Source organism: Salmo salar, chromosome ssa20 (genome assembly GCF_905237065.1).
Source record: "Salmo salar chromosome ssa20, Ssal_v3.1, whole genome shotgun sequence".
Taxonomy (NCBI): Eukaryota; Metazoa; Chordata; class Actinopteri; order Salmoniformes; family Salmonidae; genus Salmo; species Salmo salar.
Genome location: NC_059461.1, coordinates 49,322,798 through 49,611,155, shown reverse-complemented (window position 1 = coordinate 49,611,155; position 288,358 = coordinate 49,322,798). Strand labels below are relative to the sequence as shown.

General features: G+C 43.8%; 6 protein-coding genes across 17 annotated transcripts in view; 5 read left to right on the top strand and 1 right to left on the bottom strand.

The window, feature by feature from the left end:
- Positions 1–1,070, bottom strand: part of LOC123729264 (uncharacterized) — a 5,240-nt gene extending 4,170 nt beyond the window's left edge. The window contains exon 1 of the mRNA XM_045703564.1: positions 621–1,070. Coding sequence (XP_045559520.1) covers positions 621–681 — 61 coding nt within the window. The 5' untranslated portion in view covers positions 682–1,070. The remainder of the gene's footprint in view (positions 1–620) is intronic.
- A 19,319-nt stretch (positions 1,071–20,389) lies between these two features.
- Positions 20,390–34,163, top strand: LOC123729263 (transmembrane protease serine 13). The gene is made up of 13 exons (XM_045703563.1): positions 20,390–20,571; positions 24,587–24,761; positions 25,915–26,028; positions 26,434–26,610; positions 26,787–26,913; positions 27,234–27,329; positions 27,595–27,638; positions 27,758–27,920; positions 28,600–28,778; positions 29,057–29,155; positions 29,617–29,759; positions 31,393–31,548; positions 32,955–34,163. Exons 1-13 carry the CDS (start codon positions 20,554–20,556, stop codon positions 32,967–32,969), a joined length of 1,506 nt encoding a protein of 501 aa, XP_045559519.1. The 5' UTR covers positions 20,390–20,553; the 3' UTR covers positions 32,970–34,163.
- Positions 34,164–37,470: 3,307 nt separating this feature from the next.
- Positions 37,471–64,211, top strand: fxyd6 (FXYD domain containing ion transport regulator 6). 4 transcript variants are annotated; one of them, XM_045702941.1, is made up of 8 exons: positions 37,471–39,271; positions 58,668–58,721; positions 61,834–61,854; positions 62,011–62,052; positions 62,162–62,254; positions 62,341–62,383; positions 62,480–62,529; positions 62,752–64,211. In XM_045702941.1, exons 2-8 carry the CDS (start codon positions 58,673–58,675, stop codon positions 62,799–62,801), a joined length of 348 nt encoding a protein of 115 aa, XP_045558897.1. In that variant the 5' UTR covers positions 37,471–39,271; positions 58,668–58,672; the 3' UTR covers positions 62,802–64,211. The 4 variants fall into 4 exon arrangements, with proteins under 4 accessions (XP_045558897.1, XP_045558898.1, XP_045558899.1 ...); XM_045702942.1 differs by having other exon boundaries at positions 61,831–61,854; positions 62,162–62,236; XM_045702943.1 differs by having other exon boundaries at positions 37,472–39,271; positions 62,162–62,236.
- A 472-nt stretch (positions 64,212–64,683) lies between these two features.
- On the top strand, positions 64,684–70,900 carry fxyd12a (FXYD domain containing ion transport regulator 12a; the record flags this gene model as incomplete). Of its 2 annotated transcripts, XM_045702894.1 has the most annotated exons (6): positions 64,684–64,751; positions 68,078–68,115; positions 69,104–69,139; positions 69,691–69,765; positions 70,077–70,108; positions 70,790–70,900. In XM_045702894.1, coding segments are annotated over 6 exons (282 nt in total), but the record flags the coding sequence as incomplete, so codon positions are not given.
- Positions 70,901–103,057: 32,157 nt separating this feature from the next.
- LOC106612745 (Down syndrome cell adhesion molecule-like protein 1 homolog) lies at positions 103,058–240,535 on the top strand. Of its 8 annotated transcripts, none has more exons than XM_045703562.1 (34): positions 103,058–103,273; positions 115,079–115,399; positions 124,410–124,556; positions 193,466–193,612; positions 195,265–195,543; positions 197,684–197,959; positions 198,263–198,562; positions 201,469–201,611; positions 201,989–202,118; positions 203,182–203,460; positions 203,655–203,774; positions 204,011–204,187; positions 210,133–210,338; positions 210,840–210,936; positions 211,532–211,660; positions 211,867–212,034; positions 212,852–212,922; positions 213,131–213,371; positions 220,877–221,023; positions 221,659–221,814; positions 224,511–224,650; positions 226,685–226,838; positions 228,011–228,128; positions 228,396–228,559; positions 228,645–228,743; positions 230,909–231,097; positions 232,119–232,406; positions 232,979–233,134; positions 233,399–233,429; positions 233,682–233,800; positions 233,956–234,108; positions 234,630–234,824; positions 235,359–235,694; positions 235,874–240,535. In XM_045703562.1, exons 1-34 carry the CDS (start codon positions 103,231–103,233, stop codon positions 236,380–236,382), a joined length of 6,228 nt encoding a protein of 2,075 aa, XP_045559518.1. In that variant the 5' UTR covers positions 103,058–103,230; the 3' UTR covers positions 236,383–240,535. The 8 variants fall into 8 exon arrangements, 6 of the variants coding, with proteins under 6 accessions (XP_045559518.1, XP_045559517.1, XP_045559516.1 ...); XM_045703561.1 differs by having other exon boundaries at positions 232,976–233,134; positions 233,679–233,800; XM_045703560.1 differs by having other exon boundaries at positions 220,877–221,080.
- Positions 240,536–269,739: 29,204 nt separating this feature from the next.
- LOC123729262 (prolactin-releasing peptide receptor-like) lies at positions 269,740–273,200 on the top strand. Its single transcript, XM_045703556.1, has 2 exons — positions 269,740–270,578; positions 270,866–273,200. Exons 1-2 carry the CDS (start codon positions 269,751–269,753, stop codon positions 271,202–271,204), a joined length of 1,167 nt encoding a protein of 388 aa, XP_045559512.1. The 5' UTR covers positions 269,740–269,750; the 3' UTR covers positions 271,205–273,200.
- Positions 273,201–288,358: the final 15,158 nt, after the last annotated feature.

Sequence of the window (288,358 nt, the reverse complement as noted above, 5' to 3'; positions counted from 1 at the left end):
TTGATGTAGTTGATGGATTTCCTAAAGGGGACTCCGTTTCATCAGGGGGTTTCTATGAAATGTCTAGTTTCACTATGAAATGTCGCAATGTTTACAGTTGACTCATGACAATATTTGCTCAAATTCCAATTATTCACTGTGAATTGTCTGTGGTTATCATTGATACATCCTCAAATTATAACTATATCATAGGATGTAAATTGAACAACATATTTTCTCTGTTGACTCAAGTTAACTAGATGAAATGTTTAACATAGACTAATAATTTAAATATCAATAACAATCAGCACTTAGTTTCTTTTTTATGTATACGGGCATTACATTTTTAGATCGTTGTGTGTCTTGAAACATGTTCCATTTTGATAGGAAGGGCGCACACACTCACTGAGAAATGTACAGTATGCTACCTCAAACACTTTTGAATGCTAGGTCACTATGAACATTTCTAAGTGCACTTTGTACTAAGTAACAATTAAAAAACAGTCAATGACAATAAGAAATAAAGTAGACACATTATTTATATATACGCTGTAAATATGTTCTTACATTTAGAGAGTCTATTGTGAGAACTAAACAGCAATAACCAGCCATTTTGAATAAATTATTAACGTTTTCATTACCTGACACATAGTCTGAGGTGATCAGGAGGGTAAGAATGGAAATCCAGAAGGTCCAATCCATGTCCAATATATACTCTGATCCTCAGATAATCAGCATCATACTGTAGATATTGTCCACACACCTCTGGCGTCCAGGATAGCTCAGTAAGACTCCTATGTTGTGATATAAGAGACTTTACTTACAGTTAATAGTTGACATGACGCTCACAGTTTCATTTGATCCATGTGACTGTGTGAGGAGGCTGTGCTCATTTGCCCACATGATCTCACACCTCTCTCTCTCTCTCTCTCTCTCTCTCTCTCGCTCTGCTGACAACGGGCTTCCTGTTCTATAGCATAGCGCTTCCCTCTTCTCGCTCTTCACCCCCTACTTCACCCACATTTGTCTCTCCCTTCCTCCTTTCTGACTGCACATCTCTCTTTCCATCTTTCCTGGTAGACCAAGGGGGTTTTACGCATTGCTTGGGAGGTGTCATCCATTTGTATATACAGTTGAAGTCGGAAGTTTACATACACTTAGGTTGGAGCCATTAAAACTCATTTCTCAACCACTCCACACATTTCTTGTTAACAACTATAGTTTTGGCAAGTCATTTAGGACATTTACTTTGTGCATGACACAAGTAATTTTTCCAACAATTGTTTACAGACAGATTATTTCACTTTTAATTCACTGTATTACAATTCCAGTGGGTTAGAAGTTTACATACACTAAGTTGACTGTGCCTTTAAACAGCTTGGCAAATTCCAGAAAATTATGTCATGGCTTTAGAAGCTTCTGATAGGCTAATTGACATCATTTCACTCAATTTGAGGTATCCCTGTGGATGTACTTCAAGGCCTACCTTCAAACTCAGTGCCTCTTTGCTTGACATCATGGGAAAGTCAAAAGAAATAAGCCAAGACCTCATAAAAAAAATTGTAGACCTCCACAAGTCTAGTTCATCCTTGGAAGCAATTTCCAAATGCCTGAAGGTACCACGTTCATCTGTACAAACAATAGTACACAAGTATAAACACCATGGGACCACGCAGCTGTCATTCCGCTCAGGAAGGAGACGTGTTCTGTCTCCTAGAGATGAACGTACTTTGGTGCAAAAAGTGCAAATCAATCTCAGAACAAGAGCAAAGGACCTTGTGAAGATGCTGGAGGAAACAAGTACAAAAGTATCTATATCCACAGTAAAACAAGTCCTATATCGACATAACCTGAAAGGCCGCTCCAAAAAAAACCACCAAAACCGCCATAAAAAAGCCAGACTACGGTATGCAAATGCACATGGGGACAAAGATCGTACTTTTTGGAGAAATGTCCTCTGGTCTGATGAAACAAAAATAGAACTGCTTGGCCATAATGACCATCGTTATATTTGAAGGAAAAAGGGGGAGGCTTGCAAGCAGAAGAACACCAACCGTGAAGCACGGGGGTGGAGGCATCATGTTGTGGGGGTGCTTTGCTGCAGGAGGGACTGGTGCACTTCACAAAATAGATGGCATCATGAAGGGAGATTATGTGGATATATTGAAGCAACATCTCAAGACATCAGTCAGGATGTTAAGCTTGGTCGCAAATGGGTCTTCTAAATGGACAATGACCCCAAGTGTACTCCCAAAGTTGTGGCAAAATGGCTTAAGGACAACAAAGTCAAGGTATTGGAGTGGCCATCACCCTGACCTCAATCCTATAGAAAATGTGTGGGGAGAACTGAAAAAGCGTGTGCGAGCAAGAAGGCCTACAAACCTGATTCAGTTACACCAGCTCTGTCAGGAGAAATGGGCCAAAATTATTGTGGGAAGCTTGTGGAAGGCTACCCGAAACGTTTGACCCAAGTTAAACAATTTAAAGGCAATGCTACCAAATACTAATTGAGTGTATGTAAACTTATGACCCACTGGGAATGTGATGAAAAAAATAAAAGCTGAAATAAATCATTTTCTTGTCACAAGCGTCGATGAACGGTCACCAAAACGCAGCGGGTATAGTGCTCATCTTTCCTCTTTATTTGAAAGAACACTCAAAACAAAATAAACAGACGCCGAAACAGTTCCATAAGGCACACGGGCTATACAGAAAATAACCACCCACAAAAACACAGGGAAAACAGGCTGCCTAAGTATGGCTTCCAATCAGAGACAACGAAAGCCCGGAGCCTCTGATTGGAAGCCATACTTGGCCACACATAGAAAAAGAAACATAGAAATAGAAACTAGAACCAAAATCCCCTAGAACCAAAAAACCCAAAACACACAAAACAAACACCCCCTGCCACGCCCTGACTATACTACAATTACAAATGACCCCTTTACTGGTCAGGACGTGACATCTCTCTACTATTATTCTGACATTTCACATTCTTAAAATAAAGTGGTGATCCTAACTGACCTAAAACAGAGACTTTTTACTAGGATTAAATGTCAGGAATTGTGAAAAACTGAGTTTAAATGTATTTGGCTAAGGAGTATGTAAACTTCTGACTTCAACTGTAGATACTTATTGCAGAGATATTTATTTGCTCAGATTTATCTGATCAGGTGCGTGTGTTTCACTTGTCTTACTTTACCACTGTAACATAACATAGGGTTTCAAATGGAAATAGAAATATTTGCAGTATGTCTCAATGTTTAATTCCTGTGAAATATGTGAAATTGTTTTAGCAAGTGTTAGTCATGAACAACGCACACCCAGTTTCTTTCTCAATCACTGGAATAATTCATTTAGAAAGGAGCTCTGAAATATATCTGTCTGTTCCATGAATGTCCATCTCAATACTGCAGAAGTACGCAGGATAGCTTTTATTCAAATGGATAGTCTACATCAACTGGCACTCATCATAGATTTCCACAGGACACCATTTCAATTCGAGGTTGTCGAAAAAATGAAATAATATGTTTCCTGTATTAGGGAAGCAGTGTGTCCATTATGCATAAAATGGATCTCATCAAGACCGTTTGGGTAGTCATGCCCTCTCTGGCCCTTAATCTCAGGACAAAGAACATGACCACAGCTCTGTGCATTTCCATTCAAGGCAATTTGAGAGTTGCTACTTGGGTTGATGACGCTCTCTCTCAGGGAGTGCAGTACTCCGTAAGTCCACATAGTTGGGCCCTTATGCATTAAAACTGTACCTGATGCATTTGAACAAGTAAAAATCAGGCTGGGTTTTCTGGCCAATTTGTCTGTCTGATCTAACCCACCTACCACTCTTTGAGCTGTCTCCCCTCAAGGGGTCAAAACTGTCCCTAGACCTATCCACTCTGCACCCCAACAACACTGCTTCATGCAGAGTCATACACCAAAATGCTTATAAGAGTTAGTTTCACACCATTGTGCTTTTACTTCCTTTCAGGGGATTTCAGTTTCTACATGCTAACCTTTATCACTTCTGTTTTCTAGTCATGTTTTAGATTCTGAGAAAACAGTTTCTCTATTCTGTACATTATGAGAAAACACAGACCGCAAATTCTCTCTGACAATATCCTGTGTGATCTCGATCTCCATAGCCGATGTGAGTAAAGCCTTTAAACAGGTTAACATTCGCAAGGCCGCAGGGCCAGACGGAATACCAAGACACATACTCAGAGCATACGCTGACCAGCTGGTGGGTGTCTTGACTGACATTTTCAACCTATCCCTGACCCGGGTCTGTAATGCAAACTTGTTTCAAGCAGACCACCATAGTCCCCGTGCCCAAGAACACCAAGGTAGCCTGCCTCAATGACTATCGCCCCGTAGCACTCACATCTATAGCCATGAAATACTTTAAAAGGCTGGTCATGGCTCACATCATGACTCACCATCATCCAAGACACCCTGGACCTAGGGCTGGGCAATATGGCCAAAATATTATATCACAATATTTTTTAAGAATATAAAAGTTGTACATATGCTTTATGAGTAGTGAGTGATCCTAGGGTGGCAACACATATATTCAACACATATATTCTAAGTGATTTCAATGAGTCTTTCTCAATTCTGATTGTTTTATACTGTTCATTTCGACTTCAATGAAAACCAATTTCAGCACTTTCACAATTTCTGCATTTCCTGCACTCAATTGCAGTGGTGGAAAAAGTACCCAATTGTCATACTTGAGTAAAAGTAAAGATACGTTAAAAGAAAATGACTCAAGTAAAAGTTAAAGTCCCTCAAAAGTAAATGTAATTGACAAAATGCACTTCAGTATCAAAAGTAAAAGTAATAATAATTTCAAATTCCTTATATTAACCTGTTGGCTATAGCCGTTCCGCTAGCGGAACGCCTAGTCAACATCCAATGGAACAGCAGGGCGCGAAATACAAAACATCAAAAATCTAATAATGTCAATTTCTCAAACATACAACTATTGTACACCATTTTAAAGATACACTTCTCCTTAACCTCTTACATCTAGACGTTCTGCTAGCGGAACACCTGCTCCAATATCCAATGATAGGCGTGGCGCGAATTACAAATTCCTCAAAAATCCCCAAACTTCCATTTTTCAAACATATGACTATTTTACACCATTTTAAAGACAAGACTCTCCTTTATCTAACCACACTGTCCGATTTCAAAAAGGCTTTACAGCGAAAGCAAAACATTAGATTATGTCAGCAGAGTACCCAGCCAGAAATAATCAGACACCCATTTTTCAAGCTAGCATATAATGTCACAAAAAACTAAACCACAGCTAAATGCAGCACTAACCTTTGATGATCTTCATCAGATGACACTCCTAGGACATTATGTTATACAATACATGCATGTTTTGTTCAATCAAGTTTATATTTATATCAAAAACCAGCTTTTTACATTAGCATGTGACGTTCAGAACTAGCATTCCCACCGAACACTTCCGGTGAATTTACTAAATTACTCACGATAAACGTTCACAAAAAACATAACAATTATTTTAAGAATTATAGATACAGAACTCCTTTATGCAATCGCGGTGTCCGATTTTAAAATAGCTTTTCGGTGAAAGCACATTTTGCAATATTCTGAGTAGATAGCTCGCCATCACAGGCTAGCTATTTTGACACCCACCAAGTTTGACCCTCACCAAACTCAGATTTACTATAAGAAAAATTGGATTACCTTTGCTGTTCTTCGTCAGAATGCACTCCCAGGACTTCTACTTCAATAACAAATGTTGGTTTGGTTCCAAATAATCCATAGTTATATCCAAATAGCGGTGTTTTGTTCGTGCGTTCAAGACACTATCCGAAGGGTAAAGAAGGGTGACGCGCCCGGCACGTTTCGTGACAAAAAAATTCTAAATATTCCATTACCGTACTTTGAAGCATGTCAAACGCTGTTTAAAATCAATTTTTATGCGATTTTTCTCGTAAAAAAGCGATAATATTTCGACCGGGAAACCCTGTTTTCGTTCAAAGACGAAAAAATAAAAACATGGTGTCGGCTCGTGCATGCGCCCCAGTCTCATTGTTCTCAGATCGACCACTATCCAAATGCGCTACTGTTTTTCAGCCATGGCCTGCAAAGTCACCATTCAACGTTCTGGCACCTTCTGAGAGCCTATGGAAGCGTTAGAAAATGTCACGTTACAGCACAGATCCCCTGTTTTGGATAGAGATGATCAAGAAGGCCAAGAAATAGTCAGAGAGAGCGCTTCCTGTTTGGAATCTTCTCAGGTTTTGGCCTGCCAAATGAGTTCTGTTATACTCACAGACACCATTCAAACAGTTTTAGAAACTTTGGAGTGTTTTCTATCCAAAGCTAATAATTATATGCATATTCTAGTTTCTGGGCAGGAGTAATAACCAGATTAAATCGGGTACGTTTTTTATCCGGCCGTGAAAATACTGCCCCCTATCCATAAAAAGTTAATGTAACCACATTGTCCGATTTCAAAAAGGCTTTACAGCGAAAGCAAAACATTAGATTATGTTAGGAGAGTACATAGACAAAAATAACCACACAGCCATTTTCCAAGCAAGTATATGTGTCACAAAAACCCAAAACACAGCTAAATGAAGCACTAGCCTTTGACGATCTTTATCAGATGACACTCCTAGGACATCATGTTACACAATACATGTATGTCTTGTTTGATAAAGTTCATATTTATATCCAAAAACAGCATTTTACATTGGCGCGTGATGTTCAGAAAATGTATTCCCACCAAAACTCTGGTGAATGTACACATCAATTTACAAAAATACTCATCATAAACGTTGACAAAATATATAACAATTATTTAAAGAATTATAGATATACTACTCCTTAATGCAACCGCTGTGTCAGATTTTAAAATAGCTTTACGGAGAAAGCACATTTTTCAATATTCTGAGTACTGTCGGGTCGCGTCATTTCAAATCTGGTATCAGAGCAAAATAGTTAGCACAGAGTAACTTCTGATTCCTTTGTACTTTAATTAATGCAAACACTTGAATGGTAAATATGATGCTCGTATATACGGTCTCACTGTATAACCACGCAGGGCAGACAGAGAAGAGAACGACACATCCTTTGTTCTTCCTTAAATACTCTGACAGAGATAGTTTCCGCTTACTGCTGGCCTGTCAGAGGGAGGATGAGTATGGTTTAAACTTACTCATTCTATCGTTGGCGTGCAGGCTGGTCCCAGCCTCGTGACGCACTTCCTGTTGCCGGGTGTAGTTATTGTCTTTAGCAGTTGACTTATCTATAGTTTATATACTTAATATTGTAGAATAGCTTCTCTGTTATATTATATAGGTTATGCAAACAAATAGCCAGTTCAATCCTAACAGTACATAGCTCGCCATCACAGCAAGCTATACAGACACCCGCCAAGTTCTGGGGTCACCTAAACTCAGAATTAGTATTATAAATATTCTCTTACCTTTGCTGATCTTCGTCAGAATGCACTCCCAGGACTGCTACTTCCACAAGAAATGTTGTTTTTGTTTGAAATAATCCATATTTTTGTCCAAATACCTCCGTTTTGTTCGTGCGTTCAGATCACTATCCAAAGGCATAACGCGCGAGCGCAGTACCAGAGACGAAAAGTCAAAATGTTCCATTACCATTCGAAGAAGCATGTCAAACGTTGTTTGCAATCAATCTTTAGGGTATTTTTAACGTAAAATTGCGATAATATTCCAACCGGACAATAGTGTATTCATTCCAGTAGATAAAGAATGAACGGTGTGCTCACGGGATCGTGCATAACCAAACCCTTTGTCCATAGGCAGTCCACTCATTGACTGAGCTCCTATTCTCTACCCAGTTACAGGAGAATGATGAAAACACTTTCTGAAGGCTTTTGACAGCCAATGGAAGCCTTAGGAAGTGCAACGTGACCCCACAGACACTGTAGTTTGGAAAGGGATTCAAAAGAAGAACTACAATTCTCAGATCTCCCACTTCCTGGTTGGATTTTTCTCAGGTTTTTGCCTGCCATATGAGTTCTGTTATACTCACAGACACCATTCAAACAGTTTTAGAAACTTCAGAGTGTTGTCTATCCAAATCTACTAATACTATGCATATTCTAGTTTCTGGGCCAGACTAGTAACCAGTTTAATATGGGTACGTTTTTCATCCGGCCGTGAAAATACTGCCCCCTATAGTGAAGAGGTTTTAAGCAAACCAGATGGCACCATTTTCTTGTTTTTTTTATTTACGGATAGCCAGGGGCACACTCCAACACTCAGACATAATTTACAAACAAAGCATTTGTGTTTAGTGAGTCCTCCAGATCAGAGGCAGTAGATGACCAGGGATGATCTCTTGACAAGTGCGTGAGTTTGACCATTTTCCTGTCCTGCTAAGCATTCAAAATGTAACGAGTACTTTTAGACGTCAAGGGGAAATGTATGGAGTAAAAATACAGTATTTTCTTTAGGAATGTAGTGAAGTAAAAGTTGTCAAAAATAAAAAATATCAAAGTACAGATACCAAAAAAAATTACTTAAGTAGTACTTGAAAGTATTTTTACTTAAGTACTTTACACCACTGCTCTATTGAGAATTTTCACACTGCCACATAGGGCTTCACGATATGGGCAAATAATCTAGGATTTATTTTTAACCAAATGTTGCAATTGCGATTTGACTTGCGAATTTGAGCAAAACTGTCGGAATCGTGGAAAAATAATGATGATTCTTATTTTATAGTTAGAATATAGTGGGTACTTTGAATACAGTGTTGTTTGAGATGACAATGAATTAAAATGCCAGGAAGGAGTTATTGTGACAGGGTAGTAATGATGGGCATTCCGGCTCTTTTCAGTGAGCCGGCTCATTCGGCTCAGCTCACCAAAAAGAGACAGCTCTTTCGACTCCCAAATGGCTCTTTAAAAAAATATGTTTTGTATTTTTTCAAGTCAAACAGTTTGCGAGAGTTTGACTATGATTGGTGTTAAAACAATTCTAATTAAATGATCAAATGAAATCATATTCTACCTTAACCACAATGCATTTCAAAATGCATTGGTTTGTTATGAAAAAGAATGCTATTAAACATTTACATTTAAAGTATAACTTTTTAACGTATATAAACAAAGTGCATATAAATCTAACCATTTAAAAAACGAATACAATCTGAACAGCATAATAGAATATTGCACCATATCAAAGCAAAAATAAATAACAATTTGCAAAATTGCAGCATCCCACAAATTGAAATACATGTAACAAAGGATGCTATTACACATGTGTATTTAAAGCATATCTTTATTAATGTATATAAACAAAGTGCATATAAATGTAACAATTCAAAACGAATACAATCTGAACAGCATAATAGAATATTGCACCATATCAAAGAAAAATAAATAACAATGTGCAAAACTGCAGCATCCCACTTAAAACATTGAACTGGTCCCTCTTTTCTCTCTCTTCTTTATTGCCATGTTATAACCACCAGCACACAGCAATGCTGACCATATTTTGCTTTTATGAGAGATTTGCATTCAGAAATGCAAGCTGCCTCACTTTCAAGGGGCTGATGCAGTTTCTTCTCTCAGTAATTATTTGTCCCGTTTTCGAAAAGACCCTCTCAGAGGGAACGGATGTGGCCACTATGCAGAGTCTCCCTGTCATGACTTCAGTAAGCCGTGGATAGACAGAGGCCTTGTTCTTCCACCAGCTCAGAGGATCTGCAGATCTTTGGTCGAGGGGCTCCTCCAAATAGGATTGGAGCTCCATTATGGCATCTGCTGAGGGATTCCTTCGTGCTGCATCCCCAGTTGCTCTCTCGTAAAACAACATCCAAACAGCAGACGTTTGTGGCACTACTGCTGGTGCTTCTGCTCCATCTGATCCCTCTTCTTCCTGTTGCCCTGGTGCCTGAGCCAGCTGACTGCTGGGGCCGTCCCTCCCTGCTGCTGAAGTTATTCTTTGAAGAGCCTCATCAATCGCTCTGGCATCACTGAATGCTAACTTCTTAAACCTGGGGTCAAGTGCAGCGGTTTCTGATAGCACGTGATTATATTCCATTCTGTGGAACTTTCTGTCCATTGATGAACATAGGGTGTCCATCAACTCTGTCACATGTCCTGTGGTTTCTCTCTGGCGGCTGGCTGTGATTCACTGCAGACCCTTACACAAGAGTATCATTTTTGAGGCTGTCACATAGCTTAAAAGAGAGAACAGTTACTTAGGTTAGTTCAGGTTCATATACTGCTACTGCTACTGCTCATATACATATATAATACGGAATTAAATAATGACGTAGTAATAAGTGCTTACTGTACCTCTCTCCACTGATCTCCACAGTGACCTGCTCAAAGGGTTCCAGGACTCTGCACACCTCCTCCACCACCTCCCATTCATCTTGGGTCAGAGCATCAACAGGTGCATTGACAATGGCCAGGGTAGAGATGTTGAATTCCACCATGAAGTGCAGTCTTGTTTAGGCCTCAGCTCAGGCATCCCCATCTGGTGTTATGTAGACTTATTCCACAGCTGCTTTCACTTTGTCCACAGTGGGCTTCATCACCTTCAGAGCATCTCTTACAATCAGGTTGAATATGTGGGCAGGACATGGATGATGGGTCCATTTTAAAATGTCCATGGCTTTCGTTATGTTAGCTGCATTGTCACTAACACAACAGACCACTTTTCCATCTACTTGCCATTCTCTGGCCACTCAACAGTTCATCTGCCAAGTTCTCTGAGGTGTGTCTGTTGCTGAACTCGAAGCAGTCCCGAAGACAGCTAGATATCGAAAAATATTCAATGAAGTGACATGTAAGAAGTCGTTACCCTCAGTGATGCCAACTTAGCAACTTTTTTTTCAATCAGCACTTAGCAACAAAATGTAGGTACTTATAAAATGTATTTGGAACGTTTAGCAACTGCAAAGTTACTCAAACACTAAAATGCACGCATTTTCCCTCTAAATGACACAAAAAAATATTTTCTCTGTCACACACTCAGTCACAACACACGTGCCTGGCTGCAAAAGTGCATTGTGAGTGATGTTGGCAGCAGGCGCTCAGCTCGTGCACAGGCAGCAGCAGGCCAGCAGCAATTTCAGCAAATTGCAAATCATTGTTGGCTGACTGCAGCAGCAGCAGTACGGGTTCAACAAGCCAAACCCAATGAATATAGTTGGTCACGAATGTTTGATCTTGCACAGAACTTACAACATCAATCAACATGTCTCAATCAAAATTGTACTGCCAAAAGTACAAAAAAGAGTGGGAGTCTGTACCTGAACAAATGTCAAATCATATTTTTTGCCGAGATGGCCAGTCAATTTGAGTAACGTTATTGTGTATTCTACGTAATGACGCAGTTATACGTTATCACGCAGTGACATCACAACGTCATTTAGCAACTTTTAGCAACAAATCAACCTGCCTCTAGCAATTTACCCTGAAAATTAGTTGGCAACACTGGTCACCCTTGATGTCCAGCAGTCAGCGGCAAGGCAAACTGCAGGAGCTTTTTGGACTCTTTCCCGCACTGAAGCCTGTGTGCTCTCGTACAGTTGTGGAATAAGTGATTTTGAAAGGGTTTTCCTGCTTGGAATTGTGACAATTGGATTTAGACTATTGCAATAATTTTTAAAACCTCTGTCCTCCACGATCGAAAATGGCTGGAAATGGTGGCAATCATTTTAGCCAATGCAATATCAATTTGGCCTTGTTTTGCTACAGACATAGACTTTGGCATAAACTGGGCCATAGAAGACTGCGTTGCTGCGGAGTAGGCCCACTTAACTGAGTGGATACATCTCCACGTGTGGAGGTGCTGGCTCCACCACTATCACGAGCAGGCTCGCTAGATTCTCGAAGCTCCGCTACAGCTAGCTTCACAGTTGGGTGCACAGTTCGCGTGTGCCTGTAGGTTGTGCGTAGAACCGGCTTTATATGATATTTTTGGGGGGGCAAATTCTACACTGCTTTGTCTACATTATTCAAATTCATCCAAATGTTACTGTGCTTCCCACTCATTTTCCAGCTGTTGTTTCAGCTGCTAAGTGTGTGACTGAGTGAGTTGGCTCGGCCCTCCCTCACGCATCTTTGGTTCATTGGTTGACACTGCGTGTCTGATTGACAGGAACAACAGTTGAGGCTGTTAGTCTGAGCAGACAGTCAGAACGAATGTGTGTGGCTTGAGCCTTTAGGCCTATACTATTTTATTTATTTTTTTCATTTTTTTAATTAGTTAATTCTATTCATTTACATATTTTGATTATTAATTTCTTATTTAAAAAAATATATATATATACATGGATTCGGCTCTTCTGATATGCGAGCCGGCTCCGACTCATCACTACAGGGTAGGAACTAAATTGTTGTTAAGTGTTTCCTTGGGGACCCTATAAGCGTTGACTACATTGCAAGGTTTTCTCTTAGCTACTTAATGTAGCTAAAATATTCTTGCTTTGCATATTCCTCTTTGATTTAGAAGATACTGTTGCACATACAACATGCTGATTTAGGTCTACACCATCACTGGTTATGATCGCTCTGTATTAGCTTGCTACGATTGCTCTTACTCAGTACATTTATTAGCTAGCTATTAGCGTCTCACAAGATTTAGGGCAATTTGCTAAGACAAGACAAATTAGCTGTTTGCTGATGTAAGAAACACAAACTAATAGTGTCATTAAAGAACGCAAGAGGATTTATATTAAGAAGCAAAGTGGAAACAGCATTGTTGCATGTGCCGCATTGACCATGCAGACTGAACGCAAGTGTCTCGTGGTTGAGGAACATCAAATGCGCTCCTCGAGTGACAGGGGGCGTGGCACCGAGAGAAAGAGTGGAGAGAGATGACTCACGTAACGATGTAAACTATAAAAATGTACATTACACATGGCTTATCACATTTAACAAACCAAACATTCAAATACCGGTATAGAAGGTAAAGTAAAAACCCAAATTGTTCCCTGCATCAATACCGGTATATCATAAAATATGGTATCCCACCCAGCCCTACCTGGACCCACTCCGATATGCATACCTCCACAACAGATCTACAGATGATTCAATCTCTATTGCACTCTACAATGCTCTCTCCCACCTGAACAAAATAAAACCAAGTAAGAAGGCTGTTCATTGCTACAACTCAGCATTCAACACCATAGTCCCCTCCTAGCTCATCACCAACCTCAGGACCCTGGAACTGAAGACTTCACTCTGCAACTGGATCCTTGCTAACATTTGGCATGGGCCCTCAGATCCTCAAAGTTCTAAAACTGAACCATTGAGAGCATCTTGACTGGCTGCATCAGTGCTTGGTATGGCAACTGCTCGACATCTGACTGCAAGGTGCAACAGAGGGTAGTCTGCAGTGGTGTAAAGTACTTAAAAATACTTTTAAGTAATACTTAAGTCGTTTTTTGGGGTATCTGTACTTTACTATTTATATTTTTGACAACTTTTAGTCCATTACATTCCTAAAGAAAATAATGTACTTTTTACTCCTTACATTTTCCCTGACACCCAAAAGTACTTGTTACATTTTGAATGCTTATCATGCGCTTGTCAAGAGAACATCCCTGGTCATCCCTACTGCCTCAGATCTGGCAGACTCACTAAACACAAATGCTTTGTTTGTAAATTATGTCTGAGTGTTGAACTGTGCCCCTGGCTATCCATACATTTTAAAAAACGAGAAAATATTGTTGTCTGGTTTGCTTAATATAAGAAATGTTTAATTATTTATACTTTTACTTTTGATACTTAAGTACATTTACAACCAAATACTTTTAGACTTTTACTCAAGTAGTATTTTACTGGGTGACATTCACTTTACCTTGAGTAATTTTCTTTTAAGGTATCTTTACTTTTACTTAAGTATGAAAATGTTGTATTTTTTCAACCACTGGTTGTGTGTACGGTGCACTACATCATTGGGGCCGAGCTCCCTGCCATCCAGGACCTCTTTACCAGGCGGTGTAAGAGGAAGGCCCCAAAAATTATCAAACTCCAGCCACCCAAGACATAGACTGTGTTTGAGAAGATTGGTGACATTATTGGATAGAGATTGAGAGTGAAAAGTGATAGTTGAGCATTTTTAGTATATTATAAAATTCAAATGAGTTTCTTCACATTACAGGAGACGGAGGAGGTAGATTATAAATAGTTTTCTTGGTTTTATAACTTCATTTTGGTGTCCAGTTCTGTGCAATTTATGCCAATGTGCCTTGCTAACTTCAGTAGCTAGCTAACTAGCTACCAGCGCGAGCGTGCAGTTTTCGCGGCCTGAATTCCAGAATGGCAAAACGTTACCAAAAATGTTGTGGACTTTTTGTTGAAGAACCCATTTCATTCTCTGGGGTAAACGGTAAAGGTGCAAAATAAAACTGAAGGTCGACCTCTGCTTGAGATTAGTTTCATTAATGAAGATGAAAAGGTGAGAGCGTTCAACACCAATTGGTATCGAAAGTATAGCTGAGGGTAGCCAGCCTGTCATCAAGTCACCTATATTGCTGGCCTTGCCTGCTTTTTGGAAAGTCTGAGTCTTGGGTGAAAGGTGGGTACAGTGACCTGAAGAACATCGATCATTCAATTAAAAGGCATAACAAAAGCAGGGAGCATATGTGCATTCGGAAAGTATTCAGACCCCTTGACTTTTTCCACATTTTGTTAGGTTACAGCCTTATTCTAAAATAGATTAAATCGCCCCCCCCCCCGTCAATCTACACACAATAACCCATAATGACAAAGCAAAAACAGGTTTAGAAATGAAAGCTACTTTATTAAAAACAAAAATAACATGTACATAAGTATTCAGACCCTTTACTCAGTACTTTGTTGAAGAACCTTTGGAAGCAATTAAAGCCTCAGGTCTTCTTGGGTATGATGCTACAAGCTTTGCACACCTGTATTTGGGGAGTTTCTCCCATTTTTCTCTGCAGATTCTCTCAAGCTCTGTCAGGTTGGATGGGTAGTGTTGTTGCAACAACTTTTTTCAGGTCTCTCCAGAGTTGGGTTCAGGTCTGGAATATGGCTGGGCACGTCAAGGACATCCGGAGACTTGTCCCAAAGCCATTCCTGAGATCTCTTGGCTTTGTGCTTAGGGTCATTGTCCTGTTGGAAGGTAAACTTTCGAACCAGTCTGAGGTCCTGAGCACTCTGGAGCAGGTTCTCATCAAGGATCTCTCTGTACTTTGCTCCGTTCATCTTTGCCTCGATCCTGACTAGTCTCTCAGTCCCTGCCGCTGAAGATCATCTCCACAGCATGATTCTGCCAACACCATGTTTCAGCGTAGGGATGGTGCAAGGTTTCCTCCAGACGTGATCCTTGGCATTCAGGCCAAAGAGTTCAATCTTGGTGTCATCAGACAGAGAATCTTGTTTCTCATGGTCTGAGAGTCTTTAGGTACCTTTTGGCAAACTCCAAGTGGGCTGTCATGTGCCTTTTACTGAGGAGTGGCTTCTGTCTGGCCACTCTACCGTAAAGGCCTGATTTGTGGAGTGCTGAAGAGATGGTTGTCCTTCTGTTAGGTTCTCCAAAAAGAAGAAGAGACTTGCTTGGGCCAAGAAACAAGAGCAATGGACATTAGACTGGTGGAAATTTGAATCCAAATTTGTAATTTTTGGTTCCAGCCACTGTGTCTTTGTGAGACACAGAGTAGGTGAACGAAGGATCTCTGCAAGTGTGGTTCCCACCATGAAGCATGGAGGAGGAGGTGTGAGGGTGTTGGGGTGCTTTTCTGGTGACACTATCAGTGATTTATTTCGAATTCAAGGCACACTTAAGCAGCATGGCTACCACAGCATTCTGCAGCGATATGCCATCCCATCTGGTTTGCGCTTAGTGGGACTATCATTTGTTTTTCAACAGGATAATTATCCAACACACCTCCAGGTTGTGTAAGGGCTATTTGACCAAGAAGAAGAGTGATGGATTGCTGCATCAGATGACCTGGCCTCCACAATCAGCCGACCTCAACCCAATTGAGATGGTTTGGGATGAGTTGGAGTGCAGAGTGAAGGAAAAGCAGCCAATAAGTGCTCAGCATATGTGGGAACTCATTCAAGACTGTTGGAAAAGCATTCCAGGTGAAGCTGGTTGAGAAAATGCTAAGCGTGTGTGAAGCAGTCATCAAGGCAAAGGGTGTTTACTTTGAAGAATCTCACATATAAAATATATTTTGATTTGTTTGGTTACTACATGATTCCATATGTGTTATATTATAGTTTTGATATATTCACTATTATTCCCCAATGTAAAAAATATACAAAAATTAAGAAAACCCCTGGAATGAGTAGGTACTGTACTAAATAAGGTATTTCTGTTTTGATTTTTAATAAATTTGCCAAAATTTCAACAAACCTGGTTTTGCTTTGTCATTATGGGCTATTGTGTGTAGATTGCTGAGGAATTTCATTTATTTAATCAATTTTAGAATAAGGCTGTAACCTAACAAAATATTGAAAAAGTCAAGGGGTCTGAATACTTTTCGAAGGTACTGTAAATGTCCATCATCAAATTCAAGCTTCTGGGAAAAACCCGCATCGGTCATGTAATGGACGAAGGGCTGCGTATTCAAACTGCGCAACACAACGAGAAAGTATGAAGAAACAGGTATGTTGTCAAGCAGTTTATCGACACCACTAGTGCATTTATGGGCATACACGAGTTGGCTATTAAAGTACACGACGAGAGGGAAAGTTCTGCCTACAAGGGCAACTACAAGGAGCTTGCAGACGTAATTGCACGTTAAGATGCTTTACTTGCTGCACATATGGAACTTTCGACTGTGGTTTATGGGATGTCGAAATCAATTCAGAATGATTTGATTGCTTCCATCGCATCATCCATTAAACGTCAGATTAAAGAGGTTGACAGAGCGCATTTTCTTCGCGCGCTCACGTAGGCTTTCCACTTTCCTTCTGAATTTATTTAGTGAACGTGATAACACATCACTCCGGACACACACAAGCAAAAACTCATGACATAAATGTTGCAGCAGCCCAGGCCACACCTAAACATTAGAAATCTGACTTGCTGTATGGGATGAAAACGAGACCATTTTTCATTCTGATCAACTGAAGGCTACTAGGAATAGCAGCTGCATACAGCCTATACGCAACAAATTGGTAACGTTGTGTATTTATAGTCCATTTGTGTTTCAGGAGAATATGTGAATGTGGTCAAATTTTGTGTATATTAAAACTTGGGCTGACTACGTTTAAAATCCAAAATGATTAACTTGAAATAATGAATTAACATAATAGTGATGAAGGCCTACAGTTGCATAGGCCTGCATGATGCAAACATGCATAAAACAAGCTCTGCCCTGTGAGTTCCATTGTCTATCAGTTGTTGTCTCTGTGTCTGGGTAGAGGAAATCCCCCCTTAATCTAGTGTAAATATAATTCATATGAACAAGTATAAGGTTGCTGCAGTTTGGCAGGGTTTTCACCCCCCCAACTCCAGGGCCAGGAATTTCTTTCAGGGTTTAAAAAACAACAACATTTCACCTGATTAGGAAAAACTGGTCCCATCATAGCCCATATAAAACCTTTTTACAACTGATTAATCACTGTCATACCTTGTAGGGTCCAGAGTTTTCCTGGTTAGGTTAACAGATGAGGAAAAACTCCAGGCCCTAGGAGGTTTAAATTGCCCCACCACTCAGGGATCTATGGCGCCACCAGTCTGCTTGCAGTTGTCAGTTATCATCAGGTACGTGGATGATCAGGGCTTTATTCAGGAACGTTTCTTGAGCTACTTGTGTCAAGTGGGCGAGATGCGCAGTCTGTGCTTGACTTTGTGAATTCTGAGATGTCTGAGTTTAACTTCATGGAGAAACTTGTTGTCCTAACCTACGATGGCGCAGTTGTAATGGAATGTATCTGCTGTTTGTATTTACAGCTAAGTCCCATTTTGTTTCCTGGTTAAGAGGTGATGTCCACTCCACTACCATTGTCATCTCTCTCCTGACATGAACTGAAGCTCATCCACTGGCACATTGAATGTTTCCTCTCCAAGCACTGTGAGTACCCCTATCAATTTTCTCTCATTAATGTATGTAGAGTCAATCACAAACACAAACACATTATTACACTGTGTAGTGTATTGTCTTATTGTTTTTTGTCTTCCCAGAACCCGTAGGTAAGCATTTTACTGTTAGCCTACACCGGATGTTTACAAAGCATGTGACAAATAAAATGTCATTTAATTTGATGGTTTTAGCTACTGTCTCTCTCGCTTTGTCGCCTGTCCACTTCCTTTTTCTAGTAATTCAACATCGGCACTATTTCTCTTTCGATCTATGTCTCTTGGTTTCTCTTCTAAAAATGGACACCACCACACACATGCAGCTCAGTTGAGTTGAGACAATAGTGGTTTCGTGATCCTTAACGATGACCTCTAGCGGAGAGCAGTAGATAGCGCATGGTACATCGAATCTGGTGTCTATCACCCTCTGGTGGTGATAAGTGGTTAATGCAAGTTAATTGTCAACCTTCCCAATCTTTTGATATGCTTTTTAAGATGCACTCTCCTGGAAACATGTAAGAATCATGATACGTCTATGTCTTGTGAACAGATAGCATAAATTAACATATTTTCACCTTTTATGATTATTACATTAGCCAACCGTTACCTATCCTCAAGGTCTGTGTTCATTGTTTTGTATTAACATATGTACTATTACGTCGCCTCTGTAAATGCTGATTTCAGTTTTTAAAGTCTGCTTCATATTCTGCTGAAGGCGGCATCATTTGTTATGGTCAACTTAACCATAGATGATTGTCGGTAGCTCCTTCCTTTTGTTAATTTTACTAGTGTCCAAGGTTTAGGAGGAAGTAGTGGTGGAAAAAGTACCCAATTTTCATACTTGAGTAAAAGTAAAGATCCCTTAATAGAAAATGACTCAAATGACTCAAGTAAAAGTCAAAGTCAAAGTCAAGTATTTGGTTTAAAATATACTTGTATCAAAAGTAAATGTAATTGCTCAAATATACTTAAGTATCAAAAGTAAAAGTATAAATCATTTCAAATTCCTTATTTTAAGCAAACCAGATGGCACCATTTTCCAGTTTTTTAAATTTACAGATAGCCAGGGGCACACTCCAACATTCAGACATAATTTACAAACAAAGAATGTGTGTTTAGTGAGTCTGACAGATCAGAGGCAGTAGGGATGACCAGGGTGTTCTGTTGATAAGTGTGTGAATTGGACCATTTTCCTGTCCTGCTAAGCATTCAAAATGTAACGAGTACTTTTGTATGGAGTAAAAAGTACAATATTTTCTTAAGGGATGTAGTGAAGTAAAAGTACAAGTTGTCAAAAATATAAATAGTAAAGTAAATTACAGGTACCCCCAAAAACTCTAAAGTGTTTTTACTTAAGTACTTTACACCACTAGGAGGAAGAGGTGTTTGAGGCCATGAAAATAAGCAACATTCTATTTAGGCTTTCAATAATGAAACTAAGATAATTTGACTTTAAAGTGTGTGTGTGTGTGTGTGTGTGTGTGTGTGTGTGTGTGTGTGTGTGTGTGTGTGTGTGTGTGTGTGTGTGTGTGTGTGTGTGTGTGTGTGTGTGTGTGTGTGTGTGTGTGTGTGTGATTACGGGTGCTTGTCTGCATGCCTGTGCTTTCTCTAGTAGAAGGAATGCAGTCTGAGCTCATTTTTGTACACCGTGACATCACTAATGAAATATATTCTATCTGCACCCAAGGATGCACACAAACGCAGTTACACAAGGTGGGGGAAAAAGAAAACTCACAAAATAAACACATTCTTCCCATAAGGAAGCTCTTGTTTTATGACAAGCACTTTCTATAAATACTGTGGGCTCACAAAGGCATATTGAGTAAGACATCTAAAGTTCGTTAACTGCGTTGACACGGCGCCATTCTATTTGTTTCCCTAAGCACTGTTCATTTCATGAACATCCCAGTGTTACATGATTATGAAGATGAAGTATATGTATGGGCAACACGATTTAGGTTTGTACATTTATTTGAGTTTGATAGGTATTTAAACTCAATATTTCAATATAATGTCTACATATTTGATTGGATCAACTGCTATGTATTTGGAACAACTCTACATCACATGAGTTGTGACTACTGACAGACAGAATTTTTCAAACTGAGGTCCTGAGAAAAAGATCTGCCACATAAATAAAATGTGGCTGTCTGAGAGGACGCCATTTTGGTCCCTGGCTCTGATTGCCCTGCTGGTGTCACCTGAGCTGGAATGGAGCAGGCCACACGGTGTGAATCAATCTTTGTCTCTCCTTGGCTACCTTGAAACCGGTCTGGCGGGTGGGAAAGTAGCGCACTGGGACACACCCATTTTAGTGAAGAGGAGATGAGAGAGGGAGGGTTGGATGGAGGGGGGCAGTCCCACCTGTGTGGCTTGGGTGGAGGGGTCCAGGGTTAGACAGTGAGAGGAAAGAAGGAGTGCCAAATGTGGCGTCAGCATGCTCTGATCACTGTTCTGTGACTGTTTGAGTGGCCCTGTGAAAAGCTCCTCCTACCAGGTCTCACCTCCATTCTCCTCACTGCTCCCCCAGCGTCCGATGGCAAAGCATGACCCTGTAAGTTCTTCCTTTATCCTGTCCTCCGTGTTCTCTGCTTCTCTGGTTCTCTATCTGTTTCCCATGGGCTAACTTCTGTCACCAGCTTCCAAAACAAGACTCTTTTCTTTCTCATACACTGACCATGCTGTACTCGTACTCTCACTTTCCTCTGTCAGAGTGGGTTATTTAACTAAAAGTGGCCTTTCCTTGTGTATTGCTGATGTTCTCAAAAGTTGTACTCTTTGCCACATCATGGACAGATTGCAGGATATGTGAACCAATTTGTGTTGACATCTTACCAGGAGACCGAGGCACAGGGTCAAGCTGGTGTGTCGCTGGAGCCCCATATGATCTCATTGCGATCGCCTCTGTCTCTGATCTCTGTACTGTGTTGCTTCGCATGGTGTTTTGAATTGATGTTGAATCCTCCATGTGGGAAATATGTTGAAAGTCGGGGTTCTTCATCTAAATGGATAGTGGTTTTATGGCTCAAACTAGTCTATTCACCCAGTTTGTGGAACCAAAATACGGGGGCAGATTGTGAAATAAGACCTGTGGTGGAAATGAGCCCAATAGGCCTACTCTACCCTGCTACTGTGGAGTCCCATCAGTAACAGAGAGGATTTATCTGTCTTGATTAATGAATCAATCAATGTGGGCTGGTTCCATTTTACCTACAGATCTAGTATTGAGCTCAAAGGTACTCTTTGGAATTGAAGTTCAAAATTACAGTATATAACAACTTCAATGTTTTATAAGTACAATCTTCCCTTTGAAATGTAACTGAAACATAAAACCTGGAACAATGTCTATTGACCTATGTCGATTCAGTTGGGAATTCAGGCAAGCCGGCTCTTCCACCAACTGAATATCCACTTGGGACAGCATTCTGGTTCGTTTGCGTTGGAGTTTGGTGCCTATGGTCATGAAACTGGAGCTGTTTACCAAAGAAAAGGTTTAGGTTATAAACTGGTATTATTACTGACTGTGCCCTGGAGTCTTCACTCTGTCACCAAGACAGACAACCAGACAAACACTTCAATATGATCCACGTCTGTGTCACGGTTTTCGTCGGTAATGGAGGACCAAAACGCAGCAGGTATGTGTAAGCTCATCTTGACGTTTATTAACTTCCCAAAATGAACACCAAAATAACAAAACAAGTGAACGACCGATATACAGACAGTCTGGCAAGGCACAAGGCTAAACACAGAACAATCTCCCACAAACACACAGACAAACACACCCAACTAATATAGGACTTCCAATCGAAGGCAACACCACACAGCTGCCTTCAATTGGAAGTCCACCCTAATTAACTCTACATAGAAACACACTTACTAGACTACACATAGAAATACATAAACATAGACCATAAACCAAAAACCCGGAAATACTAAATCAAACACACTTTTACCAAAACACCACCCCGGACCACATAAAACAAATACCCTCTGCCACGTCCTGACCAAACTACAATAACAATTAACCCTTATACTGGCCAGGACGTGATAGTCTGCTGTAGACATATAGGATCTAATGATCCTTGTGATCATCACTACAGCCTAGGGCCTCTGAAATCAAACCTCCACCTAAGAATCTTGCAATGTTGTGTAAATCTCCACCAATCCATAGCACATCCACTGTAGATGTAGAGCAGAGCACACTTCTCATCTGTTGTGGTGTTGGGTACTAACTTCTGAACATGAAATATGAAATAGACTTATTCGTGTTACCGTGTTAGAACTGAGGATATGGAAATCTACCGAGTGAGAAAGGGGAGTGCAGGAAGAACATGTTATTGTTACGTCTCAGGTGTCCTAAGGGGAGGAGAAGGGCCACAGTCTGGTTTCAGTCAACAGATAAGGTAGGACTGCCGTGATTTGGGGAGGAGTGAGGAATTTGGGCCGAGGTCAAATCAGATGAAGTGAGAGAACAGGAATGACTGAAGTCCTGTCTAGCAATAGAGATGTATTGGCTGTCCAGATGTGCAAGGAGGAGACTCAGCATAGGAGGAAGATATAAATATGTGCTCGTGAAAACATGTCTTTGTCTTTGCAGCTGTTTGACCCAGTGGGTGAATAAACTTGGTTTGAGCGTTATCTAGTTGTCCGTTAGTTTTTATTCTGTTTATTTAGAACCTAACAATGGGAATCAGTGTGGAGGTAATTTATATGTGTGCATGCATGTTGTACAGGAAGCAGATTCTTTCCATGTCGGTCATTGCAACATAAACATCGCCATGCGCAGATCAGCCAAAGTCCCAACATCAGAACCAGTTAGGGAAGTTAAAAGCAATGTCATCCCTACAAGGAAACATGACTGGAATGCACCCCATCCCCCCTCCCCCGAATAAACACACAGTGTAAAGTGAAAAGGTGTCCATTTAGCGTCAAGGAAAAGAGAGACAGAACTCAAAGCCAATATTGAACCCTGGCTGTCTGTCATCCAGCCCCAGGGGGAGGAAAGCACACTATCAGACTGACTGACCTGCACCTGTGTTTGAATGTGGGTTACAAATCACCTGTGTGATACAACCTGGCAGCAGCCAGCCAGGGACAGGTGGACGACCACAACTTGATTTTGGAATTTGCTGTTCTGTTGTCTCCATGGCAGCCACCTTTCTTCTCCGTGGCAACAATAGAGACTCCTGGGGGGCAATGTGAGCTTGTCCTTGGCAACGTTGATTAGCTCTATTGTCTGAGATGCTTGATAGCGCTATGGGGAGCAGATGAATATAAAGCAGAAATGAGAGCATGATAAAGAATGGAGGAAATTAATAAGGGGCCAATTGGGAATCCCGGCACATTGTTGCCTAGAGACATGGGACCTTCCATTGTGCTTGAGTTGGTTATTCAGGTGTTGGGATCTCAAACTCGCTCGATGAGGATGATATGATTATGGCTGACAATGAGTTATATCTAACCTGTAGATACTAGAATGTGGTTGTTTTTCACCAATCATCAACCATCTGTAAGCCCTGTTCGCAATCAACATGTGTAAGTCGCTCTGGATGCTAAATGACTAAAATGTAAAATGTAAAATGTCTCTAGGCAGCACCCCGTACACTGTTGTTTATGGAAGAATCGGGGTTCCTGCATGGAAGTTGTTTTACTGGGGATTATTAAAGGCCCAATGCAGCCGTTTAAAAAAAAATCTCAATATCAAATCATTTCTGGCAAACAATTCAGTGCCTTACTGTAATAGTTTTCCATTCAAATAGTAAAAAAGAAACAAAAATAGCTTTTTAGCAAAAAACTTTCTCAAAAAATAATTTTGCTAAGATTGTCTAGGAGTGGTCTGAGTGGGGAGGAGAAAACTGAAAACTAGCTGTTATTGGCAGAACAGTTTTGAACTCTGTTATTGGTCTATTAAAAAGTCCAATCAGCATTTTTATCTCAATATCAAATCATTTCTGGCTAATATTTAAGTACCTTACTGTGATTGTTCTCAATTAAAATGATCAAAGGCAAACAAATAGCTTTTTAGCAAATAGCAATTTCTCAAGCAAGAATTTTCCTAGGACTGTCTTGGAGTGGTCTGAGTGGGGAGGGGAAAACTGAAGAAAAGCTGTTATTGGTAGAGAGGTTTGGAACCCTCTTTCTTATTGGTCTATTAACTAATTTACCACCTAGTGATGTCACCAGGCAGTCCAAAACTCCACCCCAACAAAACAATGACATTTCAGACTGTCTTTTCCAACAGCTCTTACATTAAAAAGGCATTATCATATTTTGTACAATTTCAAAGTATTATATAAAACACAGGGAAATCACAGTTTTGACTGCACTGGACCATAAACCTATACCACCTAGCGATGTCATTTTGAAGGTCCTGTGTAGATTGTATTATCAACCACCAACTATCAGGAAATAAAACTGATCACTTTTTTTTTTACACTTTTACAGTGTTAAATATATACAACATGATACAAAACACTGGGACTTTAAGTTCCCACATGGGTGTTTGATCCTGACTGCTTAACCTTTTGCTGCTTAACCTTTTGTCTTTTTCTCTGTGTTCTCCCCTGCAGTACGAGCTCCCTCCTCCATACTACTCTGTTGAGGTACAAACCGTCCCGCCCCTCCAGTCCTATGAAGAGGCATTCTATGGAGCGGGTCCAAGGCACACTCCTCCCAACCAGCTACACTACATCCCCCAGCACCCCCCACCAGTGGCTGCGCAACACATCTGCCAGCCCAGTATATGTGAGTAGTACTCTCTATCTACTGCCTGACTATCCCAGTTTTGTCCTAGTCCAGTTCCCTCTATTCCTTATTTACTTTCAGGGGACTACAAACCACCAGTGAAAGTAGCGTAAAATAATAGAAGTTTCAACAGAATTGGTAGCAATACAAAAACATCCTTGAGAAGTGTGATTTTAACTCCCTAGTTATCTGTCTGCATTATGTGTTGTCTATACACTGAGTGTACAGAACATTAGGAACACCTGCTCTGTCCGTGACGTAGACTGACCAGGTGAATCCAGGTGAAAGCTATGATCCTGTCACGCCCTGACCTGAGAGAGCTGTTTTTCTCTGTTTGGTTAGGTCAGGGTGTGACATGGGGTGGGCATTCTATGTCATTATATTTTTTTGTTTTGGCCGAGTATGGTTTCCAATCAGAGGCAGCTGTCTATCGTTGTCTCTGATTGGGAATCATACTTAGGTAGCCTTTTCACCACCTATGTTTGTGGGTAATTATTCTTTCTGTGAGTGTTTTGTGTGCGCCTCAGTTGCGTCACGGTCATTTCTGTTTATCCTGTTTATTGTTTTGTTCGGTTTCACGTAAAATAAAGGATGTGGAATTACCGGCACGCTGCGCCTTGGCTGATTTATGACAGGGAGTTTGAGGACAGTGAACGTGACAGATACCTTATTGATTTCACTAGTTAAATCCACTTCAATCAGTGTAGATGAAGGGGAGGAGACAGTTTAAAGAAGGATTTTTAAGCCTTGAGACAATTGAGACATAGATTGTGTATCTGTGCCATTCAGAGGGTGAATGGGCAAGATAGTAGGTGCCAGGCACACAGGCTTAAGTGTGTAAAGAACTGCAATCCTGCTGGGTTTTTCACGCTCAACAGTTTCCCGTGTGTTTCAAGAATGGTCCACCACCCAAAGGACATCCAACCAACCTGACATAGCTATGAGAAGCATTGGAGTCAACATTGGCCAGGATCTCTGTGGAATGCTTTCGACACCTTGTAGAGTCCATGACCCAATGTGAAGGCAAACGGGAGTGCGACTCAATATTAGGAAGGTGTTCTTTATGTTTTTGCACACTCAGTGTATGGTTTGTATATGGTCTCCTGGGGAAGGTATATCTGTTTTGACGTGTATGTTGTGTGTGTTTTACCAGCTCTTCCTGACAACAAGAAGAAACACAAATGCTGCCACCGTAGTGCCAAGTGCTTTGGTGGGTCAGCAGGCATCGTTCTGCTGCTCCTCCTGGCCATTGCCATCTGGCTCGGAGGTAAGACCAGGGTTGTCGTCATATTTATTCTTATGTTGTTACTCATGTATTTGTATGCCTGTTTACTCATTTATTTCTAAGCTACTCTCTGATTCAGGAGGGGTCGGGTTAAATGCGGAAGACGCATTTCGGTTGAATGCATTCAGTCATGCAACTGACCCTTTCCCTTCTGTATTTGTACAGACATTGACAGTCTTCCTCTGCTACCACTTCCTCTGTCTCTCCTCTTCTCCCCACCCTTACACGTTCTCTGTGGCCCCCAACCTACCCCATCCAACCCTTCCCCCGCCTCTCTCGCTCTCTCTCGCTTATAGCTACATTATAGGCCTCGTGAAGGCTGTTTCAAATCAGCTGTGACCATGTTGCACATATTTCCTCTCTCTCTCTCTCTCTCTCTCTGGGTAGTGCGTTACGGTACCAGGTTGGCAACAGCGGCTGCCACCCTCGACCACCATGACAGTGAGGATGAGGGGCACCATGAGAAGCAGTTGAGCATGCCTGTTCATGACACCTGCTCCAACTCCACCGTCCAATGTGACGCTCTGCGGGACTGCCAACTGGGCACGGATGAGTCCAGCTGTGGTAAGCACACTCTCACACACAACACGACAGACAGACATACAGACTTGCAGGTAGGTGTACAGAAATGAAAGCCAGGTGGACAGGTGTCTCGATGTACACCCGACGTATGACAAGCAGAGAAACACAACCCTTTTCGTATCTTGTTTCTTCCATCCCTCCTCTCCCTCTCTCTCCAGTGAGGTTTGGGGCGGACGGTGCTCTACAGGTCAGAACGTCTCAGGACGGTCGTTTTCTCCCAGTGTGTTACCAGGGATGGGACCAGAGCTACGCCAACCGAACCTGTGCCCAACTGGGCTTCAGAAAGTAAGACATCACCTTTTTTCACAGCAGCCATTTCATAAGCTACCTTTAGAGAGCAATCACTTTCTCTCAGAACAGCCTTTTGTATACGCTACCTCTCAAAGCAACTACTTTCTCTCACAGGCATTTGCTCAGTGACGTCTAATTTCACCGCTGCCATTTTCATTATTTACTCTCAGATTGAATCTCTGCTCTCCTCTCTCTCTGGGGTTGGTGTGCCTGTGGCCAAATTGACTTTCTGGGAATGCTTCATGGGAGGGGAATAGATTTTCGTATTGCTTTGGCAGACAGAATCTAAATGTGTTTGTGTGTCGACCATGCAGGTCCTTTGCAACCAAGGCAGTGAAATCCCAGCAGTCCATTGGTCTAACCCTGAACAACAGATCGTCTTTACCCATCCAGGGCCAGGTCAATGTCAGGTAAGAGAACTCCTCTACAAACCTTAGCACATATGTATTTACTCATTTCAGTCCCAGTAATGTCGAGGGAATGATGGCGTTAAGTCATACACTGTCATTATCTGTCATGACTGGTTGGGATGTAATGGTATGTCATTATTATAGCTGCATTATAAGCCTCATGAAGGCTGTTTCAAAACAACTGTAACCATGCTGCACATATCCCAGTGTGGTTTAATGTTAGATCCTGAGTTCCTGACATGGTTGTGCTTGTGTTGCTGTGTAGCTCGTCCTGCCCTGACCAGAATACTGTCTCTCTGCAGTGTGTTGGTAAGGAGCTCTCAATCTGGTCATATTTCACCAGGCAGGTCTATATCAACCTTCTATTTGAATTTGACTTCTAGTTAAATTAGATACAAACATTTGATCACTTCTTCCCCTTTTCCGAGATTGTGGACGTCAACAGTTGTCCTCTCGGATCATAGGGGGCAGTGTTGCCAAGCTGGGCCAATGGCCCTGGCAACTCTCTCTACACTTTGGTGGATCACACGTCTGTGGAGGGATCCTGGTGTCCCCTGACTTTGTGGTGACAGCTGCCCACTGCTTCCTCGGGTCAGTGACTAGAGGACAACAAGGCTCAGTTCCAAACGGATCCCTTGGTTCTAATTCTAAACACACTATGTAGATCCTTGGTAATAGCTCCACAGATTACCCTCTTCGCTGCGTTCATGTTTTGAATTCGTTGAGAATGCCAAGCTAGCTACTCCAACCATAAACGGAAAGCACAGCGAAAATGCTCGTAAACAGTGTAAAAAAACAACAACATATAAATGGATTGTTTTTGATAAATGAAACAACAAGAAGTCCTTAGTCAGAGTTCAGCATGTCCGACAATACCGGAGTACTCAGGTGATGCTAGGGAGTATGACTTTTAATGACTCGTTAGAGGACAATTCAAATGGATTTGTTCCCACTCGGAAGCTTGTATTTCCGAGTTTCCGACAGGGTCATGAACGCATTAGCCTAAGGAGAATGTCAGTCCTTTTACTAACACATATCCATATAAAACACAGACTAGTAGTGAATCTGTGCAGCAACTTGCTCAGCGTGACTCAAGAATAAACAGCATGACAACCCCTCATCAGCTCAACAACCCTCACCTTGACAACCAAACTCAATTATACACCTTATTACCATAATAATAACATAATCTGTGTCATAAACTACAGCCTTGGTTTGAGAAGTAAATTCATTATAATTTTATTGTATTTTCTTCCCGTGCCCATTGAAGGCCGCTCCCTCCGGTTCTTGATGCCAGTAAGTGGCGTGTGTACGGAGGAGTGGTGACACAAGACAAGCTTCCTTCTCCCTACCTCGTAGAGAAGATCATCGTGAATGAGAACTACAACAATGTAACCAACGACCAGGACATCGCCATACTGAAGCTGGCCTCACCAGTGGACTTCACTAGTGAGTCCGGCTCTATTCCTTCAATATCAGGGAAACGCTAGGGAAACGCTAGGGAAACGCTAGCATCAATGTTGGTACAGCACTGTGAAAATGTTTGCCCTTTGAGCTCTAAATGCCTGGGATGCATCCACTCTCAGAATGGTAACCTCACATGGGTGTGTGTGCGTATGGGTGTGGGTACGTGTGTGTCATTTTTGTAACTATGTGTTACGAAAGTGTCTGAAGTCAGAATGCCCACTCTGTTAATCTAACTTACTGTTTGTGTTGTTTTTATTCAGATGCAGTTCAGCCTGCCTGTTTGCCAGCCTTTGACCAGACATTCCCCCATGGAACCAAATGCTGGACCTCGGGATTCGGAACAACAGATGAGGGGGCAGGTAGGAAGAGAGACAAGGGAGTGAGAAATAGACTATACGAAAGGAAATAATGTTTCTTAGAGTGAAACAACAGGGACAGACTGGGACCAGAATTCGGATCGGAAATTTCTAACACACTGGCCCATTTCTATCATCGAGGCCCACACACCAGCCGTTTTTTATCATTTTGCACAAGAAACAACAACAATTTGGACAGGCCCACTGGGTTAAAAATCAACCCGCCCATCTGGCATTTTCCAGAATTGCCATATGGCCTGTCCGTCTCTATGATACAAAGAGAGTGATGTGCAGAAAGGAGGCTACACCTGCATCATTCATCCAATCTCACTGTCTTCTCATTGCAGAAAACACATGCTATATTCAGAAGAGCAACAGTTCGCATAGTGCAACTAGCCATAGTGTTGCTAGCTGAAGTGTGTGTGTTTGGAGAATGACCGTGTACTGTATGTGTCCCTTCACAGCGAAACCCTCCAAAGACTTGATGGAGGTGGCCGTTGACATCATCGACGTGCGTGTGTGTAACAGCTCCAAAGTATACTCTGGCAGTGTGTCCAACAACATGCTGTGTGCCGGAGATCTCAACGGGGGCAGGGACTCCTGTCAGGTACATGTCTACATATTGTAGTTGAATTCTTCTATTTACAGGGCTTGGGACCCATTTTATAAACATTGCGTACGTATAAAATATACCCCAAAACGTGCGTGCTGCAGTTTTACCGCAAACGTTGGCTTTAATACAAACTTAACTCGGCGTGAGAATATGCTTATCTCCACGCAAACGTCAGTCCATGCCTACACACATTTTCTAGTGCTTGAAGTATTGTATTGCAAGCAGGCAAGTAAGTATTTTGTGCAAATAGGGGATATGATGACACGCTTAATATATAAAAAAATATATATGTAAAAGGAAAATAAGATGCAGCCATTTGCCATTAGTGAGAAGAGGGAAAAATCTATGTTCTTTGTTTTTGGATTCTAAAATAATTAGACACATCTATTTCCTATTTACTTTATTATTATAACCATTGCAGAATAAATTCCTCACCTTTTTTTTAGCCGTCATGCATTCACGAAGTAGCCATATAAAAAAATGCCATGCACATCTCATTTAATTGGGCCTAGTAGCCTAGTAAATAGATAGCCTATGCGATCCCATAGGCAGCACGCACAGTTGAATTTAACAGGTGAACAGACAGTTGATATTTTACATTGCATTATGTATGCAACAACTGTGAGTAGCCTACTGTAATTTAAAATGTTTTGAGTAGCCTAGACAATGTTTCAGAATTCGCAGTCCAGCATATTTAGGTTGGAGGAAAAGTCAATGCAAAACATTGTTGAACTAAAATGTTCTGCTGGCAGGTCCACAACAATTAGCCATTGTTTTCTCTTTCAGAAACTGTCCCAGTCCTTTGCCAGATACTGCATAAGTTATTGCAAAAGATTAAAAGTTTCTGCCAACACCTCCAAAAACATCGCAATTGCTCTTTCTTTTAGAAATTGCCGTGGCCTAATTCCAATAGTTCCAAATTATACAGAAAATAGAAGGCGTTAGTCTTACAGAGTTATAATGCTTGTTCACACGCACAGTTTTACGTCAAGTCTGATTTATAACGGGAGACGTGTATGAACGGCGTACACCAAGTTTATAAATCTCAATATTTTTGGTGTGAAATTTACGCAACGGTTAGAAATGAGGCCCCTGGGGTGCTCTAGGGGTTTAAGCCGCTGCCTCTGGAGCACATGTACAATGTGCCGCTGTCAGCATGGGTTCCATTTCGGCCTACTACTCTTTCAGCACTCTTACTCCTGCCTTTCACCTCTATCTCTCCCTATCCCATTAACATACAAAAATATGTATTTTTTTTGTTTTACAGAGCCATAGTCTGTCAAACTGACCTCCGTAAGGACACCAGATGTTCCATGACAGCAACATTCTAAATTCTTCCCAGAGTCTAACTAACTGTCTTAGAACGTTTGGTGCCAACATTACTCATTAAAATTCGGAACTTCGGTAATCCACAGCTGTCCTTTCCTGCTACTCACCAACTCTTGTCCTCATCTTAGACGCCGTTGGGCTGAGAAAATCGTCTCTCCCACTGCTCAAATTCCCTTCTACCTCATCTGCTATCCACGACATGAGAACATACAGTATATTGTAGCAGGTGCTTTCCACATCTTGGCCCCTCACTTCAACTGTTCATTCATCCATTCTCTCCTCTTCTCTTCTCTCACAGGGAGACAGTGGTGGTCCTCTGGTGTGCCAAGCCAGTAACAACCTTTGGCAGCTGGTGGGCGTGACCAGCTGGGGCAGCGGCTGTGGGCAGAGTAACAGGCCGGGGGTCTACACCAAGGTGTCTAGCCTACTGCCCTGGATCTACAGCAAGATGCAGGTGAGATGAAGAGAAACTACCTGGATTGCTTGTGTTCCATCAAACCACACCATGCAATACACACCTAATACACAGCTCACCTTCCATTGACTTACACTACTTGACCAAAAGTATGTGGACACCTGCTCATCGAACATCTCATTCCAAAGTCATGGGAATTAATATGGAGTCCTCTGCTGTTATAAGAGCCTCCACTCTTCTGGGAAGGCTTTTTACTAGATGTTGGAACATTGCTGCGGGGACTTGCTTCCATTCAGTCATGAGCGTTAGTGAGGTCAGGCACTAATGTTGGGCGATTAGGCCTGGTTTGCAGTCGGTGTTTCAATTCATCCCAAAGGTGTTTGATGGGCTAGAGGTTAGGGCTCTGTGCAGGCCAGTCAAGTTCTTCCACACCGATCTCGACAAACCATTTCTGTATGGACCTCACGTTTTTCACGTGGGCATTGTCATGCTGAAACAGGAAAGGGCCTTCCCCAAACTGTTGCCACAAAGTTGGAAGCACAGAATCGCCCGGGAACAGTGGGTTAACAGCCTTGCTCAGGGACAAAATGACAGATTTTTACCTTGTCAGCTCAGTGATTTGATCCAGCAACCTTTTGTTTAGTGGTCCAACACTCCTACCCGCCAGGCTACCTGCTGCCCCAACTAAGGGGCCTAGCTTGAACTATGAAAAACAGCCCCAGACCATTTTTCTTCCACTACCAAACTTTACGGTTGGCACTATGCATTCGGGCAGGTAGCATTCTCCTGGCATCCGCCAAACCCAGATTCGTCCGTCAGACTGCCAGATGGTATAGCGTAATTCATCACTCCATAGAATGCGTTCCCACTGCTCCGGAGTCCAATGGGTACGAGCTTTACACCACTCCAGCCGACGCTTGGCATTGCACATGGTGATCTTAGGCTTGTGTGCATCTGCTCGGCCATGGAAACCTATTTCATGAAGCTCCTGATGAATAGTTATTGTACTGACGTTGCTTCCAGAGGCAATTTGGAACTCGATAATGAGTGTTGCAAACAAGGACAGGCGATTTTATGCGCTACGCGATTCAGAACTCACCGGTCCCATTCTGTGAGCTTGTGTGGCCTACCACTTCGCGGCTGAGCCGTTGTTGCGCCGAGAGGTTTCCACTTCACAGTAACAGCACTTACAGTTGACTGGGGCATCTATAGCAGTTTAGAAATTTGACGAACTGATTTGTTGGAAGGGTGGCATCCTATGACGGTGCAACGTTGAAAGTCACTGAGCTCTTCAGTAAGGCCATTCTACTGCCAGTGTTTGTCTATGTCTGTGTGCTCGATTATATACACCCTGTGGCAGAAATAGCCGAATCCACTCATTTGAAGTGGTGTATACATACGTTTGTATGTATAGCGTATGTTAACTCTCATTGTTCCCTCTGCAGCTGGAAAGTCCGTGATGCCACTTCGTTTCCAGTGACCTCGCCGCATCCTGTCCCCAAAGACCGCTGGCGGCCTTCTTTGTCCTTCCTCTCTGAACATCGCACCATGAAGTCCTCTCAGAATGATACTAGATTGACAGATCAAGATGGATAGATCGAAGGGTCGACAGATGAAAAGATTACCACTAGCTAAGGGAGTAGCAGGAAAGGCATACTGCACTTTAACACAAGACCATGGTTCATGTGTTCTTCTGTTCCTTTACTGTGCCTTCTAAAATCACAGAATGCATTGTGTTTACGGTAGTTATGCCCAATGGATACTATAATATGTGAACCTAGGCCAATCCATTCTGGGCTCTGATTCCACTGTTTGAATGATTTTAAATCCTGTCGGTTTTTCTAATCTTACAGTAAGGATATTTATTATATTTACCTGAGATAGGAGGTTCTAAGATGGCTGGCCTTTCTCTTTTCTAAGTCTATGCAACCCTCATAGCCACTCACGCCTCCCATCTCTCCTAAGTTTAATTGTTTTTTTTTATCTAATATTTTGGGGGAGACTGCATGCTTATTTCTGTTGCATCTATAAGGAATGTAGAGATGCAATGTGCTTTGTGATTCATTTCCAGAAATGATTTAGTGTTAATTATGTGAAACTCATAGGAAAGAAAGGAGTATAACTACTGTAAGGGACTGTACATTGTTTATAATGAGGGATACCTGAAGAAAATCAGACCTCTCTGAAATTAAAATGGATGGCCCTCCCTTTAGTCAAATATATATTTACCCGACCCTCCCTGAACGCTTGAAAATAAACAAGTGACCCACTGCTATACCCAAAATAATAATGAATGACTTGAGACAAGCAGATACTTTTTTAATACCACAACAGAGCATGACAACGAATGAGCGCATGCTGCAGCACCGGAGACGTTTTGCTTTGTATACAGGCTATTGTTAAAAAAAGAGTATAGTCTAAGTTTGAAACGGTGATAAAGTTGTCTATCAACTGTAAAAACGTAGTGCAACAGAACCAGTTACAACTGAAGTATCTGATCAGCAATGAATTCAAGAAAAAGACATTTGTCGTTTAACACAGCAGCCGCATATCATCAGGTATGGCCTATAAACACTTGTAACATGGCATTGTTGTTACAGAATAGATTTGTGTTGACTCTGGCATAGGAATATAAATTCAGCAAAAAAAAGAAACATCCTCTCACTGTCAACTGCATTTATTTTCAGCGAACTTAACATGTGTAAATATTTGTATGAACATAACAAGATTCAACAACTGAGACATAAACTGAACAAGTTCCACAGACAGAAATTGAATAATGTGTCCCTGAACAAAGGGGGGTCAAAATCAAAAGTAACAGTCAGTAGCCGGTGTGGCCACCAGCTGCATTAAGTGCTGCAGTGCATCTCCTCATGGACTGCACCAGATTTGCCAGTTCTTGCTGTGAGATGTTACCCCACTCTTCCACTAAGGCACCTGCAAGTTCCCGGACATTTCAGGGGGGAATGGCCCTACCCCTCACCCTCCCATCCAACAGGTCCCAGAGGTGCTCAATGGGATTGAGATCCGGGCTCTTCGCTGGCCATGGCAGAACACTGACATTCCTGTCTTGCAGGAAATCACCCACAGAACGAGCAGTATGGCTGGTGGCATTGTCATGCTGGAGGGTCATATAAGGATGAGCCTGCAGGAAGGGTACCACATGAGGGAGGAGGATGTCTTCCCTGTAACGCACAGTGTTGAGATTACCTGCAATAACAACAAGCTCAGTCCAGTGATGCTGTGACACACCGCCCAAGACCATGACGGACCCTCCACCTCCAAATTGATCCCGCTCCAGAGTACAGCCCTTGGTGTAACGCTCATTCCTTTGACGATAAACGCGAATCCAACCATCACCCCTGGTGAAACAAAACCGTGACTCGTCAGTGAAGAGCACTTTTTGCCAGTCCTGTCTGGTCCAGCGACGGTGGGTTTATGCCCATAGGCGACGTTGTTGCCGGTGATGTCTGGTGAGGACCTGCCTTACAACAGGCCTACAAGCCCTCAGTCCATCCTCTCTCAGCCTATTGCGGACAGTCTGAGCACTGATGGAGGGATTGTGCGTTCCTGGTGTAACTCGGGCAGTTGTTGTTGCCATCCTGTACCTGTCCCGCAGGTGTGATGTTCGGATGTACCGATCCTGTGTTGGTGTTGTTACACGTGGTCTGCCACTGCAAGGATGATCAGCTGTCCGTCCTGTCTCCCTGTAGGCGTCTCACAGTTCGGACATTGCAATTTATTGCCCTGGCCACATCTGCAGTCCTCATGCCTCGTTACAGCATGCCTAAGGCACGTTCACACAGATGAGCAGGGACCCTGGGCATCTTTCTTTTGGTGTTTTCAGAGTCAGTAGAAACGCCTCTTTAGTGTCCTGAGTTTTCATTACTGTGACCTTAATTGCCTATCGTCTGTAAGCGGTTAGTGTCTTAACGACTGTTCCACAGGTGCATGTTCATTAATTGTTTACGGTTCATTGAACAAGCATGGGAAACAGTGTTTATACTCTTTACAATTAAGATCTGTGAAGTTATTTGGATTTTGACTAATTATCTTTGAAAGACAGGGTCCTGAAAAATTGATGTTTATTTTTTTTGCTGAGTGTATGAGCATTTGCTAGGCTAAATGAATGGAGGCATGCATAGCTCACCGCATGATCCTCAAACGTGTTTCTTAAAGTGAATTCAAAGGCACTTTACAATGACTGTAATACCCGAGAAGCCGCTGTTTGGAGGACCACAATTACCTCGACTAACCGGTACCCCGGCACGTTGACTCTGTACCGGTACCCCCTGTATATCTCCTCGCTATTGTTATTTTACTGCTGCTCTTTAATTATTTGTTACTTTAATTTAATTTTTGATGTATTTTTCTTAAAACTGCATTGTTGGTTAAGGGCTTGTAAGTAAGCATATCACTGGAAGGTCTACCTGTTGAATTCGGCGCATGTAACAAATAACATTTGATTTGATTTGATATTAGCACTGGTGTGTCAAGGGCTGGCAAACCGTGCCAATAAATCCTCCAAACACCGGCTTCTGGGGCATTATAATTTTACAAACATATTAAAATAATGATTGAAATATTTTCATAAAAAACATAATTTTTATGAATTTTAATTAAAATAATGATTGACATATTTTCATAAAAAACGGTATTTTGATGAATTTATTCATACTATTTCATCCTTCCACAAGATATAGGCCCGACACAAATCTAGGGTTGCTAACCAAGCTGGCTGGTCGTTCGTCCTATCGCTTCGGTTGCCAGAGACGCTACCCAGTCGCTACCAAGTCTTTTTGTTCTGTATCTATGGACGCGACCCAGTTGTTCATTCTAAATGTTCCATTGCCATACTTCCTGGCAACGTTCTCATCCCTTGCTTGCTAGCTAGCCAACTACAGCTAACTTACAGCCAGAATAACAGCAAAGTAGCTGCATTTGCATTTGTTTAAGCTGTCTTGTGGAAATTCTACACATGGACAATCTTAAATTAATCATTGTTTATTAACAGTTAACTGGAGAGGTTCCAACAAACTTGATCCACCATAGTTCATGTCTGTCAGGAGCTCTATCGGGGAAGTCCCGTTAGATCTCTTATATACTGCTTACAGATACGTTACATGATTTAGCTTATTCATCATTCATAGTTAATTCATCATTAATGTTTGATTCATGCATGTGACCGACTAATACTGATTCATGCATGTGACAGACCTCACAAGGCTTCTTCTTTCCAAGCTGAGACCTTGAAACTGAGATATCCTTTTGTTCTCAAAACAAGGTTCTGGGCTTACTGCCAAATTGCAGATACTGATAGTGAGGATTCGTTCAATCAGTCACTTGCATAAACACAGAAATGTATTATTAGAAAAGCACAAACATAACATTTTCCATTACAGCTGTTTTCTAGTGACATTTGGATACATCCACAACAATGAGCTAATGAGGCGTGATTTCGCCTGGCAAAAAAAAATGTGCTCACTCATCAGGACACTGTTGTCCAGAGGAGCTAGCCAACAACACAGCTAACACAATCACTTCAAACTGAAGCTGGAAAGACTGCAAACTAGCTGTATTTCATTTTGTTTTACCTTTTTTCAATTTACATTTTTTTGTATATATCCATAAAAATTATGCAAGTTGATTCATGATTTCGACTGGCTGAGAAACGCTCACTGCCTGTCTGTCTCGTCCCGACTCTCCGCTGTTAAACTAAATGTTAGCCTAAAAGAAATGTAAGATAATGTCTAGATGCTTTTTATAGTGGACATCAGGTTTATAAATTGCCTGGCTGGGCTGATGAGACAGTAGATTGCGCAGTCAGATGGAACAGAGTAAATAGGCATTTTAACGTCATAGATTTAGCCGGTGATAACTTGTGGAATAGACACCGGCTGGAATGCGGTTTTAACCAATCAGCATTCAGGATTAGACCCACTTGTTGTATAAAGCTTAAGGCATTTTCATTTCATTATTATTTAATTCTAAGTATGTTTTATTTTTGTAAAATCTTAAGCTAACAAGATTACCACCAGCTAAATCTATGACGTTAAAAAGGCCTATGCTTTTAGCCATATTCTTTAACCAAAGCCAAATTACCCTCTCATACCCCCTCAATTCGAGCCCTGGTTTTAACTTAATACACCACGATCTTTGCTGACACTGAGATATTTAAGGAGTGCATGGTGACTGAAGGAATTGGCTGACAAAATCCAAATATATGCATAGTAGACTATAGTTTTGTCTGTCAAACAGGTAGGCCTACCTCTTATTCTTTGAATAGGAAGAAATAGGCTCCAACACAAAGCTCTCTTGCAAAATTAAAATGAAGACTGTTTAAATTAATTAGGACTTCTCGAAGACTTTGACTCAACTCCTGAAGTGCCACCATACACAGCACAGTCATTGGTTAGGCAGAACAAAAGGGTTTACATCCAGCTAGGTCACTGGTGATAGAAGTCAGTATTCGACATTCATCCATGTCTGAGGATGTCAGAAGATGACATGGAAACCAGACACTAGGGGCAACATTAAGCTGTGCTACCTTCAAGTAGGTGCCTCTGGCTGCCTCTGCCTCTGGTTGCATGTTCTAATCCAGCGATAAAAAGTTGTTTTTGATATTTTTGTTTTAAGCCTATTCCAAACCTTAACCCTTACTTTAACCATTCAGGGGTTAATGCCTAACTTTAAGATTTTTGAATAAATCTTATTTTATTTTAACCCTAACCTTAAAAATGTGGAGTTAGTGCCTATACGTAATCACTTTGAAATGTAACGTTTGGAACATCTTCAAAATGTGAAGTTTGACAAGCATGGATTAACGTCTAATGGCTGCTGTGAAACTGAGAGAGCTTGTTGTTCCATCAGTAAGAGCAGGGCAGGCTGGGGCTCATGATAGGAAAGGCGTGTCCATTGTCATGTGTTTGCAGTTTAGTTTGTCCTGTGCTTCTCCGAGCACGCTTTTCTTATGGCCTATGGTATAGGCTATGGATCATTTTATTGAGACCACACTAGGCGCACTTGATATTCCACGCCCAGCAAAGAATCCGCGATGAGGCGCATCATCGGGCACACATCGAAATACTATAATAAGCAACTAATTCTCAAACCCTGAGCAATACCACATTTATTTTATTACAAATCACATGACCCTCCCCTGGACTAAATTAAATAAATACTAAACCCTCCCCCTGACTGAAATTGAATAAACATGACCCTCCCCCATTTTCTTCCAGGTAACAATTGTATACATTTCCACTGCTCCCTAATGTAAATCTCTCTGTCTCTCTCTCCAGTCTCCAAATATTGATGGTTTAACACGGTAGCCTACATCTAAAACACAATCAGTGTATATTTGTAACCGGTTGGGTACACCATTCGCCGACCAGGAGACACGCGCAAAGCCACGGGTAGATGGCTAGATGCTCACGAACATCATCAGTGGTCGTGTGTGTGAGGCAGAGAGAGTGAGAGACAGACAGACATAAAGTGATAGACATCAAGAGACAATTTGGAATCAATAAAAACAGAAGAAACATTGAGATTCTTCAACAAAGACTTTGGCAAACTACGTTCATGTTTTGCATTCTTAGAGCGCGACTCGACCAAGAACCCTTCGTGGACTGCAATTGAACAGTGTGAAGGCACAGATTATACAAATTGGAACAATAATAACGCTTTGAGAGAAGAAGCTGATCATTGTCGTTGATTGGATTGTGGTCAATCAATTTGTATCTTAAAGTCAAGATAATAGAAACAGGTAAGAAGATAAATTGGGCATGTTTGTTTTTCGACATAATTCTTAAGGGGCGTGTGCGTTCTTATATCTACAGTGTGTTATTGTCTGCCTAGTTGGAGCTACATTTTTGGAATGTGGTTTCTGGTTTCTTATATAATCAAACGAGTGCTAGGGGGAAAAATGCATTGTTTCTTAGATGTGAGTTTTACTGTGAGTAGGGTGTATTTGCTAATCAATAATATAGGCAACATTTAATTTCATGAAATATTGATGTGAATCATTTATTAAGAAAACTTAAACTTCTCGCAATGTGTATAGGCCTATGCATGCCTAATATAAATTGCATGATGGATATAAAAACAAAAAAAATTCACCCAATGCATTTTATTTTACTTCGCAAAAATAACGTCTGTACGAGCATCATATTTGTTCAAATAGGCCTTAACTATGTGGTGTCGAGAGTTCTTTTTGGATGCCATCTATTCTAGTGCCATGAGGGTGTGTCCTTTTCACAGTGGCAGTGTATGATGTTAGATTAGCCAAATCGTCTCGTGCAGTCCTGCAGAGCAGACACAAAACATGCAACAGTTTGTATAATTAGTCTTAGGCTAAGTAGATCTAAATGGTATGTAGAACGAATTATTTCAAGCGCTTGAATACTCCTCTGTCTTCCACAATACTGGCAAGTCTAGTGGTAAAGCCACAGGTTAGGATCTGAGAAAGTGGCAGACTCGCGGAGCTCGCGCCAGACAGTGTTCATGATGAGCTAGACTTTCTCGGCTATGCACCTTCTAAAACATATTCATGCACAGTTATGCAAACTACGGCTGTGTCGTAATTTAGGTAACACCAGAGACATACTAGGCAATGTTATAATATACCAACTGATACAATTATTCGGGAATTATTGTCCCTCCATGTCTCCATTTGGGCAGTGACAGAGAGCGGTCGGGTGAGCGAAAAAAAGCTTATCTGCAAATGATGGATGTGGTACAGTAAGTAGGCTACAATTATAAAAACGGAGGCACTTGTGTTAATCTGGTTGTCATGAGCTGTTAGGTCATTCCACCAAATGAGTACCTTTTGGGTAGTGTAATTTAGTATATAAAAAAATATTTATTTCACCTTATTTTAACGTTCTTTCATGAATAACAGGTTCGATTTAATAAAAATGTTGTAGCATCTCAAGAGGTTAAATTAAAAAATGACTATAGTAAGTGCCTATTAAGTGCCAACAGAATTGATCATAACAGGGTTGACTGTAACGGGGTTGATGATTTCATTTGAAATCAGCCATAAATCCCCTTGTGACAGGGGGAATGGAAGCATGTTGTGTGCAACAGGGAGGGGCAGTTGAATGCAAGCTTCACAAAAACGTTCATTTTAGCCGGTCTTTCTGGGTAATAGGGTTCATTTGTTATGGTCGACCGGCATACTTTCCCACCACAAAACACCAGAAAATGGCTAAAAGGAGTAGAACCAGATCACCTGCTTTAACACTATGATCTGATTATTAGATGTTCAATATTTCTTTAGAAAAAATATTTTGAAAAGGAATAGTTTCACCATATTAAAACGAGAGTTCAGTTCACGTAGCAGGGTAGATCTTAGAATAAAGGACGAGCATTTCATGAGATTGGATGGATCACTAATCACATTAAGTAAATTATAATCTTCAGAAATGACTTTGTCAAAACAACAAAATAACTAGGGCTTTACAATGATGGGGAAGACTCGGATACATTTGATAGTTAAGTGGGTTAAAATCTCCCTACAAGTCAGAGGGTGCACCAAGGAACGTGTCAAAATGCAGCATTTAGGCACTTTAGCAAGTATTTTTCCCGAATTAAAATCAGATTTATAGAATTCTCCGTGTGGTCTGTATTAATTAAAGCGCACTTAATGTAATAGATTTTTCAAATTAAATATTGGTGCACAATTTCTACTGAAAATATGAAACGGCACTCTTTTAGTTGAACGACCCTGCTGTATAAAGGCTTATGTTCAGCGTGAACACGCATGAATGAACATTTTGAATCTCATCACTGCGCACTACCTCTTTCTCCTCTCCTCACGTACTAGTGTTTCTTGACGCTACCATTTCCAGCCCACCTCCCTCCCCTCGGCACACATTCCTCACCGACAGTATTTGGTACTTCTAATAGGAGTCACCTGATGGAAACAGTTGCCATAGCAATACCCCGGCACCGTGACAGGAGGCACGTCCAATGTCTTGTTGTCATGGAGATTTACCATCATCATGATGGCAAAGATGTTAAGCCAAAAGCCATGAGTCTTGCTCCAGAAAGGATCTTGATGACCTGTATTTTGTCCTAATTCAGGATTTGCTTGTTCTGTTTGAGCAAGTTGTAATAAAGCGATAGATGAGACACACACACACACATCTGAGAGCTAATCAGAGGCAGTTGCATTGTGAAGAGCTACAGGTAACTGCCAAAATAAAGGAAACACTTGAGTAAATTAGGTTCTGGCAGCTCTGTTATGGTGTGGAGTGCTTTTTCCTGGCATGGTTTTAGGTCCTCTCAACCCCTTAGAAGGGCAAGGCAAATGTCAATAAATACACAGCCATTTTGGGTGATCACTTTCAACCTATGGTGAAATATTTCTATCCTGATGGGGGTCTCTTCCAGGATGATGATTGCTATGCCCCCATAGGATGACAATGGCCCCCCCATCCACAGGGCACGAGTGGTCACTGAATGGTTTCATGAGCATGAAAACGTTGTAAACCACATGCCATGGCCGTCTCAGTCACCAGATCTCAACCGAATTGAACACTTATGGGAGATGATGGGGCAGCGCCTGAGACAGCATTTTCCACCACCATCAACAAAACCCCAAATTATGGAATTTCTCGTGGAAGAATGGTGTCGCATCCCTCCAATAGAGTTCCAGAAACTTGTAGAATCTATACTAAGGTGCATTGAAGCTGTTCCAGGGGGGCATGGTAGCCCAGCACCCTATTTAGGCACTTTATGTTGGTGTTTCCTTTATTTCCTCAGTTACATGAATCTTTCATCAGCAGAGAGGCACTCTAAAATCATATTGTCAGTAATAGTGGGGTTTGTCTCAGGTAATAGCAGCTGTTGTAGATAGATTCTCATCTGCACTCTCCAAATGCTAATCAACACCTGACCTACCTCCCAAACACCTAGATATGGGAGCTTTTACATGAGCCTGGGTGTCCCAGAGAGATAGCGGTTAGTGTCACATTGGCACAGAAATATCCATAATGGGTAAGATCAAGAGAGAAAACAAGCTCCACTGATCAGATCACAACACTCCCAGATATCATTTCACATACCCATATCTACACACAGAAAATGTTTTGGTCCTAAGTAGAACCCTTTTGAGTTCCATATAGAACCCCTAACCCAGAAGGTTCTACATGTAACCCTAAAGAGTTCTACCTGGAACCAAAAAGGGTTCTATCTGGAACCAGAAAGGGTTCTCCTATAGGGAGAGCTGAATAACCCTTTTGAGTGTTTGATCATGGCCTACACTCGCAAACAAAGGTGTGAGTGTTCAGGTGTGAAAAGATTCAGACAGAGAAGGAAGATAAACAATGGGTCACAACACACAACAGCATTTCCACTATGATGTTTATTTCTATGTTTTTCCCTCCCAGTCTGATTTCTCCCATATGCTTAATTCATAATTCATGTCTTGGGCTTGAGTCATAGCTCCGTCCCTGGGTTTGTTGCTTCTACAGAGGGTACCGCTGCTTCTACTTCATTTTCTGCCTGCCCTTCCCCTTCTCCCTCAGACAAAGGGAAGTGCTGGCAGCACCATGGGACTGAATCACGGCACCGACAAACAACGGGGTGACAAAAGTGGTTTAAGGAGAGGCATAGAGGCCAGTGCAACGGGTGGCACTTCTCATTTCTAGCGAGGGAGGTGAACTTGAGGGTCTTTGTCACTAGCACTGGCCTGGCTGGCAGTGCCACTCCCCAACAGCAGCTTTCCCATGGGATTCTGAGAGATACGGCCAACTTGGCAACCTGATCTGAGAGGTTGAACTGGTTGCATTGCACTTCTCCACTGCGTGGAATTTCAGACTATTAACATTGTGTTTTTCTTGCCCACTGGTCCTGGTCGTTAGACAGTAGACAGCCGGTCAATCCTCACTCTGTCAGTTAGGGCTAGGTGATCTATAGAATTAATTCAATTAATTGTAATTCATGTTTTAGCACAATTCCAAATGCCTGTATCGCAAGAAAAACGTAATTAAAAAAATATATATGAGTTTTTATGTCCGCTTGTTCTCATGTTGTCTTTTTGGTCTTATCTCCTTTTATCCTTCTGTGTTGTATGCACCTTCCCATGTACACACACACACACACACACACACACACACACACACACACACACACACACACACACACACACACACACACACACACACACACACACACAAAGCCCCTCCCTTTGCTACTCACAACAACGAAGATGAGAGATTACTTCTTCCTCTCTGACAAGCAGTTTCAACTCGTTATTTGCATTTGAGGTTTGGTCCAACAGAATCGGTCATATGGACACCAAAACACATTGAGACAATATTTTACCGTAATATAGGAGAAGATAACCTTTCTAATGAGACCCTTTTTATGTCTCAACTCCTCAAATTGTGCGCAGAGCAGACTACTGAAATAGGAGTATCAATGAACATTGATTCTGGTAAATGTAGCCTAACATGCTGACCACACTGCTCGCGTTACGTGTACGGAGCATTGCAAAATACATTTACACGTGTTATTCAACTAGCGTCTGCGTAGCCAGGCACTAAAATAGAACTTGGTTCTAGTTGTAATGCTTAGCGTGCTGCAAGTCCTGCCTCTCCCATCTCCTCATTGGTTTTACCCACGTGGGTGATTGAAAGATGAACTGAGGTCCACACTCCAGTTCAGTTGGTGGTGGTAATGCACCTTAAAGTTGTTTGCCAACCACCATATAAAGTCCATAGAAGATGACTGAAGGAGGACAGATTACTAGATTACTCAGTTTACCCTTTTATCTGTGGATTAATTGTCGGAGTAGAGGACCTTGTGCATTTCAGGTAAAATAACAACCCAATGTTTATATCCCAGGACAAATTAGCTAGCAACAGCAGGCTAGCTAGCTAAATTATCATAAATGTTTAATGCTTTTCGACCTGTCCCCAAATTAATATAGTTGGTTTATATTTCGTTTTGATATTTCCACCTGCGTGTGCTGATCGCATCTCATGTGGATGGACGAAATCAACGTGTGCATGCTGAGGCACGCGCGCACCCGGTCTAGTCAGCATGTAAGTATAATTTCAAAAGCCCTGAATTCATTAGATTATTGCTGACTCTTTGAAATGAAGTGTATTTGACCTTGAATTGTGAAACAATGTTTATTTAGAGAAAACATTTAAAAAAAGAGATATACAGTTGAAGTCGGAAGTTTACATACACTTAGGTTGGAGTCATTAAAACTCGTTTTTCAACCACTCCACAAATTTCTTGTAACAAACTATAGTTTTGGCCAGTCAGTGAGGACATCTACTTTGTGCATGACACAAGTAATTTTCCCAACAATGTTTTGTAGACAGATTATTTCACTTATTTCACTGTATCACAATTCCAGTGGGTCAGATGTTTACATGCAATAAATTGACTGTGCCTTTAAACAGCTTGGAAAATTCCAGAAAATGATGTCATGGCTTTAGAAGCTTCTGATAGGCTAATTAACATAATTTGAGTCAATTGGAGGTGTACCTGTGGATGTATTTCAATGCCTACCTTCAAACTCTGTGCCTCTTTGTTTGACATCATGGGAAAATTAAAAGAAATCAGCCAAGACCTCAGAAAACAAATTGTAGACCTCCACAAGTTTGGTTCATCCTTGGGAGCAATTTCCAAACGCCTGAAGGTACCACGTTCATCTGTATAAACAATAGTACGCAGGTATAAACACCACGGGACCACGCAGCCGTCATACCGCTCAGGAAGGAGACACGTTCTGTCTTTTAGAGATGGACGTACTTTTGTGCGAAAAGTGCAAATCAATCCCAGAACAACAGCAAAGTATCTTGTGAATATAAGTAAAACAAGTCGACATAACCTGAAAGGCCGCTCAGCAAGGAAGAAGCCACTGCTCCAAAACCGCCATAAAACAAAGCCAGACTACGGTTTGCAAATGCACATGGGGACAAAGATCGTACTTTTTGGAGAAATGTCCTCTGGTCTGATGAAACAAAAATAGAACTGTTTGGCCATAATGACCATTGTTATGTTTGGAGGAAAAAGGGGGAGGCTGGCAAGCCGAAGAACACCATCCCAACCATGAAGCACGGGGGTGGCAGCATCATGTTGTGGGGGTGCTTTGCTGCAGGAGGGACTGGTGCACTTCACAAAATAGATGGCATCATGAGGAGGAAAATTATGTGGATATATTGAAGCAACATCTCAGACATCAGTCAGGAAGTTAAAGCTTGGTCGCAAATGGGTCTTCTAAATGGACAATGACCCCAAGCATACTTCCAAAGTTTTGGCAAAATGGCTTACGGACAACAAAGTCAAGGTATTGGAGTGGCCATCACAACGCCCTGACCTCAATCCCATAGACAATTTGTGGGCAGAACTGAAAAGGTGTGTGCGAGCAAGGAGGCCTACAAACCTGACTCAGTTACACCAGCTCTATCAGGAGGAATTGGCCAAAATGTACCCAACTTATTGTGGGAAGCTTGTGGAAGGCTACCTGAAACGTTTGACCCAAGTTAAACTATTTAAAGGCAATGCTACCAAATACTAATTGAGTGTATGTAAACTTCTGACCCACTGGGAATGTGATAAAAAAATATAAAAGCTGAAATAAATCATTCTTCTACTATTATTCTGACATTTTACATTCTTGAAATAAAGTGGTGATCCTAACTGACCTAAGACAGTGAATCTTTACTAAGATTACATGTCAGGAATTGTGAAAAACTGAGTTTAAATGTATTTGGCTAAGTTGTATGTAAACTTCCTACTTAGACTGTAGACTGTAGATTGTGAATCGGCCATAAAAAATTGAGGTATGATTTTCGCGGCCTGATCACAGAGCCCTACTGTCAGTATAAAGATACTACTCTGGGGTAAACACTACGAAATGGACCTCGTGGGTTGTATTTGCTATCATGCCCCAGCCTCCTCCTTCGCCCTATTCGCTGTCATCCTTTTCCTATCCCTCCTTTTCAGCCTGTTAAATCAAAAACGTTAAAGCTTGTACTGTACTCCTCTGTCCTGTGTTTTTTTTGTGTCTAGTATAATGCATTCGGAAAGTATTCAGACCCCTTGACATTTTCCACATTTTGTTACATTACAGCCTTACTCTAAAATTGATCAAATAAAAAAATCCTCATCAATCTACACACAATTCCCCACAATGACAAAGCAAAAATAGGGTTTTAGAAATTTTGGCAAATCTAAACAATTATGTAAAACCTTATTTACATAAGTATTCCGGCCCTTTTATTTGAGACTCGAAATTGAGCTCAAGTGTATCCTGTTTCTATTGATCATCCTTGAGATGTTTTTACAACTTGATTGGAGTCTACCTGTGGTTAATTCAATTGATTGGACAGTTCGCAGTGCATCTCATAGCAAAAACCAAGCCATGAGGTCGAGATCAGAGATAGGATTGTGTCTAGGCACAGATCTGGTGAAGGGTACCAAAAACGTTCTGCAGCATTGAAGGTCCCCAAGAACACAGTGGCCTCCATCATTCTTAAATGGAAGAAGTTTGGAACCACCAAGACTCTTCCTAGAGCTGGCCGCCCGGCCAAACTGAGCAATCGGGGGAGAAAGGCCTTGGTCAGGGATGTGACCAAGAACCTGATGGTCACTCTGACAGAGCTCCAGAGTTCCTCTGCGGAGATGGGAGAACCTTCCAGAAATGCAATCATCTCTGCAGCACTCCACCAATCAGTCCTTGATGGTAGAGTGGCCAGACTGAAGCCACTCCTCATTTAAAACCTTTTTGATCTAGGTGGGACACTAGCGCCCCATCTCGACAACATCCGGTGAAATTGCAGAGCGCGAAATTCAAAATACAAAAATCGTAATATTAAACATTTATGAAAATACAAGTGTCATACATCAAAAGCTTAACTTCTTGTTAATCCAGCCGCTTTGTCAGATTTCAAAAATACTTTATGGCAAAAGCATACCATGCAATTATCTGAGGGCAGCGCCCCGCATACAAAAGCATTAAAAAAAAATCCAAACCAGCAGAGGCGTCACCAATGTCAGAAATAGCGATAAAATAAATCACTTACCTTTGAAGATCTTCCTCTGTTTGCAATCCCAATGCTCTCAGCTACACAACAAATGGTCGTATTGTTCGATAAAGTCCTTTATATCCCCAAAAAGTCAGTTAATTGGCACGTTTGATTCAGTAATCCACCCATTCCACTCGTTCAACATGCATACAAAGGAATCCCAAAAGTTACCAATAAACTTCGTCCAAACAAGTCAAACAATGTTTCTAATCAATCCTTCGGTACCCTAATATGTTAATAAACTACAAAATTTAAGACGGAATGTAGTATGTTCAATACTGGAGATAAATAACGAACTGTGCTCTCTCATCCATGCGCGCCACAAGACTACAGTCCAAAATGAGAGCCATCTTGAAAAACTACAATTACAAACTCATTTTTCAAAAAACAAGCTTCAAACCCTTTCTAAAGACTGTCGACATCTAGTGGAAGCCATAAGAACTGCAATCTGGGAGGATTCCTTTGAATATCCCATAGACAAGCATTTCAATTGGTGGTGACCTCAACCAAAAAAAATCTTCTGGATGGATTCTCCTCAGGGTTTCACCTGCCATATCAGTTCTGTTTTACTCACATACATTATTTTAACAGTTTAAGACACTTCAGAGTGTTTTCCATCCAATGCTACCAATTATATGCATATCCTAGCTTCTGGGCCTGAGTAACAGGCAGTTGACTTTGGGCACGTCAGTCATCTGAACTTCCGAATACTGCCCCCTAGCCTTAAGAAGGCTAAAGACTCTCAGACAGACTTCCGGTTGAGCAATATAGAAAGAAGTCGCACAAGGTTTCTTCTCCGACAAATTTAGCCTAAATTCATACTTTTCATAACCTCAAAAGCCTAATTTTAATTACCCAGTAATAGGGTGTACCTAAGTTAGCATTAGCAAACCAGCCACATGGTTTGGAAAATCGACGGAAAAAACTTCACATTCCAACAAATCAACCTCAGCTAAAACTGGCGGCTGCACTGGCTCCAATTCAGGCAACTGTGGAAACCCTCCGGGGTTCTGTGGCATCTCACACTACCAAACTGGCCAAAGTTGAGGCCGGGCTCTCCAGCCACAGCGACCAACTCACTACGCTGGAAACCAAGCTTGACGATGTGGCCGCTGTCAACAAGTCTCTGAAGCTACAAGTGGAAGATTTGATTTCACGTTCAAAACGCCAGAATATCTGCGTGTTTGGACTGCCGGAGGATTCTGAGACAGGATATCCAACCCAGTTCATGGCGGAGCTGTTCAAGGAAGTTTTGAATGATGAGGCGTTTCCCAATCTCCCTGAACTTGATAGAGCCCACCGCAGCCTTTGCACCGAAAGCTCGCCCAGGTGGCCGACCACGTCCCATCATAGTGCAATTCCATCGATACAAAGAAAAGGAGCTTGTCCTTCGGTGGGCAAGGGAACATGCCGAAATCACTTTCCAAGGCCACAAGATCAAGTTCTACCAGGATTTCAGTTCTAGCCTGGTGAAGAAATGGTCCGCATTCAATGACATCAAGTCCACTATGTTCAAGAAGGGAATCCACTTTGGGCTGATTTATCCTGCCCAACTCCGTGTCACCTTTAACGGTGAGGTCCATTTTTTTGAAAATCCTGAAGCAGCTGAGTCCTACCGACAGCACATACATTGAATGCCTGAAATACATTGAATGCCTGAATTGGGATGATTTCTTCCTGTATTATGTGAGTAACGTTAGTTCTAGTGACCGTGCGGACAACAGGCTACATATGTCTATGACCATCTATTGATCCGTTTCTTGTGAAATAATCCTATGCTAAAGCTTGTTGGCTATAGTAGGTATGTTTGAAGCAGCACATAACTCCTTTCTGTTGTTGACAATGACATACTATACTGTCTCACTGCTCTTTAAACTTTCATTTGATCTTGTTTAGTTTCTTAATCAAAGACAATCGCTGGTAAAAGCGCAGCATTTTGATATCTTTCATTTTACTAAGGCTTTGAACTTGCTGCTCCACTAATGGCAATATATAGCCTACATTGTAGTTTGGCAGCCTTTAGGTCATTTTGGATACTTGCTAGTTAGACACAGATCCTGTCCACCAATATTTGTGTATATACATATATATTTCATTGGGGTCTGCATGATATATACCATTTTTTATTGTATTTTTTACTCTTTATTTTTATGGACACTGAACTACCGTGGTTTACTTTGGCCATGATTGGTGAGGTTGGTCACTGATGGTCCTCAGTTACATTCACTTTATCTTGGACTCCACTACGACATTGGAGTCTAATACCATCGGTGCTCTCTTCCAATTGTACTCTTGTTTAATTGTTGCACTAGCTGAAGAGTTTAGACCCATGGTTCGTTTGCGTAATTGTACATATCCAAAATGCTAATTGTCCATTTGTATAATTGTATTGATTTATTCCCTCCTATCGACGTTTAACAATTTACCAATACAGGGGCTGACCCTTTTCATAGCCTACTGGTTAATTTCAAACGTTTCTCATTACTCAGCCCTGTGGCGACACCTAGTGGACTACACACATTTTTTGGCCATTGAAATTCCACCAATCGCTGTTAACATTTTAATAACTGAAGCTGAAGGTTATACTCATTGTTTAAAGTGTGACCGAAACCCAAAATGTACACTTGCCTATTGACATATTTTATTTTTTAATTTCAATGGCGTATGTAACTTCTTTCCTAGGTCGGTTTGATATCACTGCACATGTAGGGTAATCAACGGATGCTGAGTAACAGAGAATTCCTGCTGCTCGTCTCATTCATAATGACGAGTTTAGGATTTGTATTTTTCCTTTTTTCTTTGAAGGGTGTTGTACTATCATTTTTATTTTTGTGTATGTTGGGGGTGGTGGGAGGGTACGTTGGCATTATCCAAAGATTCTTGTGCTCTGCTTTATTGGGGGGGATTTTATAAAAAATGTATTCAGATGTTTTGCTCATGCTGCTCCTCTATCAATCTCTCTTTTCCTCTTTTTTTTCATTTGACTTCTCTTATAAGGATTAATGTCTAGTTCAACAACAAGTCAGGATTGTACTTTAGGGCTTCCAGTCAGACTGATGACATGGAACATTCGCGATTGTGGGTGGAAAATTAAGTCTCCAGAGTATTTTCACATCTAAAGAGCCTGAATACTGATATCACATTTCTTCAAGAAACGCACCTACGTGTTAACGACCATACTAGATTGCGTAAAGCATGGGTTGGTCAGGTTTTTCATTCTAATTTTAACGGCAAAGCCAGGGGAATAGCAATAGTGATTCACAAACGAGTACAGTTTTCACCCTCACAGATCATTTCAGATCTTGGAGGATGTTATACAATAGTTAGTGGCACCCTCTTCCAAACCCCTGAAGTACTTGTGAATGTTTACGCCCCTAACTGGGATGTCACTAGATTTATGACATCTCTTTTAACCTCTCTCCCTAATCTTGACACCCACCACCTCATCTTCAGCGGGGACCTTAACTGTGTTATTGAACCAAGATTTGACCGGTCTAATCCCAGAACACTTACTCCTTCCGGGATGGCAAAAGCTCTTTCTACATTCATGACCCAAATGGGTTGTGTTGATCCATGGCGCTTCCTCCAGCTGGTCACAAAAGACTTCTTCTACTTTTCTCATGTTCATCAAGCCTACTCACGCATAGACTACTTTTTTTTAGATAGAGCCCTTCTCCCCTCAGTTAAAACTACAGTATATTCTGTGTTGGTGATTTTGGACCATTCCCCTCACATTTTGGACTTAGCACTTACTCTGAATGCAAAAAAACCTGTTGAATTGTAGATTTAACATGGCCCTATTGTCTAACAAAGAATTCTGTGACTTTATTTTGACCAACATAGATGTATTCATTCAAACGAATAAAAATGATGACACCTCTTCTCTTCTTCGGGAGACTTTCAAAGCTGTATTACGGGGAAAGATAATTTCTTACAAAGCTCATTATGTCAAACTAAGAAAACTGAAACATCAGGAACTGGTGGACTCAATTTGGGCAATAGACCGGCAATATTCAACTTCACCATCCCCTGAATTATACGCAGAGGCTGAAACTTCAAACTCAATTTAATCTGCAGTTTCTGTTGCAACGAACTTAGTACTACAAATATGGTGACAAGACCAGCCGTCTTTTGGCACACCAACTTAAACGCTAGTCAGCATCTCATTTTATCTCTCAGGTATATGACTCCTCCCATAATCTTACAAGTGATTCCTCTAATATTAATTCAACTTTCGTGTCATTTTATTCTAACCTCTACAAATCCGAACCCCCATCAGATAATACGGCTATGAACAACTTTTTATATAACTTGGATATCCCATCCATTGATATGGACATGAGTAAAGTTCTGGATAACACTCTGCATCTTAATGAGATAACAAAGGATCTAAAGTTAATGCAAAGTGACAAGGCCCCAGACCCTGATGGCTGCCCCGTCGATTTTTACACTAAATTCTCAGACAAACTCGCCACATTACAATTAGATATGTTCACCGACTTGTTATCCCAGGGCTCTCTCCCCCCGACGCTAACCCAAGCCTCTATCTCTCTTAAGAAAGATAAAGATCCGGCGAAATGTGGTGGATATCGGCCCATTTCACTTTTGAATGCTGATGTTAAATTATTAGCTAAGGTTCTAGCGTGCCGGTTGGAACCTTGCCTTCAGGATGTCATATTTGATGATCAAACGGGTTTCATCAAAGGGCGACAACTGTTTTCCAATGTACGACGGCTTTTGAACATTATACTCTCTCCTATCTCTCCAGACCCTGAAATTATTGTTTCTCTTGACGTGGAGAAGGCTTTCGACCGGGTGGAGTGGGATTATTTATTTATATTTTGGGATGATTTGGTTTTGGATCCAATTTCATCTCATGGATACGTCTGCTCTATTCTGCTCCGACGGCTAGCGTACACACCAACTCTCCACATTCAAAATACTTCCCCCTCTCCAGAGGGACCCGTCAAGGGTGCCCTATGTCCCCACTACTTTTTGCTCTTGCGATAGAACCGCTTTCCTTGGCCTTAAAATTATCACCATCATTCACTGGAATCCACCGAGCTGGTGAAGAGCACAAAGTGACACTGTATGCAGATTATCTACTATTATATATCACTAACCCTGTGAACTCTGTCGATAACATAATGCATATTTTAAACACATTTGGATCATTTTCAGGTCACAAATTGAACATTCAGAAAAGTTTATATTTTCTGATCAACCCTGCTGCCAAGCAAATTCCCCTTGGAGCCCTGGCTTTCCATCTTTCGCCCTCTGTTTTTTCCTATTTGGGTGTGAATATAACACACTCCCTGGCTACCCTCCATAAAACTAACTTTGCAAGCCTAGTCACACGAGTTAAAGCAGACTTACAACGCTGGGATAGTCTGCCTCTCTCATTAGCTGGCAGAATCCAATCTGTTAAAATGAATATTTTACCTAGGTTTCTATACCTTTCCAATGTCTTCCAATCTTTCTGCCGAAATCATTTTTTTACCAAGTTGGATAGGCTCATCAGTCATTTTATCTGGGCAGGAAAATCAGCTAGGATACGTAGAGTAATACTTCAAAGAAGGAGACAATATGGAGGATTGGCACTTCCAAATTTACTGCTTTACTATTGGGCAGACAATATTCAAAAGATTTTGGTCTGGTGTAATGCTCCAGCTACCAAATGGTGCTCATTAGAGGCGCAATCCTGCCAATCATCATCTCTTTCTGGTCTTGCTTGTGCCCCACTGTCCTTGTGTCCTTCAGAGTATATGGGAAAACCCATTGTGTGCTCTACTTTGAAGATCTGGAGACAATTTTGTCAACATTTTAGACTTTCTGCCCCTTCTCTTCTAGCCCTATCATTATCAACCACCTATTTTTACCCTCCAAACTCCACCAGGGTTTTGTTTTGTGGCATGAGAGAGGTTTGGTTTGTCTCAAAGATTTATTTTTTGTTGGGAAGTTTGTCAGTTTTAATGATCTCGTAGCTAAATCTAATCTAGCTCATTCTAATCTTTTGTGCCTTTTTCGAGCCCGTAACTTTGTTTGCTCTCATTTTCCCACCTTTCCTCAACTACCTCCCAAGACGTTGCTAGAGGAGATTTTGTCCCTCCCGTGGAATCGGCAAGGTCTGATTTCTAGATTATATGACATTATGCTGTCCTCTAAACCCTCTCCAATTAACAAAATCAAGACAGAGTGGGGTAGTGAACTTGACCTTGCAGATGACTGGTGGGAGGAGGCCCTTCTTAGGGTTAACTCCACATCCTCGTGTGCTCGGTTAAGTTTAATTCAGTTCAAAGTCTTTCACAGAATTCACCAAACCAAAGAAATACTTAGTAAATTCCTCCCAGACACGAATGACACATGATAGATGTTCATTTACTCCGGCAGACCACACCCATGTGATTTATTTGTGTTCTAAGCTGTCTGAGTATTGGTCATCCTTTTTTAATACTCTCTCTAAAACTCTAGATATTGACCTGCAGCCTTGTCCTCTAATGGCAATGTTTGGAGTTCCATCTTTGTTGCATAGTCTCATTAAAAGGGAAGTTGACGTTGTAGCGTTTGCCTCCCTTATAGCCTACCGGCAGATCTTACTTAACTGGAAATCCTTCACACCTCCCACTGCATCATCCTGGTAGAAAGATCTAATGTCTTTTCTACACTTATAAAAAATGTAATACACTCTAAGTGGATGTACTGATAACTTTTTCTTGAGATGGCAGCCTTTAATTTCCTTTTTTGAACAGTTGCCTTCTATTGATCAGGAGTAAGAATTTTGGCCAACGGGATACAGGAGGGTGTGGGAAGGAAGGGATAGTATGGTGTGAGATTTTTAATTTTTGTGTATGTATGTGTTCAATTTGTATTTTGTATTTCTTTATATATCCAATAAAACATTTAAAAAATAAAACAAAAAAAGACTCCCAGACCATGAGAAACAAGATTCTCTGGTCTGATGAAACCAAGATTGAACTCTTTGGCCTGAATGCCAAGCATCACTTCTGGAGGAAACCTGTCACCATCCCTACGGTGAAGGATGGTGGAGCCAGCATCATGCTGTGGGGATGTTTTTTAGCGACTGGGATCGAGGCAAAGATGAACGGAGCAAAGTGCAGAGAGATCCTTGACGAAAACCTCCTCCAGAGTGCTCAGGACATCAGACTGAGGTGAAGATTCACCTTCTAACAGGACCATTTTTTTTTTTTTTTTATTTAACTATGCAATGACCCTAGGCATACAGCCAAGAAAACGCAGGAGTGGCTTCGGGACAAGTGTCTAAATGTCCTTGAGTGGCCCAGCAGGAGCCCGGACTTCAACCAGATCAAACATCTTTGGAGAGACCTGAAAATAGCTGTGCAGCGACGCTCCCCATCCAACCTGACAGAGCTTGAGAGGATCTGCAGAAAATAATAGGAGTAACTCCCCAAATACAGGTGTGCCAAGCTTGTAGCATCATACCCAAGAAGACTTGAGGCTGTAATCGTTGCCAAAGGTGCTTCAACAAAGTACTGAGTAAAGGGTTTGAATACTTATGTAAATGTTATTTAAATTTTTTTATATTTATTAATTTACTCAAAATGTCAACCTGTTTTCATTTCTCATTATGTGATATTGTGTGTAGATTGAAAAAAAAAAAACGTAATTAATCCATTTTAGAATAAGGCCGTGACATAACAAAATGTGAAAAAAGTCAAAGGGGTCTGAATACTTTGTGAATGCACTGTAGTGTAGACTAGTAGAAGTCCCCATAGAGGTCATCCAAGGTGTCACTTAGCCTTTCGTCTTGTGCTGTGTTAGCGTCGCTGTGTTAATGAGCTATCAGTAACAATAACAAGGTAGCAATGTGCAAGAGTTCTAAGTGGGCTCCTCTTCCTCTCTCTCTCTTTATATCTCTATGCCTCCATCTACCATCCATCCCTCTATAACTCTCTCTCTATATATACCAGATGGGTAAAAAGGACAGGATATGATGATTGAAGAAGGAAGAGGATAAGAATGCTGTATTGAACAACGAGAGGATGTAAAGTTCACGGCCAAAAGTCACAGAGCGGAGCTTCAACGGTGTCAGGATCTTCTTTATTGAGGTTGTAGCAGCGGTTAAGACTCAATCGCCACGCAGATTAACCCTTTCCTCCCTCTTAGAAGACCTCTGGCCACATCTGTAGATGTCTATTAGCCTTCACAACACATCATCATCCACACTGTAGACGTCCTCCCTGCCTGTGTATCTCCTGCTAATGAATAGCCTAGGGCTATAGGGTCGGGACGGGCGGTGACTGACTGAATGAGAGGATCATGAGTACAACACTGTCCTATTTAGTGCAGCTAGGGAGGGTGGTGGGAGTAGACGCAACATCACAGAGCCAGACATAACAACCCACTTATGTCTGCTCCATAGTGACTGGCGGTTGAGTGCTATTGTCCCAGTCATAACCCAGAACCTGTCTGGATATAGACAACAGCAGGCATATAAAGCACACATACTGTAACCGGGTAGAATAGTGATAACATGCAACCAGGTAAAACATGCAGCTAGTTTACAGACAAAAATTCATCCACATAATTGTGTACAGAGACTTTCTGTGCTAGACTGAGAGGTCAGTTTGGCTTTTACATGCAATGCTCTTAATGCCATGAATGACATGTAAAATGTGTAGCTCTGTGAATATTTGCCCGGATTCAACATGACAACATAATGTGTGCTGTGAGGCCACTCTCCCAGTTCAATTAGGCCATTTGTTGCTCAATTACTATCAAGTGCCCTATCATCGAGCAAATGACCTGCCTCCTGAACATGATTCATCCTAAGAAACTTCAACGTTTGGCCATGGGGCTGGGCTCGCCACCTAAAGCTGTTTCAAGGGCAAGGTCACACCTCTTATCCTTAAGGATCGGACCCTTTTTTTTTCTTCAATTTTCACCTAAAATGACATACCCAAATCTAACTGCTTGTAGCTCAGGACCTGAAGCAAGGAAATGCATTTTCTTGATACCATTTGAAAGGAAACACTTTGAAGTTTGTGGAAATGTGAAATTAATGTAGGAGAATATAACATATTAGATCTGGTAAAAGATAACAACACAAAGAAAAAAAACATGCATATTTTTTTTCATCGTCTTTGAAATGCAAAGAAAGACCATAATGTACTATTCCAGGTTAGGCACAATTTAGATTTCAGCCATTAGATGGAAGCAGTGCATGTGCCAAGTTTTAGACTGATCCAATGAACCATTGTATTTCTGTTCAAAATGTTGTATCAAGACTGCCCAAATTTGCCTAATTGGTTTATTAATACATTTTCAAGTTCATAACTGTGCACTCTCCTCAAACAATAACATAGTCTTTTTTTCACTGTAATAGCTACTGTAAATTGGACAGTGCAGTTAGAGTAACAAGAATGTAAGCTTTCTGCCCGTGTCAGATATGTCTATGTCCTGGGAAATGTTCATGTTACTTAAATCATAATGCTAATCACATTAGCGCAAGTTAGATTAACCGTCCCGTGGGGGGGGACACAGATCCCGTAGAGGTTTTAAAGGGAGTTTGGAGCTGTACACAGCACACAAACAGCATCTGGACTGTGATGCTAAGCGACTATGCTAATGACTTAGGTCCTGTCTAGCCAAATGTATTCACTCCCCCACAATCTGCATTTTGGTATCAGTAAAGGATTGGCTCCATGGGAAGTACGGCAAATAACTTGGAGTAGATAGATGGATATAGAGATGGGAAAATCTGGGAGAGGAGAGGAAAAGCAATGGAGGGATTGTTGTCATCTCTTTGCCTCAAGGGCAAATTTCTTTCCATGAAAAGCCTGAATCCAAGTAATCTACTGCAGTATTGTAACCTGTCTTTTGTCTGTAATTATCTTATCTTCAACCCATCACTCTAATTTCTCTGGGCAGCTTGGAAACTTTTACATCTAGTATCTATTCCCATCAAGATGTCTGTGTAGTACTGGTTTGATAATGTAACTGAAAATGAGACACTTGATTGGTATTGATCCATTCATTTTTTTACCCACTCTTTCTGCAGGTATCACAGCTGCCTGATTAATGCCATTATCTATCTACCAGTGGATGTTTCACGCCAATATAAATAAAACATTCCTCTGCAGAGCACCCATTTGGAGTAATTTCTAAGAGAGAACCGTACAGCCTTGAGATGAGTGGACTTACAGTAGCAGCTCAAAGTCTGAAGGAGAGAGAATCATTCTCTTATGAGATTCTCTTATGATTTCTTACAACATAATTCAGAATGATGATGGTCTTTATTGGCTCATGTTTGAACTGCAGTATGTCACATACAGAGCTTGGATAGGGCTATTGACAGGTTACAGTATTCACATCCAGTTGTGCAATGGCACTGGCCTTGTGGATTATTAGTTGAATGGATCGCCTCAGTTATCTCCCGTCCTCCTCCTCCCCTATTCTATTCTTCCAACCCTTGCTCCCTGTTTCAGTTCATTTCCTAAATTCCCATCAGCAAACACTGTCTGGCCCATTGCGCAAGTTTGTGTGTAAAACTCGAGGTATCCACCATTTTAAGCTTGTGGTACTTGGAACCTGAAAGACTAAAACTGGACTAAAGAGAACATTTCTATGAGATTGCACTGTTGCCATCTCTTGACTTGTAATGAGGGCAATTAGTGGGCGCTGCCTGTGTGTGGTCCTCTGTGACGTTGTGGTTTTGTGTATATGTGTGTGCGTATGTGACATATGGGGAAGTAGGCCAATTCACTGTGGCCTCCATAGGGAACTAGGAACAATCCAAGAGTGTCCATTCCAATATTCTATACATGTGATGTTATGTAAGAGGAATAAAGGTTAGTAGGGTTACGCAACAGATTGGTTCAATACAAGAGAGATGATTGGGGGGGGGGCGTTTTCCAACCTTACCTACTGTATGTGTCTGTGTGAACATGTGTGTATGTGTGTGGCATGTTACCCACTAACACGGTTCTCTCTCTCTCGCTCTGTTTCTCTCTCTCTCTCTCTCTCTCTCTCTCTCTCTCTCTCTCTCTCTCTCTCTCTCTCTCTCTCTCTCTCTCTCTCTCTCTCTCTCTCTCTCTCTCTCTCTCTCTCTCTCTCTCTCTCTCTCTGCAGTTACCATGGAAACTATTCTGTTCTTCCTCTTTTCACTCCTGGTGTACGTGGCTGGTAAGTGCCCCCTCCTCCCCTCAGCCACTACCAACACCAACACCACTACCACAAACACCAGCACAACGACCGCACTATCCACAGGGAGGCAGGAGATACAGGGGATGGCCGTGGCATGACATGGCAGGCATGGGATTCTGACTGAACATTAGTGGACTGACTTAATCTGGAGCCTGAGGCTTCCTTCCTTTGCATGTGTAGTACAGTGTGTGTGTGTGTGTGTGTTATGTATATCCCAAGTATAATGTAATATACTGTGTATCACAAGTATATTTAGGCCATGACACACATACAGTAACTGTTTAACTCTGCCACAGGTCATAGGTTCAATACATCAGTTGAGAGCGCAACTGAGCCATCCATGTTTTTTATTCTTCTACACCTCTCTTCCTTTCACATTCTTTTCGACCTCCCTCTTTTCCTACCTTCCTGTCTTTTTTCCTGACACCCATTCTGTATCTTCTCCATTCTTTCATCTGTGTTTTGTTCACACTGTCTGTTCTGGTTTCTCTTTCTTTCTTTCTTTCTTCCCTTTCTTCTTTTGTCTCCAGACTATACATCTCTCCTTTTCCCTCTTCCCTTTCTCCATCTCCAGATGTACATTTTCCTCTATCAATCTCCCTCCCACTATAATTCAGTGTTTTTCATACACGCACTCCCCATTCTGTGTGACTCCCTGTCTGTCGATATGAATACACATGCTGAGTAGAGTACACACACACACACACACACACACACACACACACACACACACACAGTCTTGTACAGCTAACCTTGTGGGGACACACAATTTAGTCCCATTCAAAATCCTATTTTCCCTAATTCCTAAACCTAACCCTAACCTGTACTCTTACCCTTACCCTAACCTTAACCCTAACCTTAACCCAAAAACCTAACCTTAACTCTAACCCAAACCCTAGCTCCTAACCCTAACTCTAAAACTAACCCTAGCTCCTAACCCTTAACCCTAAACCCCCTAGAAATAGCATTTAACCTTGTGGGGAATAACAAAACATCCCCAGTTGGTCAAATGTTGTTTCGCTTGGTCCCCACAAGAATAGTTAAACACGTCCCCCCACACACACACACAATGGGGGAGTGGAGCAGAAAGAAGGTCTGTGGTTTGTGCAATGGGCCGGACAGTGTTTGCTGATGGGAATTTAGGAAATTAATTGACACAGTGAGTGAGGGTTGGAAGAATAGAATAGGGGAGGAGGAGGACGGGAGATAACTGAGGCAATCCATTCAACTAATAATCCACAAGACCAGTGCCATTGCACAACTGGATGTGAATACTGTAACCTGTCAAGAGCCCTATCCAAGCTCTATATGTGACATACTGTAGTTCAAACATGAGCCAATAAGAATTCTGAATTACAGTGCATTCAGAAAGTATTCAGACCTCTTGACTTTTCCCACATTTTCTTACGCTACAGCCTTATTCAAAAATGCATTCAATTGTATTTTTTTCTCATCAAACTACACACAGTACCGCAAATGTATAAAAAAATAAAAACTGAAATATGGCATTTACATAAGTATTCAGACCCTTTACTCAGTACTTTGTTGAAGCACCTTTGGCAGCGATTACAGCTTTGGCAGCCTCGAGACATTCAGAGACTTGTCGTTGTCTTGTCACCCCAGTCTGAGGTCCTGAGTGCTCTGGAGCCGGGTTTTCATCAAGGATCTTGCTGTACTTTGATCTGTTCATCTTTCCCTTGATCCTGACCAGTCTCCCAGTCCTTGCCGCTGAAAAACATCCCCACAGCATGATGCTGCCACCACAATGCTTCACCGTAGGGTGGGTGCCAGGTTTCTCCAGACGTGATGCTTGGCTTTCAGGCCAAAGAATTCAATCTTGGTGTCATCAGACCAGAGAATCTTGTTTCTCATGGTCTGAGAGTCCTTTAGGTGCATTTTGGCAAACTCCAAGTGGGCTGTCATGTGCCTTTTACTGAGGAGTGGCTTCCGTCTGGCCACTCTACCATAAATGCCTGATTGGTGGAGTGCTGCAGAGATGGTTGTCCTTCCTTCTGGAAGGTTCTCACATCTCCATAAATTCTGGAGCTCTGTCAGAGTGACCATTAGGTTCTTGGTCACCTCGCTGACCAAGGCTCTTCTCCCCGATTGCTCAGATTGGCCGGGAGGCCAGCTCTAGGAAGAGTCTTGGTGGTTCCAAACGTCTTCCTTTTAAGAATGATGGAGGCCACTGTGTTCTTGAGGTCCTTCAATGCTGCAGAATGTTTCTGGTATCCTTCTACAGATCTGTGCATCAAGACAATCCTGTCTCGGAGCTCTTCCTTCAAACTCATGGCTTGGGTTTTGCTCTGAGAACTGTGGGACCTTTCGAAACACGTCCAATCAATTGAATTTACCACAAGTGGACTCCAATCAAGTTGTAGAAACATCTCAAGGATGATCAATGGAAAAAGAATGCACCTGAGCTCAATTTCGAGTCTCATATCAAAGGGTCTGAATCCTTCTGTAAACAAGGTATCTTTTTTTCTGAAAACCTGTTTTTGCTCTGTCATTATGGGGTATTGTGTGTATATTGATGAGGGAAAACATTTATGTAATCCATTTTAGAATAAGGCTGTAATGTAACAAAATGTGGAAAAAGTCAAGGGGTCTGAATCCTTTTGAAATGCACTGTATGTTCTAAATGTTGGGTTCTAATTATTAGAGTAAGAACTCGATGGACACTGTGAAAGCTTAAACCAAGTTTATTCTTCCCAAAGGATCGAACAGCTGAATCAACAAAAACATATTCACACAAGCACTGATATTTAACCCTTTCTCCTATGCTAAGTTTCCTCCACATCTGAACAGCGAATGCATCTTTGTTGCTAGACAGAACGTTAGTGATATCTATTGTTCCTCACTTCATCTGACCTGACCTCTGCCCCAATGCGATCACTCCTCCCCAATTCACGGCTGTCATGGTGACTGGTACCAGACTGTGTCTCTTCTCCTCCCAGAGGATCCCTCCCATATGATTCCTGATGGCTAACAATAACATAATCTCCCTCAGTGGCATGAATAAGTATATTTCATATTCTCATACGATTCTCTCTCTCTCTCTCTCTCTCTCTCTCTCTCTCGCTCTCAGCAGTAGCAGACCCAAGTGCCGAGGGTGAGTAACCTGTGTGTAATCAATGTGTTTAGCCATGTTAACCCCAGCCCCGTTATACTCTTTGGTATGTACAGCATTGAAAACTGTTATGATTGTTAGATGTCTGATCTGGCTAGTATCGCATTGCCTTGCCTTTCCCTGTGCCTGTATTTTTAGATGGTAAAAAGGAGAAGAAAGAGGTGGACCCATTTGTGTATGGTAAGTAGACCACTGTTAGTGCATCTTAATGCTCTTCCCCATCAACTGACGGTGTTCCGATAGCCAAGAAAGAAGACTTTCTTAAGTAGACGTCTGTGTCTCTGTGTAGACTATCATAGTCTGCGGATCTGTGGACTGGTCTTTGGCGTGGTACTCTTCGCGCTGGGCATCCTCCTCATCCTTAGTAAGTCTTCATACTTCAGTAAGTCTACCTACGCAACACATGTACTTTATGGTCCTTCGATTGTTGATTTTAAGATCGTGATGATGGTTTGTTGTCGGTTCTAGGCCGAAAATGTCGCTGCAGTTCCAATCAGGAGAAGAAGCCCAAGTAAGTCAGAAATTGTTCCTGATCCGTAGACTACATTTCTGCTCTGTTGTTTTTGGGCTGTGTTCTCCATCTCTGGTCACTCTGGTTCTGTTGCAGGGCCCCTGGAGACGAAGAGGCTAAGGCAGAGACCCTGATCGTGTCCAAGGGTGAGAGAACTGTCACTCCCCACTCACCCCTTACACACACACCTTAGAACACCCTTGACACCAGTCCATAGTCGAGTTCAACCTTTGGGAATTATTTTTCGTAGTCGATGCCTAGGTTCCCCCTATGTTACGGCCACTGTTTGAAATGACTACCCCAACCTCACTGGCTTTTCATGAAGTCATGTGAGTTTCCTTGATTCCTCCTCTTCTAACCAATCACAGCTAAGGAGCCAGAGCCAGAGCCAGAGCCTGAAGCTAAGGCTGAGAACTGAGTCAGCCCAACCAGACTGACCCCCACCTGACCGACTCAACCATTTCTGCCACTGAACCACTACCTAGCGACCAACACAATAACCGTGACGATGATGACGACGGCAACAAAGATGATGATGCTGAAAAAAATAATGATGATGAATGAAGATGATCATGAAGAATGAAGATGATGCAAAACGAATACTGTGCGACCACTGGGTAGAGGATAGGAGTGTGTAGAGGCGGGTGGGGGGGATAATGCAGATGTAAATAGACCTCTAACCTATTGTTCCGTGCTCTGTGCCCGTATACGTGTCTCGGTGATCTCGTGTGTACCTGTGCCTTTCTGCGACACTCTGTCTCCAGTTTGTTGTCTTAGCCAGTGACACCTTTCAACAGATCGTCTTTACCCCAGTTCTTAATAATAAGAGATTTGTCAAGAAATGTTCTTCTTGTTTGTGTTTAGCTTAAATTCTGTGTTTCTATCGTCTTTAGATTCTAGAGGTTACTGTTTGCTATATTTTTGTTGTTGTTGTTATCACCACCACTCTTGTAACAATTGTCCTCAATGCTGTTTTTCACATAGTAGATTCTATACTATATATACATGCATATATATTAGTATAAATAGTCTATACACACTACACAGTTATAGCTATATATATTTAAATATATGTGTGCCTGTGTGGATACATGAGTTTGGGTGGTGTGTGTGTATGTGTGTGCGTCTGAGAGGTTGTGTGTATTTGACTGTGTTGCGCCTTACACATGAGAATCCAACTGCCACAGTTTGCTTACCAAGCACAAGAATGCATCAGAGTTAACTAGGAGCTCACCAACAGTACTTACTGTAGTAAAGTGAGCTCCTACATCAGCTGTATCACTGCCTTGTCCTAGAAAAACCGTCCAATCTAGTCTCCTCCTCTGCCATTGGCTGAGCCGGGCGATACCGCCCTCAGAGGCAGGCTAGGATTGGCCGGTTCCCACACCAGTGCCGCAAATCTGTGTCCTCTATCGTTTATTTGAGAAGTTACAGTAGCTGATTGCAAAATCAGTCTCTCAACCAATGGCGTTTCGCTGTTTTGTATTGTATGATTGATTATGCATTTAGTTAATGAGCGAGCGGGCCTGTGTGTGAGTGATAGAGAGTGTGTGTAGATACTAAGTGTGCCAGAGTCATAGTTTTAGATGCCAAATTAGGTGAAGAAAATAAAAAGGAAAATATAATTTGCTCTGTATCAGATGTCAAGTAAAGCTTATGTTACGCAGTCCGATATATGGAGTCTTATGCGGAGTATCATTGTTACAACAACAAAAAAACACACTGTCACGACAAAAAGTAACTACTCTGTTCATTCTGTGCATGAGGTTGTATTGTATAGCTGCATTTTGTGCTTTTAGCATAGAAATAAAGTGTCTATCACCAATCACCTTCACGTATTTGTTCATTTATACAGTTTTAACTGTGATGTTATGTTATGGTTTACTTGTATAGTTGACTTATATGGAGAAAAATAGCCACCGACCACTGCTTCACCTGTGATTCTGGTCCTAATTGTGGTAAGCTACAAAGTCACACTACCAAGAACTACAACACAATGACAATGCAATAAACCTGCCAATTTCCAAACTCAAAGTCACTCAAGGTTGTATGAGTGCTACTTCAAAGGTAAGGTACAAAATGGTGTGCATTTCCTCCTAGGTTAGTCACAGTAATGTGAACACCGTGCCTCAATGATTCCAAAGGTTACCATCTCACACTATTTATCGGGTCTGAAGGCCACGCTTTATCGGCCTGTAAACATGTAAATGACTGGCCGATGGGGTAGGGCAAGCCGGCAGGCTGAATTATGGGGGAGGGAATGGGGTAGACGGGGCAGGTGACGACTGGAGTGCAGCTGACTACAGAGACAGAAGGAGACACACCTGAGAGGATCTCACACAGCCAGAGGAGCCTTCCAGCACCACAGGTGAGTCCAACCTGGTTCTACCGAACGCTATGACTAGAGATTGATAGACCGTTGGTACTTCAAATACGTAATAAGAGCACTTGTTGGATAAATGTATACCTACTGAATTATTGCTTATTTAACTCAAGGAACTCATAAGCAATCACAGCCAGCTAATCATGTATAGTTGGGAAATACTGTGTAAGGGTTGGGAAAAGGGCCAGCTTTTCATAAATCATCAGATTTTGATCCCAATCTTTATAATATCAATAACATGGTGTATTACTCTTCTATACATACATATTGATCAGTGGAAGGGAAAACTGTACTGGTCTATAATTACACTGAATAATATTATCAAACTAGCAATAAGCCTTTATTGATGTTGACTTTCTCAGGGTGTTCTACAAATCACATTCAATTTGACTTGTCCCAGGCGCCGAATACAACGGTGTGAACTTGACTGTGAAATACCATATTGAGTACATTTTACACTGAGTAAAAGCAGAAGCATTCTTGTCTCATATGAATGCCTTTTAGAGGGTGATTGCAGGGGGTGTCAAGGTTAATGAATTAAGCTGACATTTAGGCAATAAATAACTTTTCTATATGCTAAAGTATGTCATCCATTCATTGAAAAATCACACACAGAATACTGAAACACATACAGTAAATCAAATCAAATCACATTTATTTATATAGCCCTTCTTACATCAGCTGATATATCAAAGTGCTGTACAGAAACCCAGCCTAAAACCCCAAACAGCAAGCAATGCAGGTGTAGAAGCACAGTGGCTAAGAAAAACTCCCTAGAAAGTCCAAAACCTAGGAAGAAACCTAGAGAGGAACGAGGCTATGAGGGGTGGCCAGTCCTTTTCTGGCTGTGCCGGGCGGAGATTATAACAGAACATGGCCAAGATGTTCAAATGTTCATAAATGACCAGCATGGTCAAATAATAGTAATCACAGTGAACAGGTCAGGGTTCCATAGCCACAGGCAGAACAGTTGAAACTGGAGCAGCAGCACGGCCAGGTGGACTGGGGACAACAAGGAGTCATCATGCCAGGTAGTCCTGAGAGAGAGAAAAAGAAAGAAAGAGAGAAAGAGAGAATTAGAGAAAGCATACTTAAATTCACACAGGACACCGGATAAGACAGGAGAAATACTCCAGATATAACAGACTGACCCTAGCCCGCTGACACATAAACTACTGCAGCATAAATACTGGAGGCTGAGACAGGAGGGGTCAGGAGACACTGTGGCCCCATCCGATGATACCCCCGGACAGGGCCAAACAGGCAGGATATAACCCCACCCACTTTGCCAAAGCACAGCCCCCACACCACTAGAGGGATATCTTCAACCACCAACTTACCATCCTGAGACAAGGCCGAGTATAGCCCACAAAGATCTCTGCCACGGCACAACCAGTCAAAAGTTTGGATACACCAACTCATTCCAGGGTTTTTCTTAATTTTTACTATTTTCTACATTGCAGAATAATAGTGAAGACATGAAAACTATGGAATAACACATACGGAATCATGTAGTAACCAAAAAAGTGTTAAACAAATCAAAATATATTATATATTTGAGATTCTTCAAAGTAGCCCCCCTTTGCCTTGATGACAGCTTTTCACACTCTTGGCATTCTCTCAACCAGCTTCATGAGGTAGTTGGAATGCATTTCAATTAACAGGTGTGCCTTGTTAAAAGTTAATCTGTGGAATTTCTTTCCTTCTTAATGCGTTTGAACCAATCAGTTGTGTTGTGACAAGGTAGGGATGGTATACAGAAAATAGCCCTATTTGGTGAAAGACCCAAGTCCTTATTATGGCAAGAAGAGCTCAAATAAGCAAAGAGAAATGACAGTCCATCCTTACTTTAAGACACGAAGGTCAGTCAATCCATAAAATGTCAAGAACTTTGAAAATGTCTTCAAGTTTAGTCGCAAAAACCATAAAGCTCTTTGATGAAACTGGCTCCCATGAGGACCACGACAGGAAAGGAAGACCCAGAGTTACCTCTGCTGTAGAGGATAAGTTCATTAGAGTTAACTGCAGCCCAAATAAATGCTTCACAGAGTTCAAATAAAAGACATGTCTCAACATCAACTGTTCAGAGGAGACTGCGTGAATCAGGCCTTTATGGTTGAATTGCTGCAAAGAAACCACTACTAAAGGACATCAATAAGAAGAAGAGACTTGCTTGTGCCAAGAAACACGAGCAATGGACATTAGACCTGTGGAAATCTGTCCTTTGGTTTGATGAGTCCAAATTTGAGATTTTTGGATGCAGAGTAGGTGAACGGATGATCTCCGCATGTGTGGTTCCCACCGTGATTCATGGAGAAGGAGGTATGATGGTGTGGGGGTGCTTTGCTGATTTATTGTGATTAATTTAGAATTCAAGGCACACTGAACCAGCATGGTTACCACAGCATTCTGTAGTGATACTCCATCCCATCTGGTTTGCGTTTAGTGGGACTATCGTTTGTTTTTCAACAGGACAATGACCCAAAACACACCTCCAGGCTGTGAAAGGGCTATTTGACCAAGGAGAGTGATGGAGTGCTACATCAGATGACCTGGCCTCCACAATCAGCCGACCTCAACCCAATTGAGATGGTTTGGGATGAGTTGGACCGCGGAGTGAAGGAAAAACAGTTTACTACATGATTCCATATGTGTTATTTCATCGTTGTAATGTCTTCACTATTATTCTACTATTATTCTTCACTATTATTGACTTAGGGATGTTTTAATCTCACAATCCATGCAATTAATGATTAAAGGCATAGAGATTTAGATCAAACGAACAGAACAGAGTACTGATTGTGTGTGTGTGTGTGTGCGTGTGTGTGTTTGCGTGTGCGTGCATGTGTAAATCGATATCTCTACTACCGTCTCTAGGAATTAGTCAGATATATGAAGATTAAGAACCAGTTAAAGCAGTTTGTTTGGACATCTAGTGTTCCTTATCCTGTCAACGGACATTCATAAAAACTGGATAAAAACATTAAAAACCATTCCCCAGATTTATTAAAACCAGATTATTGAAATGTAATCTGTCTGAATCCATACCCACATGAGACAATGGGTTTCAGAACTAACAGAATGCCTGTTCTCATTGGTAGTGCTACTGAGATAAATTATTTGCTAACTAGACAAACTAAAATATGTTACATTTTAACCACTTTTTCCCTGTCAGCAACGCCGGTGTCAAACAAAAAACTGATTTTCTAAGCATACCATACTACAATGAATGACTTGGGATCCAACAAATGTTATTGTAGGCACGGATACAGCTTTTGTATATCTCTTACTCATTTCCTTCATCCTAACAGACACTCACACAGACCAGCCACCATGTCTGCCGCTGGAGGTACGTTTTACACTGCTGAATTTCAATTACCGCTCATAGACACAAATAGCTCGTTTTTTGCCCAGAGGTCTAAAGTTTTGACTCACTATGTTATATTATAGTTCATGGTGATTGACCATAATACATTTAATTTGTCCTGGAGATGGAGATCATGCCCATAGGTATCTCCTCTAGTCCCGGTTTTCTCTTATACCATGGGTTTATCAGGCAATAGCAACAACCTGTGGCCTGTTTCATGTACATCATTAGCCAGTCAGGTAACGGGCAGAGAGCCACAGGGAATCATTTGCTAGCTCGTTGTTCTAGCTACATAGTAAACGTTGATTTGCTAGGCTATAGCTATAGAGACCGACACAAGCTAGTTAGCTTCGCAGTGCACTGTGAGACATACAGTACAAATCCCAAAGCACCTTCACGTAGTCAAACAAACCACTCTCAGTCACCACTACTTCCCGTTGACTGAGTGAGACACAACATATTAGCCTGCTCCTTATCTATGGAGCGGCCAATACAAAACAGGTACCATGGATCATCAAAACATATAGGCGTGACCTGCTCTGGGAGATTTACATTGACTTTCTGTGGGTCAGGTTTACTTTTGAGTCAGACATGTATTATTAGAAACCGGGACATTCGAGCCCTGGATGCTGATTGGCTGAAAACCATGGTACTGTATATTAGACAATATGGTGTATGTTTGTTTATGTACATTGCATGGGGATCATTAAACTGCATGGCATTTGAAATTGGGCCACAGAAAATCCACAACCATAAACATAGACAGGAGCCTCCTGCGTAGGCAGCCATTTACACTTACCCAGATCTACCCCTCTCATGGGACAACAGTATGTTTCTTTGTCTACTCTATTTCTGTCACTCCTCTGAGTGTACCGGTCTGTAGAGTGAACCGGTCTGTAGAGTGTACCGGTCTGTAGAGTGTGGATGTCCTCTTGGAACATAACTCATGTGTTCTCTGCTCTCTCCTCAGCTCCTGAGTACGACCCTGATGCAGAATTTGTGTACGGTAAGAGACAACAAAATGGTACTGCAGGAAAGGATTATCTGATAGACAGTAATTTGGTAATTCGATAACGCCTAATGGCAAGGAGAGAATGAGTGAGCTAGAGAGAAAGAGAGAGCGACAGAGAGAGGGAGAGAGAGAGGGGGAGAGAGAGAGCTGTTGCCACAAGAAAAGGGCAACCAGAGAAGAACAAACACCATTGTAAATACAACCCATATTTATTTTTATTTATTTTCCCTTTTGTACTTTAACTATTTGCACATAATATCACCTTTTTTTGGAACTTTTTGTGATTGTAATGTTTATTGTAAAAAACTTTTGTTTCTTATCTATTTCATTTGCTTTGGCAATGTAAACACATGTTTCCCATGCCAATAAAGCTCTTAAATTGAATTGAATTGAAATTGAGAGAGAGAGAGAGAGAGAGAGAGAGACAGAGACAGTGACAAGAACAGAGACAGAGACAGAGACAGAGACAGAAAGAGAGAGAGAGAGAGAGAGAGAGAGATGTTGCCATGAGTGAGCTTATGATGAGTGTGTCCTCTGTGTTGTAGACTACCAGACTCTTCGTATTGGAGGTCTGACCTTTGTTGCGGTCATCATGATCCTGTCTGTTCTCCTGCTGGCCAGTGAGTTCCCAGACCAGACTGTGTGTGTGTGTGTGTGTGTGTGTGTGTGTGTGTGTGTGTGTGTGTGTGTGTGTGTGTGTGTGTGTGTGTGTGTGTGTGTGTGTGTGTGTGTGTGTGTGTGTGTGTGTGTGTGTGCGTGCGTGCGTGCGCATGTGCACTCTCTCCAACCTGACTGACATCTAACAACCCCATTTTAAACCAATTTAATGATAGTGTTCTCTATTGCCTTGCTGTCTGTTAGGGGCATGGAGAGTGCTGTAATAGACAGTATCATCAGTACTCACTGATTGTCTTTCTCTCTCATCCCCTAGGCAACAAAATCCGCCAGTGTGGAAAGCCCAGGGTGAGTGTCCTGATATCAGACAATGGAATACAAAGATGAGATACAGGCTACATCTTGAATGAGAGGCAGTCCACATCCCTCCGTCATTGGTCAAGAAATGAAAATGTGGTGTTGTTGATGCCACAGTGATCCATTGAGCAAGTTGCTCTCAGGGAAAGCAGTTATGAAGCAGTATTTAAGTGACATCTGCTGGTCATTTTGAGACATAGAGTAAGGGGTCTGGAAGACTTACTTGACTGAAGTGCTCCTATAAGGAGCATAGGCCATTGATGAATGCCATCCATCTCACTCGGTTTGGGCCAGGTTTTTCCAGGTCACACCAGTTGTGGCAGCTCTTAATCATTTCTCCCTGAACGTCTATCTTCCAAGTGTTTCTTGGGTACTGGAAGAATGCGAGATTATTCATGAATGAGGAATGATGGTCCACAATGTACATAGTTCTAATGAATCAGTTGTACATATTACTATAGGTAATAGTAGGAGTAATTTAGGCTTTCATTCACATTCATACCAAAATCCATTAGTTAAATTCTTGACTATGTTACATCTATCTACTACACCTGAAGGGACGAATATAAATGGCATTGTAACGGTCACTATTTTACAAGTCACTATTTTTACAAGAGGATATTCTGTGAATTCTATTGTTAATGTCCTGCCCTTCTGCTATGTGTGTTCCAGCAAAGAAAGCTTGAAGAGGTTCACCTACCGTAGCATGGCTGGGCACTTGTATGTTGTTGACTGTATTGTGTGAGACTGCGTTCCTTTTGTATTGATAAACTGTAGACCCACTGTAGCTGTCCTGTGTTTATTACAAAGTAAGTTGAAAATTAACCTGTGTAAATTTGACAAAGTGTTACACTGGGTTGCAGATAGCCTATCAGTTACCAAAAGGTCACTAGTTTGAATCCCGGAGGTGACAAATCTGTCCATGTGCTCTTGAGCAAGGCACTTAACCCTAATGGCGTCGGTAAGTCGCTCTGGATAAGAGCATCTGCTGAAATGTAAATTAGTCACTGAGATCATGTAATTCTGTGGTATTAGGCCTTTCCTGGCCAAGTAGTACTGTAGCCTCTATGTTAGCAGACGCCTACAATGAACCACTGCCAAGAGGACTGGATATTAATGGCTCAGAAAGTTAAGTGCCCAGTAACTGTAAACGTGATGGTACAAACCCTGCTGTCCGCTCTCAATCATTTCAGTAGTGAATTAATACCGTATGTGGCCACGAGATGGAAGCAAAACATTATTTAGCCGTGACCATAGACTTGTCTTATGCTACGAGCAAACCTGAAAAACATCCAAGGGTATATTCATTAGTTGGATTCCGTTGCAAAATGTTTCGTCTGTTTAATCCGAAAGCTGTTGACTTCCGTTTAGTTCTTAAACGGAAATTGTAGTTCAGCCAAGTCCCTCTTAAAAAAAATATCCAGGTGGAAGAAGTTGGATTGAACCCCACAGGCTTCATTCCACGTTGGAGCATGGAGGAATTGTTCGTTTATACACGTGCAGCTTGTGCCAAACACTTCGCAGACTATTCGGATTGGAATGGCAACGAGTGGAAACCATACATTTAAAAGGAACTACAACTTTCGTTTTTTAAGAACTCAGCAGCTTTTATGAAACGTTGAAGAGCGTTCGGAGTAAACGGTTTCTGTTGCAAAATGTTTTGCAACGGGAACCCAACTAATGAATACACCACATTTTAATAGACTAGTAGGCTTAGTCTACTCACCTCTTTCTTTGTCCGTTTTGTGCAGCTCCTGCAGGACCTCCTCTAGGTCAAAGGGCTCAGCAGTGTCATTTTGTAAACAACAGCTACACTGTATTAGGGTGTGAATACACACACACATACACACATACACAGAGACTAAATTACCTATCATCATCCTGTTGTGATCATAATCTTTCTCACTCTTTTACATTTCCTTGATCACCATCTCTCTCTCACACACACACGCACATGCATACACGCAGGCAGGAACACACTCTCACACACACACCTACCTACCTATAGGCTAAATGGGTGAATATCCTATGGACATTTAACAAAACAGTCAAGATTTTTAGCTTATAGTTCTCTGAACTATCAAAAATCATCCTATCTTTAATGTGTTATCCTTTCCATGAATTCCCATGATCTTGCAACCTTGTAAAATAGCCTAGATAGTGACCACCTCTACCTATATTTCATTTCACCTATTTTATAGTCACATAATTATTAGCCTAAGCTAAAAGAATGGACGTTATTGTACAGTTTTCAATGTCACTGACCGTAGGCCATGCCTAGGCTATAGATGAGGCCTGGGCTACGTGAAATGTGTTGCACCCAATGACTGTGCACAGTATATGACTGTATGCACCACATGCTGTTGTTTTTACTGAGATATTGAACTCGTTTTGAAGTGCATCATCTTGCTATAGGCTACAGGCAGCGTTGGATGATTATATCGTGCTGACGATGACAAAGTGCATTAATCATGGCGCCAGGGCCGCGCTTGACTAATTATCCCAGAATAAATAAGTTGTTAGAGCCAGGGACAGTAGCTGTCAGTGGAAAGTCCACAACACCACGACGGCAAACATCTTCCTTCCCGAAACAAGGTTATTTAGCCTAGGCAACTGCATAATATATTCCTCCATCTCAATCTTTGTTTCAGACTTCTAGAACAACAAAGAGGAAGAGGCAGTGAGTCAAAGCATCGTCTCTGCTTTAGTTTTCGAAATTATTGGGAGGAGCTGTATTTTACATATTCATTTATTCTGAGCACATTTCCATTTGTTGGCAATGTCAATTCTTGCTAATAAAATCGAGCACACCGCCATGCAATCTCCATAGACAAACATTTGCAGTAGAATGGCCTTCCTGAAGAGTTCAGTGACTTTCAACGTGGCCGCATTATAGGATGGCACCTTTCCAACAAGTCAGTTCATCAAATTTATGCGCTGCTAGAGCTGCCCGGTCATCTGTAAGTGCTACTATTCTGAAGTGGAAACATCTAGGAGCAACAATGGCTCAGCCGCGAAGTGTTAGGCAACACAAGCTCACAGAACGAGAACATCTGTCCTCGGTTGCAACACTCACTACCGAGTTCCAAACTGCCTCTGGAAGCAACGTCAGCACAATAACTATTTGTAGGGAGCTTCATGAAATGGGTTTGAATGGCCGAGCAGCCGCACACAAGCTTAAGATCACCATGCTCCAGCTGGAGGGGTGTAAAGCTTGCCGCCATTGGATTCTGGACGAGTAGAAACGCTTTCTCTGGAGGGATGAATCACGCTTCACCATCTGGCAGTCCGACGGACAAATTTGGGTTTGGTGTATGCCAGGAAACCGCTACCTGTCCGAATGCATAGTGCCAAATGTAAAGTTTGGTGTAGGAGGAATAATGGTGTGGGGCTGTTTTGCATGGTTCGGGCTAGGCCCCTTAGTTCCAGTGAAGGAAAATCTTAATGCTACAGCATACAATGACATTCTAAACGATTCTGTGCTTCCAACTTTGTGGCAACAGTTTGGGGATGGCCCTTTCCTGCACAGAGCCCTGACCACAACCCCATTGAACACCTTTGGGATGAATTGGAACTCAGACTGTGAGCTAGGCCCAATTGCCCAACATCCTTGCCCAACCTCACTAATGCTCTTGTGGCTGAATGGAAGCAAGTCCCCTCAGCAATGTTCCAACATCTAGTGGAAGGCCTTCCCAGAAGAGTGGAGGCTGTTATAGCAGCAAAGGGGGGACCAACTCCATACTAATGTCCATGACTTTGGAATGAGATGTTTGACGAGCAGGTGTCCACATACTTCTGGTCATGTAGTGTACTGCCTTTTATGTTCACTAGCTAGACAGGCAAACACTGCCAAGTACTAAACAGAAAACAAATCAAAACTCGTGTACAATCCAGGTACCATCTATGCTGATATCGTCTGCCAATCACATTCTCCGTACCTAAGGCACTAAACACAGCTGGTGACAGCTTGAGAGAGATCTCAGTCTGGCAAACTGTCTCTTTTTATATGTGTAATCTATTTAGTAATAGAAACATGATACCATCAATGAAAGCTGTAAAATAACTCCCAACTTTACATAAAACGCACAACCTCAGCAACATAGATAGCTAGCTACAAGAAGTAGACCTGTTACTAACTAGCAGTGGCAGATGGCTTTATAACTAGCATTTCATTCCGGGACAAGGAGCTTAAGCTATCATTATTCCAAGTGATAATTTAAGACTTCAAAAATCTATAGAACAAGTATTGTAAACCTAAGACAATCATCAAGGCAGGACTCACTCATTTCATTCATACTGACAAACAAGAAATGCAACATTATCCCTGTCAATAGGCATAGTTGGAGTAGGATGCGGAGCACCATGCCTATATCCTTTTCCTTGCAGCCTGGTTCATTGGTTCTGTCGGTGACAATCATACCCATAACATGATGCTGCCACCACAATACTTGAAAATACAGAGGATCAACAACATTGCTTTCCCTCCAAATTACTGTTCTGTATGACAAAGAGAAAATGAACTTTTTGGCCTACATTAAAAACTACAGGCTTGGGTCAAATACAATACAACACAGAGTAAAATCCTCTGTATTAACAAGTATTGTGGTATCAGAATCATGTTATTGGTAAGCTTGTCACTCAAAATAAATATAAAAGGAGCAGGGCCCAGTTAGAGGAAGTTAGAGGAAAACCCGCCTCAGTCTTTTGGTCCAGTCTCAGTCATGACTTAAATCTGCTTTAAAAAAAACTATTTTTGCATATTTACATTTACATTTTAGTCATTTAGCAGACGCTCTTATCCAGAGCGACTTACAGTAGTGAATACATACATGTCATTTTCATTTCATGCATTTAAAAAAAAAATGTTTGTACTGGCCCCCCGTGGGAATCGAACCCACAACCCTGGCGTTGCACACACCATGCTGGCGTTGCAAACACCATGCTTTATCAACTGAGCCACAGGGAAGGCTTGCATATGGTTTTTGTTTCTTTTTTCAAAATACTTGCTGGATTATCTGATTTCCATGTGGTTTTGGGTGATGACATGAACACAACACTCAACCCAACAATGGATAAATCTAACAAATCAGGTACTGCACCACCACCCACCATAGCATTGTGAAATATGGTCTCTGATTTTACACTAGCAGATTTATGGGGCGTACATAACCCACAGCTGAAGAATATACTTTTTACTTCGCTAGACTGATCATTTTCAAGGATAGATTACATATCACTTTCATCACAGTTAGTGCATCTAGTTCAGAAGGTGAAAATTGTACATATGTCTATGTCTGATCATAATGCAAATGTATGCAAATTGCCTATAACCAATGCTCCAAATTGTGCCACAAGGTAGAGATTTAATCACACACGCTGATTTACATGAATTTATCCTCCGCAACAAAGAGTCTGTGAATGACAATATATTCCTGTGGGATGCCATTCAAGGGTTCATTATAAACAATACAATAGCATTTGCTTCTGGTTTGAACAAGTCTCAACTAAAAGAATTAACCAAACTGGGGTCCACTCTATCCTTACTAACTCATCAACAGCAGAACAGTTTCTCCGCCTAGAAAGAGGGAGAATTTTTTATCATAATATCTGAGTTAAATTCCTCACTCAGATTAAGAGCAGAATATCTCATTCATAGAGTCAGACAAACTGACTATCTGGACAGTAATACACCTAGCTTCCTCTCAGCTAGTAAATTACGCAATAAGGATAGGCCCTCTATGGAAAGACTAGACTCTCACAAACACAATGGTGTTTTTTTTGCTCCCTGATCTGGCAACTTCTGTCTGTAGCGTCCAAACCTTTTGGGCTACACAGTAATATAACCCCTCTGTGCAAATGTGAGACTCTCACAAACATGTAAATGTCAGTGGTTTTGCTCTAGAACGCCCACAGGCCTCACAAGACTCGTTTCAAGGTCCCCTGGTACCAGTTGAAAAAAAAATGAATGGAAGTACTGTATACAGTGCATTCGGAAAGTATTCAGACCCCTTTCTTTGTTTTCCACATTTTGATACGTTTCAGTCTTATTCTAAAATGTATTTAATTATTTCTTCCCCTCATAAATCTACACACAATACCCCGACATCCTTGAGATGTTTCGACAACTTGATTGGAGTCCATCTGTGGTAAATACAATTGACTGGACATGATTTTGAAAGGCACACAACTGTCTATATTAGGTCTCACAGTTGACAGTGCATGTTTAATGCCAAAAATATGGGGTTAAATACATGTAAAATCAGTGCATGTTTAGTGCCATAAATATGGGGTTTAATACATGTAAAAAAAATAGATATTTATCTCAGATATAGGAGAAACACTTCAGAACTAACTTATTTTTTATTTTTGGGGGGACGATCTGTGGTTCCATGTAGTGAATCTGTAATTCAAGGCATTTGTATGGGCTAGTAGCAGTAAGGCCCCCCAAAAAACAGAGCAAAAAACATGGTGATATAATTTTTGGATACTTTAATGGGGCTTAAAATTCTAAATCAAATAGCTAAATAATCCTTGGTATGACTGTCGTGGAAATTCACCACTATGGACTCAAACTCAATGTGCATGAATTAATCTTTATTATCACAGCCGGAGAGGTTCACAAACTCAATCCAAACTTGATGAATACTCTGAAAAGGGCGTTCCCTTTCAGTTCTTATATACTGTTACACAAACAAGTCATATCAGCATGATTTACATTATTAATTATTAACTTTAGTCCTTCATGTGACTGATGAGGCTTCTACTCTCAAATCCTAAAACTGAGATACTCCTTTTGGTTCCCAGAACAATGGTCTGAGGAGGAGGTCACATATGTTCAGACAACAACATTTTCCCTCACATTCCCTCCTTTTATCACTGTGATAATATAAGGTAACTATTATATTATGGCTTAAACTATCAAAGGATGTTCTATACTTCTATCAAAGTAAGCAAAATCAACACATAAAACCAGACCCTTTATCCTTTCAAACCCTTCACTCTGGGTTGTACAATCTAAAAAACACACAGATACACAAGGGATCTGTAGACCCAGAGGTAAATACATCTCTCAAGGTTTATTTCCATAGCTCTTACCACAATCAGGTTGCATTGACCTGTTCTGTACTAACTGTTCCTGGGACATAAACTAGTCAAAATATAAAACCTGTTGTTTAACAAATCCGCTAGGGCCTTCAAAAAGTTAGTGTTGACTTATCAGCTCAATATTCAGTCCTAAAACATTTAATTAGATCTACTCCAATTCTGGACAGTGTTCCACACAATGGAAAGAGATGATTGTTTTTTAGATGACATTACCTTACCATTTAATTCACTGGTGTTATTGAAACTATCGAATTAAGACATAATAATTGGAAATTGTCAAAAACTTATATTATTTAATGATTCATACCTGTGTCCCTTACAGCCTGAGTTCAGCGAGTATCACTCACTTTCACCGGCAGCCAATCTATCGGTCCACCGGAAGCTTATCTTTAACCCAAGATGGCAGCCTCTAATTTAATATCAGTCCCAGGGCTCAATTCCTCTGTTTACTTCTTCAAATTACTAAGATATTGCATTATTACAGTGCTATCTGAAAGCCACTTTTCCAGATTGACTGACCTTCATGTGTTAGACGCATTAAGAAGGAAAGAAATTCCACAAATTAACTTTTAACAAGGCACACCTCATGAACAAGGCACACCTCATGAAGCTGGTTGAGAGAATGCCAAGAGTGTGCAAAGCTGTCATCAAGGCAAAGGGTGGCTACTTTGAAGAACCCTTGAATGAGTAGGTGTGTCCAAACTTTTGACTGGTACTGTATATAAAATGATGGTTGTTGATGTGTATGGCTGCATTTCAGATACATTTTTGTGCATTTGAATGTTGCAGTAATAGGACTTAGGCCTCGGGTTTGAGCGAGTGAGAGAGAACATAATTTTGATTGCAAGCCCTGATCCCATTGACTCGACTGCCCCGCATGGAGAGAAAGAGAACCGTTCAATTTCAGCCACTCACAAGTCTCATTTGAATTTCCTGATGCATCAGGAAAATTCTCCGCCACAAAAGAGTCATCAATAAAGATCCGACATCTATATATGTTCCTCTTCGTCACACACAGACAGACAGCGGCTTGCGTTTTCACATGAGGCTGTTTACATATTAGATAGAAGCATGCCATTGGCTGCCTTCATGACAAGGGATATGTATGGGAGTTCTGATTGGTTCCATGTTAAGCAGTTCAGGAAATTTGCCTGAGCAGACAGTGTTGAAATATACTTTTTATTTTTTTTAATTTGCAAGAATTGAAGGTGCCAACAAATTTCATAGTCATCATAAGAATGTTTTACTGTCATATACAAAAAAATCAGCTCCTCCCTCGACAGGGATAGATCAACTTCAAATTTTTCTGCGTCGGCCCACCACCTAGAAGGGAATATTAGGCCTATATACCTCGCTCAATAAGGTGCATGAATTGAGGAGTAAACAGTGATGTGAAGAGGAAATTCAGCAGCTCTTGGAGGACAGTGTAAGCTGATAAGAGCTTCAGTAAAACAAATGCGTTTCAGCCTTGTCAGAGTTATAGGTGCAAAAAGGAATTAAAACATTGTGATTGTTAAATTACTAGCAATTCTTTCTCAATAACCAGTCCAATCACATTTTTTGTTGAATTTCCACTGTGATTGGCACCTGATTGGTCTCTGAACCTGTAGTAGGCCTTTCGAAATATATAAAAGTGTCCTTAATTATTCCACCACAGGAGGTTGGTGGCACCTTAATTGGGGAGAATGGGCGTGTGGTAATGACTGGAGCGGAATTAGTGGAATGGTATCAAATACATCAAACATATGGTTTCCAGGTGCTCCATTACAGCCGTTATTATGAGTCGTTTTCCCCTGAGCAGCCTCCTGTGTTTTCCACCTATAACTCCGACAAGGCCAAAACAAATTTGTTTTACTGAAGAACCTTTATCAATTTTCACTGTCCTCTAAGAGTTGCTGAATTTCCTGTTAACTGGCCTATTATAGAACCACAAACACCCAAAAGTTTCAGCGTGTGGAAACAGCATCAATCTCCCACCAAGGCAACTTGCTGGATCAATGTGGTGAATACTGTAGATGGGCTGCTTTGACAGGTGGGCTCTCCCTCCCTCCCGCACCTGCCTTGCTTTGCACGAAGACTTCACTTAAGTTAAGCATGAGTTAAGCCATTTATCAGACTGTTCCCTGTCCTGATAATATCTTTAGTTCTGTGTGTGTGCTCACGGACCTGAAAACACAATGGACAGGTGCTGGGGTATGTGAGAGGGCAGGTCAGTTATTGTGCCCACAGCTAAGGTAGGTAGCCTAATTGCCAGCCTCTGTGTGTACTGTATATGTCAGACTATGACAATGTCAACAAGTTTGCAGTTGAATTGGTTATAGCGCAAAACCGGTTATAGCGCAAAGCATTGGGGTGAAACTGAGGTAGAACAACAATACCAGAACAGCTAAATCAAATGTAAAATGTTTAACTGTCAAAAATTCTCTAATCTAATTTACAGGTCTGAAGAATCAGCAGGAAGATCTTTCAAAAATTGGACGTCTGTCCATTACCTGAGGATGCTGGGAAATGCCTTCAAAACCGGCCACTAGGGGCAACAGTAAGCTCTATTACCATCATATACTCAGCAAAAAAAGAAACATCCTCTCACTGTCAACTGCGTTTATTTTCAGCAAACTTAACATGTGTAAATATTTGTATGAACATAACAAGATTCAACAACTGAGACATAAACTGAACAAGTTCCACAGACAGAAATTGAATAATGTGTCCCTGAACAAAGGGGCGGTCAAAATCGAAAGTAACAGTCAGTATCTGGTGTGGCCACCAGCTGCATTAAGTACTGCAGTGCATCTCCTCATGGACTGCACCAGATTTGTCAATTCTTGCTGTGAGATGTTACCCCACTCTTCCACCAAGGCAACTGCAAGTTCCCGGACATTTCTGGTGGGGAATGGCCCTAGCCCTCACCCTCCGATCCAACAGGTCCCAGACGTGCTCAATGGGATTGAGATCCGGGCTCTACATTGGCAATGGCAGAACACTGACATTCCTGTCTTGCAGGAAATCACGCACAGAACGAGCAGTATGGCTGATGGCATTGTCATACTGGAGGGTCATGTCAGGATGAGCCTGCAGGAAGGGTACCACATGAGGGAGGAGGATGTAACGCACAGCGTTGAGATTGCCTGCAATGACAACAAGCTCAGTCCGATGATGCTGTGACACACCGCCCAAGACCATGACGAACCCTCCACCTCCAAATTGATCCCGCTCCAGAGTACAGGCCTCGGTGTAACGCTCATTCCTTTGACGATAAACGCAAATCCGACCATCACCCCTGGTGAGACAAAACCGCGACACGTCAGTGAAGAGCACTTTTTGCCAGTCCTTTCTGGTCCAGCAACGGTGGGTTTGTGCCCATAGGCGATGTTGTTGCCAGTGATGTCTGGTGAGGACCTGCCTTACAACAGGCCTACAAGCCCTCAGTCCAGCCTCTCTCAGCCTATTGCGGACAATCTGAGCACTGATGGAGGGATTGTGCGTTCCTGGTGTAACTTGGGAAGTTGTTGTTGCCATCCTGTACCTGTCCCGCAGGTGTGATGTTCGGATGTACCGATCCTGTGCAGGTGTTGTTACACGTGGCCAGCTACTGCGAGGACAATAAGCTGTCCGTCCTGTCTCCCTGTAGCGCTGTCTTAGGCGTCTCACAGTACGGACATTGCAATTTATTGCCCTGGCCACATCTGCAGTCCTCATGCCTCCTTGCAGCATGCCTAAGACACGTTCATGCAGATGAGCAGGGACCCTGGGAATCTTTCTTTTGGTGTTTTTCAGAGTCAGTAGTAAGGCCTCTTTAGTGTCCTAAGTTTTCATAACTGTGACCTTAATTGCCTACCATCTGTAAGCTGTTAGTGTATTAATGACCGTTCCACAGGCGCATGTTCATTAATTGTTCATGGTTCATTGAACAAGCATGGGAAACCGAGTTTAAATCCTTAACAATGAAGATCTGTGAAAATATCTGGATTTTCCTGAATTATCTTTGAAAGACATGGTCCTGAAAAAAGAGACGTTTCTTTTTTTTTGCTGAGTTATAGGCTTGGGTTATACTAGGTCCTTGTGGATGGGGGTGGTGAATGGGTGTATTCTCATGACACTGTTAATCCCATGACTCTGGATTAGAAATGTTCATGTTCGACCCCTAGTCGTGGACCCATTTTTAAAAAATATATTTTTTTTTTTACTTATCCCAAACCTTAACTCTTAACTTAACCATTCGGAATGAGTGCCTACACTTAATGTTGTAACCCTATCCCAAACCTTAACCCTTACCTTTACCATCTGGAATGAGTGCCTTAACCTAACCCTTAACTTCGAAATTAGATTTTTGGAGAAATGGAAGAATACAGAGCAGCACGAGGAACGCAACAAAAACACTTTGAATTGTGACGTTTGGAGCAACCTAGAAATTTGCAGTGAAACTGTGAGAGCTTGTTAGAATCGGAACATGCGGAGATAAGGAGCGTGTTGTTTCCACTATTTAATGCCAGTTAAACGCTCAGGGCAATGCTTGTTTAACCTGTCAAGGTGATGAAGCTCCTTATTTACTGTGTGTGAGTGCCGGTGTGGCGGGGGGAGTGTGAAGCGTGGGAAAGTGATAAGATCTGAGCATGGGGGTCAAGATGGAAAGTCTTCTCTCAGCAATGCTCTGCGTGCCCTCTCACGCTCACACACACACATACACACACACACACACACACACACACACACACACACACACACACACACACACACACACACACACACACACACACACACACACACACACACACACACACACACACACACACACACGGATAAAGAGAGGGGTAGGAAAACTGACACAGTAGCCCAAAAATGTGACCACACGGGTTCCATTCAGGGCCTTAAAGCCCAAACCCCTTTTCCCTCACTCATTCTGTCCTGATATGAACAGATCTGAAAGATCTGAAAGGACAGAATACCTATGGGGGTAAGCAATATGACAGGACCCAAATACCCTTGTGAAAGGCTAGTTAGTTCAGGTCATCACATAGCGTTTCCCCATCCAGTCCTTTCAGATCTGATGACATAGAACGATAGTTACTGGGTATGTAACGCCAGTTCTATGAGTGGAGCGGAGCCCCATTGGGGCGCTCCTTTTGGTTTACCCCGCTGCCTTGGCAGCCAATTGCCTATGGGGCTCCACTCCACTGATAGAACTGGAGTTACATACCCAGCAACTATCGTTCTATACTGTAGAGAGGAGCCCCATGGGGGGCTTCGCTCCTATTGGTTTTAGGGCGAGAAAATGAGAAAAAAGGTCAGGCCCAGCTGTGTCTGTGACCAAGTATGACAGAGTGTAGACCAAAGGATTAACTACTATGTCCTCTGTGAACTCAACACCTGTTCAAAGACTGGTGGGCAAGAGAAATCATGTACTGAACTGAACTCAGACAGTAATCACGACCACACATATGTCCTAAAGGGTGGGGGACATACACTACACGACCAAAGTATGTGTATGTGTCTCATTCCAAAATCATTGGCATATGGAGTTGGTCTCCCTTTTGCTGCTACTGTATAACAGCCTCCACTCTTCTAGGAAGGCTTTCCAGGAGATGTTGGAACACTGCTGCGGGGACTTGCTTCCATTCAGCCACAAGAGCGTTAGTGAGGTCAGGCACTGATGTTGGGCGATTAGGCCTGGTTTGCAGTCGGCATTCCAATTCATCCTAAAGGTGTTTGATGGGGATGAGGTCAGGGCTCTGTCAAGTTCTTCCACACCGATCTCGGCAAAACATTTCTGTATGGTCTCGCTTTGTGCGTCCCCAGGGGCGTCGTTATGCTGAAATAGGAAAGGGCCTTTCCCAAACTGTTGCCACCAAGTTGGAAGCACAGAATATTCTAGAATGTCATTGTATGCTGTAGTGTTAAGATTTCACTTCACTGTAACTAAGGGGCCTAGCCCGAACCATGAAAAACAGCGCCAGACCATTATTAATCCTCTACCAAGCTTTACTGTTGGCACTATGCACTATGCGGCTGCTCGGCCATTCAAACCCATTTCATGAAGCTTTCGATGAACAGTTCATGTGCTGACGTTGCTTCCAGAGGCAGTTTGGAACTCGGTAGTGAGTGTTGCAACCGAGGACAGACAATTTGTACACTCTACATGCTTCAGCACTCGGCAGTACCGTTCTGTGAGCTTATGTGGCTGAGCAACTGTTGCTGCTGGACGTTTCCACTTCACAATAACAGCACTTACAGTTGACCGGGGCAGCTCTAGCGGGGCAGCTCCAGCAGGGCAAGAATATGACAAACTGACATTTTGGGAAGGTGGCATCCTATGACGGTGCCGTGTTGAAAGTCAATGGGCTCTTCAGTAAGGCCATTCTACTGGAAATGTTTGTCTATGGAGATCGCATGGCTGTGTGCTCAATTTTATACATGTAGCTGAAATAGCCGAATCCACTAATTTGAAGGGGTGTCCACATACTTTTGTGTATATATAGTGTATATGCTGTAACATTTCATAATGTGTGGTTGATCACCCCTTGGTCTTATAGGCCAAAGCAATGCCAATGCAGAGCCAGTCATACAACGACTGTTTTAAGAGTGGCCAACCAAACATTTTGGGTGATCATCAAATCAAATCAAATTTATTTAGATAGCCCTTCTTACATCAGCTGATATCTCAAAGTGCTGTACAGAAACCCAGCCTAAAACCCCAAACAGCAAGCAATGCAGGTGTAGAAGCACGGTGGCTAGGAAAAACTCCCTAGAAAGGCCAAAACCTAGGAAGAAACCTAGAGAGGAAGCAGGCTATGAGGGGTGGCCTAACCATTGTCATACGTTCCACATAACACGCCAAAGCGCGGACAGGACACAGACAATGGAGCGGAGGATGAGGAGGAGAGAAGGCCCACACCTCAAGGAACTGTGATCTGTATGACCTCTTAATAATGTTAAACATGAACTCGGATTAGGACCACAACACCGCCCTGCCCAGATCGTCATCAATGGCGAGATATTCAAGTCACGTCGAATGCTTGGCAGAGGTCACGACAAGTAACAATGCTATCTTTAGAAATAGGATCCTCAAATAAATCTGGACCACAACGCCAGGGTGTGAAAAGCAGGAAATCTCATCCCCCCCCCATTGGCGGTTTACGTAAGCCCCTGTGGTCCGGTTGTCTGACCACACCAAAACATTGAATCCTCGGAGCATGGGTGCGAAGTGCAGTAGCACCAATAGAACCGTTTCCAGTTCCAGGAGGTTGAGGTGACACCCCCCACTGCCAGAGCTTGACACTACCCACCCCATTCCATCAGAGATGCATCTGTAAAGACTGGGATGTGCGGGGACACTCTGCCCATGGGAACACAGCACGTCAGAACATGTGGGTCTCTGCGATGATTCCGTTCTACACAGAAACCCCAAAGGGACCACTGTGTGGGCTGTTGACATGAGACCCAGAAGAGACATGACAGAATGTATCATTTCCGTGCACATTGGATGTAACCGGTTGAGGGTCGACAAGATCGTAGACTTCTGTGGATCCAAAAGTCATGTTGTCATAGTCGTGGTGTCTAGCTGTAGACCCAGGTAGACAATCCACTGACTCGGCCAAGGCGCGCTCTTTTTGCATTTCACTGCAAACCCAAGACGTGTGAGGTGAATCACCAGTTGGGCCATGTGTGTGATCGCCAGTTTTGCTGACGGGGCGAGAACCAGCAGGTCATCCAAGTATGCCAGAATCCTGACTCCCTGCTGACGCAGCGGCTTCAATGCAGCCTCCACACATTTGTGGAAGGTTCGAGGAGCTAAGGCGTACACAAACGGCATTCTTGTGTACTCGTACGCCTCTCCTTGAAAATCAAAACGCAGAAACTTCCTGTGACACAGAAGCACCTGCACATGAAAGTACGGGTCCCTCAGGTCGATGCTTGTGCATAAGTCGTTCATATGGATATATTCCAACAGACATTTTGTCATGAGCATGCGAAAAGTCAGTTTGGCTACAGACTTGTTTAAAGTCCGCAAATCCAGAACCGGCCTCACGCCCCCATCTTCTTTGGTACGAGAAAGTAGGGCGAGTAAAGCCTACTTCACGAGAAGTTCTGCAATCTCTTTGTTTAGAGCTTCGACCTTCTCCACAACCCCCCTAAAGGGTGGAGGGGGCAGTGAAATTGAATGGCGTAACCCCGCCTCAACGTCTGGTCTAACCAGGTGGGCAGAGTACAGCTTTGACGCCATTCCCAATAATGCTCTGATAGAGGGAAGCACATAGACAATGAGCATTCAGTAGGAAATGTCCGTAGTGCTCCATGGCCCCCTCTGCCGCTGGCCGCCGACCCTTGGGTGGCGGCCACCTGTCGGCGGGCACGACGACGTCCCGACGCTCCGAGTCGTGGCCCGAGAAGAAGTAGAAGCATGGGGGGCCCGAGTGTCAGTGCGGGGATGCCGCTCTTTTTAGAGGAAGGGTGCTTTAATAGCTCTCTTCCCTCCGACTTATTACAGCACTCCATGGCCTCCACGACGGCGACTCCAAAGAGGCTGTTGTCAGAGATGGGAGCATTCAGAAGGGGCATTCTATCAGCTTCTTTGATGGCTGTCAGAAAAAGCCGAAGGTGCCTGTGGGGGCGGAGCTCCACAATATAGAACTGGTAGTTCTTCGGGAATGGGGTTATGGGCCGATATTGAACTGGGTCATTGTGTTTTGTGACCTGGCATGAAGATGAGGCTGTGTCCATGTCCAGATGTGACCAATGATGACCATCACAATTTGCTTAGGTCAGATCCACTGTCGCCAGTAAGATATATCACCACTAGGTGTCACCAGATATCTCTGATCTATATCTCTAACTGGGCCATTACAGAGGTACGTATCTTCAGTGCCCATCTTCCTGTCCATATTTTCTCTATCTTTATCAGAGAGTCTATGTAGAATTCCCATATCTTAGACATATTTGAGGATTCTAATAGATATGTTGTGAAGTGTATTTCTAGGATGTCATTAATTGCAGTCTGATGCACTGGACTGGATCCATATTGGACCTACAGAGATTGACTTAAATGGCGGCCATATTGCATGTGGTTTGGACAGTACCTGAACATTGTGTTTTTGTCTGTGAGCTACTGTTAGCCTCAGGGACTGCTGATCATTTGCATCAGTCGCCATCTCTTTTTCCTGCTTCCTTTTTCAATCTCATCATCTCAACCCCCCTACCCCCATCTCCCTTTCCTCCTTCCCTCTTTCCCTCTGTCTCATGCAGAGATTCTCTAATGTATATATACATGCAGAAAAACAAGGGAGGGAGAAGAGAGAGCAAGAGAGAAATTAAGAGAGAGATGCGCATCATACAGGATGAGGTAGCCCCCCCCTTCCTCAATACCCCTCCTCTTGTTATTCTCCCTGGCTCATTTGAATATATTAACACCCCCTGACTTCTCGCTTAAGCAACCCCACCACCACACCCCTCACATTGGGCTGTAGGGACTGAGAGGTACCAGAAATATTCTCCGCTCCTCTGTGTTCCTGCATACACACACACAGTGCTGTGTGAACATACAACACTTTTATATCTAAAAACACTTGGTTAAATGCATACACGCTGGTGCCTTCCTTGAACGTGTTGTGGCAAAGAGGCACAGTTCTGAGATTCATATTAGCCTAATACAGATGAATCTAATCCAGCACACGACAAAGCGGCAAGGCTTTCCACTCACTGGAGCATGGAGAGATTTGCGGCAGGCAGTCTGGCAGACACACTGACTGGGGGAGCTGAGCTGGAGCCTGGCTGGAGCTGGGAGGTGGTAGAGATGGGGAAGTGCACAAGGCAGTCCTACTTCCTGTTCACAATAGTCCCCCAAAAATGATTGTATCATTGTAGAGTCCAAATGGACAAACATGTTAATGAAAGTTGTCCCTCCACAACATTTGATTATCCAGTGCCCATGTCGTTACCTTCCCCCGGCTCCCTGGAGTGGACCCCCATCCCAACCCTCAGGCCTAACTGACCCAGTGGACCAGTGATGTGGTGTGTTCCCCTCCACCTATCCCCCTTCCCCCCCAGCGGTGACCTTGTGTACACCACGGGGGCTGGGGCTGTGCATTAATACCAGATACATTAGCACTAATATGATCCTAGCATGTAGTCATGGCCTGAGGGGCCCTCTGATTGGCTGAGTTTTAGCATTAACATTCACATTAACCCACCTGCCTCTTCTCTCTCTCTCTCTCTCTCGCTCTCTCTCTCTCTCTTTCTTTCTCTTTCTCTCTCTCTCAGCTTCTCCTTCTCACATCCTCTCTTTCTCTCACAGCCTCTCTTTCCCTCACAGCCTCTCTTTCTCTCACAGCCTCTCTTTCTCTCACAGCCTCTCTTTCTCTCACAGACTCTCTTTCCCTCACATTCTCTCTTTCTCTCACAGCCTCTCTTTCTCTCACAAGCTCTCTTTTATCCTCTCTTTCAGACATATTTCTCTCTTTCTTTCTATCTTTCTACCAGCTTCTCCCTAACTCCTCCCTAACTTGGGCTCACGAGTGGCGCCAGTAGAAAACAGAAACTGCATCTCAGCGCCAGTAGGTGTCACTACAGACACCCTGGTTCATATCCAGGCTGTATCACAACCGGCCGTGATTAGGAGTCCAATAGGGGAGCACACAATTGGCCCAGCGTCGTCTGGGTTTGGCCGGGGTAGGCCGTCATTGTAAATAAAAATGTGTTCTTAACTGACTTGCCTAGTTAAATAAAGGTTCAATAAACATTTTATTTTAACTCTGTCTCAGCTGCTCTCTCTATCCTTGTTTTCCTTTTACCCTCTTTCTCTCTGCCTCCCTCTCTCTTTTCCTCGCTCAGCCTGTGTATCTCCAGGCAACAAATGAAGAGGGAGAAAAAGGGGATGCAGATGAATCATGTGGTGCGCCGTGGACGGCTTGACTCTTGTCCAATGCGATATCCGTTGCTGGCTGGGAGCTTGCCATTTTACTGGATTGTCACATCACATGATGATCACCACTTGAAGTACACTATAACCTGCTTTGTGCTGTCAGAAAGGGTCAGATCAGTCCTAAGTAGAGAGGATTGCAGCCTTTCCGTGTGGTAACATAGCTTATATGTCACTCACTGCCCACAGCAGGTTGGCTCTTTCTGTGAATGGAGCTGGATTTGGTTATTGTGAAGTCCATGACTACTGTGGGTTGATGGGTAGATACAACTGGTTCTAGAAGTGAGTCAGTGAAGTTGTAATAGGCCGGTTGAGAGGTGAGGGAAGGAGACAGACTTCAGTCCCCTGTACTAGTGAGATGATCTGAAACCCAAACAGTACATTATCACTGGGTTACATTTCTCCAAGCCCACTCATCCATTTTATTTTGTAGTATTTACTTGACCATGGACACATAGTGTGTGTGTGTGTGTGTGTGTGCGCACGCTCGCACTTATCTGTACGTGGGAGTAGTTAGGTGGCGAACAGTGTCTCTCTCTCTCTCTCTCTCCACTTGTTACATAATGGAGAGAGGAGGTACAGTTGCTAGTTTGCTACACTACGGGAGATGTTCTGTGGAAGCGAGAGACCACAGCTAGTGTAAGCTCACATTCAGTTCAATCTAACAACTATCATTTCCCTATTTCTCCCACTTAGTCAAGCTTACGTTTAGCTTGACTAAGAGTCTAGTTACTCTTCTGTGACTGTTGTGGCGATGGCCACTGCAAAAGCTTTCACCTCCATTGCTGCAAATCCTTGTCTCAAATAGTGATGAAGCTGAAGTCTCTGGGTCTGATCCACGCTGACCTGAAGACAGAAAACATTTTCAAGATGACACTTACAGTGCATTCGGAAAGTATTCAGACCCCTTGACTTTTTCCACGTTTTCTTAAGTTACAGCCATATTCTAAAACGTATTAAATATTTTCTTCCCCTCAACAATCTACACACAATACCCCATAATGACAAAGCAAGAACTGTTTTTTAGACATTTTAGAAAATAACTGAAACATTACATTTACATAAGTATTCAGACTCTTTACTCAGTACTTTGTTGAAGCACCTTAAGCAGCGATTACAGCATTGAGTCTTCTTGGGTATGACGCTACAAGCTTGGCACACCTGTATTTGGGGAGTTTTTCCAATTATTCTATGTAGATCCTCTCAAGCTCTGTCAGTTTGGACAGGGAGTGTTGCTGTACAGCTATTTTCAGGTCTCTCCAAAAATGTTCGACCAGGTTCAAGTCTGGGCTCAGGCTGGGCCACTCAAGGACATTCAGAAACTTGTCACGAAGCCACTCATGCGTTGTCTTGGCTGTGTGTTTAGGGTCGTTGTCCTGTTGGAAGGTGAACCTTCGCCCCAGTCTGAGGTCCTGAGCACTCTGGAACAGGTTTTCAACAAGGATCTCTATACTTTGCTCCGTTCATCTATCCCTCGATCCTGACTAGCCTCCCAGTCCCTGCCACTGAAAAACATCCCCACAGCATGATGCTGCCACCACTATGCTTCACCGTAGGGATGGTGTCAGGTTTCCTCCAGACTTGACGCTTGGCATTCAGGCCAAAGAGTTCAATCTTGGTTTCATCAGGCAAGAAAATCTGGTTTCTCATGGTCTGAGAGTCTTTCGGTGCCTTTTGGCAAACTCCAAGAAGGCTTTCACATCAAATCAAATGGTATTTGTCACATTAGCCAAATAAAACCTTACAGTGAAATGCTTACTTACAAGCCCTTAACCAACAACACAGTTTTAAGGAAGATAAGTGTTACGTAAAAAATAAATAAGTAAAAAAATGTAAATAACAAATACTTAAAGAGCAGCAGTAAAATCAAATCAATTTTATTTATATAGCCCTTCTTACATCAGCTGATATCTCAAAGTGCTGTACAGAAACCCAGCCTAAAACCCCAAACAGCAAGCAATGCAGGTGTAGAAGCACGGTAGCAAGGAAAAACTCCCTAGAAAGGCCAAAACCTAGGAAGAAACCTAGAGAGGAACCAGGCTATGAGGGGTGGCCAGTCCTCTTCTGGCTGTGCCGGGTGGAGATTATAACAGCTCATGGCCTAGATGTTCAAATGTTCATAAATGACCAGCATTGTCAAATAATAATAATCATAGTAGTTGTCGAGGGTGCAACAAGTCAGTAACACAAGAGTAAGTGTCAGTTGGCTTTTCATAGCCGATCTTTGAGTGTATCTCTACCGCTCCTGCTGTCTCTAGAGAGTTGAAAACAGCAGGTCTGGGACAGTTAGCACGTCCGGTGAATAGGTCAGAGTTCCAGCAGGTCTGGGACAACAGGTCTGGGACATGTAGCACGTCCGGTGAACAGGTCAGGGTTCCATAGCTGCTGGCAGAACAGTTGGAACTCTCAGGTAGTCCTGAGGCATGGTCCTAGGGCTCAGGTTCTCCGAGAGAAAGAAAGAAAAAAAAAATAGAGAATTAGAGAGAGCATATTTAAATTCACACAGGACACCGGAAAAGACAAGAGAAATACTCCAGATGTGACAGACTGACCCTAGCCCCCCGACACAAACTACTGCAGCATAAATACTGGAGGCTGAGACAGGAGGGGTCAGGAGACACTGTGGCCCCATCCGATGAAACCCCCGGACATGGCCAAACAGGTAGGATATAACCCCACCCACTTTGCCAAAGCACAGCCTCCACACCACTGGAGGGATATCTCCAACCACCAAAATACCATCCCGGGACAAGGCCGAGTATAGCCCACAAAGATCTCCGCCACGGCACAGCCCAAGGGGGGGCGCCAACCCAGACAGGAAGACCACGTCAGTGACTCAACCCACTCAAGTGACGCACCCCTCCCAGGGACGGCATGGAAGAACACCAGTAAGCCAGTGACTCAGCCCCCGTGATAGGGGTAGAGGCAGAGAATCCCAGTGGAAAGAGGGGAAACCGGCCAGGCAGAGACAGCAAGGGTGGTTCGTTGCTCCAGCCTTTCCGTTGACCTTCACACCCCTGGGCCAGACTACACTTAACCTCTCTGGGCTAGGCGGGATGAAATCGTCCCACCTACGCAACAGCCAGTGTAATCCCGTGGCGCGATTTTCAAATACCTTAGAAATGCTATTACTTCAATTTCTCAAACATATGACTATCTTACACCATTTTAAAGACAAGACTCTCGTTAATCTAACCACAATGTCCGATTTCAAAAAGGCTTTACAACGAAAGCAAAACATTAGATTATGTCAGCAGAGTACCCAGCCAGAAATAATCAGACACCCATTTTTCAAGCTAGCATATAATGTCACAAAAACCCAGAAGACAGCTAAATGCAGCACTAACCTTTGATGATCTTCATCAGATGACACACCTAGGACATTATGTTATACAATACATGCATGTTTTGTTCAATCAAGTTCATATTTATATCAAAAAACAGCTTTTTACATGTGACGTTCAGAACTAGCATACCCCCCGCAAACCTCCGGTGAATTTACTAAATTACTCACGATAAACGTTCACAAAAAACATAACAATTATTTTAAGAATTATAGATACAGAACTCCTTTGTGCAATCGAGGTGTAACGGTTGTCTTCATGAATGGACGAAGGCGCAGCAGGTATGTGAATACTCATGGTTATTTATTACCAAAAAAAGAGTAAAGCATCCACTTGAAAAAACAATGAATGTGACAACAGTAGCAGTTTAACAGGCTATACACGCAGTGTAAAAACAACCACCCACAAACCCCAGTGACAAACAACTCCTACATATATGACTCCCAATCAGGAACAACGATTCCCAGCTGTTCCTGATCAGGAGTCACAAGACACACAAGACGCCACGTCCTGACCCCCAAACTACTACAACAGCTCCATCTGCTGGTCAGGACGTGACAGTACCCCCCCCCTCAAGGTGCAGACCCCGGAATGCACCTAACCACAAAAAACCCCACCAACAAACAAAAATCCCCAACAAAACCCATAAACACTAACCCTAAACAATAAGGGAGGGAAGGGAGGGTGGCTGCCGTCACCGACGGCACTGTGCTACACCCTCCCTCCCCAACCCACCTATCCTGGAAGTGGCTCCGGTGCAGGCCGTGGACCTCGCTCCACCTTCGGCGTCCCCCACTTTGATGGCGCCGATCGCTGCGCCGGGCAGACGGGCCACTCGGGCTGACCCTGGCAGATGGACCACTCGGGCTGGGCCGGGGGACAGGAGGGCCCCTCGGGCTGGGCCGGGGGACAGGAGGGCCCCTCGGGCTGGGCCGGGGGGCAGTCTGGCCACTCTGGCAGTTCAGGGCAGTCTGGCCACTCCTGCAGTTCAGGGCAGTCTGGCCACTCCGGCAGTTCAGGGCAGTCTGGGCAGCTCTGGCGACTGTTGACTGGCGGGCAGCTCTGGCGACTGTTGACTGGCGGGCAGCTCTGGCGACTGTTGACTGGCGGGCAGCTCTGGCGACTGTTGACTGGCGGGCAGCTCTGGCGACTGTTGACTGGCGGGCAGCTCTGGCGACTGTTGACTGGCGGGCAGCTCTGGCAACTGTTGACTGGCGAGGCTGGGTTTACGCACTTGAAGCCTGGTGCGTGGTGCTGGTACTGGGCGTACCAGATTGGGAACACGCACCTCCAGGCTAGTGCGGGGAGCTGGCCTGGGGCTCCATTCTTGCCCCGCAAAACTGCCCTTGTGCCCCCCCAAAAAAATTATTGGGGCTGCCTCTCGAATTTCCTAAGGTCTTCCATCGCCCTGGAAACGCTCCTCCTTAACTCGGCCCATGTCCATCCTTCCTCCTCGTTCCTCTGCTGCTTGGTCCTTTGGTGGGTGGTTCTGTAACGGTTGTCTTCATGAATGGACCAAGGCGCAGCAGGTATGTGAATACTCATGGTTATTTATTACCAAAAAAAGAGTAAAGCATCCACTTGAAAAAACAATGAAGGTGACAACAGTAGCAGTTTTACAGGCTATACACGCAGTGTAAAAACAACCACCCACAAACCCCAGTGACAAACAACTCCTACTTAAAACCTCTTCAGCGTCTCATCTCGTCAGTGGGATCAAAATCCAGCGAAAAATCATATCGCCATTAGCATAACAAAATTTAATAATTTGAAGAAAAAAAAATATATATATATATGTATTTTCGTTTTATAGATACACCTCTCCTGAATCGACCCACGTCGTCCAATTTCAAAAAGGTTTTACAGGAAAAGCAAATCATTAGATTATGTTAGAGGAGTCCATCGTAAAATGCAGCAACATAGCCATTTTCCGACCAACCACATGCATCACAAATAACCAAAAAACAGCTAAATGCAGCACTAACCTTTTACAAACTTCATCAGATGACACACCTAGGACATCATGTTACACAATGCATGCATTCTTTTGTTCAATAAAGTTCATATTTATATATGAAAACAGCATTTTAGATCGGCGTCTGACGTTGACTAACTATTTTCCCGTCAAAAGCATCCGATGGAACAGTGCTACAATTTACTGAATTACTATTCGAAAACATGTTTAAAATGTAATATTGTCATTCTAAGATTTATAGATGAATATCTCTTGAAAGCACCTGTCATACCAGATTTAAAAATAACTTTAGTGGGTAATCACACTTAGCGATAAAAGGGGATGCGATACTCAGAAAATGAGCTAGTAAATACAGCTCGGCGCCATCTTGGAACAATCGCATATCACATCTAATGTTGTATAATATTGTCAATAATCCCTTACCTTTAGTTGTCTTCATCAGAAAGCACTTCCAGGAATCCCAGGTCCACAACAGATGTATTTTCGGTCGAAAAAGTCCATCCTTTATGTTCCATTAGCTTGCTGTTGTTAGCGCGTCTGAAGGCAGTATCCAAAAGCTCTGCCGGCCGCGGAACAGCCGTGTCGGAAAAAAGCAATTTTTTCCCATTTAGGTTCGTTCAAACATGTCAAACGTTGTATAACATAAATCTTCAGGGCCTGTTTCAACAAGAGAGCCAATAAGATTCGAGGGGGACGATTTCAATGTGTTTCAAAACGTTTCCAAAGGTGGGGGTAGACAGGGCCGCCGGCATCATAATGGTGATGGCCCTCCCGCTGTGACCAATTTCCAACGCGTCTCATTGACTGAGTTTCGACAGTAGAAGGCTCAAAACACTTTGTAAAGACTGGCGTCATCTTGTGGAAGCAATAGGAAGTGCTCAAATAACGATAGTTCACGGTGTGAATAATAGGCAACGACGTGAAGTTGAGTCCACAATTCAGAATTCCACTTCCTGTTTCAATCGGTCTCGGGGTTTTGACTGCCATATGAGTTCTGTTATACTCACAGACACCATTCAAACAGTTTTAGAAACTTTAGGGTGTTTTCTATCCACAGGTATTAATTATATGCATATCCTAGCTTCTGAGTTTGATTAGTAGGCCGTTGAAAATGGGCATGAATTATTTCCAAAATGCGCTGTGGCGCCCCCTATCCTAGGGTAACGTCAAGAGGATATATGACTCCCAATCAGGAACAACGATTCCCAGCTGTTCCTGATCAGGAGTCACAAGACACACAAGACTGCCACATCCTGACCCCCAAACTACTACAACAGCTCCATCTGCTGGTCAGGACGTGACACGAGGTGTCCGATTTTAAAATAGCTTTTCGGTGAAAGCACATTTTGCAATATTCTCAGTAGATAGCCCAGCCATCACGGCTAGCTATTTAGACACCCACCAAGTTTAGCCCTGACCAAAGTCAGATTTACTATTACAAAAGTTTGATTACCTTTGATGTTCTTCGTCAGAATGCACTCCCAGGACTGCTACTTCAATAACAAATGTTGGTTTGGTCCAAAATAATCCATCGTTATATCCAAATAGCGGCGTTTTGTTCGTGCGTTCAAGACATTATCCGAAGTGTAAATAAGGGTCACGAGCATGGCGCAATTCGTGACAAAAAATTTCTAAATATTCCATTACCGTACTTCGAAGCATGTCAACCGCTGTTTAAAATCCATTTTTATGCCATTTTTCTCGTAAAAAAGCGATAATATTCCGATCCGGGAATCTGCGTTTAGGTAAACAGAGGAAAGAAAACAAAGCATTCGGTCGACGCGGGCATGCGCCTGAGTCTCACAGTACTGTAACCAGCCACTACCCAAACGCGCTACTTTTTTTCAGCCAGAGCCTGCAAAGCCACGATTCAGCTTTTTGCCGCCTTCTGAGAGCCTATGGGAGCCGTAGGAAGTGTCACTTTATAGCAGAGATCCTCAGTCTTCAATAAACAGAGGCAAGAAGAACGACACCTTGTCAGACAGGCCACTTCCTGCATGAAATCTTCTCAGGTTTTTGCCTGCCATATGAGTTCTGTTATACTCACAGACACCATTCAAACAGTTTTAGAAACTTTAGGGTGTTTTCTATCCAAAGCCAATAATTATATGCATATTCTAGTTACTGGGCAGGAGTAGTAACCAGATTAAATCGGGTACGTTTTTTATCCAGCCGTGTCAATACTGCCCCCTAGCCCTAACAGGTTAATCATAGGACCTACTGAAGAGATATGTCTTCAGTAAAGACTTAAAGGTTGAGACTGAGTCTGCGTCTCTCACATGGGTAGGCAGACTATTCCATAAAAATTGAGCTCTATAGGAGAAAGCCCTGCCTCCAGCTGTTTGCTTAGAAATTCTAGGAACAATTAGGAGGCCCGCGTCTTGTGACCATAGCATATGTGAAGGTATGTACGGCAGGACCAAATCAGAAAGATAGGTAGGAGCAAGCCCATGTAATGCTTTGTAGGTTAGCAGTAAAACCTTGAAATCAGCCCTTGCCTTAACAGGAAGCCAGTGTAGGGAGGCTAGCACTGGAGTAATGTTATCAAATTCTTTGGTTCTAGTCAGGATTCTAGCAGCCGTATTTAGCACTAACTGAAGTTTATTTAGTGCTTTATCTGGGTAGCCGGTAAGTAGAGCATTGCAGTAGTCTAACCTAGAACTAACAAAGGCATGGATTAATTTTTCTGCGTAATTTTTGGACAGAAAGCTTCTGATCTTTGCAATGTTACGTAGATGGAAAAAAGCTGTCCTTGAAACAGTCTTGATATGTTCTTCAAAAGAGAGATCAGGGTCCAGAGTAACGCCGAGGTCCTTCACAGTTTTATTTAAGACGACTGTACAGCCATCCAGATTAATTGTCAGATTCAACAGAAGATCTCTTTGTTTTTTGGGACCTAGAACAAGCATCTCTGTTTTGTCCGAGTTTAAGAGTAGAACGTTTGCAGCCATCCACTTCCTTATGTCTGAGACACAGGCTTCTAGCGAGGGCAATTTTGGGGCTTCACCATGTTTCATTGAAATGTACAGCTGTGTGTCATCCGCATCGCAGTGAAATGTAACATTATGTTTTCGAATGACATCCCCAAGAGGTAAAATATATAGTGAAAACAGTAGTAGTCCTAAAACGGAACCTTGAGGAACACCGAAATTTACAGTTCATTTGCCAGAGGACAAACCATTCACAGAGACAAACTGATATCTTTCCGACAGATAAGACCTAAACCAGGCCAGAACTTGTCCATGTAGACCAATTTGGGTTTCCAATCTCTCCAAAAGAATGTGGTGATCGATGGTATCACAAGATTCAAAAGGCACTCGCACATCTGAGCAATCTTGTTACAGGTGCATGGCAACAGTTGAAACAGGATGAATGAAAAAAAAGCTCTGACGAAGGCCGATACGTAAGCTTATTAAATATCAGTGATACTATCAAGAACAGTGATCGATGGTATCAAAAGCAGCACTAAGATCTAGGAGCACGAGGACAGACGCAGAACCTCGGTCTGACGTCATTAAAAGGTCATTTACCACCTTCACAAGTGCAGTCTCAGTGCTATGATGGGGTCTAAAACCAGACTGAAGCATTTCGTGTACATTGTTTGTCTTCAGGAAGGCAGTGAGTTGCTGCGCAACAGCTTTTTCTAAAATGTTTGAGAGGAATGGAAGATTCGATATCGGCCGATAGTTTTTTATAATTTCTGGGTCAAGATTTGGCTTTTTCAAGAGAGGCTTTATTACTGCCACTTTTAGTGAGTTTGGTACACATCCGGTGGATAGAGAGACGTTTATTATGTTCAACATAGGAGGGCCAAGCACAGAAAACAGCTCTTTCAGTAGTTTAGTTGGAATAGGGTCCAGTATGCAGCTTGAAGGTTTAGAGGCCATGATTATTTTCATCATTGTGTCAAGAGATATAGTACTAAAACACTTGAGTGTCTCCCTTGATCCTAGGTCCTGGCAGGGTTGTGCAGACTCAGGACAACGGAGCTTTGGAGGAATACGCAGATTTAAAGAGGAGTCCGTAATTTGCTTTCTAATGATCATGGTCTTTTCCTCAAAGAAGTTCATGAATTCATCACTGCTGAAGTGAGAGCCATCCTCTCCTGGGGAATGCTGCTTTTTAGTTAACTTTGCGACAGTATCAAAAAGAAATTTAGGATTGTTCTTATTTTCCTCAATTAAGTTGGAAAAATAGGATGATCGAGCAGCAGTGAGGGCTCTTCGATACTGCACGGTACTGTCTTTCCAAGCTAGTCGGAAGACTTCCAGTTTGGTGTGGCGCCATTTCCGTTCCAATTTTCTGGAAGCTTGCTTCAGAGCTCGTGTATTTTCTGTATACCAGGGAGCTAGTTTCTTATGACAAATGTTTTTAGTTTTTAGGGGTGCAACTGCATCTAGGGTATTGCGCAAGGTTAAATTGAGTTCCTCGGTTAGGTGGTTAACTGATTTTTGTCCTCTGATGTCCTTGGGTAGGCAGAGGGAGTCTGGAAGGGCATCAAGGAATCTTTGGGTTGTCTGAGAATTTATAGCACGACTTTTAATGCTTCTTGGTTGGGGTCTGAGCAGATTATTTGTTGCGATTGCGAACGTAATAAAATGGTGGTCCGATAGTCCAGGATTATGAGGAAAAACATTAAGATCCACAACATTTATTCCATGGGACAAAACTAGTTCCAGAGTATGACTGTGGCAGTGAGTAGGTCCAGAGACATGTTGGACAAAACCCACTGAGTCGATGATGGCTCCGAAAGCCACAACAGTAGCGAGGCTATATACAGGGGTTACTGGTCCAGAGTCAATGTGCGAGGGCACCGTTTAGTCAAGGTAATTCAGGTAAAATGTACACTACGGGTCAAAAGTTTTAGAACACATACTTACACCTCCTCCTCCATGCTTTACGGTGGGAAATACACATGCGGAGACCATCACTTCACCCACACCGCGTCTCACAAAGACACGGTGGTTGGAATAAAAAATCTCCAATTTGGAGATTACTTGTGTTTCTAGGCCCAAGCAAGTCTCTTATTATTATTGGTGTCCTTTAGTAATGGTTTCTTTGTGGCAATTTGACTAGGAAGGCCTGATTCACACAGTCTCCTCTGAACAGTTGATGTTGAGATGTGTCTGTTACTTGAACTCTGTGAAGCATTTATTTGGGCTGCGATTTCTGAGGCTGGTAACTCTAATGAACATATCCTCTGCAGCAGAGGTAACTCTGAGTCTTCCATTCCTGTGGTGGTCCTCATGAGAGCCAGTTTCATCATAGCGATTGATGGTTTTTGCGACTGCACTTGAAAAAATGTCCGTATTGACTGACCTTCCTGTCTTAAGGTAATGATGGACTGTCATTTCTCTTTGCTTATTTGAGCTGTTCTTTGCATTATATGGACTTGGTCTTTCTCCAAATAGGGATATCTTCTGTATACCCCCCTACCTTGTCACAACACAACTGATTGTCTCAAACGCATTAAGAAGGAAAGACATTCCACAAATTAACATTCAACAAGGCACACCTGTTAATTGAAATGTATTACAGGTGACTACCTCATTAAGCTGGTTGATAGAACGCCAAGAGTGTGCAAAGCTGTCATCAAGGCAAAGGGTGACTATTTGAAGATTCTCAAATATAAAATTGATTTTGATTAGTTTAACACTTTTTTGTTTACTACATGATTCCATATGTGTTATTTCATAGTTCACTATTATCCTACAATGTAAAACATAGTAAAAATAAAGAAAAACCCTTGAATGAGTAGGTGTTCTAAAACTTTTGACGGTAGTGTACATGTAGGTAGTGCTAAAGTGACTATGCATAGATATTAAACAGAGTAGCAGCAGCGTAAAAGGGGGGATGCAAATAGTCTGGGTATCCATTTGATTAGCTGTCCAGGAGTCTTATGACTTGGGGGTAGAAGCTGTTAAAACCTGTTGGGGCTTGGGGGCAGTATTTGCACGGCCGGATAAAACACGTACCCGATTTAAACTGGTTACTACTCTTGCCCAGAAACGAGAATATGCATATAATTAGTAGCTTTGGATAGAAAACACTCCAAAGTTTCTAAAACTGTTTGAATGGTGTCTGTGAGTATAACAGAACTCATATGGCAGGCCAAAACCTGAGAAGATTCCATACAGGAAGTGCCCTGTCTGACAATTTGTTGTCCTTCTGTTGCATCTCTATCGAAAATACAGCATCTCTGCTGTAACGTGACACTTTCTAAGGCTCCCATTTGCTCTCTAAAGCCGCCAGAAAGTGGAATGGGGTGTCTGCTGTCTCTGGGCAAAGTACAACAGCTCTGTTTGTGAGTGGTCAGCCTGGGGACAGTGAGACTGAGATGCGCGTTCACGAGAATTCTCAAATTTTTTCTTTCAGCCTTTGAATGAATACAACGTTGCCCGGTTGGAATATTATCGCTATTTTACGAGAAAAATAGCATAAAAATTTGATTTTAAACAGCGTTTGACATGCTTCTAAGTACGGTATTGGAATATTTTTTCTTTTTTTTGTCACGAAATGTGTTCGCGCGTCACCCTTTGGATAGTGACCTGAACACATGAACAAAATGGAGCTATTTGAATATAACTATGGATTATTTGGAACCAAAACAACATTTGTTGTTGAAGTAGAAGTCCTGGGAGTGCATTCTGACGAAGAACAGCAAAGGTAATTCAATTTTTCTGGTGGGTGTCCAAATAGCTAGCCGTGATGGCCGAGCTATGTACTCAGAATATTGCAAAATGTGTTTCGCCGAAAAGCTATTTTAAAATCTGACACCGCGATTGCATAAAGGAGTTCTGTATCTATAATTCTTAAAATAATTGTTAGGTATTTTGTGAACGTTTATCATGAGTAATTTTGTAAATTCACCGGAAGTTTTCGGTGGGTATGCTAGTTCTGAACATCACATGCTAATGTAAAAAGCTGTTTTTTGATATAAATATGAACTTCATTGAACAAAACATGCATGTATTGTATAACATAATATCCTAGGAGTTTCATCTGATGAAGATCATCAAAGGTTAGTGCTGCATTTAGCTGTGGTTTTGGTTTTTGTGACATATATGCTTGCTTGGAAAATGGCTGTGTGATTATTTTTGGCAGGGTACTCTCCTGACATAATCTAATGTTTTGCTTTTGCTGTAAAGTATTTTTGAAATCGGACAATGTGGTTAGATTAATGAGAGTCTTGTCTTTAAAATGGTGTAAAATAGTCATATGTTTGAAAAATTGAAGTTATAGCATTTTTGAGGTATTTGCACGCGCACGCCCGTCTCATTGTTCTCAGATCGACCACTTACCAAATGCGCTACTGTTTTTCAGCCATGGGCTGCAAAGTCATCATTCAACGTTCTGGCGCCTTCTGAGAGCCTATTGGAGCCTTAGAAAATGTCACGTTACAGCAGAGATCCTTTGTTTTGGATAGAGATGACAAAGAAGGCCAAGAAATGGTCAGACAGGGTACTTCCTGTACAGAATCTTCTCAGGTTTTGGCCTGCCATTTGAGTTCTGTTATACTCACAGACACCATTCAAACAGTTTTAGAAAATGTGGAGTGTTTTCTATCCAAAGCTACTAATTATATGCATATTCTAGTTTCTGGGCAGGAGTAATAACCAGATTAAATCGGGTACGTTTTTTATCCGGCCGTGAAAATACTGCCCTCTATCCATCACAAGTTAATACATTTGCAAAAATATATTGTGTGTAGATTGCTGAGAAATGTTAAATATTTAATCAATTTTAGAATAAAGCTGCAACGTAACAAATGTGGAAAAAGTCAAGGGGTCTGAATAGTTTCCGAAGGCACTGTAGGTGACATTGTAGTCTGAAGATTTCTAGCCAGTCCTTTCATATACAGTCACTAGGGGTGGTCCTGTGTTTTGGAGCTTGGTTATTTGGTTCTTTCTGTGTGTAGGCTTCAGTATGTGGGGGAGGAGGATGAGGGTTGACAGATATCAGGATTCATTTGTTTTTGGTGACTGTGCCTCGTATACCCTATAATCAATAACATTACAGTTCGTGTAGCTATTCAGTAATTACAGGCGAGATGTGAAGTGGCGTGGATAGTGCCCGCTGCGGAGGAACTGAGGGGACCAATGCAGAAGGCTACTGAGGTATAGCTGGGTTTCTCTCTAGAAATGCCTCCCTAATGGCACCCTATTCCATTTGTAGTGCACTTATTTTGACCAGCGTCCCAAATAGGGGCTCTGGTCAAAAGTAGTGCACTATATAGGGAATAGAGTGCCATTTTGGACAAATCCTATGTATTGTTGGAACTGGCTCAAATAATGACATTCCATGACTGCAACAATAATTCTATATAAAGCTATACATCATCATCTTACAAATTAAATTAAATTAATGTCATTTTTTTAAAGTTATATTTTTACAAAAACTATGAAACAGTATGTCTGATTTCATTATTATACCCTACTTTTTGTTGAAAATGTGTAGACTGTGGTAATAAAACAATAACAGAATATATGTAATACGTGTGTGTGTGTGTGTGTGTGTGTGTGTGTGTGTGTGTGTGTGTGTGTGTGTGTGTGTGTGTGTGTGTGTGTGTGTGTGTGTGTGTGTGTGTGTGTGTGTGTGTGTGTGTGTGTGGACATGTTTAACTATTCTTGTGGGGACCAGAAATCCCCACAAGAATAGTAAATGAACAAAAATTTGACCAACTGGGGACATTTTGTTAGATCCACGAGGTCAAATGCTATTTCTAGGGGATTTATGGTTAAGGTTAGAATTCGTTTTAGGGTTAGAATTACGTTAAGGGTTAAGGTTAGGAGCTAGGGTTAGGTATAGGTTAAGGTTAGGTTTTTGGATTAAGGTTAGGGTTAGGGTAAGGATAAGAGTACGGATTAGGGTTAGGTTTAGGGTTAAGGGTTAGGTAAAACTGGATTTTAAATGGGACTGAATTGTGTGTTTGGAGAGAGGGCGGCAGAATGTTGCCCACAGTCTCTAAGGACGCACTGGGCGGTGTGTGGCACCACGTCTGTGCCAGAGCGAGCTAGAGTGAAAGAGAAAGAGAGAGATTCATTGTTTGATCTTCATATCGATCTGACAAAAAAATGTGCTTCTTGAGTCTCTAAATCCTGCAAATATTAGGCTACCCAAGCAACAAAAAATAGCACGGAAAAATAATAACACCTTTATCTTTAAAGTAGCCTACCAAACGTAAGTGTATCTATATCCATTGTGCCAAGCTGATACAGTCACTGAATGAGTGAACTCCTTTGTGCGCAAAGTGAAGACGGATGTGAAGTGAAGACCGCAAAAGTCCACAGGTGCGCGCGTCCATGGACCTTTACAGATAAATAGCAAACCTGTTCTATCACACCTCAAGAACCACACACCTGAGCCACCATAAACAAACACCCACCGCTGCAGAATCATACACAAACCACCCCCCACTCACGCAAAAGAAGCGCTCCATATTCCATAGCTCTCTGCCACGCCAAACCCCTCTCCCGGGCTCTCCGTGCGTGTGATCCTCGTACAGTAGATGCACTGCCTCACTTCTCCATCACCGCGCATCATTAGAATAGCAGGGGAGGGGCCCTCTCGGATGACGGTCCCGGCTAGGGGAGGGTGCGGGAGGCGGGACCAGATCAGTGGCCGTTCCACGGCGCTGGCGAGTCTGGGACTAGGGCTGGAGAGATCGCCGGTGAGCATCGTCACCACTCCAGCACCGAGCCTCGTCTGGCCGAACACTGCGCCGTGCACTCGTCGGGATTGCACAACATTCCTGAGAAATATACCTGCTATTTATGGCATGTGGCTGGTAACTTTATTCCTGCTGTATTCTTTACAAGAAGGTACGTGAAAGACACTCAAACTTTTGCTCTCTCCAATGCAATGTTGAAGTTGTGGTGCATATAGTCTATTTGTGTTTAGTTGTGCTTCAATACATGAGATTGGGTTGGAATGTGCTAATTTACAAAAGTCACAACTTTAAATTCCCAATTTTTTTTAAATGTCAGTTATAGTCAATGGCCTATCTTCACTTGAATAAAAAGCTTGATTTGGATGGGCTTAATTTCTTTAAGCACACTTAGGATGGAGGATGACAACTAGAAGGACTTTTCAGCCACCATCCCTTCTTTCAGATGGATTGATAAAACCAAGGACACATTATGCAGCTGCATAAATATGTTGACTTTATTTGAGAAGTAACAGACAGATTAGCAGTGTGGTCCATATCCCCCTAAACGCTCTCTGTGGCAGTTACGATAGGGGAGGTAACACCATTTGCATCTATGAACATCTCGAGTTGTCATGAATATGGAGACACAACGATAGGAGAGGAAGACATGCAGGCGCAAAGATTGCGAGCTGCATGCTGCTACATACTCTAAGTGCGTCTCTGAGCTGTAGGACGTTTACCAGAAAAGTAGAGGGGCAGTCCAGTGTACATGTGTCTGCTCTCTTTCCTCTGTCCCATAACAAATAACAGAAGGTGTCAGGCTTATGTGTAATTTGTTAATATGTCATCTTTGGCGTACCAAATGAGTGCGTGTCTGTAAATGATCGTAAATTTGAGTGTGTCTGTAAATGAGCGTACCTTTTAGTGTGTCTGTAAATGAGCGTACCTTTTAGTGTGTCTGTAAATGAGCGTACCTTTTAGTGTGTCTGTAAATGAGCGTACCTTTTAGTGTGTCTGTAAATGAGCGTACCTTTTAGTGTGTATGTAAATGAGCGTACCTTTTAGTGTGTCTATAAATGAGCGTACCTTTTAGTGTGTCTGTAAATGAGCGTACCTTTTAGTGTGTCTGTAAATGAACGTACCTTTTAGTGTGTCTGTAAATGAGCGTACCTTTTAGTGTGTCTGTGTATGTTCAAACACAATAAGGGCAAAAACATTTGATAGGAGATGTGTAAACTGATGCTGAGGATATTGAACGCTGGGATTTTAGGCAGATAATGTCTCCACTGTTGTCAATTTGCTTCACTTTCTAGAATGACACGGGTCAGCGCATGCAGACACACTCAGATGTTATTATCAGTAGTCTAATTATGCATCCTCCATTTTCTATGGCCCCAGATTCTACATACTGATTGGATGGAAAAATACTGCAGATCGAGAGGAAGCTTGAATATGGTTTTGATTAAATACTTGCTTCAGATTGAACGCTTGTCAACCATTTCAACAACTTGAACTTAATCTAGTCAATACAATTCAGTCGTAACCCCAAGATATGTTCAAATAAATAAATACATAAATAATTGTAAAAAAAAAAAAAAAAAAGGAAATAGGCCTAGGACCACATGCAGATAGGGCCTATCTCTATTCTGTTCATTTTGTGTTTCCATGAGGGGTTGTTCTTTTAGACATCTGGAATACATGGCCTATATCCTTGCAGGCCAACGGTCGGGGATGGTGTGGTGTGTGTGCGTGGTGCTGCTGTTATGACTAGGGCTTTTTCTGGTGTTTTTGTTGTGTTTAATTGGATTACAGGGTCTTTTTAGATTATGTACTGCACATCGCCTTGTCCCGTGACTGAACAAGATGTACTGTGTGTGTGTGTGTGTGTGTGTGTGTGTGTGTGTGTGTGTGTGTGTGTGTGTGTGTGTGTGTGTGTGTGTGTGTGTGTGTGTGTGTGTGTGTGTGTGTGGTGAAAGGAGGGAGGGAGGGAGCGGTGGGGGTTTCAGCTCGGCAGTGGAGCGGAAAGAGTGGAGGCAAGAGATGTAGATAACCAACTTCCATTTAGCATAGTTTTTTCCTTTACTCCTTTATTTTTTGGTCAGCAATCAATTTTGCATTGACATACTATGTGATTTAACGTAACTCGTATTTGTGTTTTAATTTGAAAGAGAAGATTTGATCAGGGAGACATTTTAACCAATAATCGCACATGCATATGCATTAGTACTGCGTATTTTCCTGAGACGGCCGCGCCTCCATGATGGTTCTCACTTTCGTGGAACGGCACACAACACCCTGTGCCTAATTTGATGGATATCGCTTCCAAACATTCTTGCATGATCTGGTTTTCTCAGGCGTATACGTTTTCGTTGTAGTTGGTTTCCAGTAGGCTAATTAGTCATTTTAGTGCAATATGAATAACCAGATGTCCCTTAATTGATGCGTCTCGGCCATACCAGCACAGGTCAACCGCTGGTTGGAAACGTGGGGGGGGGGGGTCCGCTCGTTCTTCTTTGTCATGATCTGGAGGGTCGCTTGTCATTTTATGGAAATGTGTTGAAACACAAAACAAATCAGCAGGGAAAGATGCTATCCGTGCCACCTATTCAGCTGGAACAATCAGGACTATTGGTGATGGCAATTATTGTCCATATTTGTTGCAATGTATTAACGTAATAATGTTAAAAAAAAGAATTTGCGACAATTAAAGCCTAATGTTTTATCATTATTATGACTGCACAAATTCAAATCACCCAATATTTAGATCAAGACTACGGTTTGTAAAATAATGAGGGAGAGATATTATAGTTATTTTTTCAATTCATTGCTGATTCCGCTTTCATCCAGTTCAGGCTTTCAGGCCTCCAATCGATTTGAAACCGAATGTTGAATGACTGTACCATTTCAATTGATATGATTCATAGGATGAATGTTGGATATAAATAGATTAGTTAACAAATCTAAACAGTAGGGTTTTACGCATGCATATTTCGTTACCCTTACCTTATGGGAGGAGGAGGGGCAGCAATCTTTATTTTAAGGATAAGCACTAGTCAAATAGACTATGTGATGTATGTGGTGGCTGCGATATTATCTTGCCTGAGCCAGATTTTCTGAAGATTTGCCTAAATTAAAACACCTATATTATTATTATGGATATTATTATTGTAAAAAAAATTATAATAATGATAATTATTATTATTCGTTCTATCGGTGTTTATTAATTTGTAAGCATGTTGTTATGCATAATATATAATTGCTTTCTTTATGCTGCATTTTGAGGATATTTCTAATCTCTGTAATGTCCCCCTCACACACCTCTTTCTCTCTACTCAGTCCCCTTACCGGATGAAATTTGAAAAATTGGTTTCTCTTCTTTTTTCCCCCAAATCACTATCCCTTCCCAGCTGCGTAATTAGTAGGCTTTCGTTTAAACTGAAACTAAAGCCGGATTTTCAACTGATTTGCAAAAGTAAATCAGTTCATTGACTAGAGGACTGCACTTCTCCCTCCTCTTTTGTGCTATGTTTGATGGGATAGCCGTTTGTTGCCATCATCTGGGCCAGATAGTTCTGACAACGGCGTGTTGCTCTCTGCTCTCCTCATAACGTATTTTGTCAACCGTTATGGCACTCGTCTGAATTACCACCAAGGCCCGGTCCGGCGGCAGTGTAATTTTGGAATCAAATAAAATACACACAAACTGAGAGTTGAGACGGCAGCATGGGCGCGTAGTAATTGTCTTATGAGTCAGATTCAGAAATAGACTGCCTCGAATTAATGTAGACCACTGCACTGCGTCGAGGGGTGTTGCGTCTGCGTCCTGGTGATAGGCTAGGCTACTACGTCGCCACGTGTGCCATTTCCTCGCGGTATTTTTTTTATCTGACACCAACTTATGTAATTGAATATACATTTTTTTCAATTAAGTTTCTCATGTTGAATCCAATGATGTGGACTCGCCCTTACCTGTCCTCTCCTTGGCCATGAGTTATCCCGCAACAAGTCGCTTGAACCCCTTACCTATGAACTTGTTATTTGTCTCTGAGAAGCACGGCCACAATAATACCCCACTCGTGTTAACTCGCATCCCCTCCTCTTGCTCTGGCAAGCAACAGCTGTTTTTACCTTTTGAGTGTTTGTGCTGGTGACTTGGCCTGTGAACAGAAAAGCCACGGAGCCTATTCCCCACATGCATGCATAATGTAGGCCTAGGGTAACTTAACCATATGGGGGAAAACAGCAGAAATGACACAGATAGAAAATGCTGCCTCACTCCCCTGCCCCTCCAATGGGTAACTCACTAATGCCTTAAAAAAAAACACACACACACACAAAAATGAACACAAATGAACATTCATTTTATGAAGTAAAAAAATATTTGACCTATTTACACTGACTGTCCAATTGAGTTTGATGACTCTGATTGTCCAATTGAGTTTGATGACTCTACAGGTACTCTCTCACCTGTTGAGTGGGGCATCTATTCTGTGGCCTCTGACTTGACAGTCGTCTCCACTTTCATAAGATCTGTTGTAAAAGGAGAGGAGATGAAAGGAGAGGAGAAAGGGGGAGAGGGGGGAGAGTAGGCGAGAGGGGGGAGAGGAGAGGGGTTAGATGGGTTGAGAGGAGAGGAGAGGGGTTGGGTCATGTGGAGGATGATCTGCTTTAAAGTGACATGGCCAACTTTTATTTTCCCTCCGCTGCATCCCTCTTTTCTGTAGCTACCTTGCTTACTATCACTCTGCTTATCTCTGACCGAGAAGGAAGGGTAGAGGGTGAAGGATAGAGGATAAATCGCACCCCAAAATCTGACACTCACTTCACAACTGTGAAAGTCATTCCATTGAAGAGGGAGAGTGTGGAACCTGAAATGCTGAAATGGTTCCTGGTATTCCACTGACATGGCATAATATGGAGAAGGGGTGGGTGTGTGTGTGTGTGTGTGTGTGTGTGTGTGTGTGTGTGTGTGTGTGTGTGTGTGTGTGTGTGTGCGTGCGTGCGTGCGTGCGTGCGTGCGGCAAGGTAATTTCATTGTGATGCCAATGTATTATCCTTTTCATTGTCTTTGTGTGTAAAATGGGTATCAAATAGCATTCACAACAATATCATTTCTTCTTGCTTTCCCATAATGGGTTGTACAACATCATTACTACATTATTGTGGTGTTGTAACTGACCGCAATGACATTAGAGTTCTGTTCCCTGAACATATCGAGTATTGTATTCTGTATGATTCACCAGACCCTTAACAGGAAGGTTGGGCGTATCCTCTCTTGCCTCTGAGAATGTGTACGTGTATACGTGGGTGTATGTTATTGTGTGTGTGTGAGAGATTTATTGACCTGTGTGCATGGGATGGTATGAATCTTAGAGACGTGTGTGTGTGTGTGTGTGTGTGTGTGTGTGTGTGTGTGTGTGTGTGTGTGTGTGTGTGTGTGTGTGTGTGTGTGTGTGTGTAGATGAGACAGAAAGAGCTGCATTATGCATAGCGGTTCACCATAGGCAATATCCCTGCCTCTGTGGCATACATATTCATACGCCATTTTCATACTGCCCGCAAAAAAGGGGGGGGGGGGACATAGGAAATGTGCAAATGTGTCTGTGTGTGGAGGGAGGAGAGGCTTGAGTCAAATCTGTCACAGCAACAGCACAAGAGCAGGAGACAAAGTGAAGATGCTTCGCCCAACAGGAGTGATGTTTTAGGGAACTCACCCAAATGACAATGACCTTCTCCTGTTGTAATCAATGCATTCAGGCTTGAAGAAGGAAGGAAAATATGCCTCTGAAATGGATGAGTGCGCCTAGCTCCCTCTCTCGCTCCTCTCCTCCTCTGCTCCCTTTTTGCCCATGCCAAGGAAAAGGGCGGGCAGCCTGAGGGCATGGAGAACTGTGAGTTAGACGTCGGGTTAGACGTCTCAGAACAAAGAAAGGGAGAATTCGGGTTATTTCAGTCCTCTCTCCCCTCCTTATTTCCACCATTACTCCCTGTTGAATGGGGTACAGACTGGCCCCTTGCTCCAATCCTCAAATCCTCAAATCCCAAATCAAGCCCTAGCCTCTACCTCTCCCCCAAGGCATGTCTTGACTTCCTCCTGGTGAAGGTAACATTGTATCATCTCACGTAGCCCTCTGGAAGATATGATGGATTTTCTGCCATCTTGTTTACATTCATCCATCTTTCAGGGGCTTGATTTGGGATTGGGTACGGGGCTTCTATATCCACTTTTAGGGTGGGGTGTTGTCTTTTCTTTCTTTGGTCTCTCTCTTCCCTTTGCAGTTGTGCTGACAGACCCTGTCAGTCTGGCGAGACGCCCCCTGCCTCTCTCTCTCCCCCAGACCCCGACTGTGGGATTATATTATGGCTGTCTTATTTGGGCCTTTCTGCTGGAGGCCACAATCTGTGCTGCATGATGGGAGTCCAGTCCACCACTGTACTGCCCTCTCTGTGTTGTACTGTGCTCAACTGACTGACCTGGATTCGCCGACAGGACAGCAGCACAACAGCCGCCTCATCCACAGTAGCCTGTTTGCTTCCTTCCCAATTAGTTCTATCTGGGAATGCCTCCGACTTGTTTTGATGTCGCTCGGCGGCCACCATTTTTTTATGATGTCACAGCAGGCGTTCATTGTTGTTTATTTGTCGAAAGTCTTTCCCTTAGCTTTTAACATTAAGATTTCTTAACCATTTTGGGCTTTTTCTTTGTTTGTTGTAAAAAGCTTTGGGCTAGTAACCAAAAACTTGCTGGTTTGAATCCCCGAGCTGACTAGGTGACACATCTGTCAATGTGCCCTTGAGCAAGGCACTTAACCCTAATTGTTCTGGATACAAGTTTCTGCTAAATGACTCAAATGTAAATGTGAGACTGAAAAGCCAGTGTGGCCCTGTCCATGGTGCTGAAATGGTCTATCGCTCAGAACATGAGCAGAGAGTTGTGTTTTTATATGGCACATGATATGGGACAAATTGCACTCAACCTAAATTACACCTTTTAGACACAGAGGAACTGCTCCATTTTGGATAGGAGAGGGACCTCACATACACATTCACACACACACGCACTTATGTGCACACAAGCACATGTACACACTTGCACACTGTCACCTCTCCTCACACCCCTCATCACTGACCCGACACAATTTCAGCATAAAGCTTGACCTTAAATACCAATCAGTCTTAACACTGACCCCCCCCACACACACACACACACACACACACACACACACACACACACACACACACACACACACACACACACACACACACACACACACACAGTGACCCCCCTGTACTCTGTTAGTACCCATTAACCCTTCCCTGGCCCTGATTTAAGCCAACCACACACATACACACACCAGGGGAGTGGGAAAGAGGCCCTCCATGGTGGTTCGATTACCAGGGCGGAGAGACCGTGTCTGTGTGTTAAATGTGAAAGGAGATTATATGGATTTAACTCTCTGCGTCTGGCATGCAAACTCAAATCACCCAACATATCCTGCCATGTACTGGAGGACTATAATAGGACAGAGAGAGAGAAAGGATGAGACAAAGGGTAGGATGGATTGAGAGTGGTGGGGAGAGAAAAAAGAAGGAGAGATGAAAGATATTGAGAGTGAGGAAGGGAGAGAAAAAAGACGTTGATGCAGAGAATGAGAGGAGGAAGAGAAGGGGGAGAGGGATGAATGAATGGAGAGAGAGAGCCACCCTTACCTACAGTGCCTTCGGAAAGTATTCAGACCCTTTGACTTTTTCCACATTTTGTTAGGTTACAGCCTTATTTTAAAATGTAAAAAAATATATGTATGTTTTTTCCCTCATGGATATACACACACTACCCCATAATGACAAAGCAAACATATACATATCTTTTTTTTGCTATTTAAAAACAATTCCAAATGGAAATATCAAATTTACGTAAGCATTCAGACCCTTTACTCAGTACTTTGTGGAAGCACCTTTGCAGCGATTACAGCCTTGAGTCTTCTTGGGTATGACGCTACAAGCTTGGCACACCTGTATTTGGGGAGTTTCTCCCATTTTCTCTGCAGATCCTCTCAAGCTCTGTCAGGTTGGATGGGGAGCATTGCTGCACAGCTACTTTCAGGTCTCTCCAGAGATGTTCAATCGGGTCCAAGTCTGGGCTCTGGCTGGGCCACTCAAGGACATTCAGAAACTTGTCCCGAAGCCACTCCTACATTGTCTTGGCTGTGTGCTTAGCATCGTTGTCCTGTTGGAAGGTGAACCTTCACCTCAGTCTGAGGTCATGAGTGCTCTGTGGCAGGTTTTCGTCAAGGATCTCTCTGTACTGTGCTCTGTTCATTTTTGACTCGATCCTTCCCAGTCCCTGCCACTGAAAAACATCCCCACAGCATGATGCTGCCACAACCATGCTTCACCGTAGGGATGGTGCCAGGATCATCCAGACGTGATCCTTGGAATTCAGGCCAAAGTGTTCAATATTGGTTTAATTAGACCAGAGAATCTTGTTTCTCATGGTCTGAGTCCTTTAGGTGCCTCCTGATAAACTTCATTTGCCTTTTACTAAAGAGAGGCTTCCGTCTGGCCACTCTACCATGAAGCACTGATTGCTGGAGTGCTGCAGAGATGGTTGTCCTTCTGAAAGTTTCTCCTATCTCCACAGAGGAAGTCTAGAGCTCTGTCAGAGTGACCATCCGGTTCTTGGTCACCTCCCTGACCAAGGCCCTTCTCCACCGATTGCTCAGTTTGGCCGGGTGGCCAGCTCTAGGAAGAGTCTTGGTGGTTCCAAACTTCTTACATTTAAGAATGATGGAGGCCACTGTGTTCTTGGGGTCCTTCAATGGTGCAGAAATGTTTTCCCCAGATCTGTGCCTTGACACAATCCTGTCTCTGAGCTCTACGGACAATTCCTTCAACCTCAAGGCTTGGTTTTTGGTCTGACGTGCACTGTCAACTGTGGGACCTTATATAGACAGGTGTGTGCTTTTCCAATTCATATCCAATCAATTGAATTTACCACAAGTGGATTCCAATCAAGTTGTAGAAACATCTCAAGAATGGAAAAAGGATGCACCTGAGCTCAATTTCGAGTCTCATAGCGAAGGGTTTGAATACTTATGTACATTTGTTTTTTTTTGTTCTTTATTTTAATAAATTTGCAAAAATGTTAAAAACCTGTTTTTGCTTTGTCATTATGGGGTATTGTGTGTAGATTGATGAGGGAAAATAATATTTCATCAATTTTAGAACAAGGCAGTAACTTAACAAAATGTGGAAAAAGTCAATGGGTCTGAATACTTTCCGAAGGCACTGTAGTGAGGGCTGTATCCCTAGCTCAGCCTTTCAATACCCTCCCATCACTTATGTCATGTTTTTCATTCTGTTTGTGCTGTACCAGAGATCCCTTGGCTTTTGTTTGTTAATATTTACACTATATATACAAAGGTTCATCAAACTATATATACCTCAGTTCATCACATTTCTGCCCTGCTAGAACTGCCCCAAACAACTGTATGTGCTGTTATTGTGAAGTGGAAACGTCTTGGAGCAACAACGGCTCAGCCGTGAAGTGGTAGGCCACACAAGCTCACAGAACAGGACCATAAAAATCATTTGTCCTCAGTTGCAACACTCACTGCCGAGTTCCAAACTACCTCTGGAAGCAACGTCAGAACAAGAACTTTGTCGGGAGCTTCATGAAATGGGTTTCCAGGCCCGAGCAGCTGCACACAAGCCTAAGATAACCATGTGCAATGTTAAGCGTCGGCTGGTGTGGTGGAAAGCTCGCCGCCATTGGACTCTGGAGCAGTGGAAACGCGTTTCCTGGAGTGATGAATCATGCTTTACCATCTGGCAGTCTGATGGACAAATCTGAGTTTGTCGGATGGCAGGAGAACGCTACCTGCCCCAATGCATAGTGCCAACTGTAAAGCTTGGTGGAACAGGAATAATGGTCTGGGGTTGTTTTTCATGATAGGCCCCTCAGCTCCAGTGAAGGGAAATCTTAACGCTACAGTATTCTAGACGATTCTTTGCTTCCAACTTTGTGGCAACAGTTTGGGGAAGGCCCTTTCCTATTTCAGCATGACTATGCCCCCGTGCACAAAGCAAGGTCCATACAGAAATGGTTTGTTGAGATCGGTGTGAAAGAACTTGACTGGCCTGCACAGAGCCCTGACCTCAACCCCACTGAACACATTTGGGATGAATTTCAATGCTGGCTGCGAGCCAGGCCTAATTGCCCAACATCAGTGCCCAACATCAGTGCTCAACCTCACTACTGCTCTTGTGGCTGAATGGAAGCAAGTCCCCACAGCAATGTTTCAACATCTAGTGGAAAGCCTTCCCAGAAGAGTGGAGGCTGTTATAGCAGCAAAGGGTGGACCAACTCCATATTAATGCCCATGATTTTGGTATGAGATGTTCGATGAGCAGGTGTCCACATACGTTTAGTCAGGTAGTGTATGATTTGATGCTGTCCACGCCACACTATTCTAAGAGAACCAATCTCACAATGAAGACACACAAACAACATTAACAACAAAAACATCTGTAACAAACGGAAAACCAAACATCCATTTTGGTCCCCTCGCTAACAATAAGACTCAGTGGTGGGCGAGCGTCCCAAAGCCTTGGCCCTGCTCTTTTAAAAAGCCACTGGCGGCACAAACAGTTGGCAGAGTGACCCCTGTGCCCTATGCCAAGGTCACTGCTGTACTGTGAGTCATGTAGTGTATATAGAGAGGTCCATAAACATACTAGGCTTAACTGTTACATATCAATTAATCTCTTTCCAATGAATCAGTGAAATGAATTTGATCTGATCTGAAACATTTGTATTGTGTCAAAATGTTAGTTAAAGCCCTTGAATTTTTCCCCCCTCATAGCTCTTTTAATGATTTTCCTAATGCTAATTTGGTTCGACATCAATGCACAGGGCTGGCTGTAGGTTATCTGCTGTGCTGTAGATCCCTCCTAAATCTACCTTGATGAGGCATCTAGCCACCACTTCCATTCACTGCTACTCGTCCCGGGCCATTCAGAGGGAAAAAGATGGGGCTAATCCGGCCATTGTCGACACAAACCGGCGAAGAGGATTAATTATATATCATTGACTCAGAAGAAATTATCTCTAACCCCCCCCCCAACCCCCCCAACACTAAAAAGACGTCTAGCTGCTTCCCAGGAGACACTGCCAGGGGGGATGTTTTAGGGATGTAGCTCCCCTAAGACGATTAATTGAAGCAGCAGCTTGTGAAAGCCATACTGGCTGCAAAGCACCCCTCCCTCCAGGGTTGTGGTTGGAGATATACTGAAGGTTTCTCAGTGATGACATGGACTTGACATGGGTTGAACTGGTAGACTAGGTATTGTTCTAACAGCCTCATGGCTTCTTGGTTTCGACCCATTTCACCTCCAAATCAGGGAAGGGCTCTCGTCGGGCATATCTTAGACGACTGATATTATGTTAATGCTTTACAGAGGATTGTTCACTGCTGTTTGGCAGCCAGGTCGCTAGTTTCAATTTAAGGTGGATCGGAGAGGCACCCTCGAGTCACACGAACACAAACACGTGTGTGCGAGTCACGTGTTACCTGATCAAAGTCGATGCCCAGGTTAATTTGGGTTATTGTACAGAGCAACTTGCCAAATCAAGTAGACTGTGTCCATCAGCCAATAGCAGAGCTTCTAACTGTGGTTTGGCTTAGCTCTAGCTTATCATAACAGAGTTACATGTAGTTGAAAAATAAGTGATGAATATATTGCGTCACGTCATTTGCCTAATGGAGAAATAGTAATTGATTCTATTTTTGGGAACTGCTGTGCTGACCTGATGGAAATCTCTAGAAGATAACCCAGTTTGGAGATTGGCAGGTGGGTGCCCACATATTGGCTGTGTGGGTGTGTGTGTATGTGTGTGTGGATGTGGTCCAGACACAGCTTTTCTTTGTGTGTGTGTGTATTATCCTGACCATGTCTCTCTCTCTCCCCATCACAGTGAACAGTGAGGATGTGGTCTCGACGCGGCTGTACTTTGTAAACGCCTCCCTGCAGCGGGTGACCTTCTCCAGCTCGGTTGGGGTGTCCCTGCCCTGCCCTGCGGGCGGCGCACCCCATGCCGTCCTGCGCTGGTACCTGGCCACCGGCGACGACATCTACGACGTGCCCCACATCCGCCACGTGCACGCCAACGGCACCCTCCAGCTCTACCCTTTCTCGCCCTCCGCCTTCAACAGCTACATCCATGACAACGACTACTTCTGCACCGCAGAGAACCAGGCCGGCAAGATCCGCAGCCCCAGCATCCGCATCAAAGCAGGTCAGACTCAGACTGAACAGAAGCAGCCTCTTCCAGGGGAGCCTTAGACAGACAGACAGACATACAGTACACTCTTCTAGTGGAGCCTTAGACAGACAGACAGACAGACAGACAGACAGACAGACAGACAGACAGACAGACAGACAGACAGACAGACAGACAGACAGACAGACAGACAGACAGACAGACAGACAGACAGACAGACAGACAGACATACAGTACACTCTTCTAGTGGAGCCTTAGACAGACAGACATACAGACCTACAGTGCACACTTCTAGGGGAGCCTTAGATAGGACCAGACAAGGAGACACAGCTTCACCTGTACAACCTAACTAAACACTGTTCTGGGGCCAAACAGAAGCACAGCGTCTCCACAAAGAATGAGAGGAGGATGAGCATAAGAGAAAGGCTGTCAGGAAGAGGTTTAGAAACAAAAAGAAAATGCTTTCTCATATGAGTTGATGCTGTACTCTCAGCACCATTCTAAGAGAACCCACTCCCCAAACACTATTAATAAAGACACACAAACAACACTAACAACAAAAACAGCTGTAACAAACGGTAAACCAAACGGCGTCCATATTGGTCCCCTAAATAACAATAAGACTCAGTGGGGGGCGAGCGTCCCAAAGCCTTGACCCTGCTCCTTTAAAATGCCACTGGCAGACACACACACAGCGGCACAGACAATTGGCAGAGTGACTCCAGTGCCCTGTGCCAAGGTCACTGCTGGTCTGTGGGGCTGGCCACGCTGCAATTGGAGAGTTCACACATACACACCCGCAAACATACACAGCCGCACGTGCACGCACGCACGCACGTGCACGCACACACACACACACACACACACACACACACACACACACACACACACACACACACACACGCACGCACGCACGCACGCACGCACGCACGCACGCACGCACGCACACACACACACACACACACACACACACACACACACACACACACACACACACACACACACACACCAGCCTGTCCCCTGCTTATGCCAGCAGGCCTCCTGTCTCCCAGTCTCTCCATCTGTCCATGGACTGGAAAGTCCCCGAACTACACACACACACACCGTTTTTGTCAATCTAGCTCTTCTGGGTAGCTGTGCCAGGTCTTTTACTGTAGCTGGAATGGGAATGAGTTTAAACATGAGAGGGATTGAACAGAGTTGCACGCGAGGTGAAATATTGTCGGTGTTTAGCTCACGTTCAGCGACATATTCAATGAACAATCTGCGTCTTGAAAATCAGAACAACCCCATTAAAAGATGTATAAGATCAAATCAAATCAAATTCAATAGCGATTCAGTTTTTAACAGTCCACTTACCAAATTCACGGGCAAATGAAGAAAAACCCTCCCTCCCCCCACCACACCCCTTATGGCGTTTCTGTCCAGAGGACCCTCGTCCCATTGGCTGTAGAGTGACCTACCAACCAGCGTCTGTGTAGGGCAACCTTCCCTGCAAAATAATTACCCCAATTAATCAAATAAGTGCTGAGTCTGTGAACAACCACCAACCGTCACGCCCACGCCCAACTCTGCAGCACCTCAACTGCAGCCCTCAGGAGTCGCCTGTGTATTCCGCCACTACTGCCACACAGCTTCGCAGAACGTACACACACAAATGCACACACACACACACACATTCACATCCACATACTGCAGTTGCCATGGGCGATAGGCAGGGCGTGAGCGGCAGGGTGTGGTGCGTCCCGTCTCAGGTGGCGTCGGAGACTGATGACAGCTGACAGCTCGCAGTGTGACACCCTCCCTCCCTTCATCTCTCCATCCCCCCCTCTAATTCTCTCTCCCTCCCTCCCGTGCATGCTGATTCTGTGCCAATAAAAGCACTGGTATCTGTGTGGATCGCTGTACATTCATGAAAATCGCTGTTTGTTTTCTTTCTCTTGTTTTTCCCTCCCTCTGTTATCGTCAAAGTCCTGACCCTATATTTCTTGTCAAAGCCATTCTCTCACATGTTTTCATTATCGGCATTTGACTGACATATCTAATGATATTGAAGATGCTTCCATTGGCTCTCATAGGAGGCCTTCCCATCCATCGCTAGTCATGTAGCACATCCCTATTCTGCTTTAAAACTTCCTCTCTTTTATTGTTACACATTTGTTCCTCTTCTGCTTTCCATCCTACTGCCCTCCTCTCCATTGTCCTCTCCTCACCCAATTAACAGTGAATAGACACACTGAATAACATGACAAAACATTGACATTAGGCTTAGCCATCATATGACAGTTGACATTGATAAGTGTCATTAACCAGGTTTCCATCCAACCTTTTTATGCGAGAAAAGTATGTCAGATAAAAAAATGTCATGACAGGTCTGATGGAAACAGTGAATGTCGACAAAACAAAATACGCCAGACAAGGTGGGATATTTTTGTGCCGGTTAAATGAATAATGAGAGAAATGGTGGTGGAAACATTGATATTGATAATATTGATATAATAACAATCATACTGAAGTAAAGTTGGAGTCATGCGGTGACATATGTGGTCCTTCCACTATGACTCTGGAAAGCATGCAGTTTATTAGGATATAGATGAAACAAATGATGATGAACTTCACAGGTTGGTGAAAGTGCACGGTTATCAGCTTGATGCTTCTTTCCAATAAACATCGAGGGTCTTATTCTGGTGACATGATGATACAGTAGATGCTTGGCTGCCTTTTGACAAATTCAAATAATCTCGCTCTTTTGTCCATAATAATCTGATTATGTTGGCTATACCCACACTGTATCTGCGAGCTGTTGGCTAGAGCGCACGTGCCATTACCAGAGTGGGTACATTCACTACATAGTGCAATATTGTTTTGTGCCTAAACCATCAGTAGCGATGAAAATGCGATGGAAACCCAACTTCTTAAGGACCGGCCTCCCGTGAATGGGACAGTTGTAAATCATGCAGAGGGTTATGTCAAGATCGCAGATTTTAGAGAAACAACAAATGTCAGTACATATAAGTGTCTTATATTGGCTGAAAGCTTAAATTCTTGTTAATATAACTGCACTGTCCAATTTACAGTAGCTATTACAGTGAAAAAATGCCATGCTATTGTTTGAGGAGAGCTCCTATCAACAAAACACTTTTCACCGCGATAGGTTTGATAAATTCACCTCTGAAGGTGAAATGTGTACTTACATTCTGAAATCTTGCTCTGATTTATCATCCAAAGGGTCCCAGAGATAACATGAAGTGTCGTTTTGTTAGATAAAATCCTTTTTCATATCCTAAAAAGGTCCATATAGCATGCACGATCAATTTTGTATTTCCACTCGTTCAATTTTCATTGAAAGGAATCTGTGAAAATCCCACCCTAAACGTTGTTTCAACGAGTCAAATCACGTTCGTATGTATTCCTTAGAGATCCTTGAAGGTAACAAGACTTCACTATATCATTAGAGGTGTAGTATATCTTATATCCATATTTGGTCAGAGAGAGATGCCTTCATGGCACGCCGATGACGCTGGCGGCCATCACTTGAATGACTGTATCTTTGTCAAATAAGCACCAATCGAGGTCAAACAAAGCTAGCTAAATAGCCAATGAGCTGGGCTTTACCATGTATGTGTCGTAAAATGTAGCTACTAACCTTGTACTACAGCATGCCTTTTCATTTTGGACAAAAATTATAAGGATATTCAGAGTTATGAAGTTATGAAAACTGGTTGTTTTGCAAATGTTGAACTTATAATATGGCTACTAATACTTGGAAAGCTAAATCAAAGTCCAAGTATACAGATTTGACGATATTCTTGCATAAAAATGTAATATGAATGCGAATGTCTCCTTCACGATTTGCCAAATTGTACCTGGGGACTTCACATTAAAAGTCTTGTAGTTCACTCATACTTCAAGTTACCCATATGAAACCTTGCACATACACTGCTGCCATCTTGTGGACACTATCGTAATTACAACCAGAGTGATGGCTAGAACTGTGACCTTTCTCTTGCATTTCAAAGACAGTGGTATTTTCTTCTACCAGATCTATTGTGTTATATTCTCCTACATTCAATTCACTTTTCCACAAACTTCAAAGTGTTTCCTTTCAAATGGTACAAAGAATATGCATATTCTTGCTTCAGGGCCTGAGCTACAGGCAGTTAGATTTGGGTATGTCATTTAGACAAAAATGGAAAAAAGGGGGCTATACCTAAGATTTTTTAAACCTCTAAAAATCTAAGCCTTAAGACCCCTGTATGTATATAAAAATATATAGAGAGTACCAGTCAAAATCATATCTACTGACTCTGAAAAACACCAAAAGAAAGATGCCCAGGGCCTCTGTTCATCTGCGTGAATGTGTCTTAGGCATGCTGTAAGGAGGCATGAGAACTGCAAATGTGGCCAGGGCAATAAATTGCAATGTCCGTACTGTGAAACGCCTAAGACAGTGCTACAGGGAGACAGGACGGACAGCTGATCGTCCTCGCAGTGGCCGTCCACGTGTAACAACACCTGCACAGGATCGGCACATCCGAACATCACACCTGCGGGACAGGTACAGGATGGCAACAATAACTGCCCGAGTTACACCAGGAACACACAATCCCTCCATCAGTGCTCAGACTGTCCGCAGTAGGCTGAGAGAGGCTGGACTGAGGGCTTGTAGGCCTGCTGTAAGGCAGGTCCTCACCAGACATCACGGGCAACAATGTCGCCTATGGGTACAAACCCACCGTCGCTGGACCAGACAGGACTGGCATAAAGTGCTCTTCACTGACGAGTCACGGTTTTGTCTCACCAGGGGTGATGGTCGGATTCGCGTTTATCGTTGAAAGAATGAACGTTACACTGAGGCCAGTACTCTTGAGCGGGATCAATTTGGAGGTGGAGGGTCCGTCATGGTCTGGGGCGCTGTGCATTACAGGGAAGACATCCTCCTCCCTCATGTGGTACCCTTCCTGCAGGCTCATCCTGACATGACCCTCCAGCATGACAATGCCACCAGCCAAACTGCTTGTTCTGTGCGTGATTTCCTGCAAGACAGGAATGTCAGTGTTCTGCCATGGCCAGCGAAGAGCCCGGATCTCAATCCCATTGAGCACCTCTCGGACCTGTTGGATGGGAGGGTGAGGGCTAGGGCCATTCCCCCCCAGAAATGTCTGGGAACGTGCAGGTGCCTTGCTGGAAGAGTCGGGTAACATCTCACAGCTGAACTGGCAAATCTGGTGCTGTCCATGAGGAGGAGATGCACTGCAGTTCTTAATGCAGCTGGTGGCCACACCAGATACTGACGGTTACCTTTGATTTTGACCCCCCTTTGTTCAGGGACACATTAATTCCATTTCTGTTAGTCACGTCTGTGGAACTTGTTCAGTTTATGTCTCAGTTGTTGAATCTTGTTATGTTCATACAAATATTTACACATGTTAAGTTTGCTGAAAATAAAGTTTAGCTCTCTAGCTTAAACTGACGGATTTTGATGAGGATTTTTTAAATTATGTTAATTAGATGGACTCTTAATAAGGACCATTTCAATTGTATTTTATTTTTCAGTACGTGGGAATTTAACCGCAAAACTTATTTTTATGTGCACTATGTCACCACACACAGACTTTTATCCACAACAGGTCAATTTGATCGAAACACATCTCTGGTGAAAGTATTTGTATATTTTATTTATGCAGATTTTAGAATATTCACATGGAAATCTGTCACGAATTGGATGGAAATCTAGCTATTGGATGTGATGCTCTGCTAAGGAAGTATTGGACCCAGACAGTTTCTGACCTCTCAAAACACAGTCTGAATGAATTACCGGTGAGAGCATCACACTTAAGACCTAGCTTATCCTTCCACCTCTCAGTGGCCATCAGGGGAGAGAGACAATATAATGTAAGCCCTTCCACTGTAGAGACAAAGACTGAAAAGAAAGGAGAAAAACAAAGTCAGTCAACAGAATTGGGACATAGCCACTGCTGTAGAGCAGTCAATCATTTTGGAGTGCTTTGCAGGCAGACCTTGTCTGGTCCCACTGCCTGCCTGCAGTTTGGAGCCTATTCTTATTCAAGCTCTGGTAATGAGGACTTCCTGCCTGTGTGCTCATTGAGATCAAGTGATGATGGAGCGCATCTCATTTGGGCTCTGGCTGCCTGCTCAGCGCTCCTCACACCTGTCAAATGCCTGCTGTCCTCTCCCACACACATGCATGCACGCAACACGCACGCACACACACACACACACACACGCAAACGCACACAGCACAGACGACTGATGGCGTGGGAGACTATTGGATAACTTTTTGTTTATTTTTTCCTGACAGTCTGAGTAAGCGTCAATTTCTGGTTTCTCAACATTGGACCAGAGAGGGTATACTCCGTAAAAACAAAAAAAAAACATATACAGTCCCAGAAATACATACATGTAAAAAAATACATTCAAAAAATACATATATGCATAAAATACATGCATGAAATACATGCATAAAATACATGCAAAAAATACATGCATAAAATACCTGCAAAAAATACATACATGCATAAAATACATGCAAAAAATACATACATGCATAAAATACATGCAAAAAATACATACATGCAAAAAATACATGCATAAAAAAAAATGCCATTCCACTCTGATGGTCTCTGTGACCTTTGCCAAGGTCACATGAGTATTTCAGGGGGATGTTGTGTAATCAATGCTAGGCCGATGCCTATGTGCTATGTCCCACTCCTTTATCACACAGAGCTAGAGTTACACACACAGGGGAGATCTAGAGTGAACTGGGATCAGCTGTTCAGTGAGCTCACCTCAGCTCCCCTTTCTACCAACACAAACACACAGAGTTAAGACTGGGCACAATGGACTGGGAGAGCAGGTCCACTGCTGCCCTGTACGCTCCCGGCCTGGCCCCCCTCCTTTTTATCTCTGGCTTTATAGATCTTTTGCCACAGACGGAACCTCCTAGCAAGGTGTTGTTTACTCCCGTTCATTCATTAACGTGTACAATACAGTACATCCATTCTGTTGTCCCTACATTTCATTCTTTTCTTCTCTCTTTATGCTGCTTCATAAATAAGTAAATAGTGTATTTGATTTCCCTGTAGTTAATTATTTAGGCAGCAGTGATACAGGCCTCTCCTCCCAGTGCGCGGAGCGCCAGAGCCATGTTTTAGCCCGTTCCTAGGCAACCGGGTGGATATAGTCAGGCATCAGTAACGTCCTAATGACGGCGCGCATGCGAGGAGAGTGCAATTTATGCATTAACACTGGGCTACCATTTGCATGCACTTAGAAGGGCTTAATGAAACAAACATGGCATATTCTGCACCTCTCGCCTCGAAACTGGAACATGTGTAATATCACAGTGCTGTTACAGTTGTTAGCCTACTTCTGGTTTAAGCCTTTATCGAGTATGTAAGCGCAAAGAATCAGTGATGTTTGCTGTCGGTTGTGTTGGCTTCAAACAGTCTCATAGAGGTTCAATGGTCATAGGGCAATTTAGCTCTGCGTGATGAGACGCAAGGTCAATCAAGGGGTAAATAAATGATTGAACGTATTGGCTTGGCTGCGAAAGGGGCTACTTAATCGATTCAGCCCATCGATCCAGAGGTGGTCTGCTGTGATAATAAAAGGGATCATTTAAATGAAGAATTGGAATGAAGACCTGATTGGAATTGTTTGGCCTTTTTTTATGATTTGTTACAAATTAGTCTCCATAATACATTAGGCCACTGAGTGCAGAGGCCAAATACTTACAGGACTTGGCTACGGTTGGTCAAAGCGCGTCTCGTGGTTACATTACGTTTGGGGTAGACCCACACCACAACGTTAAGGTTAACGACTTCACTATTCTGACAAGGACATTGGCTCTGGTTTCAGTGGGTGACACTGGCGGCTGGCATTAACCATTATTAATGACCAAGGAAATTCACCTCCAGGCTAGGCATTAATTGTATCGCTAGAGAACTTGTAGAGAAAGAGCACATGCAGTCAAGGTGTGTGTGTGTGTGTGTGTGTGCGTACGTGTGTACCCGTGTGTGAGTGTGTGTGTGTGTATTGTCGACTTCACGTGGTTAAACAATTGCTCCCCTGATTGGTATGAGAGAAGCCTCCTAGAATTAGCTGTGATTAGATTGCGGTGCCACATCGCCACGTTGTTTTCCAGCTGATTTTTGTCTACATTGTAATCCCGTTTGCATCGACATGTTGGAAATGCCAAACGCCCATGCTTTTGTCTTGTGTTAGTCTAGCTAATACATTTCTGAGATTACACTGTTATTGCGCTTGAAATTAAAATACAATTCCATTCACACCAGCTCTGCTATCGTCTTGTCATGTTGCTGTAAAATGTAGGCCAATTTCAATCCAATACACACCCTACACTTAGTGTTGACATTTCTCATTTGTATATATATATATATATATATATATATATATATATATATATATATATATATATATATATATATATATATTATCTGTGCGATGTCCGGGTTCCTGTGCGTCAGGTGCAAAGGGCACCCCTTTTCGTGACTGCCCGCACCCAGCCATTCCGCGCCGTCACTCTTAGAATTGCCTAGGTCTTTCTTTAAAAGGGTAATCGCCATTCGCACCAGCTCCTTCTCAACGCAACTGGGTGTCACTTCTTTTTACAATCAGTTTCTCCACTGTGGGATTAAAGCGAAAACAACGTTGACTTGATGTTGTTTAACAGTCCACCAACCAAGTTTACATCTGGGCTACTCTTAGCGTCTCTCGGTGAATTATAGGCCAGGAACAATGTCAACTTTTGTATATCAGAAAAAGAGGTCCTTGTTTTCATTGAATAATAATGTGGGGCACAAGCTAGGCCATGTCTTGCATGTGGCTTGTATGATAAGCAACCGTATCTTTAACCGGAAGGCTTGCGTTAGCTTTCCGAACTAATGCCTTAGCTTTAGATCAGCTGACTAACACAGTTTGGTGCAGAATAAGCAATTTTGTTCCACTCTAACCACCCCTCTCCTCTGTCTCTCGTCTCCAGTGTTCAGGGAGCCCTATACGGTTCGGGTGGCAGACCAGCGGTCCATGCGGGGCAACGTGGCCGTGTTCAAGTGCCTCATCCCCTCGGCCGTGCAGGAGTACGTCAGCGTGGTGTCCTGGGAGAAAGACACCGTCTCCATCGTGCCAGGTAGGAGCATCTCAGATTTAGACCTGAATGAATGGAAATGGGGAAAATGGGCTGTCTGGTTGGCTGGTTGGTTGATTGGTTATATGAGCATGAAGATGGCAATATTGTTGGCCCAGATCTTAAAAGTACAACTGTTATTTCCAACGCGGGATGGACATCCATCAACAAACACATTCACACTTTGAAAAGAAACTTCACAACCAACCACCAATGCATGTGAATGGGATTGTTGACTGATTGGTGGATTGCTTAGTTGATTGGCTGATTGCTTAGTTGATTGGCTGATTGCGTAATTGATTGGCTGATTGATTGGTTGATTATATGAGAATGAACATGACAAACATGTCAGATTTTGGCCCAAAGGATGAAAGTGTTAAACAACTGTTATTTCTGTACATTGAATGTGGGATGAACATTCACTTGCAAACACATTCACACAGGGAAATAAAAACGTATTCCATAAAAATTCACAGCGAACAGACTCTGGACTGTACCACCAACTGGATTGTTGTGTGTGAGCATAATGGTTTTTGAATGTTGATTTTGGGCTCCTTATTTAAATTAATATCACCCCTGTTTTTTCCGATGTTGCTGGTTAGACCCTCAGACTCCTGTTAAGGTCGTTTGGAGTTCTGTTTATCAGCACTAATCTGTTTTCTGGTTTTAGTGGCATGTCCCATTTTGCCTAGACCAAATTGTAAAATTATTCAAAATGGAGTCTCATGAAATGGCCTCTCATGGGGTTGTCTGTAGCTAGTCACTCATTGCCATGTTTAATGGCAGTGTGAGGGGGATAAATCAGACATTAGAGCTGACGTGTGTGTGTGTGTTTGCGTGGGTGTGTGTGGGTGTGAGCTTGTGGGTGTGCGAGTGTGTGTCTGAGTGTGTGCCTGCGTACCCACGTGTGTGTGTGTGTGTGTGTGCGTGCGTGTGTGTGTGTGTGTGTGCGTGTGTGAAGAGGCTGTAATTCAATGACATTGCCTCATTGTAACTCATTGGATTGATGGAGTGGACCAGTTTATCCATTGATCACATTCAGACCAAAGAAAAGCAGCCATGACACACAAACTGTCTTTATATTCTGGCGACGTCACTATCTTTGTCCTACATTTGTAGGAATGTGCTGTCATTTTTCCTGCAATATTAAAATATCTAGGCTTCTATTCATGTCTTTGTTATAACTGCTAACATGCTGTTACAGAATGTGGATATGTGTGTGTGTGTGTGTGTGTAGATGCCTATAGTGCTAAAGGTCGCTCTGCGGTCCAGTAATAAATGGAGGGGTGTCAGAGATGACCACTCAGGTCAGATGATACAGGTCGCCCCCCTCTCTCCAGCTCTCACCTTCTGATACTCCCCTTTCATCTCTCTCAATGTTGTTGTGTGTGTGTACGTTCGTGTGCGTGGCTCTGTCCTTCACACGGGAGCACTCATTGATCCAGTGCAGCTGCGTTTTGTATGTGTGTGAACAGGGCCCGAGGGGGGGGGGTCCGGACTGAATCGATAAAGCTTGCTGTCGGATTCCCCTCTCCCTTGTCACAGATACCTCAGTGCGAGTGGTGAGACCCAGTCGGTCTGTGTGAGTGACGGATGGAGGGATGGATGGATGTGTGTGTGCCTGCCTTCCTGCCTGCTTATGTGTGTGCATTTCATTAACATATGTATTAGCTGCCAGGCCTTGTATGTCCTCTAGTGATTCAAATCTCCATACCATGACTTTGTGCACAAACAGGGACATGCTGGTGTTGGTTTAGCAGATGAGTGTACTGCTATAGACTATAACACCAGTTCACTTCACACCCAAGGAATTAGGGCGTGGTGACTCTCTGCCCCACTGAGCATGGGGGAGGGCAGATCATCAAAGCTGAACTGACTGAGTCACATGGCAGTGGAAGGCAATAGAACCTCTGCCCTCCATAGCTGACTATATCCCCATTCTGAAGTCTTTCACTACTATTATAGGTAATTGGATAAAGCTGATAGGATATGGTGGTTCTCTCTCTCTCGCTCTCTCTCTCTCGCTCGCTCTCTCTCTCTCTCTCTATATATATATATCTATATATCTCTCTCTATATCTCTCTTTCAGATAAGCTTTATGAGCATGAATGACAAAGCCACTGTTGCTAACACAAAGTGAGACAATGACATCAACAATAACAGTAAAAAAAAAAGGCTAACAATAATAATGATGTTAAAAGTAGTGATGGTTATTTGTATTTATTAGGGATCCCCATTGCCTTGGCAGCACTTACTCTTCCTGGGGTCCCAACACTCACATTACACATAAAACAAAAGGTATAAAAGTACATTAGAGAAAGGGGCGATTATATGTATATACACTGCTCAAAAAAATAAAGGGAACACTTAAACAACACATCCTAGATCTGAATGAAAGAAATAATCTTATTAAATACTTTTTTCTTTACATAGTTGAATGTGCTGACAACAAAATCACACAAAAATAATCAATGGAAATCTAATTTATCAACCCATGGAGGTCTGGATTTGGAGTCACACTCAAAATTAAAGTGGAAAACCACACTACAGGCTGATCCAACTTTGATGTAATGTCCATAAAACAAGTCAAAATGAGGCTCAGTAGTGTGTGGCCTCCACGTGCCTATATGACCTCCCTACAACGCCTGGGCATGCTCCTGATGAGGTGGTGGACGGTCTCCTGAGGGATCTCCTCCCAGACCTGTACTAAAGCATCCGCCAACTCCTGGACAGTCTGTGGTGCAACGTGGCGTTGGTGGATGGAGCGAGACATGATGTCCCAGATGTGCTCAATTGGATTCAGGTCTGGGGAATGGGCGGGCCAGTCCATAGCATCAATGCCTTCCTCTTGCAGGAACTGCTGACACACTCCAGCCACATGAGGTCTAGCATTGTCTTGCATTAGGAGGAACCCAGCGCCAACCGCACCAGCATATGGTCTCACAAGGGGTCTGAGGATCTCATCTCGGTACCTAATGGCAGTCAGGCTACCTCTGGTGAGCACATGGAGGGCTGTGCGGCCCCCCAAAGAAATGCCACCCCACACCATGACTGACCCACCGCCAAACCGGTCATGCTGGAGGATGTTGCAGGCAGCAGAATGTTCTCCACGGCGTCTCCAGACTCTGTCACGTCTGTCACGTGCTCAGTGTGAACCTGCTTTCATCTGTGAAGAGCACAGGGCGCCAGTGGCGAATTTGCCAATATTGGTGTTCTCTGGCAAATGCCAAACGTCCTGCACGGTGTTGGGCTGTAAGCACAACCCCCACCTGTGGACGTCGGGCCCTCATACCACCCTCATGGAGTCTGTTTCTGACCGTTTGAGCAGACACATGCACATTTGTGGCCTGCTGGAGGTCATTTTGCAGGGCTCTGGCAGTGCTCCTCCTGCTCCTCCTTGCACAAAGGCGGAGGTAGCGGTCCTGCTGATGGGTTGTTGCCCTCCTACGGCCTCCTCCACGTCTCCTGATGTACTGGCCTGTCTCCTGGTAGCGTCTCCATGCTCTGGACACTACGCTGACAGACACAGCAAACCTTCTTGCCACAGCTCGCATTGATGTGCCATCCTGGATGAGCTGCACTACCTGAGCCACTTATGTGGGTTGTAGACTCTGTCTCATGCTACCACTAGAGTGAAAGCACCGCCAGCATTCAAAAGTGACCAAAACATCAGCCAGGAAGCATAGGAAATGAGAAGTGGTATGTGGTCTCCACCTGCACTCCTTTATTGGGGGTGTCTTGCTTATTGCCTATAATTTCCACCTGTTGTCTATTCCATTTGCACAACAGCATGTGAAATGTATTGTCAATCAGTGTTGCTTCCTAAGTGGACAGTTTGATTTCACAGAAGTGTGATTGACTTGGAGTTACATTGTGTTGTTTAAGTGTTCCCTTTATTTTTTTGAGCAGTATATTACAAGTGATATGTAAATATTACATGACATGTATAGAAAAAAAACAAAAATCAAAATTATAATATTAATGTCATAATCTAAAAAGCATTTTGCTTTGATAAGTAAACAAAGAAATATATTAGGGACACCTTTCTAATATTGAGTTGCACCCCCCCCCCTTTTCCCGCAGAATGAGCCTAGAGTAAATTCGTCACGGCATGGACTATTCAAGGTGTCGAAAGCGTTCCACAGGGATGCTGGCCCATGTTAATTCCAATACTTCTTACAGTTGTATCAAGTTGGCTGGAAGTCCTTTGGGTGGCGGACCATTCTTGACACACATGGGAAACTGTTGAGCATGAAGAACCCAGTAGCGTTGCAGTTCTTGACACACTCAAACCGGTGCGCCTGGCACCTACTGTACTACCATATCCCCTTCAAAGGCACTTAAATCTTTAGTGTTGCCCATTCACCCTCTGCATGTCACACATACACAATCCATGTCTCAATTGTCTCAAAGCTTAAAAATCCTTCTTTAACCTGTCTCCTCCCCTTCATCTACTCTTATTGAAGCGAATTTAACAGGTGACATCAATAAAGGATCATAGCTTTCACCTGAATTCACTTGGCCAGTCTGTGTCATGGAAATGTTCCTAATGTTTTGTGCACTCAGTGTATATCAGTACAATGAGACTATGCAGTGCATGCATGTATCAACATTGATTAGGCACAATGAGATACAATGAGATCATCTATGGAATGCAGACGTGCTTGCAGGTGTCAGTAGTGTGTGTGTGTGTGTGTGTGTGTGTGTGTGTGTGTGTGTGTGTGTGTGTGTGTGTGTGTGTGTGTGTGTGTGTGTGTGTGTGTGTGTGTGTGTGTGTGTGTGTGTGTGTGTGTGTGTTTGTGAGTGTGTGCACACATACACATGCAAGCACACACACACACACACTCTGATTTGTGCACATGGTTTTGTATGGGTGTGTGTGTACATGTAGGAGTGTGTGGATTAGTGTATGACATGTTATTTTATGTATAATTTCATGTATATTTAGAGTGTATACATGAGGTGTTGTAAGTATTTACATGAATTAAATTATAAAAAATTATTCAATAATTTATCAAATCAAAAAAGAACAAAAACATAACACAATGAAACAAAACACTAACAACCGCAAAGTCTCATTTCTCTCTGGTTGTGGCACATGGTGACAAATGTAGCTGCCAGCTTAGTTGTCTGCTGCTCCTTAGCTGCCAGCTTAGTTGACTGCTGCTCCTTAGCTGCCAGCTTAGTTGACTGCTGCTCCTTAGCTGCCAGCTTAGTTGACTGCTGCAGAATGGGGAGTTTATGTACGTCAGGAATCTGTCTAAAGTTTGGTATCTATTTTTCAAAATCTGGGAAATATGTTTCCCTTATGTTGTCATATTTTGGGAAGGAACACAGGAAGTGAATCTCAGTTTGTACCTCCTGTAAATCACAATACCTACATATTCTCAGATCTTTTAGAAGCCAAGATTTAAGGTGTCTTCTTTCAATTCCTAGACTCAAGTCTCTCAGTCTGTATGTTGCTGACAGAATTTAAATGCTATTTTCTGCACTTGAATGTGCGGAGGGGACAATCACAGTTCTGACCTGCAGGCCTTCTTTTGAGTATTTCGGTGGACACCGAAAATACTTTAGAAAATTTGAACTGAAATTTCGAGATTGGGCCTTTTTCCCATTTGCTGAAGTTAAGATACTTCGCTACCATACAGTATTACTGGGGTCAGAATGAAATGTACAATTTTAACCAGATTTTTATAAGGGTATTTGTTTTGCTGAATTTGTATTTAATATCATAGAATGCTTTTCAGTTTTTTTCACTAAGGGCCTTTTTAGCCAGGCTGAAGCTCCCTTATGAGCTTGTCTCCAGGCCTCAGTAATTATAGCTGGTACTGTGCTTTAGGGTAGTTCCACTGTAGGTAAACTGGTAACTGTTTCACTGGGATCTGACTTACTTCTGAAAGATCACGATTGAAGTATTTTCTAAGTTTACTGTTAGTGCCGATCTTTGGCGGTACTGCTCTACAAGGGTTAGGCTCTATTGTAATCTTTGTTCTGTGGGTGACAACACAACTAAGTTGTCAGCATACCACAGGCACTACCAAATCTGTGTGTCATATACAGTGCCTTCAGAAAGTATTCACACCCCTTGACTATGTCCACATTCTGTTGTGTTACAGCCTGTATTTCAAATGGATTCAAATGAGATTTTGTGTCACTGGCTTACACACAATAACCCATCATTTCAAGGTGGACATTGACAAATTAATTCAAATTGAAAAGCTGAATTTTTTTTAAATTAATAAGTATTCAACCCCTTTGTTATGGCAAGCCTAAAAAAGTTCAGGAGTAAAATGGTGCTGCACAAATCACGTAATACGTTGCGTGGACTCACTCTGTGTGCAATAATAATAGTGATTCATTAAAACGATTTTTGAATGACTACCCCATCTCTGTACCCCACATACACAATTATCTGTAAGGTCCCTCAGTCGAGTAATGAATTTCAAGCTAAGATTCAACCACAAAAGGTTTTTCAATGCCTCGCAAAGAAGAACACTGTTTGGTAGAAGTGTACAAAAATAAAAAGAAGATGCTGAATATCCCTTTGAGGATGGAGAAGTTATTAATTACACTTTGGATGGTGTATCAACACACCCAGTCACCACAACAACATACAGGCTTCCTTCCAAATCACTTGCCGAAAGGAAGGAAACCGCTTGGGGAAAACAGTTACAGAGATAATGGTTGTGATATGAGAGAACTGAGAATGGATCGACAACATTGTAGTTACTCCACAATACTAACCTAAATTACAAAGTGAAAAGAAGGACGCTTGTACAGAATAGACATATTTTAAACGCATGCATCCTGTTTGCAACTAGGCACTTAAGTCATACTGCAAAAAAAATGTGGCAAAGAAATTCAATTTTGTCCTGAATACAAAGAGTTATGTTTGGGGGAAGTCCAACACAACACATCAATGAGTACCACTCTTCATATTTTTAAGCATGGTGGTGGCTGCATCATGTTATGGGTATGCTTGTCATTGTTTTTTAGGATTAAAAGAAACAGAACATAGCTATAAGCACAGGCAAAATCATAGCGGAAATCCTGTCTGCTTTCCATCAGTCACTGGGAGACATTTGTCTTACAGCAGGACAATAACCTAAAACACAAGGCCAAATCTACACTGAAGTTGCTTGCCAAGACGACATTGAATGTTCCTGAGTGGCCTAGTTACAGTTTTGACTGAAACCAGTTTGAAGATCTATGGCAAGACTTGAAAATGGCTGTCTAGCGATGATCAACAATCAACTTGACGGAGCTTGAAGAATTAAAAAAATAATTATATGCAAATATTGTACAATCCAGGTGTGCCATGATCTTAAAGACTTACTTATAAACACTCACGGCTGTAATCGCCACCAATCGGCTCCTACAAAGTATTGACTCAGAGGTGATGTGAATACTCCTGTAAATAAGATATTTCTGTATTTAATTTGCAAGAAGTTAGAGTTTTTTGTTGTTGTTGTATAATTCCCAGAATTAATTTTGATCAATGGCCTCTGCAATTTGATTATGTTTTATTTCCATATGCTTTTATTTTTTTCGTAGCGCAGGAGTTGTTTGTATGCTTTCATTGTATATGAATAGTTAAAGCTCAACTCCTCATTGGTTGGCTGTTTTTGTTGTAGAGCGTTCGTAAAACTTTTCTGGAGAGAATAGATTCTTTGTCAAACATCTTTTTCGATTTTTTTCTTTGTTTATTCTTTTATTTTTTGTCCTAAATTGAGTCCAATATTTCAGATACATTGTTGATACATAGTCAATCTCCCTAGAGAATCCCCTCTAGTCCTGCCATTCACTATATAGAGACTAAAGTTTTTACAGAGATGCACCACATGTTTCCCACTCTTGTTAATTTTTCTTTCTTTTTTTTACATACACCAGAGTGTTGTTTCTGTTTGTTGTAGGCCTACTTAATGTGGAGAAAAGTTGTGTGTTTCCAAATATGTCAGCGTTCCCTTGAATATCAACGTAATCAATTTATTTTCCCGTTCTGGCATTTTAATTCCCCACATATCAGAACAGAACCCTTTGACCGGAAGTGGGAGGCTTCCTTTTGTACGTTTGTAAAACAATCCTCCTTGAAATGAGTGGATTCTGTTGGTGGTATGAGGATTGCAGATAGATAAAGTGTTTGGGATGGAATTATTAACTGTTATCAGTATACATCAAAATACATCTTGAGTTCCTGCCATTCTTCAGGGAGGACACAACTAATTCTCTATAGCCTGTAGGACAGTGGATATACATGTCTGTATGACACAGTGTCTCATGAAAGATTGCAATATCAATATTATTAACACGGTATAGAATTAAAGTCTGTGGTTTAGTTACCAAATGCTGAATGAAATGGAGGCGTTGTATGTTCCAGTTACTTATCTTAAATGAACTCATAAGGATAATAATTTGTATTTTCTAAGATGGTTCTGCTACTTACAAAGACAGAATGAATGAAAATATCACCATGTTACTTTTGAGCTGAGTATGTTCAGCAGAACCTTATGTGATTTAGTTGGGCTACAGCAGGGGTCTTCGGGTCTTCGTGCCCATCTCTCTCTCTCTCTCTCTCTCTGTCTATCTCCCTCTCTCTGTCTCTCTCTGTCTCTCGCTGTCTCTCGCTCTCTCTCTCTCTCTCTTGCTCTGTCTCTCTTTCTTTCTCTCTCTCTCTCTCTCTCTCTCTCTCTCTCTCTCTCTCTCTCTCGCTCTCTCTCTCTATCTTTCTCTACACATTCTCCCTGGTACAGAGTGGGCAGTGTATGACAGCACCTCCCTCCCAACAGACACAAACAAACACTCTCATACCCACTGTCATACCAGTTATCTATACTTTGGAGTGCCAATTAAACAGAAGTCCTTAGATAGCATATGTAATTCATTTGAGTGTATATAGTATGTAGGTGACCCTATCCCCTCACCCACCAAACACAAACACACACGTACACACACACAAAGCATATCTATCTATCAGCTTTCTATCGCATACTGTATAACTTTGTCAATTTATGAAGTAGCGGTCTGTTGGTTTGCTATTTCATTTGAGCAGTAAGACCAGTATACATTGTCTCATTGACATGACATACAGTATGACATGGCCAGCGCTTGTCATCCCAGACGTCGATAAAGCTGGGCTTGGATTTTATTTGATGAAGAGGCAGGGGTGTGTTTCGTGACAGCTGGGCTCACTATGATGTGACCCTGCGTGTGTGTTGTGTCACTATTTGACAGCCAAATGTGTTTGCAGTGGGGAGAGCTGGAGAGACAGGGACAGGAAGGGAGGAGGGGAGAGGAGAAGAGGGAGAGGAGAGAGGGACAAAGATTGGCTTTGTTTGGTGGATCAGTGGCACGGGTTTCTTCGCCCCTCTCTCTACCTCTTCTCTTTGACTACTGGTGTGGCTGTCAGTTAGGGAATTTGCATTTGTTTGGTTGTCAGTTAAGAAACTGAAAGAGGATGTACTTTACTTTCGGTGTGTGTATGTGTGTGTGTGTGTGTCATTATGTTAGCGTTAGCGTGTCAGTTTGTTAGTATCCGTCTCCTCCTCCTCCACTCAGAGCTTAAAACGGTGTGAGTTTTATCTTGTCACCATGGCAACGGGTGCAAAACATCGCTCGCAATGAGGAAGGTGTGAGGATGCATCGCTGCGTGATTTTTATTATAGCATCACCACGACTCTGCACTGCCACACACACACACACACACACACACACACACACACACACACACACACACACACACACACACACACACTTAGTAAGAAAAACAGACATGCATGCACTCTTTCAACAGCAAACAAAAAGAGAAGATACATCGGCAGAGAAAACATATAGACCTATTAATATATGTTGACCCGACACAAACGCATTCCAGAAGAATAAGAGAGACAGAACACACACACATACCCACGCACGCACACACACAGTCTTTCTCCCTCGCTCGATATGAAGTTGATGAGGTGTAGGCTTTGTGACTTTGTGACAGTTGATATAATAATGTGCCCTTTGTGGGGGGTAGACAGCCCAGTCATGTCCAGACTTGTCCTCTATTCTTACAAAGGGACCACACTTGTGGTCACACACACACACACACACCCACACACACACGTGCACACACACACGCACACACGCACAGAGAAGCACCAACTCCCAATCTATGTACCTGAGATGAGGGGGTAGATAATAATGTCTGTATTTGCATTCTGGCTGAGCTTGTTTAATCATCTATCTGCGCTCTCTCTTCTCTTCTCCCTCTCTCAGTGGAGTGTAGCGTCATCACAGCTGCTGCTTTTGCCCCAGCCTCCATTTTGTGACCACTCTGCAAGGGCCTCTCTACTCTCTCTCCCTCCCTCTCTCTTCTCTTTCTCACTCTTCCACTCCCAATCTTTCTCTCTTGTCCCCACTCTTTATTTCTCTCCCACTTTCATCCATCCATTTCAGGGCACTTAGTGGGAAAGGTAAGGGGACAGTGGGGTGACAAAACATAACTCCACCAAAGATGAGAGAAAAAGTGAGGGATAGACAGAAGAGAGAGATTAAGTGTCCGAGTGCAGGGGATCCTAAATTATGCAGACAGGAAGATGGGCAAAGAGAGGGATAAAAGTCTCGGGAGGAAGAGCGACAGATGGACTTAGAGGGAGGTGCACACTTTGAAATCCTGATGTCGCCGGGCTCCCAGGGAGCAAGAGGAGGGCATGGCGCTCTGCCTCTGTCTCCCCATTAAAGATGCATCTCTGCTTCTTGTCTGTCTCACTATTACAGAGCGGGGGCTGGGGGTGGGGGGTGTATTTGTGTTGGGGGGGAGTAGTTTGTACCTACCTAGTGGTTGGTAGGAGGGAGAGGGGGAGTTGTAGAAAGGAAATGGGTGGTGTTTATTTATTGAGGCGTGTTTATGGGGCGCGGAGCGTGTCTGTCTGTGTGTGTGTGTGTGTGTGTCTGTGTGTGTGGCGACAAGGCGGTGATACATGTTGTGCTAGATTATTTATTCAGCACTCGTGTTTGGGTGTTTTACAGAGAGAGCAGGTGCAGAGCGACTCTGAGCGCGCTCTGTTTGACGGGGGACTGGGGAGGGGGCTTTGGCAGGAGACGGGGGACTAAGACACAGAGGCATTCACCGCAGTCCACCAACAGAACAGAACCCGGGCACCCTACTATGATGATAGGCTTTGATTCTGTATGTATACCCGTACAACATCAATTAATCTCCCAGATCAGTGATCACATCCGGCGCTTACTACAGACAGGCTGCTATTTGAGCCAGGAATTGATTTCCTTCGTTAGTATCCACACATAGGTTTTTTTCTCTCTCCCCCCTCCCCCCCCCATGCAGTCTCGCCCTCTTCTTATCCACCTCAGACAAACATTGAAGTTTGACTTTTTTGACTTTCTCTCCCGGGTTTTGGATCAGTTGGCCGTTGTCTCGCCCAACTAAGCTCTCCGAATTTGTTCACTGCTAGCTTCAATTTAATGTTGTGTTTTCTTTTTGGTGGCACCATGGCAGCAACGATGGCATTATATCATTTAAGTTTTACAGTATATCACAATGATATGATTGCTACTTGTTTTGATATTGAGACGGATGTATGGATGGATGACTGGATGGATGGATGGGTGGCTGGGTAGATGGATGGATGGATAATGACAATTGCGCATAGAGAGATGCAGATTAACAGATAGAGAGAGATGTGCTACAGTGAGGTTGAAATGAGGGGAGGGAGGGAGGGAGGGAGGGCTGTGCACGAGGAGAATTTCAATGGCACTCCAATCATGCAGGCAGCCTCGTTAGCTGGGGGAACATTTGCATAGTGCTTCGGCGGATTCATTTGGCCTTACTCAGAGAAGATGGCTCCTATTCCTCTCTCCTAGTTAGTTATGCATTAACCTCCACAGCCACTGTGTGTGTGTGTGTGGAGGAGGGGGGGTATATGTGTGTCAGACACCTTCGTCTTTGTGTGCACTGGGTGCATGCATGTTCGTAAATACATCCCTGCATATTTTGGGGACATTTCCAGTCCTCTTGCCCAGTCAGAGCCTGATCACTCCCTCCCTCTACGAAAGCCTGTCTAATTGGGTTTCATTCTCCAACAGTATGACTGTTCCGTGACATTGTAGCATAGCCATGTTAACCCAGCCCAAAGAGCTAATTAACAAATTAAACCATGATGCCGCCTCTGATAACGAGATCCGTGGTGCTGATGATATGCCACGTTGGCATGACGATGAGGATGGACGTCATTCCCGGGGGCTGTTACCAAATCCGGGGTGTGTGTTGGTGATGATGGAGAACGTGTGAGTAAGTGGAGATGTCGTAGATAATGAGGTATCCAATGGATGTGTTCTGCTACTTATTGAAATGACACTGCTATAGGGACTAATGCTGTCTGACAGCAGCGGCACTCAGAAAGACTGGCAGGGTGTGTCATAGCGGCCTGGAGCAAAATAGTCTTTGTGCATGCGTGTATCCATCATATAGTAATCACAAATGGAGTCCACCCCAGGAACTCGATTTTAAACCATTGAACTGTGCAGAATATGACCAAACCAGACACGCACTCAAACACACACGTACAAAACCACACGCACCCTTTAGCATGTCCCTTCCAAAGATCTCTTCTAGTGAGGGCCATAGTGCAGTCGATGGCCGTTGCCACGTTGGTGTGAGGAGGGTAAATCATTGCGTCCTCCTGTCCTTGTGTCTGACTAGCGGTGTTGGTAGAGGGGGATGGGCGCTGTGAGGGACATATGGCAACATGGCAGTCCCAGGCTAATGAGCCATGGCCTGAGAATGTGTACACCAGAGAGAGGGAGGACGCTGGGGGAGAATGGAGGAGAGAAATTGGAGAGAGTAGAAAGGAGCGGTGAGAGCTGGAGCAAATAGATGGGGAGCGAGAAGGAAAGCGAATGTCAGAATGAGAAATTAAGAGGTGGCATTGTCCCCACTTGCTGTAAATCTCTCTCTCTCTCTCTCTCTCTCTCTCTCTCTCTCTCTCTCTCTCTGTGTGTCTCTGTGTCTCTGTCTCTCTGTGTCTCTGTCTCTCTGTGTCTCTCTCTCTCTGTGTCCCTCTGTCTCTCTCTGTCTCTCTCTGTGTCTCTCTGTCTCTCTGTGTCTCTGTCTCTCTGTCTCTCTGTCTCTCTGTCTCTGTTTTTGGGCCAGGGCACACAGGGTCTATCCAGCTCCCCATCGTCCTATCCATCAGCCAGCAGATCCCCTCCCTCCATCCCTTTATCAGGCTGATAGATCACAGCTAATCAAAGAGCGAATGGAGACAGCCGAAAGAGCCTTGACACGCAGCAGACAATGACAGGACAGAAAGAGACAGAGGGAGAGAAAGAACGAGAGAAAGAAAAATAGAGGCCGGAGGGAGGAGACAGAGGTGCGTGTGTGTGCGTGTGTGTATGTGTGTCCTGATTGACTACTGTTGAGAGGGATGGCTTCTCCATGTTTCATTAATAGCTAATCAATGGCCTCGCTGGAATATATAGTGTCTGAGGAGTCCCACAAGCCTTTAATCTGGACATCTCCACAAAAGCCCAGCATACACACATGCACACACAAACACACAAGATCAATAACACAGGAGAGAGTGTGAGGTCTGTACTACGGAAGAGCACGTTTGACAACAGCTTTGTTTGCAGACTGCATTAAAAATGGAGACGAGAATGTAACTACATCATTTTGCTCTCTCTTTCTCTCTCTGTCTGTCTCTCTCTGTCTGTCTCTCGTTCTCTCTCGTTCTCCCTCGTTCTCTCTCTCTCGAGGCTTTTTATTTGCTTTGCTTGATGTTCCTCCTCTCAAGAGCTTTTCAGGTCCAACCGAACCCCTTCTGTTCCGAATCAGTATTCCACTGTCTTTTTTTATTCTTTTTAGCTGTTGCCACACTTTCATTTCCCTTTCTATCTCCCCTGACTTGCCTCTTTTCCCTTACTCGCACTTTCCCTTCCTCTGAGTGTGTTAGCACCAACTTATTTTTATAGACTGTTCATGTGTATTCCACACCCAGAGTTTAACAGAGCCCAGGCAATGGCATCTCCTGTCTCTTACTGACGTTGTAAGAGTGATGAAAACATACTTCTCCTTCTCCGTTGTGTCCTGGGGAGAATTATTCTAATGTCTGTCTTTTTGATTTCCTTCTCAGCTTGTTTCCAATTTCTGAGCTAGTGATTTAGCCCTCGCCCTGCCTAGCGTACCTCAGGGTTCAAGTCTCAGTCTCTGGTTCTTCTCCTCAACCCGTGTCATCACTCCTGTCTGTCTGACAGGTAGAAAAGGCAGAGAACCTCCGCATTGCTTTCAACAAAACATATTTTATCTGGCCAGCTATCAAAATCACTAAACCTGACAATTGTATGTGATTGATATGGCATTCAATGATCAGGAAAGGAACAGTCAAACCTTGTAGCTGATGTCTTTTTATTACAGCCAGTGTTTGGCTGATATCTGTGGAGAGGAGCGGCCTGGATTGTCTGCCTAGACATCAGTTCAGTAGACCACCTACTGCCCCACAAGTCTACAGGGTTCATCTGAAGGTCATGTTTTTCACACTAGTATTCAGAGGACAACCCTCATACAGTAATACATCCCCTTGTCTACGCCGAACCCAGACCCAGTTTACACCACCACTCAATTCATACTCATCTGAACCGTTCTGTCCTCTGGAAAAGGAATATGTAAAATAGGGAAGGAAGAGAAAACATATATTTATTCGACTGAAGCTTAGCTGACTAAGACTCCCATAAGACAAAGTGGTGAGAAGGGAAGGGAAGAGAGTGGATGGAGATGTGGGGGGGGGAGAATGTAATTTGAATCTCATATACATTTCAGTTGAAAGCCATCCTAGCCTTGATACATACTCTCTGGAGTACACCCCCCCCCCCACCCCCCCCACCCCGCCCCAACACAGACACATCTGTCTCTCTCTCACACACACATCTTTTTAAATACTCACCCGCACAAGCAGGCTCTTACTCTTTCTCTCTCTCTCTCTCTCTCTCTCTCTCTCTCTCTCTCTCTCTCTCTCACACACATATACACACACACACACTCTCTCTCTCCCTGTCTCTCCCTGTCTATTGCTCTCTCTCACACACACACACACGCACCCACACACACATACACACACACACGCACACTTTCTCTCACACACACACACACTCTCTCTCTCTCGCTCTCTCTCTCTCTCTCACACACACACACACTCTCTCTCTCATTTTCTCTCTTTTGTGTACAACCCTCTCTCATGTATGAGCACAAATTGTTCCAGATGGGTTGACAGTTGAGTGCTCATACATTCTCTTCAGCAGACTCACAGCACAGAAGGACATTGAAAATGGAAGTAATAGAAAGACACAATAATGTGGACGCACATACAAATACACACACGCACTAACTCACTCACTGAAATGTGGGAAGCATTGCCATGGAAATGTGTTGGTAAAGGAACCTATTTAGCTATGAAAGCAGAAGGCAAACAGAGACTTTGGCAGTTGATCTGCTAGAAATGGTTCCACCTCTCTCTCCTCTCTCTCGTCCCTCCATTCTATCTCTACCTTTCAGAAAGCTAATTTGAGAACAAGGTTACCCAAATTTGACCGGCACATTGATTGTTGCTCCCGCTCGAACAAAACATTGGACCACTGCTACGCTAACTTCCGCGATGCATACAAGGCCCTCCCCCACACTCCCTTCGGCAAATCTGACCATGTCTCCATCTTGTTGCTCCCCTTCTATAGGCAGAAAACTAAAACAGGTCGCGCCCGTGCTTAGGTCTATCCAACGCTGGACTGACTAATCAAATTCCACACTTCAAGATTGCTTCGATCACGTGGACTGGGATGTGTTCCGGGTAGCCTCAGACAATAACATCGACGTATACGCTGACTCGTGAGTGAGTTTATTAGGAAGTGCATTGGAGATGTTGTACCCACTGTGACTATTAAAACCTTCCCTAACCAGAAACCGTGGATTGATGGCAGCATTCGCGCAAAACTGAAAGCAGGAACCATCGCATTTAATCATGGCAAGGCGACTGGAAACATGACCGTACACAAACAGTGTAGCTATTCCCTCCACAAGGCAATCAAAGAAGCAAGCGTCAGTATAGTGACAAAGTAGAGCCACAATTCAATGGCTCAAACATGAGACGTATGTGGCAGGGTCTACAGACAATTACGGATTAGAAAAAGAAAACCAGCCCCGTCACGGACATCGACGTCTCGCTCCCAGACAAATTAAACAACTTCTTTGCGCACTTTGAGGACAATAGAGTGCCACCGACATGGCCCCCTACCACAGACTGTGGGCTCTCCATCACCACAGCGAACGAGAGTATAACATTTAAACGTGTTAACCCTCACAAGGCTGCCGGCCCAGACGGCATTCCTAGCCACGTCCTCAGAGCATGCGCAGACCAGCTGGCTTTCCGGACATATTCAATCAATCCCTATCCCAGTCTGCTGACCCCACATGCTTCAAGATGGCCACCAATGTTCCTGTTCCCAAGAAATCTAAGGCAACTGAACTAAATGACTATCGACCCGTAGCACTCACTTCTGTCATCATGAAGTGCTTTGAAAGACTAGTCAAGGATCATATCACCTCCACCCTACCTGATAGCCTAGACCCACTCCAATTTGCTTACTGCCCCAATAGGTCCACAGACGATGCAATCAGCATCACACTGCACACTGCCCTGTCCCATCTAGACAAGAGGAATACCTATTTAAGAATTGTGTTCATTGACTATAGCTCAGTATTCAACACCATAATACCCTCCAAATTCATAATTAAGCTTGAGACCCTGGGACTCGACCCCACCCTGTGCAACTGGGTCCTGGACTTTCTGACGGGCTGCCCCCAGGTCGTGAAGGTAGGAAACAACATCTCCAACCCGCTGATCCTCAACACTGATGCCCCACAAGGATGCGTTCTCAGACCTCTCCTGTACACCCTGTTCACCCATGTCTGCGTGTCCATGTACACCTCCAACACAATCATCAAGTTTGCAGACGACACTACAGTGGTAGGCTTGACAGCGTGGTGAAGAAGCCGCAACAGTGCCTCTTCAACCTCAGGAGGCTGAATAAATTTGGCTTGTCAACTAAAACCCTCACAAACTTCTACAGATGCACAATCAAGAGCTTCCTGTCAGGCTGTATCACCGCCTGGTACGGCAACTGCACCGCCCTCAACCGCAAGGCTCTCCAGAGGGTAGTGCGGTCTGCACAACGCATCACCAGGGGCAAACTACCTGCCCTCCAATACACCTACAGCACCCGACCAAAAAGATCATCAAGGACAACAACGACCCGAGCCACTTTCTGTTCACCCCGCTATCATCCAGAAGGCGAGGTCAGTACAGGTGCATCAAAGATAGGACCGAGAGACTGAAAAACAGTTTCTATCTCAAGGCCATCAGACTGTTAAACAGCCATCACTACCATAGAGAGGCTGCTGCCAACATACAGACTCAAATCACTGGCCACTTTAATAAATTAATTTAATAATGGTATCTCTAGTCACTTTAAATAAGGCCACTTTAATAATGTTCACATATCCTACATTACTCATCTCATATGTGTATACTGCATTTTATACCATCTATTGCATCTTGCCTATGCCGCACAGCCATCCATATATTTACATGTACATATTCTTATTCCATTCCCTCTTATTGTGTGGATAAGGTTGTCGTTGTGAATTTGTTAGATTACTTAGATATTACTGCAGTTTCGGACAAGAAGCACAAGCATTTCGCTACACTCACATTAACATCTGCTAACCGTGTGTACGTGACCAATAAAATTGGATTTGATTTGTACCCCTATCCTCCATTTCCTGATGACATTATGACATGACATTTTTTGGCTTTTAGACCACCAGCTCTTCTCTCTTGGGGGAGGACATTTTCAAATCGACTTCTCCTTTACTCTCACCCCACTTGGCACACACTGGTTGATTCAGCGTTGTTTCCACGTCATTTCAATGAAGTTACGTTGAACCAACTTGGAATAGACGTCAAATTGACATCTGTGCCCAGTGGGACTCTCCCCCCACACTCGCTCTCTCAATCTCTCTTCCTCTCTGCATCTTTCTCCCCTCCCCCTCTCTCTCTCTCTCTCTCCCTGTCTCTCGCTAGCCACACCCATCTCTAGTGTTGTTTTTTTCTGCAGACAGTGTGCCTTTCTCTCTTGGGATTACAAGTGCACGCCTTGTTTATTTCTGTTGAGAGTAAAACAGACCAGTATTTATTCCACTCCGTCCTTCCCCCTCAATCTCTCACACACTCCCTCTCATTCCATCACTCTTCCATGTCTTCACCCCTCCCAGCCCATGCAGATGTATTGTGTCGTAACTGAGCTCAGGTGCATCCTGTTCTATTCGTCATCCTTGAGATGTTTCTACAACTTGATTGGAGTCCACCTGTGGTCAATTCAATTGATTGGACATCATTTGGAAATGCACACACCTGTCTATATAAGGTCCCACAGTTGACAATGCATGTCAGAGAAAAAAACCAAGCCCTGAGGTCAAAGGAATTGTCCATAGAGTTCCAAGACAGGATTGTGCCGAGGCCCAGATCTGGGTATGGGCACCAAAAAAATTCCAGCATTGAAGGTCCCCAAGAACACAGTGGCCTCCATCATTCTTGATTGGATGAAGTTTAGAACCACAAAGACTCTTCCTAGAGCTGGCCGCCTGGCCAAACTGAGAAATCGGGGGAGAAGGGCCTTGGTCAGGGGAGTGACCAAGAACCCGATGGTCACTCTGACACAGCTTCAGAGTTCCTCTGTGGAGATGGGAGAACCTTCCAGAAGGACAACCATCTCTGCAGCACTCCACTAATCAGGCCTTGATGGTAGAGTGGCCAGACAGAAGCCACTCCTCAGTAAAAGGCACATGACAGCCACTTGAAGTTTGTCTAAAGGCACCTAAAGACTCTCAGACCATGAGAAACAAGATTCTCTGGTCTGATAACACCAAGATTGAACACTTATTGGCCTGAATGCCAAGTGTCACATCTGGAGAAAATCTGACACCATCCCTACGGTGAAGCATGGTGGTGGCAGCATCATGCTGTGGGGATGTTTTTCAGCGGCAGGGACTGGGAGACTAGTCAGGATCGAGGCAAAGATGAACGGAGCAAAGTACAGAGAGATCCTTTATGAAAAGCTACTCCAGAGTGCTCAGGACCTCAGACTGGTGCAAAGGTTTACCTTCCAACAGGACAATGTCACTAAGCACACAGCCAAGACAACGCAGGAGTGGCTTCGGGACAAGTCTCTGAATGTCCTTGAGTTACCCAGCCAGAGCCCGGACTTGAACCTGATCGCACTTGAACCTGATCGCACATCTCTGGAGAGACCTGGAAATAGCTGTGCAGCAACGCTCCCCATCCAATCTGACAGAGCTTGAGAGGATCTGCAGAGAAGAATGGGAGAAACTCCCCAAATACAGGTGTGCCAAGCTTGTAGCGTTATACCCAAAAAGACTCTAGGCTGTAATCACTGCCAAATGTGCTTCAACAAAGTACTGAGTAAAGGGTCTGAATACTTATATAAATGTGTATTTCAGTTTTTTATGTTTTTTAAATGTAAAAAAAAATCTAAAAACCTGTTTTTGCTTTGTCTAGAAGGCTGTAACGTAACAAAATATGGAAAAAGTCAAGGGGTCTGAATACTTTCCAACGGCACTGTATACATAATTGGGTCTATGACTATATTTGTTGTCTCTGTGTTAATAATGCAGCATTCAGAGAGAGAGAGAGACAGAGAGAGAGACAGAGGTACATGTGTATATTTATCCAGTAGGGTAGATGGATGCTGCTCCCTGTCTCTCTCTGTGTTTCATCTCTCCACCTGATTCATGTCTGTTCACTCATCTGCATCACCGCACCCATCTCTCTCTCTCTCTCTCTCTCTCTCTCGCTCTCTTTCATTCCCCTCTCACTGTCATGTAATGTATGTTTCCCTTTCATTGCTAAACTCTTTCTCTTTCTCATCTGCTTGTCACTCCTTTCTCTTGCTTCCTCCACTCCATTTTACTTAAAATGCTCTGCAATTGAACAGTTCTTCATTTCCATATCCATAGAAATTGACTTTGAAATTGGACGTCTGTCCATGTCCTGAGGATGTCGGGAAACGCCTTCAAAACCGGCCACAAGGGGCAACAGTGAGCGCTATTACCATCAAGTAGTCTTGGGTTTTGGGATGGACATAATCCCATGACTCCGGATTCAAAGGTTGCGTGTTCAATCCCAGTGGTAGACGCTGCTTTTCAGCGGTAGACTAGTAATTATTTTATTTATATATTCTTACCCTATCCCAAACCTTATTCCTTAATTTAACCATTCAGAATGAACGCCTAAACCTTATATTTTAACACTATCCAAAATTGAATGTTGCATACTACGAGTTTGGAATAATACTGTGAAAATGGTGATAATGCCCTTTTAGTGTGAGAGTTGTTGGAAAAGACTGCCTGATATTTCTGCCTGCTTAGGTGGGATGGTGTTTTGGCCTGCCTGGTGACATCACCAATTAGTTAGTAGACCAATAAGGAGAGTTCCAAACCTCTCTGCCAATAACAGCTAGTTTTCAGTTTTCCCCACCCCAATCAGACGACTCCTAGACAGTTCTAGCAACATTCTTGCATGAGAAATTGCTCTTGCTAAGCTATTTTTGTCTCTTTTTGACCATTTTAATTGAAAACAATCACAGTAAGGTACAGAAATGATTTGATAGTGAGATAAAAACGGCTGCATTGGACCTTTAACCCTTAAGACACACTCAAAATGTTACATTGTGGAGCAACTTCAAAATTTGACGTTTGGAGAAACGTGGCTAAACGTCAGTATCTGAAGGCAAATTAGAGCACGGGAGGGTCGGAGTTGGAGGGCACTAATCGAATGCGTAATCCATTTGTACATATTTTGAAGCATGCATCGATGCAAGCTTCAACGGAAAGTATGCAAAGAAATAGGAACAAACCACGTAAAAAATGACACAATGTTTCTAAATCAATGCCTGCTATTATTTGAGCTGAAGCGAGACAAAATACTACAATATTTTATCTTGGTACTTTAATAAATACATGCTGTGTTAATTTTGGCATGTTTACCTTCCTATGTGTCGTAGACCGCAAGTCCATAATAAGTAAATTGGGCTAAATGGCTAGTTACTAGTACTGTTAGCTAGCCAGATAGCCGTGAAGTATTGTTAGCTAGCTACCCACGAAGAATTCTATCTTTCTTGCATGATATGTAAGGTAATTTTTGCCTGTTAAACTATCTGGTTAGCTACATTATTATGACTCACATATAGCTAGCTGATAGTTATGAAGAAACACGACTGCTTTGTGTATATTCTGTTTAGTCTCTATTGCCATTGTTGTCCTGGCTGGAAGACGGTTCAGTGAATGGGTAAGTCCATAGTAAGTCCATAGGGCTAACTGGCTAACTAGCAACGAAGAATTGGTAGCTACCCAGGGAAAATGTACATCTACCTCACATAACATACATTTTAGGTCATTTTTGCCTGTTTAACTAGCTGGCTAGCTAGATTATTACGATTCACATATCTAGCTCAAGAGAACATGATCGGTGAATGCACTTGGAGCATAAGAGTGTGGAGCACGGTATTATGCACATTAGGAAACACCCTATGTGTTATTATGTATGCACAGAGCCGCAACCCGAATCTACCCAGGGTATAATAAAGTTATTATCATATCATCAACTTAGAATGGGACACAACATCTACATGTATTGAAGCAGTAACTTCTCTCAATGTACTCTAAACAGTTCATGACTCTAGGAGAAGGACAATCTATTCAAAATATCTTCTGAATTTTCATAGTTGTATGTTGGTTAATGGGAAAATATGGCAGTTTTTTCCTGAATACTTTCTGCTTTGGAGATGGAAGGTTTGTATAAGTTTATATAAAAGATCAACATTCTATTTTATCAACATTTTTGTCTCAGTGTCCCATAGTCCCATAGTCCCATAGTCTCATAGTCTCATAGTCCCATAGTCCCACTATTGGTCATGTTGTTTTGTAGTAGGTTTTAGTTGATTCTGATTGGTTGTATAACAGTGGGTCTTTGCCTGGCCAATATAGATCAGTTCAGTTGGTAAGCTGCTCTCAGATCAGCTGACTGAGAAGACTATTTTCAGTGACGAGGGTTTTCTCTGTTATTGCAGTGCTCATGCGTATCTTGGGGACTTGATTTGCATCTGGAATCAAAACGCAATTTATTTAACCAGTGAGATGTGGTCTAATTCGACCATATTTGAATGATTTGAATTCCTTATCTTCATCCTCTCCATCATAGCATGTTAGGAGGATCTCTCTCTCCCTCTGTCCCTAAGTGAACTGCCAATGTTGGTCTTCCTCATCTGGCAACTTAGAGGAAGGGCTAAGGATAGAGGGATGAGGAGAAAGAGAGAGGTGGGTATTGAGAGAGGAGGGGTGCTATACTGTAAGGATAGAGGGATGAGTAGAAAGAGAGAGGTGGGTATTGAGAGAGGAGGGGTGCTATACTGTATGTGGGCAGTGGGGAAAGAACAGGCCCGGGTTCTGGCTGATGGCAGCATTTTCTCACTTCCTCGCTTTCTTGAGAAGAAAAGAAAACACACACATGCACAATCACACACGCTATGACACACGTCATGTATTCCAGACATACAGGCCATCTCACAATATTGTAGTATGCAAACACCTACACACACACACACACACCAAAAACAAACATGCATGTGTACTGCCTACATCCATCCATATATTCACAGTATTCCATGCCAGCTGAGGAAGGCTGACAGGCAGGTGGAGGGTTTGGTAATTGCGGCGTCAGTAGATAACATGGGGAGAGGAGTATATGTTGTTCTCTCCAGAAGTCAACAGCGCGCTCCACATGTACGCAATGTGTTGCTAAGCAAGAGAGATTCTGCCATGCTCAGTGTGTGTGTGTGGCACTGTGTGTGTTGGTGTCGCGCGTTTGTGTACTCTTCGGGAAAAAAAGGTTCTTCGGCTGTCCCCCAAGCAAGAACCTTTGAAGAACCCAGGTAGAGCTCTTTGAGTTTCCATGTAGAACTATTACCACGGTGTTCTACATGGAACCTGAAAGGGTTCTACCTGGAAACCAAAAAGGGTTCTTCTATGGGGACAGCCAAATTAACCCTTTTTTTCCCTAAGAGCGTGGGTATGTCTATAATCTGTGTGTGAGTGTGTGTTGCGGGCATGCGAGCATATACGCGTGTGTGTGAGCATGTGTGCATTCTGCGTGCGTGAATGTTCACATGTACAGTCTCATAATATTTGGCTCAGGGCTATTCTCATAGATGGAGGAAAGGAAACAGGGGATAGTGATGAGAGGGAGATGGAGAGAGAAAAGTTGTGGTTGTTGTTAGGCAGAGTGAAAGAGTGTGAGACTGAAGGGAATTCCTCTGGGAGTTGTGCATTGGGACAAGAGCCCAATTCTGCCAGCATGTTTAAACTTTCAACAGGCACTTAAGAAGAACAGCACAGAAAATGCATATTTCTGAAAGAGGCTGCACACGGGCACTTGTGAAGAGAGAGTGCAATGATTTGTGTGTGTGTGTTTGTGTGAGTGTGTTTGTGTGTGAGGTGTGTAAAAGAGGAGAGTGCGCAGGAAAGAGGAGAGTAGAGGGGGATGGTGGGAGGAGGTGAGGGAGGGATGCAGTCCAGGGCGTCTTAATGGAGACGTTTTTGCTTCACTAATTTTAGGGGCCTTTTAACAGCATGGGCCTCTCTCCTCTCCTACTGTCTCTCTCTATCTCTCCCTCTGTCCTCAATACTTCGCTCGCTCTCCTCTCTCTCCCCTCTTCTCTCTCCCTCGGTACCTACATCTCCAGTTAATTTAATGAAGGGTCGCCCGATTGCTTTTAGCATTAATATTCCAATACCAAGTGATGTAAATAATGAATGCTCCCTCCCTCTCTCTCTCGCTCTCTCTCGCTCTCTCTCTCGCTCGCTCTCTCTCTCGCTCTCTCTCTCGCTCGCTCTCTCGCTCGCTCTCTCGCTCTCTCTCTCTCGCTCTCTCTGCTGGATGATGTTGAGCCCCATCTGTCGTCTCTTTGGTGGCATTGAGCTCTCCCCCTGGACATGGAGGAGAAGATAGAGAGAGAGGGAGGGAGAGGCAAGAGAGAGCAGCAGAACAGCTTAAACAGAGCAATGTATGTTTTTGTATGTGTATGTTTAAGGACCCCTCACCGTTGTATTGATAAACCCAAAAGAAGGAAAGGGTAGATGGTTGTGATGTGTGTAAGTTGGTGTGTTGACATGCACACACGCCTGTGTGTATTTGTATGTGTTTGTGTACATATGGCTGTGTTGTTTTTGACCCTTTTTGATATAATAAAATATCCTTCTCTCTGATGTCATCACTGTGAGTCTGGGTGTGGTTGGTTGGTCTGGACTGGTGGGGAGTGATGCTCTCTGCAGACACTGAATGTTTGGGAGTGGAATATGCCTGGGCTGTCGCTGGAAGTAGATGAAGAGAGAGAGGGAGATCCGAGAGAGAAAGAGGGATGGAGAGATAGAGGTGGAGATAGAGACGGCGATACAGAGGTATTAGCTGTTGTCTGCTCTGCACACTGTCTGGTTTGGGCTGGAGGGCCCTTGCAAAATTGTAATGAGTTGAGCTAATTAATTTAGGCCTAGCCCATGCCAACAGATGGCTAAAGACACACGGCAGCCGTTGAGGGAGTTACTCCTTTCTCCCTTCTCTCTCTCCCTCGCTCTCTCCTCTCTCTCTCTCATCCTCTTTTTCCCTGTCCCTCCATCCAGCAGTGCTTAGCCAGCCTACCTATCAACACAACATTGTTTTGTGTGTGTGTCAGGTTGGGAGGTGACCACCTTGAATGTATGTAATTGTTTAATAGGCTGAGCACACACATGGGTGCCCCAGGGGCCTGAACCCAGGGTCTGAAACGCGCAGCAGCTCGATCACATGCACAACCTGGAACAAACACCATACACACACACACACACATACACACACATACACACACACACTCAGTCCACTTGTCAATACTGGTGGTAATGCACCACAGCTCTGATGTATGCTTATCGATGAGCTTGGAGATGAGCTTGGAGAGTGTCCGTGCCTCTGTTATTGCATGTATGAGCTGATGTGTATATGCATTCAGGAGAGAGACATTGAAAACAGTGCTTTCCAGGTATGTGTTAGTGTGTGTATCTGTTCTGGGCTGGGCTGAAGGGGGTGGGTAGGTGAGGGAGGACTGAGCGAGAGAGTGCAGGAGGCAAGAATGATAGAGAAGAATGGGGTTTTGTATTAATGGCTACATTTGTCTGTGGCTGCGCTCGTTCGTGTAAACACCACTTCGACATCAGATTGCTCCCTCACCCTCCACCCCGCCCCACTACAAACCACTTAAACCCCCCGCCACAATATACACACACATATACACACAGATACACACACTATACTCACACACTCTAACCACTCTGGTGTTTCTGCAACCAAAGCCATTTCTGAGGAGTAAAGCCATTTCTGAGGAGTCCCTTAGTACTTGAGCAGAGAAAACACATTAAACTTTAAAACAGGAGGGAGGGAGGGAGGGAGGGAGAGAGAGAGACAGGGACATCAAAGCACTGTCGCAGGCAGCGTCCCTCCTCAGCATGCCTCAAAGGGGTCACAGCCAGACGGAGGAGGGAGGTGAGTGCGGCGAGAGATCTAAGTTGAGTGCTGGACTGAGGAGAGCTGACTAGGGAGACAGAGGGTCCAGGCTTCACCTGTATTTTCTTGGTCACCCTTTCACCAAGCATCTCTGGCTTGTCCTTGTGTCACATAATACCATGTAGAGCCTCTGCTAAATGGCATATTATTATTATATTTATGATATTATTATATATTGTAACATCTCCCGTCTTTACTCCATCCAATCTGCCCTCCTACCTCCCTACCACTCTATCAGAGATGGAGAGATGAAGAGATGGGTAGAACTGTAGGGCTGACCCCATTTAGTCGACTGGACGATTGTTTGGTCGATAGGCTGTCGGTCGACCGAGATTTCTTTAGTCGAGCAGTTTTTCAAATATTTTTTATAGTGCACAAGACAAGTGTCTGATTCGCGCCTGTCTCAGTGGACTAATCCATTGCGAAGGCAACGGGGATGGACACTCCATCACTGTAAGACATGTGATACTGAAATTGTATGTGGTTATATTATGTAAAAAATAATGGTGCAACACTAATGAATCTAATATTATTTTAGAACAAATGGGCTTTCTCCCGAGTTGGATACGGTTGATGTCCACGGTTCTGAAACATCATCTTCATTGCGCCGTAGAATTGGCACCTTTCCCTATGTTGCTATGTGCGTAATAGCAAAATTAACCAGCATATTGGGATTGAGAACAATGCGGCGGAGGCAGCAGCAGCATAGACAGGGAAACAGCCCTTGCCTTAGCCTAATTGTCTAAGAAAATTGAGGAGAGTGGAAACCACAACTTAATTAGGCCTATAATCAATAGCCTAACTGTGACCGACCGGCTCAATTCAGTCTTATGTAGCAAAATTTGAAATTGGGTTTTTTACATTGGATAAAAGTAGAGACTCAGAGCTAGAAAATGGAATATCATACACTACAGCTGAGGAACAATGGGAAAGTAATTCTGCTTTGAAAGTTGATCAACTTATAACCTCAGTTTTGAGAAAATGGCCCTTGAATGTTTTGGTACCAACTGGATAGCTCTTCTTTGTCTACACTCATTCAGCATTGTTCACACCCTTTTAAGCTATATCTCTTCAACATAACTGTTAAATGTGCCTGGCTTTATAAATCATATATATACAGTACCAGTCAAAAGTTTGGACACACCTACTTATCCCAGGGTTCTTCTTTATTTTTACTATTCTCTACATAACCAAAAAAGTGTTAAACGAATCAAAATATATATTAGATTTGAGATTCTTCAAAGTAGTCACCCTTTGTCTTGACAGCTTTGCAAACTCTTGGCATTCTCTCAACCAGCTTCATGAGGTAGTCACCTGTAATGCATTTCAATTAACAGGTGTGCCTTGTTAAAAGTTTATTTGTGGAATTTCTTTCCTTCTTAATGCGTTTGAGCCAATCAGTTGTCACAAAACAAGGTACAGCAGGGGTGGTATACAGAAAATAGCCCTATTTTGTAAATGACGAAGTCCATATCATGGCAAGAACAGCTCAAATAAGCAAAGAGAAATGACAGTCCATCATTACTTTAAGACATGAAGGTCAGTCAATACGGAACACTTCAAAAACTTTGACAGTTTCTTCAAGTGCAGTCGCAAAAAAACATCAAGCGCTATGATGAAACTTGCTCTCATGAGGACCTCCACAGTAAAGGTAGACCCAGAGTTACCTCTGCTGCAGAGGATAAGTTAATTAGAGTTACCAGCCTCAGAAATCGGCAATTAACTGCACCTCAGATTGCAAGTAACAGACATGTCTCAACATAAATTTTTCAGAGGAGACTGTGTGAATCAGGCCTTCAAGGTCAAATTGTTGCAAAGAAACCACTACTAAAGGACACCAATACAAAGAAGTGACTTGCTTGGGCCAAGAAACATGAGCAATGGACATTAGACCAGTGGAGATTTGTCCTTTGGTCTGATGAGTCCAAATTTGAGATTGTTGGTTCCAACCGCTGTCATCCGTTTACGCAGAGTAGGTGAATGGATTATCTCTGCATGTGTGGTTCCCACCATGAAGCATGGAGGAGGAGGTGTGATGGTGTGGGGGCGCTTTGCTGATGACACTGTCAGTGATTTATTTAGAATTCAAGGCACACTTAACCAGCATGACTACCACAGCATTCTGCAGCGATATGCCATCCCATCTGGTTTGCGCTTAGTGGGACTATCATTTGTTTTTCAACAGGACAATGACCCAAAACACACCTCCAGGCTGTGTATGGGCTATTTGACCAAGAAGGAGAGTGATGGAGTGCTGCATCAGATGACCTGGCCTCCACAATCACCTGACCTGAACCCAATTAAGATGGTTTGGGATGAGTTGGAGTGCAGAGTGAAGGAAATGCAGCCAACAAGTGCTCAGCATATGAGGGAACTCCTTCAAGACTGTTGGAAAAACATTCCAGGTGACTACTTCATGAAGCTGGTTGAGAGAATGCAAAGCTGTCATCAAGGCAAAGGGTGGCTACTTTGAACAATCTAAAATATACATATATTTTGATTTGTTTAACACTTTATGGTTACTACATGATTCCATATGTGCTATTCATAGTTTTGATGTCTTCCCTATTATCATACAATGTAGAAAATAGTACAAATAAAGAAAAACCCTTGAATGAGTAGGTGTGTCCAAACTTTTGACTAGTACTACATCTACAGAAATAAGACAGATCCTGCTTCTTTTGCCTGTCTGAGTGTTTTCTTTTTAAATAGCTCACTGATTCCGTGAGCAACAAGCGTTACGCAATGGCAAAATGTTGGATGAAGCAATTTTACATATTTGGCTGTTTTCAATCTTTGCTATGCTGTAATAAAAGCTTTACAATGTTTTTTCCGTTAGAACAGGCTTATATTTGAATTAGTGTTGTTTACGCTGTTCCAAACGGGCAGCAAAATGATATTGTAATGTAAAAGCACCTGTTTGTCACATTTAATATACATGCAGTGTACCCTCATTTCTCTTGATCTCCTTCTTATTGTTATTATTACAATTATTATCAAATTAAATCAAATGTTCATTGGACACATGCACATGGTTAGGGGATGTTATTGTGAGTGAAGTGAAACGCTTGTGCTTCTCGTTCCGACAGTGCGGCAATATCTAAAAAGTAAGCTGACAATTCCACGACAATGACCTAATATGCACAAATCTAAGTAAAGGAATAGAATAAGGGTATATAAATATAAATGTATGGATGAGCAATGACAGAGCGGCATAGGCAAGATAAAATAGCTGGTATAAAATACAATATATACACTACCGTTCAAAAGTTTGGGGTCACTTAGAAATATCCTTGTTTTTGAAAGAAAAGCAATTTTTTGTCCATTAAAATAACATCAAATTTATCAGTGAAGTGGCAACTCTGGGATGCTGGCCTTCTAAGCGGAGTTCCTCTGTCCAGTGTCTGTGTTCTTTTGCCCATCTTAATCTTTCCTTTTTATTGGCCAGTCTGAGATATGGCTTTCTTTGCAAATCTGCCTAGAAGGCCAGAATCCCGGAGTCAACTCTTCACTGTTGACAATCAGACTGGTGTTTTGCGGGTACTATTTTATGAAGCTGCCAGTTGAGGACTTGTGAGGCATCTGTTTCTCAAACTAGATACTCTAATGTACTTGTCCTCTTGCTCAGTTGTGCACCGGGGCCTCCCACTCCACTTTCTATTTGGTTAGAGCCAGTTTGCGCTGTTCTGTGAAGGGAGTTGTATACAGCATTGTACGAGATCTTCAGTTTCTTGGCAATTTCTCACATGGAATAGCCTTCATTTCTCAGAACAAGAATAGACTGAGTTTCAGAAGGTATTTGTTTCTGTACATTTTGTGCCTGTAGTCGAACCCACAAATGCTAATGCTCGAGATACTCAATTATTCTAAAGAAGGCCAGTTTTATTGCTTCTTTAATCAGGACAACAGTTTTCAGCTTTGCTAACATAATTGCAAAAGGGTTTTTTAATGACCAATTAGCCTTTTAAAATTATAAACTTGGATTAGCTAACACATGGTTGCTGATAATGGGCCTCTTTACGCCTATGTAGATATTCCATAAAAAAATCAGCCGATTCCAGCTACTATAGTCATTTATAACATTAACAATGTCTACACTGTATTTCTGATCAATTTGATGTTATTTTAATGGATGAAAAATGTGCTTTTCTTTCAAAAACAAGGACATTTCTAAGTGACCCCAAACTTTTGAATGGGAGTGTACATATGAGACGAGTAATGCAAGATATGTAAACATTTTTAAAGTGGCATTATTAAAGTGACTTTTGATCCATTTATTCAAGTGGCCAATGTTTTCAAGTCTGTATGTAGGCAGCAGCCTCTCTGTGTTAGTGATGGCTGTTTTACAGTCTGATGGCCTTAAGATAGAAGCAGTTTTTCAGTCTCTTGGTCCCAGCTTTCATGCCCCTGTACTGACCTTGTCTTCTGGATGGTAGCGGGGTGAACAGGCAGTGGCTCGGGTCATTGTCGTCCTTAATTATCTTTTTGGCCTTCCTGTGACATCGGGTGCTGTAGGTGTCCTGGATGGCAGGTAGTTTGCCACCGGTGATGCGTTGTGCAGACCGCACCACCCTCTGGAGAGCCCTGCGGTTGTGGGCGGTGCAGTTGACGTACCAGGCGGTGATACAGCCCAACAGGATGCTCTCAATTGTGCATCTGTAAAAGTTTGAGGGTTTTAGGTGATAAGCCAAATTTCTTCAGCCTCCTAAGGTTGAAGAGGCACTGTTGCCTTCTTCACCAAACTGTCTGTGTGGTGTACGCTGAGGAACTTAAAACTTTCCACCTTCTCCACTATTGTACCGTTGATGTGGATAGGGGGGTGCTCCCTCTGCTGTTTCCTGAAGTTCACGATCATCTTCTTTGTTTTTTTGACGTTGAGTGAGAGGTTGTTTTCCTGACACCACACTCTGAGAGCCCTCACCTCCTCCCTGTAGGCTGTCTCGTTGTTGTTGGTAATCAAGCCTACTACTGTTGTGTCGTCTGCAAACTTGAGGATTGAGTTGGACGCGTGAATGGCCACGCAGTCATGGGTGAACAGGGTGTACAGGAGGGGGCTGAGCACGCACCCTTGTGGAGCCCTAGTGTTGAGGATCAGCGAAGTGGAGAAGTTGTTTACTACCTTCACCACCTGGGAGCGGCCCGTCAAGAAGTCCAGGACCCATTTGCACAGGGCAGGGTTGAGACCCAGGGCCTCAAGCTTAAAGATGAACTTGGAGGGTACTATGGTGTTGAATGCTGAGCTGTAGTAAATGAATAGCATTCTTACATAGGTATTCCTCTTGTCCAGATGGGATAGGGCAGTGTGCAGTATGGTGGAGATTGCATCGTCTGTGGACCTATTGGGGCGGTAAGCAAATTTAAGTGGGTCTAGGGTGACAGGTAAGGTGGAGGTGATATGATCCTTGACTAGTCTCTCAAAGCACTTCATGATGACAGAAGTGAGTGCTACGGGACAATAGTCATTTAGTTCAGTTACCTTTGCATTCTTGTGTACAGGAACAATGGTGGCCATCTTGAAGCATGTGGGGTCAGCAGACTGGGATAGGGAGAGATGGTGCTGGAGGGTAGAGTTGCTGTCTTATCGGCTCTTAACCAACCATGCTATTTTGTTTGTTTTTTCACGTTGTTCGTAACTTGTTTTGTACATAATGTTGCTGCTACCGTCTCTTATGACCGAAAAGAGCTTCCGAACATCAGAACTGGGATTACTCACCTCAAATTAGACGAGGAGTTCTTCTTCAATGAGTCGGACGCGAGGGATATACTACAGACACCCGACCAGGCCAAGATCCCCATGATTTGCTGGAAAAGGAAACGTAGGTTTCGCAGAAAGAGATAGGGATGCCTTGTGAGGATCAGGCGACAAGTGGCTAAACTACCCTTGCCTTCCGTTCTGCTAGCTAACGTTCAATCGCTGGAAAATAAATGGGACGAACTGAAAGCACGTATATCCTACCAACTGGACATTCAAAAAATGTATATCTTATGTTTCACAGAGTCGTGGCTGCCCTATGCATATTTGTAAACAATAGCTGGTGCACGATATCTGAGGAAATCTCAAGGTTTTACTCGCCTGAGGTAGAGTATCTCATGATAAGCTGTAGACCACACTATCTACCTAGAGAGTTTTCAACTGTATTTTTTGTAGCTGTCTACATACAACCACAGACTGAGGCTGGCACTAAAACCGCACTCAATAAGCTGTATTCCACCATAAGCAAACAGGAAAATGCTCATCCAGAGGCTGCGCTCCTAGTGGCCGGGGACTTTAATGCAGGGAAACCTAAATCAGTTTTATCTAATTTCTATCAGCATGTTAAATGTCCAACCAGAGGGAGAAAAATTATAGACCACTTTTACGCCACACACAGAGACGCGTACAAAGCTCTCCCTCGCCCTCCATTTGGTAAATCTGACGATAACTCTATCCTGATTCCTGCTTACAAGCAAAAATTAAAGCAGGAAGCACCAGTGACTCGGTCTATAAAAAAGTGGTCAGATGAAACAGATGCTAAACTACAGGACTGTTTTGCTAGCACAGACTGGAATATGTTCTGGGATTTTTCTGATGGCACTGAGTTCACCACATCTTTCACTGGCTTTATCAATAAGTGCATCGAGGACGTCATCCCCACAGTGACTGTATGTACATACCCCAACCAGAAGCCATGGATTACAGGCAACATTCGCACAACATTCGCACTCTAACCCGGAAGCTTATAAGAAATCCTGCTATGCCCTCCAACGAACCATGAAACAGGCAAAGTGTAAATACAGGACTAAGATCGAATCGTACTACACCGGCTCTGACGCTCATCGAATGTGGCAGGGCTTGTAAACTATTACAGACTACAAAGGGAAGCACAGCCGAAAGCTGCCCAGTGAAACGAGCCTACCAGATGAGCTAAATAACTTTTATGCTCGCTTCGAGGCAAGTAACACTGAAACATGCATGAGAGCATCAGCTGTTCCGTACAACTGTATGATCACACTCTCCGCAGCCGATGTGAGTAAGATCTTTAAACAGGTCAACATTCACAAGGCCGCTGGGCCAGTCGGATTTCCAGGACGTGTACTCAGAGCATGTGCTTACCAACTGGTAAGTGTCTTCACTGACATTTTCAACCTCTCCCTGTCTGAGTCTGTAATACCAACATGTTTCAAGCAGACCACCATAGTCCCTGTGCCCAAGAACACTAAGATAACCTGCCTAAATGACTACCGACCCGTAGCACTTACGTCGGTAGCCATGAAGTACTTTGAAAGGCTGGTCATGGCACACATCAACACCATTATCCCAGAAACCCTAAACCCACACCAATTTGCATACCGCACCAACAGATCCACAGAATGCAATCTCTATTGCACTCCACACTGCCCTTTCCCACCTGGACAAAAGGAACACCTATGTGAGAATGCTATTCATTGACTACAGCTCAGCATTCAACACCATAGTGCCCTCAAAGCTCATCACTAAGCTAAGGACCCTGGGACTAAACACCTCCCTCTGCAACTGGATCCTGGACCGCCCCCAGGTGGTAAGGTGGTAAGGGTAGGTAACAACACATCCCCCACACTGATCCTCAACATGGGGGCCCCTCAGGGGTACGTGCTCATACCCCTCCTGTACTCCCTGTTCACTCATGACTGAACGGCCAGGCACGACTCCAACACCATCATTAAGTTTGCTGATGACACAACAGTGGTAGGCCTGATCACCGACAACGAGGAGACAGCCTATAGGTAGGAGGTCAGAGACCTGACCGTGGGGTGCAAGGACAACAACCTCTCCCTCAACGTGATCAAGATGAAGGAGATGATTGTGGACTACTGGAAAAGGTGGACCGAGCATGCCCCCATTCTCATCGACGGGGCTGTAGTGGAGCAGGTTGAGAGCTTCTAGTTCCTTGGTGTCCACATCCTCAACAAACTAGCATGGTCCAAGCACAGTTGTGAAAAGGGCACGACAAAACCTATTCTCCATCAGGAGACTGAAAAGATTTGGCATGGGTCCTCAGATCCACAAAGGGTTTTACAGCTGCACCATCGAGAGCATCTTGACGGGTTGCATCACCGCCTGTTATGGCAACTGCTCGGCCTCTGACCACAAGGCACTACAGAGGGTAGTGCGTACGTCCCAGTACATCACCGAGGCCAAGCTTCCTGCCATCCAGGACCTCTATATCAGGCAGTGTCAGAGGAAGGCCCTAAAAATTGTTAAAGACTCCAGTAACCCAGTCATAGACTGTTCTCTCTGCTACCACAAGGCATGCGGTACCGGAGCACCTAGTCTAGGTCCAAGAGGCTTCTAAACAGCTTCTACCCCCAAGCAATAAGACTCCTGAACAGGTAATCAAATGGCTACCCAGACTATTTGCATTGCCCCCCCCCCCCCACGATGCTGCTACTCTCTGTTATTATTTATGCATAGCCACTTTAATAACTCTACCTACATGTACATAATTACCTCAATTACCTCAACACCGGTGCCCCCGCAGATTGACACATTGACTCTATACCGGTACCCCCTGTATATAGCCCCGCTATTGTTATTTACTCTAATTATTTGTTTTTCTTATCTCTTACTTTTTTTGTTTATTTTCTGAACTGCATTTTTGGTTAAAATCTCTTAAAGATTGGCCCCTTTTTTTCAATTTTCGCTTAAAATGACATACCCAAATCTAACTGCCTGTAGCTCAGGCATTGAAGCAAGGATATGCATTTTCTTGGTACCATTTGAAAGGAAACACTTTGTTGTTTGTGGAAATGAGAAAGGAATGTAGGAGAATACAACACATTTGATCTGGTAAAAGATAATACAAAGAAAGAACCAACCATTTTTTTGTACCATCATCTTTGAAATGCAAGAGAAAGGACATAATGTATTATTCCAGCCCAGGTACAATTTCGATTTTGGCCACTAGATGGAAGCAGTGTATGTGCTCAGTTTTAGACTGATCCAATGAACCATTGCATTTCTGTTAAAATGTTTGTATCAAGTCTGCCCAAATATGCCTAATTTGTTTATTTACAACTTTTCATGTTCAAAACGGTGCACTCTCCTCAAACAATAGGATGGTATTATTTCACTGTAATAGCTACTGTAAATTGGACAGTGCAGTTAGATTAACAAGAATTTAAGCTTTCTGCCAATATCAGATATGTCTATGTCCTGGGAAATGTTCTTGTTACTTACAACCTCAAGCTAATCGCATTAGCCTACGTTAGCTCAACCGACCCACAGAGGACCCACCAATCCTGAAGATTAAGGGCTTGTAAGTAAGCATTTCACTGTAAGGTGTACACCTGTTGTATTCGGTGCATGTGACAAATATAATTTGATTTGATTGAATATGTCCATAAACACGCCAGCCAGCTGGTCTGCGCATGCTCTGAGGATGCGTCTATGGATGCCGTCTGGGCCAGCAGCCTTGCGAGGGTTAATGCATTTAAATGTCTTACTCACATCGGACACGGAGAAGGAGAGCCCACAGTCCATGGTAGCGGGCCGCGTCGGTGGCACTGTATTATCCTCAAAGCTGGCAAAGAAGGTGTTACGATCCTCATTATAATAATAAGTAATGTCGTTATCATTAGTAGGCTTTGAATAGGAGCCTTGCATAATAACAATCTAGCTGTAGACCTAAAAGCACGTCCTGTTTAGTCTTATTACCGTAACTTTCTTAGGCCTATATTTCAATATATAGGCTACTGTATCAATCAATCAATCATTCAGTCATGCCATTACACAGCATAGGAGACATTCATGCTTTGAAATGCAATCAAGCTTTTAAGCTTTAAAATTAAATAACAAAGGAATCCTTTGAATAATATGCCTAAACAATAAATGAACCGCAATTCGTGAATGCATGCAACTGTTTTCAGTCTGCTGTAATGAAGGCTTTATATATATATTTTTTTAATTGGAACAGATTCTCGGGTGAACATATTTATTGAGTGTTGTTTACACTGTTCAATATGGTCTGAAAAGGATCATTTGGCAGACATAATACTCCCGTAACACTTGCTCCTATGTAGTCCTTTATCTGGATCTCCAGTAGCTTCCACTACTAAGTCAAATGTCTTCCTCAGATCTGACTTCCCCTTTCCCTCCTGAGCAACCAGTAAACATTCACCCGTTTCGTTTCTTTTTCACATCCTCCGCATCTATTTTGCTGTCATGTGTTACAGTGTTTGGAGTTTGTTATAACCAATGTATTATTGTGATTGTGATAGGCTATAGGTCAGGCCCTATTGGTCACATGCATGCGATGCTTACATGTTTCACGCAAAGAGAGCAAGGGTTGAGGGAATAGGACATGTTTTACCTAAACACATGAGGGATTTCGGGGGAACAGAACTTTTCAGTCAGAAACAAGTAAGAAACTAAATGGCTGTAATGATGTTGCAGCTTCAGCATGGACAGCGCAATAAACACTTGCAGTGTCGTGGTGCCTTTTCGCTGTAGTAGGGAGGAGAGCGAGACAACGTGCACCAGTCACACAGGCACTCGTTGTCATTCTTTTTACACAGTGTGACCATCGGGCTCTTTTTGAGTCATTTGTGTGTCTTAATTATTTAATAAAACAGTGTCCTTAAAGCAGCAGACAAGCTCAGTGCATACAGTTGATTTTATTCAAACACATAGGGTGTCAGTCTATATATGGAAAAATTTGTTTAAACATTTTGACCAAACGATTGGTCGAAAGAACAGGACGACTCTCGGTCAACCAAGATTTATTTGGGTCGTGGACAGCCCTAGGAAGAAGAGAAAGTAGAAGAGGGAAGTAGTGACAGAGTGAGAGAGAAAGATGGGGAGCTGGCAAAGATGTAGTACTTCGCTGTGTGTGTGTGTGTGTGTGTGTGTGTGTGTGTGTGTGTGTGTGTGTGTGTGTGTGTGTGTGTGTGTGTGTGTGTGTGTGTGTGTGTGTGTGTGTGTGTGTGCGCGCGCGCGCGTCCGAGACACAATAGTGGTAATTATCTTGGCCGTGGAGGGCGCAGAGGGGTGGGGTGTGTGGGGGAGAGAAAGGGAGGGAGAAATGGAGAGAGCGAGGGGGAGAGGGGAAGTGAGAGGCAGTCAAACAGTAATATAATCACAGGCCTTTGTGTGAGAGGGAGCAGAGGGCAACTCAGTGTCAGCTGTTATTGAGTGCTTATTCCCTAACACCCTGCTCCGAGCGCGCACACACACACACACACACACACACACACACACACACACACACACACACACACACACACACACACACACACACACACACACACACACACTGACACATTCACAAACATATATATATATATACACACACACACACAAAAGCACACAGGTTTCACAGGTTTTCTAATGCCAAACAAGCCAGATCTCCGTGGTAACTGGTGTTAGCGTCCCAGTGGTGTCATAACTACAGGTAATACTAGCTAGTTAATCCATTACCCTCTCATTAAGGTTTCCTATGGAAACCAATGTCTCAACATGTACTGTAACATCCCATTGAAAACACAACAGCTTTGCCTCTAGATTGAACTACTGAACAGTGTGTGTAAGATGTGCGTAAGGGAATAGAAAAGACAGGTTAGCAGAGAGAATAGAGAGACGAAGAAATAGACAAGCGACCCTAGCTGTTTGAGTACACAGTATGGCAGAGATATTAGTAGAAACCAAAGAACAGGGTTGAAGTCACGATCAGGCGAGCGACCTAAGCAGTGGAACTATATGAGAGAGAGAACAGCAGAGAGAGAATAAAGGGGAGAGGAGAGAGGGTTAAACACCCGGGGTGTGTTGAGGCTAGCTCTGGCCTCATCAATAATTCCACACCTTGGACTTGATCCCTAAACCCTGAGGACTTTATTCTATTGACTACTGAGTGGGGGAAACCACCAGATCTAATTTGGGCTTGACATCTGGGATGCTACAGCCCTCTCTCATTCATCCCCCCCTTCATTTTTCTACCCCCCCCTCATCCATCTCTGTTTCTTTCTCTTTATACCCCATCTCTCTCTCTTTCTACCCTCTCTCTCACAAGCTCTCTCTCTCTCCCTCTCTCTCGCTCTCTCTTTTCTCTATAGGGAAGGCTTAGCCCCTACATGTCCTCAATGATAAATAAATGTTTCGCTTTGTCTCGTCATCAATTATGCAGACCTACTTTAAGTGCTGCTGTGGGGGCTTCCATTCTCTCTCTGTCTTTGGCTTATGCTCTTGTTCTCTCCATCTCCTGCTCCCTCCATCGCTCCATCCCTCTTTCTCAGATAAAGGGGTAGATGCGGCGAGAAACAGAGGAAAGCACTCAGAGCTGACAGTAGTACTTCTGACCCTACCTGTGGCTCAGAGAGTGAGGTGCTGCGCTTTATGGATGTAACAGGAGAGATGGAGGGATGAGAGAGAGAGAGAGCGAGAAAGATGTAGAATGTGTTGCTATGGGGAGGGATTTAACCAACAGTTGCCAGGTAATCTGGTTTGCCCTGCCTGTTGTCTTCGTGCTCTCCTTTTTTCTCGTTTTCTTAATCTCCCCTTTCTCAGTATATTTTGTTCCTTCCTAATCCTTTGAGCTGGCATGTTTGTGTCTTTGAGTTGCCATAATGTTGCCAAACACTAATTGTTACATGATATTCTATCCTGACATGGTGGTAAAGCGTGAAGATTTGAAAGAAGGGAGTGGGAGGAAGAAGATGCGAGAGAGAAAACTAGAGAGAGATAGAGAGGGCCTCGGAGTCACTGTCGTCATAACAACAACTCGGCAACTCAGATTCCCATCTCCACGGCAGTATTTAGACTAGAGACTGTGTTGTATTGATCATTTTGATTGGCATGTCGACACAGTAGTGTCATCTTTCACCACTAGACCACAACAAGGATGGGACATCACATTGACCGAGAGAACAGAGGAGAGAAGAAAAGAACAGGGCAAAGAACTGATGAGATATGATGAGTGGAGAGAGTGATGGAGAGGCAGGGAGAGAGATAGAGGGAGAGGGGGTGGAGGGAGGGAGGGAGAGAGAGGTGACCTAGAAGGGCAGGGCAGGGTGATTGACAGTAATCAGTTTATAGCACACTGACTGCAGCGCACTGCTCTACTCTGCACTCTACTATCTGGGACAGAATATCCATCACAACGTGTGTATGTGTGTGTGTATGCATGTTGGTGTGTGTGTCTCTGTCTCTGTGTGTCCTTGTTTTCCATGTCTGTGTGTGCATGCAAAGTGCATGACTTCATATATTATGACAGCATAAATGCCTCTGAGTGTGTGTGTGTGTGTGTAATGTAATTTGTAGGGTATGCTGTGTGTCATGGTCGAGGATGAGTGTTCCACCAGAGGGTGTGTCCCCCCATATGTCTCTGCTCTCTACTGTCTCACTGTCAGTCATGGAGACACTGGGAGACATTGATGCCACATCACTCTGACACATATCTGGCCAACTGTCTTTTTCTCTTACCGGCTCTGCAAAGACGTGTGCGTCCGTGCATGTGTGTGTGTGTGTGTGTGTGTGTGTGTGTGTGTGTGTTTGCCTGATTCTGAGGATGCTCTTGTTGTACAGTCACATCAAATAAACCATGGAACCCACTCTGGCCTGCAGCCCATTCCCTCCCACTCTATTACTTCATCCCTCGCTCCCCCTCTCATTCCCCCTCTCATTCCCCCTCTTCTCCCCTCCTCTGTTTTGGCCCTCTGGGGCTGTGTGGTTCTGTGCACTCCTGTACGGTGGGTTGGGTGTAGGTGGCTTGTAGGGGTGAGTTTGGGTCAGAACATTGGTGACATGTCCCTGGTTCTGAAGTGTGCCACATGGCTGCCTGACTGACTAATAGGGATGTGAAGGCAGCTCTGATGCCCTGTGTCAACCCCTAAACAGCAGAGGTTAGAGGGCACTGGCGACTGGCGGGGGACCTTTCTGTCCAGGGCTAAGATGGGCTGAAGTATATATCAACATGTATATAGCATGGACATGAGCAGACACACATACAAATACACGTACACACATGTACACACACACACACGCACGCACGCACGCACGCACACACACACACACACACACACACACACACACACACACACACACACACGTGAGTCAGTCATTCAGCAGTGTTCTGCCAGCTCTCCTTGTAATCCCTCAGACAAATTACAACATCTCCTCCTCCCTCCTCCTCCTCCCTCGCTCCCTCTTTCCTTCCAGCTGCAATTGGATTTGGCTAAAGACGGCTTTTCCTTTTCTCCTCTATTCTTCCTTCGTTTGGCTAAAGACGGATTTTCCCGGGGAGATTACACTCACACTCTGCAGCGTAAGGAAATCGCATTTAAGGAAAAACGTCTTCAGCAGCGTCCCTCCCTCTCTCCCCCCATCTACAGCCATCCATCCCTCTACCCCTCCTTCCCTGTCTCTGTGCTTCAAGCGAAAAGAGATTGAGAGTGTAATCCTGTTCTGTGATGGTGGGTCAGAGAGACAGAAAAAGACATCGCCAGGGGTCAATACCATCTCTCCCCCGCCTACCTTTCTTTCTTTCTCACTCCCCCTCTTCTCTTTCTCTTTCTCACTCCTCTTTCCGCCCCTCTCCTCACTAGGTAGCCCAGTGGTTAGAGCATTGGGCTGGTAACCAAAAGGTTGCTAAATTGAATCCCCGAGCTGACAAGGTAAAAATCTGTCGTTCTGCCCCTGAACAAGGCAGTTAACCCACTGTTCGTAGGCCGTCATTGTAAATAAGAATTTGTTCTTAACTGACTTGCCTAGTTAAATAAAGGTTAAACACGTTTTTTTTTTTTATAAATAAAATATCCCCTTTCTCCTTTCCATGTTCTTCCCATCCTCTCCCTCCCTTCCTCTTTCTCTGTGGTTCTCTGACCCTCTCAAACACCAAGCAGGTCAGGGGATTTAGCAGTCGTGTGGGTAAGCCCTGCGCGGTCCGTAAGTATTGGGAGAGACTGTATAATTGACCTCTTAGTGGGACTGTGATCAACCCTGTGTGTGTGTGTGTGTGTGTGTGTGTGTGTGTGTGTGTGTGTGTGTGTGTGTGTGTGTGTGTGTGTGTGTGTGTGTGTGTGTGTGTGTGTGTGTTAAGGAGTGTGCGTGTTAACAGAGTGAACCTAGAGAGTGGTCAGGGATCCTAGCCTCTATCTATCCTCTTCTATCATTTCCTGGTTTATTATAGTGTATGTGAATGACTAGCAGAGTACCCCTAATATGATTATCCTGGTACCTGACATGGGTTTATTAGAAATGAAACCATCTGCATGAAGACAAAAGTTACTGGTAATCTCAATGCTTCAACAATTGAATGGCTCTTTTCACCAATGACTTTAGTCATGGTATAAGTAGATCCGTTCAACTATTTGAAGCATCAAGAGTACCTGTGTGCTGGTGTTTATCTTCTTATTACGTGAAATGGATTTCACATGAACAGTTCAGTCCTTCTTTGAGCCATTCACAATGTCGAACCGTCGGAACTGAGCCTGAAAATAGGTGCAGATGATGGGGAGAGGGACTGATATTGAGAGGAAAGAGAGAGCGTGAAGGATAGATGTGTGCGTGTGTGTACGTGTTTGTGTATGAGTGTAGGGGGGGGGGGTATTTAACCCTGAACCCCAGACAAGACACCAATCAATAATTCAACAGGGAAGCCATGATACTCAGTCTGTCTCTGAACCACACACACACACACACACACACACACACACACACACACACACACACACACACACACACACACCAGCCAGGTTGCTCAAGATTCACTTCGAAATTGGACGTCAATACGTCCCGGGAGATGTGTAAAAAAAAACAAAAAAAAAACAAGGGCCAACGTTGAGCGCTATTAGCATCAAGTAGGATTGGGTTTTGCTAGGGCCGCGAGCTCCGGCTCTGAGGGTCACTTGTTCAATTTTTTACCCTATCCCAAACTTTAACCCTTGAATGCCTGAACTTAACCGTGGAGTTATGTAACTTGTTGTAATATTTTTTTTCAAAAGCTCTAATAAGTCGCTAGTGGTCATCCAATGTGATGCAACAGAAACAATATAGCGCCTCTAGCCTGCCTGAGAACCGCTGTATTCATTTTCCCTGTCGGGTCAGAATTTCCCGCCAGATTTAGTGTCGCTCGTAATGAATCCAGAGGCTTCCAGCATGAGCTGATTGGCTGACTGAGTTAGGACCAGGAAGAGATGTCTCTGCTGAATTTCTAGAAGGGATGGCTTTTTGTTTTACACTTTTGTTCGCTTAACCTAACGTAGCAGGAATAAATAGACGCCTGAGCAGAGTTCCCACATTCGTTTTTCAGGAGAAACGGAAGTTAGGTTATAAAATATTGTATCCCTGCAATTTGGTAATAACTGCTTTCTGAACTGCAGAGAGTGATGGTAGCTAGATGCTAGAAGATTCTCCATCAAAACCAGATAAACAAAGAAGCAGGGTACTTTGCAGAGCCAACAGGCGAAAATGGAAAATGATAGGGCCCGGGCCAAGACAAGAGTGAACCTCAGATTTGCATTTACAAGCTGGAGAGGGCTAACTAGCTAATGGATTCAAAACATACCTTATTTCTGCTGAAAAAGTAAGACATAGCTAGCTGATGGATCTTGCTAGATATAAATTGATATGTTGCTTTTGCTATTTGTACATATGTATGCGAGTATTATAGGTAGCAAGTACGAGTCACTTGATTATAGTGTTATTTTCAAGCATTAGCAGCTACAGTACCAGTCAAAAGTTCGGACACAACTACTCATTCAGGGGTTTTTCTTTATAATAGTGAAGACATCAAAACTATAAAATAACACATATAGAATCATGTATTAACTAAAAAAAGTGTTAAAATATATTTTAGGTTTTAGATTCTTCAAAGTAGCCCCCCTTTGCCATGATGACAGCTTTGAACACTCTTGGCATTCTCTCAACCAGCTTCACATGGAATGCTTTTTTCCAACAGTCTTGAAGGAGTCCCCACATATTCTGAGCACTTGTTGGCTGCTTTTCCTTCATTCTGTAGTCCAACTCATCCCAAGCCACGTTGGGAACCACACATGCGGAGATCATCCGTTCCCCTACTCTGCGTCTCACAAAGACAAGGCGGTTGGAACCAAAACACTCAAATTTGGACTCATCAGACCAAAGGACAGAATCCACCTGTCTAATGTCCATTGCTCGTGTTTCTTGGGCGAAGCAAGTCTCTTCTTCTTATTGGTGTTCTTTAGTAGTGGTTTCTTTGCAGCAATTTGACCATGAAGGCCTGAATCATGCAGTCTCCTCTGAACACTTGATGTTGAGATGTGTCTTTTACTTGAACTCTGTGAAGCATTTATTTGGGCTGCAATCTGAGGTGCAGTTAATTGTAATGAACTTATCCTCTGCAGCAGAGGTAACTCTGGGTCTTCCTTTCCTGTGGCAGTCCTCATGAGAGCCAGTTTCATTGTAGCGCTTGATGGTTTTTGCGACTGCACTTGAAGAATCTTGAAATGTTCTTTATTGACTGACCATGCGGTCTTTTACCAAATAGGGCTATCTTCTGTATACCAACCCTACCTTGTCACACCACAATTGATTGCCTCAAACACATTAAGAGGGAAAGAAATCCCACAAATGTACTTTTAAAAAAGCACACCTGTTAGTTGAAATGCGTTCCAGGTGACTTCATCATGAAGCTGGTTGAGAGAATCAGTGTGTGCAAAGCTGTCATCAAGGCCAAGGGTGGCTACTTAGAAGAATCTTACATATAAAATATATTATGATTTTTTTTAAACACTTTTTTGGTTACTACATGATTCCATATGTGTTATTTCATAGTTTTGATGTCCTCCCTATTATTTTACAATGTAGAAAATAGTCAAAATAAAGAAAAACCCTTAAATGAGTAGGTGTATGCAAACTTTTGACTGGTACTGTACATAGCTAGCTGGTGTAGCATGCTAGCTTTTTAGCTAGCTGACTCGACTGTGGCATTGGTTTGTTTATCTGAATTTAAAATGTTGCCTCATGCAATTATTTGTAACAAGCTAGCTATGACTATATGTATCATTGTGTTATTTCTGACCCATACATCTGATTTGCCAGCTAATTCTCTTCACAGTACTTGTTCAGAATAGCCATGACGACAAAATAATATTGCTTCTTTTTCAGTGCTGCAACAAATGCTACAGCTTTGAGGATGCAGCTGGCATACCTCTGAGTGTTGAAGGAGCAGATCGGTAAGCACAATCTTTGGCAAGGAAAAGTATGTTCCAGCATTGTTTTTCCCCTAACTAGCCAAGAATTTACCTAATAATAAAGTATGAATATTTTATTAAAGTGCCTATAGTGCTTTCAGAAAGTATTCACACCCCTTGACATTTTCACATTTAGTTGTGTTACAGCCTGAAATGATTCAATTGAGATGTTTGTGTCACTGGCCAACACACAGCACACCATAATGTCAAAGTGTAATTATGTTTTTTGAAATGTTTACAAATGAATAAAACATTTTGTCAATAAGTATTCAACCCCTTTGTTATGGCAAGCCTAAATAAGTTCAGGAGTAAAACTATGCTTAAAAAGTCTCATAATAAGTTGCATGGACTCACTCTGTGTGCAATAATCATGTTTAATAACATCCTTTCTGCACCCAACACAATATCTGTAAGGTCCCTCATTTGAGCGGTGAATTTCAATCACAGTTTCAATGACAAAGAACAGGGAGGCTTTCCAGTGCTGCACAAAGAACAGCACCTGTAGGTAGATGGGTATAATAAAAAAAGCAGATGGTGAATATCCCTATGAGCATGGGGAAGTTATTCATTACACTTTGGATGATGTATCAATACACCCAGTCACTACAAAGATACAGGCGTCCTTCCTAACTCAGTTGCCGGAAAGGAAGGAAACCGCTCAGAGATTTCACCATGAGTCCAATGGTGACTTTAAAACAGTTACAGAATTTAATGGCTGTGATAGGAGAAAACTGAAGATGGATCAACAACATTGTAGTTACTCCACAATACTAACCTAAATGACAGAGTGAAAAGATTGAAGCATGTACAGAAAAATAATATTCCAAAACATGCATCCTGTTTGCAACACGGCACTAAAGTAATACTGCAAGAAATGTGGCAAGGCAATTCACTTTTTGTCCTGAATACAAAGTGTAATGTTTTCTACTTTAAAATATATGGCAAGACCTGAAAATGGTTGTCTAGCAATGATAACCAATTTTACAGAGCTTGAAGAATTTTGGAAAAATACATTTGTCATTATGGGGTATTGCGTGTAGATGTTTAAGAAAAAAAAAATATTGAATCCATTTTGAATTCAGGCTGTTAACCTCTCTGGGCTAGGCGGGATGAAATCGTCCCACCTACTCAACAGCCAGTGTAATCCCGTGGCGCGATATTCAAATACCTCAAAAATGCTAAAACTTCAATTTTTCAAACATATGACTGTTTTACACCATTTTAAAGACAAGACTCTCGTTAATCTAACCACACTGTCCGATTTCAAAAAGGCTTTACAACGAAAGCAAAACATTAGATTATGTCAGCAGAGTACCCAGCCAGAAATAATCAAAAACCAGCTTTTTACATTAGCATGTGACTAGCATGTGACTAGCATTCCCACCGAACACTGCCGGTGAATTTACTAAATTACTCACGATAAACGTTCACAAAAAACATAACAATTATTTAAAGAATTATAGATACAGAACTCCTCTATGCACTCGCTATGTCCGAAATGTGCTTTTCGGTGAAAGCACATTTTGCAATATTCTCAGTAGATAGCCCAGCATCACAGGGCTAGCTATTTAGACACCCAGCAAGTTTAGCACTCACCAAAGTCAGATTTACTATAAGAAAAATGTTATTACCTTTGCTGTTCTTCGTCAGAATGCACTCCCAGGACTTCTACTTCAATAACAAATGTTGGTTTGGTCCCAAATAATCCATTGTTATATCCAAATAGCGGCGTTTTGTTCGTGCGTTCAAGACACTATCCGAAAGGGTAAATAAGGGTGACGAGCATGGCGCATTTCGTGACAAAAAATGTCTAAATATTCCATTACCGTACTTCGAAGCATGTCAACCGCTGTTTAAAATCAATTTTTATGCAATTTTTCTCGTAAAAAAGCGATAATATTCTGACCGGGAAAGCGTGTATACGTACAAAGAGAGAGAAAATAAAAACATCTCGTGCCCTCGTGCACGAGCCTGAGTCTCAGAGTACTCTGACCGGCCACTATCCAAACGCGATAATGTGTTTCAGCCTGGGGCAGCCTCGATATCATTCAGCTTTTTCCCGGGCTCTGAGAGCCTATGGGAGTCGTAGGAAGTGTCACGTTACAGCAAAGATCCTCAGTCTTCAATAAACAGAGACAAGAAGAACAAGATCTTGTCAGAGAGGGCACTTCCTGTAAGGAATCTTCTCAGGTTTTTGCCTGCCATATGAGTTCTGTTATACTCACAGACACCATTCAAACAGTTTTAGAAACTTTATGGTGTTTTCTATCCAAAGCCAATAATTATATGCATATTCTAGTTACTGGGCAGGAGTAGTAACCAGATTAAATCGGGTACGTTTTTTATCCGGCCGTGTCAATACTGCCCCCTAGCCCTAACAGGTTACACAACAAGTCAAGGGGTATGAATAACTTCTGAAGGCACTGTATGTAGCTAAAATGTTTAGGGTAATGAACTATCGGATTTATTTGATGACATACTGTCCCAAGAGATCAGTCTACTACACAGATACTAGTATTGTTTTTCCCGATTTGAGCTGTCTGGCCAGATGCAGACAGTACAAGCTCAACACCAACACGTGGTTGTGTAACATGTGTAACATGACATAATATTGAATGACTGTATGCCTAATACCCTACTTCAATGGTGCAAAACATAGTAACTCCCTTGATATTGAACTATATGTATTTAGCCTAGAAATCTAAGACTGGTAGTCGTTAAAGGGAATTAGTTGTCAAATGGTAAAATTGTATTACAGAATAGGATTGGGATTGATGGAGCATTTTTGATTTGTTGTCTTCGTCTGAGCTTGACTACAGCAGCACTTGAATACAACCATCAATAATCATCGTCCAGCCTTGGAGAACGCTCACAGGAAGTAGCGTGAACCTACAGAGCACTCAGAAATGTTGTTGAAAGAGAGGGGCCTGCAACAAAAAATATGAATCATACGTAAATAAGGGATGTTTGTGTGGCCAATAATAAACTTGCGTGAGAAACCATATTTGTGTATACTTTACCTAGCATATAGGTATATTATTGTACTTTTGGAATGGTTTTAGCAATTCTTTTAGGGAGATAAACAGGAATACAAGTAAGTCCTTGTAACCTTATCTAAGGAAAACATTCTGATGTACTATGCATTCAGAAAATATTCACACCCCTTGACTTTTTCCACATTTTGTTACATTACAGCCTTATTCGAAAATTGATTAAATCGTTTTTTTCTCCTCACACAATACCCCATAATGACAAGGCAAAAACTGTGTTTTAGAAATGTTGGCAAATGTAATAAAAATTCAACAACAAAAAAACACATTTACGTAACCATTCTTACCCTTTACTCAGTACTTTGTTGTTGCACCATTGTTAGCGAATACAGCCTCATGTCGTCTTGGGTATGACGCTACAAGCTTTGCACACCTGTATTTTTGGAGTTTCTCTCATTCTTCTCTGCAGATCATCTCAAGCTCTGTCAGGTTGGATGGGGAGCGTCGCTACACAGCTATTTTCATTTTTCTACAGAGATGTTTGTTTAGGTTCAAGTCTGGGCGCTGGCTGGGCTACTCAAGGACATTTAGAGACTTGTCCCGAAGCCTCTCCTGCATTGGCTGTGTGCTTAAGATTGTTGTCCTGTTGGAAGGTGAACCTTCGCCCCCAGTCTGAGGTTCCGAGCGCTCTGGAGCAGGTTTTCATCAAGGATCTCTTTGTACTTTACTCCGTTCATCTTTCCCTCGATTCTGACTAGTCTCCCAGTCCCTGCCACTGAAAAACATCCCCACCGCATGATGCTGCCACCACCATTGTTCACCGTAGGGGTGGTATTGGCCAGGTGATGAGCGGTGCCAGGTTTCGTCCATATGTGATGCTTGGCATTCATGCCAATCTTGGTTTCATCAGACCAGAGAATCTTTTTCTCAAGGTGTAAGTCCTTTGGGTGCCTTTTGGCAAAGTCCAAGCGGGCTGTTATGTTCCTTTTACTGATAAGTGGCCACTCTACCATAATGCCCGGATTGGTGGAGTGCTGCAGGGATGGTTATCCTTCTGGAAGGTTCTCCCATCTTCACAGATGAACTCTGGAGCTCTGTCAAAGTGACCATCGGGTTCTTGGTCACCTCCCTGACCAAGGCCCTTCTCCCCCTGATTGCTCAGTTTGGCCGGGCTGTATGCTCTAGTCTTGATGGTTCCAAACTTCTTTCATTTAAGAATGATGGAGGCCACTGTGTTCTTGGGGACCTTCAATGCAGCAGAAATGTTTTGGTACCCTTCCCCAGATCAGTGCCTCAACACAATCCTGTCTCGGAGTTCTAGAGACAATTCCTTCGACCTCATGGCTTGGTTTTTGCTCTGATATCCACTGTCAACTGTGGATATCTTATATAGACAGGGGTGTGCCTTTCCATATCATAAAATTTACCACAGGTGGACTCCAATCAAGTTGTAGAAACATCTCAAGGATGATCAATGGAAACAGGAAGCACCTGAGCTCAATTTCGAGTCTCATGTTTTCACTTTGTCATTATGGGGTATTGTGTGTAGATTGATAAAGAAAATGTAATCTATTTTAGAATAAGGCTGTAACGTAACAAAATGTGTAAAAAGTTAATGGGTCTGAATACTTTCCGAATGCATTGTAGTAATGAATTTATGTCCCACAGACAAATCACCAAAAAACGACTCACAATAATGTCACCAACTGGAATATTTTTTTCTAACTGGGATCCAAATGAATAATAAAGTACAATGTACTCGTGGACAGTGGTCAAATGTTACGCAAACACATACGTGGTAATACATGAATAGAATAGTGCAGTGGTGAAATGGTAGCAGTTGTGTGCTAAGTTCATGAGTCTTTGGATTTAGCAATCTGTGAATTTGGACCTGTCTCTGGTGGTACTGCTGCACTGTAAATGGTCACACATCACACACTCTCACGCAAAACACACACACACACGGGCATGCTACTGGCTGTCAGTGTATGATGAATGGCGTCTGTTTTTCTGCTCAGTGAGGGAATTCAGCGTGTGTGTGAGAAATAATGATAGTGGTTCTGTAGTTGTCTATGAGTGTATGTTTTTGTGCAGGCAAGGCGGTACAAAAGCATTGTGTTTCCGCATAGTGTGTTTTACTTACTCACAAGTGTTTGTGTGTGTACAGTAGGCTTTACCAGTCAGGCCTCTTTTGGTCTGGGTCACTGTAGGCTACTCCCTGTCTCTCTCTACACCACCCCCAATACCCCCCTATCCTTCTGTCTGTCTGTCTCTGTTTCAGTTTCTCTCTCTCTCTGTCTCTCTGTCTCTCTCTCTCTGTCTCTCTGTCTCTCTCTCTCTGTCTCTCTGTCTCTGTCTCTGTCTCTGTCTCTGTCTCTGTCTCTCTTTCTTTCTTTCTTTCTTTCTTTCTTTCTTTCTTTCTTTCTTTCTTTCTTTCTTTCGTTCTTTCTTTTTCTCTCTTTCTCTCTTTCTCTCTTTCTCTCTTTCTTTCTTTCTTTCTTTCTCTCTTTCTCTCTTTCTTTCTCTCTGTGTGCCACCAGCAGTGGTAATGGGGAGGGACCTGTCAGCTCACTTAATACATCTAATGTTTGCCAGCGCCGGAGGACACACACACACACACACACACACACACACACACACACACACACACACACACACACACACTGAGCTCTGACACACACAGCACGCTCTCCTCTCCCTCTCTGTCACCGCTCTGTCACAGCCCCTCTTTCTCTTCCTGCCTCCCTCACCCTCTCGCTCTCTCTCCCACTGAGTCACATCTTTCTTTTTTCCAGTCTCTCTCTATTTCCATCTCATTGTTTAGATAGAATATTCAACAAATCTCTGTTGTATTAGTGATGTCAATGCTAACAGATATACAATGTGGTATATGAATGCCATGTTATTGAACAATCACATGTTTTAGTGTACCGGTGTAGATTGGTGATAATGAAAACATCTATGTTTTTTTTCTGCACACGGAAATCCTACAATCAAAGAGAGAAGGGAAGAAAATAGATATAAAAACAAATGGCTTGTTGAAACAGAAAAATACCCCCACTCCACCTCCTCCTCTCCCTCCCTCTCTCATCCCACTCCACCTCCTCCTCTCCCTCCCTCTCTCATCCCACTCCACCTCCTCCTCTCCCTCATCCCTCTCTCATCCCACTCCACCTCCTCCTCTCCCTCCCTCTCTCATCCCACTCCACCTCCTCCTCTCCCTCCCTCTCTCATCCCACTCCACCTCCTCCTCTCCCTCCCTCTCTCATCCCACTCCACCTCCTCCTCTCCCTCATCCCTCTCTCATCCCACTCCACCTCCTCCTCTCCCTCCCACTCTCATTCCACTCCACCTCCAGCTCTCCCTCCCTCTCTCATCCCACTCTACCTCCCTCCTCCTCTCCCTCATCCCTCTCTCATCCTACTCCACCTCCTCCTCTCCCTCCCACTCTCATCCCACTCCACCTCCTCCTCTCCCTCCCTCTCTCATCCCACTCCACCTCCTCCTCTCCCTCCCTCTCTCATCCCACTCTACCTCCTCCTCTCCCTCCCTCTCTCATCCCACTCCACCTCCTCCTCTCCCTCCCTCTCTCATTCCACTCTACCTCCTCCTCTCCCTCCCTCTCTCATCCCACTCCACCTCCTCCTCTCCCTCCCACTCTCATCCCACTCCACCTCCTCCTCTCCCTCCCTCTCTCATCCCACTCCACCTCCTCCTCTCCCTCCCTCTCTCATCCCACTCCACCTCCTCCTCTCCCTCCCTCTCTCATCCCACTCCACCTCCTCCTCTCCCTCCCTCTCTCATTCCACTCCACCTCCTCCTCTCCCTCCCTCTCTCATCCACCTCCTCCTCTCCCTCCCTCTCTCATCCCACTCCACCTCCTCCTCTCCTCTCCCTCCCTCTCTCATCCCACTCCACCTCCTCCTCTCCCTCCCTCTCTCATTCCACTCCCTCCTCTCTCGCTTCTTCCCCACGGTCTGTCGCTCTGATGAATATCACCCAAGTAAATCAGAGATGCGCAAGAATCTCTCTCTCTTCCCGTCTACCTCCCTCTCTCTGTTTCTGCGTATGTGCCTCGCGTTTGTCTCATTATTATGATTCGAGGTTCAGCTTCAGTTCCTAGCCCATTAAATCTCAGCAGCCAGCCAACTGCAGAGAGAGTAAGAGAGAGTGAGAGAGAAGAGAGACAGAATGAGAGAGTAAGAGAGAGAGAGGAGAGAGAGAGAGACAGAATGAGAGAGTAAGAGAGAGAGAGAAGAGAGTAAGAGAGAGAGAGGAGAGAGAGAGACAGAATGAGAGAGAGGAGAGAGTGAGAGAGAGAGAGAGAGAGAGAGAGAGAGAGACAGAATGAGAGAGTGTGTGAGAGAGAGAGAAACAGAATGAGAGAGTGTGTGAGAGAGAGAGAAACAGAATGAGAGAGAGAGAGTGAGAGAGACTCACTCATAAGATGGCCTCCTCGTTTTCCTCATGCAGCACAGTATACAGACCAACCTAACCATGGGCCTCTCCTGTCCCCAGCCAACTGCAGAGAGAGTAAGAGAGAGTGAGAGAGAAGAGAGACAGAATGAGAGAGTAAGAGAGAGAGAGGAGAGAGAGAGAGACAGAATGAGAGAGTAAGAGACAGAATGAGAGAGTAAGAGAGAGAGAGAAGAGAGTAAGAGAGAGAGAGGAGAGAGAGAGACAGAATGAGAGAGAGGTGAGAGAGAGAGAGAGAGAGAGAGAGAGAGACAGAATGAGAGAGTGTGTGAGAGAGAGAGAAACAGAATGAGAGAGAGAGAGTGAGAGAGACTCACTCATAAGATGGCCTCCTCGTTTTCCTCATGCAGCACAGTATACAGACCAACCTAACCATGGGCCTCTCCTGTCCCCTAGATATCTATAGCTTCCTCTATATCAACCCGTAGTGTCTTGACTCTGTACTAGGACACGGATACAGTACATACATGTCCTTAGTCCTGGTCAATGTGTCATCCTATATTCTGATGCCTTTGGACCAAGTCCACAGAATGCTGGTTCAAGGACAAACCCCGTCGGTTCCTACAGAGGGCACACAAACACACACTGAAAGACCTTGTGGCGTGACCCTTTTAGCTAGGCTGCCATGTAAATCGCCAGGGTGAGGGGTAGCAAGGGGCGGGCATGACCAACTATAGAGAGGGGGGGATCTGATTATGTTGATTTAATGACATTCACTCTTGGGGAATCAGCCCTACTCTCTCTCTCACACACACACACACACACACACACACACACACACACACACACACACACACACACACACACACACACACACACACACACACACACACACACACACACACACACACACACACACACACGCTGGCACAGCGAGACACACACTGCAGTATTTGCCTTTTCCATTGTGCTATGCTGATGCTCTGTCAAATGCTGTTTCTCTGAATGTGGGCTTTTATGAGGGTGAATATGGGTATGGTCATGCGATCATGACTGTGCATGTGGGTTTTACGTTGTGGTCTTTGCTTGTGTATCTCTCTCCCTCTCTTTCTCTCTCTCACCATTTCTCTCCCATTCTCTCTCTCTCTCTCTCTCTCTCTCTCTCTCTCTCTCTCTCTCTCTCTCTCTCTCTCTCTCTCTCTCTCTCTCTCTCTCTCGGTGTATGTCCCTATCTAACTCTCTCTCTGTCCCCCCTCTCTCTCTCTCTCTCTCTATCTCCCTATCTAACTCTCTCTCTGTCCCCCCCTCTCTCTCCCTCCCCCTCTCTCTCTCTTTCTCTCTCTCCCACCATCCCTCTCTCTCAGGGGGATAGTATAGAGGACAGGCATTAGCGGTGCCATAGCAGATGTCATCAAGCACACGACTACACAGCTCATCAATTATAGAGAGCCGTATCTCTCCTTTCTCTCTTCCCCTTCTCCATTTCTTAATCTCTCCATTCCCCATCCATCTCCCTTCCTCCCTCGAAGCTCCTCTGCTCTTCTCTCCCTCTCATATACACAGCCATAAATATATGTGTATTCTGTGGATTGGAAATGGCCATTGTAAAGTGTACAAATATTTGTTAGGATTCTATGAATTATGATGCAGGGACTGTTCCTTCCAGTCTATCTCGTTCCCTCCTATTAGCTGGAGATGACTGAATAGAGTTAAACGTCATGAACTACACACAGACACACAGACACACAGACACACAGACACACACACACACACACACACACACACACACACACACACACACACACACACACACACACACACACACACACACACACACACACACACACACACACACACACACACACACACACACACACACACACCTCAGACATCCACCCACACTTGCCATGCCATGGGAGGCAGGATCAGCTGACTAGGCCACAATGAATGCTTGAGTGGGTCAGTGTGTGTGTCTGTGTGTGTGCGCAGGTTTGCGTAAGGGACTTTGTGTGAACGCATGCGTAGCATATGCTGAGTGCAGTATGTTTGTTCAACAAAGAGTCAGGGAATTCCCTGGCAGGAGTGTGTGTGTGTGTGTGTGTGTGTGTGTGTGTGTGTGTGTGTGTGTGTGTGTGTGTGTGTGTGTGTGTGTGTGCGTGGAGGGGTAGACACACTTCATCTGTGCTCTCCATACTCTTTCACATCGTCATCATCAGCAGCAGCTTTCTCCCCTGTAGCTCTCTCTCTCCTCTTCACTTTAATCTGTCTGCGTCCTAACCCCCCCCTCCTTCCCCTCCCCCCTGGTTGTGCGGGGTGACATTGGGGTTATGTGGAACAGAGTGTTGGAGCAGCGATGCAGAAGAGATAGCGAGACAGGACGGTGGTACTAGGACTCTCCTATGCAGCCTCCTCAGTCCCCCCCCCCCAGCCTGCCATCTCTGACATAGGGTTCCCCACACGTCACCTCCGCTCTACTCCACTCTGCTCCACAACATCTCTCTCCATAGCTCCTTTGCTTATCTCCCTCCTCCTTCTCTTTCTTCTCTTCCTTTTCTGGGTCGCTGTCGCCACGACACCCAGCAATAGGGGGGCGAAGGAGCATCACGGGGAGCGGGCGAACGAGGGAGCGAGAGGAGGAGTGCATAGAGCCAGACCTTCCCCCTCAACAGTGCACTCATCTGCAAACAGGCCTCCTCTCTTCCCCTGACCCCGCGCTGTCTAAGAGATGTTAAGATGTTGTGGCACCGCAGTGTAGGACACTATTGATTAGCGTGAGAACTGTGTGTGTGTGTGTGTGTGTGTGTGTGTGTGTGTGTGTGTGTGTGTGTGTGTGTGTGTGTGTGTGTGTGTGTGTGTGTGTGTGTGTGTGTGTGTGGTGTGTGGCACAGCTCTACACACACACACAACCTACAGTTGTCAGCCAAGTCACGAGCTAGCCTTGTGAATCAATGCTTGTCAAACACCCTGCTAAGCTCCTATGACCAATTTTAACTTAAAGTCCAGCCTCTTGAGATTCCCTCTGCTCTGTATAAGGCGTCACTATGACACATAATAGACCTGTGTGACGTTAGATCATTGACACACCATTGTTTGTGTCTACTCCACAGCATAATAAGATTGTGTGTGTGTGTGTGTGTGTGTGTGTGTGTGTGTGTGTGTGTGTGTGTGTGTGTGTGTGTGTGTGTGTGTGTGTGCGTTCGCTGTCAGAATAGAATCACAGCCAAATGTACATGCAGAGGCAATTTGTGTGTATGTGTATAACAATGTGTGTGTGCAATCAGAGGAGAAGTACTACACACAAATGTTTAACTCCATTTTGAGAAACAGAGAGGGGGAAGAGGGGTAGAGCTATTGCTACCTGTTTATCTTCTCCCGTCCTAAATCTCTCTCTCTTTCCTCATCCTTTGGCATCTGCTGCTTGATCATTGCTCTCTCTCTCTCTCTTTCTCCTTTCCTTCCTTCATAGTGCTGCTTGAATATTTATGCTGGTTCTAATTAGGCTTGCTGAAGTGTGGGAGAGGCATGGAGCCATTGCTGAGAGAGAAAGGGAGAGAATGAGAGAGAAAGAGAGATGATGATGGTGTTACTTCTCTCTTGTATTCCTCCCTTTTTCGCATGAAGGCATTTTCTCAATTTCTTTTAGGCCCTATTAGTTTCGGTTCTTTTTTCTCTCGAGCCATGAGCGTGAGATCCTCAGTGTGAGACTACGGCGTCATCTTCTCGCAACACAAGGAGAGAGAGAGAGAGAGAGCGAGACAGAATGGTGGAGGGAGAACAGAGAGACTGAGTGGAGAGAGGAGGTAGAGAAAGAGATTGGTGGGTGCCAGAGGAAGAGAACAGAGTGAGCAAGGGAAGAGGAGGTAGAGAGAGATTTGACAGTGAAGCATTTGACAGTGAAGCATGGCTTTTTAATGAGTGCGTTAGTCCTCTACATACCCTCTCTTCTCCTCCACTCTTCTCCTCTCCACTCCTCTCCTTTTCTTGTTTTCTTCTCTTCTCCTCTCCTCCGCTCCCTCCGATCACTGCACCACACTGAGACACAATCAGATGAGAGAGATGGATGGAGGAGGGATGGAAAGGAGGAGATGGGGAGGAGAAGGTCAAGGGGTGGGGATGGAGAACAAAGACTTGTGAAGAGATTAGAATAGACAGAGAGAAGCAGATTTTATTGTGAAGGAAAGAACATCCGTGTGAGTATCTCTGTACCTTAGCCTACAGATATCCCTACACTTGCAAACCTTTTACTCAATGATGTCAAGATGGACCGGAAGACTGTTTGAATGTTAGAGAGGGAGAGGGGCAAATGATTGTCAGTATCCATGCAACGTTGTTTAAAACACTATATCAACCATCTCTCAATGCTGACATAACATTTTGTTTCCCATTGAGTCATAGATTTACACATCAGCCCTGGTTCTCTTTCTACTACTGCTCCCATTTCAATAGCACTCTACCGTGCTAATAAAGAAATACTACTTTGAATTTGAATAGCATAGCATAGAGAGGGAGCAGAGAGAGAGAGGGAGCAGAGAGAGAGAGAGGGAGCAGAGAGAGAGAGGGAGCAGAGAGAGAGAGAGGGAGCAGAGAGAGACGGAGCAGAGAGAGAGAGAGGGAGCAGAGAGAGAGAGAGGGAGCAGAGAGAGAGAGAGAGGGAGCAGAGAGAGAGAGAGAGAGGGAGCAGAGAGGGAGCAGAGAGAGAGAGAGGGAGCAGAGAGAGCGAGGGGGAGCAGAGAGAGAGAGAGGGAGCAGAGAGAGAGAGAGGGAGCAGAGAGAGGGTGAGCAGAGAGAGAGAGAGAGCCTTGACACATACTCACAGAGATACTGTGGAGGCTATTGTCAGGAAGGTGTAGATTTCGCATTGTCAGACACGTGCTTAATTCTTCTCAGCCAATAGACAAGAAGAGAACATGACGATGACAGATAGAAGAGAGAAGAGGGGAAGGAGGAGAGTTGGGGAGGAGAGTTAGGGGGGAGAGTTAGGGAGTGAGAGAGAGGTATTGATTCCACACTCTGGGAATCACACTAAGGCTTTACTCATTTCCATGAATGTGCCATTGTACTGGTGCTGTTAATATAGCAGGTATGGGAGAGCAGCCAGGTCACCCGTGGCACAAGTCAGTATTCGACATCCATCCGTGTCTGAGGACGTCAGGAGATGATGTGGGATCCAGCCACTAGGGGCAACAATGAGCGCTGTCGCCTTCAAGCTGGTTTCATAAGCATCTGCCTCTGATTCCAAAGGTACCAAGTTTGAATCCGGTGATAGTGAGTTGTTTTTTTGTTTTTTTTAATTTTGGAGTTAATGCACACACCTCACCTTAAACACTTTGCAATTGGACACTTGGAACAACTTAGAAATGTGACGTTTGAGAAACATGGATGAACGTCTAATTTTGACATGAGACTGTGAGTGCTGGTAGGCAAGAGAGGGCAGGATGAAAGGAGGAGGGGAGAGAGGAAAAGAGAAGAGAAGAGGGGAGAGATTTAGGAGGATAGGGACGTTTTATTACAATTCAATCTTTATTACCCCTCACCCCTTCTCTCATCACACACACACACACACACACACACACACACACACACACACACACACACACACACACACACACACACACACACACACACACACACACACACACACACACACACACACACACACACACAAGGCCTCATGCTCCAGGATGTTGGTGCAGGCAGAATGGGGGAGTTAATTACATGTTGGACTTAAATCGACTCAGCAGGGCAAGTAAGGTGTGTGGTGTGTGTGTGTGTTGTGTGTGGTTGTATGTGTGTCTTACTGTGTGTGCGTGCAAATGAATGTGTATGCATTCATTTCTTAACATGCATGAATATATCTGCTGTCTCGTAGTCGTGTGTGGGAGGGGAGAGGGTACGAGTGTGCGTGTGCGTGTGCGTGTGCGTGCGTGCGTGTGTGCGTGTGTGTGTGTGTGTGTGTGTGTGTGTGTGTGTGTGTTGGAAACGTAGGGAGGTGGTTTGGGTTGCTGGGGAGCTCAAATGAAATAGCTTTTAGTGGTTCTTCCCAGTGCCTACTCCAAATCAGCTGTAATGGGCCTGTGGTAATTATCAAATAAATTAGCTAGCTCTCCTTTCTCTCTCTCGCTCTCTCTCTCTCTCTCTCTCACTCTCTCTCTCCCTCCTCTCCCTCCCTCCCACCCTCTTTCTCTTCCTTTGTTTTCTCTCTGTGCCCTCATTCTCTCTCCTCTCCTCTCCCTCTATCTTGTCGGTGTGTTGAGCAGCCAGGTCACCTGTGATACAAGTCAGTATTAGACGTCCATCTATGTCTGAGGACGTGGGGAGATGATGTGGAAACTGGCCACAGTAAGCGCTCTTACCTTCAAGTAGATTTCAGTTTTGCTTCATTGTGGATGAACATGGCGGATGAGCGTAAGCATCTGCTTCTGGTGCCAAAGGTTGCATGTTCAAATCCAGTGATAGCATGTTTTTCAGATGTGTGTTTTAAGCCTAAACCTTAATCCTTACCTTAACCATTTAGAGTTAATTACCAAACTTAACTTTAAACACTTACAAATTTGACGTTTGGAACAACTTCTAAATTTGACGTTTGAGAAACATGGATGAACGTCTAATTCTGACGTGAGACTGTGAGAGCTTGTTGCAGCTGAGAGCTGCTACTGGTTGGCCTTCCCCTACCATGGTGTAGTGACTGTGTCACTAGGCTGGGCTGGGAAACACTGGGCCATATGCCACATTACTATTTCATTGCTACACCGTACCCACAAGGACTGGTTATCCAATATTACACCACATACACCATAGCTGTGTTGCTACTGTGCTGTTGTGGTTTCTCCATGTATCTGTTCATTGGTGGGTGGGTGGATGGGTGTTTGTGTGTGTGCGAGCGTGTGTGTGTGGGGGGGGTCTATGTGTGTGAGTCTATATGTGTGTGTTTGTGTATGTGTGGGAAAGGGGGATCTATGTGTCTGTGTGTGGGAAAGGGGGTCTGTGTGTGTGTGGGGGAAAGGGGTGTCTATGTGTGTGTGTGGGAAAGGGGGGTCTATGTGTGTGTGTGTAGGAAAGGGGGGTCTATGTGTGTGTGTGTGTGTGGGAAAGGGGGGTCTATGTGTGTGTGTGTAGGAAAGGGGGGTCTATGTGTGTGTGTGGGAAAGGGGGGTCTGTGTGTGTGTGTGGGAAAGGGGGGTCTATGTGTGTGTGGGAAAGGGGGGTCTATGTGTGTGTGTGTGGGGGGGGGGTTCTATGTGTGTGTGTGTGTGTGTGGGAAAGGGGGGTCTATGTGTGTGTGTGTAGGAAAGGGGGGTCTATGTGTGTGTGTGTGTGTGGGAAAGGGGGGTCTATGTGTGTGTGTGGGAAAGGGGGGTCTATGTGTGTGTGTGTGGGAAAGGGGGTTCTATGTGTGTGTGGGAAAGGGGGGTCTATGTGTGTGTGGGAAAGGGGGGTCTATGTGTGTGTGTGTGGGGGGGGTTCTATGTGTGTGTGTGTGGGAAAGGGGGTTCTATGTGTGTGTGGGGAAAGGGGGTTCTATGTGTGTGTGGGGGAAGGGGGTTCTATGTGTGTGGGGGGGGGTTCTATGTGTGTGTGTGTGGGAAAGGGGGTTCTATGTGTGTGTGGGGAAAGGGGGTTCTATGTGTGTGTGTGGGGAAAGGGGGTTCTATGTGTGTGTGTGTGTGTGTGTGTGTGTGAGAAAGGGGGGTCTATGTGTGTGTGGGGGGGTCTATGTGAGTGTGGGGGAGTGTATATGTGTGTGGGGAGGGAGTCTGTGTGTGTGTGTGTGTGTGTGTGTGTGTGTGTGTGTGTGTGTGTGTGTGTGTGTGTGTGTGTGTGTGTGTGTGTGTGTGTGTGTAAATAGTGTGAGAATAGAGGATGTACGGAAATGGTGGATGGACCTTTAATAGCACCCCCCCCCACCCACACACACACGCACACACACTTCACAATCACACACACAGGCACACACATACACTTTTTTCATACGCAAATGACCCCAGTCTGTTACTGAAAGTGGTTATGTATAACAACAACTGTAGGATGGGGATGGTGACTTGGGGGTGGTTGTTTTACATAGGCTTATTCAATAGTGTACTAAACGTGAGTCCGAGCAAATGTACACACATAGAAAAGCTCACCCACTCACACATACACAGACTCACACATACACAGACTCACACATACACAGACACACATACACAGACTCACACACTTATATTGCCACTGCAGAATGTGGGACAACTTATACCGGATGACTGGATCAAGAGAGAAGGAGGGAGATGGGGGAGGGGGGTTGTCAACAAGAAAGAGACACCCAGTAAGAGGGAAAGAGGGAGGCACAGTGGGAGAAAGGGAGAGAGAGAGAGAAAGAGAGAGATGCACTAGGAGTAGAATTCCAAAACAGAAGATTTGAATTTGAAAAGAACATTGTGATGATATGGAGACAGAGGGGGACAGGATAGGGAGTACAGGGAAAGACAGCAGAGAAGAGTAGACTGGGGTGATGAAAGAGCAGAAAGATAGAAGGATGACTGTGAAAGGGGAAAATTAGGATGAGTGGTTTTAACCATAGAGTCGAAGAATGAAGAAGGGCTGTTTTTGATGGACACACACCAGTCTCTACTCATCTTCCTCAAACAGTCACAGAGGACACACAAGAGAGAGAGAGAGAGAGAGACAAAGAGACAGAGACAGAGACAGAGAGAAATCCATTGAATAATCCATTGAATAATCCATAGACTCTAACCACTTCTGGGAAAATGGGAAACACTAAACAAACACTAAACAAACAACAAGAGTTATCTATCCAAAATGGAGATGTATTGTCACGCCCTGGCCATAGAGAGCCCTTGGTACTCTATGGTGTAGTAGGTCAGGGCGTGACTAGGGGGTGATCTAGTATGTCTATTTCTATGTTGGTGCTAATATGGTTCCCAATTAGAGGTAGCTGTTTATCGTTGCCTCTGATTGGGGAACATATTTAGGTAGTTATTTCCCCACCTGTGTTTTGTGGGATATTGATTGATTGTTAGTGCGTTTGGGCACTACGTCCTCACGGTCTTTGTAAGTTTTGTTATTTTGTTATGTTAAACTTAAATAAATATATGGAACTATACTCACGCTGCGCCTTGGTCCAATCATTTTCAAAAACGTGACATGTATGGATAAACCTTCCAATCTTTTTGGCCCTATAACTAAGAACAAACAGCTAAAACATATACATGATCAAATACAAATCTTAGAATCAACTATTAAAGACTACCAGAAACCACTGGACACTGAACTACAGAACAAAATACAAACCCTCCAAACCAAAAAGGCCTGTGGTGTTGATGTATCCTCAATGAAATTATAAAATATACAGACCAGAAATTAAAATTGGCTATACTTAAACTCTTTAACATCATCCTTGGCTCTGTCATTTTCCCCAATATTTGAAACATAGGACAGATCGCCCCAATCCACAAAAGTGGAGACAAATTTGACACCAATAACTACCGTGGGATATGCATCAACAGCAACCTTGGGAAAATCCTCTGCTTTATCATTAACAGCAGACTCGTACATTTGCTCAGTGAAAACAATATGCTGAGCAAATGTTAAATTGTCTTTTTACGGAATTACCATACGACAGACCACGTATTCACCCCGCACACTCTAATTGACAAACAAACAAAACAAAGGCAAAGTCTTCTCTTGGTTTGTTGATTTCAAAAAAGCTTTTGATTCAATTTGGCATGAGGCTCTGCTATACAAATTGATGGAAAGGGGTGTTGGGAGAAAATCCATGTACACAAACAAGTGTGCGGTTAAAATAGGCAAAAAGCACAACTTTCTTTCCACAAGGCCGTGGGGTGAGACAGGGATGCAGCTTAAGCTATCAACAAATTGGCGAGGGCATTAAAACATAATCTGAAGTCAAATGTCTACTGTTTGCTGATTATCTGGTGCTTCTCTCCCCAAACAAGGATCTTCTGCACAGATGAAATCTTGGTAAGACAAAAATAATGGTGTTCCAAAAAAGGTCCAGTTGTCAGGACCACAAATACAAAAACTATAAATACCTCGGCCTAAACATCAGCGCCACAGGCAACTTCTACAAAGCTGTAAACAAGCTGAGAGACAAGGCAAGAAGGGCCTTCTATGCCATCAAAAGGAACATAAAATTCAACATACCAATTAGGATCTGGCAAAAAATACTTCATTCAATTATAGAAACCATTTCCCTTTATGGTTGTGAGGTCTGGGGTTCGCTCACCAACCAAGAATTCACAAAATGGGACAAACACCAAATTGAGGCTCTGCATCCAGAATTATGAAAAAATATCTGCTGAGTTCAACGTAACACACCAAATAATGCTTGCAGAGCAGAATTAGTCCAATACCCGCTAATTATCAGAATCCAGAAAATAGCAGTGATACTCTACAACCTCTGAAAGGTAAGCGATTCCCAAACCTCATAACAAAGCCATCACCTACGGAGAGATGAACCCAGAGAGGGTCCCCTAAGCAAGCTGGTCCTGGGGCTCTGTTCACAAACACAAACAGACCACACAGAGCCCCAGTACAGCAACACAATTAGACCCAACCAAATCATGAGAAAACGAAAAGATAGTTACTTGACACATTGGAAATAATTAACAAAAATCTGAACAAACTAGAATGTTATCTGGCAGTTAATAGAGAGTACACAGTGGCAGAATACCTGACCACTGTGACTGACCCGAACTTAAGGAAAGCTTTGACTATTTGGGTCTCCCGAGTGGCACAGCAGTATAAGGCACTGCATCTCAGTGCTTGAGGTGTCACTACAGACACCCTGGTTCAAATCCAGGCTTTATCACAACTGGCTGTGATTGGGAGTCCCATAGAGCGGCGCACAATTGTCCCAGCGTCGTCTGGGTTTGGCTGGTGTAGGCTGTCATTGTAAATAAGAATTTGTTCTTAACTGACTTACCTAGTTAAAAAATATATATATAAATGATTTTAAGTGAGCATTGCCTTGCTATTGAGAAAGGCCGCTGTAAGCAGACCAGGCTCTCAAGAGAAGACAGGCTATGTGCACACTGCACACAAAATGAGGTGGAAACTGAGCTGCGCTTCCTAACCTCCTGCCAAATGTATGACCATGTTTATTTATTTTCCCTTTTGTACTTTAACTATTTGCACATAATATGACATTTCTAATGTCATTATTCTTTTGGAACCTTTGTGAGTGTGATGTTCACGGTTAATTTGTATTGTGCATTTCACTTTTGTTTATTATCTACTTCACTTGCTTTGGCAATGTTCACATGTGTTTCCCATGCCAATAAAGCCCTTAAATTGAAATAGAATTGAGAGAGAGAGAGAGAAACAGAGACAGTGTGTCCTACTAGCCTTCGATACATTAGCCTATAGATGAACTGAAACAGTTGGGCTAACTCTTTACATAGGAATGTTGGATTCTATGTTGAGTGTGGATTCTATGTTGAGTGTGGATTCTATGTTGAGTGTATGTAAGCAGTGTCACTGTGCCATTGGTAATATTGATCCCTCACCCACTCTGATGGTTGGTGTGAAAGCTCATGTGAGGATGCCTTTGGTGTGTGAGATGGGGAGCCTTGGAGTTAATGCTGTTTGAGGTTCCAGTCATTGTGTGCTGTGGTGAATGGGGACAGGGTTGAGGAAAGCTGATGATTATCTGTGTGATAGTTAGTCCAGTTCGATCCCAGAACTCTCTCTCTTTCTCTCGGTCTCATTCTCTGTTCATTCTTCCTTCACTCGTTTAACACCACCTAAAATGCAGATTCTGTTCATCCGTTAAGAAAGGGGCCTTCCTCAAACACACATGGGTCACTGTGTGCCACTGCAGTGCCCCCTACCCAGCCGTCGTCACGTGAGCGCACAGGCCAGAGAGAGAGAGAGAGAGAGAGAGAGAGAGAGAGAGAGAGAGAGAGAGAGAGAGAGAGAGAGAGAGAGAGAGAGAGAGAACAGTTTGAAACACTCCTACTTAGCATTGCGGCGGCAGAATCATTTGCATGTGATCTAAGAACAAAACCCTCCCCTCCTGCCTAACCAATTTCCCTATCTCTCTCAATGTATCTTTATCTGTCCCTTCGTCTATTTTTTCATGGTCTACCAATCTATATGCGTCTCACTTCGTTTCTCTTCCTCGGTGTCTTGTTACTTCTTTTCTGCTATGGTTCGTGTTGTTTGTTGATCTGTTGTTACTACACCCCCCCCCGCCCCGGCGGTGGGCACCCTGCGTTAACATGTGCTTTTCTTCTTCTTCTTTTTCCCGCTGTTTTCCCCCGTATGTTACTTGGAGATGATTTGTTGAAAATGGCAGCCATATAGATGAGGTTATTTTTAGCCAGGCCTTGTCTTGTCTCCCCTCCTCCCTCCCCTCTTGCAACTATGTCTCAAAGATGATGGGGTTTGCTTACACATTCAAAACGTACGGAGACGCAGAAATGCTTGGGGCTCAAAATATGTGTGTGTGTGGTTTGTGACCCTTTAGCGTGGAGTTTGGGCCTACACACACACACACACACACACACACACACACACACACACACACACACACACACACACACACACACACACACAAATTCAACAGCAGCTTTATTCTGCTCTGGACTTAACATCCTGCCCCAGGCTGAGCAACCAAACACACTCCATTACTTACAGGTCCTTCTGAAACAGAAGGAGGGAGGAGAGGGAAGGAAGGAGAGACGGAGTGAGGGATGATGTGGGGCAGAGGGGGATTTTTAGCTTTTTCCATAGTGGGGTAGATCACTATGCACATACACATACACGCAGAGACACACACAGGCACACAAACTCCTAGAGGCAGAGACAGACTAGACAAGAATTGATCTGCTCTCCCAAAAGGAAAGGCTTGCATGCGAGGAGAGAAGTGAATCGTTTGTGCACATGTGTGATGCATATGCCTGCGGCCCCCCATCCCTCTTTCCTCTTTCTCCCTCTCCCTCTCGCTCTCCCTCCATCAATCTCCATCTGCCCTCCTTCCTGTGGGGTCAGCCCTTTCTCTCCTCCACTGACTCTCTCCATCCAGGCCCAGCCAGTCTTCCTAATGACAGGTGTGTCAGTACCAAATGCCCCTAGAAAAAGGGAGGGAGGGAGGGAGGGATAATCTCTACTCTGTCAGAGATACAAAACAGAGACAGATCCTGACCAAATACAGGCTCAGCGACCACCAACTGGCTCCAGAAAAAAGGGAGACACAAAAAGATACGGCTACCCAAAGAGGAGTGTCTATGTGGTCACTGCACCACATGGGAGGTAGAGACAGAGATCCACTTTTTCCTCTACTGTGAGAAATACTCCCAAATAAGAGAATATTTTTTTCCAGAAAATATCTCAATCAATTCCTAACTTCTGGGCATTTACTAATGACATAAAGCTGGGAGTTTTTCTGGGTGAGGGAGAAACCGCTAATATTACCGCCAGATATGTATATGATTGCCATATCCTGAGGGACATCCCATTACCATTCATTCGCTGAAGTATTTACAGTCCATATAGCTGACATAAAGTACATTTTGTTGTTTATTTATTACCCATTCTTTCTCTTTCTTTTTATAATCGTAAATGTATCGACCCAAGATTGCATAGTGCAACAGCAATAGTGTTGTACCTGTATACAAGATGATATGTGCTATTATTATGACTACTGATTTCATTCACCTCCTTGGATTGTATTTATTTACTGTACTGCTTTGGCAATATCTACAAATCCTATTTCATGCCAATAAAGAAATTTGAATTGAGAGAGAGAGAGAGAGAGAGAGAGAGAGAGAGAGAGAGAGAGAGAGAGAGAGAGAGAGAGAGAGAGAGAGAGAGAGAGAGAGAGAGAGAGAGAGAGAGAAAGAGAGAGATAACATTACTACCTGAATCTGTCTCACTATTTCATTATTGTCCTCGTTCATTTCTTACTGTTAATTGTTATGACTCATCGTTTATCATTATTTGTCCTACTATTATCTGTCTGAGTCATCATTGATTTGATATGTGTCTATTGCGTTTGCTTTGGTAATGTATTTTTGGCAACACTTTCCATGCCAATAAAGTATTTTGAATTTGAAACAGAGAGGGGGTGGGAGCAGTGGAGGGAAGAGTGAAAACAGTGATTTAGTGATGAATATTTCCCTCCATCTGCCTCCGTGGTCACTAACCACACTGAATAAGCTGAGGGACGTAGGGACGGGCAGAGGGAGGAGGGAGAAAGAGAATGAGTGGTAGCAGGGAGGCAGGTGGAGAAAGAGACGGACGGAGAGACAGAGGGCGAGGGGAGAAAGAGAGAGATCGCAAGGGAGGTGGGTGAAGAGAGGGAGGGAGGGGGAGGTGAAGAGACAGATCCATAGGAAGCTCTGAAGGATTCTCTGTCAGTGGAGGCCTTAGCCATCATCAGTAGGAACACTCCACTACCGATGAAGCCATAATGTACTGTCTGGGAGGAGGGGAGGAGGTGGAGAAGCAATCCGCTGCTCATCAGTTAGATTGAAGAGAATTGTCCTTGTCCACTCCCCTCTGAGCCCGTCCCCATTTCTGTGCATCCTTTTGCTCAGCTCTCTCTCTCCCTCTTCCTCTTTACTCCTTCTCAATCCTTGGCCCTCCCCTCACCCCTTTCTTCTATTCCTTCCGTCTCTGTCCTCTCTCCTTTCTGCTGTCTTTCCCTCCTATTCTGTAATGCGCTCTTTCTCTCGCTGGCCGCATCCGAAATGGCCCTCTGTTCGCTACGTAGTGCACTAGTTTTGATCAGACCCCTATGGTCCTTAGTCAAACAGTAGGGCACTATATAGGGAATAGGGTGCCATTTCAGATGCACTTCCTGTCTGTGTCAGTGTGTTGTGACAGGGTGGTGAGGGTGTTGTAGGGAGTTAAACTCACCAAGTGCACATTATCCTGTAAGACTTAATACCCTGGTTGGAACAGAAGGGCAGGCCCGCAATTACAGCCTTCATGGCCTAGCACTCAGCACGACAACAGTTAGCCACACACACACACACACACACACTGCTACAGTAGTACAAAAGCATACAGACAGGTGAATACATATTAAACCATTTTTAATGAACACTCATAGTAGAAAATGGTAGTGTGTGTGTGTGTGTGTGTGTGTGTGTGTGTGTGTGTGTGTGTGTGTGTGTGTGTGTGTGTGTGTGTGTGTGACTGGAACATATAAGCCAGCATCTATGAGATAGTTGAATGCTGTGAGAATGTTGTGTGAATGCTGATATGAGGTTGTTGTCAGTTTTGAAGGCAGAAAGGAACAGGCACTCCCGTTGCCATCTGAGTCTTGTTAGAGTGATGGAGTGTGTGTGTGTGTGTGTGTGTGTGTGTGTGTGTGTGTGTGTGTGTGTGTGTGTGTGTGTGTGTGTGTGTGTGTGTGTGTGTGTGTGTGTGTGTGTGTGTGTGCGAGCGTGTGTGTGTGGCAGGGAGCCAGCCCTGTCGTCTCTGCTTTAATAAATCTCCTTTGGATGGAGCTGTGGAGCCATAAAGTGCATCGATCGCCATCCCTCACACTGCCGTTGCCAGCACAAACACACACACACACACACACACACACACACACACACACACACACACACACACACACACACACACACACACACACACACACACACGTGTTTGTATTCATTGATACTCTCTCACACACTCACACACATTCTCTATCATTCACAAACACATACAATCACACACACACACACACACACACACACACACTCACACACACACATTCCTTTATAAACTCACGGACACGAACAATGAAGATGAGTATACTATTCAAAATATCAGAAATAAACCTCATGTTTTTGCATGTATTAGGGTTACTGTGCCTCTAGACGCTGACCAATAGCTATAGACACTTCGCCTCAGAGCTAGTGTGTGGTGAGTAGTATACACTCAAATAAAACATTTTCCTGCATTTATTTACTGATGTCAACATTTCCATAGCCCTTGTGAACACAGTGGTTAACAAACAAGAACCAATCTGAAAATACCCTTGATACACTCTAAAACACACACACACACACACACACACACACACACATTCATAGCACTTATATAACAATCCCCAAAACTCACAGAGAGTGGAATAATACAGCCTGTCTCAGCCCGAGCCAGTAGAGAACAGACAGATGAACGTTAACATGAGAGTGTAAAAGGAATGAACACTGAAATCCACTCGATGTGTCTGTGGGCTTCATGTTGGATCCGGGCCTTATCGACATGAGGATAAATCAGGGGCAGGCTAAGGCACTCACTGATGTGAAATGAACATGACACTAATATACTGTTACAATAACACAACCCCTGAAATATTAACACATAACCTCTCTCTCTCTCTCTCTCTCTCTCTCTCTCTCTCTCTCTCTCTCTCAATCTCCTCATTCTCTTACCTCTCTTTTGCCTTAATGTACTCTCTCTCTGTATTTTAAAAGCATAAATCATTAGATGGAAAGCATTTGATAGCTGCTCTCTTAAAAGCTCCAGTGTGTGTGTGTGTGTGTGTGTGTGTGTGTGTGTGTGTGTGTGTGTGTGTGCAAGCTAGGGCTGTGGTGGTCATGAAATGTTGTCGGCCGGTGATTGTCAAGCAAATAACTGCCGGTCTCACGGTAATTGACCGTTAATCATCATAAATACATTGAGCATCTCCAGGCTTCCACGCACAGCCTACAAGAAACAGACCTTTGGAACATCTACATATTAAAAAGTCGAATAAATCCATGATTTATTTTAGACAGGTCTAAAGAAACATGTAATGGTGAAAATGATCTTCCCCAAAATGTATACATATGTATTCCAGTTAGGCTCTACACCCGTTGTAAAGCGAATTCATTTTAAGACGTTATTTGGCCACTTTGGTTGTGATACAAACCTTATCAAAACATATAGTCTTATGGGCTAGGCTACATGAGGTGTGCAGCCTTGTTTTGATTTACAATGGACCATTATCATGCACCTGTCTCGAACCAGGGTCAGCACTTAAAAAGCGAATGGAGGACGCTTTTCCCGTGGTTTATTTTCATGCCAGCCAGGTAGGCCACACTCCTATTGTAAAGAGAAGCAATGTGCTTAATATTAGGACAGTTGTGAAATAAATATAGTAGGCCTAGCCTATAGTAAGCTTATGGGATCCTCCTCTTTTTAATAGAGGCCATCAAAACTCTGTTTTCTCACGCAATTATATAGTTTATAGAAATGTTGCAAAACATGAGCTCATGGCCTCTCATGAAGTGTTTGATTAGATTTTCGATACATTTGCATTGATGTCAGAGTGATTAGAGGGACATTAGAGTGATGACTACCAGACAGTTAGCAAGTTTGGTAGGCTACTAATGACTATCAGCAGCATCAGAACTTGGAGAAGCATAATTACCGTGACTAAATGGTCACCTGGAATTTGACAGCAGTCATGACTCGTGACCGCCAGTGTGGAGGTAATACGGTCACCGTAACAGCCCTAGTGCTAGCCAAACAATGAACCAATCAGTCAGTCAATCAATCAGGGACTGGCTTGTGGTGGGTTGACATGACAGTGTTTGTGTTTTGGACACATGGACTGACGTTTTCCCTCTCCTCCTCCTCCTTGTCCTCCTCTTCCTCCTCTTCTCCTCTACAGGGAACCGTTTCTTCCTGACGTCGTTTGGGGCCCTATACATATCAGAGGTCCAGAAGGAAGATGCCCTGTCCACCTACCGCTGCATCACCAAGCACAAATACAGTGGCGAGACTCGCCAGAGCAACGGAGCCAGGCTCTCTGTTATGGGTGAGAGAGAGAGAGAGAGAGAGAGAGAGAGAGAGAGAGAGAGAGAGAGAGAGAGAGAGAGAGACTACTCAGAGGAGGAACATCTTCAGTGAATTTCATACGAATATAAATTGTAAAACATTTTTAGATAAAACTATACTAAATATAATCATGTCACCAAATAATTTATTACAAAATACTTTTTTGCAATGAAGGTCTGCAGTAGCCTCAACAGCACTCTGTAGGCTAGCACCATGGTGTAGCCGGAGGACAGCTAGCTTCCGTCCTCCTCTACATTGACAAAACCTAGGAGGATCATGGTTCTCACCCCCTTCCATAGACTTACACAGTAATTGTGGCAGCTTCCCGGAGGGCATCCTCCAACCTTTCACTCTTGCAGCATGAACTGACATGTTATCCACCCAATTAAAGGATCAGAGAATGAATCTAGTACTGAAAGCATAAGCTACAGCTATCTAGCACAGCAGTGCATAAAATGTGGTGAGTAGTTGACTCAAAGAGAGAGAAAGATTTGAACCAATTAATTTCTTCCAAATTGAAGGAGAAGCAAGAGAGAGATAATTTCACTTACTTAGCTAGCATATGCAGCTAGCTAGTTTAACTTACTCAAACACCCTGCTCTATCAGAGGGATGCTATGTTAGCTGGCTGGCTATGACTATCAAACACAACACTGGAACTCTTCCAAGTCAAGGTAAGCTTTTGGTTTTACAAATGTTTTGCCACCAGGGCCCACCGGTGTAAGTGCTAAACTGCTTACTGGCTGTACACTGTAACCTTACTGCATAATTGTTGCGATTTTACAAACGGGTTAGGTCTATTAGCTATGTTGACAATGACGTTACTTTAGCTAATATGGCAAAAATTATGTAGGCAGTGTGTAGTATTTTTTTTGCCTGGTCACATACAGCTGATGTGTTGTGCATTGAAGTCCACATGCGAAGGGAAAAGATGAGAGGAGGAGAGCACATAGATGCAAGAAGGAATACAACATGGCTGCTATGAAAGTGAACTGTGTTTACTTGTGATCAGGGGTGTATTCATTCCGCCGATTCTGTTGAAAAACCTTTCTTAAACGGAAGCAAACGGAACGAAACGGGGATAAACATACCTGAATTTGTCCAATAGAAACTCTCATTTGCAACTGTTGGACAAATGATTACACCCTAGATCAACTAGATGCAGGCAAGAGTGTGCACGGCGGTATTGAATGTGTCCCTGTCTGTCCATGTGTCTCATGTGTCTCTATGTTGTAAACTTTCATTCATAGGCTAGCTTGTAGCAACCTCATGATGGGTACAGAGAACATGTTAGTACCGTGCAGTAGCCTAAATCTATCGCTGTTACATTGAGCTGGATGAATGGAATATGAATGACAGTCATCTAATATGCTGTAATAGAAATAAGGCCATGCTCATGCATTTTTTCTTGAAAAAGTCCTCCCTCTTAAACGGCACCGACCGCCACTGGTGTGTGTGTGTGGGTGTGTGTGGGTAAGTGCTTTTTTTGTCTATTGGTGCAAGACTGTCTTACAGTACATGGGTTATTGTTATCTTTGTTTCCTTTCCTTGAATTTATCTTCACAGTATATTATTTGGAGTCAATAGCAGCATGATCAATATCAGTATTTCTAACCCCCTCTCCTTCTCCCAGACCCTACGGAGTCCACCCCCTCAGTGTTGGACAGTTTCCAGTCCGGGGAGGTCCAGGTGGGGCGTAATGTGGAGCTGCCCTGCATCGCCTCGGGGTATCCCAACCCCACCATCCGCTGGCTGAAGGACGGACGCCCGTTGCCCGCCGACTCCCGCTGGACGCGCCGTCTCACGGGCCTGACGGTCAGCGACCTGCGTCTGGGCGACAGCGGCAACTACATCTGTGAGGTCACCAACAGCTTCGGCTCTAAAGAGGTGACCGGTCATCTTAACGTCATCGGTGAGTCACGAGCCACATGTCTCTGTGCTGTTCCTTGGTTAGTTCACCCCAAGTTACAGGAACAGTTTGCTGTTTGGGACAAAGGCCTGTAGATTTGTCGTTATGCACATAGTGGCCTAATGCATAGGTCCCTCAGATTAGTAACAGAATATTAATTAATATTTACATTTGACGTTTAAGTCATTTATCAAATGTTCTTATCCGGAGCGACTTGAAGTTAGTGCATTCATCTTAAGGTAGTTAGGTAAGACAACCACATATCACAGTCATTGTAAAACGTTTGACGTTTTAAAAATCACTTTTTTGATATTTGGTGGACACGTTATTGGGATGTGTTTTGGCTGACTTTTCATTGGTCAGTTTGGTGCCTTGGACTACGTAGGGGTATCCGGTATTAGCAGAAGCCTCATGTAGGTTTGGTGCTATCGGACCCCGAAGAAATATACTATGATGATGTTGGGACTAGATTGTAATGCAACAACCCTATCATCCTGTTGCTCCGTCCCGTGACTGAATACAACACCATTTACACGTAGAATGGAGACACCACCTTCTCTCAACCATAGAAAATTTTGCACATTCAGCCTTTGCGCTCCTCCCGCATGACCGAACACCTCATCACCCTCTCCCGACAGAGGTGTTTAAACAAGGAGAGAGAGGGATTGATCGTTTAAGCTCTGTTGGCTGTGTCCTTGCCCCCTGTCACCTCGCCACAACCCCTCTCTGGGATGAGTTTGATCCTGATCTCCAGGGACACCTCGCTCCCCTCCTGCCCACTTCGTTTCGGTCCTCTCGGGAACCCATGCCGAGCGTGGCCATGGTGACAGGAAGGAACACTGGGCGTTCCGAAAGGCGCAGCTTCCCCTGTGTGTCACTGGGAGCTGAGGAGAGGGGAGGAGAAGAGGGGAGGGGGTATTGTTTGGGGGACGAAATATCTGGGGAGACTAGACAGAGACACAAATGGGATGGTGATGTTGAGGAGAGAGAGGGAGGGAAGGAGGGAGAGAGTGGTGAGGACGAGTGAGGATGGGGGGTAAGGGTAGTGGAAGTTGGTCCGTTTGGCCGTAGGGCACATCATGGTGAACTCACACAAACCCTACCTGACAGGGCAGGGGAGGTGGGACACTCATATACACACACACACACACACACACACACACACACACACACACACACACACACACACACACACACACACACACACACACACACACACACACACACACACACACACACACACACACACACACACACACACACACACACACAGCAGTCCCCAGCACATAACACCAGCTGCCTTATTGCTCATTGACATTTTCACTCCCTCTCTGTCTCAGTTTCTCTGGGTGTCTCATATTCACAGGCACATACTGAACATGCACATTACGCTCAGACAAGTAAAAGTGGACCCCGTACACACCCAAGCTCTATGATTTTGAACCGTTTTGAGAGACGAGAGTTGAAGAGATCTTCTCTCTACCTCTCTGCAGAGGACATCTGTACCCCCCTCTCCTTCTAGCTACCTTGGGCTACCTAGTCCAGTCAAGGGAGAGTTTATTTATATGCAGTGTAGTTGTTTCCGCCACATCTCTAGGCGTACCCTGCTGTACCCCGACTCTACTGCCAGCATGTACTGTACCAGAGGAGGCTGGTGGGAGGAGCTATAGGAGGACGGGCTCATTGTTATGGCTGTAATAGAATCAATTGGAAGGGAGTCAAAGACGTTGTTTCCGTGTGCTTGTTCGGTACCGTTCCGTTTATTCCATTCCAGTCATTACAATGAGCCCGTCCTCTTATAGCGCCTCCTACCAGCCTCCTCTGTACTGTACTGTAGCACTCACCTGGGTGATGAACAAACGGCAGCCATTTTGTACCAGAACATTGTACTGTACTTATAAAATATATTTTAAGTGATGTTCCCTTGAATAAGGGGTTCTGCCCTTACATTTTTGGAAGAAAAATACTTCATTAACTTATTTACTAACTGAAGTTACAGTTTAACTTTTTTTTAAATTATACCACCTTTTCCCTCCTTCCCTTTCTCTCTCTCGCTCTCTCTCTCTACCTCCCTCCCTCCATCCATTCCCCTCTCTCTCCCTCTCCCCACTCTCTCCCTCTCCTTCCCCCCTTCTCTCCAAAGAGCCGTTGAGAGTGACTCTATCTCCTAAGAACCTGAAGACGGGCATCAGCAGCACGGTGATCCTGTCGTGTGCCGTGCAGGGTTCTCCCCACTTCACCCTGTCCTGGTACCGCAACACAGAACCCGTCCTCCCCGACCAGCACTTCTCCATCCAGGGGGCCCACAACGAGACCCTGTTCATCTCCGCTGCCCAGAAGAGACATTCGGGAGCCTACCAGTGCTTCGCCACCCGCAAGGGCCAGACCGCACAGGACTTCTCCATCATACTGCTGGAGGGTAAGGAATGTGTGTGAGTTAAAGGGGTGGGTTGTGTGTGTGCGTGTGTGTGTGTGTGTGTGTGTGTGTGTGTGTGTGCCTATCAGTGTTTTGCCATCTACAAGAACTAGACCTCATAGGGTGAGAAGTGTGAGGGATAGGCTCTGTGTGTGTGTGTGTGTGTGTGTGTGTGTGTGTGTGTGTGTGTGTGTGTGTGTGTGTGTGTGTGTGTGTGTGTGTGTGTGTGCGCACATGTTCGTGCATCAGAAATGACCCAATACCTAGCCTCTAACCTCTCCCCCCTCTCCATCCCTTCTTCCTCAGATGGTACGCCCCGTATCGTGTCCTCCTTCAGTGAGCGAGTGGTGGTCCCAGGGGAACCCTTCTCCCTCATGTGCGCTGCCAAAGGTGCCCCTCCCCCCACCATCACCTGGACTCTGGATGATGAGGCTGTGGCCAGGGACCCGTCTCGGGTGAGGGCCAGCCAGTACACGCTGTCGGACGGCTCCACCGTGTCCCATGTCAACGTCAGCAGCCCGGAGATCCGCGACGGAGGGGTGTATCGCTGCGCCGCACGCAACTCGGCCGGTAGCGCCGAGTACCAAGCGCGCATAAACGTAAGAGGTGCCTGTCTACTTTTCAATATCAGCCATTGGGTTCTAATACCCGCCCTCCCAAACCCCCTTACCTTTACCCCTCCTTTCCTCTCCCCTCTTCTCCTCGCTTACTCTACATTCCTTCTCCCTTGCTTTCTCTGTGGGAGTGTGTGTGCTGTGTGTGTGTGTGTGTGTGTGTGTGTGTGTGTGTGTGTGTGTGTGTGTGTGTGGCTCGCTACTCGTTTGTCCCCATGCCTTCATTTGTTCTTTCCAAACATCGGTTGTTTTTCTACTCTTGCCAGTCGTCTATCAGTCTTTGTTCTTCCAGCCCATATGTTTGTCTGTCACTGTCTCGCTCTGTCCCTCCCCTCTCTCTACTCGCTCTCTCACACTCTCTCTATTACACACACACACACACACAGACACACACAGACACACACACACACACACACACACACACACACACACACACACACACACACACACACACACACACATAACACACACACAGACACACACACACACACACAGTTTGAGTGTCAAAGCCAGGAGAGTGAACAGGGTATTCCTCCAGAAAGAAAGAGACAGAGGGACGACCATGGCAGCCACCGTCTGAAAGAGAGAGAGAGAGAGAGAATGGGAGCGAGCGAGAGGGGGAGAGAGAGTCGTGAAGACTGAAAGATAGGGGGGTTACAAAGAGTGTGAGATGAGGGAGTAGATGGAGGATAGTAGGGCATAGAGAGAGAGATGCAGAAAAATAGAGAGGTACACAGAGAGGAGGAAGTGGAGAGGTAGAGACAGATGGTGAGGAACAGAGGGAGAACGGAGGAGAGGAGAGAGTGAGAAGAGGAGAGCCAAGTCTCATCTGAGCTTGTGTCAGAGAGGTGATGGGGAGCACTGATGACAGGCCTGGGTATGTCACTGTCACTGCGGTGATCGCCAGGGACAACAGGGAGGAGGAGTGGCACTGATGGCCAGAGCCGTATCAGAGGGAGAACGGAGGAGAGGAGAGAGTGAGAAGAGGAGAAGAGAGCCAAGTCTCATCTGAACATGTGTCAGAGGGGTGATGGGGAGCACTGACGACAGGCCTGGTGATGTCACTGTCACCGCGGTGATCGTCGGGGACGACAGGGAGGAGGAGTGGCATTGATGGCCAGAGCCATATCCCTCTCCACCTCTCCATCCTCTCTCTCCATTAATTCCTTCTATCTCTCTCCATCTCTTTCAGCAAGACGCTCAGTTATGACACGTGTGTCTGCTCTAAGGAGACATGCCAGAAGGCTACATTGGAGTGAGAATGAGTTGTTGCCAGGGACTCTCAAACCCAGCAGTAACACACGCTCTGCTTGCAGTAACACACACTCATACTGATCCACAAACACACTGATACACACTGACAGATGATGCACTCAATCGCAGTAACTTACACTAAAAGTACCCCCCCCCCCCCACATGCATACACACACACTTACACTCCACAGGAACACACTCAATATTGACTTACTGATGATACACTCAATTGCAATAACAACCATCAAACTGCACTTTCACACAGACACACGAACACACACTTACATTACATTTGAATTCATGTGTGAGTGAGAGTGTGTAAGAGACGGTGTGTGAGACAGTGTGTAAGAGACGGTGTGTGAGACAGTGTGTAAGAGACGGTGTGTGAGACAGTGTGTGAGACAGTGTGTAAGAGACGGTGTGTGAGACAGTGTGTAAGAGACGGTGTGTGAGACAGTGTGTAAGAGACGGTGTGTGAGACAGTGTCTGAGAAAGGAGCAGTGTGACAGAGCTGGTGAATAATACATCTGGGGTTGACTTGTCAGCGCTGTGACTTCAAAGGCCAACGCACACTGAGAGAGCAAGAGAGCGAGAGAAATAGTGAGAGTGAGAGTGAGAGAGAGAGAGTGAGAGAGAGAGAGAGAGAGAGAGAGAGAGAGAGAGAGAGAGAGAGAGAGAGAGAGAGAGAGAGAGAGAGAGAGAGAGAGAGAGAGAGAGAGAGAGAGTACTCGTACTAAATAAACCCGGCGCTCTCCCGATGAACGCATCGCACCTCAATTTCTCTCCTGTCTGTCATCCCTCCGTCTCTCTGTCCCCATCGTCTCTCACCATTGGTCCTCTCTGGGTCCTCCAGCCCTGTTGCCCATGGTAACATACTCATCGTGCATTGTGTTTCCTCTTCCATTCTCCCCACCCGCCATCCTCAAACTGACTGTGGATGCATCCAACTTGCACCCTATTCCCTATACAATGTGCTACTTTTGACCAGAGCCTATAGACTGCCGTTCGGTACTCAACCTGTGTTGATACAGATGTAGAATCTTAATTTGATCACTTTTTTGTTGCTGAGAATTTTCCTGCATGGCAGGAAATGCAAACTTGTGGTGTATTCAAGGCGTCTTGCACAGACGAGGAGGAGACTAGAATTTGTAATAAATCTAGAAGCTGAAATCACCTACAGTAGGATGCGCTAAGATAGTCAGGATATTGCAACAGAAATGTATTACAATGATTATGTTCGTACACTCACCATAACACAGGAAATAGACACGCGCACAGTTACATGCATATGCTTGCACACGCACAGACACACACACAAACAGATTTGATTGAAATGGGACAGGGCATTCTAACCCCCTATCCATACATACACCCGATCCTCCCTCCCTCCTTTCCTCTCCTCCTCTTTCCCTCCTTCCCTTTTCTCCACAACCTCATCTGATGATCTCCCTCTTTCCCCCTCCTTCTCTTCACTACCCTCTGACTACCCCATATCTCTCTCCTTTCTCTTCTCTTTCTCTATCTCTCTCTCTTTCTCCCTCTCTCTCTCTCTCTCTCTCTCTCTCTCTCTCTCTGTCTTCTCTCTCTCGGTGTCTTCTCTCTCTCTCTGTCTTCTCTCTCTCTCTCTCTTTCTCTCTCTCTCAGGTTCTCCCAGGATCAGGGATATGCGTAACATCACGGCGGTGGCTGGGAGGAACACCTTTATAAACTGCCGTGTGATTGGCTATCCCTACTACTCAATCAAGTGGTACAAGGAGGGGCTTCTGCTGCCCGACAACCATCGTCAGGTGGGTGCATTCTTTTCTCCGCAATTTTCTCAGTTTTGTACACAAACAAGAGCAACAAGAAAAACCCCAACTAACGACAATAATCTCCTCTGCATCATGCTACGTGTAAAATAAATTGTCACATCTCAACGTGTCTGTGTCCCCAAACTGCACTCTATTCCCTTCATAGTGCTTTTTGACCAGAGCCCTATGGACGCTCTGGTCAAAAAGCACTATGAAGGGAATAGAGTACTATATTAGGAATTGGGTGCCATTTGGGATGCAGACCCTGTATAAATATAAAATGCTAAAGTGCTGGTATTCCCACAGTCAGGGAATCTTAATATTAATTCTAATCTTCTTCTTAAACTTAATCTTAATCCTAATCTTGATCTTAGGTGGTGTATGAGAATGGTACTCTGAAGCTAAGTGATGTCCAGAAGGTCTTGGACGAGGGGGCGTACCTATGCAGTGTGCTCATCCAACCACAGATCTTCATCAGTCAGACCGTCTACGTCCAAGTCAAAGGTCAGAGGTCACTTGCTCTACAGGAAGTGTGGTGGGGTTGTAGTTTATTTGTGTGTTCAGTTGTAGTCCAAGAGTCTCTCTGTATGCTGGTGGCTGTCTGTGTTACTGGATGCTGTGTATTGGGAGAAGGGGGGGTTGGGTGTACGTCACTGAGTGTGTGTGTGTATTTGAGTATGCTTGTGAGTGAGTTAGTTTTGTGTTTGAATTAATTTGCGTGAGAAAGAGCAAGTGAGATGGTGAAAGAGCGAGAGAGTGCACGCGTTGCCTGTAATAACCTCTGATTAAGGACCGGAGCGGCCTACTACAGCCTCTCAACCACTCAGCAATTACACAAAGCAAGAGTGCTATTGTGCGGATATATATGGGTTTGTGTGTGTGTGTGTGTATATGTGTGTGTGTGTGTGTGTGTGTGTGTGTGTGTGTGTGTGTGTGTGTGTCAGAGCACAGGGTCAAGACTGTACAAGCTTGTGTGTTGCCTGTTTTATAGTGTGTTGATGAGGTTGAATGTGTGCTTGCCATAGGAAGACTGAAGGGTGTGTCATCTGGTGTGTGTGTGTGTGCATCTCGTCATTTCTCTGATTTAATTAGATTAATTTTAACGAGGCCCAAATTAAATCCCCCAGATGTCTCAGCTCTACGCCCCCCCATTCCTTGCCCCCCACTCCTACTGTGGTCACCATGGCAACGCCATTCTTCCCTCTGCTGATTGGGCTCTAATTAGAGCAGCTATTATGGGCTGGAGAGGAGAGGGTTGGGGGGCCGGGGAGACGCTGGGTTCCAGGATTAGACTGACTGGAGATCACAGGGAAGGTCACTCACCATAAACTACCAACCAGCCCATCACCCAGTCTGAATCACTCAATATGAACTATCCATCCATCCATCCATCTCTCTCTCTCTCTCTCTCTCTCTCTCTCTCTCTCTCTCTCGCTGTCTCTCACACACATGTATGTATCTGCTTTCCTCCCTCTCTGTCACTCCCCTTTTGACCCTTTCCCTCCTCCTCATGCTTTCTTTCTCCTTTTATTCTATCTCTCTCTCCCTCCTGTTTACCGTCTCTCAGTGCCCCCTCTGATCCAGCCCTTTGACTTCCCCCCCACCTCCATTGGGAAGCTGATGTACATCGCCTGCGTGGTGTCGTCTGGCGACATGCCCATCCACATCACCTGGCGTAAGGACGGCCAGGAGATCGTGCCCTCGTCCGGCGTCAACATCGAGACCAAGGAGTACATGAGCTCGCTGCAGATCGGCAAGGTGTCGCTCAAGCACAACGGCAACTACACCTGCATTGCTAGTAACGACGCCGCCACCGTCAGCTCTGAGAGGCAGCTCACTGTCACAGGTGAGACAGGACCGGTTGACTGACTGACTGACTGACTGACTGACTGACTGACTGACTGACAGACAGACAGACAGACAGACAGACAGACAGACAGACAGACAGACAGACAGACAGACAGACAGACAGACAGACAGACAGACAGACAGACAGACAGACAGGCTCCAAGTTTAATCTTCTCCCTCCCCTCCCTACAGTGCCCCCTCAGTTTGTGGTCCAGCCCAATAATCAGGATGGGATCTACGGCAAGGTGGGGGTCCTCAACTGCTCCGTGGACGGATACCCCCCTCCCAAAGTCATGTGGAAGCACGCCAAAGGTACCCATCTTCACCCGTTGATTTACAACATTTGCCGTTACTGTGTATCTAGCCGTGTTTGATATCAGCCTAAAACCATTCAGATGTCCTATACCATTTAGCAGACACGTTGATCCAAAGTGATTTACAACAGTCAGTGTGTCTACCAGCTGAGCCACACAGAACCACTATAATATAGTGGACTATGATCTTGATAACCATACTGCAATCATCAGCGAAATTCACCCCCTCGCTAGGTACAGGGAACCCGCAGCAGTACCACCCAGTGCCTCTGACCGGTCGGATCCAGATCATGGGGAACGGCTCTCTGCTGATCCGTCACGTCCTGGAGGACGACCGGGGATACTACCTCTGCCAGGCCTCCAACGGCGTGGGCTCCGACATCAGCAAGAGCATGGTCCTGACCGTCAAGAGTGAGTCTGACCCGCAACCCGGACCACGAGTACACATTCTCAACCACACACCAGGGCGAAAGTTAGCCTAGTGGTTAGAGCGTTGGGCCAGTAAACGAAAGGTGGCTAGTTCCAGTACCCGAGACGGCAAGATGAAAAATCTGCAATTGTCACCTTGAGGAAGGCGCTTAACCCTCAGTCGCTGTACTACTATGGCTGACCCTGTAGAACAACACATTTCACTGCACCTATCGGGTCTATGTGACAATCAAAACAACACACCACATGCTCTCAACCACACACATACTGAGTGAGTCTGACTGCAGCCTAACCACACACAGTGAGGAACATAATCAAAGAAAATGGAGAAAACTAGCTGATAGGAGTTAATAAAAATAAGGATTACTCCTCTGGTTTAACATACCTTCCTGGTACAGAGATCATGGCTTTGTTATTTGTGTCTCACGGATACCCCCCTCCCAAAGTCATGTGGAAGCACGCCAAAGGTACCCATCCTCACCCGTTGATTTACAACATTTGATAGCAGCTTAAAACCATTCAGATGTCCTATACCATTTAGCAGACACGTTGATCCAAAGTCATTTACAACAGTCAGTGCGTCTACCAGCTGAGCCACACAAAACCACTAGAAGATGGCTTCAGTGAGGGCTGGAACACTCCAGTCAGCCGAGAGTATCAGTTTTCCTCTTGTGTTCTCTCTCTCTCTCTCTCTCTCTCTCTCTCTCTCTCTCTCTCTCTCTCTCATGAGTCACTCAGTGTGTCAAAGCAATGAGGCGACTCTGATAGCACTACCATAGCTAGCGATACTGACACACAGAGAGAGAGAGATGGATTTTATGACTCTAGGGATCAGTCTTCAAAAAACACTTTGTCTTTCATCATGATCTGCGATCAATCTGTCGACCCTGCACTGGCCTTCAGTTACATTAGCATCTAAACACACATACACACACACACACACACACACACACACACACACACACACACACACACACACACACACACACACACACACACACACACACACACACACACACACACACACACACACACACACCTTTGCGCTCGTCAAATCAAATCAAATTGTATTAGTCACATACACATGTTTAGCGGATGTTGTTGCGGGTGTAGCGAAACGCTCGTGGGGTTGATAAAGTGCTCTTATCATGTATGTTAGCATCTGAAGCCTCTGGCCTGCGTCTAGCTTTAAATAGCAGACTGTCCTCCTGCAGTAACTTGACAGACAGCTGAGATGTTTCTCACTCACTCACTACCTTACAGTGTCTTGCTCTCACTCGTTTCTGCTCTAGCTCTCTCCTCTGCTTCGCTCACTTGCTGTGTAGGTGTCACTCTCACTGTCTCTCTCTCTCTCTCTCTCTCTCTCTCTCTCTCTCTCTCTCTCTCGGTCTCCGTCTCTCCCTCACTCTGAGGTGGTGTTAGTGCTGTTGATTGAACCGTTCCTCTCCTCCTGCCTCCCTCAATTCTGTCCATTTTGCTCGGCGGAGGGAGGAAAGGAGGGAGGGAGGGATGAATAAATGATGGAAACAAAACAGCGGAGCTCTCCTCAGATCGATTGTGTGTGTGAGGAGTAAGGGAGGAGCTGAAGAGGATGGTATGTGAGTGATTGAAGAGGAGGAGAGAGGGATAGGTAGAGTGAACATCCTTCCTGGTGCTTATTTACACAGTTCCCAATAAACTGAGTATGAGAGGGGAAGGCATGTACAGTACCCGTCAAAAGTTGGTACACACCTACTCATTCAAGGGTTTTTCTTTATTTTTACTATGTTCTACATTGTAGAATAATAGTGAAGACATAAAAACTATGAAAGAACACATCATGAAGTAACCAAAAAAGTGTTAAACAAATCTAAATAGATTCTTCAAAGTAGCCACCCTTTTCCTTGATGACAGCTTTGCACACTCTTGGCATTCTCTCAACCAGCTTCACAAGGAATCTTTTTCAAACAGTCTTGAAGGAGTTCCCACATATGTGGAGAACTTGTTGGCTGCTTTTCCGTCACTCTGCAGTCCATCTCATCCCAAACCATCTCAATTGGGTTGAGGTTGGGTAACTGTGGAGGCCAGGTCATCTGATGCACCACACCATCATTCTGTTTCTTGATCAAATAGCCCTTACACAGCCTGGAGGTGTGTTTTGGGTCATTGCCTTGTTAAAAACAAATGATAGTCTCACTAAGCCCAAAACCAGATGGGATGGTGTATCACTGCACAATGCTGTGGTAGCCATGCTGGTGTGCCTTGAATTCGAAATAAATCACTGACAGTGCCACACCAGCAAAGCACCCCCAAACTATCACACCTCCTCCTCCATGCTTCACAGTGGGAACCACACATGCAGAGATAATTTGTTCACCTACTCTGCATCTCACAATGACACAGCGGTTGGACTCATCAGACCAAAGGACCGATTTCCACCGGTCTAATGTCCATTGCTCGTGTTTCTTGGCCCAAGCAAGTCTCTTCTTCTTATTGGTGTCCTTTAGTAGTGGTTTCTTTGCAGCAATTCAACCATGAAGGCCTGATTCATGCAGTCTTCTCTGAACAGTTGATGTTGAGATGTGTCTGTTACTTGAACTCTGTGAAGCATTTAATTGGGCTGAAATTTCTTAGGCTGGTAACTCCAATGAACATATCATCTGCGGCAGAGGTAACTCTGGGTCTTCCTTTCCTGTGGCGGTCCTCATGATAGCCAGTTTTATCATAGCGCATGATGGTTTTTGTGACAGCACTTGAAGAAACTTTCAAAGTTCTTGAAATTTTCCGTATTGACTGGCCTTCATGTCTTAAAGTAATGATGGACTATCATTTCTTGCCATAAGATGAACTTGGTCTTTTACCAAATAGGTCTATCTTTTGTATACCCCCCTACCTTGTCACGACACAACTGATTGGCTCAAACACATTAAGAAGGAAAGAAATTCCACAAATTAACCTTTACCAAGGCACACATGTTAATTGACTACCTCATGAAGCTGCTTGAGAGAATGCCAAGAGTGTGCACAGCTGTCATCGAGGCAAAGGGTGGCTACTTTGAAGAATCTCAAATGTAAAATATATTTTGATTTGTTTAACACTTTTTTTGGTTACTACATGATTCCATATGTGTTATTTTATAGTTTTGATGTCTTCACTATTATTCTAAATAGTAAAAATAAAGAGAAACCCTTGAACGAATAGGTCTGTCCAATCCTTTGACTGGTACTGTATATCTTATCATTGACTACAGTTCTACTTTACTGTGATGCTACTTTATCATACAGAGATGAGTTTCCCAAAACATAATCATCTTAGGCACTAAGATAATTGCTCCTCCATTGCCTAATGGACTTACCCTTTTACTGCAGTGGGCTAAATCAGGGTCACACAGAGTTTACATCCAAATATTACACTTTATATACACTACCATTGAAAAGTTTGGGGTCACTTAGAAATGTCATTGTTTTTTAAAGAAAAGCACATGTTTTGTCCATTAAAATAACATAAAATTCATCAGAAATACAGTGTAGACATTGTTAATGTTGTAAATGACTATTGTATCTGGAAACAGCCACATTTTTATGGAATATCTACAGTACAGTACATAGGCTTACAAAGGCCCATTATCAGCAACCATCACTCCTGTGTTCCAATGGCACGTTGTGTTAGCTAATCCAAGTTTATCATTTTAAAAGGATAATTGATCATTAGAAAACCCTTTTGCAATTATGTTAGCACAGCTTAAAACTGTTGTTCTGATTAAAGAAGCAATAAAACTGGCCTTCTTTAGACTAGTTGAGTATCTGGAGCATCAGCATTTGTGGGTTTGAATACAGGCTAACAATGGCCAGAGACAAAGAACTCTCTTCCAAAACTTGTCAGTCTATTCTTGTTCTGAGAAATGAAGGCTGTTCCATGCAAGAAATTGCCAAGAAACTGAAGATCTCATACAACACTGTGTACTAATCCCTTCACAGAACAGCGTAGACTGGCCCTAACCAGAATAGAAAGAGGAGTGGGAGGCCCCAGTGCACAACTGAGCTAGAGAGCAAGTACATTAGAGTGTCTAGTTTGAGAAACAGATGCCTCACAAGTCCTCAACTGGCAGCTTCATTAAATAGTACCTGCAAAACACTAGTCTCAACGTCAACAGTGAAGAGGCAACTCCGGGATGCTGACCTTCTAGACAGAGTTGCAAAGAAAAAGCCATATCTCAGACTGGCCAATAAAAAGGAAAGATTAAGATGGGCAAAAGAACACAGACACTGAACAGAGGAAGATTGGAAAAAAGTGCTATGGACAGACAAATCTAAGTTTGAGGTGTTCGGATCACAAAGAAGAACATTCGTGAGATGCAGAAAAAATGAAAAAATGCTGGAGAAGTGCTTGACGCCATCTGTAAAGCATGGTGGAGGCAATGTGATGGTCTGGGGGTGCTTTGGTTGTGGTAAAGTGGGAGATTTGTACAGGGTAAAAAGGGATCTTGAAGAAGGAAGGCTAACATTCCATTTTGCAATGGCACACCATAACGGCACTTAATTGGAGCCAATTTCCTCCTACAACAGGACAATGACCCTAAGCACAGCTCCAAACTATGCAATAACTATTTTGGGAAGAAGCAGTCAGCTGGTAATCCCTCTATAATGGAGTGGCCAGCACAGTCACCGGATCTCAACCCTATTGAGCTGTTGTGGGAGCAGCTTGGTACGTAAGAAGTGCCCATCAAGCCAATCCAAATTGTGGGAGGTGCTTCAGGGAACATGGGGTGAAATCTCTTCAGATTGCCAGAAAGCCCAAGGACTGCAAAGCTGTAATTGCTGCAAAATGGAGGATTCTTTGATGAAAGCAAATATGGACACAATCATTTTTTCATGGAAAACAAGGACATTTCTAAGTGACCCCAAACTTTTGAGCGGTAGTGTACATCACAGAAGACTGAAATGTAACACAACTGTTTGACATAGAAACACCAGAGTTTTTGCCATTTTTTTCTTTTTTTTTAATACATTATGAAAAATATAATATTCCACCCATGAGGCCACTAGGTAATGTGACTTTATTATGATTATGAGTAAGAAACATTTATTCTAGTGTCAAAATTGACTATTAAGTGTAAATAGGATACATTTGGTCATAAAGTTAGTCCCGTCCAAAACTGAGATTTGCAAGATAATTTAAAAAATATGTCATGGAATGAAGGGTATGTAGCAGTTTTCCTTGGGTTGGGTGTATTTCAATCCTGCCAACATACCCACAGCTGGCAGCACCTAAGTAATCATCAATTCGGCGCACAGCTGCAAGTGACCCAATCGTAATGCCCATGGTAAATTTGGTTTGACTTTGGATATCCCTGTGGGGCTAGCTAGGGACCATCAGTAAATTATACAATGTACATGGGACAATATTTTTAAACATTCAATAGCTCCAAATTTCAATGACTTAAAAACCTCAAACCAATGATATATAGTAGACATTCATATACAAGCATTGAAAGCTTTAAATTAATGAGAAGACTAAAAGGTGTGCAACTTGAAGATATTGCCCCATATGTGGAATATATTGACAGTCCCTAACTAGCCCCACAGATAGGCTATCGAAAGTCAAACCAACAGCGACACACTGGCCAGCTGAAGCTAGCCAAAGTTAGCCAAAGAAGTTGGCTAACTTGCTAGCCAAGGCTAAATCTAGACACAAGACTTGGTTACACTGTTTCAATCTCATTCTCAGTCGCATTTCCTAATGAGGATTAAAACCGAGGCTAAATCAGTCATTTCATCCCTCCTTTAAAATGATCTTAGTACAAAAGTTGATTCTTATATTTTGGTGGAAACTCATGTATAACGAAAAACTCTGCCTGTATTTCCCTGTCGGACTCTGTCCCATTATTTCCCTTGTCACTCCCGCCATCCATCCCACCTTCATTCTTCCCTCCATCGTTCTCTCTCCAGTCCCAGCAATGATCACGTCGCACCCCAACACCACCATGGCCATTAAGGGACAGATTAAGGAGCTGAACTGCACAGCGAGGGGGGAATGGCCTATCATCATCCGTTGGGAGCGTGGTGACACGGTCATCGACCCCGACCGTAACCCACGCTACGCCATCACCACCAGCCCCAACGAGAAGAGTGATGAAGTATTGTCTACGCTGAAGGTGAGTCACACACATATACTGTAGACATACACACAAACATACAGTCTGACACAGAAACAGACACAGATAAAAACACACACACCATTTAGAGGGTTAGGACATCAGATACACCAAATGGAGGATATGAGATCAGATGAGATGTGTATGGAGGTGGCTTCACGTAGTCTCTCTCTCTCTCTCTCGCTCTCTCTCTCTCTCTCTCTCTCTCTCTCTGTCTGTCTGTCTGTCTCTCTCTCTCTCTCTCTCTCTCTCTGTCTCTCTCTCTCTCTCTCTCTCTCTGTCTGTCTGTCTGTCTGTCTGTCTGTCTGTCTGTCTGTCTGTCTGTCTGTCTGTCTGTCTGTCTGTCTGTCTGTCTGTCTGTCTGTCTGTCTGTCTGTCTGTCTGTCTGTCTGTCTCTCTCTCTCTCTCTCTCTCTCTCTCTCTCTCTCTCTCTCTCTCTCTCTCTCTCTCTCTCTCTCTCTCTCTCTCTCTCTGTCTCTGTCTCTGTCTCTGTCTCTGTAGCTGAAGCCAGCAGAACGTGGTGACTCGGTCTTCTTCTCCTGCCATGCCATCAACTCATATGGAGAGGGCCGGGGACTCATCCAGCTCACTGTGCAAGGTCAGTGGGTCAGACAATCACCCAGATGGAAATGCTTGGGTCACATTCATTAGCGCACACCGTAGCAAAGTGTTTTGCAATGGAAAATGATAGTTCAGGTAATCATCCCTGTTTCAGTCCGTTTTCTTCCGTTTGGTGCCTAGTGAATAGACAACTACCTGCTTACTGTGACATGAATCGGGAGAGAGCAAAAATCAGTACAGGATCACTTTCTTTCACACTATGCTAATGTTCTATTCCCTCTACACTCTTAAAAACAAATGTGCTATCTGGAACTTAAAAGGGTTGTTCGAATTGTGCGAAACGTCAGGAATTTTTTCTTCCTACATTATAAACAAAAGGGTGACGTCAGTGAAATTTTAAACAAAAACAACAAATCTTTCTCCCCATTGGAGAACCCAGGTTCCAGGTAGAACCATATTTGGTTCCATTTAGAACCCTTTCTACAGAGGGTTCTACATGGAACCCAAAATGATTCTAGCTGGAACTAAAAAGGATTCTACCTGGAGCTAAAAAGGGTTCTACCTGGAACTAAAAAGGGTTCTACCTTACATCTTTCTCCTTTCCTTTCTTTCTCTCCCTCCTTCTCTCTCAGAGCCCCCAGACCCTCCAGAGTTGGAGGTGAGGGAGGTGAAGGATCGGAGTATGAACCTGCGCTGGACCCAGAGATTTGACGGCAACAGCATCATCACCAGCTACGACATTGAGTACAAGAACAAGACCGGTATGCCAGGGGACAGCGGGGGTTAAACTGGGGATTGACTATTAGTCGGTGCTGAGAACATAACTATAACCGACTAATGTATCTTCTGTCTTTTGTGTGCACACACACACACACACACACACACACACACACACACACACACACACACACACACACACACACACACACACACACACACACACACACACTCTCATCAACACATGCAGATCCATGGGAGTTAAAGCATGCCACCCGTAAGATCTCTCCCACCAATAACCAGGCCAACATCGTGGATCTACACCCTGCCCAAGTCTACAGCATCCGCATGTTCTCCTACAACAAGATCGGACACAGTCAAGCCAGCAAGGAGCTCACCATCAGCACAGAGGAAGCACGTGAGTCTAACACAACCACACACATACAGTGCCTTCAGAAAGTATTCAGACCCCTTGACTTTTTCCACATTTTGTTACGTTACAGCCGTATTCTAAAATGTATTAAATAAAACAAAACCCTCAGCAATCTGCACACAATACCCCATAAGGACAAAGTGAAAACAGGTTTTTAGATCATTTTGCCAGTTTATTCAAAATAAAAAACAGAAATGCCTCATTTACATAAGTATTCAGACCCTTTGCTATGAGACACAAAATTGAGCTCAGGTGCTTCCTGTTTCCATTGATCATCCTTGAGATGTTTCTACAACTTGATTTGGAAAGGCACACACCTGTCTATATAAGGTCCCACAGCTGACAGTGCATGTCAGAGCAAAAACCAAGCCATGAGGTCGAAGGAATTGTCCATAGAGCTTCGAGACAGGATTGTGTCGCAGCACAGATCTGGGGAAGGGTACCAAACCATGTCTGCAGCATTGAAGGTCCCCAAAAACACAGTGGCCTTATTCTTAAATGGAAGAAGTTTGGAACCACCAAGACACTTCCTAGAGCTGGCCGCCCGGCCAAACTGAGCAATCGGTGGAAAAGGGCCTTGATCAGGGAGGTGACCAAGAACCCGGTGGTCACTTTGACAGAGCTCTAAAAATCCTCTGTGGAGATGGAAGAAGCTAACAAAATGTGGAAAAGGTCAAGGGGTTTGAATTTTTTCCCGAAGGCACTGTACACGCACAAACATAAACACGCACAAACGGATATCGATGAGATGACCTTTGACTGCACTGAAAAAGATTGACCATCTCTTTTTTCCTCCCGCCAGAGCCTGATGGTCCTCCTATGGAGGTTTTCCTCCAGCCTATGACCTCGCAGAGCATCCGCGTCACCTGGAAGGTAAACCACTTGTAGATTCAAGATTCAACATATTACAAACATCATAGCAATATGGCATGAGACTCTCTTTACAGGTCGAGGACCAGTCTGAAATTAAAACCTAGAATCACATGAGAATCACATATCTGTTCCCGCCACAGAACTCTATCAATGTCAATTTTATCCTCTTTCATTCTCTCATCCCTCTCTTCTCCCTCTGTCCCTCTAGGCCCCCAGGAAGGAGCTTCAGAACGGGGTGATCCGGGGTTACCAGATTGGTTACCGTGAGAACGGGCCTGGCAGTAACGGCCAGTACAGTATCGTGGAGATGAAGGCTACGGGGGACAGTGAGGTGTACACCCTGGACAACCTGAAGAAGTTTGCCCAATATGGAGTGGTGGTCCAGGCCTTCAACAGGGCCGGCACAGGCCCCTCCAGCTCTGAGATCAACGCTACCACACTGGAAGATGGTAGGGGGCATGGAACACACACACAGACAAGACATACGCACACACACACACACACAATCCTTGATTGATGTTCTAATGTGTTTTCTTAGCAGGAGCCCTAATGTAGACATGTTTGAGTAAAAATAGTCCAAATGACCAGAGGGCCAAATACTTAGAGGGCCAAATATACCTGATCCCTCTACCTTTGTCACACTCCTCACCTCATCTTTGAACATTCCCAAATGATTCTTTCTCCTTTTGCTATCAATTCTTTTTTAGATATCTCCCTTCTTACTTCATCTCTAACCTCTCTCTCAGTTCAGTTCAATTCAAGGGGCTTTATTGGCATGGGTAACATATGTTAACAATGCAAGTGAAGTAGATAATAATCAATAAAAATGAACAGTAAACATTACACTCACAAAAGTTCCAAAAGCATAAAGACATTAACAAATGTCATAGTATGTATATATACAGTGTTGTAATGGTGTACAAAGGGGAAAACAAATAATCATAAATATGGGTTGTATTTACAATTGTGTTTGTTCTTCACTGGTCAACCTTTTCTTGTGGCAACAGGTCACAAATCTTGCTGCTGTGATGGTACACTGCGGTATTTCACCCAATGGATATGGGAGTTTATCAACATCGGGTTTGTTTTCAAATTCTTTGTGGATCTGTGTAATCTAAGGGACATATGTGTCGCTAATATGGTCATACATTGGGCAGGAGGTTAGGAAGTGCAGCTCAGTTTCCACCTCGTTTTGTGGGCAGTGTGCACATAGCCTGTCTTCTCTTGAGAGCCAGGTCTACCTACGGCGGCCTTTCTCAATAGCAAGGCTATGCTCACTCAGTCAGTACATAGTCAAAGCTTTCCTTTAAGTTTGGGTCAGTCACCGTGGTCAGGTATTCTGCCACTGTGTACTCTCTGTTTAGGACCAAATAGCATTCTAGTTCGTTCAGTTTTTTTGTTAATTCTTTCCAATGTGTCAAGTAATTATCTTTTTGATTTGGTTGGGTCTAATTGTGTTGCTGTCCTGGGGCTATGTGGGGTGTGTTTGTGAACAGAGCCCCAGGGCCAGCTTGCTTAGGGGACTCTTCTCCAGGTTAATCTCTCTGTAGGTGATGGCTTTGATATGGAAGGTTTGGGAATCGCTTCCTTCTAGGTGGTTGTAGAATTTAACGGCTCTTTTCTGGATTTTGATAATTAGCGGGTATTGGCCTAATTCTGCTCTGCATGAATTATTTGGTGTTGTACACGGAGGATATTTTTGCAGAATTCTGCATGCAGTCTCAATTTGGTGTTTGTCCCATTTTGTGAATTCTTTGTTGGTGACTGTACCCCATACCTCACAACCATAAAGGGCAATTGGTTCTATAGCTGATTCAAGTATTTTTTGCCAGATCCTAATTGGTATGTTGAATTTTATGTTCCTTTTGATGGCATAGAAGGCCCTTCTTGCCTTGTCTCTCAGATTGTTCACAGCTTTGTGGAAGTTACCTGTGGCGCTGATGTTTAGGCCAAGGTATGTATAGTTTTTTTGTGTGCCCTAGGGCAACAGTGTCTAGATGGAATTTGTATTTGTGGTCATAGTGACTGGACCTTTTTTGGAACACCATTATTTTGGTCTTACTGAGATTTACTGTCAGGGCCCAGGTCTGGCAGAATCTGTGCAGAAGATCTAGGTGCTGCTGTAGGCCCTCCTTGGTTGGTGACAGAAGCACCAGATCATCAGTAAACAGTAGACATTTGACTTCAGATTCTAGTAGGGTGAGGCCGGGTGCTGCAGACTTTTGTAGTGCCCTTGCCAATTCGTTGATAAATATGTTGAAAAGGGTGGGGCTTAAGCTGCATCCCTGTCTCACCCCACGGCCCTGTGGGAAGAAATGTGTGTTTTTTGCCTATGTTAACCGCACACTTGGATTTTATAATATCGTATATTTTTTCCCCAACACCACTTTCCATTAATTTGTATAGCAGACCCTCATGCCAAATTGAGTCGAAAACTTTTTTTAAATCAACAAAGCATGAGAAGACTTTGCCTTTGTTTTGGTTTATTTGTTTGTCAATTAGGGTGTGCAGAGTGAGTATGTGGTCTGTCGTACGATAATTTGGTAAAAAGCCAATTTGACATTTGCTCAGTACATTGTTTTCACTGAGGAAATGTACAAGTCTGCTGTTAATGATAATACAGAGGATTTTCCCAAGGTTGCTGTTGACACATATCACACGGTAGTTATTAAATCCAATTTGTCTCCACTTTTGTGGATTAGAGTGATCATACCTTTGGTTACAAATATTGAGGGGAAAATGCAAAAGCTAATGATAATGTTAGAGTTTTAGTATAGCCAATTGGAATTTGTTGTCTGTATATTTTATAATTTCATTGAAGATACCATCAACACCACAGGCCTTTTTGGGTTGGAGGGTTTTTATTTTGTCTGTAGTTCATTTCAGGTAATTGGAGAATCCAGTGGGTTCTGGTAGTCTTTAATAGTTGATTCTAAGATTTCTATTTGATCATGTATATATTTTTTCTTGTTTGTTCTTTGTTAGAGGGCCAACAATATTGGAGAAGTGGTTTACCCATACATTTCCATTTTGGATAGATAATTCTTTGTGTTGTTTGTTTGTTTAGTGTTTTCCAATTTTCCCAGAAGTGGTTAGAGTCTATGGATTCTTCAATTACATTGAGCTGATTTCTGCCGTGCTGTTCCTTCTTCTTCCGTAGTGTATTTCTGTATCGTTTTTGTGATTCACCATAGTGAAGGCGTAGACTCAGGCTTTCCGGGTCTCTATGTTTTTGGTTGGACAGGTTTCTCAATTTCTTTCTCAGATTTCTGCATTCTTCATCAAAACATTTGTCATTGTTGTTCATTTTCTTCGGTTTTCTATTTGAGATTTTTAGATTTGATAGGGAAGCTGAGAGGTCAAATATACTGTGAAGATTTTCTACTGCCAGGTTTACACCTTCACTATTACAGTGAAACGTTTTGTCCGGGAAGTTCTTAAAGGGATTGAATTTGTTGTTGCCTTATTGGTTTTTGGTAGGTTTCCACACTACATTCCTTCCATCTATAGCATTTCTAAATATTACTCAGTTCCTTTGGCTTTGATGCTTCATGATTAAGTATTGCTCTGTTCAAGTAGACTGTGATTTTGCTGTGATCTGATAGGGGTGTCAGTAGGCTGACTGAACACTCTGAGAGACTCTGTGTTGAGGTCAGTGATAAAGTAGTCTACAGTACTACTGCCAAGAGATGAGCTATAGGTGTACCTACCATAGGAGTCCCCTCAAAGCCTACCACTGACTATGTACATACCCAGTGTGCGACAGAGCTGCAGGAGTTGTGACCCATTTTTGTTGGTTATGTTGTCATAGTTGTGCCTAGGGGGGCATATTGGGGAGGGAATGCTGTCACCTCCAGGCAGGTGTTTGTCCCCCTGTGTGCTGAGGGTGTCAGGTTCTTGTCCGGTTCTGGCATTTAGGTCACCACAGACTAGTACATGTCCCTGGGCCTGAAAATGATTGATTTACCCCTCCATGATGGAGAAGCTGTCTTCATTAAAGTATGGGGATTCTATTGGGCGGATATAGGTAGCACACATGAGGACATTCTTCTCTGTTGAGATACTTTCCTTGTTAATTTCTAGCCAGATGTAAAATGTTCCTGTTTTGATACATTTAATAGAGTTGGTTTGGTCTGCTCTATATCACATCAGCATACCCCCTGAGTCTCTTCCCTGTTTCACACCTGGTAGTTTGGTGGATTGGACTACCACGTCTCTGTAATCTAGAGGGCAACCAGTGGGTTCGTCTCCTCTATACCAGATTTCTTGTAGGATGACAATGTCGGTATTTCCGATTTCTTTGATGAAGTCTAGGTTCCTGCTCTTTAGGCCAAAGGCAAATGACCTCAGGCCTTGGATATTCCAGGATGAGATAGTGAAGGCTTTGTGCTCCATAAAGTGACCAATGTTGTGTGGTTTGGCCTCAGGCCAGTAAGTGTGAGCAGAGCCTGCTGAGCATCTGGTACATGCCATTGGCTTGGGCTAGTGTAAGAGTGGGGGTTGGGCCTGTTTGCCCGCTCACGGCCTGGGCGTATGTGTGACTTCCATGTTGAGGCCCTCTTTGTGGCATAGGTCTGATCTGAAGGGGCCTAAATGGGGTGTGGGCATGGTAGACTTGGGGGGGGGGGGTCTGGATGTAGGTCCTCTCGGTGTGGGTCCTGTATGTGTAGGTCCGGGGGGGTGTCTCGCTGGTCTGGGCGGGGTGTCTATTGATCTGTTGCTCCTGTGTGAAGTGTTGGGGCTGCGTTTGAGCGCGATGTAGAGTCCGGGCGACGGTGGGCACTGCTGCCTTGTATAGGTGGACCTGGTCGTAAAGGCTGTTCAAGTCCATGGTGGAGTGGTGGGCCAGGAAAATATTTGGTTTTGAGGTACAGTCACAGGAAATACTTGTGTTTGCCCGCTCTCTCCCCCCATCCCTCTCTCTCTGTGTCTGGGTGATCTCTAGCAGGGCGTCTCTCCAACACTCTCCTGTGTATTCCTCTCCTTCCCCCCTCTCTCTGTCTCTCATTCAATTCAATTAAATTTGCTTTATTGGCATGACTTAACAATGTACATATTTCCAAAGCTTACTTTGGATATATATAATATTAAAATAAGAAGAATCAAAATTGTCAATGGGACAACAGTAACAACAATAACCAAGGGTCAAAATAACCATACATTTAACAATAAGCATACAGTAGAGGACATGTGCAGGTTGGTTGGTCTGTCAGACACTGTCCCTCATCTTATGGCATGCAGCAATGTAGTGCGCTGCCAACCCACAGGTCTCTGTGTCCTCCCCCAACAGGACGGGTAGCCTATCCTCATCAGAGAGGTCTTTGAAACCTTGAATAAGGGTTTCAAATTTGGGGAAATGACTCTCTCTAATTGTTTTATATTTTTGACATTTTGTCAGGAAATGTAGCTCTGTCTCGGGTTCTGCTGTTGTGCAGTGGTTGCACAGCCTTTTCTCTACAGGGAGCCAGGTTTTCCTGTGTCTACCCTTCTCAATGGCAAGGCTGTGCTCACTGAGCCTGTACTTTGTCAAGGTTTTTCTAAGGTTTTGATCAGTAACCATGGTCAAATAGTTAGCCACGGTGTACTGTCGATTTAGGGCTAGATAACACTGCATTTTGCTTTGTGTTTGTGCTTGTGTTTCCCAATAAGCAATGTAGTTTTTCTTTGACTGTGTTGTAATTTGGTTTATTCTGATTGATTGGATGTTCTGGTCCTGAGGCTTCAGTGTGTTAGTAGAACAGGTTTGTGAACTCAGCCCCAGGACCAGCTGGATGAGGGGACTCTTTTCTTTGCTCAGCTCTTGGCATTGCAGGGCTTGGTAATGATATGACAGGGGGTCACTGTATTTTAGATGTTTCCAAAACTTTATTGCTCTTTTTTGCGTTTTTATTATTAGTGGATATTGGCCTAATTCTGTCCTGCATGCATTGTTTGTAGTTTTCCTCTGGACAGTTAGGAGAATCTTACAGAACTCTGCATGCAGGGTTTCAATGGGGTGTTTGTCCCATTTGGTGAAATCTTGTTTTGCAAGTTGACCCCACACCACGCTGCCATAAAGTGCAATTGGTTCAATGACACATTCAATTAGTTTTAGCCAAATTTTAATAGGTTTTTCAATTTGAATTTGTTTTTTAATGTCATAGAATGCCCTGCGTGCTTTCTCTCTGTTCATTCACTGAATCATCAAGGTGTCCAGTTGATCTTATTTTTAAACCTAAGTAATTGTAGTGTGTTCAGTACTCTATATATGTTGTACCAATTGAGAACTTTGGTCTCTCTCTGTGTCTGGATGATCTCTACCGGGGTGTCTCTCCAACACTCTCCTGTGTATTCCTTCTCTCTCTGTCTCTCTGTCTCTCTGTCTCTCTGTCTGTGTCTCTCTCTCTCTCTCTGTGTCTGTCTGTCTCTCTCTCTGTGTCTGTCTGTGTCTGTCTGTCTCTCTCTCTGTGTCTGGATGATCTCTACCGGAGTGTCTCTCCAACACTCTCCTGTGTATTCCTTCTCTCTCTCTCTCTCTCTCTCTCTGTCTCTGTCTCTGTCTCTGTCTCTGTCTCTGTCTCTCTGTCTCTGTATGATCTCTACCGGGGTGTCTCTCCAACACTCTCCTGTGTATTCCTCCTCCCTCTCTTGATGTTTTTCTCTTGCTATGAAATATGAAAACACACACACACACAGTTGGCTGAAGCCCTATTGGTCCAGAGCACTGCTCTTCCCAGTGGCTGTCTCTGTGGTGACAGTGATATTGATGGCCATTATGATAATAGTGATAACAACAAGCATACTAAAAATTATTCTAATTAGCTTGTCTCTCTCTTTCTGTTTGCTTCCTGCCGTAATTATCCACAGCTGAACGCATTGTCTCCCTGCTCCCTCTTTTCATCTTTCTCCTCTTCCTCTCCTCCTATGCCCGCGTTCCCTCCTCTCCTCCTCCCCTCTCTCTCGCTCCAAAAACAACCACCTTTCATTTGTCTCTCTGCCTCTACTCCCTCACAAGCTGCCTCACATCTCTCCCCCCACTCTTTCACTCTAGTCTCTCCATACCTCCCTCCCTTCTTGCCTGTTTTGATGTTTTCCTGGTTCTTCTTTATTCCTCTCCCACTTTTTCTCTCACCTCCCTGTCTCTCGTGATTCCTCCGCCCCTTCCCTCGCTCTTCCCTCTCCCTTTGTGTTGTATTCAAGGTGAATTGATAGTAGTAGGTTGTGATTGGTTGTGTAAGGTGAATTGATAGTAGTAGGTTGTGATTGGTTGTGTAAGGTGAATTGATAGTAGTAGGTTGTGATTGTGTCAGGTCTGGAACGTTAACGTCTTCATGGCTGTTCGAGTTGAGTCCACTAGGGTTGTGAGCGGAGAAGGACCCTCAGACCTAATAACACAAGCCCCTCATTTCTCTTCTCCCCTCTCCCTCCCTCTCTCCCTTCCTCCCCCATTTCGTCCTCCACAACTCCCTCTCGCCACACCAGCTGCGGCTTCCTTATCGTTGCAAGCCAACTCCACCTCTTTCATTTCTCTCCCTCTTTTTTTTTCTCTCTCTCTCTCTCTCTCTCTCTTTCCATTCAGTCAGCCTTCATCCAATCATCCTGTTCCTCGCTTTCTCTCACAAGTCCAGATCTGTTCATCCTCAATAGTGGTGTTATTCACCCAGTGAAAGCCCATTGGTCAGTGAGCCAAGGGCAGCTGATAGATAGAAGGGGCACCTGGGAGAAGTGAGACAAAGGAACCTTTTTACGCCAACATCTTCACATCAGAGAGGATAGATGTCTTATTTATTTAGAGTCATCACTCATCTGATGATAGATATTTAGGCGAATCTAGGGTTTGGGTTGTGTTTTTACATGTCTTGGTTTACTACTTGGTGGTGTCTGGGAAATCGTCCCTAGCTGTTGTGTTCAACATGTAGTATATTGATGGGTCCTGATAATAATCTCTTCCTCTTCCTTCCCTCCCTTTTTCCAGTGCCCAGCCAGCCGCCCCAGACCGTGCGGGCCATCTCGGTGACATCCGACGAGGCGGTAATCACCTGGGCGGAGCCCCCACGTCTGACACTGCACGGCGTGCTGAAGGGTTACCGTGTGGTCTTCTGGTCCCTCTTCCCCGACGGAGGTGGGTGCTGTGGGGGCCCGACGTACCCGCACGCACGGGCACAGGGCCACGCGCAGAGTAACTATCACTTCTACGCCTCTGACCTCTGACCCCTCCGCCCTGAGTCGACCTCAGAGTTTGACCTTTAACCTTTCAACCCTCGGCCCTGACCTCTGACTGCTACCTAACGTGGTTTATGTACCAGACCTTATTTACTGGTCTTCCTGGTAAAATAGATTTTTTTCTCTGGCGAAATAAAACATGTATTTTGTGAATCCTTGAAACCAACCCCAACCACCAGCCTGCCGCTCTTACTACACATGTTCCAAGCAAATGCCAACGAGCCCCTAAACTAGCTGATCATACTACAAACCTGAACCTCCTCAAAGCTACTCCTCGTGCAGCGATACGGTATAAGGGCCATGTGCTGTGTCCAGTTATCCGTCTGTATCTTTGTGCATGTGTTGGTGTGCTTTAGTGGTTCTGTTTGGGAAACTCGTCCTGAGGACTGATCATATCCTTTCCCCATTTTCCAACTCCTTCCCCGCTCGTCCTCTCTTCTTCCCCTTGTCCTTTTGTCTAACTCTACACACTCTTCATTCTGCTACCCTCTATCCCTCCGTCTCTTTCCATCCCGCTCCCTCTGTCTCTGTCAGAATGGGGAGAGATGCAGAACATCACGACATCTCGTGAGCAGGTGGAGCTGAGAGGGCTGGAGAAGTTCACTAACTACAGTGTGCAGGTGCTGGCCTACACACAGGCTGGGGACGGGGTCAGGAGCAATGTGCTGTACATCCAAACCCGCGAGGACCGTGAGTGCGCGCGCACACGCACACACACACACACACACACACACACGCCCCTCCACATACACAAACATATACACAGAGGAATGCATGCACACACATGTTTTGAGGGTGTGGCCTACTGCTAGATAAGGTGTGGGAACCTGGGGTTAGTTTGTGGGGTGTGAGGGGGATGGAAGGATGGCAGGAGGCTGGGCTGGGGTTAGTTTGTGGGGTGTGAGGGGGATGGAAGGATGGCAGGAGGCTGGGCTGGGGTTAGTTGGTGGGGTGTGAGGGGGATGGATGGATGGCAGGAGGCTGGGGTTAGTTTGTGGGGTGTGAGGGGGATGGATGGCAGAGGGCTGGGGTCATTTTGTGGGGTGTGAGGGGGATGGATGGATGGCAGGGGGCTGGGATTAGTGCGTGAGGGGTAGATGGATGGATGGATGGATGACAGGGGCTGGGCTGGGGTTAGTGTGTGGGGTGTGAGGGGGTGGATGGATGGCAGGGGGCTGGGCTGGGGTTAGTTTGTGGGGTGTGAGGGGGTGGATGGATGGCAGGGGGCTGGGGTTAGTTTGTGGGGTGTGAGGGGGATGGATGGATGACATGGGGCTGGGCTGGGGTTAGTGTGTGGGGTGTGAGGGGGATGGATGGATGGCTGGAGGCTGGGCTGGGGTTAGTGTGTGGGGTGTGAGGGGGATGGATGGATGGCAGGGGGCTGGGGTTAGTGTGTGGGGTGTGAGGGGGTGGATGGATGGCAGGGGGCTGGGCTGGGGTTAGTTTGTGGGGTGTGAGGGGTGGATGGATGGCAGGGGGCTGGGGTTAGTCTGTGGGGTGTGAGGGGTGGATGGATGGCAGGGGGCTGGGGTTAGTCTGTGGGGTGTGAGGGGTGGATGGATGGCAGGGGGCTGGGGTTAGTCTGTGGGGTGTGAGGGGGTGGATGGATGACAGGGGGCTGATGTCGGGTTTAGGAAGCTGAGGTTGCTGATTAATACCTCTTTGTGCTGTGATGTGCTATTACTAGTACTAATGAAACTAAGATGCCAAAGGGTGTGTGTTTAAAGGGCATAAGTGTGTGTGTGTGTGTGTGTGTGTGTGTGTGTGTGTGTGTGTGTGTGTGTGTGTGTGTGTGTGTGTGTGTGTGTGTGTGTGTGTGTGTGTGTGTGTGTGTGTGTGTGTGTGTGTGTGTGTACATCTGCATCTACGTGTGTGTGTCCAGCTCAGCACCCAGCACAAGGAGAGAGATTAATTATTTGTGGCTTAGAGATAATTAATTTTGTGCTTACACTGGTGGGCTGTGGATTACATCCTCTCATCCCTGGGGCAAAGCTGGGGTGGGGGCCGGGGTTTGGAAACAGAGGGAAGGAGGGACGGAGGAGAGATTCTCAGAAGTCTTATTTCAGAGGTCTTTCTTCTATTCCTCTCTCTCTCTCTCTCTCTCTCTCTGTTCTCTCTCTCTCTCTGTTCTCTCTCTCTCTCTGTTCTCTCTCTCTCTCTGTTCTCTCTCTCTGTTCTCTCTCTCTCTCTCTCTCTCTGTTCTCTCTCTCTCTCTCTCTCTCTCTCTGTTCTCTCTTTCTCTCTCTCTCTGTTCTCTCTCTCTCTGTTCTCTCTCTCTGTTCTCTCTCTCTCTCTCTCTGTTCTCTCTTTCTCTCTCTCTCTGTTCTCTCTTTCTCTCTCTCTCTCTCTCTCTCTCTCTCTCTCTCTCTCTCTGTTCTCTCTCTCTCTCTCTCTGTTCTCTATCTTTCTCTTACCCTCTGTATTCTCTCAGTGAATGTCTCTGTCTATGAGTTCTTCAGACTGGCTTTGTGTGTGTGTTTGTGTGTGTGTGTTGGCTAGCTGAGTGTTCCTCTACGTCTGATGTGGGTTGACAGTGTGTCCAGGGGCACCCTCTTCACATACGTCCAAGAGAATTCTCTCTCTTCTCCCTCTTTTCATTCGTCTCGCTCTCCCTCTCTCTGCCCCTGGGTCTGTCTCCAGCATATGGAGTAGTGATTGGTGTAGAATTGTGCAAACGCCTATCTCTCTCTCTCTCTCTCTTTCTGTCTCTCTCTGTCTCTCTTTCTGTCTCTCTCTCTCCCTCCTGTCTCCTCTCCTCTGTTAGTCTTGTGAGCCTCTTAAAATTACAGGCTGAGACCAGCAAAGCTGCAAAAAGCCTGCTAACTGTAACACTTCCCTAAGACCTTCTCTTTCCATGACAGACTGACCAGGTGAATTCAGGTGAAAGACATGATCACTTATTGATGTCACTTGTTAAATCCACTTCAATCAGTGTAGATGAAGGGGAGGAGACAGGTTAAAGAATGATTTTTAAGCCTTGAGACAACTGAGACATGGATTGTGTATGTGTGCCATTCAGAGGGTGAATGGGCAATGCAAAAGATGTAAGTACCTTTGAACGGGATATGGTAGTCGGTGCCAGGCACACTGGTTTAATTGTGTCAAGAAATGAAATACTGCTGGGTTTTTCACTCTCAACAGTTCCCTGTGTGTTTCAAGAATGGTCCAGCCAACTTGAGAGAACTGTGGGAAGTACACTTTCAACCCCTTGTAGAGTCCATGCCGTGACAAATTGAGTGTTTTACAACAAGCTGAATATTCCACGTCACACCTTGAAGGAGCAAGCAGTTACAGTATTGCTCTTTATGTTGATGTCCATTTGTCTCTTTTCATTTCCTTTCCTCTCTGTAACGGTCTCTCTCTCCTGCTCTCGCTCTGTGACTCAGACCCTGGCCCCCCGGCTGGCATCAAAGCTGTGCCCTCATCCACCAGCAGTGTGGTGGTTTCCTGGCTACCCCCGCACAAGCCCAATGGAATCATCCGCAAGTACACCATCTACTGCTCCAGCCCCGGATCAGGCCAACCGGTGAGTTGGGAGAGGGGCTGAATGGGGGTTTTGTCCATCATTTGGTTTTGTCCATCTCCCTCACTTGGAGGGTCTCTTGGCACAAATGATAATACACTCTCCTCTGAATGTGTTTGTTTGTCTACAAGTATTTTCGTGTCTATCCCTGTGTGTGTGTGTGTGTGTGTGAGTGTGTGTGTGTGTGTGTGTGTGTGTGTGTGTGTGTGTGTGTGTGTGTGTGTGTGCATGTGGTCTGATGCTGCAGTATCAGCAGGATGAGTGTGAAATAACCTCATACCGCAGTGTGTGTGCGTGTAACTTCACCCTTCTGCTTCATTTGCATATCTGCGTCTCATCACGTTGCCAGGACAACCTCATCTGTTCATCAACGAGTGCAGGAAACAAGCTGACAGCAAAGACACACACACTCACTCTCTCTCTCTCTCTCTCTCTCTCTCTCTCTCTCTCTCTCTCTCTCTCTCTCTCACACACACACTTTTCCAGCTATACAGCAAGTTCTGAAATACATGCATAAAACACCTCTTCCAGCATATTCACACAGACGTATGCACACACATATCTGAACACACACAGATATTATGTGTACCTTTACACCAAATGAATGTACCCCATCCAGACATACACATGCTCACTCTACTCCTCTTCTCTCCCTCTTCTCTCCTGGCCCCCACGCAGAGTGAGGGATGATTACTATGTAAATGAGTGCGACTGGAGAGAGGGATGAGGGGAGGGTGGGTCAGACACACCGCGCGGGGAGTACTTTTGTTCCTCTTTTCATTATCTCCCTCTATCGCTCCCCGGATTAGCGCTATCTCCACGCCGGAGGAATATTTTAATATCCGTTACACACTCCTCCCCTCCCCTCCTACCATCCATCCATCCTCTAGGGAGATAAGGAACGAGAGGAACGAGAGAGCACACTAGAAGGAGAGAGAAGGGAGGCAAGGGAGACAGAGAGGGGGGAGGGAGAAAGCTGTGATGAACCCAGCCACCCCAGTAGATCCCTACAGGCCTGCGTTCAGTTGAGAAACAGGGGAAAAACAACATGAACACGTGAATAAATGTGCCCAGAATAAACCTTTCTGCACAACAGTTTGATAGTGATACTGTATGAATATGGAGATATGCTCTTCTCTCTCTCTCTCTCTAGTCTGAGTAGAGATGAGCAGCACAGTGACAGGCTGAGTAGCTGGAGGGCCACAGACTCACTTGGTGGGAGGGGAAGGGGGGGCACTTCCTGGGTGCTGGGGTACCTGGGGGGTGTTTGATTGGCGTGGTGAAGGGGTGTGGGTGTGTGTGTGTATGGACAGTGATGAGGATGTGTCTAGACAGCAGACACACGGCTGGCTTAAACACACCACAATTACACCGAGCCCTGGCATCCATCCCCAGGTCATATCTGCCTGTGTGTGTGTGTGTGTGTGTGTGTGTGTGTGTGTGTGTGTGTGTGTGTGCGCGCATGTGAGAGTCCTTGTGCTCTCCTCTGCTGCTGCCTGCAGTAGATAGCCCTCATTAGACCGTCTGATTGTTAATGATATCTCTAGCTGACTGATTGTTCTGTCCTCCGTTGTCTCCCTCCCTCGCTCTCATCTAACCGCCTGCGCTCCCCACGGTCTCCCCACTCTCTCTCTCCCCCAGAGGGGGGCCTGTGTGCTCCCCATGCTCTCTCCCCTCACCCATCTGTCTCCCATCCCTCCTCCCCATCAACTCTACACTCATACACGCTCTAGCATTTTGGACTGCAGAAAAATAATGTAACAGAGAAAAAGTTCCGGGAAACATGTTGTCTGTGCTGCTTTTCAAAGGCAACCTGAAGCTCTCTGCGTCTGTCAGTAGTAGTAGCTGTCTTGTCCTGATTGCGTCGCTCAGAGCGTCGCCTCTTTTCCATCGTTGTTCTTATAGCGTCTGGAGCCCATCTCTGAGTCAGAGTGCTGATCTAGGATCTGTCCATATAATCTTGTTCATTGTGGTCTTAAAGGTAAAACAGATTCTAGATCAGCGCCGGAGTGGACAGTGTGATGTTTTCTCCCCCAGGCCCCCAGTGAGTACGAGGCCAACCCCGAGCTGCTGTTCTACCGGGTCACCCACCTGAACCGGGGACAGCAGTACCTCATCTGGGCCGCCGCTGTCACCACCGCCGGACGGGGGAACATCAGCGACAAGGTCACTGTGGAGCCTGCTGGGAAGGGTGAGCCCTCCACAGGGGGATGGGGGAAGGGAAGGGGGCACGAGGATGGCGTTAAGGGGTTACAGGGTTGGTTAACCTCTGGCTTTTAAAATCCCCTCCGTCAATCTCTCTGTCCACAGATTTGTCCCTGCCCCTCTTCCCTTTCTTTTAACTCTCTCTATTTTTCACCATTTCTCTCGCTCCTCGGTTACTTTATTCTCTTTATCTCCCTCTCCTCTCTCTATTCATCTCTCCCTCTCTCCCCTTTCTCGCTCTCTCCCTCTCTCTTCTCTATCTCTCTCTCTCTCCCACTCCCCTCTCTCTCCCACTTTTTCCTCTCTCCTCTTTCTATCATTTCTGTCCATCCTCTCCTGATTTGATAGAGAGCAGGCTGTTTGACAGAGGCCGGTGTTCTTAATGAGGATATGAAGACCTACAGGGCACTGGTCAGATGAGCTGGCCTGCCCTGGATGGGGGAGGGAGGGGAGGGAGGGAGGAGGAGAGAGACCTGGTTAATACACAGAGCAGTAGAGGGGCAGACTGGGCTGAGCAAATGAAGAGGGCAGTTGAATCAATAGCCTTTGGATTAAAGAGGGGGAGAGAGAATGAGTAAGAGGGTGCACTCTCGGTACGTACACGCTCCTTTTTTCTCCCTTCCTGTGACTGTCTCTGTCTCTTTCTCTTGTGTGTGTGTGTATGTGTGTGTGACGGTGTCTCTCTGTGCCAGCTGATAAGCAGCAGTAGTAAAAGGCTGTATGCTCCAGGCCGGCCCACTCAGTACTGCATTCAGCCACAGAACAAGAGCACAGGGATAATAGCATTAAGACGGCACGAGTGCAAAATACAGTGAGTGAGTGAGAGAGTGAGAGAGAGAGAGAGTGAGTGGGAGAGAGACGTGTGCGTACATGAGACATGCAAACACAAAAAGGTGAATGAATGAAAACAGGCCATTGCTGAAGGAGCCATCAGTCATATTAATTCATTTAGATATGCTCCCTCTTTTATATAGTCTTTCCTTTGTCACTTAAATGTGTGGGACCCTGTTCCCTAAAACTGGACAGTGTATGCGTTGTTTGATTTAAATGAAAATTCACGAAATGAAAAAAGTTAATGAAGAATGAGTATATTGTTAAAAGTACACAACTATTACCTCTCAAAGCAACTCTTTCTCAACTTGTCACTCCCTTCCTCAGCCCCAGCTAAGATCCTATCGTTCGGCGGTACAGTGACCACTCCCTGGATGAAGGAAGTGAGGCTACCCTGCAGCTCAGTGGGCGAACCCACCCCCACCATCAAATGGACCAAAGACAGGTGAGACCCTAACCTCCTCAGCCCCTCCTCTCTGCCAGTCTACCCCGACACACTACCACCGTGACTACCTCCCTCCATCTCTAGAACCCCAACTCCACCATCCACTGGACCAGTGTTAAATCAGTTTACGTCAGCGTTCCCTCGCTCTCTCTCTCTCTACCTCTCTCTTCCTCGCTCTCTCTCTCTACCTCTCTCTTTATCCCGCCATGTATCTCTTTCTCCCCCTCCGCCCCTCTCTCCCTCCCTCCCTCCCTCCCTCTATCTCAGTGAGGACACGGCTATCCCGGTGACTCTGGACGGTCAGAGGCTCATCATGGCCAATGGCACACTGATCCTGCGCTCTGTGAAAGCTGAGGATTCTGGGTATTACACGTGCACGGCCACCAACACGCTGGGCTTTGACACCATCATTGTCAACCTGCTGGTGCAAGGTGAGACCCAGCACACTGGAATCACCCTCTTATTGGTTAACCAGTTGTGATCTAGTACGCTGACCGTGTGCGTGTGTCCCTGTAGTTCCTCCAGACCAGCCCCGTCTGACTGTCTCCACCACCTCCACCTCCTCTATCACCCTGGCCTGGATCCCTGGGGACAACGGAGGATCCTCCATCAGAGGTATTTACCAGTCTTGCTGTGCCCGAGCATATGTTTACATTTGCTTTTCTTTTTTTTAAATGTAGCTCACTTCTCTCTCCTGCGGTTCAGCCAACACCTGTGCTTTTTCTTTCTTTCCATCCCAGTCCCTGTGCCCGTCCTTCTCCTCTCTCTTATTTAGTCTTTCCATTCATCCTCTGTCTCTCTCTCTCTGCTTGCCCTCTGTCCATCTCTCCATTCTGTCTCTTTGTTAGTTTGCATTACCATGCTATCTGTTTATTGACTGGTGGTCCACTGTTTTGGTCCACTGTTTTGGTTCCTAGTTAAGGAGCTGTCTCATTGATTATCTGACTACCGTGCTGTGTGTGTGTGTGTTCAGTGTGTGTGCAATGTTCAGTGTGCGTATTTGTTCAGTGGGCTCTGTTTTAACAAACCTAATGCAATGGTAAATGTAACTGCTGACACTAGGGCTTTTGGTCCAGGGGTGTCAGTAATACTTTTGTAATTTTCACAGTCGTTATTATGAGCGCAATAGCTGGCGGTATCGCGAAAGGGCTGGGTTTGGATGAATAAACAAGTTGTAGGTGTGCCAAGGGCTTGGCCACTCACTGGCCAATCGAGGCATTCCATGGCTTAAGCGTGCATGCGTTTGTCTCATGTTCTGTAGGTTATTGATGTCTTTGCATTGCCGTCTAACTCCAAATCGTCTGGGGGCGCCGAAATATTATCATCCTAGTCCATTGTGGATTGATACTACAGTTTATTAAATAGCACAGGCTACAGTAACGAGTGACAGAAAAACAGTAGCCCACCTCAGCGCAAGCAAGCTTTGTTCGTTTGTGTACCATGCTATCTGTTTATTGACTGGTGTCCACTCTGTTTTGGTTCCCAGTTAGGGGAGCTGTCTCATTGACTATCTGACTACCATGCGGTGTGTGTGTGTGTGTTCACTGTGTGTCCAATTTGCAGTGTGCATATTTGTTCAGTGGGCTCTGGTAAATTACCAATCCTAGCGCTTAGGTTTGAAAATAGAATGCCGGCTTGAATAGGTTTAAATTGCAAACGAGCGTGCGTTTTGACAATTGCATTGGCTTAACAGCAGCCAAAAATAGAGCCCAGTATACACACCTTTTCAACAGGCAGTCTTTGATTCACTTCGCCTGTGTTTGTATTAGTGCATCTCTCTCTGTAAGTTTGTCTGTCCCTCCGGATGTCTGTCTGTATGTCCTGTGTCTGGTGTCTCTCTGTCCATAAGGTGGTCTGTGGGACTGACAGTAGCTACCATGTTCATAGGAGTCTACGACTAATCCTGCCAACCTGTCCCATGTGATCCACTGATGACAGTGTAGACATAGACTCCTCAGTTCCCCGGGCGCTGAAGACGTGGATGTTGATTATGGCAGCCCCCCACACCTCTCTGATTCAGAGGGGTTGGGTTAAATGCGGAAGACACATTTCAGTTGAATGCTTTCAGTTGGTGGTGGTAGGGAGAGGGAGACTGGTTGGCTTTATCCACTGTTTGTCTGGGAAAGTAGTAATACCTCTAAAAGCACACTAAAAAGCCAGTAGGCTTTCTACACAGGTCAATCCGTCTGGCATGCCACCCTTTATTGTGCCATCTGCCAGAGAGAAAGAAAGACAGACAGAGATGGAGGGAGAGAGAGAGAGAGAGAGAGCAGAAGAGAAGGGTCAGAACTAGAGAGAGAGTTATAAACAGACTATAAATCCAAGGCAGCTGATTATTACTGCAGATGCCATATTGTGTTCTCATTTGCATATATGCCCGGTCAGCGCCCTCCCAAACCCAGCTGGGGGCTTCTGGGAACGTAATGGCGGCATAGAACAGTCATAAATGCAGCCTTCTCCATCTGGATCTATGGTAGTGGAGGAGATGTATGACGCACCATCCCCCTCTGGTGTTATCCAGTGGTACTGACACAATGAAATCTGAACCTGGCTGAATGAACCAGCTGAATATTGCAAAAATATTTGGGTATCTGGCGCGTTTAAATGTTCAAGTATTTACATGTAATGTATTATTTCAAATTTTCTCTTTTATCAGAAGGTTGAAAAATAACATCTGAAAAGAAGAACAATGTGTGTGTGTGTGTGTGTGTGTGTGTGTGTGTGTGTGTGTGTGTGTGTGTGTGTGTGTGTGTGTGTGTGTGTGTGTGTGTGTTCCCCAGGTTTCGTGCTGCAGTACTCGGTGGACAACATGGAGGGTTGGAGGGATGTGTTCATCAGTTCCAGTGAGAGGTCCTTCAAGCTGGACAACCTACGCTGTGGCACCTGGTACAAGGTCAAACTGGCCGCCAAGAACAGCGTGGGAGCGGGACGCATCAGTGAAATCATCGAGGCTAAGACCCACGGACGAGGTAAGGGAGAGGGGGAGGATGGCCCGGGGGATACAGGGACATGGGAGGGTTTAGTCGACAGGAGAGGCGAGGAGGGGCAGAGAGGGAGGACCTAAAGTAGATGGTTATAGGTGTGAGAGGGGTAATGGCTATAGGTGTGAGAGGGGTAATGGCTATAGCTGTGAGAGGGGTAATGGCTATAGCTGTGAGAGGGGTAATGGCTATAGCTGTGAGAGGGGTAATGACTATAGCTGTGAGAGGGGTAATGGCTATAGCTGTGAGAGGGGTAATGGCTATAGCTGTGAGAGGGGTAATGGCTATAGCTGTGAGAGGGGTGATAGTTATAGCTGTGAGAGGGGTGATAGTTATAGCTGTGAGAGGGGTGATGGTTATAGCTGTGAGAGGGGTGATGGTTCTAGCTGTGAGAGGGGTAATGGCTATAACTGTGAGAGGGGTAATGTTATAACTGTGAGAGGGGTAATGTTATAGCTGTGAGAGGGGTGATGGTTATAGCTGTGAGAGGGGTGATGGCTATAACTGTGAGAGGGGTGATGGCTATAACTGTGAGAGGGGTGATGGCTATAGCTGTGAGAGGGGTGATGGTTATAACTGTGAGAGGGGTAATGTTATAGCTGTGAGAGGGGTGATGGTTATAGCTGTGAGAGGGGTGATGGCTATAACTGTGAGAGGGGTGATGGCTATAACTGTGAGAGGGGTGATGGCTATAGCTGTGAGAGGGGTGATGGCTATAGCTGTGAGAGGGGTGATGGCTATAGCTGTGAGAGGGGTGATGGTTATAGCTGTGAGAGGGGTAATGGTTATAGCTGTGAGAGGGGTGATGGTTATAGCTGTGAGAGGGGTGATGGTTATAGCTGTGAGAGGGGTAATGGTTATAGCTGTGAGAGGGGTAATGGGTATAGCTGTGAGAGGGGTAATGAGGTAGACAGGTAGATTCATAGAATTCAATCACACTTACCATATCATAATATTTCAAAAAAACTGTTTAGTGAGAACTAACACCTTCCTGCCCCACCTCTTCCAGAGCCCCAGTTCAATAAGGAACAGCCAGTGTTCACCCACGTCAACTCTACCCACGCCCGGCTCAACCTGCAGGGCTGGGCGAGCGGTGGCTGCCCCATCACGGCCGTGCTGCTGGAGTTCAGACCTAAGGGCAACTGGGCGTGGCAGAACGTGCGCACCAACGCCACGGCCGACGTGTTCCTGGCTGAGCTCCGCGAGGCCACCTGGTACGAGCTGAAGATGAAGGCTTGTAACAGCGCCGGCTGCGGGAACCAGAGCTCTCAGTTCGCCACGCTGGACTACGATGGCAGTGAGTATAAGCTGGTTTAATTTCTCTGGCCTGTGTGGTCCAGTGGTTAGTGTCGCGGACTCTGAGTCGGCATGAGTCCAGAGAATGATAAGTGTGTGCAAAGCTGTCATCAAGGCAAAGGATGGCTACTTTAAAGAATGTCAAATATAAAATATATTTTGATTTGTTTAACACTTCTTTGGTTACTACATGATTCCATATGTGTTATTTCATAGTTTTGATGTCTTCACTATTATTCTACATGTAGAAAATCGTTAAAAAAAATCTAAAATTATTATGAGTAGGTGTGTCCAAAAGTTTGACTGGTACTGTATTTAAAACCTGATATAATGTCTTATAACCTTGTCATATAACCTGATATAATGTCTTATAACCTTGTCATATAACCTGATATAATGTCTTATAACCTTGTCATATAACCTGATATAATGTCTTATAACCTTGTCATATAACCTGATATAATGTCTTATAACCTTGTCATATAACCTGATATAATGTCTTATAACCTTGTCATATAACCTGATATAATGTCTTATAACCTTGTCGTGTAACCTGATATATTTTCTAAGCAGGTACCATCCCTCCCATCAAGTCAGCGCGGCCGGAGGGCGACGACGTTAAGAAGCTCTTCTCCATCGGCTGCCCTGTCATCCTAGTCACTCTGGTCGTCGCCCTGCTCTTCATCATCCGCAAGAAACGCAAAGAGAAGAGACTGAAGCGACTGAGAGGTGAGGGGGGAAAAGGGGGAGGGGGGGTGAGGAAGAGAGAGGTGTGGAGAAGAGCTATGAGGTTGACTAAGGGAGGGAGCGAACGAGAGGAGAGGGGGTGAGAAGAAAGATGGATCTGGGGTGAGAGAGGAAGGAGAGGTGTGGAGAAGAGACTGAGGGGTGAGAGAGGGAGGAGAGGACATTTTGGAGAGAGAGCGTAAGGAAGATCTGACTAATTGTTCTCCATATAACTGAAGCCCTGCTCTTTCTTTACGTTCCCTCTAGATGCCAAAAGCCTGGCTGAGATGCTGATCAGGTAATATATCTTCTCTCTGCTGTTCCTCTGTTTACAGTTCATACCCCAATGGAAGCATTCATACAACACACTGAAATTAACATTTTAGAGAACATTACAAATGTGTGGTTACCTTACCTCTAGATATAGTAAATGTCTTAAGATGGATCAATCCTATTTCTGAAAATGGGAATTTACGCTCTCTGTGTGTGTGTGTGTGTGTGTGTGTGTGTGTGTGTGTGTGTGTGTGTGTGCCTTGTGTCCCTGGAGCAGTAAGAATAACCGGAGCTTTGACACCCCTGTGAAGGGGCCCCCCCAGGGCCCCCGACTCCACATCGATATCCCCAGAGTCCAGCTGCTCATCGAGGACAAGGAGGGCATCAAACAGATCGGTGTGTGTGTGTGTGTTGCTGTGTTTTGATGAGTGCCTACCTGATACGGATGTTATTACTATTTTCGACCTACACTATAATGCAAATGTCTGTTCATGAATGAGTATGAATCATCAGTCGTGAATAATTGTTCCTTCTGTCAATCCCTCTGCTAGGTGAAGACAAAGCCACCATCCCAGTGACGGACACAGAGTTCAGCCAGAATGTGAATCCACAGAGCTTCTGTACGGGTGTGTCTGTGCATCACCCCGCCCTCATCCAGAACACCGGCCCTCTGATTGATATGTCCGATATCAGACCAGGGACCAGTAAGTGGAGAGCCCTAACTGCTCTACATCGTAAAGTTCTATTATATCTTGTCCATTCCTTCCATCATTGCCTTCAACTTGCTGACTCTTGTGTTCTCCTCCCTTTCTCCCACCTCCTTCCTCCCTCTCCCCCCGCCCTTCCTCCCACCTCTCCTCCTTCCTCCCTCTCCCCCCTCTCCTCCTTCCTCCCTCTCCCCCCGCCCTTCCTCCCACCTCTCCTCCGTCCTCCCTCTCCTTCCTCCCTCTCCCCCCGCCCTTCCTCCCACCACTCCTCCCCTCCTCCACCTCTCCCCCTTCCTCCCTTCCTCCCCCTCCCCCCGCCCTTCCTCCTTCCTCCCTCTCCCCCCTCCCTTCCTCCCACCACTCCTCCCCTCCTCCACCTATCCTACCTTCCTCCCCCGCCCTTCCTCCTTCCTCCCTCTCCCCCCTCTCTTCCTCCCACCACTCCTCCCCTCCTCCACCTCTCCTACCTTCTTCCCACCTCCTCCTCTCTTCCCTCTCCTCCCTCTCTCCCCCGGTAGACCCGGTGTCGAGGAAGAGCGTGAAGTCGGCCCACAGTACGAGGAACCGCTACTCCAGCCAGTGGACCCTGACCAAGTGCCAGTCGTCCACGCCCGCCCGTACCCTCACCTCTGACTGGCGCACCGTGGGCTCCCAGCATGGCATCACCGTCACCGAGAGCGACAGCTACAGCGCCAGCCTTTCACAGGACACGGGTGAGCCTGGCACATCTTGCGCACGCACGCACACACACACACACACACACACACACACACACACACACACACCCTCATGGTATACACACACACTCATGACACACACACTCTTGTAACACACACACTCATACTATATACACACACACACACACACACAAACAGTATTGACATACATACATACATACATACATACATACATACATACATACATACATACATACATACATACATACATACATACATACATACATACATACATACATACATACATACATACATACATACATACATACATACATACATATACAAAGGACACAAGTGAGCCACCCAAAACATAGGCTACATACACACACATTGTAGTGCAAGGAGATGGTGTAAGATTGGTGCATTTCATGTACAACACCAACTCTCTCTCTCTCTTTCTCGGTCTCTCCCTCTCGCTCTCTTTCTCTGTCACTCTCTCCCTCTCCCGCTCTCACTCCCTCTCGCCCTCTGTCTCCCTCTCTCTCTCTCTCTCCCTCTCTTTGTCATCAGATAAGGGGCGTAACAGCATGGTGTCTACAGAGAGTGCGTCGTCCACCTATGAGGAGCTGGCGCGGGCCTACGAACACGCCAAGCTTGAGGAGCACCTGCAGCACGCCAAGTTTGAGATCACTGAGTGCTTCATCTCAGACAGTTCCTCAGACCAGATGACCACGGGCACCAACGACAACGCCGACAGCATGACCTCCATGAGCACGCCGTCCGAGACGGGCCTGTGTCGCTTCACCGCCTCGCCACCCAAACCCCAGGACTACGACCGCGGCAGACCTACCAACGTAGCCGTGCCCATCCCCCACCGCGCCAACAAGAGCGAGTGGACTGGCAAAAGTGAGTATGAGACCTGCGCAAATGATCCTATAGGTCGGTGTAATGTAAAGGCCTCTAAGCATGGTTAGAGTGAGCAGGGTTGATTGCTGTACTTTAGACACATACCGGTACTCTGACATATAACAAATGTACCTGATAAAGATGCTTGTCAAATCCTCTCTTTCATCCCCTCATCCCAGGTGACTACTGTAACCTTCCCCTCTACATGAAGACAGACCCTTTCTTCCGGAAGCAGTCGGAGCAGCATGACCCGTGCCCGGTGGTGCCGCCCCGTGAGGCCTCCATCCGCAGCCTGGCCCAGCGGGCGTACCACACCCAGGGCCGCCACATGACTCTGGACTCCTCCAAGCAGCAGCAGGCTCTGACTGTGGGCCACGCTGGCCTGGCCGGCCTCAGCGGCTCAGGGGGAGCATCAGGGGGTGGTAGTGGTGTAGGAGGGGCGACTGGAGGGCCTTCTGGTGGTTCCAGCACCACCTCCCTGTCTCAGAGGACTCTCACCATGCCCGGTTCCTCCTCTTCCTCTGCCCAGAGCGCCGCTGCTGCCGCTACCGCCTCGGCCAGCGGGGGAGCCACGGGGGGAGACTCCAGAGACTCTCTGCTGGAGAGCAGCTCGTCAGGCCTGGGCAGACTAGAGAGACAGAAGCAGGCGGCTGGCGGGGCCTACTCCAAATCTTATACACTGGTGTAGCTGGAGCCGCCACTGGTGTAGATGTTGGAGCCTTGGGAAGGGTTAGGGGCCACACAGACACACGTACACACACCTGGCGCCTGCACTGTCAGGCCAAAGGGGCCGCTAGGCAGGGGCCAGATTGGGGTTTTTATAGCACAGGAGTTCGTCTTCTTTCTGCCAGTTTGTGTTTTCTCTGTCTATCCTTTTCTCTCTCTGTCTCGTTTTCTTCCCCTCTCTATCTATTTTTTAAATTTTATCTTCCCTGGAAATAACTTGCCAAACGCAACATAATTGTAATATTTGTTTTTTCAAACTTTTTTTTCTCTCTCTCTTTCTCTCTCGTTATCTGTTAAGACACCTCAGAACTTATGCACAAAATACTTTCCATGTGCACTTCTTTTCTTGAATTCAGAACGGTAAACGGAAAAAAAAAAAATATATTTAGAGTTTCACATAAACCTGTCTAGATGTTTTAGGCTGTTTTACGTGTTCCTTTTCATATCTCTGAACAGAGAGTTCAGAATTCATACAGCAGCGCATTGCCACGGAAAGTGCTTATGCATAAACCAACAACCTTGGTGTCTGTCTCTGGCCCTCCAAAGCCATCCCGGTAGGGACTCACACAAACAGGTAACAGACTGTGGTTTCAACGACGATGTTGGAGGAGTCTGGGGGGATTTTTTTCACGCAATTCATGACACGGCATAGAGTGTTGATGACTCTTTTATAGGACACCAGGAAACGGAGCGAGGGGGAAAAAACTGGAATCGTCCTCACACGAAAGATGAATCTGAACTGTTTTTGGTTTTTTTTACATTTTATTCCTCTTTTGGAATATATATACTCATGTGCATTAAAAGAGGGTAGAATGGATTCACAGAACCTTCACAAGCCTGTGTGTGTGTGTGTGCGTGTATATGTGTAAATATGTATACATGTGGCTGGCACACACCTGCAGTGGACCTTTTTAATCAATCTGTATGCTGACTCCTTGGCGGAGGCGTGAGTTGAAAACCTCCTGTCCATCTGCTACTGACAGTGTTTTGGGGACGATGATGTCACACTGTATGACGTCACATGTCGGTCTCTCCCTTCTGGACTGTGTGATTGACACTGGCAGCATCGCCTTGGAGACAATGAGTTGATTTGCTGTGCATTAGAGGTGCCACCCCTCCTCTTGGTCCTCTCTCTCGTTCTCTCCGTCCCCCTGAAGCAGGAAGAAGACCCTTTGTTCTGTCGTTAATTCGCGCTTGGTGCCAGACACCCCCATTCCTTCATACTGCCCCTCGGTCTACCCAAACCCCTGTAACCCTTCCCCATCACCCCACACCCCCACCCTCCATACTCCACCCCGTCCATACAGTCTCACTGTGACCTTCTAGCACACTCTGCTAGGCAGACAGACATTTATGACAATAGTTGGGACTGACTGACAAATGGACTGCAAGACAACAGAAAGACTGACTGATAAAAGATGAAACAGATGAAAAGATGGATGGATGAACAAGTTTCAGATTGAAACAGAGGAGAATGTACAAACATGATAATGCAGCGAGGAACATTGATTTCCAGGGAGAGATGGAAAGATAAGGCCGACAAAGGAGTTGTGTAAGTGTTTAGGGAAGGATGAAAGAGATGGCAGGTGAACATGAGTTATTCTTATGAAATGAAGTGGTCTCCAGAATAAATATGTTGTCGAAGGCCCCCCCCATCCCACTAAAACGTGTTTAAACTTATTGTTGGGTTCTGTTGACGTTTCTGTTATTATTTATATTGTTCATTATACACCCAAAGCTTAGCCCCATGACAAAGAAACGTCCTAAAAAAATAAAAATAATTGCTCACAATATTTGCAATGGAACATTTCAAATCAGGGCTCTCACAATATATAAAAAAAAATATATACAATATTTGTTGTCAAAGATGTGTACATATATATTTATATCTAAATATATAGCAAATATATAACTATTGAATAACGTAGAGAGATATAAAGTCATCGTAATGAAAAAATATATAAAAAGTGAGACAATCGCTCAGTGGATGAAGCCGTAGGTTAGGAGGAAGATGAGAAAGTGGGTCGAAGAATGGGAAACGGCTAGCACAACCAAGAAAGATATAGATGAAATAGAGAGCGAGCTACAGTATCTGAGGCCGAGTTTGGGGATGTGAACATTGATGCCATGGTCTCATGGGCGTTTGCCCCTGTGCCAGGTACATAGGTAGCTACAGTGCAGGAGCACAACTACACCAAACATGCCATTCAGGATGCAAAGTGTCTAAGTAGTTAATGATGGGTAGTACCTTAGCCAGTGAGGTCCGTTGCAAACTAATGCTGTCGATTTAGCATTTTGTAATGGTCAGAATGCCTTGTGGTCTGTGAACCCAATGGCAGCCAGTGTGGTTACTGTGTCTAATAACATCAGACCGGTGGTTGATTTGGTTTGGAGTTGCCCCTGTGGTCCACTGTGGTGAAGAATAGACACTGCTGTCATTTTGTGATCAGAATGTTTTTTTGTGGTCAGTGAGGTAAAGTGTGTTCATTGCGGTCAGCACAACCCTCTTTTAATTGTATTCTGTGGAAAGGGTGAGGGACATCACTAACATGAGAAAGGAAGATTTCAGGGAACCTCTAACCGTTTATAAGTACTTGTAGTGGATAGTTAGTGTGTAGCAGCTTCAGAGCTGAGTCACTTAGCTGAGGCAACATCCACTGTTGATTTCAGCTCAGAGCCTAACCCTGGCAGAACTAACCCTGGCACAACTAACCCTGGCACATGGGGATTCAGGTAACTGTGGTGGGCAATGCCAAGGCACCAACCCACCTTCTTATTGTCTACATCCCCAAATCTAAGGCCAACTTAAAAGTATGACCCTACTTCAGGTGTTAAGAGAGTGCAAAGGGTGGAACCAAATGTAACCTGTTGTATTGCACCTTCCGAAGGTGTGTTCTGTTGACAACCTCCATGACGTCTCATGACTGAACTTAGTGAAGACAGCACATAGTGACCTCTGTGTTTTACCGTTGTCATTATGTCCCTGCACAGTACTCCTATTCCGGACATACATATAACTGTTATAACTGAGAACACTCACGCTCCCTGCCTGTTGCAGACAGTGAACAGGCAGGGAGCGTTTGCAGAGAGAAGAATCTTTTCTTTCCGTTGATATTATTATGGTACTCTTTTATTTTGCTTTGGCTGCCTTGGTTATGCAATTATCTTGAAACGGTTTGAGACGCACAGTGGCGTCACGTGAAGGGGCAGGCCTGTCTAGCCAATTGAAATCAGGGACTCCCTAGCTCCAACCAATCACAGGAAAAGCTGTGTGCATATTGGGTGGGGTCAGGAATCAAACTCCCTCCCCAACCTACCCTAACCTTTGCCCCACCTATTTGACTAACCAGACCATCTTTTTCACCTGGTAATAACATGTGTCTTGTGATCAGATTTGACCCAAAATGTCTACTCCAGCCCAATTTGATCGGGTATGACCGGATGTGACCAAAGATCCATTCCCAGGACACATGTTAACACCAGGTCTAAAGGGGGTCTCAGATTACCCCCTCCCTGCACCTCCTGCCACAACAGCATTGCTACCCCACTATTAAAGACTCTTGTACATAGCAAAGTGTTTTGTATAAATACGTACTATTTTCAACATCTCCAGATGAAACCAGGGCACAATGTAAATGTTGATTAAAGTTATAACTTGAAACAGGAGAGGGTTAAAGAAAATTATAGAATTATAGTAACACTGCTTACAATTACAGTTTTGAATGGGGCAACAACAACAACAAAAAAATCCAGAGTGGACCACATATCGGCTTTCACAATTGGTTCCTCTTTTTCAAGAGGTTTTGTTGAGTTCATTTTTGGGAGCCATTGATTGCTTTGTATTGATTTTCTTTTTTGTAGTATTTTTTATTTTTATTTCTGTTGAGGAAAAACGGCATTGCATGCTCTGAATATTTTGCTGGTTATAAAAAGGAAAATGGAGAAACAAACACGAGAAAGGGGTGAGGGGAAAAAAGCATTCCTAAACTTTTATGGAAACGTTGCTTCAATTTGCAATTGCTTGTTTAACTCCACGGTTTTTTTTTCTATGAAAACAAACAAAACTAGAAAAAGAGTACTCCAACACCTTGTGCAATAAAGCTATCTTTCTATGAGTCAAGTCTTCCTTTTTCCATCCTTTCCTTTATGCTGGATTAAGGGGTGTATTTATTTGTACAGACCGTGGCAAAATGTTTTGCAATGGAAAACATTTTGAAACTAAAACGAGCAAGTCTTATTGAAAACCTCACAAGAATGATTGATTATGCAGTAGGAATAACACAAATGTGAAATTGGAGCAATCCATTACTTCGACACGAGGTAACAACAAAAAGAAAACCAATCCAGGATTACTGAGGAGTTTAATGGGTGTATATGTTTTTTATTTACATTCCATCTATTTGAAACATAATGCATACAGTACAATGTGCATGCTCTCACACAGAGATGCTGACACTCTCACACGCTCGCAGACACACACAAACATACTCTCACACGTTTTAACCTTTATTTAACCTGGCAAGTCAGTTAAGAACAAATTCTTATTTACAACGACAGCCTAGGAACAGTGGGTTAACTGCCTTGTTCAGGGGCAGAACGACAGAATGTTACCTTGTCAGCTCGGGGATTCGATCTAGCAACCTTTTGGTTACTTGCTCAACACTCTAACCACTAGGCTACCTGCCGCACATAAATATCTTCACAAATATAAATATGTAGATAAGCATGTAAAGGACCTATTATTCATGTATACATATATTTTTTGTCACATAGTATAACACAGGAAGTGTGTAATATTTTGTCAGTTAAATTAATGCTTGAATGTATGTGTCTGTACAATGTTCGACATACAGTACCAGTCAAAATTTGGACACGCACTAATTCAAGTGTTTCTTTATTATGACTATTTTCTACATTGTAGAATAATAGTGAGACATCAAAACTATGAAATAACACATATGGAATCATGTAGTAACCAAAAAAGTGTTAAACACTACACAATATTTGAGGTCAAAGTAGCCAACCCTGATGACAGCTTTGGACACTCTTGGCATTCTCTTACCAGCTTCATGAGGTAGTCACCTGGAAAACATTTGAAGTAACAGGTGTACCTTGTCAAAAGTTAATTTGTGGAATTTCTTTCCATCTTAATGCGTTTGAGCAAATCGGTTGTGTTGTGACAAGGTAGGGGTGGTATGTAGAAGATAGCCCTAATTGGTAACAGCTCAAATAAGGAAAGAGAAACGACAGTCCATCATTACTTTAAGACATGAAGGTCAGTCAATAAGGAACATTTAATGAACTTGGAAAGTTTCTTCAAGTGCAGTCGCAAAAACCATGACCTGCTATGTTGAAACTGGCTCTTATGAGTACCGCCACAGGAAAGGAAGAACCAGAGTAACCTCTGCTACAGAGGATACGTTCATTAGAGTTACCAGCCGCTGAAATTGCAGCCAAAATAAATGAGTTCAAGTAACAGACACATCTCAACATCAACTGTTCAGAGGAGACTGCGTGAATCAGGCCTTCATGGTCGAATTGCTGCAAAGAAACCACTACTAAAGGACACCAATAATAAGAAGAGACTTGCTTGTGATAAGAAACACGAGCAATGGACATTAGACCTGTGGAAATCTGTCCTTTGGTCTGATGAGTCCAAAATAGGTTCCAACCGCCGTGTCTTTGTGAGACGCAGAGCAGGTGAACGGATGATCTCCGCATGTGTGGTTCTGACCGTGAAGCATGGAGGAGGAGGTGTGATGGTGTGGGGGTGCTTTGCTGGTGAAACTGTCAGTGATTTATTTAGAATTCAAGGCACACATAACCAGCATGGCTACCACAGCATTCTGCAGCGATTACGCCATCCCATCTGGTTTGCACTTAGTGGGACTGTCATTTGTTTTTCAACAGGACAATGACCCAACACACCTCCAGGCTATTTAAGGGCTATTTGACCAAGAAGGAGAGTGATGGAGTGCTGCATCAGATGACATAGCCTCCACAATCACCCGACCTCAACCCATTTGAGATGGTTTGGGATGAGTTGGACCGCAGAGTGAAGGAAAACCAGCCAACAAGTGCTCAGCAAATGTTGGAACTCCTTCAAGATTGTTGGAAAAGCATTCCAGGTGAAGCTGGTTGAGAGAATGCCAAGAGTGTGCAAAGCTGTCATCAAGGCAAAGGGTGGCTACTTTGAAGAATCAAAAATATATTTTGATTTGTTTAACACTTTTTAGGTTACTACACGATTCCATATGTGTTATTTCAAAGTGTTGATGTCTTCACTATTATTCTACAATGTAGAAAATAGTAAAAATAAAGAAAAACCCTTGAATGAGTAGGTGTGTCCAAACTTTTGACTGGTCCTTCATATAAAGTCAATCTATACTATTTCCTTTGGTATACATGCTATGAAAGATGGCTAATGGAGTTAGATTAAATGTTTGGGCCTCTGCTCTTTACATTTTAGAGAGGACTCTGTCTGTCTGTCTGTTCGTGTCCCCCGCCAGTGTATTTGTGTCCGTCTGTCTGTCATGCAGAGCTCCGGTGGTGCGGGTTCGGTTCTACTTGGTCTCCTTCTTCTTCTGCTGGTACTTCCTGAACTGGTTCTGGATGGTGGCCGCAGCTTTCTCCACAGGCAGAGTGGGGCTGAGAGGCGCCGCTGCACACCCGTTACTGCACGCGGAGTCTTTCCGATTGCACGTCAGGAGACAGGGTACAGTCAAAGTGGCAACAGCAACAGCCAGCGTTGCATTGGGGAAGATGTCCGAATTTACTGTGTGTAACAACGTAGCAAGTACATAAGTAGTAAGGCACAAGTGGTCTTTAACGTTAGGGGTTATGAAGTTATGTAGCCTTTCAGCAAGCCTCTATGTGGGTAGGTGATTATACTTCATTATTATAGATATATTGCCGTGGACTGTTCAGTGTCATAGATAAGAAAAATATGAATCCACACACTCGTATGCTGCTCCCGAAGTGTTTTAAAGAGAAAAGGATGTCTCGACCCGTTACTGGGTTGTAATGAGGAAGACCTAGTCAAACCTTTGTCCATTTCTCATTCAACACTGTGGGAGCAGCATACCAATGCGCCAATTCAAAAAATATATCAACATTTTTTTCCTCTCGGATTCAGCATCTGGGAAATGTTTTCTAGATGTGTGCATTTCACTCTTTGAAACATAGTTTGGTCTCAGACTCACTCTTTCTGAACACTCCTACGCTGTTCCTCGTCTGGCTGTCGCACTGCAAAGAAGAATACAGTGTAAACTGGCAAAGCAGCTACAATCAAAAGCATTACAGAAAAAAAAGGTTGTTAATCTGCAGGTGAAAAAAGAACAAATGTTTTGGGTTCTGATGGGGTACGTCAGTGTAACTAAGAACAACTGTTTTGGGTTCTGATGGGGTACGGCAGTGTAACTAAGAACAACTGTTTTGGGTTCTGATGGGGTACGGCAGTGTAACTAAGAACAACTGTTTTGGGTTCTGATGGGGTACGTCAGTGTAACTAAGAACAACTGTTTTGGGTTCTGATGGGGTACGGCAGTGTAACTAAGAACAACTGTTTTGGGTTCTGATGGGGTACGGCAGTGTAACTAAGAACAACTGTTTTGGGTTCTGATGGGGTACGACAGTGTAACTAAGAACAACTGTTTTGGGTTCTGATGGGGTACGGCAGTGTAACTAAGCTCATGACGCATTTCTAGGTTATATTCTTCCAGAATCAACGGTCACATATCATTTATACGTAAAAAATGGATGTAGCAACTGCAGAATGTATCCCTCTCACTTACACACACACACATACACACACACACACACACACACACATGCTCATGCACACACACTCACAAACACACACACACAGGAGTTGCCTGGCTACTGCAGGCATGCCTGATTGTCCGTCTCCTGTTTGCTCAGTGTAAACGTCGGAGGTGGAATTTTGGACATGACTGTGTCATTCTTCACATGCCGTTCCAAGACATCCCAACTTGCAGACAGGCAGCTATGTGTCCCCATAGCTTAGGTCATGTAGCGAATGTAATTTTGTAGTGGTGTTTCAGTAGACAATTCTGGAAATGTTGGTAATTGATGCTTGTGGCCTTCAGCACTACAATAATGGAGGCCTGAAGGCAGGGAACACGCTGTGCGTTGTTGAATCCAAAGGTGTTGTTAATTAGCTGTTCATTGTGTAATTCTATCATCACAATGGCATTGAAAAGGCTAAGTTATGCAATACATCCCTCTGTCGGTATGCTTTGGTCTCTCTGTGTCAGATTGGCTTTGGCGCCCCCTGTCGCATCTGATGATTATGGCCTCAAACGTAAGGATTTCATGAGATTTTCACTACCTTATTCTTAATAAATGTCTAGGGAAACTATACTGAGCACTGTTAGATACCTCTAGACCATATACCTCCCTTCCCCTGTACATTTTTTAAGATAGTTATATCAGCAGATCGGTATCCCTTTAACCAGAGATCACACAGCTACAGCTGCACATGTTCTTGACACAACTGTGGGCCTTGACCTTTAGCAGAACCACACACACTAGCTCTCCGATCTCCGGTCTGGGTAATGTCCACAGACACAAATCCCCTCAATAGGGATTACAGGTACCGCCTTCTGGAGGAGGTGAAGCCTGGGTTTGGCCTGCCTGTCTGTCTGCCTGTCTGTCTGTCTGCCTGCCTGTCTGCTTTTCTCTGTGGAGCTGGGGCCTACATCATGTCTGACAGCAACCGTTTTTAAGTCATTTCAGATCAGGCTTTTCAAAAGCAAAGGATGCTTTAACTCGTTATTGTAACACCAAAAGTTATTGACTGCGCCCACATAACTTTATTTTCAGATTCCATCGTTTCTCGTGAAATAGTTCTCAGATAGAATGGCCTATCTTCCTCCTCTCTCTACATGCTTTCTTGTACACTGCTGCCATCCCCCACATCCTACTCTTAATCCCAGCCTGAGCCGTCACTGCTGCTGGAACACATGGCTACCTGCTGGCTAGATGTTGAGTCAAGGTCCTCAGTCAACGTTAACTAAGTCAAGGACATGCAGTGGGCGAGAACATGACTCCTCCTCCACAGCAGTCACCTCAGCACTTCACGTCGTGTGCGACGTTAGCTAACCCAAAATATTAAACAAAGAGGTATCTGAAACGGCCTGAAATCTAAGTGGTTTGTTTGAGTTGTTCACGTTATTCCACAAACCTGCTGCCGTGACACGTTGGAGATACGTTACTAGGAGGGGTGAGAGGATGAGGTGTTGAGGTGGTGTTAGGGGTGGGGTGCTGGAGGATGGGAATGTTTTGAGGGACTGACCTCAGCCGTTGCGCTGCTCCTCCTTTTGTGGGACACGTGGTGCACCTGCCAGGGCAGAGGGTGGGTCACCATGAAAGGCAACGGAGGATCACTGCGCGCAAATAGCACTCCTATCTGGGATAGACATGGAAAGGATTACATTTGCGTGTGGGTGTGTGTTCCTGAGCTTCCTGTTTACCTAAATGCCAGTGGAACACTCTTGTCGTGTATGTATGTGTTTTGTGTGTGAAAGAGAGGGGCATTAAACCCTGACTCTGTGTGTGAGAGAATTAAAGCCCCTTAAATCGGTGCGTGTGTGTGTGTTCATCCAATTACGTCAAATCCCGAAGTGAAACGATGAGATCAAGTTGAGTATTGACCCTCCGTTCACTTTCCTTTTCACGCATACAGACCACTAATCAGGACAACATCCTCAATATTTTCTCATTAAAAACACTCACTGTGGACAAAGCTATCTAAGATATTCCTTCTCACATAAAAAAAAGCTAATCAAACAGAATTCCATGCACCCCACCATACATATTGACATACCAAAGGCTAATGGTAATCCTGATCAACTAAACTAAATGTAGCATCCAAAGTTATTACATACATGGACAACTCCTTAGTGCACTTCATTATGACATTCGATGATGTTAGTTAGAGCTTACCAAAGCCTATCACGTGTGCAGTAAAGTGGCACAAAGTCAAATATACAGATTGAATGACCTCCAAAATCCATATCTAACTCCACAAGTCGGACCAGCTGTTAAAGGCATGTGAAAGTTATCAATAGACACGGCCTTACCTTTTCTACTACTCTGACCACCATGTACATAGCTGTTAGCATGGTAACTATCATCGTGACAACTATTCCTTAATGCCTGGGATAGGCCCGCTGTGATACTGCTTATTTCCCTTATGTCCTCAGTCCAGCCGTGGAAGAGAGATCCTGTACACTCTGATAGATCCAAATAGTCAGCGGAGTGCGCAGTAGGATGCTTCGTGGGAAGTGGATGGAAAACACAAACACACTGCTCTGTATACGCACACACACACACACACACACACAAAATCACACGCACCCACACATTCTCTGCCACGGCAGCCTAAGACCAATAAATAGCTTTGCGGTACAGAAATAGAGAGGCAGTAATCTTTTCCTCTACGCACAACGTTCATCCCTCAGGTGTGCCCTCACCTCCTTGACAGTCAGGGAAACTCTAGACTCTCTGGCCAACCCAGGTGGCAAAACATCATATATCATAGGTACGAAAGGCAATAGGTTAAGTCATATAGGCCAATTTGCATTCATAGCGTGGTTGTTGGTTGGACATCCTGGTCTAGCAGATGCCACTGCAGGCTAGTCTGCCTGGGGTCAGATGTAAAGCTACAGGTGAGCAGCAGCCAGGGCGTACACGATGCCGTGTCCAGGGATTTGTGACCAGATTTAGCTTAGACATAACAACAGGGCTTACTGCCCACTGGGCACGCCACTTAATTTCAACGTGGATAATTGGGTAATATTTGGTTCTCTAGTATGTCTGCAAAATGAATAACCCTCTACTGCACATCATTACCCTCAGGCAATAGAAAACCCTTTTCTACCTGGGCCCCAGGTAGCCTAGTGGTTAAAGCATTGGGCCAGTAACTGAAAGTTTGGTGGATAAAATCCCTGAGCTGACAAGGTAAAAATCTGTCATTCTACCCCTGCTAAAGGACACCAAGACTTGCTTGGGCCAAGAAACTAGCAATTGACATTAGACCGGTGGAAATCTGTTCTTTGGTTTGAGTCCAAATGTGAGATTTTCAGAACCATCCGCCGTGTCTTTGTAAGACGCAGAGTAGGTGAACGAATGATCTCTGCATGTGTGGTTCCCACCATGAAGCATGGAGGAGGTGGTGTGATGGTGTGGGGGGGGGGGGGGCTTTGCTTAACCAGCATGGCTACCACAGCATTCTGCAGCGATACGCCATCGGATCTGGTTTGCGCTTAGTGGGAATATAATTTGTTTTTCAACAGGACAATGACCCAACACACCTCCAGGCAGTGTAAGGGCTATTTGACCAAGAAGGAGAGTGATGGAGTGCTGCATCAGATAACTTGGCGTGTGTGTGCGTGTGTGTGTGAGAGAAGGTGATTGGACCTCTTACCTGTATATCAGGGGTGAATCTCTCCAACAGCAGCTGGTCGTCATGGAGTCTTAACTTACCATCCTGACAGGTAACAGACCTACTCCCACAGGTCCAGCAATCTACAGTTCATTCAGAAAGTATTCAGACCCCTCAACCTTTTCCACATTTTCTTACGTTACAGCCTTATTCTAAAATGTATTATTATTATTTTTCCCCCTCATCAATCTTCACACAATACCCCATAATGACAAAGCAAAAACTGATTTTTAGAATTCTTTGTAAATGTATTAAAAATAAAAAACTGAAATCCCATTTATCCTTTACTCATTACTTTGATAAAGCACCTTTGGCACAACTGTATTTGGGGAGTCTTCTTGGGTATGATACTGCAAGCTTGGCATAACTGTATTTGAGGAGTTTCTTCCATTCTTCTCTGCAGATCATCTCAAGCTCTGTCAGGTTGGATGGGAGCATAGCATCACTGCACAGCTATTTTCAGGTCTCTCCAGAGATGTTCGATCAGGTTCAAGTCCGGGCTCAGGCTGGGCAACTCAAGAACATTCAGAGACTTGCCCCGAAGCCACTCCTGCGTTGTCTTGGCTGTGTGCTTAAGGTCGTTGTCCTGTTGGATGGTGAACCTTCGCCACAGTCTGAGGTCCTGAGCACTCTGGAGCAGCTTTTCATAAAGGATCTCTCTGTACTTTGCACCGTTCATCTTTCCCTCGATCCTGACTAGTATCCCAGTTCCTGCCGCTGAAAAACATCCCCACAGCATGATGCTGCCACCCCCATGCTTCACCGTAGGGATGATTCCAGGTTTCCTCCAGAGGTGAAGCTTGGCATTCAGGCCAAAGAGTTCGATCTTGGTTTCATCAATCCAGAGATTCTTGTTTATTGTGATCTGAGATCCTTCAAATTCCAAGCGGGCTGTCATGGTTTTTACTGAGGAGTGGCTTCTGTCTTGCCACTCTGCCATAAAGGCCTGATTGGTGGAGTGCTGCAGAGATGGTTGTCCTTCTGGAAGGTTCTCCCATCTCCACAGAGGAACTCTGGAGGTCTGTCAGTGTGACTATGTGGTTCTTGGTCACCTCCCTGACCAAGGTCCTTCTCCCCCGATCGTTCAGTTTGGCCCGGGCTGCCAGCTCTAGGAAGAATCTTGGTGGTTCCAAACGTCTTCCATTTAAGAATGATGGAGGCCACTGTGTTCTTGGGGGAACTTTAATTTTTTTGGTACCCTTCCCCAGATCTATGCCTCAACACAATCCTGTCTCGGAGCTCTGAGGACAATTCCTTTGACCTCATAGCTTAGTTTTTTCTCTGACATGCATTGTCAACTGTGTGACCTTATACACACGTGTGTTCCTTTCCAAATCATGTCCCAATCAACTAAATTTACATCAGGTGGACTCCAATCAAATTGTAGAAACATCTCAAGGATGATCAATGGAAACAGGATGCATCTGAGCTCAAGGTCGAGTCTCATAGCAAAGGGTCTGAATACTTATATAAATAAGGTATTTCTAAAAACCTGTTTTCGCTCTGTCATAACGGGGTATTGTGTGTAGACTGATGAAGATTTTTATTCTTCATCCATTTTAGAATATGGCTGTAATGTAACAAAACGTGGAAAAAGGGAAATGGTCTGAATAATTTCCGAATGCTCAGGCACCAAAATAGTGGAGAAGTTGAGCCTCGCACTTCAACGCTTCAACGTTGTTGAGGAAATTGACACCTATGCTGTTGTTTAGTTTCTGCACCTACATCATATCACAGAGTCTACCTTTAAGTAGAGAGGACAATGCCATGCTGACTCGTGTTTACATGTGTGGGTGGGGTGGGGATAAGTCTTAAGAGAGCGCGAACAATGCAGAATCGGCGTTAACAAAGAAGAGCTCTCTAGAAGTGTGAAAATCTCAATGTCTTTCAAAGAGCATTTTATCAACTTTTGAAAAAGCATAACTATACCATATTTCCTCCCACTACAGCGTATGATTTACAATTTTAAAGCTCTTACATTTGATAGAAGCCTCAATGGTGAAATCCAGACACATTTTGTTGTGGTGGATGGGCCAATAAAAAAATTACTTGAAATTCATGTTGAATGCTGAACATTTACTTGTTTAAATATCGTCCTTTTTCAATTAGAAATATTTCAAATGCAATTCACACTGATAATGCCTCGCCTCTAAAGCACCTGAGTATGTTTTTTAAGCACAATTATTGTAGATGGACTGATATAGTATGGCTTGTTCCAAATGTTAAATCAGGAAGGGTTTTCAGATAACATGGTCAGTTAAAGTTGAAAAATGGAAAAGCAACTGTACAAATTCCGGTGGTTTTCTAGTGGAACAAATTAGGCCTACCACATGAGGGCAGCATAAAACAATTATTGACGCCGTATGTTGACAGCTCTTTGGATATCTGTTCTCTGTTTGAAACAGCCCACTGTAGCACATAATATTATAAGGTTTAACACTAATAACACCAGCCTTAGAATATCCATTGATTTTATGTATGCCTAATGTGCCAATGTCCGTTGTTAGAGACTGGTTGAGGGCTATTTGGCATTATCTATGGCCTATCAAACACTGTTGACTTGTAGCCTACATTATGCTTTAGGATTTAAAAAACTATATTTTAGTCATTTGGCAGACGCTCTTATCCAGAGTGACTTACAGGAGAAATATGGGTTAAGTGCCTTGCTCAAGGGCACATCAACATATTTTTCACCTAGCCGGCTCTGGGATTTGAACCAGCAACCTTTCGGTTACAGGCCCAAGATGCTTGACCAGCTGAAAAAACAGCATGCAGACAAAACAAGCCTTTCACAGTATTTCAAAATACAATCAAGGGAAAACACAGGTTGGAAAGCATATGGCTCCTGCTGAAAAGAGAAGACTTTATGCTGTAGACTACCAACATATTTGATAAACTTACAAATATTGTTTTACCAAGTTAAAGAAGAGAGAGATAGGCTTTCGGCATGAGTGCATTGGCAATCACCAGCGAGTGAGCTGCGCATCATTGGGTGAGTCAGTAAAACTGGAAAGCGTATTGTAGCCTAAAATATGTCTCCTCACACCTAAGTCTAGGCCAGGGGTACTCAACTCTTAACCTACGAGGTCCGGAGCCTGCTGGTTTTCTGTTCTACCTTATTATAAAGGTGTTTTTTTGTTTCTCAAGTGTTCCGGTACTGCAGAACTCCCCGGTTCACCCCCTCTCGTGCTCAATTTTTGTTCCCGGCACCTCTCCATTGACAAATTAAGCGCTGGAGAGAGAGATTGCATTCCCTTTCTCTACATCAGGGTTGTCAAACTCATTCCATGGAGGGCGAAGTGTCTGCAGGTTTTTGTTTTTTCCTTTCAATTAAGACCTAGACAACCAGGTAAGTGGAGTTCTTTACTATTCATCAATCAAGTACAAGGGAGGAGCGAAAACCCACAGACACTTGGCCCACTGGAATGAACTTCACACACGTCCCCCCTCCGTCTCCTCTTTATCCCATCTCCCTCACTCCCCCTTCTATCACCCCCTCCACCGTCTCCGGATCAGATGGTGACATTTTGATATGGATTCATTTCTCTATGACATTTACATTCTTTTGACATTTTGAGTCATTTAGCAGACGCTGTTATCCAGACCAACATACAGTGGTGAACGCATACATTTTTCGTGCTGTTTCCCTGTGGGAATTGCACCCACAACAACCGTGGCGTTGCAAGCACCGTTCTCTACCAGCTGAGCCAGGACCAAGAGATATGGACAGCGTAACCACATGGCTTCCCAGTCTACGTTTAAAGGGACAACTAAGACCCCTGTGTTGCAGGGCTCCCACTATGGCCAATGTTCTGTGTCTGCATGTACTCTATATGCATGTACTCTACAACTTCTAAATATCTTAGCTATATCAAAAATGTCTGAATTTGTAATTGTACTAATCATAGACAGTGATAATAATAGCCTACATATAGGTCAGGGATGGGCAACTCCAGTCCTTAGAGGCCTGATTGGTGGCACACTTTGCCCCCAGTATTAGCTGACACACATCTGACTCCAATAATCAACTAATCATGGTATTCAGTTTATAATACAATTAGTTTTATATGGTGTGTTAGCTAGGGCTGGGAAACGTGCGACACCAGTCAGGCCCCCTCTGACTGGATATGCACATCCCTGATATAGGTGATCAATTAGTTAATTGATGACCTTTTAATTGACATTCCCACTCAACTTCCAGGATGAGGAAGAAAACTACTCTTCTTCCCCTTTCTTCTGCTATGGCAGCCCAGAGCTCTTTGGAAGATAGCTCCCCTGAGCAGTCTGACCGGTCGCCCCCGAGGCCTCCATATACCCTCTCTGTCCTCGTGGCTGCCAATCTGGAGCCTCGCTCGCCTACCCAGGGCAGGCCCCGTGGGACCCGCAGGGCTTCCCAGGGCTCTGATGAAAGCCATGACCGGCCACCCAGGAGCCTGGACCTCCACACCCGCCCACCCAGGGCAGGCCCCGACGGGATCCCCAAGATTCCTCGCTCTGCCCGGCCTCTGAAGCTGCTGGAAATAGCCACTTCACGACTGGAGCCTACCCCATGCCTCTGGAGGCCTCCCTCCTCCTGTGTGCTCGGCAACTTCCTGCCGCCGTGCGGGAAAGCCCTGCCCCCCCTGGGGAACAGCAAGACAGGGAAGTGTGAGGCAATCACTTCCCAGGCAGCCACGACCCGTCCCCCCGTCCCGACCCGTCCGTCCCCCCCGTCCCCCCGTCCCTGGTATTGATGCCGTTGCCAGTTATAAAATGTTATGTCTGTTAGGCCTTTTTGCAGTCAATTTGTCATCTATACTGAACAAAAATATAAACGCAACATGTAGTGTTGGTCCCATGTTTCATGAGCTGAAATAAAATATCCCAGAAATGTTCCATAGGGACTAGAATTGTATTTCTTTTAATTTTGTTTTCATCCCTGTTAGTGAGCATTTCTTCTTTGCCAATATATCAATCCACCTGACAGTTGTGGCATATCAAGAAACTGATTAAACAGCATGATCATTACATTGTGCTGGGGACAATAAAAGGCACTCTAAAATGTGCAGTTTTGTCACGCAACACAATGTCACAGATGTCTCAAGTTTTAAGGGAGCATGCAGTTGGCATGCTGACTGCAGGAATGTCCACCAGAACTGTTGCCAGAGAATTGAATGTTCATTTCTCTACCATAATGTCACGCCCTGACCTTATATATCCTTATTATTCTCTATGGTTGGTTAGATCAGGGTGTGACACGGGTGGGAAATTCTATGTTTTCTGTTTCTTTGTTTTTGGGCGAGTGTTTTTCCCAATCAGAGGCAGCTGTCTATCGTTGTCTCTGATTGGGAATCATACTTAGGCAGCCTGTTTTCCACCTGAGTTTGTGGGATCTTGTTTTCTGTTTAGTGTCTGTGCGCTTTCGTTTTTGCCTTTTGGTATTTTGTTTAAAGTGTTTTTGTGAATAAAGGAATCATGAACACTTTCCACGCTGCGCTTTGGTCTACTCTTCCTACCACCACATAAGCCACCTCCAACGTCGTTTTAGAGAATTTGGCAGTACATCCAACCAGCCCCACAACCGCAGACCATGTGTAACCACACCAGCCCAGGACCTCCACATCTGGCTTCATCACCTGCGGGATTGTCTAAGACCAGCTACCCGGACAGCTGATAAAACTGAGGAGTATTTCTGTCTGTAATAAAGCCCTTGTGTGGGGAAAAACTCATTCTGATTGGCTGGGCCTTGCTCCACAGTGGGTGGGCTAATCTCCCAAGTGGGTGGGCAAATGCCCTCACAGGCCCACCGATGGCTGCATCCCTGCCTAGTCATGTAAAATCCATAGATTAGGGCCTATCCTTTTTATAAACTGTAACTCAGTAAAATCATTGAAATTGTTGTGTTTTATATTTTTGTTCAGTATACAAATTATTTGTAATTATGTTCCGGCCCGCTGACCATCCGCTCAAGAAATAATTGGCCAGCGGCTGAATGTAGTTGATGATCCCTGCCCTACACACCCTACTACAGTATACTGTAGCTCTCTAATGATGTTTGGGTCTTTTCAGACCAGAAGCCTCAGGGGCTCCCACCATGGTATGATCAGAGAGGGGACACTTCAAGAGCTGAGCCGTACCATCACAGGTCAGTCTAATAGCTAATACACCACTTTAGCTGCTCTACTTGGTCTAGTTATATGTGTAAGTGTCAAGGTCAAAGGTGACATCTCTCAATCAATTCCTGTTTGACAGGCTGGATGAAACCATCTGCTTCTACCACCCCCAAAGTATATTCACTCAGCAACACAACACAATTTTCAGAGAGAACGAAGACAGTCACATCATCAGGCTTCGACTACTGGATCCCATGAGGGCGTTTATGACTGTACTTCTGGTCCTGCTTGCCGGAACATAACATCACACTCAACCAGTACTAGACAGGATGAGCTCCACTGGACCCCCCCCCGCCCCCGCCCGTTCTCCAGGACTATCTAAAGTGGGGAAAGAAACATTAGTGGAGAGACATGCCTCTAGCCAGGGGGAGACTGGCTCAAAAGGAAGTCCGAACTCCAGTGCCACGTTCCAATTGAAATTACTACCGTCCCTTCCTTGACTTGGAGTGAGCCCTCCGATGACGTATCTATGACGTTTCGCAGAGTAAGTCCTTCCCAAGAGAAGGGAGTGGAGGTGGAATTGGCCGATTGGGACACACCTCAGGATTTAACCATCCAAAGTGGGAAAGAAAGAAGACTTCCGATCTCAAACACACTTTCAGATCAGATTGAGGACATAACCAGGGAAACAACTGTCTGAACTGGACTCTCACATACTCCAGGACTGAAGAATCCAAAGTGGGGAAACCATGGAGATGTCAATGACTTTGTTGGATCTCTGACTCCTGTGTTGGATCTCCGACTGTGTTGGATCTCTGACTCCTGTGTTCGCTCTCCGACTGTGTTGGATCTCTGACTCCTGTGTTGGATCTCCGACTGTGTTGGATCTCCGACTGTGTTGGATCTCTGACTCCTGTGTTGGATCTCTGACTCCTGTGTTGGATCTCCGACTCCTGTGTTGGATCTCCGACTCCTGTGTTGGATCTCCGACTCCTGTGTTGGATCTCCGACTCCTGTGTTGGATCTCCGACTCCTGTGTTGGATCTCTGACTCCTGTGTTGGATCTCCAACTCCTAGCCAGGAGGAAGATATCCTCGTATAGCAGACTCCTGGGTTGGTCCACCATGCTACTGGATGACACAAGGACTCACATGCTTGAGCTGGTATTTATATATTATTTTTATTTATTATATTTGTTATATTTCCTATAACTGTTGAATGTCAGAATTGAGCTTCTAATGTCTTATTTGCAGCCTAGTCGGAATTCTCCCCCATGAATATAAAAATGTCATAGAATGCCAGGCAGTATGATTGAGGAGAATATTATAATAGGCTACATTATGCCAGGTCCAAAATCAATGGTGAGTACAGATTCCCAGGACCAATGGGATGGTGAGTACAGATTCCCAGGACCAATGGTATGGTGAGTACAGATTCCCAGGACCAATGGGATGGTGAGTACAGATTCCCCATGTCGAATGTGATGGACCAATGGGAAGGTCAGTACATATCCTCAGGACCAATGGGATGGTGAGACTAGACTTCCAGGACCAATGGGTTGGTGAGTATATACTCCCAGGACCAATGGAATGGTAAGTACATATTCCCAGGACCAATAGGATGGTGACAATTGACTCCCAGGACCAATGGGATGGTGAGTATACAGCGCATTCGGAAAGTATTCAGACCTGTTGAATTTTCCCACATTTTGTTATGGTACAGCCTTATTCTAAAATTGATTAAATTAAACATTTACCTCTACACACAATACCCCGTAATGACAAAGTGAAAACAGGTTTTTAGAAATTTTAGCAAATGTATTAAAATTAAAAAAGAAACATACCTTATTTACAAAAGTATTCAGACCCTTTGCTATGAGACTCAAAATTGAGCTCAGGTGCATCCTGTTCCCATTGATCATCCTTGACAGGTTTCTACAGCTTGATTGGGGTCCACCTGTGGTAAATTCAATTGATTGGACATGATTTGGAAAGGCACACCTGTCTATATAAGGTCCCACAGTTGAGAGTGCATGTCAGAGCAAAAACCAAGCCATGAGGTCGAAGGAATTGTCCGTAGAGCTCCGAGACAGGATTATGTCAAGGCAGAGATCTGGGGAAGGGTACCAAAAAATGTCTGCAGCATTGAAGGTCCCCAAGAACACAGTGGCCTCTATCATTCTTAAATGGAAGACGTTTGGAACCACCAAGACTCTTCCTAACGCTAACCACCCGGCCAAACTGAGCAATCGGGGGAGAAGGGCCTTGGTTAGGGAGGTGACCTAGAACCCGATGGTCACTCAGACAGAGTTCCAGAGTTCCTCTTTTGCGATGCGAGGACAATAATCTCTGCAGCACTCCACCAATCAAGCCTTTATGGTAGTGGCCAGACGGAAGCCACTCCTCAGTAAAAGGCACATGACAGCCTGCTTGGAGTTTGCCAAAAGGCACCTTAAGGACTCAGACCATGACAAACAAGATTCTCTGGTCTAATGACAGATTGAACACTTTGTCCTGAATGCCAAGCGTCATCTCTGTAAGATATCCTGCACCTTCCCTACAATGGTTTTAACTAGGCAAGTCAGTTAAGAACAAATTATTATTTACAATGGCAGCCTACCAGGGAACAGTGGGTTAACTGCCTTGTTAAGGGGCAGAACGACAGATTCTTACCTTGTTAGCTCGGGGATTCGTGCCAGCAACCTTTCCGTTACTGGCCCAATGCTCTAACCACTAGGCTACCTGCCACCCCAATGAAGCATGGTGGTGGAAGCATCATGCTATGGCGATGTTTTTCAGCGGCAGGGACTGGGAGACTAGTCAGAATCGAGGGTAAGATGAACGGAGCAAAGTAAAGATAGATCCTTCATGAAAACATGCTCCAGAGCGTTCAGGACCTCAGACTGGGGCGAAGGTTCACCTTCCAACAAGACAACGACCCTAAGCACACAGCCAATACAAGGCAGGAGTGGCTTCGGGACAATACTCTAAATGTCTTTGAGTGGCCCAGCCAGAGCCCAGACTTGAACCCAATCAAACATCTGTGGACAGACCTGAAAATAGCTGTACAGCGACACTCCCCATCCAACCTGACAGAGCTTGAGAAGATCTGCAGAGAAGAATGGAAGAAACTCCCCAAATACAGCTGTGCCAAAGATGCTTTAACAAAGTAATGAGTTAAGGATTAATGTGTTGTTTCAGTTTTTAATTTTTAATACGTTTACACATTTTTTTTAAATTGTTTTTGCTTTGTCATTATGTCATTTTTATATATATATATATATATATATATATATATACAAATTATAATAATTTAGAATAAGGCTGTAACGTAAGAAAATGTGGAAAAGGTTGAGGGGTCTGAATACTTTCTGAATGAACTGTAGATTGCTGGACCTGTGGGAGTAGGTCTGTTACCTGTCAGGATGGTAAGTTAAGACTCCATGACGACCAGCTGCTGTTGGAGAGATTCACCCCTGATATACAGGTAAGAGGCCCAATCACCTTCTCTCTCTCTCACACACACACACACACACACACACACACACACACACACACACACACACACACACACACACACACACACACACGTCAAATGGAACTCAGAGCACTGCGGGACACTGATTACATATTTCTCACCATCTTTGTGTGTGAAGATTGCAGGGAACTGTGGCAGTCAGACAGACGTAACTTCAGTCAAGAGGCAAATCCAAGTGGAGACTACGACGAAGATAAACAAACAGCTCCAGCCCTGACCACCTCAGATGTAAAAAATAATCACACTATGAATGTCACTAAAATGATCACATTCAAACTGTTCAATGGTAGTGAGGTCTCATTGGTTTGAATCAACTAATAGAATGACTCTCTCTCCTCTCTGTCTGTATATCCTTCATGAATCGATCCTTCTGACCCTACGGAATATTCAGACTTCCAATTATGCATATGAATTAGTCAGTTAATGGCAGGACAAAGACAGCCTGCAAGTCATTTTCATAATCTGGAGTATTAATAGCCCGGGTAAGTTAATGACCGGAAAGAGGGGAGAGAGAGAGTCCTGGAAAGGTAAATGTGTAGGGAAGATGAAACAGGGTAGACTGTTTTCAATTAGCCGAACATAAATTACATTCAATGATTTGATTAGCCTTTCCCGTCTGTGACAGTGAGCACAATAGTGGTTTGACAGGTTACAATACAATAATCTCCAAGAGGAATGGGAGAGATGACAGGAAAGTATTAGTGCAGTTTAATGTCAGTTACTTAGACATATGGAAGCAATAACCAGTTTCTATTGGAATGCGGGCTATTTCATTTAATTTCAAATGGTATTATATTTCACTTCACACTGATGTAAGTACGCACAAATGTAGTGAAACCAGCCTATTTGAACCTGAGAGAGATATATTGGGTTGTATGTGGGAGGTTAGCTGGAGTGTGTCTGTCTGTCCTCTATAAGTGTAGATGAGGGGTTTGGCACCATCGAATGACATGATGACAGGCTGATGTGTAGTGCTCTTTCTTTCTCTCTCTCTCTGTCATTGTCACTTTCTCTTTCTCTGTCTCTGTTTGACCCTCTTCCCCTTCATCCCCCTCTATCTTTACTTTCCCACCCTTTTTCCATCCCTCAAACAACAACCCAACGTTCCACCCAGAGAGCGAGTGATGAGGGAGGGGGGAAGGCAGATGACCTTTACATCCATTACTTTTAACCACTCTCTCTCTTTGTTTATTCCTTCTTCCCCGACCACACACAAAAGCAGCACCTCACCTCTCAATAAATGTGTCCTTTGTATAATGTCAAATCAAATCAAATGTTATTGATCACATACAGGTATTTAGCAGATGTTATTGCGGGTGTAGCGAAATGCTTGTGTTCCTAGCTCCAACAGTGCAGTAATATCTAACAATTCACAATTCTGCTTTTTTCCAGAGTACAATCCACATTAGTACTAGAAAGCCAATTTACCATCATTTGATTAAAGTATCATTTAGTTTTCTGAATTTTTTTAAAGGTAGACTCAGCAATATGACGTAGAAGCAGAAATTAAACAGCATAGTGGGTCAATTTCCACAACACATAAGAGCGTTTGAAGCAAGTTTATTGACAAAATCATGAAGAAGAATTGAAGAAGCCACCTTTATGGCTATGATAAAAAAAATATGCCTCTTGGGTGAAAATTATAGCTTGAGGGTTAAACCTCAAAACAGGTTCCATTGCACCCTTCATTCCGTTCCTCGTGTTTTTATATACCATTCTGTCAGGGAGGCCTTCTTTATACTGAAACTAGATGTTCCAATGGGCTCAGGGGTCATGACTATTCAGGGGTCAGACCTGAGATGGTGCTAGTAACTGTTCTCGGGGTAAAGCCAGTGTAAAAGTGATCTGTTTTGATTGTGTTGACTATGGGCATGGCCCCAGGCCAATGCCATTAACACAACCCAGGCTAAGACATTTACCAAGACAGACACGCTCGCAATTAACCTTTCAAATCTTCCCAGTTCACCCGCATAATCATAGCCATTATAGCAAGCTGTATCTTCGGGCATCATCAAGGAGACGGGAACACAATCACATCTGAAGCTTAAAAAACATGTTTTCTTTTTACTATGTGTTTACTCTGTCAATGTTGACATTGTTGGGCTGTAAATAAGTTATTGCAATTTTCATTCTAAAACTCTTTCAACAACAAGCCAAAGCATAACTTGTAGGCCCATACATTATGTTTCAAATGTTTATTTTGACAAGCAAACAAAATCACTTTTGCAATAGCGCTCCAAAAATAACACTAGAAAACGGTATTCTTTGTACGGTATGCATTTGCTATGTGTACCCCTGCTACTGCAGCTTTGATGGTAATAACACATGGATTAAATCAGATCAAGCGTTAACCGGTGACAGCTGACACCGGCAGAGCTGATGTTCTGGTGTTGTCAGAGATGTAATTGCATTGGAGCTGTCAAATCGTTGAGCAGCTGCTCTAGTGTGATCATTGTCATGAAGCCACACCTGTCCCACTCACGTTAGAAGTTCACGAGAAAATGGAGCCTGTTGTAGAAATAATGATGCTCAAACTGAAAATCATTCAAGGAAATAATGAAGTTTCTATCATCCTAATCGAGGTGTAGATCGCGTCACATTCCAGTCTTCAAACTTGTAAACAATGCTGCGTGTCGCCGTGCAGCCAATGGCAATGTCCGCTTTAGGTATAATGCCGGGAGCCGCTTGGTGACTTCACAGCTCTAAGACATTTCCACCTCCGACACCGCCAAAATAACCGTTATGCGGATGTCCACTAAAGCGGATCTGATTGAATCGAGACCTAAATTTGCTCATAAATCACTTACAGGGCACAAGTGTATCTTCTCTAAGAGGCAAAACAGGAGATGGTGAGGTGGGACTGCTCAATCCCTTAGGTATTTGTGCCGCTCTTGTTAAGTTCTGAATTCCGAAAGAAGCTTGTCGGATTGGGACCTTTTTCTGTCCTGATCTGTTGTGTTCCTTCTGGACACCTACTGTGGTCTGACCCTCTCTGCCCTGCAGTTGACCCTGTCACAGTCAGCACACACACACACACAGACACGATGGGCACTGGCACGCTGGAGAAGTGTGCCCTTTATGGATGAATCCCGGTTTCAATTCTAGCAGGCAGATGGAATCATGTGGGTGAGTAGTTTTCTGATGTCAATGTTATGAACAAGGTGCTCCGTGGTAGCAGTGGGGTTATGGTATGGGAAGGCATAAGCTACAGACAATGAACACAATTGCATTTTATTTTTATTTTACTAGGCAAGTCAGTTAAGAACAAATTCTTATTTTCAATGACGGCCTAGGAACAGTGGGTTAACTGCCTTGTTCAGGGCCAGAAAAACAGATTTTGTACTTTGTCAGCTCGGGGATTCGATCTTGCAACCTTTCAGTTACTAGTCCAACGCTCTAACCACTAGCCTACGCTGTTCCCCGGTCGCTGACGAAGTGTATGTCGATTACGGCAGCCCCCCGCACCTCTCTGATTTAGATATGTTGGGTTAAATGCAGAAGACACATTTCAGTTGAATGCATTCAGTTGTACAACTGACTAGGTATCCCCCTTTCCCTTTATCGATGGCAATTTGAATGCACAGAGATACCGTGAAGAGATCCTGAGGCCCATTGTCGTGCCATTCATCACCATCACCAAATCTTTGATATTGTTGCATGTTGCGTTTACAAGCGTTTATATGTTCATCCATGACAAATTCTTCACACCATTTTACTGAATGTTCTGTGAATCTATTTCAGAAGATAACTTTGGGGTTATTATTTGTAAACAGTTCTGACATCACACAACTTCACATTTCCCTTTTTCACATACAGTAATTGACCCAGGGAGTAAATGTGCCAGTCCATAAAAGTGTAGTTAAAAGGGGAAAGTGTGTTGTACAGCCAGTGTACCTGAATCGGGCCCGGCTCTACAATGTGGAAAAAGGGGGCATTGCCTCCCCAGCTGAAACTAAGTTGTAGTATTATGTCCCTATATAACACACTCATATTTAAATAGACTCACTGCAGTTATCTGAAACTTCTCATCCATCCTGCAAACCACACTCTCTCTCCGCGCCCCGAGTAGGCTGTTGTTGTTGCGTTGCGGCGATAGAAATACAATTTCAATTTCGCTGCTTCCTGCGTCTGATTCCCCTTCCACTACGCCCAAGCCTTACATTGTGTTACAGCCTGAATTTCAAATGGATTAAATTGCGATTCTTTTCTCACTGGTCTACACACATTGATATTGATATTTTATTGTGTTACTTTTTTATAATTTTTGACTTTAGTTTATTTGGTATTTTCTTAACTCTTTCTTGAACTGCATTGTTGGTTAAGGATCTGTGTCCCGCTAACAGGACAACTTCCAGTGAAACTGGAGTGCGCGCAATTCTAATAAATAATCATAAATATTATGGATTTATGTACATTTAGGTACATATAAGTGTCTTATATTGGCTAAAAGCTTAAATTCTTGTTAATATAACTGCACTGTCTGATTTACAGTAGATATTACAGCGAAAACATGCCATGTGATTGTTTGAGGACGGTGCCCCACATCAAAATATTTTTCCACCGGCACAGGTTTCATACATTCACATATAAAGATTAAATATTCACTTACTTTTTGAAAATCTTCGTCTGATTTGTCATCCAAAGGGTCCCAGCTTTAACATGTAGTGCCGTTTAGTTAGATAATCCTTCTTTATATGCCAAAAAGTCTGTTTAGTCGGCGCCATCAATTTGAGTAATCCACTCGTTCAAATTGCAGAGAAAGGAATCCAAAAATCTACCCCTAAACTTTATTCAACAAGTCAAAATACATTTCTATTTACTCCTCAGATACCAGAAAATGTAATCAAAATATAATATTTGAAAGAAGTATGTTCTGAAAGAAGTATGTTCAATAGGAAACCGATTTTAGCATGTGCGTAATTTCTTCATGGCGCACGCAAACACAGATTTCTAAGACTGTGTCCTTCTACTAAAACTTGTATTTCTTATTCGTTTTTGAAGTTACAAGCCTGAAACCTTGAACATAGACTGCTGACACCCCGTGGAAGCCATAGGAATTGCATCCAGGGAGCAATTTGCATTTCTCTTGCATTTCTAAGAGGATGGTCTCTCAAAAAAACTATTCTGGTTGGTTTTTCTTTCGAATTTCTCCTACCATATCTATTGTGTAATAGTCTCCTACATTATTTTAACATTCCTACGAACTTTCAAAGTGTTTTCTTTCCAATGGTACCAATTATATGCATATCCTGGCTTCAGGGCCTGAGCTACAGGCAGTTTACTTTGGGCACGTAATCGAGGCAGGAAATTGAGAAAAATTGTGCCTAGCCCTAAGACTACAGTGCTTTCAGAAAGTATTCATACTTATTCCACATTTTGTTGTGTTACAGCCTGAATTCACCCATTTTCACACAATACACCATAATGATAAAGTGAAAACAAGTTTTTAGAAAAGTTTGCAAATTATCACTTCATATTATTTTCTGAATTCTTTGTCAAATTGATTGTTACTCATCGCTATAGAACCATTTTCAGGACTTTCCAGATCTTTTCAAGTAGATTTAAGTCAACACTGTAACTCGGCCACTCAGGAACATTCACTGTCTTCTTGATAGTGTAGATTTGGCCTTGTGTTTTAGGTTATTATCCTGCTGAAAGGTGAATTAATTTCCCAGTGTCTCGTGGAAAGCAGACTGAACCAGGTTTCCCTCTAAGATTCTGTGTTTAGTTCTATTCTGTTTATTTTTATCCTGAAAAACTCCCCAGTCCTTAACAATTACAAGCATACAGTACCTATAACATGATGCTGCCACCACCATGCTTGAAAATATGGAGAGTGGTACTCTGTAATGTGTTTTATTGTATTTCCTAATATTGTACAATCAGTGCTTTCCGTCTTTCCATTGGCCTGGGCTATTGGTTATATTCACGACAAGGTCATTTTAATCTCAGTTTGTCAATGTCAGAGTAGTCACTCATTTCAGTCAATTATGTGGTATTAAAACAAGATTCCAGTCATGTAGTCTAAATTACATACAATAGCATGAAATGTGTTTATGAAAGGCAACAATAATTCCGGACACTACAAATCCCATAAATTCCTCTGCTGAACTATATTCCACTGGGCACACATTTGTTGAATCAATGTTGTTTCAACGTCATTTGTCAACCTACTGTGACCTGGAATCTACTAACACCACTACTGTTTTCATCTCATTTCAACCAGCTTTGTAAACCTTAAAACATTCAACTCAAACATTCAACAACAACTTAACCTGACTAACAGGTTGTTACATCAATCTTATTTCAACATAATCATCAGAACTGTGTATACGTTGAAATTGTGTTGAAAAATCCACGTAGAAATGATAACATTCCTTTTCATTCAATATAATTGTATATTGGATGGTTGAAATGTTGAATTTCATAGTTGATTAGACATTTTATTTGACCTTGTTTCAATGTTGATAGTAAAATGGTATGTTTGAATCAACGTCATGCCGTCAACATAAATAAAAAGCCAATCTGCTTTTCAAAATGCAATATTTTGATATGATTTGTCATTTGTTAAGAATACAATTAAAGATCACTATGCAGTGCCTAGTTAATGTATTTATTTTAACTAGGCGAGTCAGTTAGGAACACATTCTTATTTACAATGATGGTCTACGTATAGTTTCATAACTGCTGAACACTCAATTTCTATATTTTTTCTTTATACGTGTATCAATTTGATATCAATTTATGTTGGAAGGTAAAACCAAATCCTATGTGGCTGTAAATACTACTATACATCATAATTCTCCATGTGTGCTTCAATAGAACAAAGTGGAAAGACTCCATTTGGAATGATAGTGTAGTGTACAATGCACTGCTGAAATACTTGGGTTGTATAAGAATATATTCTACTCATTATCTGAATTTCATTAAAGGGTGTTGAAGGGAAAACTCCACCCAAAAACAATAGTTTGGTATTTGTTTCATTAGTCCATTGTTGACAGAGTCCCAAAATGTTTTGCTTGTCAGCAATCAAGTTTTCAAGATATGTAACTTTCAAAATACAGAAATCAACCCCGTATGACGCGTTTTGCATCGTATGATCATACGGGGACTTCTGTATTTTGAAAGTGACAAGCAAAACATTTTGGGACTATATCAACCAGTGGTGGAAAAAGTAGCCAATTGTCATACTTGAGTAAAAGTAAAGGTCCCTTAATAGAAAATGGGTGAAAGTCAACCAGTAAAATACTACTTGAGTAAAAGTAAAAAAAATATTTGGGTTTTAAATATACTTAAGTATCAAAGGTAAATGTCATTTCTAAAATATACTTAAGTATCAAAAGTGAAAGTATATAAATCACTTCACATTCCTTATATTAAGCAAACCAGACAGCAGTATTTCGTTTTTTGATTTGTGGATAGCCAGGGGCACACTCCAACACTCAGACATAATTTATAAACTAAGCATGTGTTTAGTGAGTCCGCCAGATCAGAGGCAGTAGGGATGACCAGGGATGTTCTCTTGATAAGCATGTGAATGAGACCATTTCCCTGTCCTGCTAAGCATTCAAAATATAACGAGTACTTTTGGGTGTCAGGAAAAATGTATGGCGTAAAAAGTACATTATTTTCTTTAGGAATGTAGTAAAGTAAACGTTAACAAATATAACTAAAGTATGGATACCCCAAAAAAACAAGTTATGTAGTACTTTAAAGTATTTTTACTTAAGTACTTTACACCACTGATTGTCAATGGAATAATGAAACAAATACCAAATTATAGTTTTTGGGTGGAATTTTACTTTAATAAGGATGAACAAAAATTCAGGAGCAAGGACCAGACTTCAATGCAACCCTTAACTAATTGCCTTGAACGCAGCTCCCTAGCAACTCAACAAGCACCAGCTGCTAACCATTGCCAATCAGCCTCCTACTGTTTGCAACACTTAACTAGTTGCCTTGAACATAACTCTTCAAACAATCTCCAGCTGCTAACTGCTAATCAGCCTCCACACCTGTTCTAACTCTTAATCACCACTTCCACCCTATTTAAACCAGACAAGTCATTCTTCCTCACTGTTTTGGGTTGCCCCCCCCCCAAATGTAATTTATTTGTAGTTTTTTTCAAGGATCTTCTGGGGGTTGCCGTCACCACAGCAACCTAACTGCCTCTGCCTGGCAGTCTACCTGTAACTCCAAGCCAAACCCTACAGCAGAGGTATCAAACTCATTCCATGGAGGGCTGAGTGTATGCTGAATTCTTTTTTCCTTTTTTTCTTTTCAATTTGTGTCCAATTAAGACCTAGACGCCCAGGTGAGGGGAGTTCCTAACTAATCAGTGACCTTAATTGATCAAGTACAACAGACGAGCAAAAACCGGCAGACAATTGGCCCTCCATGGAATGAGTTTGACACATGTGCCCTATAAGAGTCAACTTCCCTGGATCCTTCATCTGCAGCCCTTGGCTTCATCTGGTCCATTCTCGCATCCTTCAATTTCCTCAAATATACTAAACCCATTTCAATTTCTGGTCCTTAAACTTGTGAATACACTGTAAGCTGATAAATTGATACAACGTAGGGTTGCAAAATCCCGGGTACTTTCAATAAATTCCCTGGTTTTCCATAAATCCTTGTTGGAGGATTCTGTATTACCTCCTTATTTCCTTCTGATTCCGGGAGTCCTCCAACCAGGATTTCTGGGAAAAAAAGAGAATTTATTGAAAGTTGCTGGAATTTTACAACCCTAATGCAATGCATTTCACGTTTTAGTCAAATACTGTATGGAAAACCTGAATACTATCCATTCTTTCTAACAAGCACTTCAAAAAGAACAGTTTTGAAATGTGTATCTATCTTTTGCTATTAGATTACATGGTGAGCCTATCATTATCTGATGTATTGGTGTCTAAACAAAATGTTCTCATGGTATTTCACGGAAAACTACGATTTTTCATGAATGACTCTGGGGTGAAAGATGTGTGAAACACCAATTCACAATCAAAGGTTCTGAACATAAGACTGGGGGCATTACAAGTGTTATCAGTTTTGTACTTGGAGTTTTGAAAATATATCACTTACATCTGATGATTGAAACTAACATTAGCCCAATAGAAAGGATGCCAAATTCATAGTATTAATAATAAACGTTTACCTTTTGAATATCTTACTCTTGTTGAGCAAACTCCCAATCCTATTGCAATTGGTTGCCTTGGGGCTAGCACACATCGCACCAAATGTGGATCTAGCATTCGTCTGACGTTTTGTTCAGCGGGCTGTGTTTTAGGGACCACCCCATTGTAGACGTCTGCTGACGTTTTCCGTGCGACTCTACGTGTAAAATCGGTGCTCAGTTCGCAACTTACATTCAGAGGTGCGTGTACTCTCAACCAGAAAACGCTGTTGATGTGTCTGAGCCCTTACAATTGTACATAGAATTTTTTTTAAATGACTGTGAGTCACAGGAGTCTGCTGAGGGGAGGATGGCTCATAATAATGGCCGTAACGGAGCGAATGGAATGTATCAAACACTTGGAAACCATGTCTTTGATGTATTTGATACCGTTCCCGCATATTCCGCTCCAGCCATTACCACGAGCCCATCCTCCCCAATTAAGATGCCACCAACCTCCTGTGTGTGCGTGTGAGGCAGGAAGGGATGGAGGGATAGCCTACAGAGAGATTTAATTGCGGACATGTTCATATAATATTAGCATATAATTTTATGCAGGTTTGGATTTGTGTCTGAGTGCATAAGAGAGAGAACCATATGTGTTGCATTGTGCACTTATGGAAGGAGTTTAGCGACACGTTTTTAGGAGGGGAAATAACGTAGAAATTCATGCAATGTGTGTGATTGACATCTCTGGAGGGAGGGCGAAAGGGAGATGGAGAAGGGAGGGTAGTGTGGGGACACCACACAATCTCTCTTTTCAATCACTTCTATATGCTCTGAGGGGAAAGTGTTCTCACTCTCTAAGTCTATATGAGCATCTGTGGTACAAGCACTGGCTGGGCTCAGAGAGAGGGAGAGAGAGGGAGAGAGAGGGGGGGTCATGCTCACAGCACAGGGAGAGAGGGAAGAGAAGAGGGACAGTCACAGAAGTGAAGAGACGTGACAGAGAGGAGAGACGCGTGCTGCCTCTCAGGAAGAGCAAGGCGCTGTACAAGTAGGCTTCTCTCTTATCTTACACACGCCATACACACTACTACACACAATGCACAGCTATGCATACAAACACACAGAATGCACATAACTACAGCTTAAATCAATGTTGCTTGTTTTATTGTGGAATACAGAAAATATGAACATTTGAAAATGTATTGTGAAATTTGAAATTCTATTACATAGCAAGCCCCCCCCCCCAAAAAAATAAAATAATACTAAAACTATGTATCGCTGGTTTGATGGAGGATTTCTTAAAATTGTTAATGGTTCAAATGGTATCCGATATTAGAATTTGTAATCACGTGTTATTTGTTCCATCACAAACGTGCTATTATTCTGATATTTGTGTTAGTTTTGCATTAGCCAGTCTTTTTCTTGTGTGTTTTTGTAGTCTGCCTGATCCTTCAGTGTACTAGATCAGATAGTGTGCCATAATGACTTTGGTCCGTCATGATAGCCGGGCAACAGATCCAATGTGTTTCAGGAGCATTTTGATTGTTATCTCTGTTGCCATACGTTTTAAGCTCACTTCAAAGTAAATCGGGAGCCTGGTCCTTTCACAGTTGAAATACCATCCAATACTAGACTGCAATACCACTCCGAGTATAGGACTGACTTTCATCTCGATGTCTCTCTCTGCTTGGACAAATTCATATGCAGCCTATAAAAGACCTGAAGACCCAATCAAATGTGCTGTAGGCTCTAGCCGTTATGCCGTGAAGACACCATTCACAAATGCATTTCATTACGTACAGTTGTTTGTCATGTCACAGCGCAATGACTTAGGCAACATATTCAATCCCTCCTTCCTCACCACCTGTTGCTTTACCATATTCAGAGTGAACCTTCATCTATTCTTCTCTGTATGTCAGTCTACCCATCTCTGTATTTCTTGGCTAAAGCATATTTGATTATGGACAATCATAATCAAATGCCTCAAAGTAGGCTGTGATTTGAGGCCACTAATAATCAAATTTTCCTAAATAATGATAGTCGCCCAGATGAACTAGAAAAAAAAAACAACATTTTAATTGATAAAGCCATCTGATTAATCGCACACAACATGCGTCAGTGCAGGTGTGACGCGGTTGAATCTGGATGAGATGTAGAGCTCCTCTGTTTTGCAATCGGAGGGTTTTCAGCTCTCATCAAGGATCAGAAATGAGACTGGAAGAGCTCCATCAGGTGCATGGCAACAGCATTACAGGGGATGCATATCTGAGGCGCTGGCGCTTAGACCAAGTGAGTAAAGTGAGTGTAGCCAGTAAAGTGGGCGGTCACGGTATTAAAGAGACTGGACAGGAAAGACATGATGTTTACACAGATGCCCTCATCCCCCCCCCCCCTCCCCCTCCCCCCCCAAAAAATGAAATGAAATTCTAGTTAGTACATACATAGAGAAAGAGAGTGGCCCAACTCGGCGGAGGTGATGTTTTCTCACCAAGCATTGAGTTTTTGTTTTGAGGTCAATGAGATAGTGTCGAATTTGGTAAACAGAAAAATGAATGGCTTTTTTGCAACGTGAGGTTTATTTGATCGAATAGAAGTTTCGTAATGCTTAAGTTGTTACAAGTGTGCTGATATAATTAGGACACGTGACATCCCGGTAACTTTTAGAAGAAACACTTTTTATCTGAGTTGTCTCAAGATGGCTATGCATTTTCATGGCATGAGACGAGTGGCATAGCATCTCTCAAATGAATACAAGCGCTTGACGTCAACAACCTTCAATGAATATTCAAAAAAAGGATTACAATAATGAGATGTATCCACCAATCAAAGAAAGGATAGGCAGGAGCTAGCCAGCCCGCCGTGCCACTTTGTGGACAACGAGAGACATGTGTCTTGTCAGTACATCTATAATCTTTGGTATATATTAAGTTAGCAGCTAAGGGAGACGGGGCTGCAGAGGGTCAAGGTTATGAATTTAGATACTGGTTCAACTCTTTTCTTTGCTCTATCATGCTGTAAATGATGATGCTTCCTCCAGTGCTTCCTCCAGTGTTTCCTAACTGCCACAATGTAGTGACTTCCTGTGTTGTGCTGTAGGGGAGCAGTGTACTGAGATGGATCCCGTCCTGGAGGAGGTCCTGAGTGGGGCCAACTCTACTGGAGGCCCCTCCCTGAACCACAGCAACAACCCCCTGGACATGTTCTCTGGCATGCAGCTGCTGCTGCGCTTCAAGCCCCTCTTCCTGCCCCTCTACTGCCTTCTGGTGGCCGTGGCCGGCATAGGAAATTCCATCCTGCTGGCCTGTATCCTGGCCGACAAGAAGCTCCACAATGCCACCAACTTCTTCATCGGTAACCTGGCGGCCGGCGACCTGCTGATGTGTCTGACCTGCGTCCCTCTGACTGCCTCGTACGCTTTCGACAGCCGCGGCTGGGCCTTCGGACGCCCTCTCTGCCACCTGGTACCGCTGCTGCAGGCCGCCACCGTCTTCGCCTCGGTGCTGTCCCTCACGGCCATCGCTGTGGACCGCTACGTGGTGGTGGCCCACCCAGTGAGGAGGAGGATCTCTGTCGGGGGCTGCGGCGCGGTGGCTCTGGGGGTGTGGGGGTTGTCTCTGGCCCTGGCTGCCCCTCCCTCCCTCCACACGCGCTACCTGGACCTGAGGCCCCGTGGGGTGGAGCTGGTGGTGTGTGAGGAGTTTTGGCCGAGCTCTGGCCAGCTCAGGCTGTTCTACTCCTGCTGTATCCTGGTAGCCTCCTACATGATCCCTCTGCTGTCAGTCAGCGTATCCTACTGTGCCATCACAGTGCACCTGAGACGCCACACGCTGCCCGGAGAGCCCTCACACTGCCAGCAGCGCTGGAGCCAGAGGAGGAGGAAAACCTTCTCTCTCCTGGTGGCCTCTGTGCTTGCCTTTGCGCTCTGCTGGCTGCCCCTGCAGGTGAGAACACACGGCTGTGCGCACACAGGCACAGATACAATGCACTCACAATGATAGCCCACTGCACTTTCCTGATAGCCCGTTAACTTTCCTGACATTGTTGACATCTTTATATAATTAAGCAGATTTCTTTGAGAAAATATGATGAAAAAGCATTTTAGGGGCAGTTACATCACCAAGGCTGTGAATAATCCCAGTGTAATCTCAGTGTAATCCTAATGCAGTTCCTATGTAATCCTAATGTATGTGACCCACTGACTGTGTGTATTCCTCTTCCCTTCCTACAGGTGCTGAACCTGCTGCTGGACCTGGACCCAGACTACCACATCGTGGACAAGCGCTATGTCAATGTGCTGCAGGTGTGCTGCCACCTGGTGGCCATGAGCTCCGCCTGCTACAACCCCTTCATCTACGCCTCCCTGCACAGTAAGGTCTGGCTGCACCTCAAGGGCTACCTGTGCCCTTACTGCCGCCAGGGGCCCCCAGGGGGCCAGCTCCTCTCCCGCTCCACCTCCCGGAACCCGGCCACGTGCCTCAGTCTGCTCTCTGAGGTCTCCGCCCCCACCAAGGAGACCCCGGGAGCCGCCGGTCCTGAGTCTGACCCCACCAACGACAGCACCCTCTGAAAACATCAGGAACCACAGTATGGTTTATAGGTAGGGGTCAAAGGTCATATACCACAGCAGCAGCCATTACATATATCTCATATACGCGGTTAGAGACGACAAAGGGTGTCCAGCCAGACACCCGCTGTAGGAGCAGGAAGGAGGGGGAGAGACTGTGTGACAGGGGTTTTAGACTGCTCTGGAGACCGTCAACCCTCTGGATCGTTCGTTCTATTTGCCTTGGGTGTCACTACATAAGCCCTGCTGCCAAAGACGATGAGCAGGTCTCCCAGCTATTGTGAGGCAGAGAGTGTAAACACTGTCACGACCATGGGCTGGGATGCAGGTCTGGCAGCGGCAGAGGGGGAGATGACCCTTCTCTGAACTCCTCACTCTCCAAATGGATTACACACTGAACGGAGGAGGACGGCAGGGCAAAAACAGTCTGCAAAGACAGCTCCCTCTTTTCTGTTGTTCCCTCATTCTACTATGCCTTTGCCTGATTATGACATCTTTCATACTTTCTCTTCCACTTCTTAATCTCTCTTTCCGATTGATTTCAATGTATGTAGCTATAGATTTGTTTTGATTCCTCTCGCTCTCTCTTTTTCTCTGCCCCCCTTTCCCTATCTGTCCCCACCCCTTCTCTTTCTTTTTGCCTGGGCCATAGGGACTGATTCCCCAGCCCAGTGCTAGTTACTGATGGTGTGTTGGAGTATCTTCAAACAGGTGTTGATCCCTGCAGTCTCTAACCCAATCAGCTCCCTGGAACGCAATTAACCCAAAGCGAAGTGCTATCTGTTCAGTCACCAACATTGACAATATGGCTGCCATGTTGACTGACAGGACAGGAACAGCACCCAGTCTGCCAAATGTACCTCACAATTGGATTAGTTACTTATCTGTTGCTGGGTAGCGCAGCTAGAACACAAGGGATTTTTTTTTGTCATTGTTTTGACAACTTGCTGAACCCAGAGACACTCGCTTTGAGCCTAATCAAACGGATTCATTCTCAGAGGCCCTCTCAGGTGGTGTCTGTGACTTGGGTGTTAAGCTCTGTTAAAAAAGGTTAATTGTTTTCAAAGTGAATTTCTCCTCCAAAAAAAAAAATGTGTTGCACGATGTTCCTACCGTCTGATTTTCCCAGTGTGTCGTGATAACAAGTGGGTTTCCCAGGGGGAGGGGGTGTGTGTTTCTAACAGGGTCGGGTAGCGGTGTCCATGCCTGTCTTAGGGTGGTGGTTGAGAACCCAGTTTCATTGTGACAGTTTATTGGAGGTGTTAGGATGGCTTTGTTAGCTCGGGTTATTACAGTTACCGTTCACAAGGCCTCTGAGCACGCTGTCACTGACTCACTCTAGCAAACCACCCGTAGCGTTATTCCAACAAGAACACCGGGTCGGAATGACTTCGATTGTGATATTTATGGGTGTTTGTTTACAACCAGATTTAATCAAAACTGACTTCAAAACAGAATGCTGCTGTTATGTGTGATCAAAATGTGTTTTTCCCAATCTGCTAAATCTAACATAATGGAAAAGTCTCAGGGGTTTTGAATGAAACAAACGGTTTGTGTAGGTTGCGAGTCATACATACACACATTTCAAACAATTCCTCCTGCTAGTGCATGCCTGCTGTTGCACACACATTGTTTCAGTTCCTTCTCTGAAGAGGCACCTGTTCTACCCTACCTCTTTGTTGGCATCAGCTTGGTTTCCTGTATGCTGTTCGGGGGCACCATGCCCATAGGGGGCACAAGGGCACGTACCCCATTAGGTTTTTCCTGTTGATTTATTTTTCAGATGTTAAATTAATTGCTGAACTTTCATTTTTAAGCCCACATTTTATCATAAATGTTTCTAAAAAAAAAAAGATCTGTCAGCTGTATTTTGCAGTGGGGGCACAATGACTGGACCAGGCAAAGTGTGCCCCCTTGTTCTGTGGAGATAATTTTTTTACATTTAACTAGGCAAGTCAGTTAAGAACAAATTCTTATTTACAATGACGGCTTACCCCGGCCAAACCCGGACGACGCTGGGCCAATTGTGTGCTCCCCTATGGGACTCCCAATCACGGCTGGTTGTGATACAGCCTGGAATTGAACCAGGGTGTCTGTAGTGACGCCTCAAGCACTGAGATGCAGTGCCTTAGACTGCTGCGCCACTCGGGAGCCCCTAGCAAATGGTTCCTTTCCTGTTGTGTCACAGAGTATAGCTAGGCAGGACGCTAGATACTGTGCAGCGGTATTCAACTCTTACCCTATGAGGTCCAGAGCCTACTGGTTTTTTGTTCTACCTGATAAGTAACTGCACCCACCTGGTGTCCCAGGTCTAAATCAGTCCATGATTAGAGGGGAACAATGAAAACAATAAGTGGAACTGGCTTCGAGGTCCAGATTTGAGTTTGAGGGCTCTAGTGCAGACAGTATCGTCAGTGGAGGAGAGTGTCGTGACACACACAGCAGTTGATTTGATTTTAACGGCCAGTGATGGGACTCGCAGGAGGTAATGTCTGTAAATTAGTTTGATCAAGCCATGTAGCCTATTGATTCCTTCTTGATGACTAAATAAAGCAAAATGTGTTGTTTTCTCTGTAATACTAGCCACCTAGCAATTTTATGATGTTGGCTTTAGCTAGCCAGCTAGATATGTTCTCAATCGCCAAACCTCTACCAAGCTATCAATCAAGTTAGAGGGGTAGCTTGTCTAACTATCTTAGCTGGTATGCCTGCTGGCAAGGTTGCTAGACTTTAGAAAAGCAACCAATTAGTAAATGTACAGAACAACATTCACATTAATTTCTATATTTTACCCAGATTTTAGCAGATGCAGAAAATATTTTGTTTCTTAAAAAAAAAGAACCACCAGTCAGGAGGTATGCTTAGATATGTAGAACAATACTTTGTTTAAATGTAATCTGCCACCTTATGATAATATGTTATTTGTGTATTAATTATGATGCCATGATATATGCCTGTATTGATGACGTGTATTATCATTCCATGTACTGTGTGGTAATTTGGATGTAAAATCCTAGGCATGTTAGTGCAGTATATTGAGGTGCGATTTACAACAGTCAGAATGACTCCCTCATTAAAATGACAATTTAGCAAATAAAGAGGTATGCTTAGATAACCTACGCAGAAAAATGTCCATATTTTTTTTTACATAGAATTAGGCATAATGATTATGGATATATTGTAGGAAAAAAACTGTTTCAGGTGTTTGAAAAATGCTAAATTCTCAAATTTACCACCCCCCCCCCATCCTCCGAAAATAATGAATGCATGACGCATGCCCCTGAACCTGTTTATTTGCAAATTAAAAAGAATGTGAAATCGGTCTTGTGAACAAAAATGACTCAATTCTCTTTTCGTCTATTTCACACGTCACATTTTCACACACACACAAACAAAGACAAACACTTAAATACACACATGCACATCCACCAATAGCGAAATGATGTAGCTATTTAGACCAGTACCAGTGACAAGTGCCACAGGAAGCGACTCTAAACAAAGGGCAGAGCAGTTAGCCGGACCAGTAATGTCATGATGTTAAATGTGTGTGCATGCTAATTGGTTTCTTTTATCCTATCTGGCAGCCATGACAGTAATGGGATTAGAAAGCCTGGATATAGCCTGTCTTCCCCAATCCCAGCAGGGATTGCTGCAGGATTTGCTGTGATTAATCGCAAATTCAAAATGTTCTCAAATTTTTTGAGATACCCCTAGCCGAGGTAGAACAAAACACAAACGTGAAAAAAACATCTCTAATGTCTCCCATTTATGAAATGGATGGTGGTGAAAAAATATTTTACTGCAAAAGTGGTTAAATTAATAAATATTGTGACACACCACCTAAACTCAAACAGTGCAGAATAATCCCTGGTTGGAGGGAGGGGTTGTAGGCCACAAACTGATGTAACCTAATTATACGAGCTCTGATATTGCTAAAATGTGAAATACAAGTTGTCAGTTGTCGGCCCTACACACACAAATAAACCTGAAAACAAAGAGATACAATAGGCTAAAATATCAACTATGAATATTTATAATGAACGTAAGCTGAATAATAGACTATTTTCCAAGTCAAATTTGCTCAGTTCTGTATGGTACTGCCTGACAAAAATACATGCAGTTACACATTTTTTATGTCGTGGCTATTGTAATCTAATCGGCTCTAAGGGAAACAAGCGAGCTGAGACAGTGAGTGAAAACAGTCACTTCTTTTCAGTCAAAAGGTTCCTCTGGATTTTATACTGAGCAAAAATATAAACGCAACATGCAAAAAATGTCTACATTTTCCAGAGTTACAGTTTTATGGATTTCACATGACTGGGAATACAGATATACCTCTGTTGGTCACAGATACCTTAAAGAAAAGGGTATGGGTGTGGATCAAAAAAACAGTATCTGTTGTGGACACCATTTGCCTCATGCAGCGCAATACATCTCCTTCGCATAGAGTTGATCAGGCTGTTGATTGTGGCCTGTGGAATGTTGTCCCACTCCTCTTCAATGGCTGTGTGAAGTTGCTGGATATTGGTGCGAATTGGAACAGAGCATCCCAAACATGTTCAATTGGTGAAACGGCTGGTGAGTTTCCAGGCATGGAAGAACTGGGACATTTTCAGCTTTCAGGAATTGTGTACCGATCCTTGCGATTATCATGCTGAAACATGAGGTGATGTCGGCGGATGAATGGCACGACAATGGGGCTCAGGATCTGGTCACGGTATCTCTGTGCATTCAAATTACCAGCAATAAAATGCAATTGTGTTCGTTGGCCATAGCTTATGCCTGCCCATACCATAACCCCATTGCCACCATGGGGCACTCTGTTCACCACGTTTACATCAGCAAACCGCTGGCCCACACAACACCATATATGGTATGCGGTTTTGAGGTCGGTTGGACGTCCTGCGAAATTCTCTAAAACAACACTTATGGAAGAGAAATTAACATTAAATTCTCTGGCAACAGCTCTGGTGGACATTCCTGCAGTCAGCCTACCAATTGCACGCTCCGTCAAAACTTGAGAGATCTCAGAAGGCTATTCAACAGCCAAAACACCATCTGGAAAGTGCTGTCGTACATTGCCCTCTTATGTACCTATTTTACTACCATCCATGTCTGGCCAGCCCATGTGGCACCTGAACTGGACTTGCATGTGAAGAATGATCTCTCATGCTCTGGTGACTCATGCATTGGTCTGGGAAACTGTTCATCTATATTAGGATGGTCAAAAAACAAACACGCTGTATGTGATCGTGTATGGTGGCTGGGGATTGACTGTGTCATAGTGGTCTTTGTGCACCATGCTTGATCAGTTACACCTCCTCTGCAACCCCTGTACTTCCCATAAAAGCTCAAGGATTTTCTTCAAATGTATACAGGTATGTGTGTGTGTGACAGGTTAAAGGAAATACTCATAGCCTGTTATACATTAAAAAGTATTAGTAAGTTCATAGTATGTGAGGATCTTAAAACATCTAAGGTTAAAAAGATCATGCATTCTGTATTAGTTGATAGAGATTGATAACATTCATAAAATTGTGTTAAAAAGTTCCAATCCATCAAGCGTACAAAAGGTAAGAATTGTAAAAGGAATGTGTAAACGTTTACACATTCCTTTTATGTGTAAACGTTTACACATTCCTTTTACAATTCTTACCTTTCGTACGCTTGATGGATTTTAACTTAACACAATTATATGAATGTTATCAATCTCTATCAACTAATACAGAATGCATGACCTTTTTAACCATAGATGTTTTAAGATCCTCACATACTATGAACTTACTAATACTTTTTAACCTCTTACATCTAGACGTTCCGCTAGCGGAACACCTGCTCCAATATCCAATGATAGGCGTGGCGCGAATTACAAACTCCTCAAAAATACAAAAACTTCAATTTTTCAAACATATGACTATTTCACAGCATTTTAAAGACAAGACTCTCCTTTATCTAACCACACTGTGCGATTTCAAAAAGGCTTTACAGCGAAAGAAAAACATTAGATTATATCAGCAGAGTACCAAGCCAGAAATAATCAGACACCCATTTTTCAAGCTAGCATATAATGTCACAAAAACCCAGAAGACAGCTAAATGCAGCACTAACCTTTGATGATCTTCATCAGATGACACACCTAGGACATTATGTTATACAATACATGCATGTTTTGTTCAATCAAGTTCATATTTATATCAAAAAACAGCTTTTTACATTAGCATGTGACGTTCAGAACTAGCATACCCCCCGCAAACTTCCGGAGGAATTTGCTAACAATTTACTAAATTACTCACGATAAACGTTCACAAAAAGCATAACAATTATTTTAAGAATTATAGATACAGAACTCCTCTATGCACTCGATATGTCCGATTTTAAAATAGCTTTTTGGTGAAAGCAGATTTAGCCCGGCATCACAGGGCTAGCTATTTAGACACCCGGCAAGTTTAGCACTCACCAATATCAGATTTACTATTATAAAAGTTTGATTACCTTTTGTTGTCTTCGTCAGAATGCACTCCCAGGACTGCTACTTCAATAACAAATGTTGGTTTGGTCCAAAATAATCCATCGTTATATCCAAATTGCGGCGTTTTGTTCGTGCGTTCCAGACACTATCTGAAAGGGTAAATAAGGGTCGCGCGCATGGCGCAATTCGTGACAAAAAAAATCGAAATATTCCATTACCGTACTTCGAAGCATGTCAACCGCTGTTTAAAATCCATTTTTATGCCATTTTTCTCGTAAAAAAGCGATAATATTCCTACCGGGAAGGTCCATTTAGCTAAACAGAGGAAAGTAAACAAAGCTTTCAGTCGACGCGGGCACGAGCCTGAGTCTCACAGTACTGTAACCAGCCACTACCCAAACGCGCTACTTTTTTTCAGCCAGAGCCTGCAAAGCCACGATTCAGCTTTTTACCGCCTTCTGAGACCCTATGGCAGCCGTAGGAAGTGTCACGGGACAGCTAAGATCCTCACTCTTCAATAAACAGAGACAAGAAGAACGACACCTTGTCAGACAGGCCACTTCCTGCATGAAATGTTCTCAGGTTTTTGCCTGCCATATGAGTTCTGTTATACTCACAGACACCATTCAAACAGTTTTAGAAACTTTGGAGTGTTTTCTATCCAAAGCCAATAATTATATGCAAATTCTAGTTACTGGGCAGGAGTAGTAACCAGATTAAATCGGGTACGTTTTTTATCCAGCCGTGAAAATACTGCCCCCTAGCCATAACAGGTTAATGTATAACAGGCTATGAGTATTTCCTTTAACCTGTCACACTCTCCCCGACAAAATAAATGTTGTCCCAACATTACCAACATTGTCTTCTTCAACATTCTGTATGCATTGGACCTAGGAAATCCTTTTCTGTAAGGTAGTACTTGAGCAGAGGTCAAGGGTCACAGTTCAAATATAACTAACAAGTTATTTTCACAGTCCATATCTGTTGACCAGCTGTATAAACAGTCCATAAGCAGTCTTTTCTCATACTATTGATCAACAGTCCATCCATTTTAATGATCTATATGCATAGTCTGCAAATTGTCTCTTGTGACAGTCTGTGAAATCAGTCAGTAGTCTATGGTCAAACATGTCAACTCTGTAGCCTCATGTTTGCTGAAGCCCATACATGTAAGGTGGCTGAAAGTAACATTGCTGTAGTGATGGCAGCCATGGAACCATTCCTGGTGCAGAGTAGACAGGGAACAACTGTGGCTGGATACTGTAGCAGGAAGGGATACCAAGCTGATCATAGGTGATACGTCTTGGAGGGTGTCTCTCTCTTTGTGGCAGCTGGTAGGCTGGTTCCTCAGGTTCAGCAACAGCAGTTAATGAAGGAAAGGCACTTGGTGGACGATCATCAGGCAAATTTTCAGCAGGCAAGTTCATCTCCTCAGCAGGCAGGTCTTTAACTGTTGTTGTCTCCTCCAGCCGCTTTTCAACCAGAGGCTGTGCTGGTAGCGTATCAGGGACTGGCACTGCAACTGTCTGTTTCACTGGTGGGGGCCTGTGTTCCCACTCTCTCGCTGGTTCAGCATTCCTCTCCTCAGGTACTGTAGGAGATGTGGGAACCTGTAGCGGCTCATGATGAAGGTCATATTCATCACCGCTGTCTTCATCAGAATCTAGAGGCTCTGATTCAGGCTGATGTCTCCTTTTTTTCTGACTTTTGTCATTTTTGGTCATTTCTGGTTGTGTCTCAAAAGGTAAGTGGTCACAGGACATGAGCAGGTTTCTGTGCAGGACCCTGGAGCGTCCCCTACCCTTTTCTGGTCTCAATTCATAAATCGGCAGGTCTGAACCCATTTGTTTCACTACTGTGTGAATTGTATCTTCCCAATAGTTATGGAGTTTTCCTGGTCCTCCTCTTGGTGTCAGGTTTTTAATCAGAACTCGCTCGCCAGGCTGTAGCACTGAACTCCTAACTTTAGTGTCATAGTACTTCTTACTTCTTTCAGCGGCTTTCTGAGCATTTTCATTTGCAATGGCGTATGCTTCTTCCATCCCTCGTTTCCAGTTCTCCACGTAGTCTCGCTGGTTACTGGAACCTGCCTCTGTGCACAATCCAAAGAGCATATCAACTGGAAGCCTGGGTGATCTCCCAAACAGAAGATAAAATGGTGAATAGCCAGTCACTTCGCAACGGGTCCAGTTATAGGCATAAACCAGTTTGTTCAGAGACTCCTTCCAATTTGACTTTTGTGTCTCAGTTAGTGTCTTTAACATTTGCAACACTGTTCTGTTCATGCGTTCCACTTGACCGTTCCCCATCGGGTGGTAGGGTGTTGTTCTGGACCCCGCCATGCCACTGAGTTTCTTTAACCTCTCTGGGCCAGTGGGACGCTTGCGTCCCACCCTAATCAACAGCCAGTGGAATCGCGTCACGCTAAATGCAAAACCTCATAAATGCTATAACTTAAATTTCTCAAACATATGACTATTTTACACCGTTTTATAGATACACCTCTCCTTAATCGAACCACGTTGTCCGATTTCAAAAAGGCTTTATAGCAAAAGCAAAACATTAGATTATGTCAGCAGAGTACCCAGCCAGAAATAATCACACAGCCATTTTCAAAGCAACTAGCATGCATCACAAATACCCAAAACACAGCTAAATGCAGCACTAACCTTTGACAACCTTCATCAGATGACACTCCTAGGACATCATGTTACACAACACATGCATTTTTTGTTCGATAAAGTTCATATTTATATATAAAAACAGCATTTTACATCGGCGCATGACGTTCAGAAAATCTTTTGCCTCAAATGCTTCCGGTTTATTAGCGCTACAATTTACAAAATTACTATTCGAAAACATTGTTAAAATGTAATATTGTCATTCATGGAACAACTGATTTTCAAATTCTCCCCCTTGGTCATGGTGGATGTGGGACGGGAACTCGAACTTCAGGGCAAAGTCATTGAAGATGAGATTTGCAGCAGTTTTACCTGACTTTGATGTGGTGGCGTAGGCTTGAGTGAAACGTGTAAAATGATCAACAATCACGGGGATGTACTCATATCCCCCTTTGCATCTGTCGAGATGAAGGAAGTCTATACATACCAGTTCAAATGGCTGTGTTGTCACAATGTTTGTCAGAGGAGCTCTTGTTTCATGGGCTGGCTTTTTCTGCTTGACACAGCTACAAGTTTTAGTCACATAGTGCTCAATGTCAGATTGCATATATGGCCAGAAGAAGCGGTCACGTACTAGTGATACAGTGCGGTCAGTACCTTGGTGTCCCATGTTATTGTGCAACTCTTCCATCACTTTACCTTTGTACTGCTCTGGTAGAACTAACTTCTTGCGGGCTGTAGTGATTCTGTACAGAATGCCATCACTGTCTATTGTCAATTTGTCGAATGTTTTACTGAAAACTAGCGTGTCGTCCAGATAAGGAATGCAGATGTTATCCCGGAGCCCTTCCAAACACTCCTCCATACACCGCTGAAAAGCTGCAGGAGCGTTCATGAGGCCGAATGGCATACGTATCCACTCATAGAGTCCCCATGGGGTCACAAATGCTGTCAGTGGTCTGCTTTCTTCAGAGATGAACCCCTGGTGATACGCTTTTCCCTGATCTAAGAAGGAGAACCAGGAATTACCACCTAAACTGTCCATGATGTCTTGGACCCGAGGGATGGGCTGGCAGTCGGGATGTGTCTTTCTGTTCAGGTCTCTGTAATCTATACACAACCGGAGGGTCCCGTCCTTCTTCCGAATGCACACGACAGGTGAAGAATATGAAGAGTTTGACTTCCTAACCCAGCCCTGGGCTATGAGGTCATAAAGGTAACCCTTCATCTCCTGATACAGTGGCCTGGGCACTGACATGTATGTGCACTTGACTGGTTCAGAGTCCTTTAGAGAAATAGTCATGTTACGCCCCTGAAAAAGGGGAGAAATAATCACGAGAGTGATACGGTATTGTTTCCTCACTGAGAACTTTTACTGCAATCATTTTACCAAAGTAACACATTTTACAAAAGTAACACATTTTACAAAACAACAGATCTACAGGAAAGAGCTAGTGTTGTAGGGTACAAGGCTTATTCAAGTCACAACAGTATACACTGTAATTCACTGAAACATATACTAATTTGAATATAACTGTCAAGCACAAAGCTTTAACTCAGTAAACCATAACTCAATTTATCAACAGTCAATAAAGTGTTTGAAAAACCATTATACAAATAACACCGCAAAATATCTTATTAACAACGCACATGTTCATTCACGATCAACATAAAATGGCAGCTACTCTCAGTACGAAGCTAGCCTTCGCTGCAACCGAGCAGGGCTCATATTACTCTGTAAACTTAACTCTAACTTCCTCAAGATGTTACTAAGACACACCTTAAACACTCTTGACATGTTAGCGAGTTATTACATTTAAATGACTCTGTTTTATCATCAATAACGTACCTGAAAAGGGGGAGAAATAATCACGAGAGTGATACAGTATTGTTTCCTCACTGAGAACTTTTACTGCAATAAGGAAAAGACCGCGATTTCCCCGCGAACTTGGGTGGAGACCAGAGCAATCGATCTCAGGCTCATAGATTAAGAGCATTTAGTAGATCACAGATTAACACTTTTCCCCTTCAATTAGGCACCACAAAATAAAGTATTCAATATAACGTTTACACATTCCTTTTACAATTCTTTCCTTTCGTACGCTTGATGGATTTTAACTTTTTAACACAATTATATGAATGTTATCAATCTCTATCAACTAATACAGAATGCATGATCTTTTTAACCTTAGATGTTTTAAGATCCTCACATACTATGAACTTACTAATACTTTTTAATGTATAACAGGCTATGAGTATTTCCTTTAACCTGTCACATGTGGAGATGTGCTTATGTCCCTCATAACCAATGCTTCATAGTCATAGTCTAAGACCTACACTTGAAGTAGCCTCTAGGTAACCTGAAGTCATCCTCACAGGTTCTGCCACTCTCCTCATCTCCTGCTGGGCCTGCCCCAGATAGTAATTATAGCCAACTACCGCAATCATCCTACCCGACTTCCAAAGGAATATAGGAATATGTAGGACGTGACCTGCAGGACCACATTCAACATAAAAATGTAAATAAACTACAACAGGTCAATTAGGTGTTGGAAATATCTACGGGCAGGTCTGTTTGTGACAGCCCTTTCACAGACTCTCCTTTGCATCCAGACAACGAACCATTCCACTACTGCAGTATCCCCAGCATCAGTCAGGCTGATGGGTCTCATTGGCATGCAAGCTGCATCTGCTGAGTGCCTGCACGCAACTTTTGTAGAAACCAAAAGTGATCACCACACAGCCCCGAGTGCCCTGCCAGTCATACAGGAAGGATACGGCCCTTGTCTCTGTAGCTTTCCCAGAATGACCAGTTAGCTGTGCAACCCGGTCAGGCCCCAGAACTACAACCACTAATGGCTACTTTGTATCTTCCCCCTTTTTGGAAACACTCATGTCCTGGTCACCTCAAAGACTTTGAATTAACCTTGCACACTTAGTTTCACCGGAGAGATGTTAGAGCTGTACATATGCGCTGCTAGAGTGGCTGACTGTTGTGGTTGCAGGTTGCTTTCCTGTAAATTGGTTACACTACTATGTGCTTGTGTCGTGAGAAATGAGGAACACATCAAAAAGCTAGTTGGCTTCAGTTATTCAAACACAATTTAGGCAAGGCAGTGGCACTCACAGTCCTAGTTATTCCAAAAGCCGTATGAAACCTTTTTTAAAGACAGAATACCACAATACAAAATAAACCAGGGCAATTTATGTGCAGGTGAAAGTGTTTGAGTCTAATTATGTTGGCCGTATTGGATTCAGAATAAAATGTATTTACACCAAAACACTCTTCATGGGCATGAGTGTTGTACACAATTCTGAAAAAATGCCTCTCATCAGCAAAATGCATATTGGCACATGATTTGACCATCAAATGGTATTATGGCAGCCATATTGGACATTGGAGAAAAATAAGCTTTACATTTTGGGTTTTCATGGGGTGTGACAGTTGAACTAAGCTCATGAGGCATTTCTAAGTTATATTCTTCAAGTATCAAGGGTATATATAGCAGTCATTTATAAGTCCACAAATGCATGTACAGTAGCAACTTCAGATTGCCTCTTTAAGTCTATCAAAAGTGTACATGTTTGAACATGTGTCCATTAGGCCTATGGGTTTCAGTTATTTTTTAATCAGCACAAATTAGATTGAGCAATAAAAGCCCCACTCATGGTCTTCTTAAATTAAACTTGTTTTTGACAGTATGGAACACAATACTACAGAGGATTAAAGAAGGTAGGAACACCCTCAAACTTTTATTCCATAGGCTGGGATCCGCACTATGCAGCTGTTATAAGAGCGCATTTTTCACTGGCTGTCTACAGGTCGCAAAAACAATGATTGATAGGCTGCCCAAACTCGGTCATGGAGCCCCCTTGGGTGCACATTTTGGGTTTTGCCCTAGTACTACACAGCTGCTTCAAATAATCAAAGCTTGATGATGAGTTGGTTATTTGAATCAGATGCATAGTCCCAAAAAGTTTTCGGGTGTAAGCAGGAATCAGGAAAATAGAGTTATCGTCACATTTGCCAAATGGAGGGCGAGGGAGAGCTTTGTGTGTGTTCCTGTATGTGGAGTAAAGGTGATCTAGAGGTTTTTTTTGCCTATAGTTGCACATGTGACATGCTGGTAGAAATGAGGTAAAACAAATATCAGTTTCCCTGCATTAAAATCACCTGCCACTAGGAGCGCCACCTCTACATTAACATTTTCCTGTTTGCTTATGGCCCTGTGGAGCTCGTTGAGTGTGGTCTTAGTGCCAGAATCGGTTTGTGGTGGTAAATAGACAGCTACAACAAATATAGATTACAACCAACAACCTTCCAGGCAAAAACCTGATGTAATGTAAAATCAACTTCCATTTTTGGTTGTCAACAAAACTGTCTTTATAGCTAGAATCCTTAGTTGCTACATCCATTTTTGGACTCATACATTAATAATATACCCAATGATTCCTGTAAGTATATAACTTATAAATGCCTCATGATTCTATCTTTAGGGCTGTATTCAATTCGTATCGCCAAAGCATTGCGGAAGATCCGTGTTAAAAAGTGACACATGCAGCGTTTACCATGAATGCGGTTTCTGCTACCATGGGAACATTGCCTTTGACTTTAATTGTCCATCCTGTTACAAAGTGGATCTTCAGCGATGCGGATTGAATAGAGCCCTTGAAGCTGAAATCTGTAGAAGGGGAAAGAGCGCCACTGTTCACCCCAGCGCCTTTGTTGTTGTTTTGGTTTTGTTGATGAAATGAAAAGGGGGCATCCAGCATCACGGTAAAAAAAAAAGTATTAGTACATATTCTGCTGTTTTATCGAACTTTGATGTCCACGGGACAAAAGAGTGTGCGATGTTTGAAGTAAACCTTTTTTGTTGTTGTTGTAATATTGAAAACGGTGATGGCAGTTTCGCCAACTACAGATCTCAGTTTCAGGTAACACCTACTGTATACTCCAACTTGTCAGTGTTGAAAACGCTACAAGTGTTCACTATAACACACAACACTCTGTGTGATCAGTAATAATGGCACATTGATTGGAACTCCAACTGTGAGAGTGGCATGGCAGGGAATCTATCAGTTGTCACTGGTATGTTCATTGTAGCTGCTCCATATCACATTTGGCAGTAATGGAAGACGTGGCGTTGAGATACAATAGATTAGCTTTTAACTTGGATCTGAAGTACTTATCTTTTGTGATTTCTGTTTGTCTATTGTCTACTCCTCTAGAAGTGTAGTGCTTAGTTGTATCTCGCAGGATTGCTGACGGGGTACAATATACTCATGTTTAAGGGAGCTTGTCATTGACAGTACAATGGTTTTCCACATTCGTCATTGAAAGCAAATGTCTTGTTGTGCTTTCTTCTTGTAGCGTAGCAATACGATTTCAGTGTTTTTACTAGGGTTGTAAAATTCCGGATTTCCTGCTTATTTTCTCTCGATTCCGGGAACCCTCCAATCAGGATTTCCAAGGGGGAAATAAAACAGGGAATTTATTGAAAGTTCTTGGAATTTTGCAATCCTAGTTTTTACACAGATCTGTGTGGAGTGAATGGGACAGCGTGTAGCCTTCAGAGATCCTTCGCAGCAGAGATCCTTCGACGAACATGATCGACGGTGTGTATACAAGTGTGTATGCAAGCCATAGTTGACGTGAAGAGACTTGGGGAGACGTAAGGGGACGAGCGTCTTCGTAAGCGTCTCCAAGCATACACGGTCACACAAAACATGCCTATCAAGGAGATTATCATAACTGTTTGTTCCACAGAGTGCCGATCCTTTGGTATCGTTTACAAGCTGCTCATTGGTCAAGTGTTTTCTATACATACAGCCATTTTATGTAGCATGATCATAAACATAAACATGAGCCATACACAAAGTCAAAATTGTCTATATCATAAAAATTCATGAAAACAAACATTTCCTTTTTTTGGCCATGATAAACAATGGTGAAATTAGTGGTTGGGAGGGGTTTGGCCTAAAGTTTCCGTTTTCTAGGGAGGAGACTTCACTTCCTTCATTTGCAAAAAGGTCATCACAGTTGTTAATAGCATTCCCCCAGAGGTAGAACAGGACATGACAAACCTTCGCCAGATAATTTTACTTCTGGGTAAACGAGATAAGGTCTGCATCGATGGGGTAAAGTCACATATGCATTTATTTGCATCATTTGACATCTGTCTCATGTTCAAAACTCCATTCACCTAGGCCATTTGTGCCTGGGTGCTAGAGAGCTGCGTTCATTGAATAGAAAATAACATGATATTGCTACAGTTGATACATAACTTAGCACATTGCTTTCACAAATGTTACACGTAGAAATCAGGGTTGAGGTAATCTAATATTGTTCCATAATTTGATGAGAAATATCAAGGACCCTTAGACAGAGGAGATTGGTTTTCAATGAGGGGCTGCATTTATAAAGATCCTAGTATGACATGTTGTGTTTGCAAACGAAACTCACTAATGGCTCATACATAATTTATGAATTGTTTCCCCGGACGCAGCTTCACAAACAGAGCAAGCAGACAACAGAACACACCCGTGGCTTTTTGAGAAATAGGACCTAGTTTGCTATCTTGAATTAGTTATATTTCTGCAGAATGTTCACAGTCTCCAAAACTAACACAGTCTGCATATCTTTCTTTGGCATCATGTCCAACAAAGCTCTGGCACTGAGACAGACCAATAGTGATTCAGTGAAGTAAAGAGAGGAAATTACACTGGAAATTACATTTTTGCTCCGTGAAAGTACCTTATCTCTAGGAGAGGGGTGTTTCCTTCTGTAAACAGGCTGGTTACCAGCCCTCATGAAACCAATTCAATATGACAGATAAATCTGTGCGTCTCATTTCAAGAGTTTAGTCCCCGTGAGCAGCTCAGAATCAGAGCAAGCATTCACATCAAAGCCTACTGTTCCCACCAGTAAAATGCCAACCACTCAGCCTGCTACCATATCGACGGGCACCGTGGGAGCTTTATTGACGAGCAGCATGCTATAATGGGAATCCTTCAACGCCATTCCACACATAGCGAGAGAACCTACAATTCCAACACTGTCCCTCTTTAACTTACTCCACTGTCAGACCTGAGAAGGTCACAAAAATGATTGCCACTGAGAAGCGATAATTGAACCCTCCGTTTGGTGACAAAGAATGTGGTGGCTCGATTGTGTTCCAAAATCAATGGAGTCTGGACTGTGTCTGGAACCAGACCGTTCCTGTCAGATTTATTTAAAGATCTTCTCTTCTCGGCTCTTATCACCACTGAGCAGATAGAACAAACTTCACTTCTAATAAATTAGGACCATCTCAACTTCATTAATGCAAACACTGTTATATTGGTTTGGAGTAAATTATTTCATTATAATCTTTCCTTCTCACCACTGGTTATTGGATTTGCCTCATGAGACCTACTGATATTAGCTTATGACGGCGTTCTTCCAAGTAATCAAGCAGGACTGAAATGACCTTGTTTGGCAGTGATATTCAAATAGACAGTTTGAAGGCAGTGGATGATATTATGTTGCTCATCAATAAGTCGTGAAATACTCAATGTTTCTGATTAGACAGACTGATTACAAAGGCATTGCAGTATGGTGATTGGTGACCTCTATGTGGCTTTACAGCTAATCATCCTCAGTCAGTGAAGGAATGTGTATTTTTGTGATGAATCACAAAAGGAGTCGAGCAGCTGCCAGATAGAGGGATGTCGGCGTTCCTCTGGGGAAAAAAGGTCATTGTAAGCTCAGAGGCACAGTTATGTGCGGGGAGGGTGGGGGTAAAGAAGGAAGGAAGGAGAAGCAGTCAAAAAGTGTCCAAAGTTTCAGCTTCTCCGGGACCAGCCGTGGATTCTTTTTATGTTTTGTTTATCTGACAGCTGATGGATATCAGATGGTAAATGTCTCAATCTTTCCTCACACTTTCTCTCTCTTTCTCCGCTTTTACCTTCTCTCTCATTCTGTTTCCCCGGTCTTCTTTCCCTCCCCCTCTCTGTCCTTTCTCTCTTTTTCTTTCCTGTCTTCCCCTATCCCCACCTCTCTATTTTCTCTCTCTCTTTTCCAGTATC

Bases quoted from the DNA above. Each gene is read 5' to 3' on its own strand.
- LOC106612745 (XM_045703557.1), top strand. From the start codon at position 103,231: ATGTGGCTGGTAACTTTATTCCTGCTGTATTCTTTACAAGAAG. The intron at 213,372-220,876 runs GTAGGGGGCATG...CCCTTTTTCCAG, and splicing joins CGCTACCACACTGGAAGATG to TGCCCAGCCAGCCGCCCCAG. The intron at 233,135-233,398 runs GTGAGGGGGGAA...CGTTCCCTCTAG, and splicing joins GAGACTGAAGCGACTGAGAG to ATGCCAAAAGCCTGGCTGAG.
- fxyd6 (NM_001173874.1), top strand. From the start codon at position 58,673: ATGGAAACTATTCTGTTCTTCCTCTTTTCACTCCTGGTGTACGTGGCT. The intron at 61,855-62,010 runs GTGAGTAACCTG...CTGTATTTTTAG, and splicing joins AGCAGACCCAAGTGCCGAGG to ATGGTAAAAAGGAGAAGAAA. The intron at 62,053-62,161 runs GTAAGTAGACCA...GTCTCTGTGTAG, and splicing joins GGTGGACCCATTTGTGTATG to ACTATCATAGTCTGCGGATC.
- LOC123729263 (XM_045703563.1), top strand. The intron at 27,330-27,594 runs GTAAGAGAACTC...GTTGCTGTGTAG, and splicing joins CAGGGCCAGGTCAATGTCAG to CTCGTCCTGCCCTGACCAGA. The intron at 28,779-29,056 runs GTGAGTCCGGCT...GTTTTTATTCAG, and splicing joins CTCACCAGTGGACTTCACTA to ATGCAGTTCAGCCTGCCTGT.
- LOC123729262 (XM_045703556.1), top strand. From the start codon at position 269,751: ATGGATCCCGTCCTGGAGGAGGTCCTGAGTGGGGCCAACTCTACTGGA. The intron at 270,579-270,865 runs GTGAGAACACAC...CCCTTCCTACAG, and splicing joins TCTGCTGGCTGCCCCTGCAG to GTGCTGAACCTGCTGCTGGA.